This window comes from Sorex fumeus, unplaced genomic scaffold, assembly GCF_029834395.1.
Source record: "Sorex fumeus unplaced genomic scaffold, SorFum_2.1 ptg000043l, whole genome shotgun sequence".
NCBI lineage: Eukaryota > Metazoa > Chordata > Mammalia > Eulipotyphla > Soricidae > Sorex > Sorex fumeus.
Genome location: NW_026606100.1, coordinates 27405528 through 27692873, shown reverse-complemented (window position 1 = coordinate 27692873; position 287346 = coordinate 27405528). Strand labels below are relative to the sequence as shown.

Sequence of the window (287346 nt, the reverse complement as noted above, 5' to 3'; positions counted from 1 at the left end):
ACGTTACTGGTGCCTACTCGAGGAAATCGATAAAAAACAGGATGACAGTGATACAGTGATACCCTTAACTAACGGGGTCATCCTTTCCTACACTTGCTTTTAGCTCGGTGCTACACACATAAACAAATCGAATTAATCAGATTCTCTCTCCACTCAGGTTAAAATGACACAGTCAACTTCTCGGCTTGCCCGAGGAAGCCAGGATGGTGCTGAGCTGGCAGTCTATAGTGGTAACCCAGTCATGAATGCACCCTGGTTTCCTCTCCTGTTACTTCCTGGGATTCCTGCCTGGGATATTTCCAGAACCAGTCTGACACCTTGAAGCCCCATTGCATAAGAGTTTTTGCTTTAAACTCCCTTTCTTACTAGATATGATCTACTGAAGGCAAAGGGAGAAGACCATGCCCACTCCAACTCTTTATCCTCAGGGATTTTGTATTGTGCCTGGAACAAAAGTGCTTAGTAAATACTGGTTGAATGAATAAATTGAAAGTAGGGTTGAAGGATGTTATGAATAAGAGTGTCAGGCCTAAGTTGAGCAGTGCCCATTCTCCCTTTTAGCCCAGGAACAAAAATTGTTATGCCAGGGTTTAGGAGGAAAGCAAATACCTGTAGTATCTGAACTTTGAGGTACTTTTCAGATGTGGTTTAAACTTGTTGCAAGTGTAGATGTGATCCAAACAAGTGTTTGCTTACATCCCAGGAGGGTGCTCCTGAGAGCCCAACTTTTTCTTCCCCAGCCCTGGCCTCAGAGTATTCAAATGTCTTTCACTTTGGGTAGGACAGCAGCTTTGGTCACACATAACAACAACAACAAAAAAATGCTGGTGATAGAAGGAGTTGAGGTCTCCGAATCACCAGCACTCAATAAGTTTGTTTGCAAGAGACAACAAGATCAGGTTCATCCCTGGTTTATAGAAAGTGTGGGAAGGGGTGTATAACAGAGGGGGAAAGGGTGTATAACAGAGGTGTCACACAGATAAAGAGGTCAATTTGTTCCCCCTCTACTTCTAATTTTTACCCTTTCCAGTCTTTACAGAGGAGTTAAACTAGAATTTGTAGGATAACCAACATAAGAAAGTATCAAGTTCTAGCAAAGGATTAGCAAATTACAGGGAATTTACAGGTCGGTCACATCAGACAAAGTCAACTATTGGCATTTGGAAAAGGAGGAAAACATAGACGCAGAGAATGAATAAACAACTATTGTTTAAATAGTTCAGAACATTTGGCCTGACCTTTTACCCACTAATCCTATATGAACATGAAATGAATCCTATATGAACCTGAAATGAATAAACTAGTTGCTAATATTAATTGAAATACTATATGCTGCATGATAGTCTAAGGACTTCATGTGCTTAGTGAATTTGATTCTCCATGTAGGTATCTGAGGGAGATATTGCCCTACTACTTTACATAGTAGAACATTGAGAGGTATATACAAAAGAAGATAAACAAGAAGAAGAAGGAGAAGGAGAAGGAGATGGAGGAGAAGGAGAAGGAGAAGGAGAAGGAGAAGGAGAAGAAGAAGAAGAAGAAGAAGAAGAAGAAGAAGAAGAAGAAGAAGAAGAAGAAGAAGAAAAACCTAGAGGTTGAGTAACTTGCATATAATAAAATACTTTAGATGTGGAGACACTTGATCACTTGATCACTTGACTTCCCATTAATCGTCGATTTGCTCGAGTGGGTGCCAGTAACGTCTCCATTTTTCCCTGTCGCGTGCTAGTGTAGCCCAATCGCGTCTGTTCGCTCTAGGAACATGAAGAGCCTCAAACCAATCTTTCATGATCTTGATGAAGAAGTCTGATCATCTGGTAGGTGGGCGGCCACGCGGTCTTTTGACATCCCGTGGAATCCAGTTAGTAACAGCTCTAGTCCAGCGCTCGTCTTTAAATCTCATTACATGACCAGCCCATCTGATTTTTGACACCTTGGCAAACGAGACAGTGTCCCTGATTCTTGATCATCTACAGATGTCGGAACTCCAGATTCTTTCTCTCATTTGAGTGAAACGTGATATTCCAAGCATAGCTCTTTCAATTCCTCTTTGGGAGACCCGAATAGCGTTCTCATCCTGTTTACGTAGGGCCCAAGTCTCTGAGGCATATGTTAATGCAGGAAGAACAGTGGAATCAAAGAGATGTGCCCGGAGCCAGAGGTTCTTCGTCCTCTTAGCTATTTCTTCGACACTCTTGAAAGTGTTCCAAGCAGCTCTCTTCCTCCTGCGCAGCTTGGGTGCCAGGTCATTTGTCATGTTGACTTCTCGACCTAGGTACACATAGCTGTTGCATTCGGAGATGGTCATTCCGTTGAGAGCGAATGGGGCGTCAGGAACCAGGCTGTTTCTCATAAACATTGTCTTTGTAAGATTCAACTATAGTCTGACCTTTCCACACTCACGGTCGAAGTCGGCCAGCATTTGTGCCGCTTGGCTGATGTTTGGTGTTATTAAAACAATGTCATCAGGCAAAGCGGAGGTGGTGTAGTTGCCGACCATCTATCTTCACTCCCATTCCTTCCCATTCCAGTCGTTGCATGATGTTCTCGAGGGTGGCACTGAAGAGTTTTGGTGAAATGGTATCACCCTGCCGAACCCCTCTCTTGACATCAATGATTACTTCTTTGTAGAATGGTGAGATCCTGGTAGTGAATCCGTAATACAACTCATGGAGGATCTTGATGTATTGAGCTTGAATGCCCTGATTGGCTAAGGCTTCAATGACCGCTTCCATCTCAACAGAATCAAAGGCCTTCTTTAAATCAATGAACGTTAGACAGAGCAGCATCTTGAACTCCCGAGAAACCTCAATGAGCTTGGTTATCGTGTGGATATGGTCGATGGTGCTGAATCCTTTGTGGAACCCGGCTTGCTCGCATGGTTGTCCTTCATCTAGTGTTCTGCCAATCCTATTTAGGATGACTCGAGTGAACAACTTGTAGATGACAGACAATAGGCAGATAGTTGCCAATGTCATGGATGTCTCCCTTCTTGAACAGTAGTACAGTCCTGCTGGTTTTCCACTGGGATGGAACCTTGCATTCAGACAGGTAGCGTGTGAAGAGCCGAGCCAGTGTATTGATGAGTACTGACGGCAGGTTCTTCAGGTGATCAGGTCTGACCTTGTCTGGGCCGGGTGCTGTTCATTTCTTTACTGACGAAATGGCGTGTGAGATTTCGAAAGGGAGAACATTGGGAACAACATATCCGTCCTGTGGAATTTGGTATGTCAGCAAGTGGACATGGCTATCGAAGAGATTTGAGTAGAAGTCATGGATAATCTTCTCCATTGCCATTATGGAGGATATGATAGATCCATCAGGACGTCGGAGGGCAGTCATCTTGGTCTTGTAGTTGGTGAAGGACAGGTGGGCGTTACGAATACTTTTCCCAGCTTCTGCCACATCTACCAGCACTTCTGCTCTTCTCTCTTTGAGGTCTTCCTTGATCGCATCTCTGCACTGCTTTGCGAGCTCGGACGTTTGCTTGTGGTTGCCTGAGGCATGCGCCAAACCACGTTGGCGAATAAGTTCAAGAGTTTTCGAAGACAGGTGTTTTTTTGTGGCTATCTTTCTCTTGGCATTCCTCACACAATCATGGAGGTGCTGAACCAGTCGATCGTATTCCTCGTCAATGTTGTCAATAATGGCATCTTCCCATGTTGCCGCAATAGTGCCAAAGAGCTCCCAGTTGGTGGTCATTCTGGGAGTTCTCTTTTTAAACTTTGCAGCCCTTTCTCCCCACTCTGCGAAGTAGAATTTTGCACGAAGGAGACGGTGGTCTGATCCCGTTCAGAATTTTGGGACAACAGCGACATGGGTCAGGCAAAACCGTCGATTGAATATGATGGGGTCTATTTCATTGTGGAATCGTCTACCGGGAGACTCCCATGTCCAACGTTTAGATTCGGCCTTCTGGAACTGTGAGTTACCATGGATGGTCTTGGTCGACATGATGAACTCAGACAGTCTCTCACCCTGTTCATTCCATTCTAGGTCATGAGTCCCGATGTGAAGTTCTTCAGCTGATCTTCTCGGTCCTATCTTGGCATTAAAATCACCCACAATGATCTTGTAGAAGGTGTGGTCTTCTTTATAGAACTTCTTCAGCTCCATGTAGAACTTCTCAATTTCTCCTTCATCATAATTAGATGTTGGTGTGTAGACAACGAAGATAGAAACTGCCAGCAGTGAGCCACATCTATTCAAATGTAAATGTCCGATTCGGGTTGTTAGGCATTCGAATGAATCAATGCTCATGACCAAGTTTGTGTTGACAAGGACACCGACGCCTCCGACACCTCTTTTATCGCATGTTCCGAGGATCAATTCTTCTCCAGTGTCGAAAACGGCATGATGAGGTTGGTGCCGTCTTCTCTCGGTCAGACCAATGATGTCGTACTTGATCTTTTGCGCTTGTACCATCAGGTCCTCGATGTATGCATCTGATGCTAGTGTACGTGCATTGAAAGTACAGACAATCATTTTTGTCTTCCTTCGTTGTGGCAGCCTAGTTCGGCCTTGAGATTTTATCAGCCTCTCCTTTCTCATCCTTCTCAATGCTGCCATGTTGGTGAAGCCTTCAGGGTCAGGTGAATGAGACCCATTGTAATTACTGGTTTTGGCATATTGAATACACAACGGATAGTTTGCCAGGCTCTGCCGTGCGGGCAGAATACTCTTGGTAGCTTGCCAGACTTTCCGAGAGGGATAGAGGCTTTTGGGGCGACCTCTAATTGCCCTCATAGGTGTTACCATATGTGAACCCTATCAAATATGGTACAGCAATTCCGGAAGATGGGTATTTAGTGTCTTATAATGTGTCTGGAAAGTGTCCTGGAGTGTGGCGGCGGCTGGGTAGTGGAGGTAGTGTCATCTACCTGGAGGAGTAACTTGCATATAATCAAATACTTTAGACGTGGAGACAGGGTTCAAAATTAGGCAGTCTAATCTAGCACTACTAGATTCAGTTTCTCAAATATTCCTAGGACATTAAACAAGCTAAGAGTGATCCAAAGATTCTTATCTGTCATACTGGACAGTTTCTCAAGCTAACACACTAATTTCTTGGAAGGACACCTGAATAATCAGTCATTTAATTGTAATGCAAAGAATATTCAAGGGAAATTGTAATGATATGTCGTTTTCAGTTCTGTATGACTACTTAAGAATGTCATCTCTGAAAACAAAGAAAGAACACAGAAGGTAAGGTGTTTGCCTGGTACATAGTTGACCCCGGTTTGGATCCTTCGTACCACAGAGCCCCCAGAGCACTGCTAGGATCACTCCTGAGTACTGAACCAGGAATAGGCCCTGAGAATGGCTGGATGGGGCTCTAAAACCAAATAAGGTACAATAAAATAGATGTAATCTCCATGCTACATGAGAATCTTTTGTTCATGTAAAGTGTCTAGATAGATTCCTAGGCTCTAGAGGAAAATCTCCCAGGCAGCTGAAGGAATTTGTAGGTCTCAGAGCTATAGTCAAATTCCTTAAGAAATTATGAGAAGTAGAAAAAGCTACAGTACTGCTAATCAGAAACTATTTGGGCTCATTTTCCAAAAGATTGGAATTGTTTCTAGAAACCACAATCAAGTAGCCTGGGAATTACTATTAACTGCTGCTAGAGTTTTAAGAGTGATGATAAAAACATGAACTCTTGTTTTTGTTCCACAAATATTTATTTGGTACTGGTTTATTTCTCAGCTCTGGGAATATAAAAGAAACAGAACAGATACAATCCATACCTTTCTGGAGCTTATATTCTTATGGGAGACTGTCAATTAAGAATTAAACATAGGTCTCGGTAGATACCTCAAGTGGAAGAGCACCTATCTAGCATGTATAAAACCCTGAGTTTGATCCTTGCCACATGGCCCTCTGAACACCACCAGGCATGGCCCAGGTATGGCACTGCCAAGCGCAACTGAGCAGCACTAATCCCCAAGTACTCCCCCTGGAGTGACCCCTACGCAAAAGAGAAAGAAATAGAAAGATGAGTTCTGTCAGTAATGATCGAGCAAATAAAGCAGGGAAGGAGAATAACAAGTAACAAATGGAGGTAGATTTTAGGGCTTGCTTCATAACTGACCATCGAGCAGAACTGAAGCAAAGGAATAAGCCAGAAGGTGTAAGGAAGGTGAGTTCCCCAAATGGAAAACCCAGAGTAAAAATTCGAGGACAGGAACTTGGTAGGATCAAGGGGCAGCAAAAGATGAGCAGAGTGGAAAAGTCTAAGATTCATGGACAATCAGAGAGGACTCCCAGGATCCCATGACCACATGAGGACACAGGGCTTAATTCTAGGGGAAACTCAGAGCTGTGCTAAGGCAGCCAGGCAGGTTTGAGCAGGAGAGTAATTATGGCAGGACGTGGTTTGTAAAGAGACAGCTCTGACTGCTGGGTAGACCCAGAGGGGCCCTCTCTGCTCCTTTTTACTGGAAGCAAGCTATGCCTTCTCCCTAATATTTCCACACTATCCAGCCAATGTTTTCATTGTAACAACTGTTTCACTTTTTTTTTCTTTTTCAATGTCCCTTCAGGAGAATGTAATTTCCTTAGAGACAAAAATCTGAACTCACTTGTCCTTGTGCCTCTGCCTTGATTACCCTATGGAGGCCGAGGCCTGCGGGCACACAACATGCCCAGACCCACACACACAGTGCCTCGAACAGGGGCTGAGTAAAGCATACACTTCATAGCTCTGAAAAATGACTAACATTTTATTCAGTTTCAGCTGAGGAGGAGGAACTTTCAAACAGATGGGTACAAAAATTGGATGGACTATTTTTCAAAAACACTTAAGTTAGTTGTGGACTACAGACTTACTTTTTGAAATGAACTTTAAACAGTGAAAATGGAGCTGTGAAAAGAACAAAACACTCAAGGTTTCAGTATTCTTAGACACAGAAGCCCTCCGATCTTTGGCTAACAAGGTTGAGTCCTGGTAATTTTGCCATCAGAATGTCCCCTGTGCCTTTTAAGGACCTCTGGAACTCTGGGTCTGATCATTCTAGGGAAAAGTGTGAAATCCTAAAAAGCAATATGGCTTGGTCAGTACACGACTTTGTGTGATCTACAGAACACACTTTCCCCGATATAGTCCCTGCCCAGCACACACTGATACACCTTCTTACTCTTTCATCTGTCAGGACTCACCTAAATGTGCCTTTGTGTTGACTTGTATTTGGAATTGGGAAGGTTGAAGATGAGCCACTGTGCATATTCTGGGCACCACTTCGGATGTGTGGATAAATTAGAGTCTGACCACCTAAAGCTAATCAGAAGATGGGGTCTGAAAACCAAACACTGAAATGGCTGGAGGCACCTAGAGGACTTCCTAAAAAAACAAACAGAAAAGTTTCATAAGACAAGTTGGAAGGGTAGGGAAAAGGAAGCTACAAGGGCCTCTTTGAGTTAGGAAAACATTGTCATATTCCCAAGGAACCTACTATGTCTTATGCTGTTGAGAATCCAGGGAGAGGAGCAATGAGAACTCTAAAGGGAAGCAGAGTTCTGTCCTGTCTGAGGATGTGCTTCTAAACATCTGTCCGAGCCCTTTTCTATGGAATTGGAGAGGGCTGGGGATAGAACCCAGCAGTAGAGCATTTGCTCTGTATGTATGAGGACCTGTGTTTTATGACCAGGAAGAAAGAAGAAAGAAAGAAAAAAAGGAAGGAAGGAAGGAAGGAAGGAAGGAAGGAAGGAAGGAAGGAAGGAGAAAAGAAAAGAAATTGAAGGTATAACAATTTGAGCAAATAAATTAGGTTACCAGACCCTCTAGAGCAGCCCTCCAGAGAGTCACAGAGGGGGAATCCTCCCTGAACATTGCTGGAGAAGATTAGATCAGAAAAAGCCAAAAATGCTTTGACCTTAAGCTCCAGCCTTGGGCATTTGGCTGCCATTGCCTAAACCCCAGTGAGAACATTTGAAGGCTGCATCTCTGCCCGGCATGCATGCAGGTGGCTGTGGATGGGCAATGTGGGTAGGGGAGCAGGGACTGGCAGCAGGGATGCCAGCCCCCAGCTGAAAGAGGTCCTTAGGTCCTTCAGCGGGTTGCTTCTCCTTTGCTGTGTGCCGGCGCAGGGGCCTTTGGTGGCCCAGGTACCAGGTACCACTGCAAGGATGAATTCAATAAAGTGTCCTCCAGTCTCCCAAAGGAGTACACGCTGTTATTTTCTGCAAGATCAGCACGGGGCCTTCATCCGTGGGCTCTGTGGCTTTCAGATCTGCTCAGAGACCTGGGGCAACGGGCATTGATTCTGTTTGTTTCCTTAGAAGGAGCAGTATTGATCGGCTGCACCGTGAAACCCGCTCCTGGGTCGCCTGGTTCCAACAAGCAATTCCCTTGTCTTCAGCAGCCATTTCAAAGTCCCCCAGACGCTCGGCTTCTATTTGGCTCAGCCTCCAGCGAGCAGTCTACTGAGGCTGGGTGCCACTGAGCGGCCCCGCCACTTAATCAGTGTCATTTTCCCCTTTCGCCCCTCAAACAAAGCCTCACGGAACTCCTACCCTCTCCGTGCTCTCAGAGACTCCAAACCTCAGGCTGGTACTGAGAACAGAAGAATGAATATGGGAATGGGTTTGATCCAAGTGAGCCTGAAAAAGAGAAGTGAAACCGGGACTGGCAGTGGCTGGGGAGGGGGGCCCTGGCGGATTGGAATCCCAGCAGCTGCTGAGAGAGGCCTTTGATGCAGGCTCAGCGAAGCAGGGCAGTGGGTTCGGAACAGCGAGTCAAGATCTCTCTTAAAGTAATTAGTGCCGGGTTCTAGTTCCCAAGTCACCTCTAATGACCTGACAAGGGTTCCGAAGATTGGGCAACAAAGTGTGAAATCAGGGCCAGCTCTGGACAAATTGCGAGGAAAATAAAGTTTGGCATTTCCTTTCTTATCGGATCCTTGCCTTCTTTCATTGCCCTTCCTTTGGTGCAGGAAACTGTCCCTGTCTCTCTCTTTCACCCCAGCTGATCCCAGAAGAGGCCACCCAGAGTTCATGCTGTTCCCATGAGCGGACAGTGGGATTTGGACCTACTTGTGTGAATTTTGCCATGCTCCAGAACATTCTGTTTTCCCTAGGTGTTTCTGGCGGCATCATTTATGGCAACCCTGGGCAGAAGTGATTAAGCTCTCCTCGGTGGGTTGAATGGGTCACCAAAATATATGTGTATGATAGAATATGGTAAACCTTTATAAGGAAGGAAAAAGGCTGGAGAAATAGGACAGCAGGAAAGGAGCTCACTTTGCATGCAGGTTTGATCCCTGGCATCCTGTATGGTCTCCTGAGTCCATCAGGAGTGATTCCTGAGTACAGAGCCAAGAATAATCCCTGAGCATCACCAGCTGTGGCCCCCAAACAAAAAGTTAGTAAATAACTAAAAGGAAGGATATTCTGGATTTTGCTCCAATATACATGAGCCCAGCGGATGTGATACCAGTGAAATACACCAATCATGAAAGGGACAAATACCATGAAAGTCCACTTTGAGCAGGGAGTCAGGCTTGTCAAAGTCATCAGGAGAGAAAGTAGGATGGGGGTTTCTGGGGCTGGGGGCAGGGGGGAGAGAGAGAACTTGGTTGATGGGTATAAAGTTTTCAATCTTTGAAAGGAGACATGAGCTACCCCCCTGGTCCACCTTCCTGGTTGGATATAAACAATCCTGGAGATGGGTAATACCCTAGATTCTTTTTTTTTTTTTTGCGTCACACCCGGCGATGCACAGGGGTTACTCTTGGCTCTGCACTCAGGAATTACCCCTGGCGGTGCTCAGGGTACCATATGGGATGCTGGGAATTGAACCCGGGTCGGCCGTGCGCAAGGCAAACGCCCTACCTGCTGTGCTCCAGCCCCAAGCTTCTTAGACCACGGCCTGTGACCCCATGTTGGATTTCATAACTGAATGTGGGGGTCAAGAATATGTTGCTCTAAGATAAACTGCAGATTCAAATTTTCTTTTACTGAAGTTTTTTTTTTGATTATTCCATTCGCCGTTTAGTGGTAACAAGCAATATAAAATAAATTATTGTAGGCCTGAGATGGAGGCAAGCTTGAAGGGGTGGTTGGGATCTTGAAGACAGCAATAGAGTTCGAAAGTGACAGTGGTGGTTGGATTGGTGTTGAAATACTGAATGCCTGCAACAAATCATCTTGAACAACTTTTAAATTGTGGTGTTTAAATAAAGTGGGGGGGGGAGGGAGAAATAAACTGCTGATTTATTAGCAGTAAATGTTCTGTACACCTATGTTATAGACCTGGGGCCATGTAAAAAATTCTCTAGCAAGGAGGGGTCACAAGTGGGAAATGCTAAAGAAGCCCTGAGGCACACAATCATGTGGATGGACTAAAGGTTGCAAACTGAATGCCTAAAAGCAGTGAAGATGATCAGTTTCTTGTTTCGTATATCTTATCACACGCATGGGCAGGGGCGGAATATTTGATGTCAACCACAAGAAAAGCATAAATCATGACCTCAAGGGTGCCCAGCCTTCCCCTTGTGCTCTTCTCCAGGGACAGGCAAGGGCTTGGCAGGACGCTGACCTCAGGCTCCGTCTCTGCAGGCTCCACTGTCCAGATCTCTGCAAGTGAGGCCAGTGAGCCAGGAGACTCGGTATATGCCTCTGTGGTGGTAACAGAATAGAGGGATGCTCCTCCCACCTGTAACGGGAATCTTCTGAACTTTTTCCAGCAGGCACGACCATATTTAGGACAGTGCACTTTAGGAATCATGGGAGTCAAGGGGAGATTCCTGTGCTCTCAGTGGACTCGACTTTCCTGTATTTGTTCTCAGCGTGGTCTTGGCACTCAGGAGCCACTCAACCTGGCTGTGTCTTCCCCCAGTAACACTGAATGAATAAATTAATGAGTGAAGTCGGCCCTTTCAATACCACAATGGCAGCACTTTTCAGTAGGAGGCATCTAATGGGAGATGTTGTGGTACTTTCGACATGCGCATGGGAGAAATTGATGTTGTTTCCAACACACCCTTTTCCTGATGCGGGGGAGGGCGGTGGGGGAAGAGAGAGGAGGGGGAGGGAGTGTTCCAAGCAGTGCTCAGAAGATCTGGGGCTACTCCCAGTGATTTTTGATCTACTGGCCATAGGGTTCCATGCTAGCGCCTGAGGATGTGGTGCTGTGTGGGCCCTGCACTGTCTGGGACCACCAAAGGCACACCGGGTAGTGATGGGGCCTTCAGGGATAGCCTTAGCAAGGAGTATGGGAGGGATTGAATGGGGTTGGCCTGTGCAAGGTCTGTGCCTTAACCCTTGTATTGTTTCTCTTACCCCTGACACCTCTTTTGGAGGTGGTACCTTTCCCTAATTCCTGTACCGGGCTGTCAGTCTGTAGCCTTCCCCAATGGTCAGCAGAGGTGGACATGTAGACCAGAACTGGGCCAACCACAGTTCCACATCCTCTGGGACCATCTGGGGAGCCCAGATGTGGGCACAGGCCCATAAAGAATCAATGGGAATATTTCCACGAGGTTTGCCTATGGACATGAAGGTTATCAAGGCCTCTCTCCCTGTTGATGCTTCAAGCCAGTAGGCATTCCACTCACCAACCACCTGCAGAGTCCCTGCCCAGGAATGAGGCTCATAGAGAAGGAGCCCAGAGCTGGGGATATGAGACAGCATTCCAGCTTTGATCTTGAACCCCCTGGGTGCAACTATGCTGAAAGCTTGATCTTCTCCAGAACCTCCCAATTATGGGAGTCAATGCATTCCTTTTTGCTCCCCCTGAGTTTTGTTTGAATCAGGTCTGTGGACCTTGCAACAAAGAATTCTAATAAATACAGTCTGTTCATTTCAGTGTGAATGTTTTCCCTATGCGTTTCACCTTATGACATTGACTATTTTTAAGAGTCCACAAAATGTATTCTGCATATCTTTGTATGCAGGGCACTAAGACACAGCATACACATCCGAAGAGAAAGAATTAGAAATGCTAGTGTTTGTCCTAAGGGACGTTCTCCTGGAGGTGAAGCATAGGGGGAAGGGAAGATCTTCATTTAACTGGTAGTTTCAAATTATCTACTAGTTTTGCGATGTTCTCAGTCATTGCAGTTAATCATCACTAACTCTGGAAATAAGGTTGTAGTTACTCCTACTTTACAAAGAGCTTAAACAACTTGAAATTTCCTGCTCTAGAAGAGATAGAACAAGCTTTAAGCACGAGCCCAATTCCAGTCTGACTGAGTCACACTGCACCATCCTACCTGTCAGGCAGGAGACAGGACACATGGAAGAAAATGGAAAATAGATGAATGCATTTATTGATCTATTCTGCAAATGCTTATCCAGGGTCTAAATTCACTAATGTGTTTGTATTATGTGGAATAATATTTTATATATCTGTAAAATAGTATCAACATGTTTAGGGCACCATACTAGGCACTGCAGAATGGGGAACACAAATGAATAAAATTGCCTTTTTTCCTCAAGGGTATGTGATAGAGTAGACCCAGAAATATTACACAGAGAAGTATGATTAATGACATGAGAGACATTCAAAGTGCTATGAGAGTTCTGAGCAGGAAATATTTGCATCTGATGGAGGGAGCCGGGAAGACTTCATTGAAAAAAAGTATATTAGGTAAGTGCAAATGAATGTATGGCTTATGATGTGCTTACTGGGTGCCTTGGGGATTTTGAAAGTAATGGGAAAGGAGAAAAAAGAGAGCAGTGAAGAAGAAAGGGAAGAAAAGGGAAATAGAGGGAAGATGGGACACAGAAAAGGGAGAGAAGAGAAGAAATGGGATAGAGAGGAGAGAGAGAGGAGAGAGGAGGAGGAGGAGAGAATATGAGGGAGAGAGAGAGAGAGAGAGAGAGAGAGAGAGAGAGAGAGAGAGAGAGGAGAGTGATACCACAGGAGGATGAAGGAAGGAAGCAGCCAGGCCTCTGGCTGGAGGCTGGAGGGTAGCTGGCAGGCTGGGTCGAGCGTTGAGGCCTGAGAGAAGAAGACATGCTGAAGATGCAAAGTGTCTTCTGGAATATTCACTCAGAGTTTCTACTGATGACTGAAGAAAACCCAAACCCCTCAAATTATAAAGTATAAAAAAAACCTCATAATTCCAAAATTCTGAAGACTGTTAATTTGAGATGAAATAAGAATCACCTGAAGAGTTTCTTTAAACACAGGCTCTCCCTTATACTCCATCCCCAAAGATAGCACTGCCATGAGTGCATGAAAGTTCCATTTTTTTCAAAGTCTTATTAGTTAGTTATTTGTTTCTAATTAATTAAAGCACCATGATTTACAGAGTTATTCATAGTTGGGTTTTATTTTATTTTTCATGGTTGGGTTTTAGACATAGAATGTTCTAGCATCCATCCTGCCACCAGTGTCAACTTCCCTCCAACAGTTTTTCAAGGTTCCCTCTTCTACGCACCCCACACCCCAACCCCAACCTGACATCTTGACAGGCACTTTTCTAAGTTCATTGTTAAGATTTGGATCTCATGATTTCAGTGCTATTGACTCTGTGGTTTGGGTATTGAGCTCTTTCATCCCTTAACAATACTGATGCACCTGAATCTCCTTGACCCCCGACCCTGCTGCTTCTCATCAGTTTCTTCTCCCTCTTCCCTCCACTCTATTTCTTTCCTTTCTCCTACTTTGGGGCTAATGGTGATCTCGGCATCCCCCTTTAAACCATTGCATTCCCTCATTCAGTTATTCTAACTGCTACAAATAAGTGATATCAACCTGTGTTTAAGTCAGAAATTTCCCCTTTTTATTTATTTATTTTTGCTTTTTTGGGTCACACCTAGTGATGCACAGGGTTTACTCCTGGCTCTGCACTCAGAAATTACCCCTGGCAGTGCTCAGGGGACCATATGGGATGCTGGGGATCAAACCTGGGTTGGCCACGTGCAAGGCAAACGACCTACCCACTGTGCTATTGCTCCGGCCCCAGAAATTCCCACTTTTTAAAACCATTGGGTGAAGAGGAGGGGGAGAGTGTGAAGCAACTGGTAAAGGTAAAGAAGCTCTAGAATCTAAGAGGGGCAAAAAGACTTGCTTGGGCTCATGTGCTTCTTAGTGAAAGACCCAGTCAGGCTCAGATCTCAAGTCTGTAGCCCAACACTCTTTTCCCACTCATTTCCGTAGCTCCCCACTAACCTCAGTAGCTATATAGCTCAGAGTTGGCTCTAAATTTTGATGTTCTAGGAAGGCGAATTAGCTCTTGGCTTCCAGAAGTATCCATATGGATCAAGTTCCAAGAGCAACAGCTCTGAGTCACTCCGGGATATAAGATTTCAAAGCCAGTTCCTCTCAGATGCCAGTGTTAACTTGCACAAGTTTAGCACTAAATAAATATTTATTGACTTGATAAATTGTGAACTGGTATTTCAAAAGTAAAAGGAAGTTAGGAGAAAAAAATTCCATCCTAGGCACTTTCTTTCTCATCTCCATAATGCAAATTTAGTGTTTATTGGGCACCTGATTCTTTCTAGGCCCCAGGAGCTGTGCTTCCTGGGCATTAAAAGAAAAACCAGCTTTTTTATTCAGATCAACGTTACAAGAGTGACACCTGGTAGGGGTTTAAGAAAGGAAAAGCTTATCAACTTGGGAAAACCAGAGTATACTGTAATGAGATAGCCTTTTGAGATGGGCCTTCAAGACTAGGCAGGGCTCCTTCAATATATGAGGTAGAAAAGCAAGATGGTCCAGGTTAGATTCATATTAGTAGGAGTATGATATGAATAAAATAGTAAATAGCCTCATTTGTTGGTATCTTGGTCATTATGTGCAAGAAATAGAAGGATAAGATCAGAAACATAATCTCGGTCACGGTCATGGTCCACCCGTTGTTCATCAATTTGCTCGAGTGGGCCCAGTAACGTCTCCATCATGAGACTTGTTGTTACTGTGTTTGGCATATCGAGTATGTCAAGGGTAGCTTGCCAGGCTCTGCCATACGGGCGAGATACTCTCGGTAGCTTGCCAGGCTCTCGATAGCACAGCAGTAGGGCGTTTGCCTTGCATGCAGCCAACATGGCCAACCTGAGTTCGATTCCTCTGCCCCTCTCAGAGAGCCCGGCAAGCTACCGAGAGTATCTCGCCCTCACGGCAGAGCCTGGCAAGCTACCCGTGATGTATTCGATATGCCAAACACAGTAACAACAAAGTCTCCTGATGGAGACGTTATGGGCCCGCTCGAGCAAATCGATGAACAACGGGAGGACAGTGACAGTGACAGAAACATAATGGAGGAGAAAAATAATGTAGTGGGTGACTTATATTTAGACTGGAAAGTTCAAATTGTATCTGAAACATATTGAAAGAGCATTGCAAATGTTTGGTTGCTTTGATGTTTTAGGAAGATGTTTTCAATAAAGATGGGATGTTCCAAAGCTTGGATAGACAAGAGGCAAAAAGAGCAACTGGAAATTTCATTTGAGAGAATGTAGTGAGTGAAAAAAGGGCCAGGTCAAGGCAGTTGATTTGGTGTAGAGTGTATAGAAGTATGTTGATATCTCTAACCTTTCAAACTTGGCTAACTGAATAATCAGGTATAAGAAAGGAGGGGAGTAATATTTCTTTGACTGGAGTTGGGGGTGGCAGAGAGAATGTTGGTCTTAAATGCCAATCTTTAAGTTTCATAGAACACATATAACTATTCAGCTAGCAGTGCTGAAGTTGGAAGGGAGGAGATAAGCACGTAGTGGACTCATTCACTTAGATGTCATCATAGAGGTTTCTGGAAGAGTAAACCCAATTAAGTATAAAGAAAGAGCAAGAAAGAGGGCTATAATGGTTGTATGTTTCAGCTGAAAATAATAGAAAGCTCCTCAGTTCCTGACTGAATATATTGACTCAGATAATCGAAAAATCCAGTGGGATGGACTTTAGGTATGGCTTGATCAGAGGTCAGGATCCATTCTTAAAATTGTTGTATTCTGAGTCTTGGTTTTGTTTTCATACTGACCTCCTTTATGGATATCAGGGGATAGAAAAACACAGAATGCCTTTGGACAAAGAAAGAACGGCTTCCCTTAGCTCTCAGGAAACATCTTGAGCTCTGCTCAAACTGAGTCACCATAGGTAGACTCCATCAAGATGTCATATGTTGATTGCTCTGGTTCGCTCTTTTTCAGAACTATCTTTGTGGAAGGAGGAGGTGGGTACTTGGTGAAACTCAGATCAGTTTTTTTTTTTGTAGGAGTACTACTATTTATTCAGCCACTGATTAGCTGATTGAATTGGGCATAAACTCCACCTTATTTTTTTTTATTTTTATATTTATTTATTGAATCACTGTGGGAAAAGTTACTAAGCTTTCAGGTTTAAGTTTTGGTCATACAATGATCAAACACCTTTCCCTTCACCAGTACTCATTTTTCACCACCAAGAACCCCAGTATACCCCCCCACACCCCTCCAAATGCCTGTGAGGCAGATAATTTCTACTTAACTCTTCTCTACATTGATTACATTCATTTTTTGACAAAAGATGCACCATTATTGTTTAGAATTTCCCCCCAAACAATCAGAATTGCTGAAAAGGCATTGTGAAATATTTTGTTTTCTATAGCTGGTTATGAGAATCATATAATGTCACGTGGCCACGATTTTGGATTTCTGCAAAGAGCCAGATAATTACGAGATTGGTTTCTGTGTGTCTGGTGTTTTGGCCGTGCCAGAGAGCCGCTCGTGGGGGGGGTAACTCGTGACCTTGGTAGGTAGTGAAGGATGTGCCGGTACCGTCCCCCTTCCCATGAGACTGCACTTGCTCCATCACCGTCTGGTCGTACCTGTCTTTCCTATAAGCTCTGAGGCAGTGGCCACCTTGCTGCCAGGGGGGAAAAAGGAGGAAGGGAGCAACACCTTTTCCCTCCTGGGGAGGCATGGCCCCATAGTTTAATGCATGGTCCATTCACTTTTCTTCTGAAAGCTGCTGGGCTCTGGACTAAGCCCTTTTGTCTCTGGAGCCATGGCCATGCCAGAGAGCCACTTGTGGGGGCAACTCGTGACCTCAGTAGGGTGTGAAGGACGAGCCAGTACTGCTCTCCTTCCCATGAGACTACAGTTGCCTCTTCACCACCGGCTCATTCCTGGCTTTCCAATAAGCTCTGAGGTGGCGGCCACCTTGCTGCCAGGGGGGAAAAGGGCAGAAGGGAGCAACACCCTTACCCTCCCGGGGAGGCATGGCGCCGTAGTTTAACACATGGTCCATTCACTTTTCTGCCGCAAGCTTCCGGGCTCTGGATTAAGTCCTTTTGCCTCTGGAGCCATGGCCGTGCCAGAGAGCCGCTTGTGGGGGGCAACTTGTGACCTCAGTAGGGCGTTGAAGGACGAGCTGGTACTGCCCCCCTTCCCATGAGACTGCAGTTGCCCCATCACCGCCGGCTCATATCTGGCTTTCCAATAAGCTCTGAGCCAGCGGCCACCTTGTATGCAGTCCAGATGCATTTCTGCCAAAAGCCGCTGGGTTTCAAGATTTGTTTCTGAGTCTCCAGTATCATGGCTATTAATCAGCTTGATCAGGAGCCAGAGAGCCATTTGTAGGCAGTGACTTGGGGTCTTGTTGGGATGGGGAGAAAGAGTCGGCTTCACCCGCATGTGGTGAGGCCCTGTGTGTTTTGTCACTGCAGGCCCAAACCTGACTGTCCAGTGGCCTCTGGAGGATGGCGGTCACTAGGCCACCAGGGGGAACAGGCCAAGGCATGAAACCTATTCCCACCTGGAGTGGCCCAGCGTCAGTAACCTACTGCAGAAACAGGACACATTTCTGCCGAAAGCTTTGGGTTCCGAGACTTGTTTCTGAGACTTTGGGATCATGGTCATTAAGCAGTTCGATCAGGAACCAGAGAGGCCATGCCTCCAATTATATAGCTGAGCTGGAGGTGGTTTGTGGGTGTGTTTCCCACATACCTAACTTTTGGCTGTTTACTTTCTTGGTAAACTTTGCCCCAAGTTTTTGGGGTCTGGCCAAAGGCACAGCAGCAATTTTGGGGTATCTGAAAGTCTGACGTTGCAATCAGGCTGCTGATGCACTCACCTCACAGGTACAGATTGACCTGCTGGTGGCACCATACCCCCAGATCAGTTTTAAATTAACACTCGATCTTGGGATAGGATCATTTCCACCCAAATCTGGCTGCTATGTAATAGGAAGTAGAGAGGATTTAAAGTTCGCTAAAAGGCCCCCAAATAGATGGTTCTAGAGATAAAGCATTGGCAGGATAGAAAGTGCTCTAGGGAAATTGCACTTCAATGGGATCACTACAGTCAACAAGGGGCAGAATGGTGACAGATAAAGGGATAAAAGGTCATTTGTTTGGACGATTAAGGAAATGATTGGTGGCCTTGAGATGGCTGTTTTAGCTGAGTGTGGGTCACCAAAGAAAGAGAGCCGAAGGCTTAGAAGGACTTGGAAGATGAGAAGGTGACGGTGCAAACTTACTTCAGAAAGATGGATGGTGGCTGAAGAAGAGACCATTCAGGGGGAGAAGGGGAAATTGCTTATTGCTTTTAGGAAAAGGGAGACTTGAGAATATCTGTCGACTGAGGGGGCTGAGGAGAGAAGAGGAGAGATGGATGATGTGAAGAGTGTGGAATAATGAATGTGGCCTGGTTTGGAAGAGACAGGAGGGGAGGAGGTCAACTGGTAGGCAGGGAGGTTTGTCTGGAGTGGAAATTGGACATCTCTTCCTCACAGATCAGTTTAAGAAGAGAGCTAGAGTGAAAATAGAAACATTGACATGGAAGGAAGTTGAGGAAACTCAGGGACACAAGCCTGTCATTTTCTCTGTGAAATCGCCACTAGAGAGTGAAAGGGGCTGAATGTCTACTGATACCCCCTCCCTCTGCGCATCTCCCCACTTTCCAACTCCACAGGCCAGTTCGTTAGGCTACAAAATGACTAAAGAGATTGGTGCATTGCAAATGAGCGCAGTCTTGCTGGAGTGCAGGCAGGCACCTGTGTGTTTCTAGCCTTTAACCCAATAATCCCTCCACTGGGAATCCATACCATGAAAACAGCTGAAAAGGAAATATAAGCTATTTGCAAAAAGATGTTTATGGAGGCCCTTTTCATAATAGAAAAATCCTGGAAACCACCCAAATGCTACAATTAGGGAATAGTTAAGCAAGCTAGGAAACATTAATATGATGGAATATTAGAGAGCCATTTCAAGTGATAAATGTGAGTACTCTGTCAATGCACAAGAAAGCGTCTATAGAAAAATGTTGGGAAAATAAGGTAGAATATGACACAGGATGGAGAAGTAGATTTCTGCTCTGGGAAATGATGTTTATACAATGACCTGGCTCATAAAAGGTCACTGAATTATGTAAACAGTTGTGTGAGAAGGCAAACTCTTCTTTACCCTTTTAGAAAATTGTTTGCACATTTTTTAAAGAATTGCCAAGCAGTTGAAGCTAGACAGCATACATTTGTGGAGATGCTAATCTGCAGGGCTCTGTCACCATCTCCCTTTGCAGAGAGGAAAAGAGCAGAGAACATACAGCCTGAAAAAACTGGTTGGGCAGTGGGTCAGGAAGCAAGGACTCCAAGAAATGATGGCTGCCACAGTCTCTGCTGAGATGGTTCATCCTGGTGTGATCTTTGCCGGGAGGTAAGCAAAGAATAACTAAAGGGATCCTGGACTTGGGACGAAGGGAGAAATGAAAAACCCCAGAGACGTGATGAATTTGGCCCATGCAAGAAAATGCATAAGAGTTTTGGAGTCATTGGGGTGTGATCGAACTAGATCCAATGGAATGAAAAGATTAGAATTTGCTGAGTAGTAGTTTGGGAGACAGTAGGAAAAAAAATACCTCTGGAATAAACCAAAGTTGAAGGACAGGGCCTTTAGTAAGCAGATCTGCAATGAATAGGAACCTGCGGTAATCACAATGGCCTCCATTCATGGATTCACCCCACAAATACTGACACCTACTCTATATCAGGCACTGTTTCAGGCTGAAGGAACCCACAGTGAACAAAACAATGAAAGTTTCCATGCACTGGGCAAACCAGGGTGAACCTGAACTGTTCTAAGCCTTAACCTGTGATTACTGTTCAGGTGAATTTTATTTGGTTAAACAAATAGAGAAGAGATGAATTATTGATCTTTTTGCAGACATCACAGCCAGCAGTGCTCAGGAGCCTGGGCTCAGTGCTGGAGATCGAACCCAGACCTCCCACTTTCAAAACATGCACTTCAGCCCATTGAGCTCTCTCCTGTCTGAACTGTTGGTCTTTGAAAACAGGGTGCGTTCACTATACTAGTCGCCCAGAAGTACATAGAGTGGAGGACATCAGGGTCTCTTGGCTGCCTTGAGCAACTAGAGAGAGGCTGGGTAGGGAGGTGGGAATGGCAGAGAGGGAGGGGAGGCCAGGTATGGAGAGGAGAGATCTGTGCTTTTGGGAGCTAGAAGATCAGGAGGGGCTAGGGTGTATTAAGATGGGACGTGAGAAAGCATTCATGGAATGTTCTTTCTTTGGGAGGGGTTGCAGATTTGGGGGGCACACCGGTGGTGCTCAGGCATCATTCCTAGAAGTACTCAGGAATGATTTGTGGATTAAATAATTGGGGTCAGGTGCATTCAAGACAAGTGCCTACCCACTATATTCTCATATTCTCTCTCTCTCTCTCTCTCTCTCTCTCTCTCTCTCTCTCTCTCTCTCTCTCTCTCTCTCTCCCTTGTGTGTGTGTGTCTTGTGAAATATTCTTCATGTTCTCCATGAAGTCAGTTATTCATCATTTACTGGGCTTCTGTACCTAGATGGCCAGCTCAGCCTAGTGATGCTGGGACCAGTGAAATAGCACTACTGGCATTGAAAATTGGGACTAAGGAAGAGAAGCACCCCTCATGAAGGGAGAAGCTGTGATAACTGCCCAGGGCTCTGCCTTCCTCCAGGGTCTGAAACAAGAAGGCCACCCTCGTTTTGGGAGGGGATATAGAGCTTAAGAACTGCAGGGGTTGGAGTGATGGTACAGCCAGTAGGGCACTTTTGCCTTTCATGTAGCCAACCCGGATTTAACCCCTAGCACCCCATATGGTCCCCTGAGCTCCTTCAGGAGTGATCCCTGAGCACAGAGCCAGGAGTAAGCCCTGAGTACTACCACAGTGGCCCCCAAGCAAAAAAACAAATAAAAAGAACTTCAGGGATGCAAAGGAAAATTGCAGCCTGGTTCTCGTCTGCTGGAAATACCTGTATCGAGGAGACAGGCAGAAATAAGGGATTGCAGCCAAGTAGAATGTAGTGTGGTCACTGTGAAAACAGTAGCACGCTTGCTCTGTAAGCCTGGTGGAGTAAGCAATTAGTTCTGCCTGGAGAGAGGAAGGAGGGTTTCCCAGAGGAGGAGACATTTGAACTAGACCGTCAAGCAGATCACCAGGCAGAGAAGGAGAAAGATGGTACAAGAAAATCAACCACCTGGAGCAAAGCAGGAAGGAGGGGTGAGGGAAACTGGGTTTGGGGACTAGTGACGGGTGCTCTCGGCTGCAGACTGGCAGGAGGAGGGGAGTAGAAAGCTGGAGAGTCCACAGGGGCCAGTTATGAAGGACCCTTGCAGGCCTGGGCCAAGACGTGTGGAAGGATTCCTGCTATACTGGACAGTCTCCAAGTATTTGCAGCAACGGGGTGCCATTGCTTAGGAAAGTGCTGCTGTGGGCTGGAAAGTGAGAAGGAGTGGGAAAACAAGTCAGGAGACTGAGCCTGATGATTCCATATTTGGGAGTCCAGATCCCTCTGCATGTCCCCAATAGCCAGGGGCTGCCATCACCCACCTTCTGGCCGCAGGGTGGAAGGTTTGCTTGGGAAACACAGCCAGTGGAGGGTTCTCCAGCACTCTCTGCCATGGTGGGTGGGGGCTTCCGGGGAGACCCAGACAGCCTGGAAGCTGCAGGGAGGCCGCCTTGGCCTCCTTCCCAGGAGGAGTGAAAGGACGGTCCCCACCTGTTAAGTTGATTTTCCTTTTTTAAAAAGGAGAGCTTTGCTGATGAAGAGCGATAAGTGTCTTTCACTGGCGAGGAAAGGATTTTAATAACGTCGGCTGATGACTCTTGCCCTGCTCTGCCGAGATACAGAGGCCCATTCTTCTTCTCTTTAATAACCCAGAGAGACTGCAGTGTGCTGGCCGGTCCCACCTCGCCCCCGTGGCGGCAGCTGCACCCGCACCCACTTTCCTCAGTCTCCCTCCCCTCTCTGCTGCCATACCCCACAAGCTCCTGTGCTTCCTCTGCTCCTCTCTAGAAGTCTCCAAGAGGTCCACAGCACGGGGAGAAAGCTGGTCCACAGGAAACTGTCCCAGGTGTTGCAAGAGCCAGGAGCAAGGGAGGGAAAGGCCCCCACACTGAGTGGCAGAGGTCTGGCCAAGGCGATGAACAGTGGCTCTCAGAATAAGTTAGCTCTAACTCACACCCTGGGAGAGTAGAGATAAGGATCAGGAGGATTGGTCCACGGCTTGAAAGTAGGCCCCACATGCTGGGGAGAGGGCAGCTCAGATAGAGAAGGGACCACCAAGTAAAGGATGCTCAGAGAGCCCGCTCGGGATGGAAGATGTGCGCTGAAAGTAGACTATAGACCAAGCATGATGGCCACTTAATACCTGTACTGCAAATCACAACACCCAAAAGGAAAGAGAGAGTAAAAGGGAATGCGCTTGCCACAGAGGTGGGGGGGGATGGGGAGGAGGTGGAGAGAGGGATACTGGGAAATTGGTGGTGGAGAATGAGCACTGGTAGAGGGATGAGTACTCGATCATTGTATGACTGAAATGTAAACACAGAAGTTTGTAAATCTTTAGTTGTACCTCATGGTGATTCACTAAATAAAAAAAAGAAAGAAAAGAAAAAAAGAATAAGTTAGCTCTAGAATCATCTTGGGGCTTCTTTAAGACATAGTTTTCATGGGACCCAGGAGTGAGTCCCGCAGTCAGGGTATGCACCAAGCCAGATTCGATTCCCCAAGACTACCCTGAACACCCCTGATGTGGCCCAGGTCATTCCTGGCACTTGAGTCCTGAGCAGGACCACACCATCCAGCCCTTGCATCGAGCTGCTTCTGAGACATCCTAGAATCACTCTGGACCACCTAAGCACTGCTTGGGAGATGACGCCCCCCCCCCCCCAAAAAAATAGAAGGGGTCAGAAAGTAGTACAGGGGTGAAGGCACTTGCCTTACATAGTGGTGAATGCTTGTTCGAACCCCAGCACCCCATATGGCACTGCCAGGGGTCACTATTAAGCCACTGGGTGTGACTCCAAAACAAAAATGTTTCCAGGGACTGGAGCTGTGGCTGAAGTGGTAAAGTACCTGGCTAACATGTGCAAGTCATAGGGTTCCACCCCCTGTCCACTTGCACCCCCAGCATGTTGAGTGTGGCCCGGGTCTTCTGCCTCTCCTGTCTCCACCCCTACCTCTCCAGCACCCCTAGGGTAAATGATAGCAAAACAAGAATAACAAACACCACAAATACAGTTCCAAGCCCCACTCCCTGCTAACTAGTTCTGTGAAGGGCCAGGAAGTTACAGATGAGCTGGTGGGAAGAGTCAGCCACTCAAGGCGGAAAGGGAACCGACTTGCTGGTCCCACCCAGTAGCTTTCCCCGAAACTCCACCTGTTGTTTCCCACAATCCTGTCACTAGAGACTTGGAGGATGAAGCCGCATGGCAGGCTAAATTTCTAGGGGCCAGGGAGAGAGCTCAACTGTGGGCTGAGTGCCTGCTTTGCATGCAGGAGGCATGGGTTCCATCCCTGGACCACATGTTTCCTGGAACACCACCAGGAGCAATCTCTGAACACTGAGCTGGAAGTAAGCCCCCTGCCTCCCCCCCGCCCCCCAGCACTATACAGTGTGACACAAAAACGAGAAGAAGAAGGGGGAAAAGTTGGCTTTATAATCACAGAAGTTAACTGAACATGTGCAAAGACCCCAGCTAAGCACTGGGCCTGACTCCCCTTAAACCCCCCTATCCGGTGGGAAGGAGGCCTTTCTCTCCCTCCCCCACCCGGATGTGTGCAGGGGAGGCAGGTCAGGGACCAAGTCTGAGCTGACAGCCAGGCCCTGCTCCCCATTCCTGCAACCCACAGAGCAAGCACCATGGAGATCACCTAAGGGTCCGAGAAAGCGTTGGGGAAGACTGGTGGAGACTTCTCCCCTTCCCTCTAGCCCCAGAGAAATTCAAAGGAAGATGTTCCTCCAGAGAAAACCATGGCCCATCCTCTCTCCTTGTGTTTGGCCTGCTATCCCCCCTCCTGAGGAATCCCGCCCCATTCCTTTGGGCGCTTGTCAGGCTCTCCAGATCCTCTGTGATGTGCAGATCCCACCAGGTGCCCCTTTTCCCTTATCCTTCACTCCTTACGTGAACCTTTGATTATTTTAGAATCTTTACTCCAGCCCTTCAGCCCCACTCCTTCACTGCCTGTGAATCCAGCCCTCCATAATCTCAGCTGCTTGACTGGACCAGCTTTTGAAACTCCTCCCTCCCTCCCTGCCTCCCTTCCTCCCTCCCTCCCCTCCCCCCTTTCTTCCTTCCTTCATCCCTCCCTCCCTCCCTTCCCTCCTTTCTTCATTCCCTTCCCTCTCTCCCTCCCTCCCTCCCTCCCTCCCTCCCTCCCTCCTCCTTCCTTCCTTCCTTCCTTCCTTCCTTCCTTCCTTCCTTCCTCCCTTCCTTCATTCCTCCCTTCCCTCCCTTCCTCCCTTCCCTCCCTTCCTCTTTCCCTCCCCTCTCTTCCTCCCTCCCTCTTTCCCTCCTTCCTTCCTTCCTTCCTTCCTTCTTTCCTTCCTTCCTTCCTTCTTTCCTTCCTTCCTTCCTTCCTTCCCTTCCTTCCCTCTCCCTTCCTCTCTTCCTCCTTCCCTTCTTTTCTTCCCTTCTTCCCTCCTTTTCTTCCTTCCCTTCTCTTCTCTCTTCCCCTCCCTCCCTCCCTCCCTCCCTCCCTCCCTCCCTCCCTTCCTTCCTCCTTCCCTTCCTTCCTCCTTCCCTTCCTTCCTTCCTTCCTTCCTTCCTTCCTTCCTTCCTTCCTTTTTTCTTGCCTACTTTCTTCTTTCTTTCTCTTTCTTTTTCTTTTATACTCTTTTTTCCCTCTCTCCTCCTCCCTTTCTCCTTCCTCCCTCTCTCCATCTCTCTCTTTCTTTCTTCTTTCATTTTTCTGAGGGGGGGGAGGATATCCTGGCAGTGATCAGTGTTTGCTCCTGGCTCTGTGCAAAGAGATCGCTTGGTGGTGCTCTGGAAACCATATGTAGTGCCAGGGTCAGTCATGTGCAACCCAGTTCAGTCATGTGCAAGGCAAGCATCTTCCCCACTGTCCAGGCTCTAGTCCCCTTACCATGTTTTTTCCCCACAAGCATCCACACTGGCACAGCACTGCCTTCCTTGCTGAGTCTGAACCCCCCCCCCCCCCCGCCATCCCACCCCACACATTCCCCACTTCAGCTCAGCGGGCTCCGCTCCCAGATGCCCCACCTGTTCTGCTGGGCTCTTTCCAGCCCCGAGGCCTTGGCTTAGCTAGGGGGATCTGCAGCAGACGTGTCCCTCCCTCTCATTTTCTGATTCCAACCAATCGTCCCTTGCTCAGGCAGCCCGGCCTGTGTCACCTGCACGGAGTCTGGCTGGCGAGCCTGACTTTCTTTCCCTCTATTCCCCCGTGCTCCGTGGGCACGACCGGCATCACACGATCTCACCCTCACTTTCCAGTTGTCTTAGACTTATTTGAAGGTTGTTTCAGGTCTGTGTGTTTTTCTCTCCCCAGCCAGATGCTGTTGGTGTTAGAGAACAATCACCTCTTCCTTGTCAGACCTTCCTGCCCACCCACACTCCCTCCCCCAGAACACAGCAAGTGGCTTTAGTAACTGCATCAAATTGCAACAATTCCTAAATGGCGGTCCCTTTAATTACAATGAATGAGTCTGAAGTTCAGAGCCAGTGGAGTGTGCTTTGTGGATGGAAATGATCAGATGATATAATGGGGACAAAGAGTGCGGGACTGGAAGGGCGGACACCTGTTTTATCATCCCGGCTCTTCTCCAGGATAGAGGTGCGAGCCCGGGCAGGTCACACTTCATTGTCTATCCTGAAAGCTCAGGCCGCTGGACCCTGAGACACCTTGCAGCTCTCACAGCCTCTGATCCATGCCCGCCAATCCACCTTCCCTCCTGGCTCAGGATCAAGGGCACACGTGTCCCTCTGGTCCTCATTTTATTTCCCAGGTGGAAGGAAAGCTTCACTAATTCATAGAGTTGTTGAAAGGATTAAATGCAACAATTCAGAACGCTCTTAGCCTAGATCATGGCCCATAGACAGTGATCAATAAATGGCAGTTAGGATTAAGCCACCACTTGGCCAGGGTTGGGAGCGAGGGGTGTGACCGAGAGGGAGAGGATGACCGTCTCCTGGGGTTCTCATCCGACCAGATGTCTAAGAGTTTGTGAAGCCATCGAGCGCTGAGGAGGTCAGGCTGGGCCCCCATTCCAGGGCTCAGAGGCCTGTCAGTGACCGGAACACCAACTGTCCCATTAATGACAGCACTGCTGGCAGTTGGGGTGACCCTGTTGTATCATGCCATCGATTTTCCCATTACCCTTTAATGCTGTGTATTAAAGGCTTTGCAGATCCACTCTGTTACCTTCTTTCTTTATTATCTCCAGGGCCTGCCCCACTGCTTGGGAGTACTAAATTGTCTGGATGCAGTAAACCTTGCCCCAGGTTGAGACATCCTCTTCTTGAGCTGAGCTCCGACCGCCTCTGGGCTCTCTGCTCGGACTATGCACACAGGAATGAGGACCTGCAGAGAACCCAGACTGAGCCCCTCGGGTGCTTGTCCCCTGCCCCACACTGCATGCCAGAGAGGAATCAGCAGAGCCAAGTCTTCACATACTTCCCGGGTGTCCTTGGGGCTAGCTGGTCTTCCCACCCGTACTCCTCTGCTTCCATCTCTGTATCCATTTGTCCCTGCCTCCTGGTGGTATCTCTATGTAAGGATTCTGTTTCATACTAGATCCCAATGCATGTATGAAACAGCTTCCACCAGAATGTCACCCTGCCTTAGTCTTCTGATATGTGCAATGGGAAGATGAGCCCTCTCAGCGGGGCAGTAGGGGAAATGTTCCTTGGGAATCCAAAGAGGACAGGAAACAAGAACTGCTATCAGTTTTGAGGTATGACAGAGATAATGAGATTGCACTGTCAACAATTCATCTATGCCAATTAATGCTATTCTGGTCACCTTGCAAAAATGTTATATCAATTCCATGATGTTGGAGTACACGGAGCTTAGGTTTATCAGATTGTACCCATTACAGTGCTCCCGAGTCACTCCCATTACTTTGTCAGTCTGTAACCACTTCTATGCTCTCTTCCCCAACCAATTTGTAAGGTCTAATCCTTCTTAGACACTGAAGCTGTACTGTAAGTTAATATTGCCTTTCTCCTCTCCTTATGTCTTTGAGCAGTTTACTTTAATGCAATGTCCTTTTGTATGGATACAGGAAGACAATTAATTAATATGCTCGGTAACTTAGGAATTGATTGGCTTTGAATATTATTCACTCCTGGGCATCTGCCTTCTCAACTTAAGCCTCAGTTGCCCTCACTTCCTAGCACCCCAAGGGCAGGGTCCCGGCGTGGGACTGGATGGAACCAGGGCAAGCCGGTAAGTTATGTGCTACCCTGGCATCGCGATGGGCCAGGCCAAGGTGCCACGATTCTTAACTATAAGTTAAGAGTTTGATCATAGGCAAATGATGTCATGATCCAAAAGTAACGACGAGACTAGGGCCCTGCTGCTAGGAATAGGAAAGATATCTGGCCTGAGCACTGCAGTCTGAGATCGAGATGGCCCTAGGAGAGCAATTCTATAAGCTTAAAGTATTTCTTACTGTGTCCATACGAAATCCGTGTACTCCAACACATATGAGGGCCAGAGAGATATTACAGTGCTTAAGGCACTTGCCTTGCAAGCAACCAACTCAAGTTCCAACCCCAGCACCCAATATAGTACCCTAAGCCCCACCATAAGTGATCTCTGAGTGCAGTGTCAGGAGTAAGCTTTGAACACTGACCGATGTGACTCCCAAAAGAATGATACAAAACAAAAATGTGATTGCAACTCAACCTCAACTAATGTCCTGGTGGACTGGTCAGAAAGTCCCCGTCCTCAAAGGATCAGAAGTAAAATGTGGGGTGTGGGCTATCAACATCAAATCCCATGAACAAAGGAAGTGACCCAGTGCAAGTCTCTCTACTGGCAATGTTGTGAAGGAGATGATGTTCGTGTCATGTTAGCAGTGGAGGGTCATCTCCATGAGGAGTTCTGAGCAGTACTTTGGAATGGGTGTTACTCCCCAAGAGGACCACTCTGAGGGCAAATAGACTCACCTGATGAACCATTGATCTTGTCCGTGAAAACAGGACTATTGGCTGTAGGTGAATGAAATTCTTATAGTGATAAAATAATGTTTTATCTCAGGGCTCCAGAAAAATCATAATTATGCATGATTGAGTTCATGGCTGAAATAACTTACTGAGAACATGGCCTTCTTCTTGGACTTCCTTTTCACATCCCAAGCAGACCTTCAAAATTCAGTGACTTCAGCTTCAGTTCTTAAACTTAATGGGAAAGAGGACGTCACCTGGCCCCCAGGGATGGGCTCTCCCTGCCTTGGCTCATGTGCTACCCCATCCTAAGTGAGCACCATGGTTGAGGGGTTGGGTCCCCTAAAGAACCAGCATGGAGTCTCAGGCACATCCTTGTTCCTTCTGCAGATGCTGCCCCACCACAGGCTCACACATAGGCTTGGTTGTGGGGCTCCATGCCTAGCTGTGACGCTCTCAACCTCAAAAACAGCATTTCTTCAGCTGCAGTGTTTGAACACATTCTGGTACTCCGAGGACACTGCAGTGTCACCCAGCTGGGCCGGGGGATGCTCACTGGCTGTGGTGCTCACATGTCTCCAGTTATGGTGCTGAGGTACAGCTGGCGAATGCAGGGCCAGAATCCATGAGTGGTGTGGGGAGCTCAGAACACAGAGCTGCCAGGATAGTGCCCAGTGCATGTGGGAACCTGGGATTAAACTCATGGCTTCAGGTTTGCCAGGCAGGTGATTGAGCCACTAAGCCATAACCCAGCCTCACGTGTACCTTCTGGATGTGAGACTGGCCCCATATGAAGTAATATGAGGAACACAGTGGGTTCAGAGAAGGATAGAGCAGGTACTGACACAAGAGGAAGCATCAGTGCTTAGTTGGCACAAGAAAACACAGACTCCCACTGTGGCCTTTTTTTTTTTTTTAAAAAATGGGTTTTGTAGTTGTTATATTAAAGGAACAAAAATCATGAGAGACTATGTCTTAACATTTTATTTTATTGTTGTAGTTCATAAAAAAAACACATACACACAAATGTAGTATCTCCATAAAACAATTTATACTTGAAATTTAATAAGAAAAAAACCCACAAAGAAACAACTTCCTTCACTCCAGGTTGCATCTTAGGGTGTCCTTGCGGTGATGTAGAGGGCATTTGTCTGGAGAGGTTTTCGGAAAGGTCTAACCAATTAGTATGGATATGTTCTCATTTGTTCTCCCCGTGAACAACATCTGGCTGACATGTTGGGCAACTGCTCTGCGGTAATAGAATACAAAGAGTGATTTTCTCGTACTTCATACAAGCTGAACCCCTTCTGCAAATGCCACACTCCCAACCTACCAAAGAGATATCCGCAAGAGCTGCACCATTGACCTGGAGGAGGAAACCCACATCCTACCTGCTCTGCCTCCACCTCCTCTTTCCTTCTTTCCCTCTCCCCAGCCCCTGATTCATGGCCGCAGAATCCCAAGGCTCCAGAAACTCCGTTTGAAACCCCTGGACTAAAGCAAAGCCACGACTCTCATACCTGGATGGGGGCCTTGGCTTCAGTGCCCAGGTTAGGGGTGAGCACAAAAGGGCCATTGGTGGGCAGTGGCTGTCAGGCTGCAATGGCCTGCTGAGCTCATTCTGTCCCTCTGATAGCCCCATGGAATTGCAGTGTGGTTGCCCTTCCTGGATTGGAAAGCGCGAGGCTTCTAATGTCACAGAGGCAGCCCACTGTGGAGCTGGTTGGGAACGCAGGGCTTCCTGCTTCACGGGGACCCTGCCTCCCTGAGTACGTGTGGGAAACCCACATCATGCCACATGCTCTCCAGGGGCGTTGACGGAAACGGTTTCAGGTGATCCTTCCCAAATCCTTTCCCCAGCGGAATGAATTCAGACCATGCAGAGCAGGTGCGGCAGGAGTTGACATGTTTCAAAAAATACATCTGCCCATTGGTCTCCCTCAGGAAGCATGCCCCTGGGTGGACATAGATGGGAAAGGGACAAGAACCCTAAAAGGATATGCACAATCCCCTATTAGTAACATTATTGTAAGCTACAGAGTCTAGATGAAAAGGAAAAATGGTGCGAGCCGAAAGCTGGGGACACTGGTGGAGGGAAGTGAGTGACCACTAGTGAAGGGACTGGTGTTGGAACATTGTAACACTCGTCAATGATATTGTCATTCATGGTGACTCAATCAAAAACGGAAAATATTTTGAAAATCCATCTGCCTAATCTGTAAGGATTGAGTGGAGGTAGGAAAGCTAGCCCAGTGAGGATAGATAGGCTAACCAGCCAAGTGTGGAGGCGGAGGGCCCAGGGAGACAGTTACTCTCAGAAGGGTGCCGGCAGGGTGGGGGTGGGGCAGGCACGAGGCGCCTGAGGGAGCCCCACAAGAGCTGCCACTGGCCTGTATCTTGATTGGGAGATGGTTCCTCGGTGCTACACATATCTGTAAAAATTCATCAGGCTATGCACTGAGATCTGTGTCATTTATTATGTGTGAACTACATCTCAGTGCTTTTTTAAAAATTAAAATACTACTATTTTAAGACATGATCTCCTTAATGCTCCTTCCCTCTTGCCAATATCCTCTGCTCGAGCTAAAGCTTACACAGCCTCCAGAGGCAGTTGGGGGGCATTCGGGGGTTGGGGGGTGGAGGTGGGGAGCACTCAGTTTTTCTGCTCTCTCTCATATGCATAGGAGGAATCCACATCACCCATCCATTTCCCCTTAATTTTTCTCCTTAAAATCATGATCATTGTAAATATGCAGAAACCAGGGCTCAGGAGGATAACTAACTGAGTGGCCTAGGATCTCACTGGCAGGATTGGAGCCTTCCAAAAACTCTGTTAGATGGTCTTCCTGGCATAGGCACACGTCGAGAGTGTCTTCAAAAACATCGGGGTGGACGATGCTATGAGCTGAGAGCACAGGAGGCACAGGGAGGGCATGCCAGGCAGAGGGCACATGCAGTAGCAGTCAGAGACTGTCATTGTGACAGAGCTGCATGTTATTCTAACGGCGGTTAGACACCTAGGACGTGCCTTTACCTTCACCCCAGCACTGCTCCCCCCATACCCTCCTCCTCTTCCCCACCGTTCAGCTTTGTCTTAATTGCTCCTCAGTCCCGATTCTGACTCTGCCTTGCTTGATGGTTATAAAGGCTGTCTCTGGGGATGCGGATGGGGCACTGGGCAAGGCCTGGGCTCAGAGCCAGTGAGACCTGGGGAGTGAGGCTGTGAGTGAGGTAAGCCAAACCATCTCAGATGTCTCCAGAGACCCCTAGATTCCTGCCAGAAGGGCTGGGCTCTGCCCCCCACCCTTAGCGCTCAGTGCCCCCTACTCCCCAGAGAGCCCTTGAGGTTTCATTCTGCCTATTCAAAGTCAGCCTGGGTCCCTTGCCTCTTCACATACACTGAAAACGCAACTTCTATTTTTAGATTGCTTTGTAAAGGAGACCCTGGGAGTTAGTCCAGGGATGCTGGGAGAGGGGAAAGCCGTGGTCCCGGGGGCTGATTAGTCTCAGAACTGAGTGGAGAAAGCGGCAGCAGCCCTGGCCTCCACGGATGATGAATCAACTGGGGTCCCCAGCTAAAGGTCCACTCTGTGGTTAGGAGATCCAGGGCCAAGGTTCTGCTCAGAGGGCCTGAGTCTTGCTTAGAGGGCTGGGGTCCCATTCAGAGGACAGACCAGCCTATCTCTGTCTTCCATGAGGTTTTTGGAACTGTCAGCTCCACATCCAAATCCTATGTGAACAGGAGCTCTAGCTGGGAGTCTCGGGGAAGGGGAATGTTGAGAAGGGAAACAAGTGCTAAAGAGCTGGGATTTGAGCCGCATTTGGAAAGATGTGTGGATGCTGAGTGGATGCACAGAGCCCACTGAGAGATCTTGGGATCTGACAATGGTTCAAGCAAGTCAGGCCAGAGATGCTGTCTGGACTTCCTGCCTGGTTCGGGCAATGGGTGAAGCTTGTTGAACAAAAAAAGCAATATGGTTGTGGTGCTTAAAGGGAAAAAAACAGCCAACAGTGGATGATTCGGATAGAAAATAGTACAGAGGCAAAGATCACTTATTGATTCAACAAGCTTTTATTGAGCACCTACTGTCTGCTGGGTCCCAAGGAAGCAGGCAAACTCTGGAGGTATGAATCGTGAACTGTTTAATTTGTTTTTTGTATTCAGGGCTCACTCCTGCCTCTGTTCTCAAAGATTGTCAGTCCCAAAGGGGTTGGAGAAGCCTATGCAGTGTAGGGGATCAAACCCAGGCGCAAGGCAGGCACCTTTATCCTAGTACTGCCTCCAGCCCTTCGGCCTCCTGAAATTCATCATCAAAAGAAAGGAAAAACACTGACCGGGAAAGGAGGGCATGATCGTATCTAGCCTGGGGTCGTTGAGGTATTTCTGTTGAGGCCCAAAAGGGAACAAAGGAGCAGGGCCGAGGGGAGCACTCCTTGCAGAGGGGTGCATGAAGGGGTCTCTGGTGCTGAAAAAGGAACTGGACATTCTTGGACACTTTCCAAGCGTACACTCTGGTTTGAGTCGGGGAGGAGAGCACATGTGGAGGGGGAGGGCCAGAGGCCAGGGGGAGGGAGGGAACCGTGGAAGCTCACTCTGGCCACAGGGGGATGTAAGCCCTTGTGGGTCCCGGGCTTGGGGTCGGGGACCATGAAAGGCAGCTTGTGCTTGGGTTTCTCCTGAACACCGTATTTGTGCTCCAGACTTGGCCTTCTAACTCCATCATAAGGTCCTGCAGGGCATATGCCTGGCATCGTTTTTCCGGGGCCAATCCCTGTCCCCAGGACCTTCCCTCGCAGTGAAATGATGTGAGGCGATGAATGATTCCCATGGAGGAAGTGTTTGAATTGATCCCAACTGTGTCCAGCCATGACCAGACGCAGCTTTCCCTCCCTCTCCCTCTCCTCCTCTCCCCACGAGTGACAGGTAGATCCTGGGGGGGGCAAAAGGGGCAGAAGTGGCTTGTGGGCAGGGTGCCACCTGGAATCCTTAAAACATGAATTGCGAGTCAAGTGGCCCCTCTCACAGTTAATCGATGGCAGCATATCCTGATCGCTTTCATTATTATTATTTTCTTATGCATGTGTGATCGGGAGATTTATTGTTGAGGCTACAGAGGCAGAATCAATTATTCATGTTATAAATTAGAAAATGATTTATGTCTACAGGAGACGGGGCCTCAGCGAGCCGAGCCCATTACAGATAAGCTTTGCTGAAAGGACCAAGATTTATCTGTAAACTTCACAAATTGCAGCTCACCGATCCGGCCCTGTTCTCTGCCCCTCCCCCGGGGCGCCATTCCTCTTTCCAGCCCTTCTCTGGCTCTCTGAACTCCTGTCTCCCGGCCGGCCCCTGTTTCCCACCACTGCCCTTCCCTTCCCTATGTTTTACCCTTGACCAATGCCCCAGGGCTCATTTGTATGTATTTTGAGGTGGGGGTGGGAGGACGACCCTCTTGAAGCTTCGAAATCAACTTTCTCTACTCTGGGAGTGGGCCCTGTGGAATGGAAAGACCAGAGAAGCACCTGGTGTGCAGCCCATCTGCAAACCTGTTGGGAGCATGAGGGTGGAAGTCGGCTTTCCTGTGGGAGCAAGTGACTCCCGCCAGGGGGGGCGGGGACCCAACAAGGTCCATGCCAGCTTTATGCCTCTGTGCAGAGAACTTGAAAATAAAACGCAAAGTGAGGATGTGGCAGCCACTGGGCTTTGGAGTCTGGTGGGGACTGGATCCTAGTGGTGCTGCCAACAGGGTACTGTTGGGCTAGCCACAATTCCTCTCTGGGCCTCAGTTTCCTCATTTGCGAAAGAGGTTTCCAATATCAGGCCTACCTCCGGAGATGACTGAGGGAGTGATGAAGATGCAGAGGGGTCCAGAACGCAGAGAGAGCGTCACCTCTGGGGTGGTCGTGCAGACGGCCTTGCTCCTCTCTTGCTCGTCTCATCGCCGCGACAGACATTACAGAGTGGGTGGACTGGCAGCCAGAGAAGGGGAAGTGGGCCCCAAATACTTTGCTCCCCCAGTTCTGCAGGTGTCTGGAGGACATTAGGAAAGGCTTTGGCCCCCATCAGCAAAAAAGTGTCTCTCTCTTTGAAACCCCTCTTACCTCCTCTGACCCCCCTCACATCCCTCTGACTCCCTCGCCTTTCTGTGATCCCCTTCACCTCCCTCTGTGGAGGGGATCTCGGGTTCTTGCCCTGCCTCCCTCAGACACCTTTTTGAAAGGAAGTGTCTGGCGTTTCTAGGAAAATGGAAAAAGTATCTGCGTTTTTATGGGGAGGAGAGGTGCTTGAGGAAAACAGTGGAAGAGGTTTTGGTCGGTGAGAGGATAACCATGGCACAGTGTCAGGTCAGGAATCACCACCTCCACCTGAAGCCCTCAGGAGTTCCAGGGCAGAAAGCAGAGGCAGGCCTGTGAGACAGGAGGCAGAGGATAGGGCGTTGGCTGAGGCAAGGCCCAGCATTGCCTCCAGCTCTGCCTGCTGATAGGCTAACCCAGGTTTTCTCATGTGGCGATCATATGCCCCACCAAGGACTCCTGGGATATTCCAAGGGGTCTGATGATGAAAATTGCATAAGTGGGGAGTCAAGGCACAAAATTAGTAAATTAAGTCCATGGAGTGATAGCACGGAGAGAAGGGCGTTTGTCTTGCACACAGCCGACCTGAGTTCGATTCCTCTGCCCCTCTCGAAGAACCCAGCAAGCTACCAAGAGTATCCTGCCCACACAATAAAGCCTGGCAAGCTCCCTGTGGTGTATTCGATATGCCAAAAACAGTAACAAGAAGTCTCACAATGGAGACATTACTGGTGCCCGCTCAAGCAAATCGATGAACAACAGGAGGACAGTGCTACAGTGCTACAGTACTAAGTCCCTGGATGACTCCCTGTGGAGCTGAGACCTGAACATAATATTACTCACCTCTGCATGGCTGTTTTGGGGCATCCTGGCCCTTTCAGTGGCCCCTTGTGTTCCCTGTCTCCCCCCACAATGAGAACTCCCACCTCTTCCCTGACCCAGGTACTCATGTGACATCCCCAGATCTCAGGCAGAATACTCCCTGGGTCCCAGAGTCCTCTGAAACACCCCTGACAATGACCCAGAGGCCTCACCAGGAAACCGCCAATCTGCTTGGCGTCTTGCCTCTGAGGCACCAAGGACTATCAGATACTCCCTTGAGACTGTGCTTACCTCAAAGCCCAGGGGGGACGAGCCCTTGGCCCACCTCCTCCTCCTCTCATTGCCCCCACTAGCCAGGCCTTCCAGGAAGTTCAAAGTCACAAATCAGAAAAGGAACATCCTTGACATGTGGCACCATGCCCCAGTCCCACCCCCAACATAGGCCCGACCATGCAGGTCTTTTTGTCATGCCCTGCACCCCCTTCTTGCCTTTCGCAGGCCTTTCCTAGGCCCCCAAGCCCTGATACATTGTGTCCCCCTAGAACTGCCCCCTGCAGAAATGGGGAACAGCGGGGTTCAGGAGAGAGCGTCCCCACCATAGATCCTGGCTTCTCCACTTGACTACTCAATCTCCCTGGCAGCTGCAGTTTCTAGACGTTTGGGTAAGAACTAGGGCTAGTGGTTTAAATCTGGCTAAGAAGGCTGTGGAAGACTCAGTCCAGGTGAAGAGAAGGGGAGCGGGCCTTCAGTATCCAGTTCAGAGGCCTGAGAGATAGTACAGGGGTTAAGTCACTTGGTTACAGGCAGCTGATGTCAGTTTGATCCTTGCCATTTGCACGTGCTTCCCTGAGCACCACCAGGAGTGACTCGAGCACAGAGCTAGGAGAAGCTCCTGAGCACACCAAATCAAAAGTTGCAAAGACCCCAAATCAATCAATTAATTCATAAATAACTCAGAAGATAGCTGCAAAGCATCCTGGAATTAGGGCTTCCCTGCCAGCACAGGGGTGAGACAGGTCCTGTGAAGATGTAATGTGTTAGAGAGCGTGTAGCACCTCTCACTCATCACCTCTGGGTTGCTCGAAAGGGAATAAGGGGAGAGAAGGGGAACAGCCATAGACTCATGACAGGGGCTAGCAGCTGCCCCTGGGATATCAACCAGCTTGGATTGGGTTGGGAGCATCAGCCCCTGCAGGAGAGAAAAATGCAGGAGGTTGATGAACTAGCTTTGGCAACGCTTGGTTACCTTGTCCTGCCAATAAAGTCACTGGGATTGAAAAATGGAACTGACTCCCTCCCTTGCCCTTGTCCTCGGTTGTTCTATATGTCTGAGTTCTGTCCTTTTTGCTGCCAAATTACCTTTGCACCCCTCACTCTGAAAATCCAGTAGAGAAAAGACCTCCTTATCCAGGTCATGTGTCTCTGTGGGACACATGGAGGGAGCTAGTGATGCTGGCAGAGCTTCACAGTGGAAGGAAGGTGGGTCTTCCCGTGAGAAGGAAAGAGGCTCTTCTGATCTCTCATCCTGAGAGAGAACCTTTGTTTAAGGCCAGATGCTTCGAGCAAGGTATGTCGTAGCACAAGCTCAGAATCGGATCTGACTGGAACAGAATGGAAGTTCTGCTGCTAACTAGCTATGCGACCTGGGCCACATTAACTTCAGCTCTCTGGGCCTCAGCGTGCCCATCTGAAAGATGGGAGTAATACCTATGCTACCCACTTGTCGTCAAGATGAAACACAGTTGTTTGCCCAACTGAATGCCTGATTTCTCATCACTGTTCAGTAAGTGGCTGTCCTTATCATTAATAGTTCTCCAACTGAACCCTGTAGTTTCTTCACAAGCACCGTGTGAGCTGACCAGAAATGAAAGCAAAACAATCTGGAGAAAAGAAGGGAATATTGACATGGGGAAGAGATGATGGCCAAGGAAGGAAAAAAGACACTTTGCCCAAGAACTTGGGCACTCTATCTCAATTTTTCTGTCATGCTCTCAATGCGAAGAGTGGGCTTAAGAGTTGAGCCACCTGTTAAGTTTATTTTATTTATTTTTATTTTTTATTTTTATTTTTTTACCTTTATTATGCTGTTTTTTAAATTTTTATTTATTTATTATTTTATTTATTTTTATTTTTTTACCTTTTTTATGCTTTTTTTAAATTTTTATTTATTTATTGTTAAATTTATTTATTGAATCACTGTGAGAAAAGTTACAAAGCTTTCAGGTTTAAGTCTCGGTCATACAATAATCAAACACCCTTCCCTTCACCAGTAATTATTTTTCACCACCAAGAACCCCAATATACCCCCCACCCGTCTTGATGCCTGTGAGGTAGATGATTTCTACTTAACTCTCTCTCTACTTTGGTTACATTCATTATTTCGACAAAAGATGCACCATTATTGTTTCGAATTTCCCGCCAAAAATCAGAACTGCTGAAAAGGCATTTTGAAATAATTTGTTTTCTATAGTTGGTTATGAAAACCATATGATGTCGCACAGCCATGATAGCAGCAGCGTGATTTTGGATTTCTGATATTTTACTAATTAATATTGGAGGGATTTCTGCCAAGAGCCGGATAATTGGTTTCTGTGCATCTGGTGCTATGACCCTGCTGGAGAGCTGCTCATGGGGGGCAACTAATGGCCTTGGTAGGGAGTGAAGGACGAGCCAGTTCCGCCCCCCATCCCATGAGGCTGCAGTTGCCCCCTCACTGCCAGCTCATTTCCAATAAGCTCTGAGGTGGATGCTACCATGCTGCGGGGGGGGGGGGGGGGGGGGGAGGGGAAGAGGCAAAAGAGACAGATACCCTTTCCCTCCCGGGGGGGGGGCATGGTGCTGTAGTTTAATGCATAGTCCATTCACATTTCTGCTGCAAGCTGCTGGGCTCTGGATTAGGTCCGTGTGCCTCTGGTGCCATGGCCATGCCAGAGAGCCACTCATAGGGGAAAACTCATGGCCTTGATAGGGCATGAAGGATGAGGATACTTGTTAAGTTTCATCCTGCCTGGCCTCTCTACTGGCAGGGCCTAGGCGCAGGCTCCTGGCACAGGAACTGAGCCCAAGTTGCTCCTCTTTAAAAGGATATTTAAGTCTCCGTGCAGAAAACAAAAACGAAAAACAGCAAAAAACCTAGTCCAGTGTAATAACTGCTGAATACACTTTTTGTGGAAAGGAATGGAAAGTGCCAGGGAGGAACAGAGGGAAGGAGAGGGGGTTGAGGAGGGAAAGGAAGACACACTGGGCAAGGGAGTGAGTGGGAGCAGTGCAGGGGGGTTGTTCCACCGTGCCCCATCACACAACACAAACTGCACAGACCTGCAGTTGGGGTTGCTGTGCCAATTCTGGCCACCCCAAAGTGCCCTCACCCCCAGCTCCAGGCTCGGAAAGTCAGGATGGGGAGGAGCTAAGAATGCAAATAGATTAGTGCCTCCCCCTCCACTGACCACCCCCTAGGATCTTTGCAGTGGCCGGCCAGCTCTTGTCCTTGCTTGGCTGCCCAAGTGACTCATTGGTACATTGTCCCTCAGCCTCCGAAGCCTTTCATGACTGAGGCTGAGCATTGGTCTGTTTCACTCTTCTGAAAGAATGATCTGGAATCTCCCTCCCCCTGCCTGCCGGGGGACCAGCCTCTTCCCTCACCTCCCAAACCCTTCCCAATCTAGCTTCTCCTACCCTTGGCATGAGGGTTGCACTTCCATTCGGGACAAGATCAGACTATGTCTCTCTGAGCTCTGTGGGTGCTCAGATATCCAAACCTACCTCAGAAGACCACTGCTGCCCATCCCAAAACACCAGCAAATTTAGTCTTGGCTGTGGTCTCGAACATTCCACACTCTCTGCACCACCCTCCACTTCTCCCACCACAGCCTGTAGCAGATGCTTCCAGAAGTCCTCTTTTTAGAATAGTGCTTTCCGTATAGATAGCACATGAAGCCCACGTGCCACTGCCTCCAGGGGCCTCAGAATGATTTCCCGGTCACAGAAGAAGTCACAGGCTCTGTGTATTAAGCTCAGTCACGTGTCTTCTTAATTTTATCAGGGTTCTCATTTAATCTTTTAAAGGGAGTCTCTCATCTCCCTCTGCATCCTCAACTCTTGTGTTGGACCACAGAAGGAACCCCAGTCTCTTCGGTTAGCCAAACAATGGTGAGTCCTGAAGGTTTGGCTGGGTTACTGGGCCCTCAACTGGTTCAGAAGATGGAAAAATTATGTTATTAAGAAGGGCATCACTTCAGGTTCCCAGTCCCCTGGGGCTGAAGCAGTGACTTGGCCGTTTTCCTCTCCAGCCCCGTGGCCCGTGCATGCGCAGTGTCCACCCATCAACACCACCTATTGCGACCAGTTCCCCAGCAGCCCTGCCTCCTACTCAGACCTCTACATCATTTCTATCCACACGCTTAAAGAGCCAGAGTCCCTCCCTCACTTCCATTCACACCTTTTCATTTGCAGCATTAATTTTACTCCCTTTGGAGAAAAAAGGAGAGCTTGATCCATTTGTATAATTACCGAGAGATAATCTGATGAGGGATAACATTCATCTTCATCCCTTTCTTTATGACTTCTTTGGGGGGGAGGGGTGGAAGTTTGGGGCATACCCAGCAGTACTAAAGGAACCAGGCAGTGCCTGGGATTATATCAGAGTTGGCCACATGCAAAGCAAGTCTTATCCCCTCTACAATTCATATGTTACCTTATCCTCTCTCTGTCCAATTCATTTCTTTCTTGATTCATTTTCTCTTTGTGGATCACATGAAGAGATCCACGGATTAAAAGACCCATTTAGGGGGGTCTCTCTACTTCTTCCCCATCACCAGGGAGTCAGTTTATTTGGGGGAATGTTTCCAGATATGTCCTTTCCTTCTTCATTTCAAAGTTGCTGCAGCCATGATCTTCTTATCAACACCTCATCCTCCCAGGATAGCATGTAGGAATGCAGAGAAAAGGGAAGGACATGGATGTTACAGCCCACCCTTCTTGTCTTAGAGAAGAGGGCTTGGAAGCACAGGTGGTAGCAAAATGCGCTGTGTCACACAGAGGGAGGGGAGAACCCACGAAGCAGGCTTAAGCTTTTCATCTTCAGGTGTGTGGCATGGTGCTCAGGACACTCACTAGGGCCTAAAGACAGACCAGGCTCAGAACGGTGTCTCTTTGCTACAAGCCCAGGGCTCTGTGTGTGCTGCCAGTGTAGTGGTCGCCTGGCTCATTTCCCAGCCGCCAGCTAGCTCATGCCTTGCAATCTAAACAAAGCTTCAGCCAAGACTTCCTTTTGAGGCTCTTCTGTTTTGGAACTTACCAAGGGTCTTTTTTCATTGCCTTGTAATGAAGCATACTTTCCCTCCTTTTTCAAAGCAAAGGGGCATTAATTTCTTCCTGGAGGGAGAAAAAAAAGATTGAATTATATATATTGTCCAGGGCGATTGAAAGAAGAGAAAGGGCTTTAATATCCTAAATTTGTGAAATTCCAGAACCGGGTCTCTGGCAGTAAGTAGGATCCCTGGCCAGGCAATGATGAATTAGTTGAGCTGGTCTGATACGGATGAGGAGAGGAGAGACTGAGGGGACTCAGGGACAGGTGGGGGAAGGTGGAGAAGCTAGAATGGAAGAAACCATAGCTTCCTCCGGAGTGGCACAGCATGGATTGGTCTGTGCCCTGTGCAGACCAGGGCTTATGACCAAGGGTGTTTCCAGCAGGGAGGTGGGTGTAAGTGCCTCATTTCCCTGGGGACTCAGGGCATGGTTTCACAGAGATTGGGGACTCCACTCTGAGCTTCGATTGGGGACTCCACTCTGAGCTTCCCTGCTTCACAGTCTGGGGCTTTCATGCAAAAGGGACAACTAGCATCTGCTGCTTCTAGCCAAAATCCCACCCTGGGCCTCTCCCTCTGTTCAGGCTTCCATAATAAAGTGCCACAGACAAGCAACGGACACATCAGAAATGTCTTCACAGTCCCAGAGCCAAAGTCTCAGATCCAGATGTCAGAGGGGGCTGCTGGTCTCAGAAGCCTCACTCTGTGACTTGAAGATGATTGTGTTTTCCCCAAGTCTTAAAGAGCTTTCCCTGTGTTTTATCTGGGTCCTGATCTCTTTGCCTACAGGCACCCATTCATTGGACTCAAGCCCTCATTTTACCTTTGTTCACTCTTTTTTAAATTTTATTTTTATTTATTTTTTTTTCTTTTTGGGTCACACCCGGCAGTGCACAGGGGTTACTCCTGGCTCTGCACTCAGGAATTACTCCTGGCAGTGTTCAGGGGACCATATGGGATGCTGGGAATTGAACCTGGGTCGGTCGTGTGCAAGGCAAATGCCCTACCCACTGTACTATCACTCCAGCCCCTCGTTTGCTCTTTAAAGGATCTATCTCAAAGTATGGTAAGGTACCAAGGATAAGGTACCAAGGGTTAGAACTTCAACCCAGGAGGATGTGAATTTGGGATGGACAGAATTCAGCCTATGACACCCTCTCAAAGCAGAGCCCCAGGTGTGGATGTAGGATAAAACTGTTCCTTAGACATTCCTGGCTTCTCCCCAATACATGTCCTGGGCTGGAGAAGATTTGGAAGTGATTACCAGCTGATGGATGCCCATGAATTGGGGGGTTTCCAGCGGAAGAGCTTCCAGAGAGTGCTGTGTCTGAGACTGACTGGAAGCCCAGTGCTAGCTATCATAGAGAAGACCAGCTCAGCTTGGGCAAGAATATCTAAAAGTCTACTTGGGCAAAACCAGGGTAGGAGATTTGGTTTGTTTTCCCGCTGGCCCATGAACCATCGGCTCCAGGGAACAGAGAGCTCTCAAGGATGAGAGCTGGGAGACAGATAGGCAGCATACTTATGAGGACCAAGAGGATAGAAATGGAGCAGGCCGCAGAGTCAAAGACCCTGAAATTGAGGCCAGGTGGCAAACTGATTGTGCTCATCGTGCCAGTAAATGGCCTTGCTGGGTTACACACTCCACCTGTATAATTTTGTAGTACTGCCCACTCTGTCTCTGGCTCCTGCCATGTAATTTGCTTTGACCAATTAAAATGTTTGCACATATGTTTGCAAGGAGAAACTTCAAAAGTTCCATTTCTCATGCAGTTTGTCTTCTTGGTCGTGCACCTCTGCCTTGCCATGAGTGTAGTCTGATGAGCACTTGGCAAATAACTAAGTCAGTCCATTCATCCCAGTCATCGAAGCCAGCTAGTGACAACCACCCAAGATGAGGCAAACACAAGCCAACCAACCACACTAGGAAAAAACTCCCACCCGACTCTAGCCTCAATCAATGCCCACTGCTAGTTAGATAAATTCACAGTCCTCCAAATCCCTGAATATTTTGGTGGTCTGTAAGCTTTATTGTGGCAATGGAAAAACTGATTTAAGAGACAAAGAAAGACAGGCTGAATCCAGATATCAGATGATAGTCAGGATCTAGAGACCCTCAGATCCAAAGGAGGCTGAATCTTTGAGACCTCCCCGAAGGGGCAAAAGACTGTAAGCCATAACAACAGTGAGACTAGAATCTGACGTCAAGGCAGCTTCCTCCTTTCTTTGTGCCTCTGATTCTCCCCAGATCTTGCCCTTCATCCTGCCCAGGTTATTTATGCATCTGCTTTCTTTCTGTACTTGATTTCATGTCTTTGTTCATCTATCTCTGTCTCTCCCCTTTGTTTATCTATCTCTGTCTCTCTTCAGTGTGCCAGAAAAACACACTGAACAGGAACCCAAAACCTGGCTCATATACTACTGAGTGACCTTGGGCAGCTCATTCCCCATCACTGATGCTCAGGTGCATCGTCTGCAGGCTCATTGTCAGGGCTGAGGCCAGCTGACATCTAGGGTCCTTCTTACCTTGATGTTCCAGGGTTCCCTGATATGGCTAATCCCTCAGGCTTAGCCCCTGCAGGTCCTTTCTTCCATCTCCCACCCTCCAGTTGTTGCCCCTGCTACCTAGTCTATCTGTATATGAGACTAGTTCTAGATACCCGAGGACTAAGACATTAAAAGCTAATATATTTCTGATGTCGTCCATTATCAACTTCTCTTCCTCATCTGTTTGGAAGAAACATTACCCCTCCCTTATTTTCTTTTTGTACCTAGTGTATTTTAAAGATTTTTTCCTATTTCCTTTTATGTGTTTTTGCAGGTTGCCTCTCATTTCTTATTTTTTTATTTTTCTCTCCTCACACCTATAAATTCTGGCTATTTCTTTGTTCTCTTCTTGGGCAATTGGGCCAAGCTTCCTGTTTTTGCCTTTCCAACTGGCAGCTGTTTCCTCTGCAGCGTTTTGTCTGGCCAATGAGATTTCTCCTCATCACTTACCAATCTTGCTCGTGTTGGAGTTTTTTCACGGGCCTTTAATTAATCCTGGATGCTGGAGAGCTGGTTGATAGTCACAGTTCTGCAACGGAACTAACTCAGTGACCTTGGACATCACTGGGCAAGTGCCCTCTGAGCCTCAGTTTCCTCACCTGTAAAATTTGGAAGGACCACCAACTCCTACTACCTGCAGAGTTGTTTCTGAGATTCTGGGAAAGTGGGGAGACTGCTTCAGAGAACATGCAGAAAAAAGACAAGGAAGAGAGGCTTGCTCTGCCTTACAAAGAAGAGCTCTGTGGGCTAAATCAGGAATGAGAACTGCTTTTTGTTTTAATGAATCAGGCCTGTTTACCTCTCCTGGGCCTTCATCTTCTTCCAGAAGATGAGACTATCTAGGGAGCCCCTGGCCTAACTCAGTCTACGCCTATTTTTACTAGTCTCAAAACTAATGGCCTGCCTTTTTATCTATCTGTCTCTCCGTTTTAATTAGACTTTTTGAATTGGAGAAACTATTAATCCACTGAAAAAAAATCTGCTCCTAGTACTTTCTGCTCCCCCTTACCATCAGATGTGCTGTCTTGGGGGCCAGGTGGCAAGGAGATACAGGAGGAAAGAAGCGGAGGAGGTAAACCTTACCCTTATATTTCAAGTCAGCTGTGTGAAAACAAAAATATTTCTTCATCCTTGATGGGATTATGAGGATCTCACAAGAATTTAGAAGTGCTTTAGACTCTGGAGGGAAACACAGATCGTCTCTATTCTATTAGGACTTGGTAGCCATGTGGTTTGGGACCCTCTATGGACTTCGATGGGATAACTTAGGAAGAGTGTATGTTCAGAGCCAGACTTATAATGTAGGGACTCTACAGATACTCTGTATTATGGAACATGTCCCAATCTTTCTGAATCCAACATACTATGCTGAATTGCCTTTCTTTTGTGTTTCTTTCCCTGTTTTTCTTAGAAACCCATGTTGTAATACTTTCTGGTCATTTCCTTTAAGATTATCTTTTAATTAAATTAAATTTGCTCGAGCGGGCCCAGTAACGTCTCCATTGGAGACTTTGTTGTTACTGTGTCTGGCATATCGAATACTCTCGGTAGCTTGCCGGGCTCTCCGAGAGGGGCGGAGGAATCGAACTCGGGTCGACCACGTTGGCCGCTTCTAAGGCAAACGCCCTACTGCTGTGCTATCGCTCCAGCCCAAGATTATCTTAACTGAAAAAAAAAGAAATAAAGAAAGAAAGAAAGAAAGAAAGAAAGAAAGAAGAAAAGAAAAACTCAAAAACTTCTTCTTCTCTACTTTATCTGGATGCAGCCTTCACACAATAAGCCCTTAGTGAATGTTTGTGGGATGAATGAGTCAGTGAACACTGAATTGGAAAGTGCATTCACCTCATTATAGCTCTACCTTCAGCACCATGGAGCTGTCTGTAGCATCCTGGAACCAAGAGTAGTCAGAATTTAGAACTTAAATATGGGTTGTCTAGCAGACATTTTCTTCTTCTTCTTTTCCTTCTTTTTAAAACTATTTCAAGTATGCTATTTGATGTATTCAACCTGGAAATCGTTTCCTTGGCTAGAGGAAACTTTTCATTTTTTTCTTCCTTATTCATTGACTCATCTAACACAGTTTCCTGCCAGTCCCTATGCCAGGAAGAGACACGTCCTCAAAGAGTCTATAGATGCCCCAAAGCAAGCTTAAACAAAACATTTCCTCTACCTTGTTAGTGGCACATGGTGTCTGTTCCATAGAGGTCAACAAAGAATCACCTAAGGGCTGGAGAGCGATTAGGGGTCAAGGCACAAGCCATCACTCTGTACTCTGAACGTCACCAGGTGCAGCCCTGGAGATTCCCCAGCACTGGCGAGGTGACCCTCGGAGGCCCCTTAAACACGACCAGAATGGCTTGTGTAATCTCGGGCTTTTTTTTTCCTCTGCAGCACCATATCCTCAGGCCCTTACACCCAGTCGGCCAAAAGTTACTGGAGGTGGGGCTGGAGAGATAGCACAGCAGGTAGGGCGTTTGCCTTGCACGCAGTCGACCAGGGTTCGATTCCCAGCATCCCACATGGTCCCCTGAGCACTGCCAGGAGTAACTCCTGAGAGCAGAGCCAGAAGTAATCCCTGTGCATCGTGAGGTGTGACCCAAAAAGCAAAAAAAAAAAAAAAAAAAAAAGTTACTGGAGGAGTCCCAGGACTCCTGAACACCACTTAGGAGAAAACCTAAAAATCACATGACATTAGGGGTGGAAAAACCTTAGACGTCATTAGATACCAACTCACCCCACCTTCTCTAGGCATTTTTCTATTTAAGAAAATCATAGTGTTTTTTTTTTAATAATCAGTATTTATTCTGAGACAAATGGCCTGCAACTTTCCCAAGACCACTTTTCTGCTCTGTTACTTGCTTTTCAACATATTCCACACTCCTAGATTTAAGCACTAAAAGACTCTCCTGGGATTCTAGAAAGCTGCCCCAGGCCTTTTACAAGGTCCCTTCCCTCTTGAGAGACTTCTAGCACTTTTTATTTCCCTGGCCACACACCTTCTCGAACAGACTATCTGAGCTTTGTGTTCAAGACTGTGCCATTACTTTTTGGTTTTTTAATTGTAGTTTAGTAACATGGTTACAATAGTGTGAATGTTTATGGTATTGATGTTCAAGGTGAACTGCACCCACCCCCACAAAGACCCTTCATCACTGTTCCTATGTCATGTCACTGTTCTTTCTCCTTTTTGTGTATTTCTTGCTCTCTTAGGTTCTCAAATTAATCTGGTTGCAGAGCTGGCCTGGAATTTTAATCATCAAGCCACATCATGGTCACCAGCACCCGGATCCCCTCTGGGGAAGATGGTTTGCAGATTGTCTCTGGGAAGTTAGGGATTCCCTACCAACACATTCTGTCCTCCTCCCCGACACCTCTGAATTTATAGTGGACTCACCCTTTACAGCTTCCTCCTGTAAAACAGAAAAACTTCCCAGTCCCCTTAGTTCATGCCCCTCAGGGAATGTATTCAAACCTGGGTCATTTATCTGATCCTCAAAAAAATAAAATAAATTAGAAAAAAAAGGAAAGACAGAATAAAATGGGACTGAAACTAAGAGTTTCACAACCATTTTAGACTTTCCCTCACACAGAGTTCATTAGTCTCCCACTCTACCACCCCAGGCTGGTCTTCCTAGAGCCCTTTTCATAAGAACCTGTTATCCCCTTTGAAAAGAACCTATCATCCCTTTTTATAAGAACTTCTTAACTTCCACCAGGTGCTGCCTTTCATTCTGGCTTCCTGCCCTGCAGGAGCAGAGAAGAGAGGGAAGAGGAGCCTCTGCACCTGTCTCCTGGGCCAGACTTCAAGCTCCATGAGGGCAGAAACCAAGTTTGTTTTCTTCCCATTGTTTACCCAACAACTGTCACAGAATACATATGCAATAAATACTTGTTGAAAGGAGAAATAAATGAAAACAGAACGAAAGAGAACCTAGAGAAGCAAGCAGAGATGAGGCGCTTCCCGGCGTACATGTTTCTGTCTTGGCGCTAATGGAATAGGATGGATGAGCGCACAGCCTGTCCTCGGAGTCTTGTCCAAAGGGCCCTCGCACTCCCTCTCCTCACCCAAGGGCCAGAGCAACTTCCCGTGATTTCTGATCCAGAGCTGACATTAGTCCTCCAGGGTAGACACAATGGGCGGCTGACTCTTCCCCTTATCATTGTCCAATCATCTGTAACTGAGACAGATGGCAGCTGGGGAGGGAGGCATGTGGAAAGGAGCAGATGCATGAAGAGACCAAGGCAGAGAGAAAGACTTTGTGGGGCTTTCAGAGGCAAGCCAGCTTGGAATAGATGAGATGGGAAAGCATTGCTCTGTTTTTTGGACACAGATTGAGTTCTGTCTTGGATCCCCACATAGGGTCCTGGGGACATGGGGTTCTGGTCATTCTGTAACAATCTCCAGGAAAGGCATTGCAGACAAGTTTTTGTGGGAGGGTCCAGAAGTGCTTGCTCTGAGTGTCTTGTTGATAGGCTTATCCTTTATTGTTTGACCTTCAGACTACTTTACCAGTCTTTAGGCTCCCTTTATTGTCTCTAAGCTACATAATATTCTTAAATTTTCAGGGAATTTGATGAGCAACTTCTAGAATTCCAGTAGGAGTCTATGTATGATAATAACTATAAATTTTCTAGGAAAGAATCACGAGAGGGTCTCATCCTACAAGATCAGATGTCGAGACATATTTGCAAGATAAATGAATTTAAACAATAATAACCATAATTCCTCTGGAAAAGAACCACGAGAGGGCCTCATCCTACCAGATCAGATGTCAAGACATATTTCCAAGATAAATGAATTTAAATGATGTGATACTGGTTCAGGTAAGAGAAGAAAAACAATGATATGGAACAGAATCCAGAAAAAGTCCCAAGTATTTGAAGGCATTCTGTATAGTGAGATTGTTATTTTTAATTAGGAGGGAAAGGGTAGACACTTTATTAAAAAGTGTTGGGACAATTAGTCACCAATTAGAGAAAAACTAAGTCAAATCCCTACCTCACACCACATAAAATATATTGCAGATCAGTGATAACTTTCAAATACCCTATATTCTGCTGACTATATTTCTTTAAGTTTGGATTTCTTTAAACGTGCATTTTCCACATCTCTCTACTATTGCTTATATTGTTCTCTCTTTCCAGAATACTATCAGTTCTGCCTCTGATTTTTATGTCTTCCAAATAATTCTCCTGAAGGTCCAGGCTACATACTCCTCCACAATAAAGCTTTTCTTGGTCTCTCCATTGAGGTAGAAGATATAAATCTTCTGATATACCATCTACATCATGTCTCTATGTATTTGCCCTCAGAACAAGAAAAGTTCCTTCAAGAATAAGAAGTTCTATAAATATATGCTAATGACAGTGATGGTGATGGTGATGATGGTGGTGGTGGTGGTGGTGATAAGCAGCTTAGCTGAGTGCCCAGAGAAATAGAATGACTCATAGTTTGCAACCAAAAGAATCTTCATCAAACTTCCTAATTAGACGGAGTGTCAGGACTCCTAGTTCAGCACCTTCTCTAAAAATTATCTGCTGCTTCCTGATTTAAAGCATAAAACTTAAGAGAATACTTGTCAACCCAAGGTCACCCAAGATTGTCAATTTGTATTATGAGATTGTGCTCATAAGAATACAATCTCAAGCATGCTGAAAGTAGACTATAGACCAAACATGATTGTCACCCATTGCCTCTTTTGCAAACCACAAAACCCAATAAGAGAGAGAGAACAAAAGGAAATGTTCTGCCACAGAGGCAGGGGGGGATGGGGGGGATGGGGGTGGGAGGGATACTGGGATCCGTGGTGGTGGGAAATGGGCACTGGTGGAGGGATGGGTATTTGATCACTGTATAATTTAAACCCAAGCACAAAAATTTGTAAGTCTACAACTGTACCTCATGATGTCTCACTAATAAAAATTTTTTTAAAAAGTTAAAAAAAAGAATACAATCTCAGCAAAACATTGTAAAATCACCTTACCTAGCCAATCACTTAAAATTCATTTATTGGGCTTTTTCTACATGCTGTGTTCCACAGAAGATGTCAAGAGTTCAACTCAAAGTAGCCAGTTACAGAGGGTATACAGCTGAATGTACCAAATCCAGTTCTGTAAATAAAGATGAGTGTAGGTTTGAAATCAGAAATATGTATCTAACTCCTGACTGCCACTTACTATCTGTGCTAGCATGAGTGAATCGTTTTTATCACTCTAACCTATGTTTCCTCATTTATAAGATGGAGATAATTTAAGTATCTATTTTTTAAGACTGTCCTGAGAATCAAATGGAAAAGCACGTAGCACTTAGCATAGTGACAGACATGTAGGAAACACTCAGTATAGACTATCAATACTTTTTGTTCTATAGCAGCAGCTTCAATTTGTAGGCAATAGAGCCTAGTGGAGTCTTAAGAATTATCATAAGGGAACTCAAGCCTGTATGACAACTAAGAAAACCATGAAATGAATAAATAATATCATGCATAAGTCTTACAATGTCTCAAATGAATATAAATGCTGCTAGAAAGGGGAGAAATTGATCTAACATAAGAAAGGACTATCATTGTTCAACTTTGCACTGGATATTTTTCCATCTTCTAAGCCAATGAGAAAATTGATCTGAAAGAGAAGGAATTTTTTTTTTAATTTTCATTGGGAAACATGCAGAAGCAGAAGGCAAAGGAGTCAAGACCATTCTCAGAATAATAGTTTGAAGAGAAAGCTCCAGAGTTCAAGCTGAGATGGAGGCTGTGAACATCTCCCCTTACCTTTTCTTCCATCTTTAACTGCTGAAGGATTAGAACCCAATGATCAGAATCCTTATTGGTGTCAGTACTCCACACAGGGGCTCCTTCAGGATCCCCACACCCATCAATACCAAAAGAAGAAAAACCCCAAGAAAGGGGTTCCACCAGGGGGGTGCTGAGACTCAGAGACCTAAGGAAAGGTCAGGGGCCACTTCTAACAGAGCATGAGGGATTTGGGACTATGAAAGGCAGCATTAAGATTGATTTCCCCGCAAAGTGCCTTTTTCGTAAAAGCTATCTTTGTGTGTTTAAGTGGATAATCTTTATTTTCAGGAACTTTTCTGAGTGAATTGAACTTGAATCTTTTTAAATGCTGAAGTTTCATGTATTAAAATCCCCTTTGGTCTCGGTGACCCAATATTTTGGTCTTCTTTATATTACCCATCAACTTCACACCCCTCTTCCCACACCTTCACTGGAATACAATCACCCGGCAGAAGTGACGGCAGAGAATGCACGCAAAGGGCAAAAGGCAGCCCCAAAGCTCATGGGCTCTTCACAGGGCAAGGTCAGACACAGAGGTTAAGCGCTAAGTTGTGCAGCTCTGGGGGAGCGAAAGACAGAGACAGAGACACAGAGACACACAGAGAGACAGAGACTCTGTGTGTGTATGTGTGTGAGTGTGTGTGTGTGTGTGTGTTTCACTTCAGTAGTTTTCAGAATTTCAGAAGCCCCTGATTCTCAGCGAGGGAAGACTTTCCCAAAGCCAAGGACTGAAGGGCTGGGAGAGTTGGAATTAAAATCCAAGTCTCCTGACTCATCAGTGACATCCTCTCAATCTGTTTTGTTGTCCTGTTTCCACAGTGGCATGATGAAGCCAGAGTGCAAGAGCAGAAGTGGGGGTTGGGGGAGAGACTTCATTGCCTTGCTTTTGGCCAGAGGGGCAGAGTAAGAATTTTGGGGAAGCCATAGAATAGAGAAAGAAGGAGACACGCTCAAATTTCCTAAGGGATGTTGTTAGGAATTCTAAAGAGGAGGAGCATTGATTGCTGGCTCCTCTTCCATCTTTCCTGCAACACAGGAGACTTGGGCTTGTTCAATGTTCAATTAACCTCAGCCATGAAAACGTCTTCTCTTGCCTCCGCTAAGGAACATTGCATCCAGAGATAGAGACCTGAGAACAGAATTAAGGAGTCTGCCAGAAGAGTAAACGGACCAGGGGTGTTTGGGTATCCAGTGTCCTGAGCTTGTTTGAAATGCAACATAGACTCTTGTGGTCATTGATTAGAATGACTGGATTTACTTGCAAGAGGTGACACTTGAGCAGGCACTGCTCTCTGGAGCTGTGTGTAATTATGGCATAATCCAGGATATGCTGAGATGCTTATAAAGCCTCATAAATTGCCCCCTCCATTAAAGGTAATTTACCCTTACAAAAGAAACAGTTGGAAGTTGGAAACAGCCTCTACCACCAAGTTCACCAAATTTAAATTTTCCAGAAGAATGTTAGAAATTGAGAACATTGCCTCTTTCACTAGGGCTGGAGAGATAGCACAGCAGGTAGGGCGTTTGCCTTGAACACAGTCAACCTTGGTTTGATTCCTCCGCCCCTCTTGCAGAGCCCAGTAAGCTACCAAGAGTATCTCGCCCGCATGACAAAGCCTGGCAAGCTACCCATGATGCATTCAATGTGCCCAAAACAGTAACAACAAGTCTCACAATTGGTTGTGAGACGTTACTGGTGCCCGCTCGAGCAAATTGATGAACAACGGGAGTACAGTGCTACAGTGCCTCTTTTACCACTTCTGAGCCTAGCTTGCCAAGAATATACTCAGATTTCTCATACCTTCACCATCCAATTGTCCCCTTTGAGTACATGTGACATTCTCATTCAAATGCTAAACTGCAGCTTGTTTTTGTCTTCTTGGCTGTCTCCAAAAATCCACCCAGTTAACTCTTACTCAGCAGTTTGGACCTTGAGATCCATGTGATTGCTTTCCCTGGCTCTCCACTCCCACATTTTCTAAAGCTTCATTCTCCCATCACCTTCCCCAACCCCCAAGCCCATTGCACAATGATCCAGAAAGAAGATGCATCTCTTCCACCGTTTACCTGCTTACATAAGTTCTCCTAGCACCTTTTTCTCTGTGGGTTCTACACTACTGAAGTTCTGTTTTGCTGGGTACTGAGAATACTAGATTCTGAACAGTTGAAAACACCTTACTTTCCAAGAAGCCGACACTCTGGTGGAAGAGAAAGAACAATATCATTAGGTTCTAGATGACAAGTTTCAGCAAAATGTTTTAAAAGGCAAAATGGGGAATGGAGAGATTCCATTTATTTCCTCAATTTGTCATATAACACAGTATAATCCAGGATCTCTATTGATGTTAACCAGTCTCTCTCCTCTTTCCACTCCATTTTCCATATTAACCTGTTCTCATATAGACTTTCTCAACAGTAAACCATCAAACCCCAACCCAAATGCTTCAACCTTACACCCTACAGATTTAGTGACCACCAAGAATGTGACACTGTCTTAATAGCTCCTAAATTTGGTCTAATACAGGTCAACATTAGGTCTTCAAGTTAAGACTTGGGTCAAGTCACATGCATCCTCTTGAACCAATAGCAATAGCCAGGAGAATATAGTGTTCCTCTTGCTTGAGCACTTATCACATGACCAGAAGAATTCTATAGACAAAGATTAGAGGTCAGAGAGCTGTCCTACAGGCAAATTTATATCCGGTATCTGGAATAAAAGATTGCAACCAAACAAGACAACAACTTCCTGCTCACAACCAAACCATAAATTGCCATTCCCCCCTACCCCTCTGCTACCCCCACCCCTCCACCAGCATTTCCAGGCTACTTTAACACCTGATGATGCTGAAGATGAGCACTTTTTTGCATCAATATGTCAATGTTCCTCTAGCTTCTTATTCCATATTTGTACCATTGTTCTTTATGAAAGGCCTGATACTACATCCCTTACCAAAGATCTATGATGAAAAATCAAGAGTCCAGAGCAGAATAAGGGTGTGTGGGGAGGGGGGAAGGAGGCAGGATTTACCTCTAAAGAGCCATAATCCTGTAGGCTCTTTTCCTCTGATTATCACAGAGCTGACCCTGGCTCAAGCCACACTTCGCTTCTAAGTAACACTTTAAATGGCATCATTAAAGGCAAACACAGCTGTTTGCATAATAAAGACAAAATTTCCATCACTGTATATGTATTTGTGTGCATGCCTGAGTCTTATTTCAAGCCTAACAGCCCAGCTTGAACTGTTAAAAGACTTCATAATCTGCAAGTGTACCTCTCTGTCTTCCACCCACCTCCACCAACCCTGGAGATGTTTGAAAACCAACTACCCCCACTCTTGCTAGTCTGACTATAACAGGGTTAAACCCTGCACCACGTTGAAAAACAACCTATAGGTTAGCTAACTAAGCCATTTGGCCTACATCAATTGTCCTCACTGCACAACATTGGCAATGCACTGCCAAGGAATGACTCAACATTGTCAAGAAATCAGGAATAGCTTTAAAAAAAGAGAGAAAGAGATGAGGAGTCTACTTACTAGCCAAGAATGATTCACTCAACCTAGAAAATAATGTTCTGATGATAAAAGCTGACGAGCTAAAGGCACGACACTTGTGAGACTGTGCTCGACCTCAGTCCGGAACTGGGGTGCTTTGGTGCTTTTAATATCCAGGGTTTGGGTAAATCCAGAGATACCTTTGAACAGGCAACTGCATCCTTAGAGCTTCCTCTGGGAATTACACCAAAGACCCTCCTCCCTCAGGCAGTGCCAATAGTTTCCAAGAGACTAGAAAACTCTCAGGTTTGGAAAAATCATGGATTTAGTCTTGGCTCTACCACTCCTTTGCTCACTGACTGTGGTCGGCTTTTTCTCCATATTTGAAAAGTGGGATGATAAGAATGTTCCCATTGGCCACTATGGTGTCATGCTCATTCACCAAGCTTCTACTCAGCACAGCACTTCAGGACAGGGCATGATGATAGTGTAGTCCCTATCTCAAACATCTCAAACATCACAGAGCTCTCATCATCAACCATGAAAGTTTGTCTAAAACAATTACTGGCAGGAAATGGTGATCATTAGTGATGATGGTGAACATGAATTCTAAAGGAGGGAGGGGTGAAGGGAGAGATAGTATGGGGGAAAGTCATAAAGAACCTGGGTAGTGGGTGGAGTTGCTATTCAACAGAAAACAAATCATTTGACAATCAGCTATTAATGTGTGCTGTCTTTTAAGTAGGAAAAGTCCTCAAGGCTTAGTTGGGGATAATTAGAACCTTTTGAACCTTGAAGTCATTCCACTAGGGGTATCTTGCTGTCCTTATTTCACCCGAGAGGGAGCTTCAACAGAGAGAAGCTCAGTGCCTTTTTCAAGGTCACACAGTGGCAAGTGAAGGAGCTGAGACCAGGATCTGAGCCCAGAGCCAAGCCCAGGCTGTCTCTCCTGGCACTCCAGCACCTACTCTCCAGCTCCTGGACAAGGAGGATACCTTTCAAGCTCCAAAGGAAACTAGCCTTTCCCCAAAATGAACAACGCTGAACCCAAAGATGACTAAATGATAGTCACTCTCATAGTCACTCAACAAATACTTCAGAAGGGCCAGGTACTGGTTTGACTTTGAGATATAACGTTGAAGAAGCTAGACAAAAATCCCTGCCTTCGTGGAACTTATATCCTAGCCGGGATGAGAGACTATAAATACATTAAATGAGAAAAATATGATAGGTGAGATAAGGAAAGAGACAGGCTGATGAATGAACCAGAAAAGAGTGAGGGGCATGAGGTTGGGAGCCGCCACTCTGGTGGACTGTCCAGGGTAGACTTTGCAGAGAAGAAGAGGGTGGGGAAAAGTCAAGTGGCAATCCAGGGGAAGATGAGTGAACATGTGTGTCTGCTGAAGAGTACAACCCATTTGTGAGCAGGCCTCAGGCATGCCCAGCAAACTTGGGTCATGGCAGCCATGAAAAGGTGCCTGGTAGCTCCCCGAGGCCAGGTTGATCACCAGCCTTGGGAAGAGGGAGGAGAATGTGGAAGGGGAGGGAAGAGAAGAGGGGAGAAGTGTGGAGGGGATGGGGCATGGAAGGGGAGGAAATGGAATGGGAAGGGAAGGGAAGAAAAGAGAGGAGAGGGGCAGCAGAGGGGAGAGGAGAAGAGAGGAGGGGAGGGGAGGGGAGGGGAGGGGAAGGGAGGAGAGGGGAGGGGAGAATTGGTGAGTAGAGGAGAAGGGAAGGGGAAGAAGGGGAAGGAAGGGGGAGAGGAGAGGAGGGGAGAGGAGGGGAGGGGAGGGGAGTGGAGGAGAAGGAAGGGAAGGGAGGTACTTGCGTCTCCTGCTAACTGAGTTCACTGAACTTATCTTTGGTTATCTTGGTTGAAGAATATCTGCCCTGCAGTCTCCTCTGTTTCAAGCTTTTATACTTCCTTTTCCTGATTTATTTTTGTTATTTGCTTGTGGTCTTCCTTTGAAGTAAATGACAATAGCAACAAAAACTCCATTGTTGTCTCAGTTACCCTAAAGGCAAAGGTGCTCATCAACATCACAGGTGTGTGGACACAATACACACTTGCATATGTGCACACATACACTCACAGCCCCCCCCCCCCCCCACACACACACACACACAAAGCCTGGATGACAGTGCTGAGCAGGACAATCAGAAACCAAATGTGGCTGCAGTCACCAACGTTACAGGAAGCCGAAGAATCCTTAGGTAAGAATAAACAGTTGGGGCAACTAAGCAGGGGTGACCAGGAGTACCCTAGTCATCATGGGGTTAGGGTTGGATGGTGTGGTAGGGTGTGTGTATGTGTGTGGGGGGGGGGCTGATATGTGGATATTTCCTAGGAGTTCCCCACGAAGGATGTGGGGGAAAGGAGAAAACCCTTTGCAGGGTTCAGCAAGTTCTCTCCTAGGCTCACTGACTTTGCTTTCCCCATTGGTTTTGGAAGCAACTAAGTCATTTCCGGCTGTTGTGCAAACCTCAGCTTCAATCAATAGCATTGGAGCTGTTTCTTTGCCCCATTTGTTTTCAACAGCCTGCCGCGGGCAGCCCCCCTCGCGGACTCTCTCTTCGGCAGCTGTGCTCTCCCTGCTTTAGGCTCCCTGTTGGGGGATGGCAGAGGCCCCCAGCCGAGCGGCAATCACAGGTTCATGCCTTTAATCTCCTGCTCAGAGGGGAAGACCCCGTTTCACCTCCCTGAGCAGATTACAGGCACTTTAGGCAATGTGACAGCAGCCCTTCCTGGCCCAGGTCCCCTCAGTGCTTGCTCTGCTCCTTGTCCTCTGCAGGGGCAGCGATCCTGGTCCTCAATGCTCCAGAGCAGTGATTCTGGGCGGCAGGATGGACCCTCACCCAGACTCTGCTAAGAACTTTGCAAACCTCACAACTGTGGGGGAGGCAAATTCCCTGTGTCCAGGAGGAAGAGACTTCGAGTCAGCAAAGGGCTCAAGCTTCGTCCCCTGCGCTAGGTTATAGGTCTCACAGGCATGAAGCCTTCTTCCCTGCACAGAGCGATCAGAACCACTGCTTCTGCCCTCACCCGGCCCCTCGGAGAAGCTCTTACTCTCCACTCACTCATCTCCTCAGCCTGTGTCAGCAATCCATCCTGAGAAATCATGCTCCTTTTCTCTCCGCCACTAGCCAGAAAACCCTCTTTGGATTTCAAATTTTCCCATCTGTAAAACAAGGTGCACATGGGGCCAGAGAATTAGTGCAGGGCTTATAAGGCAGGTTCCTATTCAGCCCCAGGGACCACACCATTCTCCAAGCGTATTTGGGGACAGCCCTGGAAGCCCCCCCCCCCCCCGCCCCCGCCATGACCGTCCAGATGTGGCCTTCATCATCCCGACACTGCAGTGTCTAAGCAGCACCACACCGCACATTGAGCTGTGGGATGGAGAATCACAGGAAGAGGTCCTCAGACTTCCTGAACACCTCATGGAAGGCCCCTTAAGTGAAGAGGGGCTCATGAGACAACCACTCATCCAGCTCCATTTCCAGGCCTGTCCTTCTGTCATGACAGACCCTTCACTGGTGTTCTTCTATGCGGGACCCTGCACCCAGCATACTATGAACCCTATCACCTCCCGAGGCTGAGCCCCAACTCGTGGCACTGCTGCCTCTGGTGGGGTGCTGTCCTCTGCACCCTTCCTGTCTCTCTCTCCCCTTCCAGACCCCACTAGCAGGACGGGTGCAGAGAGATAGGAAGCCTCAGGCTGGGAGCCCCTCGCAGGTGGGGGCCTCTTCCTGTAGACCTGGGGGTTGGGGGTGCAGCGCACTTCCTGCAAATAGCAGGAACAGGGGAGGGTGGGCCAAGTTTGGTACATTGACTTAGGACCCCAACCTTTTTAACCTGAACCTGGTGCCAGGGACCTCTGAAGAAGGGGTTCAACCCCTGTCAGCAGGGGTTCGAGGGCACAGTGGAGTGCAGAGTGGGGTCAATCCACAGTAAGTGGCTGCTGGTAAGGCTGGCTGTGATTGATGGCCAGCCGGGGGGAGCTGCCCAGGGCCCCAGGGTGAATGCATTGGCAAAATAGCCCAGCATCTTGGCACAACTCTCCTCCTGGGATTTGGGTTGAGTTCTGAACTGGAGGACAAAATGCTTCCTTTGAATCCCTCCAAGGAATGAGCTGGAAAGGGCAGGGAGTCTGAGCCCTGGAGAAGAAGGTGATGGGAACTCTGGTTTCCAGCTCCGGTGGAACAAAGATCTTTCCAGTACCCGGGCAGCTGGGACACTAAGAGCTGTCCAGTCAGCTCTTATCACCATGATGCCTTTTATTGGGCAATGTTTTCAAAGCCTTTGCAACAGTGCTCATTGAACATGCGCAGTAATTCTGTAAAGAAGTTGGATGTGACTAGTCCCCACTTACAAATGGGGAAAATGAGGCTAGGTAAAACAGTCCAAGTCAGAGAGATAGCACAGGGGTTAAGGAACTTGCCTTGCATAACTGACCCTGGTTCGATCCCTAGCACCAGATTTGGGCCCCATAGATCCTGAGCACCACTGAGAGTGTCCTAACACCAACACCTCCCCCCACCTCCAGAAAACAAAAACACAAGACACATCAGACATTCCAACCAGGAATTCACAAGTTGTGCTCCAAGCAAGGAGCAGACACATACAGAGGGCCTGAAAGAGACAGTTCCGGGGAAAGGGTGCTTAGACAATGTGGTACAGTGGTGGAGTGAATGAACGAGAGGTCAATTACTGGGCTTGCAGTTCAGAAGCTGTTTCTTTGGGTGTTTCTTTGAATTTGGGTGTTGAAGGGAATACTGCCTTTGTTACAAAAACAAACAAATATGTTTAAAAAAAAACCAAGACCCTCTAAACAGTCCAGCCTACAGCAATAGGAGTTCAAAGCCCCTCAATAGTTAGTGATTAACTGACTGACTGACCTTGAGCAAGTTAAAGCTGCCTCTCTTCTTGCCTCAATATTTTTCTCCCCAAGAACAGGATTCAATGAGTATCTGTTTGCTAGGTTGTTTGGAAAACTAAACCTCACAGTACTTAAGGATTTGATGCCATGATTATTGAGGAATTTGAACTCCTATTGCTGTAGGCTGGACTGTTTAGAAGGTCTTGGGTTTTTTTTTTAATATGTTTGTTTGTTTTTGTAACAAAGGAGCTATTCCCTTCAACACCCAAACTCTGAGAACATAAAGCCCCTGTGATCAACCTAAATGAAGCCCAAAGGATGCAGGAGCAAGAAAGGGCACTTGTCCCCAAACCGAGTGTCTATGCCTCCTCCCGAGGTTCCCTGGGACTATGGTTAGCGCATAGGTGATGCTAGGGAGAGAGAAATACATAAGCTTGCAGAAGTTGCTGGGATTGGACACTCCAGATTGGACACTCCAGATACGTTTGGCAAGGGTTCACCCCCACCTGTCCTCTGCCATCACCTGGCCTCTCGGTGGACCAAATAGCACACGTGCATTCAGCCACCTGCTCTGGAACTTTGACTAACTCCCTCTGTCCTGAGTGCCCACAGTGCTCAGATGGTTCTCCTCATCAGCTCTGCCGGCCACTGGCCCAAGCACCCCCAGGCCGTCTCCACCAATTACAAAATGGGGCTTATGATTCTAAATGAACTCACAGACTGGGTTGAATTTTTCTGAACATGGCAAGAAAGGTCTTTGCACCTGGGCAGGGCCAGCTTAGACCCCTCCCCTTCAACCTGTGATCCAGACTGGCCCACGGGAATTCCTGGCTATCTGCCAAAACCTTTCCCCAAATTATGTGGTGGATAAATATCAGCATACGTCATACTAACTAAAGATTGAAATTTTTTAACATTGGATTTTGGTGTGGGCGGAGGGGGTGGAGTCACACCCCATGGTACTTAGGACTTACTTTTGGCTCTGTGCTCAGGGATCACTTCTTTAAAAAAAAATTTTTTTTAACTGAATCATTGTGAATTGCAGAGTTACGAAGTTACTCATGATTGAATTAATGCCCCAACAGCAGTCCCTTCACCAGTGTCCTTGTCCCTTCACCAGTGTGGCCGGTTTCCTTTCCAACCCCTGAGCTGCCTCTATGCAGACACTTTTTTTCCCTCCCCCACCCTGCCCCGATTAGATACCGTGATTTACAATACTGCACTGATAGGGTATCATGCATGTCATTTTACCTCATTTCAGCACCTAGTCCTTCCAGAGTGACCACTTTTTTCTATCAATGTCATAGTTGTCCCTTCTGTGACCCATCCTACCTCTTCCCCACCCCCTATGGCAGGCTTCCTTATAAGGACTGTTTCTCCTGCTCCTTGCTTCCATTGCCTTCAATCAATAATTACTCCCCTACTATGTTTTTTTTTCCTAAGGAATCACTTCTGGCCATGTTTGGGGGGCCATATGGGGTGCTGAGGATCGAACCTAGGTTGGCTATTGCAAGACAAGTGCCCTACCCACTGAACTATCACTCTGTTCATAACATTAGATATAATAAATACATATACAGGTTTTTATTTCTCTGTTAGCTGTCAGCCAGTCTGTGCACTATTTCTCCTATATTCCCAGTCTGCAGGTATAAGAACTTTGAAGAACACTGGTCGAGACTAGTGAATTCGGCTTTGTGGACCAGCAGTCTAGAAACGAGAGGGTCTGGCAGCTTGGGCCTTTGGACTCCAAGAAGTGGAGAAAGATCCAGAAGAAATGTGGACCTGCTCCAGCTAGTCTGCTGGAAGAATCAGTTCCCTCTCTGCATTCTAAGCAACTCCATGTGCCCAGGATTTAACTGTTATTTGAGAAAACCCTAGTTTTCCTGTAGATTTTCCATCCCTAGGGCAGTGTTCTTGACCTTGGGAGAACTATGGCCCTGTTTGAAAGTAGAGTTAAAGCGATGGACTCTCTCCCCATGAGGATATACTGCATGTAGATGTCCACTCCCCATCTACAAATAATTCTGAAGGTATCACAATCTCCTTTGAAAAATCCCCACCACTCTTTAAAGTTCCCTGACAGTTCCTGGACCCCTGTCTGATTCAAGGCACAGTATGGGTTTTCTGGGTCTAGAGAAGAGGAAGGTCTTCCTAAGCTTCTAAGAAACCTGGGAGTATTAGAGCGTTTACATTCATTGACTGCCTCGCACTTCACAACATGTTTCCAAGTCATGCCCTCATGTTAGTTCCCGAGAAGAGGAGACTCAGAGGAATTGTGTGACTTCTGCCCAAGGTCACACAGTTAATAAAGATAGCTAAAGTTTACTGCCAGGCACTTTAAATATCCGGTCAATCTACCTTGCCAACAGTGCCATCCAAGGGAGGCATCATTATGAGTCCTGGTTTCTAGATGGAGAATCTGAGATTTAGAAAAGTTAAGGAGGACCTGGAGTGATAGTACAGTGGGTAGGGCATTTGCCTTGCATGCAGTCGACTGGGGTTCGATTCCCAGCATCCCATATGGTCCCCTGAGCACCGCCGGGGGTAATTCCTGAGTGCAGAGCCAGGAGTAACCCCTGTGCATTGCCATGTGTGACCACCCCCAAAAACAAAGAAAAAGAAAGAAAAGCTAAGGAACTGACGCAAGCACACAAGAACACAAGGGTCCAGGTGGTAGAGCTGGAAGTTGAGCCCATTGCTGCCTGCATCCGAAGCTGATCCTAACCCAGAAGGCACACCTGTCATCAGAAGCATGCAGGAGATTTGGTGAACCAAGAAAAGGATTTTGTTTAAAAGGTAGTGGAGATCTATTGGCATCATCTCAATCTGGAACAGGAGGGAAAAACTGTATTTTTCAATATGCTTAACTATCAGAAGAGCCTTCCAGATCCAGGTCTTCCAACTAGGCCAAACTAGCCCTGACTCTACACAACTGACCTGAAAGACAGAAGGTTCTGGGCACCTTGGTTTTTTCCAGTAGGTTCTTAGAATTTGTGGCCTCTCTGCTGAGCCTTGAGCCTGCTCTTCAGACTTGACAGCCAACTGCTCTTTCCTTCGCCTGGGGTCCTGGCCTCTCTCGGCTGCTCAGAGCTCATCTTTTGCTCCTACTCTTGACTTCTCTAGGACCCCCTGTCAGAAACAAGGCTCATCTGCTCAACATCCTCCAGCCAAGCCTGAGTCTCTTTCCTCCTGATAGGGTTGGACTGTTGTTCTCAGAGTAATGCGTCATATCCTGTACCAACAAACCAGCCTCTTGTAAGGTTGGTTTGGATGACACGAATCAGACACAAACTGAGCTCACTCAGAACACCTACAAATTTGTCGCAAATAAGTCTCCTATTCCCTGTGCCCTTATTGTGGCCATCTGAATGCCAGGGAGATGGGAATCTCACAGGCCTGTGTGCATCCACTCACACATCACTGAGCATGAACTGAGTACAGAGACCTGAGCTCTAGGCTGCAGGCACATGTAGGAGCTGATATGTGTGAGATCTCACAAGGAATCAACCCCTGGGGCCCTCCTGAATTCTTATACAAGACTTAAGACGCAGTTCTTGACTTAGGGTATTTTTGAAAATATTTATCAGTGAGAGATATAAAACTGGCTAAAGCAAAAGGAAAAAGAAGCTCAAAGACTCACAGGTAAGATAAAAATACACACAACATTGTGGAGATGGGGCTTGGTGGAGAAGCTCTGCCCTTGTTTGCAAGGGTTCCTGGATTCAGTCCGTGGCACCGCACACACAGAATGCATGCAGTAATTACATCACATGCTAAATTTACAGGAAAACAATATGAACATCTGCAAGAGCCAGACAATACTTGCTAGCAGGGCAGACTTGTAGACTAACCCTTCGGTTTTAAATGGACTTTCCTTCTTTCCACAGTGAAATCCTGTCTTCTCATTTACACACTTATTTTCCTTTTCCGCCTACCCCCAGGACATGTAAATATCTTTCCCATCGAGTGTCAGCAGCAATTTCACTTGTTCAGGCAGCAGATCAAGGCAATGATATGGACCCAATACATCTTGATATCAGCGTGGCATTTTGACAAATGCTTTACCTGGTGCCCTTGAGGCTGTGATGGGGAAATGAGAACTGGGTCAGAGGACAGGAAGTGGAGTCATAGCTGGATGAGCAACCACAGTCCAAGAATGTTGATTAGTTTTTCTGTGTCAACCCAAGGGAGGTCTCGAATGGTGTGCCCTAGAGCTCTGTCCTTGGCACTGACCACACTGGCACTGCTACCTGTGACTCAGAAGAGGACAAAGTGCCCTAATCAAGTTGGTGGCAGACACGAAGCCAGGAATCACAGTTACCAACTGAAGCTGACAGAATGGAAGTCAGAAAATGACCTCAACTAGTTGCCACTACAGACATCAGAATGGAAATAAGAAATGACCTCAACAGGAAGGAACACAAGGCAGAAACCAACATGAGAGAACGAGAAGAAAGAACTCCAAACTCCTGCATTTAGGTTAAAAATTAATTGCATGAGTACCGGATGGGGTAGACCTGGCTTGGCAGCAGGCCAGGTGAAAATGACCTATTTGTTTGCTCTTCTGTAAGTGGGCCACTAGCTCAGCATGGCCAACTGTGTTTTGTGGTTGATACATGATACAGAAAGTGAACACACTCTCGGCTACATTAAGGGAAATAGAGTGTCTCTGGTCTGATCATAACATAGCCTCGATGCGGTCAAGACAGTCAATCTGCTGGAGCACAGTGCTCGACCCTGAGCAGCAGCGGACAAGAAGGATGGGGATGACTTGGAACCCATCGTCAGGTGGTGCAGGAGCTGAAAGTCAGGTCCATAAAGGAGCTTGAAAGGAACTGGAAACTCCAGCCCAGGAGGAGAGGACCAAAGGGGACTGTGAATGCTCCTTCAAATATGCAACAAATGTGCATGGAAGTTGGGGTAGGTTTCCTCAGTGGAAGCTTCTAGACCAGAGTTCTCAACCTTTATAGGCCTCCGGACTTGCACCTGTCCTATACACTGGTCCTCGGACAGGCAGTTATAACCCACATGCTAGACCAGTGGTTTGCAGCCTTTCGACACTTGCACACCACACCAATGCATGGGCTGGCAATTGAAGACCATGGCTCTAGACCACTCATTCATGCCCACCTATATCCCTCTACAGGGACTTCGGGAGAGGTACCCTATACATGCCCATCCTTTTCTGTGGCGGATCCTTGTTTTCAGATAAATGCTCCCTACCCCTACCACACACATATACTTCTCAGGAAAGCCAAGAACCTATGCTACTATACATTCTCAAAGTGGCCTTGCTGATGGAGATTTGTGTCCCCAGCAGGAGTCTGGTGGTGGAAGAAGGGTCCAGCCTCTCTCGCTGCCTTCATGCTCCCGGGGTGTACTGTGTTACAGACACTCAGTTCAGAGGCTTCTATAGGAGGCAGTCTGAGAGAGATGGGAATTGTCCATCCATGGTCTACCCTGCACAGGAAAGTGCTTGGTGTCTCATGCTGTCGCCTCTTAACTCTGGCAACTTTGGGCTTTCTTCATATTGAAATGTTGAAAGCCAAGAATTGGGTGGTATTTTGGCATGATGTCAGCAGAGCGGGCAATTCTTCTGGCTTGGGTCTAGGCTGTCTTCACTGAATCCTTCAGATGTTCTTGTAGCTCCCTGGTACCGTACCGGACACTGGGACCAGGGTCCCAGAGAAGTAGCCTATTCTTTTGCCTGGCTTGGTTCCCTGCATTCTACCATTCTGGGGACTTCTCGGGAAGAGGCTACAGAATTCTCTTTTGGTAAAACAAACAAGCAAACAAAAACCCTATTAATCTCTCCTGCAATTCAGTTGTCACAGACAATTAAAATGTCCCCAATTTGTCAGCCCTACATACCACACTTGGCCCTGATTCTGGGTGTTTTGTGTGTTTGTTCATTGTTTTGCCGGCTGGATGACCTTGATCAGATGATCTTAACTTTCTCATTTCTTCATTTATGAATTGAAACTAGCAGTGGTCCCCACCTCCTCCAAGGATTTGTGTGAAGGTTGAAGGAGATAATCCAGCTCTTTGCACACGCTGGACACGGAGTCAGTGCTCGATGTTGTGTCCTTGTTGTCCTTGACAGTGACACTGCAGCGGAGACCAGAGAGGGTGTAGGTGTACCTGAGTGGGGGCAGCTACCCCACACCTGTCCCAGGATGTGCATGAGGAAAAGCGACTTTTTGGTAGAAGCAATCTTGAATCTGCACAATTGAAGAAGTAAATAAATAATTTGCAAATTTAGCCACTTTTAGGAAAAATTACTGGTAGCATATGTCACAACTGACCACACAGTAGGACACTCTCCCACTGAGCTGAGAGTCCCTGCCTGCGAGTATCGTTCTTAAAGCACCACGTGAATATGTGTGAGTGTGTATGTGTGTGAAAGTGTCTGAATGTGTGTGGGTGTGTGAATGTTGTGTATGTGAATGTGTGAGTGGATATTGTGTGAGCAGTCTTTGAATGTGTGTGAATGACTGAGTATGTGTGACTTTTGTGTGAGTATGTCTGAATGTATGTGTGAGTGTGTGAATGTTGTGTGTGCAAATGAGTGTGTGAATGTTGTGTGTGTGAGTGTGTGAATATTGTGTGGGTAATGCTTGAATGTCTGTGAATGTATTTGAGTGTGTGAGTGTGTATGTGAGAGTGTGTGAGTGTGAATGTGTATGAGTGAATGTAAGTGTGTGGGGGGTGAGTGTGAGTGTGAGCCTGTGTGTGAGAGAAAGCCAAAGAGTGAGCACAAGAGAGAGAGTGAAAGAGGTAGAGACAGAGAGGAGGAAAAAATGTAGTTGACAAAACAGGCAAAGAGGAAATGAAAGGGACAAGAAAAAGTGGAGAGAAGGTTGCAAATTCCTGGATCTTACCTTGGAAAATGATTTATTTTTCATTTGTTGGTGTGGGGGTAGGGGTCATACTGGCAATTCTCAGGACTTTCTCCTGGTTTTGTGGTCAGGCATCATCTGGGTCTCCAGGGGACTGTATCTGGTGCTGGGGATAAGACCTGGGTCAGCTGTGTGCAAGATCCTGTAAGGTCTGTGTGCAAGGACTGTAAGCACCCTTCCCACTGGGCTGTCTCTCAATTCATGCCCTGGAAGATTTTGATTCCAGAGACCCCTAAGGAATATGGCAGTGAGCTCTCTGCTATATTTTCTGGAACTCTGAGAAACTTAGTCCAGGAAATGAAGCTGAGGAATTGTGACGGTCAAGAAGCATTTTCTAAAGAGAAGAAATGTCCAGGGGGCAGAGCAATAGTACCGTGGGTGGGGTTCTTACCTTGCATGCAGCTGACTCGGGTTCAAACCCCAGCACAAAATATTCTCCCCAAAGACTTCCAGGAGTGATCCCTGAGCACAGAGCCAGTCATAAACCCTGAACACAGCCAGGTATGACCCAAAGACCAAAGATAAAATACAAAGAAGAAATGTCCACCACTGGGGCAGACAAGGGCCTTGTACTCCCTTCTTTGAAGATACTTACCCAGAATTAGAGAGGAGCTGGCAGAGGAGCTAACTGTCGGGGGCCTGAGCCCCATTTTCTTTGCTGACCCCCCACTGGGGTAAGCCTTTGTAGGGAATAGCTCTTTCCTTTCATTGATCCTTACCTTGATTGGGTAGTAGGGGGCCAATGCCATTGGCTAAGATGACAATAACAGAAAAGAAAACGGATCACATAAATGGAAAAGTTGGGGCTGGATAGATTGTACAGTGGGTAGGGCTCTTGCCTTGCACACTGCCTATCCAGGTTGGATCCCAGGAATCCCATGTGATCCCCCTTGATAGGGTGGAATCTCCGGGTCAAAGGCTGGGGCTCTGCTAGTCTTTTCCTTGATGGCCCTGGAGAAGGGTTAGGGCTTCCCATCTCTGAGAGGGACCCCTTAATAAAGGGGCTGCTGACACAGCTTGAATGTGGGAAATCTTGGTGACCTGTCCTTTCATGTCATGAACCGGCACTTTGGTGTTTACTTGTTTGTTTTTTTCTGAACCATACACAATGGTACTCTGGAGCTATTTCTGGCAAAGTGTGGGAACTTCTGCACATTGCTTATGGGGCTCCATGTGGTCCCAGGGATCAAACCCTGCCTTCCACATGCTAAGCATGCATTCAGCCCATAGAGTCATCTCTCCAGTCCAGCTTCTGTGTTAAAAATCCTCAGTGCTACCAATGATTGGCTGAATGGTTAGGAGCAGTTATACAGGTCACAAAACCCAGGACAAAGTAATTGTGAGCTGCAACAATAGTTCCTAATTTCTAGTAGCCCATTAACAATAGGAAAAAGAAACAGGTCTTGTTAATTTTAATAACATGTTTTATTTAATTCAATACATTCCCAAAGACTACCATTTTGGGTAATCAATATAAAGCAATTATTAATAAGCTAGTCTCTTTTTCGAACCAAGTCCTTGAAACAGGTTATAATTTACAATTTAAGTACATCTCATTTGAAATGGATCACATATTAAGAGCTCAATAACCATATCTGGTAAGTGGTTACATTATTGGACACGTCCAATAAAAATTCGACTTCTAAAACTATCCTAAAAGTTTCCAAGTGACTTATGAACACATGATTTGGGGCAAATGATTTAACTTTTCTTTGTTTGGTTTTCTCTGTGGTCAATAACGGTGATGATGCCGTGACCCTGCCAGGAGGTGCTGGGAACAATCAGTGGGGTTCCGGAGCACTGTCGCTGGTCCTTACAATGGAACGAGCACTCTGAAACCCAGTTCCTGGGGGATGGCGGCTCTGCTCATCTTCCCTCCTCTGCATCTCCTTTTTTACAATCTTTTCTATAAGCATGAACTTATTGAACAGCTGCAAAGTGCCCAGCTCAGATCTAGAGACCATAATCTCATCAAATTCCCCAATTTACCAAAAAAAGAGGTGGGTTTTTTCCCCCCATCTTAGTTTTTCAGCTACGTGAGCATCCTTGGAGGTGCTCGCCACTTCTTCCTGACTTGCATTCAGGGATCAACCCTGAAGGTGCTCAAGGAAACTTATGTGATTCCGGAGATTGAACATTGAAAATGTTGCATTTAAAAAAATGCTGCATTAAAAATAAAACATCTTAACCCCTTTTATCTCTGGCTCCAGGAGAGATTGTCCCATGTGCTAGTGATGAGGCTCAGAGAGGTCGTCCAACAGGTGAAGGCCACACAGCAAGCATAGGGCAAAGCAGAGATTCGAATCCAAGATTCCTGACTCCACAACCCAGGTGAAAGACGAGACTCTGGGTCTCAGAGCAGGAGACCAGGGTAGGTCTGGAGCCAAACACCTGCTCCAGCACTCTCCCCTCCCAGCAGTCTCTGCACAAACCAAAGTGACAACATGACATGATGGTGTGAACGGAGATCCTTCCAGGAGTCTTTAAATTACAAGGGATTCCAGGTAGCTTCTCAAGTTTGAAAAAAAAAAAAGTTCTTGGCATCTGAGTGGATGATGCATAGGGATAGCGGGGAAAGAAGAATCTTCAAATTACCAAAAATAATTTGAAAATTCACCTCAATTCTCACCCAAGTTCTTGTCCATTTTCTAAGTCTTTTTTTTCTTAAAAAGAAAGATAGGGGCCCGAGTGGTAGTATAATGAAGAGGGTGTTTGCCTTGCACAGTTTGATCCCCAGCATCCCATATGACCCCCCGAGCACTGCCAAGAGTAATTCCTGAGTTCAGAGCCAGGAGTAACCCTTGAGCATCGCCAGGTGTGACCCAAAAAACACAAAAGAAAGAAAGAAAGAAAGAAAGAAAGAAAGAAAGGAAGGGAGGGAGGGAGAAAGAGAGAAAGAAAGAAAGAAAGAAAGAAAGAAAGAAAGAAAGAAAGAAAGAAAGAAAGAAAGAAAGAAAGTTGCTCTGGCCAGAATATACAGCAAGAGTATACAGCAATATACCAGAGTATATACGTGGGTGTGTCCAGATGCCTCACCTGGCTCCCCTTTACCCCAGCCTGCAAAAGAGGCGCCAGCAGACAGGAAGGATCCAAAGGAAAAAAACAGGAAAAAAGGACCAGGGATTTGGCTCAACTGTAAGCACGTGTCCGTGCGCCTGAAACCTGCATTCAATCCCCGGCACTGCAAAAAAAAGTCTTTAAAAATGAAAAATTAAAGAAAAGCAGGAGACCCAGGACTCAGGCTCCAGTTCCAGAAAGAAAGGGGCGGGGGAAGAGAGACAGTGTGAGCGACTGAGCATGGCAATGCGGTACAAAGTGCTTTTAGTGATTAATGAATAATTAACATTTCTAATGATGTCCCGGCGACAGGAAGAGGCCAGCGCAGGGCTCTGGGGCAGGACTCCAGGGGACGGCGACCTCCGAGAGGACCGGACCGCCTAAGCCTTATTAACCTTCCTGCGTTTCCTAACAGCCCTACATGTGCCCACTGCAGAGCTGGCCCTTGCCATGGTGGTGGAAGGAGGGGTGGGGGTGGGGGGTAAGCTCTGGGCACGAGAGGGCTCTAGGGACCCCTTAGTCTGCTGGCAGATGCCCTAAGAAAAGCAGGGCAACAGCCGAGGGAAGCAAGTGCAAAGACAGAGTTTTCCAAGAAGGAACAAGAAGAGCCAAAGTGTGTGTGTGGGGGGGGGGGGGGGGGTGGAGGGGGGCGGAACAGGAGGGAAAGGCCGGTGAAGGGCTGCGGAGGTGAGGGCGTGGCTCCGAGAGGAAGGCGCCTAGAGCAGGGCTTCCTTAGGGGTGGTCCTGATGGGGAGGCAGGTTGCCTGGTGGGCGGTCTCCCCTAGAGCGCATGCGTCACTGTGTCCAAGGCAGGTGCTTCCAGAGTCTTAAAGTTAAGTGGGGGTCATCAGCGTGGACCCCCAACTAGATGGCTCGCTGCCTGGCCAGGAGGAAAGGGGAATACTGAACCGCGTGCCATCCCACCACCTGCGCGCATGTGTGTACACAGCAGGGAGAGGGCCGCCTTCTGCCCGCCAGGCCAGTGCTCACAGGAGCCACGCAGCTTCTCAGCCCCCAGAGCTGTGAGAGACACATTTCTTTTCCATTTTCTTTCTTTCTTTCTTTCTTTCTTTCTTTCTTTCTTTCTTTCTTTCTTTCTTTCTTTCTTTCTTTCTTTCTTTCTTTCTTTCTCTCTCCCTCCCTCCCTCCCTCCCTCCCTCCCTTCCTTCCTTCCTTCCTTCCTTCCTAGTTGAATTACAGTGAGATACATAGTTGCAAAGTTGTTCATGATTGGGTTTCAGTCATATAGTGTTCCAACAGGTCACACAGTGTTCCAACACGGGGCTCTTCACCAGTGCACATTGCCCACCACTAGTGTCTCCAGTTTACCTCCTGCCACGTCTCATCTCTCCCCCCCTCCTTCCTCCTATCTTCCTCTCCCACTCTTTTCTCCCCTTCTCCTCTCCCTCTCCCTCCCTCTCCCCCCCATTTTCTGGGCATAATGGTTTGCAATACAGATACTGAAAGGTCGTCTCCTTTCAGCACTCAGTTCTTGTCCAGAGCGATCATTTCTAACTATCATTGTCGCAGTGGGCCCTTCTCTGCCCTCCCCCACCAACCCCATTTATGGTCACCTTCCACCAGGGGCCAAGAACCACATTTCTGTTGTTGATTCACCCAGACTACGGTGTTTTCTTAGGAAGGGCCGAGCCAGTTAATAATGAGAAGGGTGGAAGTGACAAAGGCCATGCCAGGAGCAGTCTATAGACGCAGGAGTGTCCCATGGCCCTGGGCTTCCCAGAACCATGGGGCCTCCCAGATGTGGCCTCTCAGAGCTGGGCAGAGGCTGGCCCAGGCGGCATAGTAGACACAGAAGCCAAACCTGCAGCAGCGGCCCAGTAAGCAGGGAGGGGGCGGGGATAGAGGGCTGACCCCTCAGTGAGAGGAAGAACAGGGGGTGGTTCATGTCCTTATACTCTCCAGTGTTCGGTGTAGTTTCCACAAACGCACCTGGAGCTTGGCTCATTGTTATCCTGAAGGCCACTGTGGTCTCTGCCAGCTGGAGGGACCCTCCTCACCTGCCAACAGATGTTCAAGGCTGTGCCCTGGGGGACCCACATTCCTCCCAGCAGTTGGGCCCAGAGTTCTCTCCAGAAACTCGTCGAAGGAACAGCATGCAGGGAACTCCCAGGTAGCTCTGTCTGCTGCGGCAGCGGCTTGCTTCGCCTGTAATGCTGCCCTTTGCTTTTCTGTTTGTCTCATAGAAAGGTTTCAAGGGGCTGGAGAGATAGGACAGTGGGTAGGGGGCTTTTGCCTTGCATGTGGCTGACCTGGGATCCCATCCTGAGCCCAGCATGAGTGAATCCTGACTGCAGAGCCAAAGGTAACCCCTGAGTGCTGCCGAGTGTGGCCCAAAAAGATAAAGAAAGGGGAAAAAAGGGTTTCAAGAACTATATTTATGGCCGGAGGATAGTACAGGGGTGGGGGGCACATTTGCCTTGCACGTGGCCAACCTGGGTTCAGTCCTGAGAACGGCCAGGAGTAATTTCTGAGTGCAGATCCAGAAGCAACTCCTGAATCAGTGGATTAAATGAATGAATGAATGAATGAATGAATTAAAAGAACTGTATTGAAAAAGAGGACTGGAGCAATAGCACAGCGAGTAGGGCATTTGCCTTGCATGTGGCCGACCCGGGTTCGACTCCTCCATCCCTCTTGGAGAACCCGGCAAGCTACTGAGAGTATCCCACCCACACGGCAGAGCCTGGAAAGCTACTTGTGTCATATTCAATATGCCAAAAACAGTAACAAGTCCCACCATGGAGATGTCACTGGTGACCGCTGGAGCAAATCGACAAACAACAGGAAGACAGTGGTACAGTATTGAAAAAGAACAAACTCTCATATTCCAATACCTAGATTCACCAATGGGTCTCCAACTTCCAGTTTATTTAATAATTTCCTCTTCGTTTTTTAATCTAGAATATGAAAGAATGAAGCTTTCTGAGCAGGTAGGATAAAGACAGACTGTGGGACACTTGGTGTACGATCCCATAAAGGCATGGACTGAGGGATGCTCCTACATCTGGCTGTTCAGCGGCTTGCACAGATGGAGCTGAGGGTCATAACTGCAGGTGGGACAGCCAGGCTTACCGGGGATGGCGCTGGGGGTACTGACTAGGATGAGGGGGTGAAGAAGCGTTCTGGGGAAATAGAAATACTCTATATCCTGACTATAAGGGTGCTTTACACCAATTACAGCACGTCAAAGCTCGTCCATCTGAATGTACCCTGATAGTTGGCACATACAATTGTTAAACAATTTACACTTGAATGAAGTGGATTTTTGTTTTGCCATATTATGGGCCCACATCTGACAGTGCTCCAAGACTAACCCCCAACTTGGTGATGGGGGCAGCATGTGGTACTGGGGACGAACCCCTGGCCTCCTGCATACAAAGCCTGTGCTCCGGCTCTTTAAGCCATTTCACCAGCCCTGATGTAGATTCTGTAACATAACCTTTTTGTGAAGTCTAGTGGCCTCTGTTCTGAAAGGCCCAGTAGGGAGATACTAATACCCGAGGACGGCTGGATCCTATGCTTTTAATGATCCTGCATTTATATGACCCTTCGTAGATGTCAGGCTCTGCTCTCAGCAATTTGCAGAAAAGGGAATCATTTAACCTCCCCCAAACAAGCCTGCGGTGGAAAAACTCTCCTTGTCCCATTTGCAGCCCAGGAGGAGAAGCAGCTTGCAGCCCAAAATGATACAGCCGAAAAGTCACGAGACGTGAGCCAGGCCAGGATCCCGGGGCCTCGGTCCTAGCTCGCTCTGAGCTGCTTCCTTATGTGGCAGCCAGAAGCCAGGTCCCATGTGAGCAGTCCTAGTGCCCCCATCCTGGGTCCAGCAGGGGGATGGGTAGGCTGACAGTCCGTGGGGCTCACTGATGAGCACCCCACCCTTCCAGTCAGGCTTTCCTCCCGTGGGGCCCTCACCCACTGTGGGGGGCCTCTTTAGAGCATTTTTTTTAATTGAATCACTATGAGATGCACAGTTACAAAGCTGTTCACAGGTCCGATTTCAGTCATAGAGTGTTCCAACACCCATCCCTCCACCAGTACACATTTCCCACCACCAATTACTAATGTCCCCAGTTTCCCTCCCACCCATGCCCAGTCTGTCTCTATGGCAGGTGCTTTCCTTCTCTCTGTCTGTGTCTGTGTCTGTGTCTGTGTCTGTGTCTGTGTCTGTGTCTGTGTCTGTGTCTGTGTCTGTGTCTCTCTCTCTCTCTCTGTCTCTCTCTCTCTCTCTGTCTCTCTCTCTCTCTCTGTCTCTCTCTCTCTCCACTAGAGCATTTTTTGGGTCACACCCAGTGATGCTTAGGGCTTACTTCTGGCTCTGCACTCAGGAATCACTCCTGGTGGTGCTTAGGGGACCATATGGGATGCTGGGGTATTGAACCCGGGTCAGTTGTGTGCAAGGCAAACTTACGCTCCCCACTGGACTATCACTCCAGCCCCCCTAGAGCACTTTTATGAAGGTGCTTGGGACTCCTTTTAGCCTTGAGCTCAAGATAGAGCTGGTCCCCTGAACCACCCTGCCTGTTCCCAAGAGACATGGTCAGAATCGGAGGGTCAACATGTGAATTCCTGGAGTCACAGGCTCAGGGCAGGGCTGCCTTCCTCACGGCCTAGGGCATCATGTAAGTTAGGGAATTGTGCCCAGAGTGCGGGGCTGTCTTAAGGGACCAGGCTCGTGTGTGGTCCTGAATTGCTGTGGGCTGCAGGGCTGGCGACTTGCCTCCTTGGAGTCAGCACTTTCTCACCCAAACAGAAGGTTAGACAAGATCAGGGGCTCTTAGCCTATGTGTTACTAGAGACCTCAAGAGGTTTTCAAATGTTCCAAGAATTCCCCCCAAAAATGTATGCAGAATGTTCTGTGCTTACAGGGGCCCTGCGAGCCATCAAACATCCTAGAGAATCCACACCCTGTAAGATGACAGCCTCACTTGCTTGCCAGGATCCCCTCTGCTCCTTCCTAATATTGGAAATTCCAGGTCCCCAGCCCCAAGGCCTGATGGGAGAAAACAGACCAGGAAGCCCAGGACAGCAGTGAGAGATGGAGAACCAGCTCCTGGCCTCCGGCTGCAATGCAGTCTTTTCCATCTGCTCCTTTATTTATCACAGGCGTGTCCTAATTCAGCACAATTATACTATTATGTATAATTCAGACGACACTTTTGGTGGTGGGGGCACACCCCAAAGCACACAGGGTCAACTCCCAGGTACCTGCTCATGGGTCACTCTCAGAGGTACTTGAGGGATCAAGCCACACTGAGGGTTGAATCTGGCCCCCCCTCTACCCAAAGCTAGCACTGTATGTTCACCGTGCATTGAGTGTTCTCTCTGGTCCTCAAGTGACAACTCAATCTGTAGTGAGATCTTCATGGTACCCATGTGGTGGTGTGCCCATGGCCTTGACTGTGCCTGTGGCTAGCATAGTTCTTAGCATATAGTAGAGATGCTATGAAAATATTGGTGGGGGCTGGAGCAATAGTATAGCAGACAGGGCATTTGCGTTGCATGCAGTCGACCCGGGTTCGATTCCCAGCATCCCATATGGTCCCCTGAGCACCACCAGGAGTAATTCCTGAGTGCAGAGCCAGGAGGAACCCCTGAGCATTGCCGGGTGTGACCCAAAAATAGCAAAAAAAAAAAAGTTTGGTGAAGAAAAAAGTGAATGGGGAGGTGGGGAGGGGAGGGAGGGATCAGGAGCTGGAAATGGGGGAGAGAAAAGGCTGAGACCCGAGTCAAAAGGCTGAAACCTGAGTCCAAGGCCTGAGTTTGGTGACATACAAAGCAGCATCTGAGCTCTGAGGCTCCTTCCTGAATTTGAGATCCTAGGGTGCAAATCTTCCTCCTGGCCATCAATGGGGTACTGGGGAAACAGTGTCCAAGTGCCCACCCCACCCCCCACCCATCCCATACAGGGTCCTGTCTATTGCATTGGTTATCTCTTGCTGCATTCACCATCTGTTGTTGTACAACTGGCTAGCCTAATAGTTAGCCACTTTTAACAGCCAAGATTATTTTCTCCTGGCCAGAGAGATATAGTACAGGACATAAGACACTTGCCTTGCCTGCAGCCCACCCCAGTTTAATCCCAAGTACCACATGGTTCTCCCCGCCACCCCCCTCCTGCAGGCACAAGCACTTCCAGGGGTCACTCCTAAGCTCAGAGTCAAGAACAGTCCCTGAGCACTTCTGGGTATGCCCGCCTGCCCCCAGAGTATTATCTCAGATAGCTGCCAAGGGTCAGGAGTCCAGGGTGGATCTTAGCCGGTGGCTCCGGCCCAGGCTTTCCCAGCAGGCTGCAGCAGAACCCGCACCAGCGTTAGGCACTTGTAGGATCATCAGGGCTGGAGCATCTGCTTTCAGGCTGGTTCACGTGGCTCTGAGCTGAAGGCCTCAGTGCCTTGCCACATGGGCTTTTCCACAGTGATGCTCTCGGCATCTGGCTTTCCCCCTGAAGACGTGAGCCCAGACAGCAGGAGAGCCACCAAGAGGAAGTGTCACATTTCTTTTTTTTTTTAAATTTTTATTAGTGAGACACCATGAGGTACAGTTGTAGACTTACAAATTTTTGTGCTTGGGTTTCAATTATATAATGATCGAATACCCATCCCTCCACCAGTGCGCACCTCCCACCACCACGGATCCCAGTATCCCTCCCACCCCCCATCCCCCACATCCCACCCTGCCTCTGTGGCAGGGCATTCCCTTTTGTTCTCTCTCTCTTATTAGGTGTTGTGGTTTGCAAAAGAGGCAACGGGTGACAATCATGTTTGGTCTACAGTCTACTTTCAGCATGAATCTCCCATCCTGGGAGGATCCTCCCAACACCCTTTATTTGGTGCTCCCTTCTCTATCTGAGCTCCCTTTTCCCCTAGCATGTCACACTTCTTGTTATACTCTAGTCTCAGGAGGGGCGTGCAGTTGTGCACCCTGTATATTAGGGCGGGTGCATCTTATATCTGGTGTTGTTTAGGAGTGAACTATTCAGGAAATCTCAGCAGGTGAGAATCCAGCAGGCCTCTGGGAGGCTGCCTACCACACCCAGGCCAGAGGCAAATCCCTCAGGCCTCTATTTAACTAGGCTACCACTCACCATCTTTCTGGAGGTTCCTAATAAGAAGGGTTTGGCCATGAGCCGGCCACAAATATCATCAATGGGATCTTTTACCTTTTCAAAGCATGCCCAGGAGATCTTCACGCTGGCCATAAAAATTCTGATGCCCGGGACAGCCCAGCAAGGGGGGCAGGCACAGAACAGGGAAGGGGCTTCAGCAAGGACCAGCCGAATAACCAGCAAAACCATGGCAGTGTGAGCCAGTTCCATCCTGTGTTCAACCACCTCACCCTGGTAACGAGCCCCAGTGCTATGGTTGACGAAGGAGACAAATGACAGCAAACGTGACACGAGGAAAGCCTCAGAGGGCCCCCCTCAAGTGCTTCTACCCAGCAACTAGCCTGCTCTCCTCCCAAACATATGGGAGAGACCACAAGATGCAGAAATATCAGTGAATGACCCATTACCTTTACTTTGCTTGCTAAGGCAGAAAAATGCAATAAAACATTTTAGGACTCTTTTTTTAAGTCAACATTTCTAACAATGCAGCCTTTCCGCTAAACTTCCATCTAATTAGGAAATTAAATTAACCAGACCATTTCACTTCCTCAGTCAAGGGGATTGGATTTCTTGTGGCGACTCACAAGGCTTCTTTGTTGCCCTGACATCTCTGGCACCTCCCAGCCCTTCCCCCCCAGCCCCCCTTCCTTCCTGCCTCAGCCTGGAAAGGAGGTGAGCTCAGAGATGGCCTAAAGCTGTGGGACCCCACCTCGACTCTGTCTCTTACGTCTAGGGCATTTGGTCCCTCAGGCTTCCCTCTCCTCGTTTATATCTCCCTATGGGCTGAGAGATAGCTCAAAGGGTCAGGGTGTGTGCTTTGCAGGTGGGAGGCCTGGATTCTATCCCCAGCATCACAGACACTGCTGGGACCAGCCCCTTCCCGCCCCAGCACTGAGCCAGCAGTTGCCACTCAGCACCATGGGGTGTGGCCTCTAAAATAAACAAAACATACATTAATTAAGGCAGGAGACTAAGGCACACTGTTCAGCTAGTCTCTTTCACCTCAGACATTCCAGGGTTCTGACATTGCCCATTCTCCCCCTCCTCACATTCTGGAATCGGCTTTCTTGACATGCAAGTCAAATGCCGTGCCACGTAAACCGTTCCTGATCTCTGTGGACAGTACGTCTCTCTTCTCCATAATCTGCCAGGAATACACGTTATCTTGAATGAATCCGGGATGATACGCGTGCGCGTTTTTTGTCTCTCTCCCGAATGCTAAGATCTCTGTGGGTTGGGACCCAGCTCTCCTGGTCTTTTTTTTATTATTATTATTTTAATTTGTATTAGTGAAACACCATAAGGTACAGTTGTGGATTTACAAGTTTTTGTGCTTGGGTTTCAGTTATACAATGATCGAGCACCCATCTCTCCACCAGAGCCCATTCTCCACCACCACTGATCCCAGTATCTCTCCTACCACCCCCCCATCCCACCCCACCTCTGTGGCAGGGCCTTTTGTTCTCTTTCTCCTTTTGGGTGCTGTGGTTTGCAAAAGAGGCACTGAGTGGCATTCGTGTTAGGTCTATAGTCTACTTTCAGCATGCTTCTCCCATCCTGGGAGGACCCTCCCAACACCCTTTACTTGGTGCTCCCTTCTCTATCTGAGCTGCCTTTTCCCCTAGCATGCGGCACTGGCCTCCAAGCCATGGAGTGAACCTCCTGGTACTTGTCTCGGTTGTCTCTGAGCTCACCCAGCCGCTGGTGGCTGATTCAGCAGTGCCCGTGTACTGGCTCCCCTCAGCCAGCAGGGGGAGCACATTTGCTCCAGCTGAGTCCAATTGAGAATGGTTTTACCTGGGAGTGCGGAAGGAGGTGAAGGCAGGGGTGAGGCAAAGCCTGTTACTTTGGACAAATAAATAAATAAAGCCACTTGGTCAACAAAGTAGCATCCCCAGACCACAGAGCAGCCTGCACTTCCCACCCGGAGGAGGCCGGGAAGCATGGAGCTACAGCGGGGATCCGCTCGTGATTAAACGCAGTGTAACTTGGAGCATTAAGTCTCTGATAAATTGGGAGATAGGGACCCGCAACCTCATTTCTTTCAAGGATATTTAATTACAAAATTCCGTAACAAAATTATAGCCTTATTAAAATGGTTCCTCACTGAAGAGAGGGCCTTGAGAGGTGAGCCAGCCGGCTCTGAGCCCCGCGGGTTCCCCCAAGCGCTCCCTGCAGCGCTGCTCTGCTCAGGGATGGGGGGAAGGGGAGAGAGAGAGAGACAGACAGACAGACAGAGACAGAGACATACAGACAGAGAGATAGAGTGAGAGAGAGGTGAGTAGAGGGGCAGAGAGGGGAAGGAGAGGGAGAGAGAAAGATTCAGAAAGCAGACCACTGGGAGAGTAAGCTCTCTGTCCGCCCAGGGGAGGGCAGGCATGAAGTCCTATGAGGGAGCTGGGGGGGGGGGGGGGTGTCCATATCTTTTTAAAGTGACAGGCCTACCAGTAAGGACTGACCCATGAGTAATACCTGAGTGTGAATCCCACTGACCCTCTTCTCCCAGCTTCCTGCCATCACCACCAAAAATGGGCAGATTACTAGGCGTGATCGTAATCAATGTGGTTGTGTAACAGAAGTCATACATTTGGGAGAACCTCTGGGCTAGGGGGCCAGAGTGATGAGCTTTGGAGGGCTTTGGGCAGTCAGAGAGTAGTGGTGGTGGGGAGTGGGGGAAATGGGGCAGAGAAGGCAGGAGAGAGAGAGAGAGAGAGAGAGAGAGAGAGAGAGAGAGAGAGAGGATGGGGAGAGGGAGGGAGAGAGAGCTGTGCCAAGAACTATACGGAGAGCACCTGATACTGGAGTCTGCAAGAGACTGTTCCACCAATAGCCACAGCACAGAGCATGTGCCCTGAGCTCAGAAAATACAGCTGCTGGGGCTGGAGAAACAGATCAGCAGGGACAGCACTCACTCTGCACGCGGCTGACCCAGGTTCAATCCCTCACTTCCCATATGATCCTCTGAGCACCACCAGGAGTAATTCCTGAGTGTAGAACAAGTGGCAAAAGATGAAAGAAAGAAAGAAAGAAAGAAAGAAAGAAAGAAAGAAAGAAAGAAAGAGAAAAAAGGATGGATGGAAGGAAGGAAGGAAGAAAGAAAGAAAGAAAGAAAGAAAGAAAGAAAGAAAGAAAGAAAGAAAGAGAAAACAGAAAAAAAAAGCTGTTAAAACTCTCCTGGAGAGTTAATGCTCAGGACCAGGTAAAACCGGGCAAGTTAACATTTAGAACCAGGACAACAACAGTCCTGGGTTTGGGCTTTGGAGTATCTGTTTCCTCACTCAGGGACAGAGCTTGCCTCTCCAGAACATGGGTTGTCACCATACTCCACCCGTGCCTGGCCCTGCTGTGTGGTAGTGTCCTTGCTGCTGTGACTCGCTCTTGCTGCAGTTGTGATGATTGGTGCTGATGTTGCGGCTGGGGTTGATGCTACTGCTGTTGCTATTGTTGCTGCTGCGTAATCATAATCTTTGGCTGCCATCCTTACCGTGGACAGACCCCGCCCCTGGGAGGCCCTCTGTGAGCACTGGCTGGTACAATTGCAGAATCTTTCTGTGCCCTGTATCTGGGTAGGCCTGTGGCACCGGGTCAGCTCCTCATTACTTACAGCCCCGTTAGCTTTTCACCTCTGAGCTTCCTAATTAGAAGCCAGAGAATGGTGTTGAAAAAAGCCAAGAAATCTGACAGCCCAGCTCTGCCTCCCTCTCTGTCCCTGGGTGGGCCCGCGGAGCTCCTCGGGAAGAAAGGGGCTACTTGCAGGGACCAGAAGCTCCAGAGCCTGGTACTCCCATGTCATGCACAGTCACCGCGCTCCATCCATGGCGAGCCTTAGGCGAGCCACTTAGCCTCCCTTTGTCCAACTCAGCAGACAGTGACCATGCCTGGGAGCTGGTGGGAGGACCCAACCCCTCACAGGCAGGGACCACAGCTGCTGACGAACTGAGCAAGAACCGGGCAGCATCCACATTCGCAGCCCTCCCTGCTTGAGGCGGCAGCTGCCCAGGGCAGGCTGAGAACAGCAGCGCTGCAGGGCCCAGGAGAGAACAGCTCGCTCTGCTTTCTTGTTTTCAGACTGTGGAAGTGCAGGCAGCCAGACAGAGGCTGCCCAGCTGAGGGGCAGGATGCCCACTGGCCTCTCAAGCCCTCTCAATCTGGGCCGTGCCCCCCATAGAGGGCATCTACTTAGGGTGCTTTGTCCTTCCATCCATACCCCGTGTTCCTCCCAAGTGTGACCGCCCAGCTTCTATCTGTTGGGATGCTGGTATTTCTCCTCTTTGGGAACGACCTCTCCTAATCATTCGCCGTAGCTAATCTTCCTTTCCAGCAGTTCCTGTCTTGGACTCCAAGCTCCATGCTGCAAGCCTTGTTTCCCTGCTCTGATCTCCAGCACCGAGCCTGGCTCTGGGCCTCTGACAAGTTCAGGACTCTTAAATTCTCACCCCCATGCCAGCGTCTCTTTCCTGGAGTACATCCAAATGTGGGTGAATGAGAACAGGCAGTTCAGAAGCCCGAGATGCTAATCTGCCTTCCCAGCTTCTGAATGTGGTGGAGGCAGTCATAAAGTTGGAGAACAGAATAGGTTCCAGGCCAGAATGACCAATTAAATCTCTTTTTAAATGACCAACCGCCATATCTATAAGATACAAGCTAATTACAAGAATTCACAATGACCACTAACAGCAACAACAACAAGAAGCCCCAGACACTTCAACTCTATCAAACGCCAAGGACTAGAAATGGAAGCTGTCTTCTTTTTCTGCATCTGATATTTTACAGCTCCTCTGCCAGCTTAAAGCCAAGTCCTAGCTCTGGTCTCAGATCCCCTCTGGTCCTGGATTTATGGAGGGGGGGCAGGCTCCATCTCTTCCAACAAAAAAGAAGCAAGGAAACAGGAAACCACCAGAGAGATAAGAGGACCTTAGAGTTCAGTCCATGCCTTCCTGGTCAGGGAACCCTCCCCCCCCACCTGCGGTCCCACAGATAGAAGATTCATAGGGAGCAATGCTAGGCGAGCCCCATGTTGGCTCTGGGCGTGCAGTTGTGCCTGATGCCACTCTGGCAGAGAGAGAGAGAGAGAGAGAGAGAGAGAGAGAGAGTGTGTGTGTGTGTGTGTGTGTGTGCAGAGACCAAATACAAGATTGCAGACCAAGATCTAAGAGCATCTCCCAGAGTGCTGAGTCCGTCCATGCACATGGACACTCAAGAGAGAGAGTGAGAACCTGACCTCACCCACAAAGAGTGATGGCTGGGACGTCTGCTCTCTGGGCCAATGGAGGACCATTCCAGGCAATGTGCCCAGCAAGTGCAAAAGCCCTGTGTGAGGAAAAAATTGAGGGGAAGTCGAGCTAGCCACAGCCTGGGGGTTGGGAAGAGAGCCGCAGGCGAAGATGGGAGGGCAGAAGGTCTGCTGAGACAGGCAGGGTGTGATGAAATAGAAGCCCAGCCTGGGGCCAGCCACACCTGGGTTTGAATTCCAGCACGGAGACGTAACATAGCCTGACCTTGAGCAGGTTACTTCACCTTTGAACCTCAGCGTCCTCATCTGTTAAATTGGGATAATGATGGCTATTAGAACCAACTCACTGCAGGTGGTGAGCATGAGAAATGAGAGGAGCGGCAGAGCACGCTGCACTCCCGTCAGGTCCGTAGATAGGAAGGGCCAGTTAATTCCTGGTCATGGACGCCACGGCGCCAGTGCCCGGTCTGGTCTGCCACCAGGTGGCGCACTTTCAAGCGTGTCTATTTTCACTTCTGTTGGATGGCCTCATTTTCACTCACAAGAAAGGAAATTCAAAGACCCAATCCTCCAAAGACTGTTTGAGTTCAGGGTTACTGAAATACACAGGACAGATTTTTCAGATTTCTACCACAAACCATAATGCAAAGAGCATTGCCCGGAGTTGGTCCTCAGATTCTCTGTGTCCAGGTTCTTGTAGATCCCCTGAAGCCTTGCAATGTACTTGGTCCACTGAGATCTCAGTTTCCCCATCATCTAAACCTGGTGTCATGGGGAGACTCATCTGCGGCATCTTGCATTACGTCATCAGTCGATCCGCTTACCTGTAGGTCCAACCTCTCTCTCTATATATTTTTTAAAATGAGAAGTGAGTAGAACAATAGCATGGCTGCTCCTGGCATGGGGAAACGGAGTCTCATCTACCATTAGCATTTGCTGAGCATGGTTTAGACAAACCCGCGTCTGGACACAAGCTGCGGGGCTGAGGTCATGGAGATTGTGGGGGACCAGGGAGGAGGAATGGGGGACAGTGTGCACAGCCAGGTAAGAAGGCAGGCAGAGGAGCTGGAGTTATAGTACAGCGGGTAGTGCATTTGCCTTATACACAGCTGACCCAGGTTTGATTCCCAGCATCCCATATGGTCCCCTGAACATAGCCAGGGCTCGTTCCTGAGTGCAAAGCCAGGAGTAACCCCTGTGCATCGCCGGGTGTGATCCGAAAAGCCAAGAAAAGGGGGGGGCAGCAGAGGGGTGGCTTCCATGTGGCAGTGGACAGGCAGATACAAGGGATGCCAGGCCAGCGACCATCTCCCATCCCAGCTTCCAGGCTCAGGAAGCCGGGCAGGGGGGTTGCTGGTAGCCTCCTCTCCGCAGCCCCATCCCTGCCCCTTGGCCCCAGCTGTTTCAGAAGCCAGGCATGGATTCCCCTGAAGACTTGATAAAGGAAAAGAAGGTCATATTCATCTTTGCCGCCCCCTGGTCTGACGCAGAGCCCACCACTAACAAGGCCTGTGTCGTGCTTGCCTGTTGGAACCTATCCACCCTGAGCCACGCGGTGGCTCTGCCCAGAGAGCACTGATCGGCCTGCAGGGTGGTGGGGACTCTGGGGACGCTGCTCATCTCCACGGCCCCCTGCCTGGAAAGCTCTTCAGGGGGACGCTGGGATGCATGTGGTGGCGTTGCTGGCTGGCAGGAAGCAGGTGTGGAGATGAATCACGGGGTCCTGCGGAAGCAGGAGAGTGGCTGGAACCAGGCCACCACTTCTTGGCTGAAACCCCAAGGACCACTTGAGCGCTTTACTGTGGGGGAGGGACCCTCCCCTCTTTGCGGGCCTGTTTCCCCAGCTCTGCTACTGGGAAGGAAGAAAGACCCACTTCCCTACTTAAAGGGTGGCAGGAGGGCACAGAGCCAGCGCTCACATGCTCAGTGAATTCCTGTAGAAGGCAGTGCCCGAAGGGCCGGGAGATGACCCTCGGGCTGGAGCACGTGCTTTGCAGGAGGGAGCCCTGGGATCGATTCCCAGCATCACATGGTTTCCAGGCACCTCCAGCTGCTCCCCTGCCCCCCTAAAAAAGATAAAGCAGGGGCCAGGGAAGAACACAAATGGTAGAGTATATAGCTGGTGGGTGAGAAGCCCCGAGTTTTGTCTGTGGCTCGGCGCTGTGGGGGTCACCCTGCTGAGCCTGGTAAACACAGGGTGTGGCATGTCAGATGCCACATACGGCCCTGCTGACACCCTCCCCCGCAGCCCCTAAACACAACTAGGTGTATCCTAAAGGCAGAAGCTGACACCACCCCTCCGGGGTGCAGGGTCTTCCCGAGGAACCCTGGAGGGTCTTTGTCAAGGCTCCTGCTTTGTCTAAAATATGCCACGGCTCAGCATTCCCGCCTCCTTCTCTCCAGGTTTATAAAGATGAGAAGCACATTTTTTTTCTTTTTTTGCTTTTTGGGTCATACCCGGCGATGCTCAGGGGTTCCTCCTGGCTCTGCACTCAGGAACTACTCATGGCGGTGCTCGAGGGACATTATGGGATGCTGGGAATCGAACCCTGCTCAGCTGTGTGCAAGGCCAACACCTTCCTGCCCTTCCTGCTGGACTATCACTCCAACTCGGAGAAGCACATTTTTTTTTAATTTAGATTTTTATTAGTAAAACACCATGAGGTACAGTTGTAGCTTTACAAATTTTTGTGCTTGCATTTCAGTTATACAATGATCGAATACTCATCCCTCCACCAGTGCCCATTTTTGATGTCTTACAATTCAACTACTTGCCACTCATTCTGTCACCCCTTGGCCTGTGCACATCTCCCTGTAAATACAGGGGCATGGGGCACACGTGGTGGGACTTTTATCTGGGGCCTTTGTGGTCCTGACACATGTCCCACACAGCCCTGCTGCAGGAGACCTGAAAGAGCACTGCTGGGGGTCGCTTGCTTGTATTCAGTGTTTTGACAGCCCCCTCTACACCCTGCTTTGCTTCGACAAAACACTTGGCCTTTGTCCACGGAGGTTCAAACAGCCCCTGAGGGCTCCGAACGAATTTTCCTCCGCCCAGCCAGAAACCACAGTGGCACAGGTCAGACAACAAGCAGAGGCCAAGCCCGAGGCCCACTGTTCCCGCTGCTCGGGGCCACCCCCTGGCCCCTGTCTCCCTGGGGTCTACTACTCCCCCTGCCCTGTCCAGCCTGGAGCTGCTCTAACCCCCTGCCATGCTCCAGGCCCCCTCTCTTCCTTCTCCCATCTGCCTCGTCCTGGGAAGCGAATTGTGCTCTCGCTTGCAAACATCTCCAGGGGAGTCAGTTCTAGAACCTCTGCGGGAAACTCCTTGCACCGTCTCGCTACTCCGCAGAGAAGAAAGCCTTGTTTTCATGCAATCTCAGCCTCTTTCTGTGGCAGCGCACACCGCACACCGAGTAGCTTTCATTCTCGGCGACTCTGCACTCCTTTTTTTTCTTTTCGGGTCACACCCGGCGATGCACAAGGGTTACTCCTGGCTCATACACTCAGGAGCTGGAGCGATAGCCCAGCGGGTAGGGCATTTGCCTTGCACATGGCCGACCCGGCCGGCCCGGGTTCATTTCCTCCGCCCCTCTCAGAGAGCCTGGCAAGGTACCGAGAGTATCTCACCCCACAGCAAAAGCCTGGCAAGCTACCCGTGACGCATTCGATATGCCAAACACAGTAATAACAAGTCTCATGATGGAGACGTTACTAGGCCCGCTTGAGCAAATCGATGAACAACGGGAGGACAGTGCTACAGTGCATGAACTCAGGAATTACTCCTGGCAGTGCTCAGGGGACCATATGGGGTGTTGGGAATTGAACCCGGGTCGGCCATGTTCAAGGTAAACGCCCTACCGACTGTGCTATCTCTCCAGCCCCAACTCTGCACTCCACTGAAATAGCCTCATTCCTCCGGACTGGCCACAGCCTCACCTGGGTGTGTGGACAGTGGCTCTGGACCTGCCTCCCCTCCTGGGAAGGAGTGGGCGCTTCTGCCTCTGAGCCAGAGGGGACCCTGTGCTTCCTGGGGTGCATGAAAGAAGAGAACCACTTGGCATTGAGGGTACCTGTGGTCCCCAGCCTAAAGATGTCCTGGGCACTATAACTTCGCCACGAGAGAAGCAGAGACGTCCTTGCTCCGGTTCAGTGACAATACCCTGATGTTGACCCAACAGACTCACAGTTGCATCCCAGCTCTGCCTTTCCTAGCTCTGCCACACGGGCAAGTCACTTTACTTTTTAGTTCCTTCTGCAGGAACCTTGGAGTTAAATGCTGCTTATCATTTTTTAAATTTGGTTTGGGTTAGCCCTGGGGCCACACTGGGCTGGACAAGGGAATTACTCTTGGTGCTATGCTCAGGAGTCACTACTGATAGTGCTAAAGGGACTGTGGATCGTGGCAAAAATGGGAAAGGGGATTAGTTAAGGCAGGTGCAAGGCAAGTGTCTTCACCCCTGTACTATCTCTCTGACCAGAATAGTTTTTAATCAGGGGAGGGTTTTTTTTTTGGACACAAGTGGTGTTCAGGGAGTACTCCCAGCTTGTTGCTCAGTGCTTTGGGAACTGAACCTGAGCCCCTGTCTGCAAAGCATGAGTCCTAGCCTATTGAGTTCTATGTCTTTGGTCCCATAAGGCATATCCCCAAAGGGTTGCTATCCATTAGAAAGGGGAGTGTATGGAACTAAGGGGAACCTACTGATTGGGTGTTGTCGGAACACAAATATGAGGTGCTGAAAGCTTTGGAGCAGGGATTTTTCTGCTCCAAGGAGAAAAGAGAGGGAATGTCTTTTCCACAGCAGCCTGGGAAGACAGAAGTAAGGGGCTGGGCACAGAGAAGGGAGGAAAGAGACAGGAGTGGTGCCCACTGGAGCACTCACCATGGAGCTGGCCCTTTGTGCATCAAAACCTCATGCTTGTCCTTTAGAAAGACCAAGTAAGGGGTCTACACCTCCCATTTTGCCTTTCTACCTGACAGGCCATACCAATACCTCCAAACCCTGCAGATGAACCTGAGAGAAAAGGCATCCCAATTTCAATGGAACTCGATGCTGAGATGAGAGTATTGTGTCAGGAAAATCTGGGAAGATCCATGAGGTACAGAGACAGTTGGGAAGGGAGCAGGATGGTCAACAGACCCAGTTAACGAAACTAAGATGGAGTGATGAAATGATGGCCCTGATACATTTCAGATAGAAAATCCTTCCCAAGTACCTCAAATTCCTGTTCTCATTACGCCTTCTGCCTCTACCGGACCTATTGTCTGCATAGCTGGTCTCTCCCCCTTTTCTCTTTCCAGTGTTTCTCAATCAACCAAATCAACTAATCGCTTTTGATTTCTCTCTCTTTTTCTCTCTCACAAACACACACACACTCTCTCTCTCTTATACACACACACACACACACACACACACACACACACAACTTTCCATCTTCTTTGGTCTCTGTGATGACAAGATCTTCGCACACAGTTTGGACATTCCAAGCAGACCAGAAATGTTCTCCTCGCACCCTGCTCCTCACCCCAAGCCTCCTCTCTCCCCTTTTGCTCTCCTGATTCTTTCCTTTCTTTTTACTCCCTCCACTTGCCCCCTTCTCCTTTTCCCTTTCCACCCACTCCCATCTATTCCCTTAAGCGTCAACTATCCAGGGTACCCCCAGCCCAGGAGCCAACTGGAGTTTGTGTCTGGCAGTGTCTGCTACTTCTACTCAACTTCTAGCAGCTTTTCATCTGGTTCAAAGCATGGCCATGAGCTCATGTCTATCAGTCTATTGGGTCGGCAGCTGGCAATGCCAAACCACGAGGGGCTACAATCTGGATCAAGATCCAGCCACAAGGCAGGGCCCAGATCAGGAGAGGTCCTGGTATTTGGCAGTGGAGGAAGCAAAATCAGGTTGGGGGCATGTCAAAGGAAGCTGGCAGAGACTTGATGTCAAGAATATAAGCTGGCAGGTGGTGGCAACTTGGTCATGGAGAAGAATGTCAAGTGTCTGAAGACTCTGAAGACTGGGGGTGTGGGGATCAGGAAAGGAGAATGGGTTTGAGACCCAAGGTTTGATTAGAGGATTTGGGGACACCAGACAGAGCTCTCTCGGGAGGCAGGGAAGAGCAGGCATTAGGACATAGGGATGAAGGAAAAGCAGGACCAAGGTCAGCAATGAAGACGATCTTCAAAAGCAAGGTGGAGTTTCCCTGTTGTTGACCTGGGGCTCAGGACAGCCCTTACTCAATGGCCATTGCTGGCTTAGCATGTCCAGCAGTCACAGAGAGTTGGGCAGTCAGGGGTCCACCAGGATGCTCACTATACTATCCCCTTCCTCACATTGTACTCACTGTCTCTCAGATGGCAAAACCACCCCCAGATAGTTTCTCTCTGTGGGGTGGGGGAGGACCTCAAAATACCTAGGTAATCTGGGTACATATTTCCATGACAATCAAACAGCTACCTGGGTCACCACCCCGGCCCTCCTACTCAGTTCTGCAGGGTCCCATCTTATGCTCTTGCTTCTCTCTCCCTTTCTATTGCTCTGCCTGAAGCATGCCTCTGCCTGCAACCCCACCTCCAGCCGTTCTAAACCCCCTCTCTAGTCAATAGGAGGAGTCCTGTCTGGCCACAGGCCAGCAGTCAGACTGGGTTATTCCTGTGCTTTAGAGAAGTTCCCAGAAGAAGTGTCTCTTCACCCCCTACTTTTCCACTGAAAAGCCCCGGGCACATAGCAGCACCTACAAGCTTATAAGAGCTCCTTAACACAAGCAGAAGCTCACAGCCTGATGCACCCCTTCTCCCCAGAAAAAAAAAACTGCAAACTCCACACCACCTTGATGGAGATGGGGGCCTTCCTCCCTCTCCTTCAACTCTTTACTTCTTTGATGATTTCTTGCTTCCTCTTCCTGCCACTGCTCCTCCTCCACACCCTCACCTTCATCCCGAGAACACGGGAAGCATCTGACATGTTCCCACAAGCTGGAGTTCCAAACTCCTGAATCTCTGATAATCAAGAGCTAGGGTTTGCTTCTTGCATTTAGAACCAAAACTCACCTTGTGAGAGATCTGGAAGGAAAGTGGTATATTCGTGTCCTCACACATTCATCCTAATCCTAACTCTAACTCTAACTCTAACTTTTAATATTAACCCTGAGCATAGCCTAGGCCAAATCCCACCAATTACTCTATATTTAGGTTCATCCTAATCCTAACTTTTATTTTCAGCTACAATATAGCCAAACTGAGACTGAAACAGTAACTCAACACATAACCTAACAATAAACCTAACCCCAATACAACCTGATTGTCATCTAGACGTCTTGATCACTTGATCACTTGATACCCTGTTATTCACTGATTTACTTGAGCGGGTGCCAGTAACATCTCCATTCATCTTTGTTGTGTGCTAGCGTAGCCCAATGGCATCTGCTCATTCCAGGAACATGCAGAGCCTCAAACCGATTATTCAGGGTCTTGACAAAGAAGTCTGACCATTTTGTAGGTGGGCGTCCATGCGATCTTTTGACGTCCCGTGGAATCCAGTCAGTAATGGCTCTAGTCCAGCGGTCATCTGTAAACCTCATTACGTGTCCAGCCCATCTGATTTTTGATGCCTTGGCAAATGAGACAGCGTCCCTGATTCTTGAGCGTTGATGGAGATCGGAACTCCGGATTCTCTCATTTGAGTAAAGCGTGATACTCCAAGCATAGCTCTTTCGATTCCTCTTTGAGAGACCTGAATAGCGTTCTCATCCTGTTTCTGTAGGGCCCAGGTCTCTGAGGTATATGTTAATGCAGGAAGAACAGTGGAATCGAAGAGATGTGCTCGGAGCTGGAGTTTCTTTGTCCTCTTAGTTATTTCTTCAACGTTCTTGAAGGCATTCCAAGTAGCTCTCTTCCTCCTTCGTAACTTAGGTGCCAGGTCATTCTTCATGTTGATTTCCCGACCTAGGTATATGTAACTGTTGCATTCGGAGATGGAGGTTCCATTGAGAGTGAATGGAGCATCAGGAACAAGACTGTTTCTCATGAACATTGTCTTTTTGAGATTCAGTTGTAATCCGACCTTTCCACACTCGAAGTCGGTCAGCATTTGTGCCACTTGGCTGATGTTTGGTGTTGTTAGAACCATGTCATCAGCAAAGCGGAGGTGGTGTAGTTGCCGACCATCTATCTTCACTCCCATTCCTTCCCATTCCAGTCGTCGCATGATGTTCTCGAGGGTGGCACTGAAGAGTTTCGGTGAAATGGTATCACCCTGCCGCACCCCTCTCTTGACATCAACGATCACTTCTTTGTAGAATGGTGAGATCCTGGTAGTGAATCCGCAATACAGCTCACGGAGGGATCCTGTGATGTATTGGGCTTGAATGCCCTGATTGGCTAGGGCTTCAATGACCGCTTCCGTCTCAACAGAATCAAAGGCCTTCTTTAAATCGATGAACATTAGACAGAGTGGCATCTTGAACTCCTGAGAAACCTCAATGAGCTTAGTTATCGTGTGGGTATGGTCAATGGTACTGAATCCTTTTCGGAACCTGGCTTGTTCATATGGTTGTCCTTCATCTAGTGTTCTGCCAATCCTATTCAGGATGACTCAAGTGAATAGTTTATAGATGACAGACAATAGGCAGATTGGGTGATAGTTGCCAATGTCATGGATGTCTCCCTTCTTGTATAGTAGTACAGTCTTGCTGGTTTTCCACTGGGATGGAACCTTGCATTCAGACAGGTAGCATGTGAAGAGCCGAGCCAGTGTATTAATGAGTACTGACGGCAGGTTCTTCAGGTGTTCAGGTCTGACCTTGTCTGGACCAGGTGCTCTTTGTTTCTTTACTGATGAGACGGCGTGTTGAATTTTGGAAGGGAGAACACTGGGAACAACATATCCATCGTGCGGAATTTGGTATGTGGGCAAGTGAACGTGGCTATTAAAGAGATCTGAGTAGAAGTCATGAATAATCTTCTCCATTGCCCTAGACATAAATCTTCCAAATATGCTAGATATAATGTTCACCCTAATACTAACTTTCATTTTCAACTTTAACTAGTCAAACCTATCTCTTACCCATAAACAAAACAATAAACCAAACCTCAATCCTGACCTTAATTCTAACCTTAACCCTAATGCAAACCTTCACCCCATCTTATCCCTAACCCTTCCAATTACCTTAAATTTAGCAGTCACCCTATTTCTTTTTTTTTTTTTTTTTTTTTTTGCTTTTTGGGTCATACCCAGCGATGCTCTGGGGTTATTCCTGGCTCTGCATTCAGGAATTACTCCTGGCGGTTCTTGGGGGACCATATGGAATGCCGGGGATTGAACCCAGGTCGGCTGCATGTAAGGCGAATGCCCTACCCACTGTGCTATCGCTCCGGCCCCCAATCCTCTCATTTCAACTTTGAATGTAGCTCAATCTAAACCTTGACTCTAAACCTAAACTGAAATTTACCCCTAACTTTAGCCCTACCTCTAACCCTAATTCTAACACAAACTCTTATCCTAATTTAGTCTTATCCCTACCATATACCCTTTATTTATCATTCACCCTAATTCTAAATTTTATTTCTAATTTCAAACATAGCCACACCTGAGTCCTAATCATAAACTGAACCCTAACTATCCTAACCCTAAGCATAATACAAACCCTTACCTTTGCCTAGGCCTAATCCTATAAATCACTCTTAAGTTAACATTTGCCCTAATTCTAACTCTAACCTTAATCCTTGTCCTAATGTTAACCCAAATCTTAACCCTAACACTAAATCAGACCTTAACCTCACCTAACCTTACCAATTACTCTAAATCTAACTTTTGCTCTAACACAAACTTTAATTTTCAACTTTGACTATAGGCAAACCTTTATTTTAACCTAAATTGGACTCTAATCCTAATCCTAATCCATACCCTAACCCTAACACCCTAGCCTAAGCCTAACCCTTTCCTAAACTTAATCCTAACCTTAACCCTAATGCAAACCTTTACCCCAGCTTATCCCTAAGCCTTCCAATTACCCTATATTTAACATTCACCCTAATCCTAAATTTATTTTTAGCTTCAACCATATCCCAATCAAAACTAACCATAAACCAAACCCTAACCTTAATCTTATCCCTAACAATAACCCTTCCTCTAGCATAGAACTAGTTTAATCCTAATAATAACTCATTTCCAACTTTGACCATAGTTAAACCTGAATTCCAATCCTAACCCTAATACTAATTCTATCCTTAATCTTAACCCTTACTCTAGCCTTGCCCTAATGCTACCAATTACCAAACATTTAATTTTCATCCTCATATTAACTTTTATTGTCAACTTCTACCATAGCCAAATTTAAACTAGCCCTAACCCTAACCCTAAATCTACCCTAACCCTTATTCTACCTATTCCAAATCCTTACTCTACCTGACTTTTTCTTAACCTTACCTACAATTTACTTTCACCATAAATTTCATTCTCTACTTTTTTCACGGCCAGATGTAAACCCTATTCCTACTCTTAACCCTAGTCCTAACAATCCTCACTCTAACTTTAACAAAATCCTTACCCTTATCTCACACTTTTTTTCTAATCTTACCAGTTACCCTAAATTAACATTCACCCTCACCCTTTCATTCTCAACTTCTTACATCCTAACCCTAACCCTTTTCCTCATTCTAGCTCTTGTCCTAATCTTTTACATAGCCTTGTTCTATTTCTTCGTATTATGCTAAATTTAACTCACTCTAACTTTTCATTCTCAGCTTCTACCTTGGACAAACCTAATATCTAACCCTAATCAGAAGATAGTTGTAGAGAACATGAGTGTCCCAAGGAATGCAAATACAGCAAATCTCTGGGATTGAGGTATGAAGGCTGACTTGGTCCCCTGAGCAGCTTGCCTGATTCTTAGGAATGTGCTTGGTAGCTGAGAACTGCTTCAGTGAGTTTCCAAGAGGACTGAAATGGCATGCACGAAATATCATGCATTTTTAGAAAATGAAGCTCTCCATAAATTTTCTACGATTTTCTTGAGAAGTAATGGTCTTTGGAATCAGTTTTTTTATTTTTTCCAGTTATAATAATTAATTGGGATGAATTCACCGACACGCATTGTGCTCTTGCACTATGCCTCATTTCGTGCTGTGTTCTGCCTGGCAGCCAGGCAGAAGGTACCAACCCTGGGCCTGAAGCAGCTTCCACTCTGATGGGAAGGTTAAGTATTGTGCTTAAGAAGCAATGAGGGGGCTGGCATGATAGCATAGTGGGTAGAGTGTTTGCCTCGCATGTGGCCGATCTGGGTTTCGATTCCCAGCATCCCGTATGGTTTCTCCCCCCCCCCCCCCCCAGCACCACAAGGATTAATTCCTGAGTGTGTGAGCCAGGAGCCAGCCCTGTGCAATGTTGGGTGTGACCCCCCCCCCAAAAAAAAAGAAAACAACGAGGGAGAAAACAGGAGTCTCAATAAACAGAGTGCTAAGGTGATGCAGAATAGCAAAGGTCATGCTCTCAGGTGAGAGCAATTTGGGAAGGTGGACAGGGAGAGGAAGTTTGGTTGTGGGGGGCTCAAAGATGAGTGAACATTTTCATTAGATGTCTTTGATGAGAATGGACAAGGTGTGTGGGGAAACAAGTCATTACTCAGAGGAGAAGGGCGGCTCTGGGCAGTGAGATCTCATGCTGGACAGCGTCAGGTGTGTGTGCAGTTGGATGTGGAAAGGCCTATACAATTGGATGGGGGAAGGCATGTACAGTTGGATGGGGGGAAGGATTGTGTGCCATGAATGGGGGAAGGTTTGTATGCAACAAATGTGGGATGGTGTGTGTGCCATGAATGGGGAAGGGGTTTGTGCAAAGTGTATCCCTGGGCTCAGCAGAGATTGTGGAATCTCACAGCCTACATAATGGGAGTTTACATAATGGGAGCTTATGTTCTCACAGTTGGAGTTTGGATCAAGTTGCTGGAAGGTCCTGTCCCTCCGGAGGTCTCTCTCTCTGACTTGCAGAAAACCAGCTCTCTGTGTGCGCCTTCGCGTGGCCTCTGCGCTGGCATGGTGAGAGGGACATTATCCACACCTCTTTCTTTGTCTTGCAAGGCCACCAGTTTTAGGAATTTGGGTTCCATCCACCAGACCACATCCAACTTTCATTACCTCTGAAAGGCTTATATCCAGATGCATCATATTGGAAGTTAGAGCTTCCGATGTGGGTTGAGGGAGGACACAGGCTCACATGCTGTGTCCATGTACCCCGAGAAAGCCGAGCAATTTGGCAGGGCAAGATGGTACCATGAGGAGGGCAGGGTAGAGTTAGAATCTGAGTGACCCTTGTCTTGAGCAGAGTGAAAGGACATAGAGAAGAGGAGCCATTAGACACTGTTTCCGGGGATGCCAGGCCCGCTGACTCAACCTTCCTTGTTTATGCACATATCCAGAAAACCCCCCTGGAGCTTCCTGGAGAGAAAGTCTCGGTCATTTCCCATGCCCTACTGTCCTCCTCCAGCGCTTGTGCAACCCTGACCTGACCAGTGCAGGCAAAAGTGAGATCATTATAGACCTGTTGGGGGCCGAGAAACCTTCCACATCTGGATGGCTGTGGCTGTGCTGATAATTACGGCAGTGGTTACTAAGCCTGTCAGGCTTGGGTGAGGCTAGACTCCACAGCTGGGGAGGCTGCTCACAGCTTCGCTGGCAGAAAGGGAGAGGTGAGAACAGAAACCAAGAAAGGTGTGCTCAGATGCCTGGGACTGAGTGAAACTGGTTAATTACCAGTCACTTGCTGTCTCTCCGAGTTGAGGAGTCTGGCAACAGGAAGCTTGTGGATCAAACAGAACATGACAATCTGCAACTTCTTTCCAGGCTGAGCATGGCAGGGACCCAGATGCAGAGATGCGCACAGAGGTGGTCTCGCAGGAGCCCCTGTCACACGACCTAGATGCCCCATAACACTGAGAGAGCCTAAATGCTGTGGGGGCACAGAGCCAACTGGAATCCAGGCATGCTAATTGACCGGCCAGTCTCATTGGTGCCCAATGAAGGGGCATCATCTGGGATCCAAGATTAAGTTTCAGGGTCCAGGAACCCCCTGAAGTGTGTGATAGAGCATTTTTCTGAGAAACAGATCCAGACCATCGATTCAATTCTTGAAAGATTTAAAAGGGCTTTGTGGTGCCCCAAGGAGGGGGTTGGAACCACCTCTTTAGACTGGAAGGGAAATGAGCTCACGTGGATAGAGGTCTCAGGGCAGGCTGGAGGCCCTACAGTTTTGAAGTTACACTCCAGGCAAGTATAAATATGTGTGTACTTGTATATTTTTCAAGACAAGGATTCATCATGTTTGCCAAATTCCCAAAAAGGGTCCACAACCCCAAAGGGTTAAGAACCTGAGCTCAAGCCAGGGTCACCCAAGCCAGAGGCCCTCCTTCGGTCAGGTATTTCTCTGCAGAGGATGGCTTCCCTGAACCTGAAACTAGAACCCAAAGTAGATCCTGAAAGTTTTGCTCAAAATCTGGGTATAAGAGATCTGAGCCTGGGACTGAACATATTAGGGTCCTTGTAAGAGTTAGGGGTGGACTGAACATATTAAGGTCCTTGGAAGGGTTAGGGGTGCGGGGGCCGGTGTCAGAAACAAGGGCTTCAAACAGACGGAAACGGTCCCTGTCCACTCCCCTCCGGTGACTTCCCGGGGCCTGTCTCTTCCTAAACCGGCCACCCCACCTTTCACACCCTGAGATATCTTCACGGACGCTCAGAAGAATTCATTCGGTAAATACTCCCTACGGACTAGGTGCCCCGACCTAATGTAGGCGCAAAACTCGGGACTTCAGAGTGTCACCCATAAAGGACCCCATGCGCACTGCTGACCAAGCGCTCTCTTCCCAAGCGTGGCCCCTGGTTTCCCGGACCCGAGGGGCCGAGCGCATCCGCCCCCCGCGGGCGAGGGGAGGTCGAGGCGGGAGGAGCCGGACCTGCGTTACCGAGTGGTGCGAGAGCGGCAGGATCTGAGCACCCGGGCGAGCGGGTGGGCGGCTCTCAGCCCCGGCCCCGCAGGGTGGGGCGGGCGGGATGGGGTGCGGCGAGGTGCGGCGGGCACTGCGGGGGGCGGGGGCCGGTGCGGCACTGTCGGGGGGCCGCGGGCAGACGCCTGAGCTCCGAGAGCCGCGCTCGCCCGCTCCCCGCCCTGCGGGGCCGTCGCGGAGGTCCGCTCTCCATACTGAGCAGCCCCGCGCCGCGCTGGACACGTCCCCGGGCCGGATAAGCATCGGCGGGGCGCTCGCTCCGCAGCGCGCAATCTCGCCATCAGCGCGGCGCGCTCGGCCCGGCGACGCCAGATGCTATCTGGGGGGCAACAAACGCGAAGGCGGCGCGGCGGCCCCCGCCCGCCGCCCCCCGCCCCCAGCCGCCGCTCGGCGCGCCTCGGGGTGTCCGCGCGGCCCGGGCCCTCGCCGCTCCACCCCCTCCCCGGGCGCCCGCCTTCCTTCCCGGCGCTTCCTCCCGGGGGACCCCTGGCTTCCCGCAGCCCGGGGCCCCCCGAGCGCCCCGGGAGGCGCCCTCGCCGCCCCCGAGCCCCCTCCCCACCACCATCACCACCACCAACCTCCCCCGGCCAGGCCCCGCTGCCCGCTGAAGGTTACGCGCCGCAGCGACCCGGCGCGGGGGGCGCCCGCCCCTCCGCCGCCTGCACCGCCGCCCACCCCGCGCCCGCCGCGCCGGCCGGGCCGCCGGCTGCTGCCACCGCAATCCCCGCTCCTAAATCAGCGCGGGCGCCGCCCCCTCCCCCACCGGCTCCCCGGGCCCCCCGCGCCGCGATTGGCCGCGCGCGCGCCCCCCGCCCGCGGGCCGCCGGCCCCAGCCGCCGCGCTATTGGCTGCGGGGCTCCGCCAGCCTTTACATAAGGCCGGGCGCGCTCGAGTGGAGTTGTATAAAGCGAGCGGGCGAGCGGCGTCGGGGCGGGAGGCTCGAGGCCAGCCCGGGACCCGGGCTGCGAGCTGGAAGGCGGCGGCGGCGGCGGCGGCGGCGGCGGCGGAGGCGGCGGAGACAGCGGCTGCTCCAGCGCCCGCGCGCCCGCGCCCCCAGGCGGCGGGGCTGAGCCTGCCCGGCCACGGCTCCGAGCGCGGACCCCGGCGTGAGTACCCGCTCCCGTGCCCCCACACCCCGCCCCCCGGCCGAGAAAGTTTCGCCCGCCCGCGGCGCCCCCTCCGGATGCCCCTGCAGGGGGTGGCGGGGGGACCGCTGGTGGGGGGCAACCGCGCCGGCTTGGCACCCAACTTGCCAAAAGATGCTGGACCCGACTAGCGCGCCGAGCCGCCCCAGCGGGCTGGGGGCGAGGCGCGAGCCGGGCTGGATGGAGGGAGAAGAGGAGGTGGTCGGGGTGGGCGGGGGGTGCGCGAGGTGTCAGCGCCCCGAGTCTGGCCCAGCTGGCTGGGAAGGTGCAGGGGGCGCGCTGGAGGTCAGGTGTTTGGGGAGGGGGGAACCGGAGCTTGGGAGGGGGGCGGAGCAGATGAGGGATGTGCCGGGAGATGTCGCGGGGAGGCACCCGCCAGGCGGGCTCAGCCCCGGACCCGAAAGCTAGTGGCCTCGACCGGTTGTCTACGCTTCCTGCATGGAGAAGAGCCCCAGGGGGGTGAGCGCGTCTCCCCCGGGGACGCCGAGCCCCCCGGCACGGTCCTGGGCGGCCAGCTCGAGCTCCGGGAGCCCTCCCTGAGCGCGGGTTAGCCGCCAGCAGCCTTGACTGGACCGAGGTGTGGTCTCCTCGCTCGCAGCCTGTGCCAGGCAATCCAGCTCCAGGCATTCCGAGGGAACCCAGGAGGGAACCAGGGCTTCTCCACGGTCCCCAGGGGGGGGGCACGGGGGGGCACGGGGGTGGGGGCTCGTGGGGCAGCAGGCCGGCCTTGGGGGCATGCCCAGCAATGCAGCGTGTCTCTTCGCAGTACAGTAGTTGGGAGCCCTGGGTAGTCCCGTGCCTGCAGAAACCAACTCAAGAATCCAAAGTCATCCCAGCCTGGATGGGAGCCTCCCAGAGTAGCCAGGAAACGTCCAGGGGCTGGAGGGGTGGGGGGGACGCTCTCCTTGCCTCAGGAATGACTAATGAATATTGTTGCTGTTGCTGGCATTGGGTGGTGTACCTTCTGTGACTTCTGTGCGCCCCCGAAACAGTGGTTCATCTGTCCGAGGACATATTCTTGAGTCACACTTGAGGTGTCTTCTGGGATGGGTGCAGGACTTCCCAAGTGGAGCCAGGTGAAAATGAATGAAGAAGGTTCCAGAAATAGAAGATAGCCCTGTGGTGCGAGAGAGACAGATTAGGTATTGGAGACCACCCCCCGCCCCCGAGGACTGAATTAGAGCAAATTCAGAGAATTGCACTGTCCCCATTCTCAGCCATGGAAAAAGGGGAGGTGGAGAAAGCAAATGGGGAACATGGCGGTTCTTCCAATATGATCCTTGAGTATTTCCTCTCCCTGACTTTGTTAAGAATATTCCCTTGGCAACAAAATCTAAAGTCCGTTTAAGAAACAATGAAGGTATCTCTGGGTCTTGATGCTGGCACGGTGAACCAGAAGGAGAATGTTCTGGTTTCCAGTTGGTACCAATGGGCTTGAGGGGGTTGAAAGGGATGTAAGGGTTGCCTTACTCTGCAGCTGCCCGATGGGGCTCTGCCTCTCATCTGTACCTCACCCGTGATCATGATGAGTGTTTTGAACTCCTGGGCAGCTGCTTTATAGCCTCTCAGCCCAGACCTCAAACTTCAGCTCCATCATCTACAGGCAGTCAACATTTTCTGCTGAATTTCCCAAGACCTTTTTCCACTGGGGATTTGTAGAGAGAAAGACCTGCTTGTTGCTTTTTCTTCCCTTCTCTCCATCTGGGCTGCACCTGGTGTTCTGAACCTTGATGTTTATTACTTGGCACCTCGGTGTTTGCTTAAGATGTCGCATCTTTGCACCCCAGTGAATATGGTGCTAGGAGGGGGAATGTGGGCTTTTAATGAGGATCACTGACCAAAAACACAATCCTCTTAGAAGCTGTGAGAGTCCCCCATTCTCTCCTACTTCTCTTCTGCTTCCAAATCCTCCCTGCCACCTGCTGACACAGAGCAGAGTCCTTGGTGTCCAGAAGGGGGCGCCAAGACACCCACAGCTCAGGACCACTGACTCACTTCTTGCCCTTCACTGACCATAGTAACTTAACACTTTATATGCAAGCTCCAGCTTTTGCTTTCAGCCATTGCTTTCATGATTGGCATCACATGCCTCCCGGACTTCAGGTGGTCCTGTGATCTCGGGTGCAACGGGGCACATGCAAGTCTAACAGTCCAAGGGCACAGTTGGCACTTGGCTCCACCGGCTCTCTGAAAATTACGCCTTTGTGCTTGATGCTGGTGTGTGATCTGAGCCCATTCGGGGCTACTAGAGTTCAAGAACATTAGCGCTCCAGGGAGGGTTCCTGAACAGCCTCTGTTCCCGCTCCCACCCCAGCACTCACACAGTCCTGAATTTAGCTGAGCAAACAGCGGCCTGATAAAGACCTGCCTCTTGCCCACAGGACCGGGTGTGGTCTCACTCCCAGTTCTCTACCCAGAGCTTGTTCTGCTCCGCGCCGGCTTCCTCTGTGTCGAGCAATGGTCAGGAGCCCTCTGCACAGTAGGTCCTCGTAACGACTGACTCATACTGACTCGTCAGAGATGGGGAAATTGGAGGAAATTTCCTTTCAGTCCATGGTTCAGACTGAGGAAATGAGGGACACAATCAACTTCTAATACTGTTCACATACCTAATGATTAGATGATAGAAATGCCTAATTATTCTCTGCCCTCCCTCCACGCCCTTGTCACGTTATGCCACAGTGATCTTTAGGCCAGCTTTCCCCAAACACTGTCTGGAGCTGCTGGAAGGATCCAAAGGGGTAGCAATAGTGCAGTGGGTGGTTGGGGGCGGGGGACTGATTCTTCCTTCTGAAAAGGGGGCACTAAGCCAAATAAGTTGGTGGGGGGCTTTATTTTAGATCAAAGCAACACGGTTCTGAGTTTCTGCCCGCACAGGTAGCTATCAGCAGTGACATCCCCTCATGAGATTGGGGCATCCCAGCTTAGGGATGCAGGCGTGAGGTTCTCTCCAGGCCACAGACCCACCACTGCCAGTGGGGCCTCCTTCCGGGCGAAGAAGAGGGCGTTTCCAACCAGTCTTGGCCCCTCTCCCCATCCTTTGTTGTTCCCAGCTCAAGGTCAGCGAACGACGGTGATCTATTTTTGCCCAATCCTCATGCTCGGCCTTCCGGGGTGACCTGGAAGATATCACCCTCGCCACTGCCCTCGCTCTGTCCTGAGAGTCTGGCTGTTGATATCTGAGCTGGGCCCTGGAAGGTTTGCTGAGTGGCCTTGTGGGCTGCCTCCCGCTTCCTCTCCCCTCCCTGGCCTCTCTGCACACGGTGTGGAGTTCCTCTGGGTCCCCTCAGAGCACAGCCATGTTGGCGGCGACCCTCAGGAGGAGTCAGGGCTGCCACACAGGTGCACTGAGAGGTGACGCTTCTCTGTCCCTCAGGCTCACCCAAGGGATGCTTGTTGCTAGGGAAGATGCCGAGATGCCTCCTTTCCTTCATGCCCTCTCCTTCCTACATGTGAGGTTCCCACCAGCTCCCAGCACTTGCTGAAGGGATGGATCTGCATTCTTTCTGTTGCTGTTTTGGTTTGGTTTGGCTTTGGGTGCCACACCCAGCGGTGCTCAGGGTTTACTCCTGGCTCTGCATTCAGGAATCACTCCTGGTGGTGCTCTGGGGCCATAGGGGGAGCCGGGGCTTAATCCAGGTCAGCCGCGTGCAAGGCAGACGCCCTCCCCGCTGTACTACCCCTCTAGCCCCTGTATCTGCATTCTTAAGGCGTGGTCCACATGCAGTAGGGCCGGGGCGGGGGGCGGGGGGGGGGGGGCAGCATGAATAAACGAGTTGCTGTCCAGCCTTTCAGGACTTCTGTCTGAAGGAGGGAAGAGGCGGAGTGGTGGTATAGGATGCTGAGGGAGAGGTTGTCCGTTGTGTGCAGCCCAATGACAGCTTTCCCTGGGAAGGCCGCCCAGCCTGGCACAGGCATGAGGCCTTAGTACCCAGCTCCCTCCCTTTCTGGCTGGACCTAGGAACAACCCTTCGTGTGAGCAGGCCTCAGTTTCCCCCTCTGTCAAGGGAAACCGGCCAGCCGCTGATGAGGTTGGCTGATGGAGGCAGAGTAGACAGTGTTTTCATCAGAGGCCTGTGGGGGTTCTGGGGGGGAGGACAGGCCTCTCCCACGCACGGTCCATTTCCCACCAGCCAGGTACAGAGGCCCGGTGGCCATCTGCCTCTGCCCTCAGCCTCGTCAGCGCTGGTGGACAAGGCCTCCTTGGCACAGCTCCCTCCCGGCCTTCTTTCCTCCCCCACCTCGGGCTTTTCATTTTGGGGTTCTGCCATGCTTGGGGAAAAGAAATTTTTACAGGTCCCAGGATAATTCTGAGTGTGATGGAAGGCCCTGAGCTATTGATTCCTCGGGAAGAATCCTTGTGCTGGGAGAAGGCTTCCTCAGAGCCATGATTTAAGACCGCTGACAAATCCGTGCTCCCCGAGCCTCCTGCAGCCTGCAGATAGAGGCTGCCGGGCCAGCTGGGGCGCTGCGCGGGATTTCGGGGGAGCCTGCTGGTTGCTGAGGGGACTGGCTCCTGTGAACTCTCCGTAGGAGGAAGTATGGGATCCATTGCTTCTTGCTCACCCCAGACACGCCTGGCCCACTTAAGGGGTTTTGGAAACAGAGCGGCAGAGTGGACTGAAGGTTTTGTTGGAAAGGTGGGTGGGAAGGTCAGGAGGGACGGGGGGGGGGGGGGCGAGCGGGGCAGGAAGACCTCCTCCACAGACAGCTCTTGACCTTATTCGAGTCCTCGGTGAGCCCCGAGGAGCTCCCGGCCCTGCCTCTGCTCCCAGACATCTCTGACTGTGACCGTGGAGTGAGCAGGAGGGAGGCAGGCGCTACTGGCGTCCCAAGAGCAGAAGCCACAGACAAGGCTGGACGTTCTGCGGTGTGCTAGCCAGGCGGAAAACAGCCGTCGTGCCAGGACTCAGCATCTTTTGAACCTCACCAGTGGTGCTCAGGGAAACTCTTGGTGTAGGGCTCAGGGGTCATTCCTGGTGGTGGTTGGGGAGACCATGCAGGGCCAGGGCCTGAATTGAAGATTCTGGACAAAGAAGAAAGCGTTTCCCACCAGTCTTGTCCCCTCTCCCCATCATGAGCTCCAGCCTGTGTAACTCTCTCCCAAGTTCACGGCTCAGGATTCAGAAACTCTGGGCATCAGAGCAAAGAGGCAGGGATTGGAGAAGAACACTCCTGTAGCAGTCCCAGTCCCAAGTTCAGGATCAGAGAGATGAAGAAACAGGCCAGAGACACAGCACACAGCTATGAAGGCGCAAAGCTGGTCTGGAATTTAGATCTACTTTTTCTTTCCCGAGACCAACTGACCCAAACTCCCCCAAAGATACTGTGACAATTACATGTGAGTGTGAAAACACTTAGAAAAATAAGGAGTCTATTATTAATATTGCTATTATTAAGGATTAGGGAGTTTGGGAGTTCTATTTCTGGTTCTTCCCACTGACTCATTCTGTAATTTGGGTACGTGGCTCCTCCACCATCAGGCCCCTATGAGTGAGGGGATTGGAATTGGGGGGGGAGGAGGATGATCTTAGCATATGGAAACACATCATAATCAAGCATTAGATAAAAGTCCGAAGACGAGTTGCCCTTCAGAAACCCCAGGCACTTTGGAAAAATAAAAAAAAGAAGATAGAAATTTTCCTTGAAAGAAATCCTGTTGGCTTCGTAAGAAGACAGCGCTTTCTTCTTGGAAAGGATCCAGGCCTCTGTCCTGTGAGTTGGTTCCAGCTCAGGGAATCTGATCAACATCCGGAGCAGAAACTGATAGCTCCACAAATGACAGGCAGAGGGGCCTGTCCCCACTCCCTCCAGGAAGGGACATGGCGTCTCCTCCACCCTTTGCTGCTCCACCGTGCGGGCGGCTCAGAGAGCCACGGAGGCAGCGAGGGCCGGGAGGGACGTCACTAATTAGTAAAACCTGTTTACTTAACAGATTGATTAACCACAGAACGGTCTGGGGTGGGACAGGACTAAGACACCCCCCCAACCCCAGCCCCCTTGTTGCTTACCTTTATTGTAGCTGACAAGCTCCGTGACAAGGTCACTGGATTCTCCCTGAGCACAGCGGAGGAAGGACTGCAGGGCTTCTCTGAAAAGCTGCCCACAGTTACCTGGCGAGTGCCCCCCCACCAGGGGAGATTTCTCTCTGAGCTGGCCCGCCCTCCTTTGAGGGGCCCTCCCCATGCACCCCCTGGCCCCCACCACCGCACACGCTAAGGAGCTCTTGTGGGATGGGCGGGCAGCAGTGTGGCATTTTTGTTGTTGTTGAGGCTACACCTGGCAGGGCCCAGGGGCTACTGTTGGCTCAGTGTTTGGGGGGATTCTCCCGCAAGTGCTGGGGAGTCAGGAGGTGCCAGGATGGAACCCTGCGTGCCCGTTCCGCCCTTGGAGCTATCTCACTGCCCCTGGGATGGCGATTTTCCCGTGAGAGCCAAGCTTGGCTTTGCCCACCTTGTGCTTGGGGTTGGAGGTAGAAAGTTTCTGGGGACTGGTAGAGGACTAAGGTTACTCCCACCCTTCCCGCAGTGGGGTGGTATGATTTCCCCCCAGGAGCGCTCATTCCTGAGCCTACTATGAAAACAGTGTTGCGCCAGAGCCGGCCCACGCTCCTGGAGGAGTTGAGCAGGCGGGGTGGGGGGGGACCCTTTTCGTCTCCCACGGTCCTCTTGTCTTGCTCCTCTCGTCTGAGAAGTTGGTTGCCTGCAGAGTGGCTTTGGCAGGTGGAGAAATACTGCCTTGCAAGGCGAGAGGGGAGAGAGGCTGTGTCTTTTGTTTGGGGCTGGGGTGAGTGCATGCCTAGCACTGAGCTCAGGGATGCTGGGCAGGGGAAAGAACTGAGGAAGTGGACATTAGTGGTCATCCTGGAATGAAAGCAGCCGTCCCTGCTGGCCTGGCTCAGTGACACCAACCTAGATTCCAGATTGGCCTGGGTGCTCTGTAGACTTCCAAAGGGTCCTGATGACACGGTGTGACAGACAGACAGACCCCACCCAAGAATAGGCCCGGCTCGGAGGCTGGAGCAAGGTCCAGATTCTGCCCCGCTCTCCCCTCCCGGCAGGCTGCCCCGAGGGAAGTTCAGCTCAGAATTACTTTGCTCAAAGCTGGTAGAATAGATGGCCATTTGAATTCGCACTGAAGACAGACTAGGAGGGGAACTGCTCGTCACAGAATGGTTCCCAGTGGATGCTTTAAAATAGCAAGGTCCACTAATGCCTTTTAAATGATTCAGAAAACAAAAACAAAAATCCCAGACCCATCGACTCTTAGGGAAAACCACTTTGGAGGTCACTCAGTGTCCTGTTCCCCTCCAGTCCCTGACCCACTCCCTGGGACATCCGTGCCCACAGCGAGGCTCTGTACTTTCAGAAACACAGTTCAGACGTCCTGCATGCAGCTGCCCCAAATCTCCAAGTTTGATCATGTCTCTGGACAACTTCAACTCCCCCCCCCCATGGTGTGACCTCGGGCACCTTCCCATGTGGGGACCCTGTGGCCCCACAGCTGCCTGCACTCTCCATGCTCCACACTTTCCTGCTCCCCTCTCTTCACGGACCCAAATGCCAAATGCCGCAGGACAGGGCCCCGTGAGGCCACCTGTAACCTTTGATCTGTGTGTGTATGTGTGTGTGTGCGTGGAGTGGGGTGGTGGCAACTTCCTGAAATGCAGCCCCTGTGAGAACCCAGTTTTCTCTTCTCCAGAGAAGGTTTCCCACCTGCCAACCCAGCTGATCCCCGCCCCTGGACACTTCCCTGGTCTGTATCTCCCTCCTAGAAGATCAGAAGCCTCCTGAGGTCAGAACTCAGGCCTGAGGCATCATTTCCAACCTGGCCTCTAAGACCTCACCTAGATGTTTGAAGAATAAACATGTAAACTTGAGCAAGTGGAAGGATTCTGGGGTTGGGTGGTGGTAAATAAGAAGTCAAAGCACTCGGTTTGGTCCCTAGGTACATTAGTAACGGAGGGAAGCCTATTCCTCAAAGTCTTATGGTCCCTCCCATTCCATTCAACATTTGACAAGTGCTTCTGGAAGGGGAGCACCTGCGGGGCTGGACTCCATCTCTGCGATGCAGAGGGTCATCCTAGAGGCATTTATCAGCAGCCAGGGCGGCATGATTGTCATGCTCACAACCATGCCCTGTGCGGGCGCTGCCCACCAGGTGCCGTGCTCTGTCCTCGGCTCGCCTCAGCCGCCCTCATTCCCCGGCCTCCGGAACAGGAAACCTGAGCAGTTAATAATACTCACGAAGGCCTGGCTCTGCCCCATTGCAGGGGGCTCCGAGGCCCCATTTGTCCTCTCACTTCAGAGACAGCATTTCATTAGCCCGCTGGTCTCGATGGCACCGCCAGCCCGGTCCCCGGAGTCTCTGTCTGCCTCTCTCCTGAAGCGGGCCTGTGTTCTCTCTGGGCCCTGCAGGTAGAGGGAAGATGCCCAAGGCTCCTGGGAGAGGGGGGAGGCGCGGAAGGCCCTGGCGCGTTGGCTTCCACCCGAGGCAGGGAACAGGGCGGAGAACCACGGATGGCTGCAAATTAGGATGCACTCCCCTGGGGATGGGCTTAATTGTGGTCACAGCTGTTTGCCAGTGTAGGGGGCACAGACATCGGGAAGGGGCACCAAAATATCCAACCAGCGACTGGAGGACGGTCTCCAGCTTTCTCTGCACTCGGGCCTCCGCATTTACCTCCAAACAGGCCTCCGCTGCTCCCTGCCTTCCTGCTGCTCCCAGGACACCCCGCCAGCCCTCACGCTGTCCCGCTTTGGGTTCTGGTTGCTTAGCAAGCTCCGTCACAAGCTTTCCCCGCTACATGGCTCCTCACTGGGTCACACGGACCAGCATGTCCACCAGGCCCTGGCTGCCCTTCCGTCTCCCACCGCCTTTCTTTCTCTCTCTCTTTTTTTTTTGTTGTTGTTTATTTGTTTTTTGCTTTTTGGGTCACACCTGCACAGGGATTACTCCTGGCTCTGCACTCAGGAATTACCCCAGGCGGTGCTCAGGGGACCATATGGGATGCTGGGAATTGAACCCGGGTTGGCCGCGTCCAAGGCAAATGCCCTACTCGCTGTGCTATCGCTCCAGCCCCGCCACCGCCTTTCTCTTAGGCCTTCTCCAGGCAGAGGTCTTACTCCTACTTGGTCCGTGTCCTTTGGCTAAAGACAGTCTTGGGGTCCGGAGCAAAACAGGTGTCATGTCCCACAACAACGTTGGACACCATGGGGTCAGGCACAAGTCCTGACTCTGCTGTGTACTGGCTTGTGACCTTGGGCAAGATGCATAACCTCTCTATGCCTCAGTTTCCTCACCCAAGAAACAGGGACAGTAGCGGTGCCCGCTTCCCAAGGCTCCTATGAGGCGTCCCTGTGAGCCCCTTTATGGAGGGTTCGTGCAGTGCAGCGCCCGGCAGGCAGTAGGTTCAGGACACATTTCCACACCCTCCTCATACACTTGTTCCCCGAAATTCTGTCTCCGGGTTTGCTCAGGACTGGTTACATGAAATCGCAGGCAAAATCTCTGCCTCATGTACAGGGGCCCTTAATTAGACATGATCAGCTCTGGGATTTAGGAACAGAGCGCCGAGAGGCACGTGTGAGGGAGGGGCGGAGGGAGGTGCAGGCAGCAAGTCAGACTGTTGTTCAGCTGAAGGATAAAGGGACATGAAGACCGGGCAGCCTGGGAGATTCCCACAGCAGCGTGGCCAAGGAGAGCAAGGAAGGGCAGAGTCCCCTAGACCCCCCAGATCCTCCCTGAGTCCCAGTGATGGGTTTGCAGGGACCAGTGTTTGGCATCCACCTTCCTACCTGGATCCCGTCTATCAGGGCGAGGCCAAGTGGAGATTCACAAGCCATCATGACTGCAGACACCGGCTTGTGGGGGGAACAGCACCTCCCAGGGATGTGCTGAGGTGCCTGCCCCTCCCACACGCCCCTCCCTGTGGGGAACGAGCCCACTGGATGAGTTCAGCGCATGGCCAGGATGACCCCAGTGGCTGGAGCGCAGTGCTAGCTCGGCTAGCAGGAGAGCTGGGCTCCCACCCTGGGCCCCCTGAGCCCCGCCAGGAGTGACCCAACCCCAGGGCAAAGAGTAGCCCTGACCACGGCCAGATGGGACCCCCCGCCCCCCAACACACACACATACCAGGGGGAAGCAAAAAGAAAAAACAAAAACAACAGAAAGATTTCTGCACTCCAGTTCTTCCAAAATGAGCACTCTGGGGAGAGTATCTCCTCCAGCTCAGATGGCCAGGTGAGAGTGGGGAGTAATCCAGGAACCCCCCCCAGACTCCCTGCCCTTGCACTCTGACACTTGTAGTTGGACACTTTCTTCTTGGGGGGATCACCCGGTGTGTGGAGGAAGGTTGGTCTCACCCAGCCCCACCCACAGTGGTGCCCCTCTTCTCTGCTCGGAGGGAGATGCTAGGCCGAGAGCCAGGGGCACAGTGTCCCCTTCCCTCTGCCCCCGCCAGCACTGCTCTGGCCTCCAATGGCAGGTTCTCTACTGGGAAACTGGGGTCTGGGGGAGGGCTTCCTCCAGCCCTGACCCCCTTCCCTCCAAGTAGGGCAGCTTAGGGTGACTGAGGGTCTTCCAGACCTTGGAAAATTCCCTTCCCTGCTCTTCCCCCTGCTGCCTCCCTCCTCTGTCCCGGCACCCTTTGCCCTGTGGCCAGTGCTCCTGCCCTCCAAAGGTACCCCACCCCCTCCCTGTTCATGAGGAGGGCTTGCTCCTGTCACCGTGAGGGAACGAGCCCGGTCTATGCCCGGTGGCACTGGAGGAGGCTTCTTTGCAGCGCTTAGGCCAGTGGTGCTTGAGGGGATCTCCAGGAATGCTCCAGCCAGAGCTGGGGGTGGGGCAGGAACTCAGTGTGTGGTGCCCCCTGAGCTGTGGGCCCCCCAGACCCCCGCTTCCGCCCAGCACCACTGCGAGGCTGTAGCCCCCGGTGCCCCTCTCTGCACGGAGCCCAGCGGCCCCCTCTCTCACCACCCTGCTCGGCCTGCGGAGTGGGTCTGTGCCCCCCATTCCTTCAGAGCCTCTGAAGCATGCAGGGCGCTCACTCTGGTGTGAGCCCAGGGTAATGTCCGTGGCGCTTGGGATAGCCGCTAAGGAACCGCGTGCCCCGGAGCTCGCCCTGGACGCATCTCCCACAGCAGCCTGACCCTGCATCTCAGACCAAGGTTGCTTGGTTACCAGTTCTCAGACCCAATTCAGCAAAGTCCCAAGGCCACAGAAAACTGAGTTTTGCGGCATGTGACCCACAGCTGATGCTAAAGACTCTCTTACCAGAGCACTTTCTGTGCCCAGGTAGCGGGGCCCGGCCGCCACCCCACCCGGGCCCACTGAACCTGGAGGTCTGGGCTGGTCAGGTTTCTGCTACACCGAGTACACCAGAGACTAGCAAGGCCCAGGAACATGCCCGAGGGCCCCAGATGGTTTCTGGGGCAGCTGACACCCTCATCCGGGCCCCTGATTTCAGGCTGTACTTTATTCGTTTAGTTTTTTTCTTTTCTTTATTTTGTTTCTTCATTTCATTTCTTCATGGAGTCTATTCCAACAGGTTGCTTATAGAGCATTGTTAGGAAATTTTTTTATCGTAAAGCACGCTTCTTTCTACCTGAAACGTAATCCTGGCCCATCTCTCCTTGGTAAGAGTCTTCCCTGCCCTGCTCTGCCTCTCCCCTGCATGAGCAGCCTCTCCTATCTTCCCCCTGCAGGAGCAGCTCCTCTCCACCCTTCTCCCATGCAGGTGCAGCCCCTCTTCTCCCCTCTCCCCTGTAGGTACAGCCTCTCTCCCCCCCTCTCCCCTGCAGGAGCATCTCCTCTCCAACCTCTCCCCTGCTTGAGCAGCTCATCTCCCCTTTCCCCTGCAGGAGCAGCTCCTCCTGTCCCCTCTCCCCTGTACGAACAGCCTCTCTCCTCCCCTCCCCTGCAAGAATAGCCCCTCTCCTCCCCTCTACCCTGCAGAAACAACCCCTCTTCTCCTCCTCAAGTCTCCTGCAGGAATAGCCCCTCTCTTCCCCTCCCCTGCAAGAACAGCTCATCTCCTCCCTCTCCCCTGCAAGAACAGCTTGTCTCCTTCCTTCTCCCCTGCAGGTACAGCCCCTTTCCTCCCCTCTCCTCTCCCCTGTAGGAGCACCCCCCTCCTCCCTCTACCCTGCAGGAGGAGAGCCTCTTCTCCCCTCGAGTCTCCTGCAGGAATAGCCCCTCTCCTCCCCTTCCCTGCTAGAACAGCTTGTCACCTCCCTCTCCCCTGCAGGAGCAGCTGAGCTCCTCCCCTATCCTCTGCAGCAGCATTTCCTCTCCCCTCCTCTCCCCTCCCCTCCCCTCCCCTCCCCTCCCCTGTGAGAATAGTCCCTCTCCTCCCTTCTCCCCTACAGGAGTAGCCCCTCCCCCTGCCCCCCACAGGACAGCCCCTCTCTTTCCCTCTCCCGGGCAGGAGCAACTTCTCTCTCCCCCTTCCCTGCAGGAGCAGCCTCTGCCAGAGCGCTCTCCCTTCTCTCCCACATTACTTACTAAGGCCTGGGGCTGACTCAGACCCTGGACCCTCTCTCTGCCAAGCTCTGCTCTGGCATCTCACCTGCCCCTCAGGGCTGTGTGGCTCCTGGGTGTCCAGTGACTTCCACTGCCTGCTCCTTAGTGTCACCCCTGCCTCTGAGGGCTGCTCCCACTGCTCAAATGCCTGGTATGTGCCAAGCTACACGCATTCCCAAACACAGAGAAAATCAGTTCAGCCTTCTTTTAATTCTGTTTTTAACCTTTCTCCACATTCTCCCCCAAAGATTCATGTGTTCTCAGGGTAGGACGGCGAGTTTCCTGAACCCGCCATGTGAAATGTGAGGCCCCTTGGGCACCCTCTGCCCCTTTGCTGGAGCCAGTCCCAGCTCTCTCTGCATTCAGCCGTCTCTTCTTGGACTCTCACTAAGTAGATTTTCTACATATAATTCAACAAGGTGATGATAAATTTGGGTAATAGAAACATTTTTCGCTTCAAATCAGATAGCAGCTTACTTTCCCAATTGGGGACCCCAAGGCTGGGACTAAGGTTCTCCTTCCAGACTGGCCAAGCATGTCATCTAGGAAGCGACAGAAGATACCCCTCCCCCAAGCCCGACCCCAGCCAATTAGAGCAGAAATTGGGCAAAGAGTAGGGCAGAAACTGAACTCTAAACACTCTTGTGATTTTGCTGGGCAACAAGGGTTGAGAGCTTCGAAGCAGCTGAGGCAGCATGTAGATGCAGAATTATACCGCAGGTGATTTGGTAAAATGGAGATGTGTTACCATTGGAAAAGCATTGCTTTGGAGAGAGGAAAAAGTGTTTTCAAAACAATGGTGTGACAGGTTGCCGGTAATATCTACTAATTCCCATTCTCATTCACCCATTTGAGCGATACTAGTTGAGCACCTACTAGTGGCACGTGTTTTCATGATGTTGGAACACACATTGGCATCCATCTCTCGCAGGGCCTGAACTTCCTGCCCAGTCCCCATTTTTTCTGGATTCTGGCCTTCCATGTTTGCATCCCTTCTTCTCCTTGACCTTAATTGCTCTGGTTCCTTCCCTTCTTCTCCTCACTTTTTGCAGAACTCAGAGTAGTCAGCATCCCTTTGTCACCCTGTATCAGTTGTGATCATTTGATGTTGATCTGAAAACAGGCCCATTTTGAGTACACCATGATACACAGAGGCTGCAACCTTGTGGGAAGTTGATTAGTTCCAGTTGATTTCAACCCTTTAACTCTAGAAGCAAAGGAGAACGTTCTGGAACTAATCTCATACCTTTGTTCTGCACTCTAGCCTGATTTCTTCGTTCTGGGAGTGATTGCATAGAAATGTGTTATTCACTATGGTGTTTATGGACCAGCAACATCAATGGAACCTGGGAACTTGTTAGAAATATAGACTCTTGGGCTTTTCTGTCCAGTTGAATCAGTATCTACATTTTAACAAATCACCGGGAGATAGCTGTGCACATTCGACTTTGAGAGGCACTGATGGAGAACACTGTTTCTCAAATTCCACAACACATTAGAGTCACATGGGAAGGTTTTGAATCGGATGCTTCTTCTGCACTCAAATTAAGTGGAGTTATCTTGGGATGAGACCCCTTCATCAAAATATTTGGGATTCTTTTTGGTGGAAAATATTTGTAACATAAATTTAACATTTGAACCAAATAACATTTCAAACATTTATAAACTGATATATACATTACATATTTCAAAGTACTAGGAAATATATTCACATTCTGCTACCATCTCTAACATTCATCCTCAGAACTATTTCCTCTTCCCAAACTGAAATTCCACATTCCTTCCACACTAATTCCCTGTATTCCTTTTTCACCTTCCTTAGCAACCATCAGTTCTGCCATATGCATATACTGCATTTTGTTTATCTGTTCTGCTGTCCACCCATTCTCCTGGGAAGGTAAGGTAAAGGTAAAGGCCCTCCCGTTGATCGTCGATTTGCTCGAGCGGGCCCAGTAACGTCTCCATTGGAGACTGTTGTTACTGTGTCTGGCATATCCAATACTCTCGGTAGCTTGCCGGGCTCTCCGAGAGGGGCGGAGGAATCGAACTCGGGTCGGCCATGTTGGCCGCTTATAAGGCGATGGACAACTAGGTTCTTTTTTTTCTTCCTGTTTTGCAGAACCAGTGGTCCAACTCAGGCACTGAGGCATGTAATTCATGCATTCTACTACTGAGCCACATTCCTGGCCCCATAGTCGTTCTTTGGAATGCAGCCCCAGACTGGAATTGTTAGGTTGCATGCCATTGAACTTCAGATTTTTTTTTTGCTTTTTTTTTTTTTTTTTGGATCACACCTGGCATTGCACAGGGGGTTACTCCTGGCTCTGCACTCAGGAATCACTCCTGGTGGTGCTCAGGGGACCATATGGGATGCTGGGAATCGAACCTGGGTTGGCCGCATGCAAGGCCAATGCCCTACCTGCTGTGCTATCGCTCCAGCTCCAAACTTCAGATATTTTAAGGAATTGCTACATAGTCATTCTGCACAGTAGCTTCACCATTTTCTATTTCCTTTGACAATTTCCAAGGGACAATTTTCTTTACCTCTTTACCAACAATTGCAACTTTCTAGGTTTTGTTGTTCATTAGAGACATTCTTTATCTCACTGTGGTATGGATTTGGATGTCCTCATTGGTTAGTGATGTTGAACATATTTTTATAGACTTATTGGCCACTTACATACCTTCTTAGGAGAAATGTATATTCAAGTTCTTTGTCCATTTGGAATTGAGTTGTTTCTGTCACTGACTGGCTGGTATTCTTTGTGTATTCTAGAGAGCAATCCTTTATCAGATCGATGACTTGCAAATATTGTTTCCCACTGCATGGCTTTTCTTTTCACTCTGTTGTTGGCATCCTTTGATGCACAAAAGTTTTACCTTTGGAGCTAGCCCATTTTGTCGATATATTTTTTTCTTTTGTCACCTGTAGTCTGGTATCATCACCAAAAAATATATTACTGGATCAATCAGATCAGACTAGTGTGAATTTTTTATAGCTCCCCAAGTAATTCCAACACACAGCAAAACTGGAGCGGTTTCTCAAACTTGACCTGGATTTGACTCACCTGAAATGTTAAAACGCTGATCAGGTGTGAGTGAGGGAACCCAAGATCCTGCATTTGTAATATGGTCCCCCATGCTACTGCTGCTGGAAGTTTGGGGACCCCTCTGAGTAGTCAGCATGAAGAGGCAGGATGAAGAGGGCCATTTTAACGATGCCTCTAGCTGAGCCCTGAGACAGGAAATCTCCCCCCTGAGATCCTCCCCTCTAGCTGTTTTCTGATCCACCAGCAATACAGCTTCCCTTTGGGGGTGGGTACTGAGCAGTCCCAGTAGTACACTGGGTGTGTTGGGCAGGGGACAGATGAAATGTAAAGTGTACTCATCCTTGATCCCTCCCCCCTCCCCATCACCCCCCACTGTGCTGCCCATACCCCATGGATTCATGCTCTAGGTTCTTCTCTGGCCTGGACCCCTGTGAAGCTGCTGAAAAGCCATTTTACTCAAAATATGTGCAATAAGCCCAGAAAAGAAAACCCACAGGTTAGTCTAGAATTTATCAAAGAAGCTGGGAAGAAAAAAGAAACATTGGAAATCTGCTTTTTAGAAAATGACCTGGACTGGGAGATGGAGGAGAGGCAAGAAGACACGCAATGCATGCTGGAGCCTGGGTTTATCCCCAGCACCGCACCGTCCCCTCAACACGGAGCTGGAAGTAACCCCTGAGCACTGCCTGGTGCTGAGAAAAATCCTTTCATCCACCATAGAATACTAGAGCCAGAAAGGATCCTTAGAGATGCATCCCCCAGCCCACAGTTGGGAGCAGAAAGCAGGGACTGATGGGGCTGTGACACATTCAAGGTCACCCAGCAAAGGAGAGATGAGGCCCACAGGTGTGTTGTCTCCTTTCCATCATGCTTCAGGTCACTTCTCTGGAGACGGATAGCGCAGAGCCATTCGCTCTTGCATTCGGCTCCAGTCAAGCTTTGCTTTTCATAAGAAAGGGACAATTCAAGAGACAAGATCATGGGGGCTGGAGCGATGGCACAGCGGGTAGGGAATTTGCCTTGCACGCGGCCGGCCCGGGTTCCATTCCCAGCATCTCATATGGTCCCCTGAGCACTGCCAAGGGTAATTCCTGAGTGCAGAGCCAGGAGTAACCCCTGTGCATTGCCGGGTGTGACCTAAAAAGCGAAGGAAAAACAAGACACATAAAACAAGAGGCAAGATCATGATTCTTACCCCTCATCCCTTGCTGAAAAAAGTGCCGCAAGAGCCTTTATTATTGCAGTAGAACCTGCCTCCCAAAAGGCAGCCGTAGCTCTCAGGAGGACCAGACTGGCTTGGAGAAGAAACACCCGCCACCACTTTTTCACCCTTGTCCTTTGCCAACTTTGTAAGCTGATCACAATATTCTTCCAAGCCACAGCAATCAATTGGATTTGCTCTCAAGTTGAAATCCATTTACCATCTTGCCAGTGGAGGTCAGACCTTAGAGAGTCCTGGGAACTCTAGACCCGTGCTACATTCCAACATGTCTACCCCGGTTGTGAAATACTCGTTAGCTTCACTCCTGACCCCACCAGATGCTCATTAATCTAGTTATGAGTTTTCTTTATCCAACTAAGCAACCTTCCCAGTTGAACTCTTGCAGTGATGTATGTGTCTTTGGTGATGAGAGAGCCCAGTGGAATGGGCTGTCTTGTTCAGACAGCTGTAATTTGGACTGACCCTTCCCCTGCCACTCTCAATGTCAGCTCCTTGAACTTGCTACAAGAACCCCCTGCCCAGGAAGGCTCCCCAAGACTGTCCTGCAATTACCACCCTCCCCTCTGTGTCTCCTGCCAGTCTCTTCCACAAGGCACTCGAGGTGCTCCTGGATCAGCTGGGGTGCAAAGGCCCTGCCTCCACCCTTTTGGGTCCTGAACCAGACCAAGCTCATTCTCTGGCAGTGGCAAACATCCCTATCTGGGGAGTCAGTTTTCAGATCTGCTCATTAAGACATCAACCTCACTCTGCCTTGCTCCCGGCTGTCAGCAGAGAAAGTTCCATCAGTAAGGGGTTGCCACCTTCTGAAGGCAGGGAGGCTCTGCTTTGCTTGTGGGACCATACCCGTACAGTCTGGGAGGGACTTGTTCCAGCAGAGCCTTCCAGAACACTCTGTGAGTTCTGAGTCTCAGCCTGCGGGCAGAGACTCCGGGTGGTACCATCTGTAGCGTTCTCAGTGGCTCCCCTGCTCGCACAAGGAGGGGAGGAGTCTTTCCACTTCCTTGGCCTGGGTGCTTGCCACCAGCTCCCATGGCCCCAGGCTGCTTGGCAACACCCTGAGTTATGTTAGAGATATAATAATGAATTATACAATGGATTATACATAATTAATTTATAATAAAACACGCATGCAATGGTTTAATTTCTCCAAATGAATGATGAGCTGCCTGCCAGATCCCACTGGAATACATTCCCTAACTCGCTGCTTCCTGGTTTGGCCAGCAACGTTCCTTCCCCCACCACTAGAGAAATCTGGGCTGGGGGACCCTGATTTCCTGCAGGTGACCTTCAGGATATGTTCCACAGCAAGATCATCTTTCATTGTCTCTACCGTTGTTCTAGCCCTGGATTTTCAGGGTGTGTGTGTGTTTGGGGGGGTCTCATGCTTCCCCTAGTCTGTTTGACATCTGTTATTTTCTTCATTCCCCCTGCCTTGCTCCCAGAGTAGGGGAGAGGCCTGCATCTTCCTGCACGATCATTCTTTGGCTCACCACTCAGGATGCACGTATTGTGTGCCTTTGTGTGCTGGGCCCTGTTGGAGAACAAAATAAAAATCCCTGTCCTGGTGGAGTTTATGTTCTAGCAGCGGGAGACAGACAATAAATAATAAACACAACGAACAAGTGCATCCTGTGGCATGTTCAAGAGTGATAGAAAAAAAAGAAAAAACAGAGTTAGGTGGATAAGGATGATAAGGCACGGTGGGAAGGGACTTGGGGAGGGGGAGGAGAAAAGGTGCTTAGGAATTTCAAAGCGCCTCCTCCCCCAGCTGACCCCGCACCTCCTCATGAACAGGAGAGAAAAGCATTTCTCCCTTGCCCCCATTAGATTTGCCTGGGATCTTTCGGCGATGAGATGTTTGCATCACCCTTGTACCTTTTGGTTCCAGATCTTCAGGATGTTTCTGTTCCTGCTGCTGCTGTGGTTGCTGCCCACCATGGAAGGGTCCCAGCGGGCAGAGCCCATGTTCACGGCAGTCACCAACTCGGTGCTGCCCCCCGACTATGAGAGCAACCCCACCCAGCTCAACTATGGTGTGGCTGTCACTGATGTGGACCATGATGGGGACTTTGAAATCGTGGTGGCAGGGTAAGTGGCTCCACTGTGCGTCTGGTAGATACATTAATAAGCTTTTGCTGGGATGAGGCTTGAGGCTGAGTAACAAGTAACCCCCAGATTCGGGGACTTGCAATGACACAAGTTCCCACTGGGCGAACTCTTGGCTGGGCTGGGCTGGGGATGCGAGATACTGAGTCCCTGCCCTTGCTGTAGCAGTGAACTGGGACAAAGGGTATGTGGGCATAAAAGTCTCTGATGTGGGGGTGGGGAGAAGCTGAATACTGCGCTCCAAGGCTCTCTTTTCTTTAAGCCTCTTTACACGGGTGTTACTCTCTCGTCAGCATAGGGGTGCTAGGGCCTCCTAGGAAGAGGGGCTTAGGACTGAGAATTATGATAGAAATGCCTATTCAACGCTACCTTTTTACGGCACTGTGCTTCAGACTAAGAAAATAGCGCTTGTCTGGAGGGAGGAAGACAGGAATGAAGAAGGATAGCTATATTTCCTGGAATCCATGCCTTGGTGCACTTGTTCCTTTCTCCCGTGAGAAGCAACATTTTGGAGCCAAAGGGGGAGGGGGAAGGAAGGAGGTGGAAGATTCCCAGTTTCCAGTGCTAAGTCCCTCCCCTAGATCGACAGCTTTCCAGCGGTTTGACCTTGAGTCCATCCCTGCTCACTGAGAGTCAAACGTGCCATCTATCAGATGGGCAGGTAGTGACGCCTGCTTGTCCTGCCGCCTCTGCCAGCCAGGGCCCTTGCTAGGGCTTTACCAATTCTAACAGTCACCATTGACAATGATCATTCGTGGGGGCAGGCTACTCTAGGCCAGGCAGCACACTGAGCCATTCTCATACTTGTCTTATTTAATCCTTCTGCCAACACTGAGGTGTGCGTACAGGAAAAGGAACTCGGGACTCTTGAGACAGTAACCACTTAGCCTCTGTCAGGGCAATGGAAGTGAGCCTGCCAGGATTTGAACCCCAAGGCTCCCTCACTTTGGAGCTTCCGTGTTGCATTGAACAGAGGTTAGTCATCGCACTGTCTTTCGGTTAATGGGAGAGACCCACAGCTCTGGGTCTGGGAATCCGGAGCATTTCAGGATGCTCATCACAAGCTAACTGACCTATCACATTCTCGGCAGCCATGACACGTGATCATGGAAAGTCGGGGGGTGGGAAGGGCTGGGCATGGAAGAGTCTGTTTCTTATTCCCACCTCACCACCGTGTTTGTGACCCTTGCATGAGTGAGTTACCAGTGCATCCCTACTTTCCTCAACTGTAACAGTGGGCTCAGGGCAATCTACCCCTGCTGACCACTTGGGGCAGTGCGTAGGAACCCATGGGAATGGTGGGTGGGAAAGACATGGGGGTGGGGGGCATGCAGGTCTCTTTTTTCCTTTTCCACTACTCTGCGGACAGGAGAGGGTGCCAGGTCTTAGACTTCCTGGCTAAGACCTGTGCTGATCAGCAACCCATGTGTACGCTATTCCCTGGGGTGTCTCTTCACTGGCCACAGGTGGCTGCTGAGCACTTGAAATGTGGTCGCTGTGACTGAAGAGCTGAATTTTTCATTTCACTTCACTTTTATTATATGGCCACATTCCAATTAGACAGTCCAGGACTGGGCTTTCCTGAGGGAAAGCTAAAGAGTGGGGTATGATGGGAAAGGGTGTGGGGGGAGATAGAAAGGGTTGCAACGACCCTAAGGCCAGAGTGAGCTTCCTTTTAAATATAGGCCAGACCCAGCAGTGAGGCTCAGGGCCAAGGCTGCTCCCCAGCAGTGCCCAGGGCAGTGGTCCATGCTTGGGCATCACCATGGACCAACCCCATGGTGCTAGGAGGGCAGGGCCATATAGTGCCAGGATAGAACTCATTTAAGCTGTCTTCCGGCTCTGAGTAACTTGGCCATGTCCAATGCTGAGACCACCAGTTGCTCTGAATGAGAGAGGGGCCTTCCTGGCCAGCCCTGCTCCCAGAGTCAGCCCCCATCTTCCACTCTCCAGTGGGAAGACCTGGCTCCATTTCCACAATGTTCTGAGCGGTACCACCTCTGGCTTGGATGTACCAGCCTCCTGAGAAGACAAAGAACAAGGCAACTCTCCTCACTTCTTCTTGGGGGCTTCTCAAGTTTCCCCTTATTTTTTTAGTTCTTCATATTTGGGGCCACATCCAATGGTGCTCAAGGCTCACATCCAGCAATGCTCGGGGATCACTCATGATGGTGAGCAGGGGACCATATGGGGTGTTGGTCTCGAATCTGGGACAGCCACATGCAAAGCAAGTGCCTTCCTCTCTGTACAATCTCTCCAGCGCTCAAGTTTCCCCTTGGCCATGTTCTCCTTTGGTCTTGGTGCCTGAGCTCAAGGACAGGCCTCCATCCTACTCAATGTCTTTCTTTCTAGCCTTCATTTCAGCTTCTTTTTCCGTGAAGTCTTTTTCTCTTGCTTCTCCAAGAGACTCCAGGCATTGTATCTTGTGTCCTCTATGGGAGAGAGGTTAGCTCTCATCTGTGGTTTGTTTAGAGTGGACACCTAAGCTTGGCTGAGCTTCCTGCGGGTTCCGCAGCACTCTGGAGCCATCTAGACACAACAGTAGGCCATGCTGGGTGTCAACCAGCCTGACTGGGGTGTCTCTGTTCCCAGGGAAGGGAGGAGCCAGGCAGCCTCTTTTTGAGAAGGGGATAAGTTGGCCTTTTTTTTTTGAAAGAAGATATTGCTCCCCCAGCAAATCACAAGAGTTACGTGGAGGACAGGATGGCAAAACTGGGCAGCTTCCCAGCTCCAGGTCAGGCCTTCTTTGTGGCTGTGGTGAAGCATTGTGAATTCTCAGAGCATCCGAAAGACACGCTCTAATTTAAGTACCAAAATACATTCCAAAGGCAAATATAACTTTTTATTATCTTCAGCTAAGGATGATTTGTCACTGTCTTCTTCTCTGGACCGGATAACCAGGGGTTGACTCTACAGACATATTTAAATCAGGACCTTGGGAGGTCATTCAGCCCCCCACACCCCTCCCCCCCTCCTTGCCTTCCAATAAGGCCACACTATTCGCCTCCAGAGGCTCCATTTATTTCGAGCTTTCCAAGGGAATGTTCGCGATCTTTTTTGTAATCCAGCTCAATTACTTATGTCAAGCATCTATCTGACTAATCTTGAATCCCTCACATTACAGCTTAAGCCACTTCTATTCACTTTAGTCTTGTTATTGCCTTTGAAGATAGAAACCAAGTGGGTCGCCATCCTTACAAATAATGACCACTGGGCTCTGGGCCCGGCCTTTCATTCCCTGTGGACTCCTTGGCAACCTTGCTAATGCTGATTCTTACTCTGTTCTTACTCTACTCGTCTACCCCCACGCCCCTATTTAAGTCTGTTTCTTCTCCCTTTGATGGCAGGCTCTGTTTAAGAGAGCAACACTAGCACTGAAATTTTTTTTAAAAGAAGGGAATGTAAATGCTTTTACCTGGGACACCTGCGGTCCAGCTCCTGACAGCAGCCCCTCTCTAGTATCTTATGGATCTTTTCATCAGCCTGGTCTCTGAAGGCATCTGGGTTTGGGGTCCCTGGGGATCGGGATCCTGGCGGCTCTTCAGTTGATGAGACCCACCCTGCACTTGAACTCGTCTCTGCGGTTGACCTTGCAGTGTCTGACCGGAGGAGTCCTGTTGCTTCTGAGTGTTTACTCTTTGAATAGGTTTGTTTTGCTTTTTTGGTATCCTCGTTCTGGGTATTGATGACATTGATTTTGAGTGTGTGGCCGGCGAGTTTGTGTTGAGTTAATTGTGATGGAAGGCGTGTGCGTGCATCTGACTCAGGAGGGGAGAAAGGACCGACTGCCCTTTGTTCTTCGGGTACAGGCGAGGGAGGGGGCAGGTTCGGCTCCTCCACCACAGCGGGGTGAGTGCCTGGGCATGTGGAGGGCTTATCTGGGAACTGGCAGGTGTATGATTGCGGTCAGCAGACAGTCTCCTCCCTGCGGGGTGAGGGGCGGATTTGATCACCCCCGGAGACGGCAGCACACGCTCGGCCCACGCAAGGGCTTCAGGACTGGCTCCCTGGACCAATAGAAAACCCGTGGCTTCCCCCCTTTCTCCATGGCACTAAACACCCAATCTACAACCTCGTGGCTTCTAGAAAGGAATTCCTGTTTGAGTCAATCTCGCACAATTCCTTTAGAGCTGCTTTTATTTCCTGGGCTATCCCCAGAGGTCTGAGATAATCCCCCCTACTCGGTCAGTTTTCAGCAGGAGTTTGCTCAAATGGAAAGATGGTTGTGGTTTGTAAAGTTCAAATCACGATTTAGATCCGATTTTCGACACAAAGAGCATTCATTTGGTAAAACCCGAACGCAGTCTTCACACTTGGAAAGGTTTCATTTAAAGGGAAGCTACATATCCGAAAGCAGTGTTTCTGGGTTTTTTTTCCCCCTTTCTTAATTTTCTAACTATCTCAGAAAACTTTTTTAATTTACTAAAGTTAAATTATTTAAAAGGCAAACTGGATTCGATTACCAGATTAATCATTATCATATAGGAGTTATTTCTGCTATCATAAATAGAAGAGTGAAACATTTATCAATGATTTAATCAAACCAGCACTTATTTTAAAAGTATGTATTTGATATGCCAAACACAGTAACAGTCTCACAGTGTTACTGGGCCCACTCGAGCAAATCGATGAACAACGGGGGACAGTGACAGTGACAGTATTGATACATGCAGTGCATAGATATATTTATGGGTATAGTATCAAAATAAATATATTTGAATATATAATATTTAAACACCTACTATAATACATAAAATGTACTTTATGTTTTGTTTAAGGACCACACCAATGGTACTAAGGCTTACTCCTAACTCTGTGCTCAGGGATCACTCCTGACAGGGCTTGGGGGGCCATATGTGGCACAGGGGATTGAATTCAGGTTAACTTCATGTAAAAAAAACACTTTACCCTCTGTACTCTCTCTCTGACTGCAAAACACACTTTTAAGAAATTAAAATATTGTTAAACTTTCAATTCAAACCATTGCTTTGTAAAATATAGCATTTAAATTGATTTGGTCATCAATTTTGACATTATTTTTAAATGTTCAATTGCTTCATTCAGTGTCTTTAGAGGAGAGGACAGCATGAAAATTTTGGGCCACAATGCTCAGGGCTTACTCCTGGGTCTGTATTCAGGGGTCACTCCTGTCAGTGCTCAGGGACCATAAGTGGTGCTGGGCATTGAACCAGGATTGTCTGCTTGCAAACCAAATGCCGAGTGATAGCACAGTGGTAGGGCGTTTGCCTTGCACGCAGCCAACATGGCCGACCTGAGTTCGATTCCTCCACCCCTCTCGGAGAGCCCAGCAAGCTACCGAGAGTATCTCGCCCGCACAGCAGAGCCTGGCAAGCTCCCCATGATGTATTCGATATGCCAAACACGGTAACAACAAAGTCTCCAATGGAGACGTTACTGGGCCCGCTCGAGCAAATCAATGAACAACGGGAGGACAGCGACTGATTTTGCAATTTAATAATACAAACACGTTTTATCATACAAATTCACAAACTATAGACAAAGTTAAAAAATCATCTTTACCATCCCCCACTTAGAATCCATCTAGAACAACTCCCCAGAACAATTGTTTTCAGTTTGATATCTGTAGTTATAAGCATTTGTATGAAATATGCATATATATGTATTTACAAAATACATAGTTGGCAGGGGGGTGTTAAGCTATGTATTTTGTTCCTAAATTAGCTTTTTTCACCACATGATACGTTCACTGTTTGAACATCTAGATGTAGCTTGGTTTTTGCATTTGCTTAGTGTGAATGAACTATATTCATCTTGCTGCCCCTCAAGCATCATTCCCACTGTTTCTAACCTGTGGCCATTGCAAGTAACACGGTATAGTGTGTGTCCTTCCCATGGTGTGCAAATATCCTTGCACGCATGTGCAAATAGTTCCCGAGGACAGATGTGAGTAAATGAAAATGCTGGAAAGGTTCATATATCTTACGAAGTATTGCCAAATTGCTTTCAATCTCAATCTTTTTCTATTTGCCCTCAGGCTAGAAAGGAAAGGCAAGCTTTGGGATTATTAAATCCAACAGTTATTCCAGCACCTACTATGTGTGCAGCCACGTGAGCTTCAGAGTCTGAGTTTTATCAGTTTAGATCTGATGATTCCGGGAAGGGGTGAATCGTCTATATCCACATCTACAAATGAGAAGGCTGCTGTTAAACTGGATTGAGGAACTTCAATACCTTTGGATTCAAGCTCTAAAAGAACTTCCTCTAAAGCCTCCTTTGCAAAATATATTTCTTAAATGGTTCACCCTTAACCCCGAGATTCATTGTCGTTGGTATCTAGGATGAATGATTCTGGTGTGCCAGTGCTTCAGTTGTGGTTAAGCATGGACTGCCCCTGATTTTGAATACTAATAAGATATGAGCTGTAGCCAAAGCCAGAGCTTTTAAAACTCATTCTTCAAACTTTCCTATAAAAGGTGACTCACCAGTGTATGGCTGATTTTCCAAAGATGTCTCACTGCTGCGTTTGAATCTCTTCCTCCCTGCCTCTGGGAAGCTATAAGCCACAGCAAAAATTCTGCTGCCTACCTCATTTCACTCACAGATTCTTTTGACAGCTCAAAGGTCTGAGGGCCCCAAGTCATGACAGACACATGCACAGACAGGTGTTAGCGGTGTTGGAGGCAGAATAATGACCTCCCAAAGATGTCGTGTTCTAATCCCCAGACCAGTGACTACGATTTCTCATATGGTGAAAGGAGCTTTGCAGACAAGATGGAATTAAGGACCTAGATATGGGGAGATTATCCTGGATCATCTAAGTGGGCCCAATGTAATCGCAGATCTTTAATAGTGGGAAGAGCGTGTGTGATGTGAGAAGGACCCCACTCCATCATTAGAGGCTTTGGAAATCTCTCAAGAAGGAAAGAGACATGAGCCAAGGAATGTGGTTGGCCCCCGAGGGTGGGAAATGGGAAGGGAAAAATGAATCCCTAGAGCCAGTCACCCTCTGGGTATCAGCACAGTGAGGCTAGCACAAGACATCTAACACTCCTGACACATCATCCACCTGCCTGTTCTATGCCACCTGTGTGGTTGTTAGTTGTAGGAGCAATCTACCACTGGCATCGGAGTAAAAAGGGAGGTGACTGGTTATTTTTTCAGAAAGATGACACTTATTACCTTAGAGATTTTTGTTCCTTAGTTTGGGGGCCACAGCCATCAGTGCTCCGGGCTTACTCCTGGCTCTGCACTCAAGGATCACTCCTGATAGGGTCTGGGGTCCGGAAGAGGTGCCGGGGATCGAACCTGAGCCGCTTGAAGTTAAGCTGTCTATCTGCTGTACTATCGTGTGCAAATCAAGCTGTCTACCTGCTGTACTATCGCTCCAGCCCACCGTAGAGATTTTTAATAGCATTATTGAAATGATTCCACTGCAACAACAGAAATATGCCTCAAATAAGATCTTGCACATATAGTAAAATATGTTAAAAATAAGTATACACCAACAAGACTATTATATTTAATCAAAAGCAGATTCCTGTCCCAGGAGCATGTGCCGTTTTGGAAAGAATCCCTAAAAGCACACTTTGTCTTAGTGTGCTAAAAAGAATTGTTCCTCAGTGAGCGTCCACATGAATTTGCCCTGCAGCTCACTGTTTGACACCCAGTGAGAGGGAATTCAGCTTTTAAAGATCTCACTGTCCTTGGAGGGACAAACACTCCCCCGCCAGTGGATACTGGGTGAGTAACCAGCACCCCCAGAGAGATGCAAGTGTTCTGGGAAGTGTGAGCCTATACAGAGCCATAGTCTTGCTGGGACTCTGGAAAGGCCTGGGAGGAGACGCTGGGATGGGCCCCTGGAAAGGGCAGGAGCATCTGTGTGTACAGCAAGGGCGCAAAGTCTTCCCTCATCAAAGAGCTTTAGACTTATTTGGATTTTGTTGTTTGTTGGTTTTGTTTTGAAGTTTATTGTTTAAAGCACTTAAAAAAAGGAACCCTGACTTTCACAAAGCAGTTAAGAATATTTATAAAAAGCCATTCCAAAATAGTAATATAATTAAGTCCCTAAAATTGCCTGTGCTGAAAACAGCAAAGCTCCTTTTAGTCTGAATTTTTCATCCATTCAGAAAATAGATGTAGCCCCTCTCCCGGGTCACTTTCTTTTAAGCCTTTCTTCTCCCCGATTTTTCAAGGGTTGGAAAGGCTGGCAGGCCTGCCTTGTGCCCTGGCTTAATTCAAGCTCTGCTTATTACAAAGGGCAGGGGCAGACCCACCAGACCCCCTTCCCTCCCTTCCTGCCGCTCCCCTGCCGCACCCCTTCCTCCTTGACAGTCCCATGCACACCTCACACCTCACACTCAGGCAGAACCAAACACTTCTGCTCTGGGGAAGGAGAGGTGGCAGGGGAGGGGTGTAAGTTGGGGGGGGGTGACCCCTCCCTTCCTGTATTATTCTATTCCTTACAGGGCCTGATCCTCAGTCCTACTCACCTGGAGAACTGGTCGATTTGATGGTGCGGGGAGAGGAGAGGGGGTGATGGATTCTTTTCTTTGTTTGGTATCTGGACCACACTTGATACTTGGGACTTAGTCCTGGCTCTGTGCTCAGGGATCACTCCTGTTGGGGGTCAGGGGTAGGGGTAAAATTGGATGCCAGAGATTGAATACCAGTTTGCTGTATGCAACATAAGCACCTTGCCCCGTATACTATCTCTCAGGTGGTACACGTTGTTGGCTACTTTTTTATTATTTTCTTGCAAAGATGCTGAGGTTTCCGTACTCCTCCCTACCAACAAAGCAGCTACTTTTGAGGTGTGGGTACCAAGCAAAACACACAAGGCTGTGAAGAAACTGAAAACAAACACTGTTCAGGTTTTTGCTGCTGGTTTATGCTGGTTATGGCAATTTTAGGGACTTAGCCGACTGCAGTTATGAAGGGGCGGAGGGCAGACCCCGCCTGTCTTTTCCTACACCGTCTCATCGAAGATGGGCTATTAAGCCATCGCAGCTGTCCAGCTGAGATGGAGGATGTAACAGAGTCTAAATCACAAGTTTCCCCCCATTTTCACATCACTGAAATTGGGATGTGACCTACAATTGGCAGGCTGCGTTAAATTGGCAGTTTTTCTCCTCTTCCTAGAAATAGAATAATAGTGGGTCTTGTCACTGTAGACTCCTTAGATCTGAAGAAAACACTGTTTATTGTATTATCCCCATCTTGCAGGTGAGAAAACTGAGGCCCAGATCTCTGCGGAGGGTCACAGAGATGATGGAAGAAGAAACTATCAGTATATAAATAAATGCCCATTACATTAAGTGAGCTAATTGTCTGATTCGAATCATAATCTTGATCAAAGAACAACAGAGAGACTTGTTTAAAACTTCCTGCTGTGATAGCCCATTTCTTTCTGTTATCGTCAGTGGTTTTTATATGTATTGAGGCTACTTTAATCAGTGCACTGTTAGAATTCTGTTTTGTTTTGGTCCGGGAGGGAGGGGAATGTGGCCCACACCTGACTTGGTCTCAGGGGTTGCTCCTAGCTGGCTGGTGATGCTCAAAGGAACATGCCATGCCAGGGATGGCACCTGGGGCTTCCATATGCAAATCGTGTGCTCTAGCCTTGAATTATCTCTAGCCTGCCCTAGAATCATATTTTCCTTGTGAATGCAACCAGTATCATTATGGAAGGACCCCCACCAATCCCTAATTGCTTTTAGTCTATTGTTAGAGACATCCCTCTTTATTTTTGTTAGTGTTTGTCAAAATATCTAACTCCATACTTTTGCTTTGATTTTTTCAAGTCCTGTGTTTTATGTGATTTTTTTCCTTTTTTTCCTTTTTGGTCTGTCGCATAGACATAGCTTAAGTTCTTTTTCAACTGTTTGGCCATGTCTGTCGTCTGATGAGTTTAGTTGACTTTCATTTTATGAGAACATTACTATGTGAGTTTGTTTCTATTGCTGTATTTTTTCCATTTCTGTGATTATATTTTCCTTTCTCACTTTAAAAATTTATAACGGGGGGAGGATTCTTTTTCTTGAGGAGTGGGAAATGTTATTTCTAGATTTCATTCTTTGATTTGAGATTTATATCCTCTACTTCTGCTCTTTTTGTGGTTTCTTTTGAACTTTTATGATACTATTTTAACCAACAAAAATTTTCTTTTTTTTTTAATTTTTTTAAATTTTTTTTATTTATTTATTGAATCACTGTGGGAAAGGTTACAAAGCTTTCAGGTTTATGTCTCAGTCATGCAAATATCAAACACATTTCCCTTTACCAATACTTATTTTTTACCATGAAGAACCCCAATAAAACCCCACCCCCCACCCCTCCCCGTCCCTGTGAGGCAGATGAATTCTAGTTAACACTCTATGTGCTTTGATTAGATTCATTGTTTCAATAAAAGATTCACCACTATTATTTAGAGTTTACCCCCCCCCCCAAATCGGACATGCTGAAAAAGCATTGAGAAGTGATTTGCTTTCTACGGCTGGGTTCAAGAATTAAATGTTGGTTTTGGATTTCTGCTCTTTTACCTATTGACCCTGGAAGTATTTCTACTGAAAGTCAGATAGTTAAGAAATTGGTTTCTGTGTTCTGGAGTCCTGGCCGTGCTGGAGAGCCGCTCGCAGGGGGCAACCGGTGGCCTCGGTAGGGCGTGAAGGGCAGAGCGACACGCCCCCCTTCCCATGAGGTTTTAGTCGCCCCCACACTCCCGGCTCATACCTGCTGTCCACAAGGCTCCCATGTGGCCGCCATCTTTCTTTCCAGAGAGGAGAGGGCGAATGGGGCAACACCCTTTCCCCTCCGGCAGACTTGATGGCCTGGATCAATGCATAGTCCGTTCACTTTTCTGCTTCAAGCTGCTGGGTTCTGCATTAAGTCCTTGTGCTTCTGGGGCCGTGGCCGTGCTGAAGAGCCGCTCGCGGGGGGCAACTGGTGACCTCGGTAGGGCGTGAAGGACGGACCAGAACGCCCCCCTTCCCATGAGGTTTTAGTCGCCCCCACACCCCCGGCTCATACCTGCTGTCCACAAGGCTCCCATGTGGCCGCCATCTTTCTTTCCAGAGGGAGGAGGGCGGAAGGGAGCAACACCCTTTCCCCTCTGGGCAGAAATGATTGCCTGGATTAACGCATAGTCCTTTCACTTTTCTGCTCCAAGCTGCTGGGTTCTGCTTTAGGTCATTGTGCTTCTGGGGCTGTGGCCGTGCTAGAGAGCCGCTCGTGGGGGCAACTGGTGGCCTCGGTAGGGCGTGAAGGGCGGACCGAAATGCCCCCCTTCCCATGAGGTTTTAGTCGCCCCCACACTCCCGACTCATACCTGCTGTCCACAAGGCTCCCATGTGGCCGCCATCTTTCTTTCCAGAGAGGAGAGGGCGAATGGGGCAACACCCTTTCCCCTCCGGCAGACTTGATGGCCTGGATCAATGCATAGTCCGTTCACTTTTCTGCTCCAAGCTGCTGGGTTCTGCATTAAGCCCTTGTGCTTCTGGGGCTGTGGCCGTGCTGGAGAGCCGCTCGTGGGGGGCAACTGGTGACCTCGGTAGGGCGTGAAGGACGGACCAGAACGCCCCCCTTCCCATGAGGTTTTAGTTGCCCCCACACTCCCGGCTCATACCTGCTGTCCACAAGGCTCCCATGTGGCCGCCATCTTTCTTTCCAGAGAGGAGAGGGCGATTGGGGCAACACCCTTTCCCCTCCGGCAGACTTGATGGCCTGGATCAATGCATAGTCCGTTCACTTTTCTGCTCCAAGCTGCTGGGTTCTGCATTAAGTCCTTGTGCTTCTGGGGCCGTGGCTGTGCTGGAAAGCCGCTCGTGGGGGGCAACTGGTGACCTCGGTAGGGCGTGAAGGACGGACCAGAACGCCCCCCTTCCCATGAGGTTTTAGTCGCCCCCACACCCCCGGCTCATACCTGCCCAACAAAAATTTTCTTAAACATCTTTTATAACATTACACACTTTAACTTCAAACACCCTTTCCTGGCATATGTATAATATTTTGACTTAGAGAGTACAGGGAGTAGTAGAGGGTTTGGCTGTGCTCAGGCTTACTCCTGTAAGTGACCCCTTACTCAGGGGTCACTCCTGGTGGCCCTTGGGGGTCCATATGTGGTACTAGTGATCAAACATGGGGCAGCCACAGGCAAGGCAAACACCGTACACACTATACTATCCTTCTAATTCTCACTCACAATATTTTAGTCTTATCCTTCTTGAGCCCTACCCATTATAATAACTATTGGTATTAGTATAATTGTCTAAATACAGACCAGGTTCTTATTCATACCCTTTTCACCATTTTATTCATCTTTCCTTCTTGGATTTCAGAAAGGTCTGCAAACATTTTTTTTTAATTGAGATACATAGTTACAGTGGTCATAGTGGTCTCTTCTCTATCCTGGCCTCCCTCCTCCCCTAGTTACAGAGTTGTTCCTGACTGGGTTTCACTCATACAATGTTCCAACATCCATCCCTTCACCAGTGCACATTTTCCACTACGAATGTCCCCAGTTTCCCTCTCACTCCACCCCTAGACTGCCTCCATGGCAGTTACTTTTCCGCTCTCTCTCCTCTCTCTTTCTCTCTGTCTCTTCTTTCTCTCTGTCTCAGTCTCTCTCTGTCTCTGTTTCTCTGTCTCTGTCTCTCATTCTCTCTGTCTCTGTCTGTCTCTGTCTCTCTGTCTGTCTCTGTCTCTGTCTCTCTCTCTCCTTTAAGGCACTGTGGCTTGCAGTACTATCACTGAAACAAACAAAACACAGTCCTCCCGTTGTTCATCGATTTGCTCGAGCGAGCCCAGTAACATCTCCATTTTTGAGATTTGTTGTTACTGTGTTTGGCATATCGAATACGTCACGGGGAGCTTGGTAGGCTTTGCCGTATGGGCAAGATACTCTCGGTAGCTTGCTGGGCTCTCCGAGAGGGGCGGAGGAATCAAAGCCGGCTCTGCAGGGCTGGCTGCACGCAAGGCAAACGCCCGACTGCTGTGCTATCGCTCCTGCCCACTGTTACTGAAAAGTTATGTATATCACTTCACCTTCTTTCAGCACTCAGTTCTTGTCCAGAGTGATCATTTCCAATTATCACTGTCATAGTGGTCTCTTCTCTATCCTGGCCTCCCTCCTCCCCTAGTGGCAAGCTTCCTACCATGGGCCTATTCTCCTGGTCCTCGTTTCTCCTGTCTTCGGGTATTTTTCTCATACTATGCTTTTTGTTTTTAATAAGTGCAATCATTCTTTGTCTGTCCCTCTCACTCTGATTTGTTTCACTCATCATGATACTCTTCATACCCATCCATGTATAAGAAAATTTCATGACTTCAGTTTTCCTGACGGCTGAGTAGTATTCCATTGTGTAGTTGTGCCATAGTTTCTTTATCCAGTCTCTGTTCTCAAGCACTTGAGTTGTTACCAGATTCTGGCTATTGTGAATAGTGCTGCAATTAACATAGGAGTGCAGATGGCTTTTCTGCATTGTGTTTTTGAGCGCTTAGGGTATATTCCCAGGAGCAGTATTGCTAGATTTTTGATGAATGCCCATATTGTTTTTCAAAAAGAGTAGACTAGTTGGCATTCCCACCAACAATAAATAAGGGTCTTTCTCCCCACATCTGCACCAGCACTGGTTGTTCTTGTTCTTTTTGATGTATGCCAGTTTCTGTGGTGTAAGATGATATCTCATTGTTGGTTTGGTTTGCATCTCCCTGATGATTAGTGATGCAGAGCATTTTTTATGTGCCTATTGGCCATTTGCATTTCTTCTTTGAGGAAATATATATATATATCTTCGGGGCTGGAGCGATAGCACAGCGGTAGGGAGTTTGCCTTGCGTGCAGCCAATATGGCCAACCCGAGTTCGATTCCTCCGCCCCTCTTGGAAAGCCCGGCAAGCTACCAAGAGTATCTCGCCCGCACGGCAGAGCCTGGCAAGCTACCCGTGACGTATTCAATATGCCAAACACAGTAACAACAAATCTCACGATGGAGACATTACTGGGCCCGCTCGAGCAAATTGATGAACAACGGGAGAACTGTGACCGTGATATATATCTTAGATATTAACCCCTTATCGGATGGGTGTTGAGTAAATAATTGTTCCCATTCCATAGGCAATCTTTTTATCCTGGTCATCATTTCCTTTGAGGTGCAGGAGCATCTTAGTTTAATTTAGTTTTTTGAGATAATTTTGATCCTTATATCTTTTAGCTGTTTCTTTACTGAATACTAGATAATGACAAACTTTCTCTCAAATTCTGTTTAATCTAAAAATATATTTGCTGTAATGTCATTCATGAAAGATAGTTTTTCTGTGTTCAAAATTTTAGGTTGACAGTCATTATTTTTCCCCTGTCTTCTGGCTGCCGCTGGTGGCTGAGATGACTCACATTACATCCCCTTGTAGGTGATCTGTCTTTTGTCTTTATCACTTTTTCATCTTTTGGATTTATATATGTACGTATGTATGTATGTATGTATATATGTGTGTGTCTGTTAAAAAATGTTTGCACTTCCTGAATCTTTTATTGAAGCAACATTGATTTATAATGTTGCTAGGGTATCAGGTATAACAATTTTATAGTTTGGCACCTGTGTGTGTTACATTATCACCACAAAATATTTCAGTTGACTCCTTTTACCTCATTACCACCTCCTCCCACTTTTCCTTTCTTATATCCACCATTTGATCTTATCCTCCGAGTTTGTTTTTGCTGTTTTGTTCATTTGTTTTATTTCTTGATCTTCCACAAATCTTGAGTTCTGAAATCATTCAAATTTCACCCATATTGCAAATGGTCAAGTTTTACCTTTTCTAAAATTTGCTGGACAGTTTTCCACATATATACCATATGCCATATATATATACACATGTATATATACCACAGCTTCTTTATTAATTTATTTATCAGTGGGTATTTGGGTTATTTCTCAATCCCAGCTACTGTAAATGACATTTCAGTGAACGCAGGGGTGAGGCTATCTCTCAGAATTAGTGGTTTTATATTTTGTGGCTAAATGAAGTAAAGTATCTGGATCATATAGTATTTAGTTCCTTTATTTTTAAGGAATATTTGTGCTGTTTTCCTCAGAGACAATGGGTGGATTATTTAACTCCATCCGTTCTTTTCTCAGTGTTAGGTTTTCTTGTTCTAAAATTTCAATCATTAAATATGTCCTATCATTTTTAATCTTTAATCTCTCTTGATGCCACCTTAAGAGTGATTCTTTTTTGTTGGTGGTAGTGGTGGTGTTTTGAACAACTCCTAGCAATACTAAGAGGCTACTCCTGGCTCTGTGCTCAGGACTTGCTACTGTGCTGGAAGAACGAAGCAATTCCAGGGACTGAACAAAGGTTGGCCTCATGCAAGTCCAGCAAAGGCCTTACCCCCATATTTCCACTTTCTTATGAGTAATTTTCCAGGTATATTGTCTAGGCTAATTATTTCTTTAGCTACACTAAACTGTTAAGTTTTAATTTCAAAAAATTGTTTTTAGGGGTTAGAGACATAGTACAGTGGGTCGGATGCTTGCCTTGCACACAGTCGACCCAGGTTTGATTCCTCACATCTCCTAGGGTCCCCTGAGCCCTTCCAAGAGTAATCCCTGAGTGCAAAGCCAGGAGTAAGCCCTGAGAACTATCAGCTGTGACCCAAAAACAAATTTTAAAAAATTGTTTTTATTTCTCAGTTTCTCAGCATTCGCGGTCGCGCGGTTCCGGGAGCTGGTTTTTATAGTCTCTGAGTATTGGCCGTTGATGGGATTACACGGCGCCAGGGGGCCAGTTGGTGGGTGTGACCCCCGCCTACTGGGATTCGGAGGATCTAGGTGGAGGATGCTCAGCCCCGATCCAAGTAGGCTTGGAGATCTCAGCCCTGGGCGGGACCGACTTGCCTTTGTTCCTCTGCCAGTACCTTCAGGTGTGCGGAGAGTGGTCTCAGCATGGTGGTGGCTGGTCCTGGAGGTCTTCGGCTGCTGGAGCCCTGGTCGGGGCGGGGAGGAAAGCTCAACCCGCTCCCCTCCAAGGGGCCCTGGCGAGGACAGCCAGGCGCGGGGGCAGGAGACTGCACATCTTATTATGACATCTTATTATCTCATTCCTACTTTGGACAAACTGGCAGGCTACCGAATGTAACCTGCCTACACAGCAGAGTCTGGCAAACTCCCCGTGGCGTACCCAATATGCCAAATACCAGTAACAATGATGGGTCTCATTCTCCTAAAGAGCCTTGAATATAGCACTTTCTTAAAAATCTCAGGGCTAGGATGAAGGAGACATTACTGGGGCCTGCTCGAGGCAATCGACGAATAACAGGATGGTCGTGATTTCTCAGTTTCATGTGGTCCTTTTGTGCTCTGGAGTCACTTCTGGTGGTACTCTGGGGACCATAGAGTTTCACGACTTACAATGGACATCTTCAAGAGTGTTAACCCCTGTGCTATAACTCCAGACTCACAAGTGATCATTTTTCAAATCTCCTTGTCATTTCTTTCTTTTTATTGTTTAGTTTTGTTTGTGTTCTGCACCACACGTGGCTGTGCTCACATCTTATTCCTGGCTCTGTGCTCAGGGATCGCTCCTGGCAGTGTTTAGGGAACTATATATGCAAGGATTGAACCTGGGTCAGCTATGCACAAGATAAGCACCTTATTTCATCCTTTGTTCCATGAATCATAGTCTCAGTCCATTTTTAGCAATTCTAATATTTGGATTCCTTGGCGGTTAAGTGAATTCTTAGGGATTTTTTAATTTGTTTTTGTTTCTTTGTTTTTCCTGTTCTGTTTTGCCTCCCTATTATAGTTGATTGATCTTATGTAATAGGAACTTCCAGGGACCTAAATTGTAGATGCTTCTTACCAGAGAGAAAGTATATAAATTCCTGCTGAGGGCCATGGGGTCCTATTGATAAGGGAGCACTAGCTCTCTCCAAGGATCCTGGCTTAATATGGGACTCTAATGTTCAGCACTCCTTTCATGCTGCCAGTTCAAGGGCTACTAATAATACTCCACCATTCCCACAAGCCCTATTTTTTTTATCACTCACTGTTACCGGATCTCAATTTGACTCACTTTTCTGTGGGATATGGAGGTCCTTGGAGATTTCTGTCAAGTTTATGAACCCAGTAATAAATTAAAAACCTTTTTACTGAGCCAGAGAGATAGTTCAATGGGCTAAGCACATGTTTTGTATGCCAGAGACCCAGATTCCGTTCCCCCTTTTTTTAAAAGGAATGTTCGATTCCTTATGCCACATAGTTCTCCCAGCACCCCAGGAGTGACCCCTGATTGCAGAAGTTGGAGTGGATCTGAGTATGGCCACAAAACTGAAACCGAAAAAAAAAACCCTGTTTTATCAAGAAACTACTTGTTTTATTGTGGTAGGGTCATTTCCTAATCTATTATATGGATGGAAAAGGAAGTCTGGGGTTGTCAATAGGCTTGGGATTCACAAAGTTTACTTTACTATTACAAAGTATACTTGGAGGACATGTGCAACTAAAGAAAGGAGTATGTAAGAGGTCCTTGGCTGTTCAGAGATGCTTGAGCTCACTTTTTGCAAGACAGAAATGAATTCAACAGCACAAGATACTTAGGTATGAGAGAAAAGGGTGTGTGAGTATGGAGACAACAGCCCATATAGTAAGTCACGTGCACTCAAGCAACCAAACCAGGCTCTTGGACTATGACCCTCTGGAGGAGTTTAGGGACACTAAGATCACAGTCTGTTTTCAGCATAGCTGGTATAATACAAGGTCCCTGGAACTTGGCTATGCCAATCAAGGAAATAAATGATGGTGTACATCCAAAAGGACTTGTCCCCCTTTCAGCGGCCACTTTTCCAGGTTGCTTGTAATTATCATGCTACATGAGGTCCTGGACAATTTTTTCATCAGCTCTGATATTCCCTAAGTTTGTAGTCATTGCAGAGGCAGGCATGAGCAGGCAGTGGAGAGATACAGATGAGGCTGTTGAGGATTCTTGCAGGTGGGAGTGACCCTGGAGAACAGCACTGCACTGTAGGCTCATCATACAGAACCGGACACGGGATATTCTCTTTGAACCACCACAGTACCCTCCTGCCTTATCCTCTGAAGAAAACAGTCCCTCCTCTGAATAATTGTTCTAATCATAGAATCCTGGCACAGGGTTACCAAAGTTCATCTTGGGCCATTGATTAATCAGGAGTTTCCTGTTGCCTAAAACTGTCTAGTCAATTTCTTAATCTGAGACATTTCATCCTGCATCTAAAATGGAAATATCTCCCTTTGGTTTTGGATCATGAGTTACAAGCATGTATTACAAATTTACTAGGCATATCTGCATTCCCCCCGTCCTCTGGAGAACACTGAAAGCAGGAAGGTAACACCCACAGAGAAGGTTCTGGCTCACATCCTTGAAGGTCCTAGACCTAGGAGTCACCTGCACCTTCTTTTGTTCTGGCAGCATTTTGCATATCTCTCCTCTCTCTTTTTATTTCTAGAGCCATTTTTCTTATCTAATGCCCCAAACAATGACTTGCAGGTTAGACAAAGGCAGCCCTTTTTGCAGGCTGGAACAAGTACCATATCTGTTGTGTGTTGCAGACCAGACTATAAGCATCCCTGGCCCCACAGGAGAAACTGTGACTCTCTATCTAGTCAGAGAAAAGATTCCTAAGAATAGATAAGAGCTGTTGACAATTTGTGATCAATGCTAACTTACATTTCTGAAGGGGTTTTGCTAGCTGAATCAGCTTGAAAAAGTTTAACCCCAAGAAATACCACTGCATTATTTAATTAAACCATAAACATTCTAAAAACACATCATAGCTAATAATTCTTTAACAAATTTCCCCTGAAATTAGATCACAAGCTCCTGAAGGCAGAAACTCTCTCTCCCTTTCTCTCTATGTCTCTCTCTCTCATAGATGTGCCTACACTGTCCTAGCATTTAGTCCGCGTTCAATGACTAAATGAGATGCACTAGACAAAAGTCTTATGGTTGGAGGGAGGACTTTGGGTCAGGAGGTTAATGAAAATGATAAACATAATAAACTCAGAAGTGAGTGACTCAAGGACCTTAGCCTGGAGAGCAACATCAATTGATTCAATAAACAAATCCTACATGTCCACCTTCCATGTTCAGAGCTGTGTGCTTGGGTCTTTGACAGATATAAAAATACAGTGCCTTGGGGTTGAAGAGATAGTACACAGGGTAAGGTGCCTGCTTTGCAGACTGTCAATCCAGGTTAAATCCTTGTCATACCACATGGTCCCCAGAGCATGGCCAGAAGTGATCCCTGAGCCCAAAGACAGGACTGAGTCCTGAGAACAGCCAGGTGTGCCCTTCCCCTAATTAAAAAAAACAGCCATCCTTTAAACTATCTAGGTTGTAAGAGAGTTAAGGCATGTATGGAAATAATGTAGGAGAATTTACAAGAGCTATAGATGATACACTCATCCCATGGTCAGCACACCTCCAGCCTCATCTCCCAGTATTACAGATTCTCCAGCCTCCTATAAAATATTGCATTTCACTTGTGGTCACGATAATAATGCTCTCCCCCTCTTCCCTCTCGAATTGTTCTATGATGTCACAGGTTTGATCATCTCTTTCTCATTATAGTCAAGGTCCCTGTGTTCATTTCCCTTTCATTAAACCATAATAATTGTTTGTTGATTGAGTAATCCCAAGGAACTGACAGCATCATCGAGCCTCTGGCCCTGGTTCCTGTCTATAACCTCAGAGGACAAGTAAAATTTTCCAAAATGCATCACTAACCAGTTTTTTAAATGCCAGCCTTGAGTTTTTGAACATATATTTTTTCCATCAGTAGTAAGTTATACTTCCCTCTAAGTAAACCGGAGTATGGAAAAAGGAGAAGATGAAAGAAAGCCAGGGTTCACACACACACACACACACACACACACACACACACACACAGATAAACAGGCAAGCCTGCCTACAAATAAGATACTGCATCTCTACTGAAATTGTAACTCTAATTCTTCTAATATCTTTTAAATTGTTCTGTGAACAAATAGGAGTTGTTGGCTGGGAATAGAGCTCAGTGGTAGAGAACTTGCCTTGCAAGTGTGAGGCCTTAGGGGCTCCATCCCTGGCACCACACAAAAATAAAATTTTAAGTTGCTTCTCTGTAGCAGAATCTACTGTGGCAATAGCTATGGTCCAGCTGCTGCAATAGGCTGTGGTCCAGGCTATGCTCCTCCTCTCAGTCATGTACTCCCCAGAGCCCTCCTCGGAAGGCCTTCATCCATTTCAGCACCTGATTCCTGGACAGCACCAGAACTACAGACCTCATGCAGAGGCTGAGTCCTAGGCTGCCGCATTTCCACCTGCAAACACTTTCACTTTCACAGACTTTTAAAAAAGTATGGCAAGTCTCATTACAAAGGTTTCATTTCTAGACCTTTCATTAATAGTAAAAAGTAAAGAGCTAGTAAAATAACAGATACCTAAAATATCCAAGGAGGTATCTTGAATCTGTCCATCTTTCTAACGTATCTAATGTATCATGAGGGAAAAATTTTTTTTAAATTTAAAAACAAGGTGATGGGGGTAAAAAGGCAGCTCATTCTTGGTCCAAGCATCTATAAATCTAAAGAAATGTTCAAGGAACCCTGGTAACTTTCTGATGCCTAGTAGCTATATTTCTTCCTAAGTTGTGGTGAAGACAAATGAGATAAGGCATGTAGATGGCTCATCACAGCACCTGACATACACTCACTCTTAATTAATGAATGTGTTGAGGGCGATTATTTTTATTTGATGCCTAATAAACAGTAACAGTTTGGGGCCGGAGCAATAGCACAGCAGGTGGGCGTTTGCCTTGCACACGGCCAACCTGGGTTCAATCCCTGGCATCCCATATGGTCCCCCAAGCACCACCAGGAGAATTCCTGAGTGCAAAGTCAGGAGTAACCCCTGAGCATTGCTGTGTGTGACCCCCAAAAGAAAATAAAACATTTTTCTTGGACCAGTCCTCACCTGAGACAATCCAGTTTCTCTCTCTATCCCTTTTTTCCATCAATGGAACAATATGGCACCCTGGAACCTTTTTTGTTTCTTAATTAGAACTATATATCCTCTGCCATTAATTTTTAACACAGTCATTTAAACATTTTTATTCCATGTTGTCTGCAGACACGCAATCCTAAAATAAGTTGTCTTGTATTCTATTTACTTTCCTATAAATCAATGTCCCACCTAGGAAAGTTTATTTACTCCTGTTGTCATAGGCAGCTCTTCATTCATTCTACAGTTTCTTTGTTGTTGGGCTCCATGTGCCAGGAACCTTGCTGAGCCCTGGAGGTTAGTAGTAAATGAGAGCAACTTCTGCCTTCACAGAGCTCAGAGAGAATCAATAAGCTTGATGAATTAAAGAAACTCTTACTTTGGGGAAGAATTTCAACTTCCTCCAACCAAATCTTTTATCAGAATTCATAATTTGTAACCAGAATCATTTCTCATTCCCACTGTCCATTCTTGCTGAAGGATGTTAATAAGAAATGGAATGATAAAACAAATGGGGATAGAAAAGCGAAGGGCATGACTTGGGCAATCCATGAATTAATCAGTCCCTGAATAATCAAGGGGTGATCTATAAAACGTAAGTATCATGGTTCATGCCCTCTAAATAATTAAACATATTAAAGGAGGGACCAAAGACCACATTTCAGAAGGAATTAGTAGCCTTAAGGCAGAGGGTGAGCAAAAAAGAGCTCAATGGTAGCATTTATAAGCCTTTTCTATATTGTAATAAACCAAGCAGGTAGCAGTAAGAGGGATGGTTATATGGATTCTCCCATATATTTTAAAGTAGTACATGCCAACCTAGAGGTCACAGAGTTATTACAAGGCATCTAAGAATCCATGTGTGCAGGTATTTTATCAATAGGCATGAAAGTAAAGGGAGATTTTTTAACACTTAAAAGATATTTTAATACCCGAAAATAGCTAAAAACCAAAGTCTTAAAATGTGTCCTCGCATCCTGTTAAAAAAATGGGTTAAAGCACCCAGAAAAGGGTCATTGAAGGGAGAAGAGAGAGTGAGAGATTTCAGATGCGAGGTGGGAAAAGGATCAATGAACAGAATGGGAGAAGAGATGAGAGGCGAATGTCCATGAGATAAAGAGGGAAGTGAGGGAATCACACAATCACATATTGACAAACCTCTGGCTCTTCTCCTATAGCTGTGCACCTTGGAACAAGTTACCTAATGTCTCTGAGTTTTGGACCCCTCATCTATAAAGTAGAGATAGCAAGTAGAATATTCTATTTTGAAGCATGGCAGTACCCCTGACACAAAATCCTGGTATATAATCTAATAATGTCTGATAATGGGAAAAATCTCACATGTTAGTTCTCATCACCATCATCAGTAACACCACCAGCACCAGAACCAGCACCATCACAAATACCACCACCACCACCATCATCACCACCATCACCACCACCATCATCACCACCACCACCACCATCACCATCACCAATACCAGCACCACCAACACCACCATCACTATCACTACCACCATCACCACCACCATTGCCATCATCACCATCATCACCACCATCACTACCACCATCACCAATACCAACACCACCATCACCATCACTATCATCACCACCATCACCATCACCATCACCACCATCATCACAATATCACCATCATCACCACCATCATCACCACACCACCACCATCACCACCATCATCACACCACCACCATCACCACCATTATCACCACCATCATCACCACACCACCATAACCATTACCACCACATGACCACCATCACCACCATCACCCACCATCATCACTACACCACCATCACCATCATTACCACCCTCACCACCATTACAACCACCATCATCACCACACCACCATCACCATCATCACCACCACCACTACCTCACCATCACCACCACGACCACCTTATCACCATCACCACTATCACCACCACATTACCATCATTACCATCATCACCACCACCATCACTACCACCACCACCATTGCCACCATACCACCATCATAACCATCATCACCACACCACCACTGTCACCACCACTACCACCACTATAACCATTACCAACATTATCACCACCATCACCACCACCATCATCACCATGTTCATTATCACCATTTCTGACCACATTGCCTTTCATCAATCCCTGATACATGTCAGATTCTTTCCTCTTAACACCTGAGTACTTCTTCCAGGTACTTTCAGGTGGTAGGGCATTTGCCTTGCATGCGGCTGGCCCGGACGACCCGGGTTCGATTCCCCCGCCCCTCTTGGAGAGCCTGGCAAACTACCGAGAGTATCTCGCCTGCACGGCAAAGCCTGGCAAGCTACCTGTGACATATTCAATATGCCAAACACAGTAACAACAGTTCTCACCATGGAGACGTTACTGGGCCCGCTCGAGCAAATAGATGAACAACAGGAAGAAAGTGCAGCACAGTGCTACTTTTTTCAGGTCAAATCTCATTGGTTGTCAGAATTCTTTTGATTGCAACAGACACTGGCCCCTATTAATGGGTCCTTCCTCCCACCCTTTAAAAAGAGGAACTAGGGAGGCATTTTGGCTAACTCACATCACTTGAAGAAAATCTGAACCTCAAGAAACAGACACGGGAGCATCTGGGGGATATCAGACTCAATAATAACTAGAGTCCAATCACCCCCATCCCCCAAGCCCCCTGCCTTTCTGCCTCTCAATCCTGCACCCAGACTTTGGCCTTTCAGCCTTATTATTTCAGGGCAGTGTCCCCCACCAGGGGAAGCAGAGGCTGAGAAGACACAATCATGAGGCATGGGGTCACCTAACCAGCCACATGCCTTGAATACGACTATTCTCAGCCTGTGTTCAGCACAAAAGAATACAGTAGGGTGGCCAGGACACTTGTGGTTCCTGCTGTTCTATAGCAGAACCTTCTTGTGGGGGAGATGGCAATAAACAAAGAACCAGCCCTTGGGATTTCTCTGCCAAAAAACAAGGTGCACACATGAGCAGGTGTGCCCACGGGGATGTCTCTTGGGAGAATTTTGCACACCTCTGTCCTCACCCGACGCCTCAGGCACACCCCCTCCCTGCTTACAGATTGCCCTAGCATCCCTTAGTTAAAGCATCCACTTCAATGCCCATTTATCTTCCCGTCTAACCTTCCATTTGAGTCCTTTTGAAACTATTGGGATCCAGTGAGGCACAAAAAGACACCAGCCAGATTTCCAAGAAAATTTGCATGCTCAGAATTCTGAATAAAGGTAGGGCAGTGTGAGGAAGCATTTCAGATGAACTCCAGGCAGGAGAAAAACAGCAGAAGAAAAGCAAGATGAGTGAAATCTGAGGGTCACGCTGGAGAAGAATAGCTTCAAAAGGAGTTAACCAGAGACTCTTCTGGGGCTAGGGGTGGCAGGGCTTGCAAATAATCTTCTCACTCTCTCATGAGAGTGACAGATTCATGGATTTGTTGAGGATGTGTTGGATGAGTGGATGCATTCCAAATATTTGCCTAATGTGAATATTTTTAAAATTATGTGAATGGTTTTGGCAAGCTCATGTTAGCATTCCTTTAGTATTTGAAATATACTAAGAGGAGAGATAGTACAGCAGGTAGGGCATTTGACTTGCATGCGCCCAACCCGAGTTCGTTCCCCAGAACTACATATGGTCCCCTGAGTACCACCAAAAGTAAGACCTGAGCGCAGAGTCAGGAGAAAAACCTAAACACAAGTGGGTGTGGTCCCAAAACAAAGCAAAAGAAATATACTAAGAGTCTTAACCTCTGCAAGTCTGCACATGCTCTCTCAAATTGGAGGAGGCTGTGGCTCCTTGAAGGAGCACCTACTGTATACCAGATCCCGCACACAGATTCTCATTTTAAGGAGGTGCTATTGTCTTCATTTTAGAAAGGACGATGGTGAGCCCCAGAGGGCTGCTCTCTTGCTAAAAAGGTCATGAAGTTATTAAGAATCAGAGCTGGGAGGAGACAGTGACCTGTCTGGCTCCAAGGCACAAACTCCTAACTCCCTGAGCCTGGTTCCCAGAGACCTGCTCCTAGGCTGGGCCAGCTTGGGATGAATTTATTGTGACTGTAGAAAAATTACCAAATAAGGATGATGTCATTTTCTTCATAAAGCTAAAAATATTCTTTCTAATGGACTGGTGTGTTTCATTCTAAGACTTTGTCCTTCGTCTTTCTTTATGGCATTAAATATATGTTATGGTTCAATCAGAGAAGGTAGTTGGGGCTTTTCTTTCTTTCTCTTTAATAGTCAAATTGGCAAAACAAGACACTGGCAATCCTGTGTGAACATTACAGAGTTGGTGTTTTGAAAATGAGTTGGACCGTGAGATCTCACAGTCTGGAAAGCTCAGCTCTGCACAGAGTCGCCTGTGCAGATGCCCTTCATGCATGCCAGCCATGTGCGGCCCCTGGGCTGGATGGTTTTCAGACGTCACCTCTGATCAAACCACCAAAGGAAGTGTTGTTTCATTTGGGCCTGCACCTGGCTGTGCTCAGGGCTTACTCCTGACTCTGCACTCAGAGATCACTCCTGAAGGTGCTTATGGGGTGCTGAGGATTGTACCTGGGTCAACCGCATGCAAGGCAAGCTCCCCACCTGCTATCCTAATGCTCTGTCCCCCATGAAGGTTTCACCATGGTCTGACAGGTTAGGAAAGGGAGCATTGCATCAGGGTCATCCTTGCTGAGATTCTGGGGCTCTAGCTGTGCCTCTCTTGTCAGGAGGCAGGCTACCTGTGGACCGAACCTCTCCCCTCTGCTCATTAGCCTCACCCCATCCTCCCTGGCCTGTGGCAGAATAGCCAAGGTTCCAGCCTCAATTTTCCTCAGATATGGCAGTCCTGATGACTTTCAGGGCCCATATTAGCTCTATTTCAGGGATTTGAGGCCAGTGTGCGCAGAGGACTTTGGAAGATGCCTGCATGCTCATATGGCCTCAGTGGGGACAGACCTCCCCTATGTGCAGTGTGTGGTAAAAGGGTCTTGTGCCGGGGGGGGGGACTTTTGCTCAGGAACATGCCCATTAGGTCTGCACAGTAGACCTGGGCACCTTGTAGGGCAGATGCACCTTAGGGTTGGCCTAGGGCTCTTCTTACTCCTGCCCCAACTATTGCAGCCTCCAGTGTGTCCTCACGTGACCACCCAACATGGCGGTCATTCCTACAGACAGGAAGGAGGTGGCCTACTCTCTCCATGAGGACAAGGTGGGGGTCTTAACTGGTTCCCTGAGGAATAGGGACAGAGCCTGCCCTCCCTGGAGATGGTGGAACAGATTGTGGAGCTGGGTGTGCTTTAGGGGCAAAAGGGGAAAGCTTCCACCATTGATGGAGATACAGCTGATGAGGATAATGTACTTTACACAGTGAAAAGATGCTAACAAGTAGAGCAATTTGTAATACTTCATGATAGTATGCAGAAGTGGCTATGATAATAACAGCACATTATAGCTGGCATCTATAGATCTCACGTTTGGGTGCCTAGCATCAACCTTTGCTTCCTTGTGGGTTATTCGTTCTCCATCTCTGAAGGCAGTTTGGAGGATTCTGCTGAGGAGTCTGGTATTGTCTTACCCCACATCAATCAGAGGGTCCCAGAGACTCCCCATTAGGAGTCCAGGGATAGAGCCATGAGGTGAGCACATGCTCCTAAGCATGTCCATTTGGAATCCCCTCTGACAATTTTACTCAGTAACATGCCCCATTACTTTGGGGACAAGCAATGGAAGACTGGAAAACACCCTGGAATTCAGTAATTTTCTCTGCAGCACCTGAGCTGGACTCCCAGAAGGTTTTGGCTCCTTCTGGAACCTTCTATTTTGAACCTTTTTGACTTTGCCAGTGAGCTTTTCTAGCTTTCTAGTCAACCTCCTTTGTCCATATGTTAGGCAGAGTCAGTTTCTATTATTTACAAGCAAAATTAACCTCTAAGCAACCCCCACCCCAATGATGCCTCCACTTCTCCTTGGCTCGTTGTGGGGGTCTCATACCCAGATGGTGGTGCTGCCACCCCCACAGATAGAGCTGGGCCTCCTCATTGAAATGGCACTCAGGGACAATTTCTGTGCCCCAGAAGAACACGTGACCTATCACCATGCTTCAATTTGGACCCAAAACAACATTACCAGCTCAATCAGCTGGTTATTCACTGGACTTGGCTACAAAAGCCAAAAAGCCTTTTGACTGTTTCCAGAAATAAAATCCAGCTCCCAGGGATGAGGATCTGTCACCATTGTGCTTATTCCAAATAATGTGGCATCGATTTGAGGAAAATTCTCAAGGGAGCTCCCAAAGTACCTGGAGCAATGGCAGCAGGCTTGGGGTAAATATCTGGCATCTGTGGTTGATGGCTCAGAGTGGAAGGGATACTCATTTGGAGATGTGCTGGTGTCTTTATTAAACAGCTCATTATCTGAAAGTAAATTCTATGATGAATAAGTGTTTTGGAGCCCCAAAATTTCACTGTGTCTTAAAGACCCTGTAGACAGTCCACTGTGCAACCTGATGATCTGTCCCCCTCAAATCCCCTTCACATGGGAAGCAGATGAGGTTTAACAGCCACTGACTACTGTTTGTTCTTCTTTTTTTTTTTAATTTGGGTGTAAGTTGTTTTCAGGTGATACTCAGGGGACAGAAGATATGGTACTGCTTGGACCCAGCAGTGCCAGGAATTACTCAGGTCACACCTATGGTGCTCGGGGATATCTAGGGCTGCAAGCAGCAATGCTCAGGGAACCATACCATGTGCTGCTTGACATTGAACTGGGATTGGCTACATAAAAGCCATCGGCCTTAATTTCTGCACTATTTCTCCAGCCTCCCCCCCCCCCGCATCTGCTATTTTGAAGAAGATGTATTTCCTTTTCCCAAGAATGGGCTGCAAATAAGAAATAAGAACACACATAACATCTATCAACAAATGCTATTTCCAAGTGTCTAGCAACTTTTTTTGTTGCTTCTTAAGTTTCTCGTGCTTATAAAGTTTTCTTTCTTTTCCTTTCTGTTTGTGGGGGCAGACCACATAGATGCTCAGGGATTACTCCTGGATTTGTGCTCAGAGTTCACTACTGGCAGTGCTTAGGGAATCACATACAGAGTTGGGAATCAAATAGGTGTTAGCTGCTTGCAAGACATTTATCTTAACCAATGCGCTCTCCCCACTTCGCTCTCTCTCATGCCCATGTTTTTTAAAATTAGCATGTTTGTGGGCTGGAGCGATAGCACAACAGGTAGGGCGCTTGCACGCAGCCAGCCCAGGCTGACCCCGGTTCAATTCCTTCGCCCCTCTCAGAGAGCCCGGCAAGCTACCGAGAGTATCTTGCCCACACGGCAAGGCCTAGCAAGCTAACCTTGACATATTAGATATGCCAAAAAACAGTAACAAATCTCACAATGGAGACATTACTGGTGCCCACTCGAGCAAATCGATGAACAATGGGAGGACAGTGCTTCAGTTCTACAACATGTTTGTGGCAGGTATGTGTATCCATTTGGATGATGCTAAGGGCACCAAATCAATGCATTACAGGCAAACTCCTCTACACACACACACACATACATACATACATACATACATGCAAACACACACACACACTCCAGTCTTAATATTGTCACACCTGGTCAAAAAATGGAATGAATATATGCCCATAATCCATCCTCATGCCAGGGTTGGGCGTCCCAGATCATCCTGACTCCTAAAGAACCTCACTTTCTGTCAAGGGGCGGGAGAATTGAAGTTGTGTTCTTGATGTTTCTCTATGTAGGGAAAGAAAGGAAGAGTGACGTTTTCAGAATGGACTTCTATTGGTTGCTGTCTTGCATTTTCCCTCTCTCTGTGATCAAAAGATCATAGCCCAACAAGGGGAGGGAGAGAAGAATCTGCTTTTGGCAGGCTCCAAGAAAGTCTTGGATTATTTATTTGTTCTGTAACTCATTTCTGTCAAACATTCTTTTTCTATCTCTTGTCATAAAAAATTGAAATGTTAGTTTCTTGGTGGATGTCTTGGCTTCAGCTATCTTTTTGACCTTGGGCAAATTATTTAACCTCTCGAAACTGGTTTGCTCAGTTTTCTCATGCACAATGCTGACACAGCTAGGTACTCAATAGGTGTTTGTGGGTGTGATTATATTTTTAATTATCTTACTTATTTACTGTTGATTTATTCATTATCTGTTCTGAGGCCACCCCAGTGGTGCTCAGAGGCTTGGAGAGCCATGCAGTGCCAGGCATCAAACCCAGGCCTCCTGCATGCACAGCATGTGCTCAGCCTGTTGAGCTGTTGAGCTGGCCCAGAGTGAGATGATTTCTAAGAAGCTTCCAGCTCTCACACTCTGTGGATTCCCTGGCGAGTTCAGTGGTAGACTCCTTCTCCCAGGTAAACACCCCCATGGCCCGTTCATCTATTTTAGATTTATTTGGCATTTATTTTCCTAAAAATCACTCTTGTGCCATTCTCCTGAGCATACTCAGTACCACACTGGATGTGTAACTTTCAACTCAAGTATCTAGACCTGAAGATATCCACATGGTTGGTGCTGGAGCAATAGCACAACAGGTAGGATGTTTGCCTTGCACGTGGCCGAATCAGGTTCGATTCTTCCATCCCTCTCAGAGAGCCCAGCAAGCTACCGAGAGTATCCCACTTGCACGGCAGAGCCTGGCAAGATCCCTGTGGAGTATTTGATATGCCAAAAACAGTAACAAGTCTCACAATGGAGGCGTTACTGGTGCCCGCTCGAGCAAATCGATGAACAACAGAAGGACTGTACTACAGTGCTACTCTCCATATTTGAAATACTTTGTATAGGCACAGCTCTGCCTTTTCTGCCGACTCTGATTTGTCTGTAGCATGTTACCCACAACAGAGAGTTGAGACCATAAACTTTGTGGTCAGATTGCCCCCTTGCATTCCTCATTCTCAGTTGGTCTGGTCCAAACGTGCACAATTGAGGTGACTCTGGGGTTAATAACGCTTTTCTGTGATGCTGATTTACAAATTGTGTCCCCTAGAGGCTCACCCCTAATCTGAATTGTCAACTGGGGACCGCTAGAGATTGATGATGGGGGATTATGATTGTCTACGTGTTGTGCTGTCATCCAATTTTCTGATGTGTTTTGGTAATGATGTTGACAGTTGTGTGAAGATCTGTTACTGAAATTAAAGCAGCAGCAGCAGCATTTTTGAGCTTGATGATTAGATTTGATTAGATCAGAGTGGGTTTTACTTCTCCCTCAGAGTCAGTAGAGATTTACTGTCCACTGACTGATTTAACTTCTTACTGGAAGAAGGCTAGTGACATAACTTACCATCAGAAAAAGAAATATCAAGGAGTGGTAGAACGAAAACCCAACCTTGTTTTCCTTTTGTGTTGACCTTGAAGGGGCTGTAAACACACACATTATCAAAGATTTCTGATGTAGAGCATCATAGAAAAAAATAAATGTTGACACTCTGGGTGGACATTTGTTTTGATGAGCATCTTCCAACAGTAGCTATCATTCGAATGAGTCAGAGCCTTTCATAAAATCAGATAAGGTAAAAAAGAATAGAATTATGGTTTCTGGATTTTTCTTGCCACTGGAAAGAGGTAGAAGTAATCGTTTATGAATGCAAGTCCATGTGTCTTAAAGCCACGGTGAGATGCTAGGAGAGGCTCTGTGTCATTTCACTCTGTATGTGAAATCTTCAAGTAATCATAAACAACAATTCACAAAAGTAAAAGTAGGGAGGCAAATGGCCACTAGACAGGAAAATAATCTACAACTTCACTAAGAATTTTCAAGGGGCCGCATAAAATCGTACTTTAGTTTTTGTGTACACACACACACACACACACACACACACACACACACACACACCTGGAAATAATTAGGCATATTATGCCACTTAGAAACTGGTAAAACTGCTGTGAGGTATATACTTTTGTGAAATACTCCTGGAAGTTCAAAAAAATCTCAAAAGAATTGTTTGTCTTAAAAATACACTTATTGCTTAACTCAGTAATTCTACTTCTCCCTCGCTAACCTTACGGAAATAATCAGAAATCAACAGCCAAAAGTTCATGTGTGCAAGGATATTTGTTTTATTTGGCAAAAATCTGATTTTTTTCTATGAATAGCAAAATATTTAAGTAAATGTTGGAACACACCAACAGGATAAAATACTATGTGATCATTAAAAATTCTCTTCAGATAGTATCTAAGGAAATGAAGGAAATATTCATGACATCATAACCAAGGGAAAGACCATGGAGTAAAACTTGATGTAGTAATATTCCAACTTTGTGAGATATTTAAAGGTATACAGAAAAGACCAGAAAGAAATATATCATTTAAGTATTAACAGTTAATCTAGATGGTTAATTCAGAGGTGATTTTCATTTTCTTTTTTAGGCTTTTACAATTTTTGTAGAATTTATAACAAGTATGCCTTTTTAATCAAAAAAACTTTTAATGATCACAATCACAGCATTAGTAGGGTCACCCAGGAATTTTTTTTTTCAACAATTCAGATCCTCAGGATGAGAGCAGAAGTATAATTAGGTATTTCTCTTCTCCTAATTTGGAAAATTTTAGCAGAAATTCCATAGACTCCAGATGCCTTATTTTTTCAGCTGCCTGATGATTTTCTGCACCTTGTCAAGAATCAGAGGGATTCTGTGATTCTTTTGTCTGATATTGCAGGGTAGAATTGAAAACGTGCCCCTCAATAATTGTCTTAACTGAAAAGGTCTCTGAGATGCTCTTTGCTGAACTCAATGGCATCTTCATTCTAATTTAGCATCTTTCCTTCCAGGAATAACATGGGACCAATGGCCTTTGTGTGTGTGTGTGTGTGTGTGTGTGTGTGTGTGTGTGTGTGTGTATCTGTGTTAGTGTGTCTCTGCGTGTGTTATAAAATGTTAGAGGAATGCTAGATGTCCTCATGCACCATTTTACCTGCCCCTCTGTCAAACTTCTTTGAGCTTCTGCTCTGATTTATGGATGTCTCAATTTCTCTCCCTCTGAGTTAGTATCTGTGCCCTGAAAAGTAAAAGCTTCTGTCTACATCCTTGCTGTGGCGAGAGGAGGCTGGATTACATATCCAAGATATCCTTCAACTCACATGATCTGTTTATATCATACTTGGAGCCAGCACTTCCTCTGCCTTATTAATATGTTGAAAAAAATATACAAGCGAATCCCAGAACTTCCTTAGAGACTTACTGATGGTGGATCAACACCCGATCTTGGCAAGAATAAAACGTACTTGTGAAGGTTCTAGGGACTTAGGAGTAAGTGATATACATAGTCCTTGATTTGTTTTGTTTTGAAAGGGCCACACCCGGCAGTGCTCAGGGGCTACTGCTGGATCTATGCTCAGGGGCCCAACTGGTGCCAGTGGTTGAAACCAGGCTCCCTGCTTGTAAATCCCATTGAGCTTTAGTGCCTGGGGCTCTTGCTTAGTCCACTGAGCTGTCTCTCAGCCCATGATCTTTCATAGAAAGGGGACTTGGGACTCAAATATTTGCCCACAACTAAATCAATTAAATGAAACAGTGCCTGTCTAGAAACAGTCTCCCAAAACCCACCTTTTATGAGGGTGCAGGGAGCAAATACCATTCCTTGAGCACTAACAGTGGCCAACACTGTGCCACACACAGGAATCTTATCATGCCCCCCTCAGCAATCCTGGGATAGAGGCTGTCTCTTCCTCCAAATTAATGACAAGGAAGCAAAGACTAAAGATATGGAGGTTGGTTTAAGTTGTAAAGCTAGAATTCAATTCCAGAGTCCACACGACTGTTCCCATGCTGTGTCCCAGCTTGAGAAGAATCAATTGGAGAAAAGAAAAGAGTATGAACACCATGTTGTAATTTTGTTGTTGTTAAGTCATACAGTAACATCACATTTAATAAGTGAATATCTGTGATCTATTTTTTTAAGCCACTGGCATGTGTGCTCAAGAAAGAACTCCAGGTTCCTGGAACTTCTCTTAACAGGGTGGTCTGAGAAAGGATCTGGAACCCAGGGGAGGTAGAAAGAGGTCCTGCTGATTTCTCATCATCAGGAAGCTCAGGGAACCCCTCGGAGACAATTCCACCATGGTTTCCAAGCCTGGCTGTGAGGGAGGTTCATCTAGGGAGATTTTTTTTTTCAAGAACTCCTGGCGCAGGACTCTCAGAAGAGGTGCCGGTTTCCTCCGGGTGGGCGGAACCCAGGCGGGAGGCTCTTACAGCACTCCAGGTGATTCTAAAGTGCAGCCAGGGCTGCGACCCACCGCTCTGCTGGATCCGCTGATTAAAATTAAGTCAGCCTGACTCACTCTAAGAAAACACTGGTGAGAGACGCTGTGCTCCGTGCCCACCTGCTGTCTCCACACTCCCAGCCCAGCAATGCGAGAAAGTTCTGTGGAGGCAGCCAGGAGAAAGACAAAGGCCCAGCAGAGGAAGACCATGGTGCTAGGGTCCATTCTCCTGGCTGAACGACCCAACCTGGCTTTCTTAAGGGACCCCTCAAGCCAGAACTTATTGCTAGGGCAGCTTCTCTTGTTACTGTCTCATGGCTGTGCCTAAGCTCCAGTGGGTATAATGGCCCCCTGGAGGATTTGTTCAAGTCCGTCACAGACTCCCCAGCCCCACTGCTTCTCGTGTCCTCTATTCAGGCCAGGCTACCGCAGCTTGTGAGTCTACAATCCCTCTGTTCTGGGCCACTGCCTCAGCTGTCCCTGAACTCGCAAGCACCCAAGCATCAGGATGGCAGCCCTGCTTCCTGCCTAGTGCTTGGAGGAAGAATTCCTCTGTGGGAACTTGGGGTGGGGTGTGGGGGTTTTGACGCCACTGAGGATTATTCACAAATGAATAGAGGTCCAGGTCACTTCCCCGTTCCCACTTGTGCTGCAGGGTATCATACATAATCCTAGTTCAGTATTCACTTGCTTTTCAATGTGGGGGTCTCACTGGCAGTCTTCACGAGCTACTTCTGTCTTGATGTTTGGGGGTTGCCACTCCTGGTGATCCTTAGGGAGACCATGAGGTTCTGGGGTTAATTTCAGTGCTACAGCATGCAAAGCCAATGCTTCAATCTGTTGAGTTGTCTCTGCAGCCCCAGATGCCATGTTGATTCATCTATTCAGTCAGCAAAATAGATGTGCCACCTTCTCAGTGCCACGCAATGTGGGCACGGCTGGAAGAGGAACGGCAGACAAAGCAAATCAAAGTCTCACCTTTGTGTAAGCCCTTGAAGGAACAAAACAAGATCTAGAAACTAAGGGGCTGATGGGGAATGTTAGCAAGACCCAAGCAAGCAAGATCATTTCTGAGAGTTGAGGGGTTGAGAGGAGAAAGCAGATATGAAGTGCTATCATGCACTTTTGAGGGGCAGGTACACCCAGGGGTTGTTCAGGGGTTATGCGTGGCTCCACACTCAGGAATTACTCCTGGTGATACTCAGCAGTCCATATGGGATGCTAGGGATCATTCAGATTGCCACAAGCAAGTCAAGTGCCCCTACCTGCTACACTATTGCTCTAGCCCAACCATCATATACTTTTTTCTTTTTTTTTATTAGTGAAACACCATGAGGTACAGTTATAGACTTACAAATTTTGGTGCTTGGGTTGCAGTTATACAATGATCACTTGATACAAAGTACCCATCCCTCCACCAGTGCCCATCCTCCACGACCACGAGTCCCAGCATCCCTCCCATCCCCCGTCCCCCCATCCCACCCTGCCTCTGTGACAGGGCATTCCCTTTTGTTCTCTCTCTCTCTCCTTTTGGGTCCTGTGGTTTGCAAGAGAGGCATTGAGTGGCAATCATGTTTGGTCTATAGTCTACTTTCAGCATGCTTCTCCCATCCTGGGAGGATCCTCCCAACACCCTTTATTTGGCGCTCCCTTCTCTATATGAGCTTCCTTTTCCCCTTGCAAGCACACCAACCATCATATACTTTTGATGAAGACCTTTCTGGAGAGGACCTTTGGGCTGAGACTCAAATGATAGACAGAGCTCACTATTCAGAGGCCAAAGAGAAGAGCCCTGAAACCCAGAATGTGACTGCTAAGTCTGGGAGAGCACAAGGGCACAGAAGAAACACCCAATGCCAAGCGGACCGGGATAAAAGGAACAGCTTGTGCAGACATTCCTGCAGCAGGAAGTACTTCGTGCCTGTAAGGAACAGAGAGCACAGGAAGCTGCTGTGTGTACAACCCTTGCTGACATTTCCCAAGCACTAAAAGGATTTTTTATATCCGATCTTTTCGGTGCCTTAGAACATCCCTGTGACGTAAAAGGAGAGTTTTTATTTATCGCCATGTTTGGATAAAAAGGCTGAGGTGGAGAGAGTGGAGACAGGCAAAGGCAGAGATACTCAAAGTGATGGGGTAAGAAAGGATGCTTGCCAAGGCCACAGAGTCTAACCTTGCTCACGGAGAGAGGGAACCTTGGTAAAAGGCAGTTTTCTGCCCCCTGGAGGTGGAGTGAGGCAAGGTTTCATAGTTCTCACCAGCTGCCTGGTTAAGTCAGTCCTGCTGGCCTATGGAACTCCCGTGGGACTGCCAAGGTCTTAGGTCATCATTGATGCCCACCGTGGGTTTCCTTTGATCAGAATCAGAAGTGTGGGATCATGGTTTTGTATTTCACTATTTGAACCCATGGAACTATTTCACTATTTCCTCCTTGGAACTGACTACCCCCCACACCCTCAAGGTCCCATATCAGAGGTCGAATCCTCACCCATCCCCAGGAAGGTGCCCCTGGAAGGTGCCCCAGGAAGGCCTGCTAGACCCAGGCTGCTCGCCTGCCATCCAGGGCCAAGATCTCCATGCCAATGGCTCCCTGCCACTGATGACTCTGACGATTTCAGAGGTGCACATCAGTTTTGACAGACAACATCTCCAGTTCGGGTAGGTTTTCAGTACGATAGTGAAAATCAGCCCCTCAAAGCCAACATTCCTCTGCTTGGATGCGTTTCCAAGGATGTCGTGGCTGCCTCTAGCTCTCTAGATGCCTCTCTCATCAGATCTCATGCCTTTCAGGGCTCAGAGCTGGGCGTAGATTGTAAATAGCTGAATATCATCGCCACTGTGATGCACAGACCATTTGCGGGACATTTCCCGGTGCCCGCCTCATGAGTAGAAAAAGATGTCTAAGGGCCCTACAGAGAATGTGCAAGCATCTGCCGGAATGCCTATGCCTGCGCCTGGCTCATGTGTTGCTCAAGTGCCAGACAGTGTTCTGGAACTCGGCTCTCTCCCCACCATGGCATTCCACATCTTGCCATTCAGCTCCCGCCATGATGCACAGCTTGCCAAGGGACTTAGAGAGCTTGTCACAGAAGATGCCCGAGCAGAACCCCTGTAGTCATTACCCCGGACCCTCACAGCTGTCAGGAGCCCACCTGGCCCAGCTATTCCCAGGCAAACCCAAAATTGATTTGGTGACAAACTCTGAGTGAATCTTAACCGTGTGGAAACCCGGCAGCCCCTCCCCCTTTTCCTGTGACATCCTGAAGGTCCAGCAAAGATTCCTTTTATTTTTTTTTTTAGGTCATACCCGGTGATGCACAGGGGTTACTCCTGGCTCTGTACTCAGGAATTACCCCTTGTGATGCTCAGGGGACCATATGTGATGCTGGGAATTGAACCCAGGTCGGCCGCGTGCAAGGCAAATGCCCTACCCACTGTGCTATTGCTCCAGCCTCCCAGCAAAGACTCTTGAGCTACTGGGGTGCTGGTGTGGGTGTGACCTGTTTTGCACCTTTCACCCAGACCAGCCAAGGGGCCTCCACGAGCAAAGATGGCTGAGCCACTCTGCATGTGCTCACGGCTCCAGCAGTGTGGAGAGATGCTGCTAACCGCTGGAGTAGAAAAAGATGTCTAAGGTGTGGCTCTTGACGTCAAGCAGATTGTAATCCGTTACAGTTGAGTCCACAGACACATCCACAAATATCTGGCCCACAAATAGAATGTGATAAATTTGGGGTTTGAGGCAGGAACAGAGTGTGCCTCCCAGCTGGCTGGGAGCAGAGATTGATTCCAAAGGGAAAAGTCAGGAGAGATTTTTATGGAAGAGGTGGCAATAGATTCGGCTGGCCCATGAGGCAGAGAATTTCAACCTGGGAACAAGCCTTCTCAATGAAATGAATAATACCTCCCATTTATTAAGCTCGGACATGGTTTGAAAAGCTTTGTGTGTGTTTGCTCATCTGATCATCTTCTTTGCCAATAGGGTAGCTGTTTCGAACAATACAGTGGGGCAGGTGAGGCCCAGACAGGTGCCGTAGCTGTCCCAGGGCAAATACTTGTCCAGGAGGATCCCTGACAGCCCGTGCCAGGGGCCTGGTGTCTAACTATTAAACTCTGTTCCCACTGAGAACAAGACATTTGGTTTTCCTTCTTATTATCCTCATTTTGAAACCACTAATCAAGTCTGTGAGCTTTGGTAGAAGCCGAGTAAGCACGACGGAGCTACTGAAGATGTTTGTTTACTCCCTCACGGCAGGCTTTTGAGGCCCCCAATCAGCAAGGCCCCTGGAGGAGAGAAGCTGTAGCTGCCGCCTTTTGAACCTCGGAAAGCCACCAACATGCTCTCTGGGGCAGCATCCCCCCACCTTAGAAATCTTTCTGGCCCTCTCTCTCTTCCTCTGGAGCGCCAGGCTACTGTGTCCACAATCCCTTCAGGGGTCAAAAAAATGCAGGATGGGGTGGAGGGGGCATTTTGTTCCCCGGGGTCGCATGGCAGTAGGGGGTGGTCATGGCCTCACATGGCAGCAAGGAGCTGGTTCCTCATCTAGTGGCTCCAGGAACCAGCTCCACCTGGGGTCTGCCACTTCCCCATCTCAGGCAGAGACACCCAGTGTGGAAGAGAGAGCAGCAATTAGATCTGTTTGGAGGCCCCTTCCCCCAGAAAACTCCCCGGCCTGGTCCCCTTTGTTCCATTTGCACCTAAGTTCCTGAAGACCCTGTGAAGAGAAGGGCCTCAGCTGGCAGGCTGAGTGCTGACAGGGCCCCCAAACACTCCAGAACAACACCCCAGAAGAGATGGCTCAGCCTGACAGAGTTAATCCTCTTTCTTCTCCTGGATGCCAAGTGCTGGTGAGTCCATCAGTTACTACTCCCCAAAGGATGGGAAAGGGGAAGGTTCACCAGCTCCCCACCTGCAGCCTGTCCCCCAACCCCAGGCTGGAAGCTTCCAGCCAGAAGGCAAGTCAAGAACGGGAGCTGCCAGCCTCTCAACCCTGCTGTCTGAGGCAGGGGCCGGGGCCAGCGAATCATCCTGCCAGGCTCAGTCCCTTTCCTCCCCGGGATTGGTCCGTGGGCATTTTGTGTTAAATGCCGACATATAAATTTGTAGACAATCCTTGTGAGCAAATTGGATTCCTTCACACGGCCCTTAAGTGCTGCCATTTAGCCAGATTTAACGGGAGGCTCTGGCCAACCCTGCTCCCCACGTCCCCTCCTTCCCCCGGTGAACCCCTTCAGCATCATCCAGGGAATCGATCCCAGGCACCAGGCCCAGAGCCAGCCCGGGGCTCTTGCACACTCCAACTCAGCCGCTGCCCGCATAGCCTCCTGGCTTCCTCCCTGCTGTCTGCTGCGTTCTCCCCCTGCTCCCACTCCCTTTCTCCAAACGCAGCCTGCCCGCCTTCCCCTCTTCCCCTCGTCTCTCCCTCCTCCTGTCTGCGCTGTGGCAGCTGCTTCCAATGCAGCGAGATGCACCAATTCATTCAGCCTCGCAGACTCTTTAAGGTCGTTACTAAATATATCAAGCAGAAGAAAGGGTCTTTTTTCCTATCTCTGAGCAGGGAGCATAAATGCCGGCCTTAGGATCCGAGCGGGGCCTCCTCAGTCCTGAGCCTGAGGGGGAGGCAGCCCAGAGCCAGCCAAGAGGCGTCTGGAGCCCAGCCGGCCTAGCAGGGCCAGGGGGTTGAGTCCCCCTGCCCAGAGGAGGGGCCTCAGAGGTGAGACAAAGATGGGATGTGGGCATGGGGGGGCCAGAGGAGGCCAGGAATGACAGTTGATATCTGTTTAGTAACTTCAAGAGTTAAACAGTTCTGGAGATCGGTCCATCAAAGCTTTCCCCCCCTCTGGTTTCATTTTTTTTTCTCTTGATCTTTAAGGAAATTGGAAAGTGTTGAAGGAGGCTGATTTGCCTGCCTTGGCGAGCTCTTGCCATGTTCTCTCTGCTCTTTGTCTAAGTTGTGTGCGGGTGACCTTGCTGCCGGAAGTGAGGTATAGCTGCTAAGGAATGAACAACAAAGGTGGCCTTTCCATGACCGTTGGGGTGGAGGCCAGAAGCTCCCTCCTCTGGGGTCATGGTTTCCTGATGATGCCTCCATCTGCCCAACCATCCCTGCTCACGAGGACACCCCATTCTGGGAGTCTCAGAGACTCCTTCCCCTCCTCCTAGCATGTGTAGTCAGAGTGGGGCCAAGTTGTGGTTTAAGAGGAAAACCCCCTCTACATGCAGAAATATCTCCATACACAGCAGGCAGTGCCCAGCAGTGAGAAGTTCTTTGAGGGGAGATTAAAATCAGCGGTGTTTTATCTTCAAATCAAAAGTTGGTGAGGTCATGAAACAATGCGTAGGGCAATCTTTTTCAAACTGGTTTTTTTTTTTTTTGGTGAAGTCTTGGGATCTTTTATGAGACAAAGAATGTGATGGCTGTCTTCCCAAGAAAAATGTGCATATCTGCCCGACCCCACGCCAGGCTGTTTCATTTGGGGTACCCCGGAGGGGGGTGGGTGAGACCCCCTCCCTGCCCCAAGGAACCTACACCAGCAGCCAAAATCCTGGACCGCATGGCCAGTGGCCATGTGATACCTCATATTTCACACCACGCATACTCAAAGAGTAGGGCACAACATTAGATAGGGTTTAATTTAATAACATATTAGTAATCACTTATAGAAGACCTTAATGGCCCCTGGGTGAAATACAATAATCTTCACACACTCTTCCCTAAGGAAAGCATTTTCAGTGGTTTATTCATAACAAACAATACAAAATAAATTATTTCGGTACTGCTCTGGGGCAGGGTTTGGAGGCTCGGGGTGGAAACATCCAAAATATGGTGATGGGAAGGTGTAATGGTGGTGGGATTGGTGTTCAAATATTAAGTGTAATAAAATGTTGTGAACTACTCTATATAAAATTTTTAAAAATTAAACATATATTTTAAAAAAGTGCATACTATGGCCATCATAGAATTCTTCACATTGGGCTGTACGTGAACCCCTGGGGGCTGTCATTTACCTATTGCATCCCCCAACAGGCAAGAGCTATGGGGCTGAGAAGGAAGGACGGGGATCCTGGCACTTCAGTGACTATCAAGAAGATGCAGCTAGCATGGTTGGGAAGAAGTAGGTAGTGAAGAACATTCTAGAAAGGTGAGGTCTTACTGAAACTTTAGGCCAAAAGAGCTCAGGGTGATTAATGGTACCTCTAAGACACCTCGGGGAGCTTAGAGAACAAGGACAGAGAAATGTTCAATAGAAGAACTCAGTTTGTTGGTAGTGAAGTGGGGACTTAGGAGTGGAAAAGGGGGATGACATCTGGTTTTCAAGGTGTAGCTGGCAGGCAACATGATGGGGACAGTGAGTGGAGATGCTCTCTTCAAAATCAAGACAACTGGAAACCACAACAGATGAGCAGATAAAGAAGTTGTGCTCTGCACTACTCCTCAGGTGAACTCTTACCTTTCGCAACTCGGACGTTCTGAAACTTACCTGGCCTACCACCCTCTTCTCTGGAAAAAATAAAAGTACTCTCAGCACCCCTGCAAATTGACCTGTTTTAAATGAACAAACAACCCCACCTAACTACCTTTGAGGTTTGCCAACCCCCTGGACCATTCCAGCACCCCAGGGGCCAATAGCCCCCAGTTTGGGACACCCTGAACTAGAAAGGTTCCATCTAAGTGAAATAAGTGAGAAAGACAAACCCCAGGTGATCTCTTTTATTATGTGGACCATAAGGAACTCCCAACTGTTTCTTTGAGTTTCCAAAGCACTTGTCTCTTGCTTTTTAATCGACCATGGATTACAAGAGTGTGGATTTTTAGGGGGACCAATAACCCTGCACCCTAGAAATGCTCCTAGTGAACACACCAGACCTACAAAAGCACACCCTCTATCTCAGCCCATTACTGAGGTCATAGAGGGAGTTTCTAGTGTTACTGAGGGCGTTTCTAGCATCAGGGTGGAGGGATATTGACTGAGGGGATGGTGCAGTCCCCTCGTCCCCTAAGCATTTACACTCTCATCATCCTCGTTACCTCGAGTAAAAGCAAGAGACAAGATCGTGGTTCTGAAATGTGAAACGTGGGAGAAACAGGTGGAGGGTGGGCTGACTGGTCACATCAGGTTTTCCTCAGAGGATCTGGTGGGGGTAGCGGTGCCGGGGAGAGCATGCCAAGCAAGAAGCATTTTTTTTTGTTTTACTTTTTGAGTCACACCTGGTGATGCACAGGGGTTACTCCTGGCTCTGCACTCAGGATTTACTCCTGGTGGTGCTCAGGGGACCATATAGGATGCTGGGAATTGAACCCCGGGTGGGTCGTATGCAAGGCAAACGCCCTACCCGCTGTGCTATCGTTCCAGCCCCCAAGAAGTGCTTTTTGCAGGGGGAGAGGTCTAGCTGGCGGCCCTGGCACAGGGTGTGAGGAGATGGGCGCCCAGGAGCGAGAAGGCTTGGGGTTGAGACGCCGCCACGTCGTCCTGTCAGCCTGCGAGCCATCACTGAAGTAGAGTTTTTTGGATTTGTTTTTTTTTTCTTTCTTCTTTCAACAGATTTCCTTCCGGATTCCAAAAGTCAATACACGCTCATGATAACATTTCTTTAAAATGAGGAAAAATGCAAAGAAACACATCTTAATTACTGTTAACATCTTGGCACCGTCCTTTTCATCTCTCCTCTGCAGACGGTGCTCTGCTGACGGGGAGGCAGCCCCCTTCGGGTCGACCCGTGGCCCCACGTGCCGCTGAGAAAGCGCAATTAGGATGCTTCTGGGCATCCCTCCCAGAAGGGTGGCAACGGGGCATCGTGGGTGTGTGGCAGCTCCTGGCGCTCCGGGAGAGAGGAAACGGGCTCTGAAAATGGGGGGTTCAGGCTTGCGCTCTCCTTGTGCTTCAACTTTGTCTCCAACTTCTTCCCTTAGAAGTGTACCATGAGAATTCTCAGAAGTAAAAGTATTTGTGGGGAAGAATTTTTTTTAAGTCAGCTGCATAGTACTACAAGGCGGTTCCAAACACAGCCACTTCCCAGAAAGCAGGCTGATTTTTTTTTAACTACTGTATATAGTATCTCAGTGAAAAATGGTGTGTGTAAGCTTTTTAATTTTTTTTGTCTTCTCTGTTTTGTTCAGAGATAAGTGTACTCCACAAACTACCCCTTGATAGGATCTAATAATACATTTTTGACAAACATATGTTATACTTGCTCTCCAGGGAATAGACATAAACGGTTGGTGAGCTCATCTGGGAGATACTGTCCCCTGGGATGCTGGAACGATCCAGGGGGTGGCAAACCTCACATGCAATTGAACTTCTGTGTTCAAGCTTATAAATTATCTTTTTCCTAATTGTGGTAAAATGGGCATAACATGAAGCTTACCATCTCCACCAGGTATAAGGATGCAAAGCTAAAGGCCTGTCCCTATGGAACTGTGGCCTGTTTCCCTGGCCCCAGCACCTGGTGACTATCATTCTGCTTTCCTTCTCCCTGAATTCACTCCCCACATAAGGGTAACTCTCTGTCCTTTGTGACAGGTTTATTTCAGTCGGCATACAATCTTTTAGGTTCGTCTGCGGTTATGTCAGAATTGCTTTCACTTTTTGTTTACAATGTTACATATCTGTATCATATTTTGTTATCCCTGCTTCTATCTATCCACATATATACCTCTTATCTGAATTTGAGCCTATCTCTTTAGCATAGATTCCTAGCCATAGATCAAAAGATTTAAGAAATAAATGCATGTTGAAAAAATATTGCTCGATACAAATGTTGCCTTCCCCCTACCAGTGTATGAGCATGCATTTTGGGGCATTAGATATTATTATTCGGTTTATTTTTGTTACTTTGATACTAGAAAAATAATGTCATTGGTTTAATATGCATTTCTTTGAGCATTCCTAATGAAGGTGAACTTTTTCTTTTATCTTCATTAGTAGGATGTGTTTCTTCACAAATTGTCTTTTTGTGTCCTCTGATCATTTTCCTATTAAAGGTGTAGTGCTGTGCTTATTACATTATAGATTAATGAAACAAGCATCAGCTTTCCTCCCAACTTGCATAAGGCCAGACTTGGTCTTAGAGAGACCCCTGTGATCCCTCAGGTACAACTCCCACCCTCCTGACATGGACAGCCCAGGAAGGGAGAGAGACAGCAACAATAATAAAAGACAACAACAAAGTAAACCATGTCAGGCATTAAGTGGTATGAGTGCTACAAGAAAGTTGAGGGAAGACGTATAGTATGGGGGTAGGGTAACAGGGAAGCTTCTGGGGGGAGTCAGAGAACATCTCTAAAGTGGGATGTTATCATCCTGCAAAGGGTTCAGGTGATGCAAAGGCCCTGAGGCAGGTGCACAGGGAAATCAGGCGGGTGAGAAAGGATTGAGGAATGAGAGAGCAGGTTTGAGTGTGGCCTGAGTGACCACCCGTGAGGGCTGCTGGCTTGCTTTAACTTCTTTCTCTCAGTGAGAGGAAGGCTGTTCGGGTTTTGAGCAGAAGAGTGACATGATGTGACTCAAAATTTATTATTTTGTATTCATTTGGAGGGAGTGTTAATCCATGCCTGGTGATGCTCAGGGCTTTCTCCTGTCTCTACACTCAAGAATCACCCCTGTTGGAGCGTGGAGGACCATATGGAGTGCCAGGAATCAAACCCAAATTCGCCATGTGTAAGGCAAGCACCTTCCCCACTCTACTACTGCTCCAGCCCCTGTGGCTTGGACATGAAAGAATGGCTTTATTTTAGTGGGGAAGAGAGACTGAAAGAAAGAAAGAAAGAAAGAAAGAAAGAAAGAAAGAAAGAAAGAAAGAAAGCATGTTCTCAGAGAAATCCAGATGAAAGGTAACAGGGCTTAGATCCGAGCAGAGAAATTTAAGGATGTCTGTTCCTCCTGAATCTATTTCAAGGCTGAAGCAACAGGATTTGCTAAGGAATTGGATAGAAGGTGGGAGAGGACTCAGTAAGACCTCCAGCTTTGGGCCTGAGCCCCAGGCATCCAGAGCGGGAAGAGGGGAGGCGGCAGACACAAAGCTGGAAAGCCCACCCCCAGCTCGGTTTTTGACAAGTCACACTGGAAACGTCTATTAAACATTCAGCAGCAATGTCGCGCAGACAGTTGGATATACGAGTCTGGAGTTCAGGGAAGAGGTCCGGGGTGGAGAAATAAATTTGGGAGTTGTCAGCATGCAGCTGGTATTTAAAGCCCTGATCCTGATACTGTGGGAGGTCACCAATGAGTGGGAAATGAATGTGCGAGGAGAGAGACGCCGAGGGTTTGAACCTGCCGCTCCCTGTGTTGGGAGAGACATCCCCCTGAGGCATGGTTTCCGCACACCCCCCCAGTGTTATAAGGCTGGGAGTGGGCAAGGGTGGGGGCCGAGACGTGCTCAGATCTGTATTTCAGATCAGCGTCTCTGTAGGGTCTCCTGTAGTTCATCCCATCTCTCCCGAGCAAGCCGACAGAATCTGCGCTTCCGGTCAGAGGTCCTCAGCAGGCAATGGTTAATGTCTGAAATTTCCATGGTTACTTTTAGCCAAAGATCAGCTAAGTCTTTAATCTCAAGAGCCATCATCAACGGAGGCTAAGCACTTTGTGGGCCTTTTGATATTGACAAGGGAAATATAGGCTAGGGAGAAAGAAAGGAAAAGCCAGAGGCCGAGAAAGGAGACTGAGCCCTCAAACAGCAGCTGATGGCCCCCTCTCTGTCTGCCTCTGCTTTCAGCCTTGATGCTTTTGGGTCTAGGGAGAGGGGCACACACACACACCCTCCCGAGCTTTACTTATCTTTCCTCTCCTGACCCACAAACTCTGAGCCCAGGAAGTTCTAGAACAGCCTCCCTCTTATCCTCCATAGAGAATCCTCACTCTACAGATTGGAGCTAGGCAGGAGGAGCAGTACTTGGTCCAAAAACACACTCTGCTGACACATGACCCTGTCCCTGTGTAGCTCAGAGACATCAGCTAAAGAATGACCCTGTCATTTGTCACCCAAATCACAATCCTTTTGATGTGATGGCAAGGAGTGACCCAGAATAACTATCCAGAATAACAAGGATGAACCAGGACTATCCTGGGAAAACCTGGGTAATAAAATTTGCCCAGGACAGTTGTCACTCTATGAGTGTCATTCCACATGTGACTGAGAAATATCAGGATTGATATCTACCAAGGGATATTATTTCCTTATTTTTATGAACTGAAATTTCTGCATTTTACAGATCTATTGGACTGGAGCGATAGCACAGCAGGTAGGTCGTTTGCCTTGCACGTGGCTGACCTGGATTCGAGTCCTCCATCCCTCTCAGAGAGCCTGGCAAGCTATCAGGAGTATCTCACTCACACAGCAGAGCCTGGCAAGCTCCCCGTGGCATATTCAATATACCAAAAACAGTAACAACAGCATCTCACAATGGAGACGCTACTGGTGCCCATTCGAGCAAATTAATGAACAACGGGATGACAGTGCTACAGATCGATTAATAATGGTTTCTCATACACATAATTCTAACACCGCCCCCATCACCAGTGTACCCACCTCCCTTACCTCAGGACCCCAGCACCCCTCTCTCTCAAAACCCCACTTCCACAACACAATTGTGTGGATCAGTTCTCCCTACTATTAAACCTTTGTTGCTACCTTGCTGTGTATCTTTAAGTCCCACGTATGGATGACAGCATTCAGTATTTCCCTTTCCTTCAGACTGACTTCCCTCAGCATGATATCCTCTGGTTCCATTCAATGGTATTCTTTTTTTTAAAGTCTAGCACTGAGCCCAGCTCCACCTGGACTGACTTCATATCTTTGGGCTTGGTACCCTACTCCCCTGGGAAGGAAGTCTCCTTGTCCTGTCAAGTCTTTTCCTTCCTTGAGAAAAAATCAATGCTCTGTAGGGACGAAGGTTAGCAGGAAGGATCAACATGTCTATGGGGAGGGATTTCTCTTGTCCACAAAGGGGCAGTCATTGGAAGTGTCTTTGGGAGACACTTAACTCTCTGAGGGGCTAAATCTCATTTCTTCTTCTTGATCTTCCCCCTACCTTCCCCATCCTCTGAACCCCAGGAGGCAGAAGGAAACATTAAACAGTCCTCCCTTTGACCCTGCACATCCCTCAGAAACAGACAGCAGGGCGCTCCACAGTGCCAGTCTCCGAGATCTGTCCTTCCCAGGAGCCAGCATCCTTTCGTACTCATCATCCATCCTGGCTCTGTCATCGTGGATTTAAAACATTTGTGAGTTTCATTTATATTTTAAGCCTGTTTTCCCTTCTCCAGATTACAAATGCCATCAATTTTCTACCTGTTGAATAGTGCTTCCTTTACTTGTTGAAAATGCCAGCATTTAGACTTCTGAAAGCTTGAAGACAATGAATCTTTCAGGGAAGTCATATATCCTCTTACCTTACACCGCCTGTCTCCGTTGTCATTGGGCAGGAAGGGACTCTGAGTCACATTGAACACATTTACCGATTCTCCCCACTAGGCCTCTTCTTTCCTTCCAGCTGTCCAGTTAGCTTAAACATAGTTCATGATGGGTCATTCCCCACCTCCAGAACCAACCCCTCTTGAATATGTTCTTTCTCAATGTTGATTTTCTTCAATTTTGTTGATATATAATTGGTACATGACATGTAGTACGTTTAAGCTATACAGAATGATGACCAGACACAACTATATATTGGAAAATGATTACTTAAGGATTAGTGGTAGCACTGTAGCACTGCCCTCCAGTTGTTCATCAATTTGCTCAAGCGGGCATTAGTAACCTCTCCCTTATGAGACTTGTTGTTACTGGGTTTTGGCGTATCTAATATGCTACAGAGAATTTGCCAGGCTCTGTTGTGTGGGCGGGATACTCTCGGTAGCTTGCCAGGCTCTCTGAGAGGGATGGAGGAATCGAACCCAGGTCAGCCTCATGCAAGGCAAACCCCTACCCACACATCTATCCCCTCACAGAATGTTTTGTTGTTGTTAGAGCTTCTCAGGGGAGGACGATGTATGTAATCACGGATTAGAGGTAGGACCCAATATGAAATCATGTTTAGCTTTACAAAGACACAACTGAAGGGCCAGAGAGATAGTACAGTAGGTAAGGCACTGACCTTGCATGCAACTGACAGAGGTTTGATCCCTGGCACCACATATGGTTCCCTCAACACTGCCAGGAGATATCCCTTAGTGCAGAGCAGACACAAAGTACCACTGGCCCCAACCTCCCATAATAGAAAATGATAAATTACTTTAAAAGAAAACAAAGTGATTCAGAGGGCCACAGATAGAAATGAGAATACATATGTGTATAGACACAGCTCAATGTCCACACATTTTCTTGTTCTGTCGTTTGAGAGGACCTAAAAGAAACTGGACACCCAGTAGTCACAAACACACTCCATGTGCAGATCTTGGTGTCCACTCCTATTGCTGTCCAACAAACCAAGGATTCCTAGAGAAATGCTGGTTCTAGGACTCGCACAAGAAATATGTAAGATGACTATGGAATCACTGGTAGTGCTAGAAAGAAAGAAAACAAAGTAGTTAATACATGCAGGTGCTCAGATATGCAGGACAGTGTGCCAAGGAGGCCTGCAGTCAATGAAAATTGGAGCCAGTTGAGCAACAACACGAAATAGCATAAAACAAGACTGAGCACATACATAAATGAGGGCGAGTAGACCAATCTCCTGTGCAAAATAATTCCAAATAGTTTATAGAGCTAATCCATCGCCAAGGAGATGGAGCATGGAGCCAGAAGAATAGTACAGTGGGTAAGGTGCTTGCCCTGTAAGCTGCTGACCCAGGTTCAATCCCCAGCACCTCATATGGTTCTCCAAGCCCTGCCAGGAGAGATCCCTGAGTACAGAGTCAGAAGCCCTGAGCACCACAAGGTGTGGGCCAAAAACCAAAAGAAGCAAAATTCTAATTCACCTATCCAAATCATAAAAATCAACATAAAGAAATAAAATTTTCCACAAAATTAAAATTTTTGAAAATAAAAAAAGATTACCGGTTTTGGCATATTGAATACACAACGGATAGCTTGTGAGACTCTGCTATGTGGGCAGAATACTCTCGGTAGCTTGCCAGGCTCTCCAAAAGGGATAGAGGCTTTTGGGGCAGCCTCTAATCGCCCTTGTAGGTGTTCTCATGGTTCAAACCGTATTTGAACCCTATCAAATATGGTGCGGCAATTCTGGAAGATGGGTATTAAGTGTCTTATAATGTGTCGCGTGGCCGCTTTGCGGCTGCACAGTCCGGAAAGCGTCCTGGAGCGTGGCAGTGACTGGGTAGTAGAAGTAGTGGAGGTTGGTTGACGCCTTTGGGCTACACTAGCACGCGACAGGGACAAATGGAGACGTTACTGGCGCCACGATGATTACAGGAAGTCAAAGTGATCAAGTGATCAAAAAAAGATTGACAAATATTCCGTGGAGGAATATATTTAGATTCACTGGGCAGCTTCAAAGTCACTGTTTAGTGAAATGAAGAAGCAAGTCCATCCAACAAAATTTAATATCTTCTGACTCAGTTTCCCTATTTGGAAAATGAGACTCTCAATAGAGTCAACCTCTTAGGGTGTTGAGGATTAAATGAATCAATGGTCAAAGCACTTAGAACAGTTTCTGGCACAGTACTGTGTGTTTGCTATTATTTTAAGTTAGTATTTAATAATTGTTTCAAGAATGGAGACGGTCCAAGCTTAAGACCTGCCAGCAGTTCCTAGAAGCCACTGCTGCCTCCCAGATTCTCTGGATCCTGGCTCTGACCCCAGCACCCTGGCTTCCTCTCCAGGCTTACATGATCTCCCGTTAGATCAGTAGAGCCGTTGCCTCCCCTTCCAATTCATCTCTGCAAACGTTGGATAGGAGGAGACAGGAGGCAGAGCTGGGGTGAGTGCCATGAGGTGATAAGTCTGGTCTCTCACCAGCCAGGCTGGGGCTTTGCCAAGTAGAATGAATTACCTCCCATCTCTGGGTGCAGATTGGTTTTATCACAAATCATGACAAGCGCCTTAGACACACTCTTGACTGACTTCCTCTGGGTTTAAAGACCAGTCATTTCAGAAACATCGTACTAAATGACGGACTCAGTAGCTACTGAGAAAGAAGAAGTGAGAGGTGCTGGCGTCTGAACTTAATTAGACTCCTGCGCTCTTTCTCAGGCCTGATAAGGTCAGGCAAATACATTCAGCGTTAATAACCCCATCAGCACCGGGTGGCCAGCAAGCCTTGCCAGAGTCGATAAGTCAAGTTTTTGTAGCTCAGAACATGTGTCTTCGATTCACACTCAAGCTTGTTTCTCACATGCCAACAGCTGGTGGCACATCTGGAGAGCCTGTCTCTACAGTGACTTCTTTTCTCCGATGAGTGTTTTATGGGACCCCCCTCAGCCCACCCCAATCCTTTTAAGAGAAAAAAGGCTCATTTATTCCTTCTCTGATGGCATGTCAGGCTGCTAGCCATCTTGAGTGTTTGCTCTGGGAGATCCAAGAAGATCAGCTCATACCCCAGAGCAGTGGGTCTCAAACTTCAGTGTGCAAAATTATAGGGAGGGGTGGGGGCAGAGGCCCATTCCAGACCAGAGGCCAAGCTCACTTTGTTAGAATAGGGGTGAGGAGTGCATGGTCTGGAACTCTGTATTTCTACTGCAGAGGATCCAATAAACACTCTTCCAGAAACACTCACTGAAAACTTTTATTTTTCACACATAATATTATGGGCTGGGGGTAGGGGGAGCACATCTGTTTATGCTCAGGGATCACTCCTCTGTGGTACTGGATATTGTACCTGGATCAGCTGCATGAAGGACAGAGTCCCTTATCTTCTGTCCTAAATCCCCAGCTCTGGAAGGCTTTTACACTCCCTGCTAGTCACCCACCATATAGCTCTGGACCGTTGGTTCAGTTAGCTAGTCACTTCTTCCATGGCGAAGAAGGATCTGGCAATCACAAGCCAAGTTTGGGAGAGAGTGTTGGCAGGAAGAGCCCACCACAGCCACTGAGGTCGGATTTGGGGAAACAAATAGAGTCAAGGCATGAGCCTCAGAGGCAGCTCTGGATGGAACCCTTGCCCTTCACTGAGTGCCCACGTGTCTTTGGGTGAATTATATAACCTTTGTGTATCTCCATTTTATCATCTGGAAAGGGCTCCAATCTGCAACTCCTCTCTGAGCTGAGAGACTTTTTTCAGTTCAGAAAGAACACATCTCAGAATTTTATACACATGTTGGGGGCGGGGAGAGATCGTACACTGGTTAGGGAATTTGCCATGCACAGAGCAGACTGGTTTGGTCCCAAGCACCCCATATAGTGCTCTGAGTCCCATCAGGAGTCTCCCTGAACATAGAACCAGGAGTAAGTCCTGAGCACTGCTAAGTGTGGTCCAAAAAAGTCAAAAAAGGGGGGGAATTTAATTTACAAATCAGACTGTGAGCCAAGTGCCCCTCAAATGACAAAAACTAATGAAAATAATACTTTAAAAAAATACCAAAAACTCACAATCAGAGAGGACTTATTCTACTTTGCTAAGGCGTGGCTAGTCTATTTAGTATATAGCCCAAGGTTTGTTCAGGTTTTGGACATCTTCCAAACAGTGGAGATGTTAGGTGGCCCCCAGGTGGCAGCAGCTGGATTTGAACTCCTGACCTTACACAAGCCACAGAGCCACCATCTTCCAGGCCCCACCACCATCATGTTTCAGTCATTTTATCAACTCAGAAGGACTGTTACCTGCTCTGTGCCAGGGGGAGCCAGGTACCTGGGCTGATCAGGTTTGTCTTTTCAGAGGCAACTCTAGAGAGAGGCCCAGTGATGACACCGGAGACCAAGGGCCACCTCAGAGGGCTGTGAGAGTCCAAGCTGGTGCTCCTTAACCTTGAACTTGCAGCAGAATCCCCTGGAGGCTTTTTCTGCAGCTCCTGGTTTCAAGCCCTCAGCTCCCAAGTTCAGGATTCAGGCAGTCTGGGATGGGGGTCTGAGAAATTTGCATGTAAATCAGCTCCCCCAGGAGATTGCAGCTCAAGGGACCTGGTTTTGAGAAGCGCAGGTGCAAGCTCAGGAAGAGCCTGTGCACAGGGAGAAGCTGTGCTGGCGAGGGGTGTTGGGGCCGGCCCTAAGCTTGGTTTAAGGAGGGGGAGCCTGGACAGTAAATGGTGGCAACAGCAACCCCCAGGGACACCAGGGCTGGGATGTCTCTAAATCTGGCCTCAGAATTTGCTGATCTCCGAGTTTCCTGCACACACACGGGGCTGGGATGGAGGGTGGGATGGGGGATATTCAGCTATAAAGGGTCTCTGGTCTTTGAGACTTCTGTTGCATGTCACCACGGCAGGGGATGCCCTGTGTGGTCTCTATCTCTGTAATCGTTCAGGGGAAAGGACCACAGTCACTAGCGCTCTCTCTCTTTCTCTCTGTCTCTCTCTCTTTTCTCTTCCTCCCTCCCTCTCTCTTTCTCACTCTCCCTCCCTTTTTCTCTCTCTCCTCTCCCTCCCTCCCTCCCTCTCTCTCCCTTTCTCTCCCTCTCTGTCTTTCTCTCTCCTCTCCCTCCCTCCCCCTCTCTCCCTTTTCTCTATCCTCTCCCTCCCTCCCTCTCTCTCACTCTCTCTCTTTCTCTTTCTCCCCCTCTCTCTTTCTCTCTATCCTCTCCTTGCCTCCCTCTCTCCCACTCTCTCTCTATTTCTCTCCTCTCCTCTCTCTCTCCTTTTCTATTCCTCCCGGGATGTTGATGCCACTGCGATGTGCGGGTACCGTTCCGCAAGAGTGCCCGAGGTGTGTATTGAATTTCGGTCCCGGATCATTTAATGCGTGGTGACAGAGGGAGCGGATGCTGTTTGGATTCATGTGGAACTTGCCTCCTTTTCTGTTTTCTGTATGGGAGGAGCGCAGAGCCTTGCTCAGCAGCCGACTCCTGAATCCGCTGCCTGTAAGATGCTCGTGGCCCTGGAATCCCCGGGGTCCCCACGGCATTGTTGAAGCTCCTTGTGGACCCCAGTGGAAAAATTGACACGTGTGTGCAGGTCTTCAGAGCATCCCTTTCATTTCAAGCTCCCCCGCAACTCGAGTTGTTGCTGAATTAAACATTGAAACAAACAACAATCGATAGTCTAATAATATTACCTTCTGAAATGTGTTCTTTAATAATGAGTGTGAATCTCTCCAAGGGTGGATGGGTCTGCGTGTGCACTAAGCGGTGATCTGCGTTAATTCCTTTACAGCTGCTAGTTTTGAAAAATGGCCCTGAGTATGTCTCACGGATGCAGCCTGTCCTGTGGGCCGTGATCGGAAATGGCTCGTGGGGCTGCCTGTGACCATGTCCTGCATGCCCTTGTGATGAAAGGCAGCTTCTGGTCTTCCCAGCACCTGCTTTTCTCTCACTTGGGGTATTGATAAACTGGAACAGAGCCCCCCCCCCCTCAAATCCCAGCACCCAGGACCTGAACCCAACCTCAGACAGACCCTAGGGGTGATGAGGGGGAGGAGGGCCGGCAGTGAAGGGAAAAAGCTTGCATGGAACCCAAGGGAGCAAGGATAAGTATTTGTGCGAGCCCCCAGCACAGCGATGCTCCAGAGCTTTGTGAAGCAAGTAAAAGACAGAGAAAGTGTCTTCTGGGATCTCATGTTCTAAAAAGACACCACCAGAGAGGGGAGACATCAAGAAACACAGCACTCAGAACATGTGGAGACGAGCCCGTTATCGTTAAAATTAGATGTCAGCCCAAAGTAGGTGCTGACTGTTGGCAAGGCATGAGCTTGGTGTGTGTGTGTGTGTGTGTGTGTGTGTGTGTGTGTGTGTAGCGAGAGCCAGGGTTGTCTTAAGTTCATGAGCGGTGAGGACTGTTGTGTTTCTTCTGTGGCATGCAGGATTCGAAGGTTCTCGAGGAGAAGATAACCATTTCTCCAAGATCCTTCTGCTTATTTTCCACCCCCCTCCTTCCTGCTGACTGGTCTCCAGGCTGATCAATGATGTCTTCTAATAGTTTTCAAATTGTTTGCATTGGTTTCTGAGAAAAATACATAGTGAATGTTAAACATGTTCTAAAAGTAGACGGACGAGTATACACACACTATCCCTGCAAGTTTAGATGGTTTTTTTATGACTGTTTTTCCTAAACATTGATCTCCCTGTTACTGCTTCTTATCTGAAGGAACATCGGATGAAATAAAGGATAGGACATTCAAACAGAGGGTTGGGTGGGGTAGAATTATGTTGCAAGGGTGAAAAAGAAGGTAGAACTGCTTCTACTAGTGTCTGCCTTCTGGGCGAGGGGCCTTCACAAGTTGAGCAGAACACACCGACAAAGGGTTGCAGCCAAAGCAGGTGATAAGCTCATCTGACTATCTACAGTTTGATGACAAAACAGGGCACATGTCCTAGTGTAGGGAACCATCGTCCCCACCACAATGCCCTTATGGGCACACAGTGGCCCTGGAGAAATGGTGCTGTGGAAAAACACTTTAAAAAAAATAAGAAGAGCAAGTAAATTATTCAAGGTGGGGTGGAGGTGTCCATCCAAGGGCCATAATTCAAACAAATGGTTTTTCAATTTTTAGAACACAGTGTGTCATCCCCGAAGCCCACTCTGGTTGCCTGACGATCATTCACACACAGCTCACCTAAGCTCCTTGAAGGGGCGTTTGGTTGGGGGAGTGACAGTGTAGATAGTTTATTTTTACTTCATTGAAGCAGCTGACAGTCTGCCTCCCCACCTAGTAGCATAGGAATATGTTGACCCTGGAGTCAGGTGCTCATGCCCTCCCTCAAGGTCTTTACCTCAACTAGTTTGAGGCTCTGTCCAGGGTCCTGGTTTGATCAACACAGTTTTGTTTTATCAATGATTCGGCTCAAGACTCCAAAGGCGGGATGGGTATTTGATCATTGTATAATTGAAAGCCAAGCACAAAAATTTGTAGTTCTACAACTGTACCTCGTGGTGTTTCACTAATAAAATTTTTTTTAAAAAAGACTCCAAAGGCAATCAAATAGAATTGTAAAAGGAAAGCTAAGGCCAGAGATGAACGAGCAATGATTTCGGAGAGGGAAGGTCTAGCGTGTAAGCAGTAACCTTGTTGTCGATTCGCACTCATGTATACTGGTGTTCATGTGTGCATTTCGGGTTTGCAAGTGAGCACATGGAGGGATGTAGAGGACTCTAATGGTGATGTTTAGAGGACATCCGTGGGAGCAGTCTCCTTCCTGTTAGGAAAGGTGCCATCAAACATTAAACGAACATCAGGCTGCTGACAATGAGAGCTGCGGTGTACTGTGCATCTCTCTGCACTAACCTCCCAGCAGCCCAGGCAGAAAGGAGTCAATAAATCCAATCTAAGATAGATCCTTAGAAAGCCTGCCTTGTAAGGTGGCCCTTGCCAAGCATGTGGGACCATGGATTGGGGGTTAGTGTCACCTATTTTTCCAGGGGGAAGTGAGTGATCATGTGCTGAAACTGTACCAGTGTTATTCCTGCTGAACCCCTGCCTTCCTTTTGGGGATCTGGAATTTTAATATGCAAGTGGTGCCTACAGAGTCCCCCCAAAAGCAAAACTCTGATACTGAGTCTCTGATGAGCTTTTCTGGTAGACAACATTGTCATAACCTGTTTCTGGAGGACATAAATGTGTTCTGCGTGACTCTACTGAGCGATTCTTTTTTTTTTTTTTTGCTTTCTGGGTCAAACCCGGCGATGCACAGGGGTTCCTCCTGGCTCTGCACTCAGGAATTACTCCTGGCAGTGCTCAGGGGACCATATGGGATGCTGGGAATCAAACCCGGGTCGGCCACGTGCAAGGCAAACGCCCTACCCACTGCGCTATCTCTCCAGCCCTTACTGAGCAATTCTTATTCCTCTAGACTTGGCCTGTTGCAACTCCCTTTACTTATTTTGCCTTGTGTCCCTTCACCATAATGAATCTTAGGTGTAACTGCTTTGTTCTGAGTTCTGAGAGTCCTCCTAGAAAATCATTGAAATTGGAATGGTCTTGCGGACTAATCCTCCACTCCATCCATGGATTTGATACTCAGTGTGTCATATATTTCTTATAAGTCTCCCCCTTGTTGATGGTCACTTATATATGGACGATGGGACCCCAGACTAGATCCACAGAGTCGTGACAGATACAGACTCAGGCTTGCTGAGGAGTCCTAAAGTCCTCCGGTTCCTGGATGGTTTTCTGGTTTCATCTCAGGGTCTTGGTGGTTGAGAGTAAAGTAAAAAGTAAAGGCCCTCCCGTTGATCATCGATTTGCTCGAGCGGGCCCAGTAACGTCTCCATTGGAGACTTTGTTGTTACTGTGTCTGGCATATCGAATACTCTCGGTAGCTTGCTGGGCTCTCCGAGAGGGGCGGAGGAATCGAACTTGGGTTGGCCATGTTGGCTGCGTGCAAGGCAGACGCCCTACCCGCTGTGCTATCGCTCCAGCCCACTTAATAGCCTGCTCTGAAGCAGCGGGAGCCAGAGGTGTCCTGATTCTCTTTGCTCCGTGTAAGTTGTTCCTACTCGTTTTCTCCTGTGTCTTCTCTCTGCTTCTTATTGTCTCTCACCTGGGAGAATAGGGAGAATAGGGGCTGTGTTTTCTGGGAGCAAACAAACGTAGAAGGTGTGGGTGTGAGGACTCAGCAGGGGTGAGAGGATAATGCTGGCTGTAGCCTCAACCCACTAGCTCCTGCAACCACTCAACTCTGCCTTCTCTTCTCAGATGAAAATAAGACGTGCTCCAGTAGGCCCCATAGGATCTACCCTAAGGGTGGACCCTCATTAAACTGTAGATTTGGGGGCTTTAATAATGTGGCAGAGGAGGTTCACCAAGAGTCATCAATGTCCCACCATGGCGGAAAAATCAATAGTAGGGGAGATTGTATGGTAGGGGCAGAGGACTCTGTACTTTCTACATTGATTTTGTTGTAAATATAAACCTACTCACAAAAAAGGTTATTAATTAAAAGATTAAAAGGGTCTCCTATTTTGTTGCTTTATGTTCTCCAGATGAATGCAATCTTTCTATGTCTATCCCTCTCTTTCTGACTCATTTCGCTTAACATGATACTTTCCATGTAGTACCACTTGTATGTAAATTTCATGAACATAAAGTAACAAAATAGGAGACTAACACCCAAGAGTGGCTGAGATTAGTACCAGGAGTTTTGCTCCATGGCTTAGAGGCCAGCCACACATGCTAGGGGAAAAGGGAGCTCAGATAGAGAAGGGAGCACCAAATAAAGGGTGTTGGGAGGATCCTCCCAGGATAGGGGATGCATGCTGAAAGTAGACTATAGACCAAACATGATTGTCACCCATTGCCTCTTTTGCAAACCACAGCACTCAAAAGGAGAGAGAGAACAAAAGGGAATGCCCTGCCACAGAGGCAGGTTGGGGTGGGGGGGATGGGGGGTGGGAGGGATACTGGGACCCGTGGTGGTGGAAAATGGGCACTGGTGGAGGGATGGGTATTCGATCATTGTATAACTGAAACCCAAGCACAAAAATTTGTAAGTCTACAACTGTACCTCCCCATGGTGTTTCACTAATAAAAATTAAATTTAAAAAATTCCAAAAAAAGATTAAAATGGCATGTTTTAGCTCCTCAAGTCAGGGGTAAGGGAATGGATGAGGGTAGCATAGCCACCTCCTAAAATGTCTTCAGAAAAAAAAACAACAACAACAACAGTGTGCCTTCTCTTCCCATCTCGTATATAGATAATGTGCACTGTCCCATCCAGCAGGGAAAACCTGGAATATTCCACTTTTCCATCTTGACTGCATTATTCAGCTTGGGCGCTATTGGGCTGGAGGTGCCAGTGGCTTGTCTGGAATAACTACTCTTATGAAAAACCTGTTTCCAGTAACCCTGCTTTTCTGCCAGGGTAGCAACAGGAGCCCTGCAGGGATCAGAGGAGACAGAGAGAGGGGAAACCTCCCATATGCAGATGGAGAGAAGGATGGGGGAAGGAGGGACACCTGGGACCAGCCCCAACTCAAACCTCTATCTCCTGATTGACAGGAACTGGTGAGAGGATGCGGGTGTGTGCTGATGGATATCCTGGTCAGAGCCTATTTCTAAGCCACACTCCATGGCCCCTGTACCCAGCATATCTTTGGCTTCTCACACATTATTTTTTTAATGTTTAGTTATTTATTTTGGGATTACTAGGGAGTGGGAAGTAAGGGTGGTATTCTGGTGGATGTTGCTTTGTGTTGGCAGGAACAGAATCCAGGGCCTCACGCATACCAGGCATACAGTGTCCATGAGCCCCATCCCCAGCTGCTTCTTGCACACTTGAAACCCAAGGCCCTGGGTGTGGACAGTTCATGGCATGTTGGTGCCATGAAAAGTGACTGCAAGGAACTAGTTCCTGTGGCATCCAAACCAGGTCCACCTGCAGAAGATCGAGTGCAGGAGAGTGGCCAAGAAAAAGGCTGCTTGCAAGTCTAAGGTTTGTAAGAACCCAAATTCCCATAGGCCAGATTTCAGGTTTCCAGTGGTGTGCCTAAGGCGGGTTGCTTTACCTTGCCTCACTTTTGTTACCTTATTGGTGAAACGGGAGTAGTAATTCCTTCCTTACAGAGGTCTTGTGAAGATGATAAAGTGAGCTCACTGGGCTCGTTTGCATGCTGTGGCTCCGAGGACATTGTAGGTGCTGCATCTGTGGACAGAGATTGTTGACATGGGGAGGCACCAGTGTGGTTTCCGGGGTCACAGCCCTAATGACCCCCCTGTCCTCATCCCTCATGGCCTTTCTGCCCACCCACTCTGAACCCCTCTCTCTCCATTCTAAGAGGTCTACCGTCATCTCTCTGGAGAGTTCCCCAATGCCTGCACCTTCATCTTTCTGGGGAACGTCATTCTGCCCAAAGTGGCACTTCTTTTCTTAAAAATGAGTGCAGTCTCATTTGTGGAATATAAAATAACATAACATGAGACTGACACCCAAGGACAGTAGACACAAGGACCAGGAATATTGCCCCATAATTGGAAGCCCGTCTCATGAGCTGGGGGAGAAGGCAGCTGGAATAGAAAAGGGATCACTAAGTCATTGATGGTTAGAAGAATTGTTCAGGATGGGTGATGTGTGCTGAAAGTAGACAAAGGACCAAACGTGATAACCTCTCAGTATCTGTATTGCAAACCATAATTCCCCGAATTAGAGAGAGAGTGTGGGGGAAATTGTCTACCATAGAGGCAGGGGTATGGTTGGAAAGGGGGCTATATACAGGGGACATTTGTGGTGGAGAATGTGCACTGCTGGAGGGATGGGTGTTTGGTCATTGTATGACTGAAACTCAAACATGAAAGCTTTGTAACTGTATTTCATGGTGATTCAATTTTTAAAAAATGAGTGCAGTGTCTGTATTGTAAACCATAATGTCCCAAAGTAGAGAGAGAGTAAGAAAGTGTCATAGAGGCAGGCGGGGGTTGGGAGTGGCAGGAGGGAAACTAAGGACATCAGTGGTAGGAAGTGTACACTGGTGGACGAATGGGTGTTGGAACGTTGCATGACTGAGACCCAACCATGAAAGTCTTGTCATTGTATCTCACGTTGATTTAATCAAAAAATTAAGAAAGCGTGCACGATGCGGAAAGTTCTCCCTGCCTCTGCCTCCTCCGTCAGAGAGCAAAGCCTGCGGGCTGGCATGCCACGGTGCCAGAAGAGCAGCGCACTGTCTCTGCTGCCCCTTTGGGGCGACCGTACTTGTAGATTTGTGTGATTTAGAGGAAAATCTGGCCCAGAGCAAGCTCTCATTTGTTCATTTGTTTTGTCGATGATACTGGTTTGTTTTGCGCTGCTTAATTACCACTGTGACTGACTATAGCATTTATTTTTAGTGATCAGGACGGGATCCCAATCAGAATGGTGGCGCATGAGTTCAGGCGCTGTGAGTCCCTTCATGAGAACCCTGGGAGGCCCCGGGCACAACTCTCCCTCCTCCCTGCCCCCCCCCCAGCCTAATGCAGACCCCTTGTAGTGCAGCGCCCCGCCTCTCACTGCTTAGTGACCTTCAGGGAGGCACTTGACCTCGGAGCCTCATCTATAAAAAGGATAATAGGCTCATCTGGGGGAACATGAGAACATGCAGATAAAGCCCTCAGCCCAGTGCCTGGCAGGCACTAACAGTCAATAAATGCTAAGCTCTCATTATGACACATTCTCAGATTCAATCCGAACCTGTGCTTAAGCAGCTGTTTGGGGATATATTGAAGAGGCTGGTGTCAGTCAACCTGCCTTCTGGAACTCCTGTGTTTCATTCATCTAGAAGCAAATGTACCGTATTTCACTGCATAATCGCCATGGGTTTTATGCCAAAATTTTTTTTTGCAAGGAAAGGGGGAAAGAAAAAGTGGTTGTGATCATTATGTGAAACTTTTTGAAATTGGTCCAGTTATTCCTGAAAACAGAGTGTGGTGGTTATCCAGGGAAGTACGGTGACCATGGGCCCTATACTGAGGCAGGTGAACATCCCTTTGCCTCTTAGGGAACACCTTCTGGTGAGTGGCACGTGGCTGAGAGGCCTACGTTGTCCACTACAAGGTCATCCAGAACCCACAGATACCAGAAAGGAAAATCTTCCAGTCCAGTCCTCAGAGATGTCACAAAGTTGTCCTCCCTCCCAGCAACCCCCCAACATTGGCCAGAGTCCAGCCTTTACTAGTTTCAGTGTCATGGTCTCGTGGGGCTAATGACTGTTCCTTGAATCTGCCATCCTGCACACCATCCTGACTTAGAATTTGCACGTAGAGTGGGAAGAGGACAGATAGTACCGTGTGACCTGGGAAGAGTGACCTCACCCATCACTGCCGTGGGTGACACCACCACCTTCTCATCTGTCAGCTCTGGGGAGGAGAAATCAGCTGCACCCACCTGCTCTGGATAAACATGTTCATTTCAAGAGGTCCTGGGTGGAGAATCAGGAGAACTCATCAGTATACAGAAATTCACACACCACTGAAGATACCCAGAAGGGTGGTTCCCCCGGGCTGTGTTCCTGTTACACATTCTAAGGGCAGTACTGCAAAGACTCTCACGGTGTCTGCCGCACAGGTAAGAAGCCTGATGCTTCTTGCCCCAGGAAAGGATCAGAGGGGAGGTATACACCCCCTTATGTCTGGCTCCAGTTGGGTGGGGGGGGGCTCACACACACACATGTGCGCGTATGCACACACGCACACACACACATACACACACAGAGCAGGTTAGGAGGCTAGAGCTAAAAATTCCAATTTGGTTTTTCTCAGACTAAGCCTTGGAAGCCAAAAGAGAATTTTCTTCTGCAGCCTCCTCTCATCAAAATCAGATCAGAGCAGAACTTCAGTGGGGGGGAGGCAGCAGGTTGGAGGTCCCCAAGGGCCCTGGGGCCCCACAGAATACAGCTCAGAACACTCTGGTGACGCTGCAGGTGTCTGAGTCAAAGCTGTTCCTTTGCATGAATAATACAAACACTGGCCCGAGCCCTCAGGAAGATGAGTTGAGCAGATAAATCTGGAGCACTGAGAACACTCCCAACTCCTAGTACTAAATGAGTGGGGGCTGCAGTGAGTTTAAGGGGGGCCCCCAAACCCTGGTCCTAGATTCTGTGAACATTACCTGATATGGCAAGGATGTGACTAAGTGGAAGATCTTGAGATGAGGTTATCAGAGACTTTTTGGATGGAACCTACAAGTCTTTTCCTTAAGAGAGGCAGAGGAGGCGGGGGAAAGGAGGAGGCCAGGTGCACAGGCTTTGCATGCAAGAAAACGGAGTTCAGTCCCTGACATCACATGTCCCCAAGCACCACCAGGAATGATCTGGGAATAGTTCCCAAGCACCACCAGGTGTGACCCAAATACCAAAAACAAACAAAAAATATTATTTTTATATTTTTTAGTTCTAGGAGGAGGATGGTCCTGCTTCTACCTCCTATACCTTGACTTTCGACTTTTGGCTTTCTGAACGGTGAAAAAAATGCATTACTCTTGTAAGATCCCCAACTTGGGGCTGTGTTGACAGCCGCAGATATCAATCCAGGGGTTCACTGCCCCAGTTTGTACCTCCCCCCGCCACCACCTCACATACATTTATGGACCCTTCTCCCACCAAGATGAAAACACGGGGACATGTAGGAATTTTCAGGATAACACGTCTAAGGTGTTCCCCTACTTCCCAGACAGAGTCAAGCAGGCTTTGTCGGGGCTCTTTCCAGACCCTTTGAAGGGCAGAAGCTCTAAACCCCTGTAGCATCCTGCTCAGACTGCCACTTTCCTGCCAAACCTCGTGATCACAACACCACGGCCGCTCTCTGTAATACCCAGGTTGTCATTTCTGGCGACAGGTCCGCATTTATCTGTTGAGTCCAATGATTGTGCAGACAGAAGTCTTATTTGCACTGTCACTGCACGCCTCGTCAGCGCCCGCCCGGGGCCTGGAGGGGCCTCTCCAGACAAGCGGCGAGGTTGGTGGCTGCCATTCTCCTGCAGCCCCTCCTCCCTGGCTTCTCTGCACCCTGGGCCTTGGACTTGGAAAGTGGAGCGGAACCAGGCGCAAGATGTGTGCAGCCCCACGGGGCTAGTGGGGTCCCAGCTGCAGCCTGGTCAGCTGTAAGACGCCTCTCCCAGGGCACTGCCTTGTAGCCGGGCCATGGAGACTTCTGCCCGGGAGCCATCTGGCCTGGGTTTCTCTCCTCCGCCTCTGCAAATCTATAAGAGCCACCAAGTAAAGAAGCAGTAACTTTTTTATATCGGTGGTGAGAGACAGGGAGAGGGCCACTACACCAGTATCATTTGGAGAGAGCTTTGCCAGAAGGAATCCCTCCTGGCATCACTAAAATAATATGTTAATTCATGAGTTACAAAAATAAATAGGGGCTGGAGCAATAGCATAGCGGGTAGGGCGTTTGCCTTGCACGCAGTTGACCTGGGTTCAATTCCCAGCATCCCACATGGTTCCCTGAGCACCACCATGTGTAATTTCTGAATGCAGAGCCAGGAGTAACCCCTGTGCATCACCGGTGTGACCCAAAAGAAAAAAGAAATATATATATATATATATGTAAGACACTATAATGGACAGACAGAAAAAGAAACTATAGTTTGGAATCAGAAGAAACAGCTGTGAGGTCCAGCCCTGTCAGGTCCCAGCTATATGCAGCCTTAGATCCTCGTTTTAAGGTAAATAATGACCCCCGACTGGGTAGCTGAGAGGATCTAGTCATATGTGCGTAAACCAGGAGACACCAGGCAGCAGCATTAGGATTCCAACTGGCTCTGTGCTTTGAAGTGTGACATCAGGGCTGGGGTTAGCCCAGCCTTGAGAATCGCCCACTAAAGGGCAACTGTGGGAGCCACCTGACCAGACAACTTGCCCCGTATCTTGGAGATCTGAGTCAACAGGACCTCCAGCTGGGCTCTGGTCACATGCTGCCCTGTCTCCACTCGTCATACATTGAATTTCTAAAGAGACTGGTGTGCTTGCATCTTGAACAAAGAGTGCTATGCTCGCCCCCTCTCTCTCCTCTCTCTCTCTCTCTCTCTCTCTCTCTCTCTCTCTCTCTCTCTCTCTCTCTCTCTCTCTCTCTCTCTCTCCTCCCCAGGGTTCATCGAACCCTTCCCTACCCAATGCATTGGGAGCAACTGGACAGAGCTACAAAGGCTCCAGTCTACTGATCTTGGTGAGGCCTGGGGACAAAGATGGGGAAAGATTTCTAGAAAAAAAGGCAAATGCAATGAATAACTGTTCTCCTCTCAAAGGAAAACAAATTACTGCTTTTCTCGGAGCAAGAGGCCAGAGTGATTGAACAACCCTGGGCTGGGCTCTGTCCAGTAGCCCCAAACATGACCAGGTCTCGGAGCGGGCATCTACTTCATTCAGCAGGTGAGCAGAGGTGGAGGAGCACAGAGTGACTTCCTTTGCAGCCGCAGGGACGATGTCTATCCGCAAGTGTGGAAGGACGGCACGAAGGCTCCTGGAATTAGTCAATAATATAATCCTCCCGACTGTTGATCCCAGAGCTTGTTCTCTGTCACATTCCACATGTCCCTCTATCAGGCTGCTGTTGTAAGCCCCTAAATGGCAGAGATGACTTCTGTGCAGACCTTTCATTTTATACTCAGGACTCAATTTGCAAGTTTGTCTGGAGTATGGATGCAGGATTCTGTGTCCAAACCTTCTGATTCAGCCACACTCTGGAAGCGGCTCAGGAATGTGCTGTTTTCACTTGCTTTCCTGGGATTCTCACAAAAGTGGTCCAGGGCCTACTCTTGAAAAGACAGTGCGTCAGGCCAGTGCTTCTCAAATTTGAATGTGCACCTGAACAGACTAGACATGTCCCACCCAGATTTTGCGTCTTTACCTTACTACTCAATGTAGTCCATATCCTGAGACCTACTCCTGACTTTAAGCAGCAAAGATCTACCTGCTTGTCTCCTTCGTCCGTCTGTAAGTGCCCACTGTCTGTCCCCAGCTTTCTGTTGTAGAAGCCTAGCTAAATGTCAATGTCCGTGATACCTAATGTCTCAGATTACAGCCGTGCACTTTCCATGTTTAATTAAAATAACTATTGTAACTGCCAGTTAGGTAGGTGATTTTTATACTGCCGGCAATTTAAAGCACAAATATCTGTGTACGAGTTGGTACTGTCTCATGAATACTTAACACGCAACATCTTCTATCCCTAAACTTTAATACACATTTGCTCCCCGAGCCAGCTTCTGATTAGTGTTAATGCATGGCTAAGGAAATTCAAGCCTGCTTGGCAACAAAGACCCCTCTGAAAGAATGCCTTTCAGAGTTGGCAGCTTTATATTTTTTTAAATCGAGATTCTCTTCTAGGACTCTTTCCTTCAAATCAGAATGAAGCGTTTAATTCGTCAGTTAACACTCCATAGCAACTAGCGGGCTTGTGCTGCCTCCTCCAACCATTATTCCTCAAGACAGTCAGGCGTGCCCCCATCAGCTGCAGCATGAGAGGCAAAACTAGAAGGAACGTGATTTTTCCCTTTGGGGAAAGGGTGAGCCAGGGTGCAGGGAGACCAGAGTCCAGCAGATAGAACAGCATAGTCACGAGGTCCGGAGGGAGCATTGTCAGAGTCAGGTGGGTCACAGGACACAGGGACCAATGCAGCATAAATCCCTACAGACATGGGTGCTGATCGCTATGTATATGTGCCTTAAATAGAACATCCAAGCAGACAGGCATCTTGGGAAGAGCTCAAGGTCTTAAAGAAGGGCTGGCACCTGCTAGAACCTGGATCAAGACAAGTGGGACAGAGCCCTGGCCCGAAGGACAGGTCTCCCCTCAGCTGAAGGTGAGGCTCGCTCACCCTCCTCTGTTCCCTCTTGCTCTGTGACCAACAGGACTCCACTGGTCCTTGTGTTACTGCGACTGCCCTGCCCTGAGTAGCCAAGACTGTGGATAAAGAATAGAAGTAGCTACTAATCCACCCTCATCCAGAAGGACAGACCCTCAGTGCTCAGAGGTCAGCCATGTCCATCCCCATGACCTTTGGCCAATAAGGCTCCAGCCAACCCTGTTATTCGTGCCCCTGCCCTGCCCTGGCCTACCAAGACCTGTCAGGTCTGTCCCTCACCAGACTGGAATCTGCATTTGCCTGCCTCTCCAACCCAGGTCTTGGAGCAGGCCAGCTTCAAGCTGCCTTCTGCATTACTCCTGTCCTGTCCTCTGCCCAGCCTTAACTTCCTCCCTAGTAGAGAAAACCCAGCTGCTTACTGACCATTCCCAGCCCCTGTCTCCCTTTCATAGGGCAGTTCTGCTGCTCAGCAGGCCCATCATTCAGCTCCTGTCAGAAAGAGTGGAAGAAGCTAGGGCTCCCCTGGGTACCCAGCAGCTGCAGACAACAGCCATCTACTACGTGTGTGTGTGTGTGCGTGTGTGTGTGCGTGCACAGGCACAGGTGTATGCATGTGTGCATGTATGCACATGCTCCTGCACACAGTTGTGGGGCACCCGTAAAAACAGTTTACATCTGTTACTGATTGAGGCTAGAGGTCAAGCATTCACCCCACTGGGTAGATGAGAAAATTGAAGCCCAGCCTCTATCAGCAGATCCCGTTCATTATCAAGCATGGTACTTGGGTCTAGAAATATTGCTCAGAACCCCCATGGAGTACTCAGTGTCCTGTGCTCAAGGCTGTGCAGGTACTTACTCTTTCATTTATAAAGCTTGCACTTGAACTCAGGCATCGAGCATCTGTTAGTGGAAAAGAATGTATTAACCCACATCAGCATTGCCCAACACCCAGCTCAAAGGATACTACTTTATTGATATTATCTTAATCCTTCGTACAAGTAGATGTCAGTGTCCTCAGCTGACACATGAAGAAACGGATGCTTGACTGGCCTGGAAATTCATGCATGGACACCCACACAGCTGGGGAGTGCTTAAGGAGAGGTCTGCCTGCAGGGAGGTCATCTGTACAGTGACCTTCAGGCAGCACTGCCCTTTACCCTTTCCCTTCTAACTTGGGGTTCTGTCTTGCATTGGCCTCACAGACCCTACCCACCCCCCAAGAGCCATGTTCTTACTATCTTTACATGGCTCCCCACTTCACCAGGGCCAAGGGTAGGCATTATCCTTCTGTAACACACTGGGTGCTTTTCACCCTGCTGGGCCCAGAGCTCAGCCCCCGAGGCAGCCTGGCCCACCCCACCTCTGCCCGGGCTTCCTGGCCAGTCTGGTTCCCTAAATTCCCCATTGCTCCAGTCTACAGACAGACTCTGTCTTCTCTGCCCCCATCAAAGACTGACCCCTGCCACATCCTTACCCTCCGCATGGCTCACCCTGTGAGTCCCTATCACCAGGAATATGGCCATAGATTAGCACTCCAGCTCTCATTACAATGACCTCCTTCCTCAACTGTGACTCCGGTGTCCTCCTATCAGCCTGGCTGCTCCTTTCCCTAAGCAGAGCAAGGTGTCTGGGCATTGCCATTCTAGCTGCTCCATCCTGACCTGTCTCCCAGACTCACTCCAGAACCCCCCTGTCCACTGGTGCTTTAGACCCTGTGCCTCCATCTTGTCACGTCTTGCCGAGAGGCCTACCTGACCCTCTGCCCTCTGAATCTTTTCTTCTTACCTGCAGACGTGCCCAGGCTCCAGACAACTGGACTTTCACCTAACCCTATATCTCTAGCCATTATCCTAGACTTCCCCATGCTCCACTTGCTCTCACCAGCATCAGTGCTCCTGCACTCCAGTGTGCCCTTAAGCTAGTGGCTCTCTCATGGGGTTGCAGTTCCCTTGAAACCATCAGTGACTTCCTAATTGCGACTCCATTTGTGGGTTCCAATCTGGGCTACTGCGGCCCCTTGCAAGCAGGCAGCCCTGCTGGCCAGGCCTCTTTTGACCCTGGATCTTCTGATTTCTGTGCATCCTTGACTGTGCACTGTCTTGGGAGTCATTTACTTGCAAGGAATAGAAATCTGCCCCAGTTTGTCCAGAGGAGGTTTTTTGGAAGAATTCAGGGACTCTCATAGAGGCCAATTTCCATTTCTCTGCCTCAGTACAGTTCTCTCCCCAGGGCCATCCTTCATGAACACGGGAACTGAGGGCGCTCTCCAGGGTGGACACTGAGAAAAGGGCCCACCCTGCTCAGAACCCTCCAGCAGAGCAGCTCCCATTTCCCATTAGATAAAAATCTCCGGACTTGGTTTGCATGCCATGGGTTCTACAGTCTAGGATGCCATGAGCTTTGCCACCTTGCCTCCCCCTCTTTCCCATGATTGTCCACCATGCATCTCCTTGTCACCCAGCTAGCCCACCCCCATATCTCTGCTTTTCTCACACCTCGTCTACTTCATGGCTCACTCTTTTCCTCAATGCCTAACTCCCATATCATCAACAAAACCCCATGTGTCCTTCAAATTCGAGACCAAGTTCATAGTACTTTTCAAGTTTATGGTTTTTGGGTCATACCTGATGGTGCCTGGGACCTACTCCCAGCTCAATTCTCAGGGGTTACTCCCATTAATGCTTGAGAAACAGTGCTGGGGGTCCATCCTGGACCTCCTGTATGCCAAACACTCAACCTGTTGAGGGCCCTCCAACAAAAGACAATTTTTCTCCCTTTTTTATTGCATTATTATGAGATACACTAGTTATAAAGCTGTTCACAATTGAGTTTCAGTCATACAATGTTCCAACACCTGTCCCTTCACCAGTGTACATTTCCCACCACCAATGTCCTCCGTTTCCCTCCCTCCCTACCCTCATCCTGCCTCCATGGCAGATACTTTTTCTCTCTCTCTCTCTCTCCACTGCCCCTATCTTTTTGTCTCTCACCTTTTAGGCATTGTGGTCTGCAGTACAGCTTCTGAAAGATTATCAAGTATATCGCTTTATCTCCTTCCAGCACTCAGTACTTGTCCAAAGTGATCATTTCCAACTATCACCATCATAGTGGTCCCTTCTCTGTCCTAATTTTACTCCCCCACCACCAACTTTGTGGCAAGTTTCCAATCATGGACCAGTCCTCCTAGCCCTCATTTCTACTGTATGGGGGTATTAGTCTCATATTATGTCTTTTTTTAAAACACAAATGAATGCGATCATTCTATGTCTTCTTCTTTCTCTATGACTCATTTCATTCAGCATGCTACTCTCCATGTCCATTCATATATAAGCAAATTTCATGACTTCATTTTTCCTAATGTCTGCATAGTATTCCAGTGTGTAGATATACCATAGTTTCTTTATCCACTTATCTGTCCTCGGAAACTTGGGTTGTTTCCAGATTCTGGCTATTGTGAATAGTGCTGCAATGAACATAGAAGTGCAGATGTCTTTTCTACAGTGTTTTTTGGTCCCTAGAGTATATTCCTAGGAACAATATTGCTGGGTCTTGTGGAAGCTCAGGGCTAGAGCGATAGCACAGTAGGTAGGGCGTTTGCCTTGCAAGTGTCCAACATGGCCAACCCAACTTCGATTCCTCCGCCCCTCACAGAGAGCCCGGCAAGCTACCAAGAGTATTCCACCTGCACGGCAAAGCCTGGCAAGCTACCTGTGATGTATTTGATATGACAAGCACAGTAACAATTGTCACAATGGAGACGTTACTGGGCCTGCTTGAGCAAATCAGTGAACAACGGGAGGACAGTGATGGTGACGGTGACATGGAAGCTCAATTCTTAGATTGTTTTAGGAATGTCCATGTTGTTTTCCAAATAAGCTGGACTAGTTGGCATCCCACCAGCAAGAACTAAGAGTCCCTTCCTTCCCACATCCACAGTAGCACTGGTTGTTCTTGATCTTATTGACATGTGCCAGTCTCGGTGGCATGAGATGATATCTCACTGTCGTTTTGATTAACATCTTCCTGATGATTAGAGATGTACAGCATTTTATCATGTGCCTTGTGTCTCAAAGGTACTTTAGTTATAAAAATCTTACCCATCACCAATGACCTCAGCCTCCTCTGAAAGTGTGCCATTGGAGTCACTCTTTACTTGACATTTAAGTAAAACATGCCCATTCTTTGCCATTCTTCGCTGGCAAAGAATGGGCATATGCTGCATGCCCTTCCAAATTCTCAACAGTGTGCCAAATATGGAAATAATGGCATGGACACGGTGGAGTAGGATTGATTTTCCCACCATTCTGCCCCGAAAGTGACTCACATCCTGAACCAGTAGTGGTAAAGTCAAGTCCTTATGGTCACTGGGTTTTTTTCTAGATATTTTGAAGCAGTGATGGAGCAAAGGGAAGAAAAACTGCAAGTTGGGCTCTCAGACCGTTGGTTTTAGAACTCATCGATTGTCCCCCATCTCCCACAGCCCACACTGGGGTCATCTCTGCTGTATCTCGGGCCCTGCTACCTCCCTACAGCCTGTCCTGCTGCCTGGGGCAGAGATTCAAGGAGCAGGCGGGAAGCCAAGATCCAGAGCCATCTCCGGCACCTGGTGCGTCACAGTCCTGCCATTTGGGTGTTTGCTTCCTTCTGAGGCTTCTGGGTGGGAGTAGGGGGACCTTGGGAAGTGTCTGGAGGACACAGGAAGTGGCCAGTGCCAGGGAAGTGGTGCTGTCCATCAGGAGCCCTGGCGTGTTTGTCTCTAGAATGCACAAAGCCAGATGAATAGCTGTCTATCCAGAGACACATCCCTCACACTTCCTGGCTCGACCTTGCCTCAGATGTCTGCTTCTGAGACACGCCTCTCGCCAGCTTGGCCACTAGGGATGTCTGCTCAGCATTGACACACAGCTTCTGGCTCTGAGGATCTCGTGAGCCAACCTGAACTGTCCCAGATGCCTCCCTTGGATTTTTTTACATTGGAACTGAAGGAGAAACATCTCCTCTCTGTGTTAAAAGTGAGGAATGAGTTTGGGTGCTGCCTCCAGTCATGCTTTGTGAAGATAGCATCGCCCATGGTGTGAGCAGTGGAGGCTGGTATTCCGGAGAAAGAGGAAGAGAAAAGGAGAAACAGAATCCAGATGATCTCCAGACCCTGGTTAACTCCAGTCATCCCCAAGGCTGAACTCTCCCCAGGCTGTCCTAATAGTTTTGCCATCTGAGAAATCAGTTCTTCAGCTTGTTCAGATGGAATGTTTGCCACTAACAGCTAAAGAATTCTGGTGAACACAGCCTGTGTAGGTCACCTGAATTCCACCTTTGATCCCTTATGAACTCCTCTCTCCTTGCATTCCCCTTTTCTTGAGATATAGACGTTGAGGAATGGAGTCATAGTCTTCTATTCCATCCTCCTCATCAACATCCACAAATGTGACAGCATCTGTACTTTCCCTGGCATTGTGCTAGGGATGGTGGGAGTTTGAGCAGCAAACAGTAGTCTCTGCCTTCTGGGTGCTTCAGTGCTCATCAAAACATAAGAAATTCCAAGGGCACAGAGCACATGCTGAGCACAGTTCTTTTTTAGAACAAGGCATAAATCAATCAGTCTGCGTGGAGTTTTTACAGAACACGGGCACTCATCACTGCAGATTATTCTGACCTTTTGGTGCCAAACATCCCTTTCTTGAAAAATCATCCACCCCCTAAGACAAAAGGTTTTTTATCCTTTATCTTAAAGTTGCCTTCTTCTGTTCAATCTCCATAGGAGATCTCCTCCACCCTAGTTAGGTACTATATCAGGAACAAATTCCCAAATTCCATTTTTGTTTGTTTGATTCTAAGACGTCCTTTCTAATGTTTTTCAATTTTATCCCTTATAAAATCTCCAGCCCCAGATATTTTTTATTACACTCAGAACCCCCTTACTACCAGTCTTCTCCATTCCTTTATACTAATACCTGGTCCTACTTAATTCCACTGACTTCCAAAGAATTAAATATGTAAAAAGATAAAGAACATTACACAAAAGAATTATCTATCTTTGAGGTTAGGCATACAAAGTAGAATCAGACATGGCTAGAGAGGAAAAGAAGAATGGGAAGACAAATTTTTTAAGTGGGGCGGGGGGCTTTATATCTTCGCATTTCTTATTATTCTTCCACCCTCAGGCTCTGAATAAATGCTCAGATTTTTTGAGATCCAAGTACCAATCCCAGAGATCCAGACATCTCTTGGGAGGATCTGCCTTTGCAATAGATTCAAATGAGTATCCCAGAGAATTTCCTGATTTATGAAGATTTTTTTGGTGGGGGAGGGGGATGATGAATTCCTCTTCTCCACAGGCCTGGAAGTATATGTTCTAACTATCTACTTTTTCTTTCCGAAATTTAGTGGCTTAAAAGAAATGACTATTCCTTACTATTCTGTAGGTCAGAAATTATGGCAGGGCTCAGCCAGGTGATTTTTCTGCACCATGAGACTACAGCTGGGCTGGGCTCGGCTGGAAGGCATTTCTTCACAAATACTTGGTGTTTTTCCACATGGGCTCTCCATGAGTTGAGTTTTGCTGCCTCCAAACATAGTGATGGTAAAGTATGGATGACTTAATAGCTCTCTCCAGAGCTGAGGTTGAAACTGCTAAGCCTCTGTAAAACTAGAAGGTCTAGAACTGGCCTGAAACCATGTGCACCACATTCTGCCCATCAAGGCCACCCCAGATTCAAGAGGAGGTGAAACAGATTTCATATCTCGATGGGTGGGTAACGTATACATACAGAGAGGAAAAATGGTGAGGAGGGCTATGCAGCACCGTCTTCTGTCTTCACTCTCCAGAGGGCATTGATTCTTTTTCTCTTCTTAAGCATCTCTTTCCAGTCTCTCCCCCCCACCCATAGCACTTCACAATATCTATCCTAAAACATAACACTCAGTCTATACTTGCCCTAAAATACTTGTTTCATAAAAGGTATATATGCCCATGTTCTGGCCCAAGTTAGTTTTTAAGCAAAGCCTGCTCCAATTTTTGTGTTCTGTTATGATAATGAACACTCTGAACTTGTAATAAATCTGTGCTATAAGTCTGATAACTCTTTAAACCAGGGTTGGAAAGCCTTTTTCTGTAAAAAGCCACTTACTTGGTGTTTTCAACTTTGAGCCATAGTCTCTGTCACAACTGCTCAACTGTGAAGTATAGCAAAAGCAGCATAGATAATATGTAAATGAATGAGCCACTTGGTGTTCGAATAAAACCATATTTACAAAAGCAGGCATCAGACCAGATTTGGCGCAGAGGGCCTCATTTTACTGATCCCTGCTCTAAACTAAAGGATGAGTTAGTCTTCTGGTTTATTTTATCTAATGATGAGCTGTTGATTGTCAGAAGTCACTTTTCTCTGAAATGCACTTACTTCATGTATAAAATAAGGATATCAAAATGACTAAGAATAAAATATCCCCTTCTATCCATCATTGTAAACATGCCACGAGCCTTTAAAGATATTTAGAAAAATGCCCCAGTGACCACAGAGACGGGTCATTTCTGTGTGATAGTATCTAGAAGTCTTCTTGGTATTCTCATGACTCCCTGAGCTTTCAGGGCTCTGCTTGTCTCTCCATGTCTGCCTTTGCTATGTATCTCTCTTTATCTATCAACTAATCTGTGTGTGTTTGTGTGTGTGTATGTGTGGTGTGTTTCTCTTTATACTCAGAGCATATTTCCATCTGTGTATATTCTTGGTTATCTCTGATGTTCTTTGTATGTTCAGAGGTCTCTAACCTCCCTGCCCTCACCCCCGTCCTCTCAATGTAATGCTGAATGGCTTCATTTTACCCTCCCCCTTTTAAAAGAAATTCTCTGATTCTCACGTTCCCAAATAGATGGCATGTTTTATATATCTTTCAAATTAAACACATGCTTTACTACTTATGTACAATAAGATATTTGTAAATTACTTAGCACAGTATCTAGTAGGTACTCGATTATTTAACCGTCTTCTCTATTTATGCAACTGCCAAGTGCTCTTGTTTCTCATGAGTCAACGTTTCTCTGCAGAAGAAAGGGGGCCCTCTGTGTCTCTAAACCTTGGTTAGCTCTTTACCCTGGACTCTTGATCCTTGGCCTTCTCTTTGCTCTCGTGTTGTTTGTCCTTGTCTTAGAGGAGTTAATCCAGGCAGAGGGTTGAGGAGCACGCAAAAAAGTGGTGGCTCCCCCTGCCCTGTGCTCGACCACCCTGTGAGGAGCTCCTGGCTTCCACTTTCACTCCTTCTGTCAGTGTATGTCAAGCGCTTGCTACAGAGTCAGTGGAAAACAGAATAGACTCCATCCCTGCCCTCCTGAAGCTCATAGTTGACTGGGAGGAATGGGCAGTAAAAAGGTCCACAAACAGAGGGGGGTCGACAATGCAGGACTATGAGGAGGGAGCAAAGGCTCCAGGCGAAGCTTGTTGAGCTGAGTTAGAAAGGATAAAGGATGAACAAGAAGGAGAGAGAGTGTTCGAGACTGAAGGAGCAGACCTGAAAAGGACTTGGGCAGGGGCCAGGACTGCTGGACAGTCAGGAGCTGAGGGGAGACCCCACAGCCAGAGGAGGTCAGTGAGGCAGCCCCCACAATGTAGGACTCCCGGGCTGAATCTCGTTCCCAAGTAGTAGAAGCCCCCGTGGGATTTGAGGCAGAAGAAAATGATCTGATTTATGCATTATAGAAGGTCATCCTGGGTACTGTCGGGGGTTGCGCTGGGCAGGGGCCAGAGAGAGGAGTCTCTGGTGATGGTTGAGGTGGGGGAGGAAAGAAGAGAAAGGATCTGAAATATTCTAAGAGGTGGACATGACAAGGCTCACCGATGATTGGTTGTGAAGAAAGGGGTGGGAGAACCCAGCAGATGCCAGTTTAATACTTTAATACAATGGTACCCACTGGAGTCTGGGGGCACCAGGAGGGGTGGGCCAGTGATTGTGGTGTGCCACAATCCATTATGGATGCCGGCCACCAGACATGGCCATGGGCCAGGCTGGGGGAGTTGTCAGGCAAGGGCTGGATATATGAGTCTGACTTGGACAGGGGGGTTCAGGGTGAGATGGAGTATGTGACAACACTGTTAAACTGCGAAGACTTGCCCACTTGTAAGTACTTGTAAGTTCTACAAGTTTGAGAGTTGTCAGTCATGGGAATAGATGTTATCCTCCAGTGAAAGGGTAGAGAGGAGAGGGACAGGACCAGACTTGGGAACTCTAACATGCAGTGGGCCAGAGAGAGGGGGAGGTAAAGCAGTGTCATAGGGAAGGAAAATGAGGTGGCATCCTAGAACCCACAGGGCGGGGGGGGGGGGGGCAGAAACAGAGAGAGAAAGGGTTTTGAGGTGGAAGTGGCATGGTGAGGGTCAAGATTGGGGCCACAGTGTCAAGTTCAGTGGAGAGCATGGCATCATGGGTGAAGTCACCTGAAACCCCCTCAGGAGGGTGCAAGTGCCCTTGCTGGAGTGAGCAGCGGGAGGTGGGGTGGCCACGTCCAAAGAGTTCATGGGCAGCTAGAGAGACCACTCTTGGAGACGTTTGGTCCTGGGCCCGCCAAGCTCTCCCTGCAGATGACGGGGGGAGGGGGGGCTGTTCTCCGAGCAGAAAGACCCACGTGTGTCTGGAAACACAGGGACCAGTGGAGAGTGAGAGGGGGATTCTCGGATTTTGTTTGTTTTTCATAATGGAGAGAACTTACAAGTGGGGAAGTCTTCACAGTTTACTAGTGTTGTCACACACGCCGTCTCACTTCTGCTCACAGCTATCCTGTGAGGTACAGAGCTGGGGCCGCGGGAGACGGAGAGCAGGAGCCGGGAGCAGTGAGCAGCTGGCTCAAGGGCAGAGCAGCAGGAAGCTGCCCTGGACTCACCCCAGGTGTCGCGGTGCCCTGCTGACCTGTCCCAGGGCAGTGGCTGGTGGCGAGTCATGAGTGCATCATGCCAGTGTCTCTCAAGCCATTTGCCCCCAAGCCAATGCCTTCTGCCCGCTGGCTGTGAACAAGTCCCAGCTGCTTATCGAGAGCGTGGGCCCCCAGCCCGCTTCCTAACCCTATCAAGCCGAGCTCCAAAGCCTCTTGAATTTCTCAGTGCACCCAGCACTCCGCAGCAGATGTCAGAGAGCAGAATGTGAGATTCCACACAGCCCACATCCTGGTCCTGGTCTGCCAGGAGAGATTCTGGGTGGGTGGACACGAGGAAATGAGACGGCAGGGTGCCTGGCTCCTGGTCACTGCTCTCGGGATGCCCCCCTGATCTTTCTCCCTCACTAGGGACCCAGATGCAGCAAGACCTCCTGGAGGCACTGGGTGGCTTGGGAATTCGAACTCATTAGAGGCTTCTGTGGCTTTGCTCAGCTGCTGCCCACTGCCCTCCCATGGGAATGCTCGCCTCACTCTCTTGTTCTCCCACCAGGCCTGCCCCCACTGCCTTCACTGAGACTAGTCTCTGCATGCCTTGAGCATATTGGAGCTTTTGTTTTGTTTTGTTTTGTTTTGTTTTGTTTTTACCCGGCTCACTCCTGTGAGGACTGAGGATTCTGCGGACCAGTGGCGTTCCTTTTGTGCACACCTGTGCTATTTGACCCGGAAGCACATTTGCCTTGGCTGAACCTAGAATGATTCTCATCTCTGTGGAGACAAGATCTGCAGGAGACAAAGGGAACCAAGGCTGGGAAAGTGCTTTAGGACCTGGGAAAGTGCTATAGGACACGGGGCTACTATCTCCACTGTTTGGCCAAAGGCTGGGCCTGCTCAGGGAAAGGCGAGTACTCCAACAGCAGCTTCTGCTCTGCTGCATGGAGATAAAGGGCAGGAGCAAGCTTGGGGGACCAGTGAGTGGCCCTGTAGAGCTCCTAGGGCAGCTTGGGCGGCAGCATGGAGCAACCACTTCTGATACATGTTTCACGCCTGTCAAGAGCCCCACCTTAGACCGTGCTTGAGCTGTGGGCCTTCTAGGTGAGGGACAGTGGCTCAGGTGTCGGGACTCAGCCCAGATTTCCATGCAGGTGGGGAATTCTACAGAGCCATGAGGGCCTACCTAGCACCCCACCCTACTGTTCCCTTAGGGGCTGCCACAGAACTGGAGTTTTTCCAACAGAGATGCACCATGGCCATGTGACCTCCTCCCCCAGCTACTGCCCCTTACTCCTAATGGGAGCCTGCCGAGGGGAGGAAGGAGCCACAGAGACCCATGGGGTGGGGGTGGGGAGGTGCAGAGGTATTTGGTGCTCCTATAGCCTGGACCAGAAGGTACCCACTTTACCACCTCCCAAGATTCAAGTTAAGTTAGTGCACCGAGAAACCCAGTCCGGGGTGGGCTCTCTCAGAACTTCTGCTTCCAGACCTTTCCTGCACTGGAATCCCTTATTTCAACAATTTGAGTTGGGGCATGGAGCAGTGCAGTGACCCATACCCAGCTGTGCTCAGGGATCACTTCTGGCAATGCTCAGGGAACCATACAGGATGCTGGGGATTAAACCCATGTCAGTCGTGTGTGAGACAAGTGTCTTCTCCACTGTTCTGTCTCTTTGGCCACTCTTATTTCAGCATTTTGTGAAATCTGAGGCATTCCATACAACGCCCACATGGAAACACTTTAGCAGAAAGATTGAAAAGATCCCCAAGGTCCACCTACAGCCACAGCTGTCCACACAGTTCATGACCCTCTGGTTCAATTTGATGCTTTCATTTTTGCAGAAGGAAAACAAAGTCGTAACCTAGAGAGGGGGCTGATGGGCCAAAGACCCTCACACTCATCTCTACAGAGGCAAGATCTGCAGGAAGCAAATGTAACCAGCCTGAGAAAGTGATTTAGGATCTGGAAAAGTGCTTTAGGCCTTGGGGTTACTTCTCCACTGTTTGCATGAAGTTCTGGGGTACCTGTCCTGGGCCCTCTTTTCTCCAGCAGGAGAAAGTGAAGTGTATCAGGTATGTGGGCATCATCGCTTGGGGAGGACCCAAGATCTAGGCCTTGGAGACAGAGGCCTGTGGTCCAGATATGCCACCATCAGCTCACTTGGCAACTCTGTCCCTCAGTTTCCTTTGCCAGGGAAAGGCCCCCAACCTACCTTCTGGGTTCGAGGAGGCTCAGATGAGAGAGTGCCTGTAAATGCTTTGAGCGGACAAGAGTGCCAAGATTCTGGGTGTCTGTGCAGCACAGGGGCCGTGGGAGAAACAGAAAACCTGGAGGCTGTGAGGCCTTATGGTCAGCACCCAGAGGCACCTGCTCTTCCCAGGGCTGAAATGAGCTGCTGGCGGGATTGGGACAGAAGTTTTGTCCCATAGGTCACACTGCACCCTAGGCACGGGGCCTTCAGGCCTTCTCTGCATGTCACAGTGTCCCAGGCCCGACCTTCTGTCTCGGGGTGCTGACTCAGCCCCCCCCCATACATTTCATCTCCTCTCGCACACACAGCAGGTGCCAGGAGGCACCCAGCCAGTTGCTCGGCCTCTCCCAAACTTCTCTGGCTGTGCATCTTGGTGACAGAGGAGAGGGCCAAGTTGGATGTGTTTCAGGAAAGCCGGAGCGATTTCTCTCAAAGGCCTTGCAGAGTCCTTTCAGTTCTCTCCTCCCCTCAGGTTCTCAGCCAGGGCCCGGCCCAGGCTGGCAGCAGAACTTCACTCAGGATGTCCACGCTCGGTTCAGACAAAGGCAGAGGCAGGGGACTAATAGCTGGGGTTTGGCTGGGTTCCTCTGAAGAGACTTGGCCAGTCCCGATTCCTAAGAGGCGAGGAGTGGGAGGGGGGCTGGGGGGAGGGGGACTTTCAGACATTGCTGGGCGTGCTGCCTGGGGTCACCTTAGGCACATACACTTTTTCCAGGTGCAAAGGCGACCTTGACACCGACACCTTAGGAATCAACAGGAATCTCAGAGGATAGTAGAGAGATGGACCAGGAGGATTCCTCCACAGCTTGGAAACTGACCTCACATGCTGGGGGGAAAGGCAGCACAGGTAGAGAAGGGACCACCAAGCAAAGGATGCTTGGAGGGCTCACTCAGGATGGGAGATGCATGCTCAAAGTAGACTACAGGCCGAACATGATGGTCACTTATTACCTGTATTGCAAACTACAACACCCAAAAGGAGAGAGAGAGAGAGAGAGAGAGAGAGAGAGAGAGAGAGAGAGAGAAAGAGAGAGAGTAAAAGGGACTGTGCCTGCCACAGAGGCAAGGGGGGATGGGGTGGGGGTGGCAGAAGGAATACTGGGAATATTGGTGGTGGAGAAAGGCACTGGTGGAGGCACGGGTGCGCAACCATTGTATGACTGAAAAATAATCACGAAAGTGTGTAGGTCTGTAATTGTATCTCATGGTGTTTCATTAAAAAAAAATTTTTAATAAACCACGGTGATTCAATAAATAAAATTATAAAAAATGAAAAAAATAAACCAAACAGGGAACTCAGAGGTGTCTTTTAGTAAATTAGTCAACAGGTATTTTTCAAAGTACCTACTGTGTGCCAAATGCTGGTGCTGGCCTGGGGAACCAAGCCAAGAATTCTGCCCTGGTGTGCTAAGGTTCTAGTGGAATCCGCGTGAGGAGGAAAGGAGGGGATTGTCCCATAGGGTGGAAGCCTTGGGAGTAAAGCAGCGGTGAGGGAAGGGTTCGTGGGGATGGTTGCAGGTTTTGAGGGTGTGGGAGATAGGCACCCATGGAGCAGGACAGTCAGACAGAGGCGGGGCGGGGGAGAGGGAGGCATTGAAGACGGCCATGGCCACGTGGATCTGTGCAGGAAAAGCATCCTTGGTGGAGGGACAGTGAGTGTGACAGCCCTGGGGAAGGAGGGAGCAGGCTCTGAGCAGACCACAGCTGCAGGAGAAACGCCAGGAGTTTTGTCCTCACTCAGCACCAGAGAAGCAGCAGTATGTGCACCAGGAGCTTCAGAAGGGCTCGTGGTGACCCAAGTGAGATGCCCACTTTCGATGCTCTTTCTATGCTGGGCCTTTCCAGGTCTGGAGTCACCCTTCCCCACTGTCTTCTGCTCTCCCGGGGCCCCCTCAGGCCATCCCGGGAGAGCACAGAGGCCCGGGATTCCAGTTCTGGCACTTGCTTGTTGCCTTGGGAAGGACACTCAACTGCTCTGAGACTCTGAGTCCCTGAGGAAAGTCCTCAGGGGTCTCCTCTGTTAAACAGGGGGTTCCTGCTGTGTCTTGGGCCTTTGTTGCTGGAGGTTGGATTTGAACAGAGGAACTCAGAGACAAGAAAGTGATTTTTTTGTTGTTGAAATGGTCCAGATTCAGGTCAGGAGGGGATGGATGGTCATCTGCATCTCAGGAGAAGTCCAGTTGATGGCCAGTCTGCCTTGGTCCCCGACTGCCTGGGAACACATGTCAGACTCTCAGACCCCTGAGGGGGCCGCCAGGGTTCCCAGGTATTCCTTGAGGCTGAGTGACGGGGTGGGAGGCTCTGAGCCCCCCCCCCAGTGACCCCTCCCTCCCGCAGGTACAATGGTCCCAACCTGGTTCTGAAGTATGATGGGACTCAGAAACGGCTGGTGAACATCGCAGTGGATGAGCGCAGCTCCCCCTACTACGCTCTGCGTGACCGGCAGGGCTACGCCATCGGGGTCACAGCCTGCGACATTGACGGGGACGGCCGGGAGGAGATCTACTTCCTCAACACCAACAACGCCTTCTCTGGTGAGTATGGGACGCCTCTCCCTGACCCCTGCCTTCCTCCCTGGCTCCTCTAGGCACCTCGGCACTGCCTGTCCTCAGCATTCCACCCTCCATCAGGCTGTCCTGCACATAGAAAGGAGACCACACACACACACACACACACACACACACACACACACACACACACACTCCACCCCATCCTTGCTGCAACTTTCAGCTGAGCACAAGTTCAGGTGGACGAGCACCCACTCTGTGCCAGACAGGAGATGCCAGAGGCCAAGCAATGAATAGATGTGATGGGGTGGGGTGGCGGGGGGGGGTTGGTATTTGCCCCATTGCATTTCATCTGGGCTTGACAGAGAAACCAAGGGAGTGACCAGCTAAAGAGATGAAGGGGGGAGGGATTGCTGGGGAGCATGCAAGTCTACTCACATGCTTGGGGGCTGGGGTGATGCTGCTGGCCCAGGTGGCTCTCTGGGTAATGGGGAGGGGACCCCACTCAGGGAGGGCTGGGGGTAGGCTAAGTAGGAAGAAACACAGGTTGTGGTGGCCCCGGGACACTGAGGGTGCCTGCTGGGGACAGGCCCTCGACCAAGGCTTCACGTTCATCATCTCAGTGAACCTGTCAAGGGTGCGGGCCGTTCAGTCCACACTGGTGCCCCCCCACCACCACCACACACACACACACTCTGTAGCCGAGGAGACTGAGGCACACAGCTCACGTGACTCACCTAGGCCCACATACCTTGTCAGTGCCAAGAGTCAGGGCTTTGCTACCCCTGCTTTTCACCAACCACTGGGAGGGAGCCTTGCTCAGTCCTAAATTCAGGGGCTCCCAGAGTGGGGAAAGAGCCTCACGGATGGGGGGTTGGGGGGATACTCAGTGCCTTATACATTGGTGGGGGAGATGGGGCAGCGTTTAGCGGTTTCCCAGCCCCTACTCACACATATTCTCTCAGTCCTGACCTCGACTGATAGATTGAGGACTGCCCTTGTGGGTCACATCCAACCCAGGCCATCATTGCATCTGGTGGTGTCCCTTGGCCAACAGTCCCCAGGTGGGGACAAGGCCCTGAGCTCCTATGGGCCATGCTGGACAGGCACAGGATTCTATCAGAGGGCAGCAGCCTCCCAGGTTGGTCTTCCGGTATTCCAGACCCGCCTGTCGACAGCTCTGGACCTTCCCCTTCATGCACTGTGACGCACAATTGAGATTATCAATGATAGTGCTCCTGTCCTGAAGGCAGGTCTGCCTGGCTCTGGAGACCACCTTTACTGCCCCGTACAGACACATACTGTGCGCACACGCAGATGCATGCAGGCTGTCACACTGCTGAGCCCCGCCAGGATCCGGCCCCTAGACTTCCCCTAATCTTGAGCCCTGCCAGATGCATGAATGGAGGGAAAGAGGTTGGGGTCCGTGCCAGGGGCAGGGGTGGGCGGGCCTGGCAGCCCTCCAGCTCTGTGCAGCCAAGAAACAATGAGCCCCAGCCCTGAGTGGTGTTTTATGGGTTTTCATCTCATCTTGCCACCGAGTGAGGCCTGAGAGATAGCAATTATCCCTACACAAATATCAGGGCATGATTACCCAGCTGGATTTACTGCCCTCGCTCCCACCAAGCCAAGATTGGATTAGGACACAGTTAATTGATGGGCTGATCAATTTTTTCGTGGGGGGAGGGATGGGGGCGCTCGGTCAGGGGTGAGGGAGTCGCAGCAATCAGAGACGGTCATGAAGGGGTGAGACCGCTAGACGGGGCAGCAGAGCAGGGCACAGAAGAGGGGAGCCGGGGAAGAGGGTACACTGGGGACCTCCTGCAGGATGCCTGAGGAGGGGGCAGGCTCTCAGCTCTCCTGGCCAGGTGTTTGACGCAGTTGCAGCCCCTCCTGCATGCCCCGAGCTCCGCCGGGAATCCTGGCACAGCAGCACTCAGCCCGGGCCCCACATTGGCATTTCTGGGGAGCCTGCATCCACCCCCATTCCCCAAAGTGCCCCGCAGCCCAGTCCAACTAGGATCTCTGCAGGTGGGACCCACTTACCGCCTCTCCATGTGATCCCCAGCTGCGTGCCCCTGGAGAGGGGTGCTCGCAGGCTGTGTCTCCCAAAACCCGTGCTTGCTCGGGCAGATTCGTTCAGTGGACGGATTTGCTCTGGGCTCCTGCTGTGTGCATGGGATTATATGTATTCTAGTCCCCGAGGACGCGCCCCCTGGGTGACACAGACAAGATCCTGCTCTCCCGGCGTCCACTCTCTGCACCAGCCCCAGCCTTCAGCTTCCCAGGAGGCCACTTTCAGCCTCTGGCTCTAGGCGCCTTCAGGACAGAGTCCCTCTGTTGGGCATTTGTGGCCAGCCGGCATGGCCCATCCTAGGAGGGCAATTAAAACTGTCAAATCCAGGACAAACAGAGAAGGTCTGAACCATCAGTTCCAAGAAGAGGTTTCCCAGGAAAGGGAAAACAAGAAGGGGGCAAGGCACCAGGGCTAGTCGGGAACTTTCTGGGTTTGAAGGTGCTAATCTGGGAAAGGCGAGAGCCAGAACTCCAAGGCTGGGTCAGGGTGGCCATGCCCACCACCCTCGGCCCTGGATGGGCATGCCTGGGGGCTTGCTGTGGCATCCAGGGAGGTCTGTAGGTTTTTTTTAAGTTACTTACATTTTTTATTCAGTTTGATCATTCATAAAACAGGAATAGATAAATGCTTTATTTCTTAGTAAGAATGCATCTTAACCATTTAATGTGGAACCTGGCATCCAGCTTTTGTAAGTACAGATGATCTTTAAATTCTTTTTATTTTTTTTAACTCTTATGATTTATTTGATTTTTTATTTGGTCTTTCAGTTGAGTGATTAAACAGTGAATCGAGCCAGGCTACGTGTGCCATGGCCGCCCTTGGGGTCCCGTTGGAGAGGAACTCAGTTATTTCCACCTAGTAAAACCCCAGAGCCTATAGCCTACCAGGTACCACTGGGGCTTTCACTGGCTCACACTGAAGTGTTGGGGGCCCTATGGGTGGGGGTACAGCCCCCTCCTCTTCTCCAGCCTAAGGGGTATCAGCACTGTAGTGGCTGCAAGGAGGGCCAAGATTCGAATGTTGGGCCAGGGTGTCACCGTGCAAAGCTGGAGCTGCCACACTTCCCGAGTGACCTCTGGAAAGACAGTGACCTCTGTCTCAGCCCCCGTCTGTAGGACAGGAAAAAGCACACGAGCTTCGTCAGTACAGCTCTCTCCAGGGCTCCCCCAGCACTGGCAAAGCCTGCGGCTCCTGGCACCCTCCTGGGTGGGCCAGCTCGCCTCTCCCACCTCACTTCCTCTTCTGCTCTTCCTCTCGCTCATCACATTTGTTCCTTTGCCCTTGTTCCCTCAGCCTGAAATGCATCCTGCCTGCCCACTTTTCTCAGACTCCTTCCTCCACTCCATCCAAGTCCCCCACTAGAGGGACACCTTCAATCAAGTATGCCCTGTCAACACCCTGCATTAACCTCATTTCTCCTCCAACACTTCCCACTCTGAGTGTGTTCTAGATCCATTCCTTGCTCATCTCCTGCTCTTCATGTGAACTCTACGAACATAGATACTTTGTCTTATTCTGCTGGATCTCCAGAAACACATAGTAAGCATTTAATTCATGCACTGTGACGTACAATTGAGATTATCAACAATAGTGCTGATGGCCTCCTAGCCATCCTTCCTTACTAAGAAATAGCTGTGGTCTGGGACATGAGGAAAATCAGAGCTTTAAGTGAGTCCTGGGTGGGAGCTGGGTAGGGGAGAGAGAGGGCCAGGTCTTCCTTGTGGTCCGTAAGACAGAGAAAGACTGAGAGACTTTGGGAGCTAAGAGAGGTCAGGAGCAGACAGAGCTTTGTAGCAAAATGTCTCAGGCCAACAAGACCCCACACTTATGAGGAAATACAAGGGCATGGGTCAAGGTTCCTGGCCCCAGTGGGGTGAAGAGAATTGGAAAATGGATAAAGGGAGGGAAAGGCAGAAACCTGACCACAGTCCCAAGAAACCCTGTGTCAGGAAGCAAGTTATGGTTTAAATGGCCTGGGAAAAGAGCTGCTGGTATGTTTCAGGCAACACCACTTGCTGAAAAACAGGAGGAGGCAGCAAGCAAAGGGGCCCTAGAGGCCAATGTGAGATCCTTGCTCAGCTCCTGACCAGAGCAGGGCCCCCTCTACTCTGCTGTGTGGCCTAAGTAGCCCTACCCAAGTGGCCTGTCAGGCTAACAGAGTGTGGATGGATGCTAGCTGGGTACCCAGGAACTGTGAATACAGCAACTTATCTTTTTTTCCCATTCATTTCATTCTATAAATGGTCTTAATCTACTGTCTTTTTTTTTTTTGCCTTTTGAGGTCACATCCTGCGATGCTCAGGGGTCACTCCTGGCCCGTGCACTCAGGAATTACCCATGCACTCAGGAAGTATTCCTGGCGGTGCTCAGGGGACCATATGGGATGCTGGGAATCAAACCCGTGTCAGCTCAGGGCTGGAGCGATAGCACAGCAGGTAGGGCGTTTGCCTTGCACGCAGCCAACCCAGCTGAGCCGGGTTCGATTCCTCCACCCCTCTCGGAGAGCCCAGCAAGCTACCGAGAGTATCTCGCCCGCACGGCAAAGCCTGGCAAGCTCCCCGTGACGTATTCGATATGCCAAACACAGTAACAACAAGTTTCAAAATGGAGACGTTACTGGGCCCGCTCGAGCAAATCGATGAACAATGGGAGAACAGAAATCTACTACCTTTCATCTACATCTCCCTCCCACCTTTCTACATGTCCTATTCACCATGTGAGAAAGTATCTTGCTCCAAGCCATTTTTTATTTTATTTGCTTGTGACACCGAGAGACATTTTCCATTCTCTGGGCAGCGTAGGACTGTATTGAGTAGCTTTGCTTTCTGTTGAGTGGTCCTCCGTTGATGAACATCTAGATGGCAAGAATTCTTTTGCCCTTACACATAGTGTCACCAAATACGTACGCTTGTTCAACAATCCATTTGCTGCGATTGCAGGGGTATCTATAAGGTAAGTTCATAGCAATGGAATTGCTTGCCTCAAGGAAGATAATGTGCAGTTTTGGTGGGCATTGCCAAATTGTCGTTCAAAGGGACAGTGCTAATTACATTCTCATCCGCCTTGATGCGAGTGAGAACTTGCCAACATTCTCACCAACACCATGTTGTCACTTTTTAAAATATTTGCCAATCTGATGGGGGGGAGGGGGGAATTAGAATCTAAGTAGTTTCATTTTTCTTAACATGAAGGAGGACTGAACACACTTTTATATATTTGAATCTCTTGTCTGCTCATAGCCTTTGCCCATCTTTTCTATTGATTATTGGCCTTTTTTCTTATTGATTTCAAACATCTCTTTATAAATTAGGGAAATTATTCCTCTGCCTGTAACACATTGCAAATAGTTTCCCCCTGTTTGCCATTTTTCTTTTGTCTTAGCTCCTGGTGGGTTTTGCAATGTGGAAATTTTTTATTTCTATGAAGTTGGATTTATCCCTCTTCTTTGATGGTTTCTGGGCTCGGCAATATACTAAGGCTTACAGCAGGGGTTTTTGTGACCTCTCGGAGAGGAAGCGTCAGTCACTGTGCCACGGAGAAGAAAGGAAACCGGGGGCGGCTTGCACTCGCAGCCTCTGCCTACACAGCAGATGAGCCATCTGCTCCCAAGAGGCTCCCTTGTCCAGCTGCTTCTTCCCCAGGCCCCATGCCAGTTGCACCCACACCTGGCTTCTCCAAGCATGGCACTGACCCAGCGGCATCACTCACACCTGGAAGTTTATCAAACTGCAGTGTCTCGGACCCAATTCCAGACCAAATGACCCAGAATCTTTACGTTAGCAGGATGATTAAGGCTTCCTGTGTCTTTAAAACCTCAAACAACCATGGAGCCAGAGCAATAGTACAGCAAGCGGGGTGTTTGCCTTATGGCTGCTCCAGGTTCAATCCTCGACATCCCAAGTGGTCCCCTGCGCACCGGTAGGAGTAATGACTGAGTGCAGAGCCAGGAGTAATGCCTGATTGCCGCGGGGTGTGGCCCCAAAGCAAAAACAAAACAAAACCTCAAACACCCGACTCTGGGGTTCCATCCCATTCGGGTAGGGCCCCGATCCCAGCTACATTCCCTGCATCACAAACTGGATGTGTTGCTCCGCTAGTGTGGCTCCCTTATGGGGAAAATAAGCTCCAGGATTGTTTAGGCGCCTGCCCCAGCTCCTCTGTGCCTCATTCGCAAGAGGCCCCTAAGGAGCAAGATGTGGTGAGGCTGTCAAGCATCTCTGTGACGGCAAGAGGTCCTGGAGGTCAGATTCATGATCCTGACACAGAACAAGGCTTCTCGGGACCGAGGGCCTGCCCTCCACCAGCCTGTGACCCAGAGCTTTCAAACTTTGCCCCTAGAGAGGTCACACTGGGAAGTTCAGCATCATCTCTTAACTGCAGTCCTGTAACAGCTGGCAAATGCCACCCCACTCTGAGCCCTGATTCCTCTATAAAATGGAGAGTTCTGTCTTCCGGGCACGACTGTGAGGAGGAGGAAGTGGGCTAATGTGGGTGAAGCACCCAGCAGAGCCAAGGTATAACCCTTTTCTCCCGGGCAAGAAAGAAAAGGGAAGTCTGGGCTTAGACACTCTCTCCAGAATCAGGGGGAAGTCTAGGTTCGTTGGGTATTTTTTACGGGTTTTTTGCCTGAACATTTGTTCTTCCCCGAGGCCTATCACCGGTTTGCTGTTATTCTGTTGGCTGCATCTGGGAAATCACTTTATATTCCATTGTCATGGTTGCCTCCTGGGAGGGGGCTCATGGAAGACCTGCAGGGAGCATGCCCAGATGATGATCAGTGCTGGGGGTGATGACAGAGAGGAGGAAGAGAAAAGGACAATGATGAGCACAGTGAGGCTGGTGTTGGTGCAGATGGTGGTTGGAAATGCTAGTGGTAATGGTGGAGATGATGAAAATAGGGATGATGTTTCGGGTGGTGGTAAAGATGGTGGGGATGGTGAGGGAGAGGACAATGAGGACGCTGGTGGTGATGAGGACGGTCGTGGTGTTAGTGGCAACAGTGATGGTGATGACTAAGAGAGCTGGCAGTAAAGAGGAGGGTAGCAACGTGCAGGAGGAAGTTGGTGGTGAAGGTGATGGTGGATGATGAGGATAATGATACTTATGGTAATGGAGGTGAAGATGGTGAGGCTGGGGATGATAGTGATGAGGAGGAGGAGAAAGAGGCAGAGGAGGAGGAGGAGAGACTGGTGAGGAAGATGATAGTAGGATCATCAGACTAATGGTGGTAGTGATGGGAGAATAGTTACAACAGTCACACTAATTGCTGGGGACAGCAATAATGGTCCTGGTGGCCCGGCTATGATTATTAACCTCCCATGCCCAGTATGGTTCTGAGTACTTCCTATATGTTAACTTATTTAATCCTCATAATGACTGCTTGGTGTTTTCATTATCTCATTTTGTAAGTGAGAAAAAGACAAGTTTGTCCAACTTGACCGATATCAACCAAGTCCCGGGTATTTGGCAGGAACGAGACTGGGAGCTGAGCCTGTTCTCCTGTCACACACTGGCTTTTCTCTTGGCCACATCAGAGATCAGGTCGTTTCCTGGAGATGGGACAGCACCTGGTTGGGGGAGATATTCGGGTCAATAATCCATAGGCTAAGCCCTTTGATGGCCCAAACTCATCTTCCCAGTAGCTTTGAGGTGCTCTCTGGGGGCAGAGTTGGGTGTATGCGAGGGAAGCAGGATGGAGACTAGAGGACCATTTGCTTGATTAACAGCCCTGCCCTCGACACAGAGCCTTTCCCCTTCCATCTATTGGCGACCCCCTACCTGTGTCCCTCTTCTACAGGGACCTCTGCCTGGGACTCAACATGTGGCCCTGGCCTTCTCCCCTGGGCTCTCACTCCAGCCTCACTGCCGTGCAAGATGGCCTCCCTCACGCCCTTCTCCACATGTCTTCTAGGCCAGGGTAGAGCCAAGCTCCTGTCTCCAGCTGGCCCAGTGCCCCTGCTGTGGTCCTTGTGCCACCCTGGGCTGGCTGGCCTCACCCCAGCCACTTCCTGTCCTGACCCAGCCTCCTGCATCCCATGTTGTCTACCATCTCCTTGTCACCCTAGATAAAGCCTGAACTCCAGCAGAGAAACCGCTCCCTTCTTTTTCTCCCTGGGTAGCCACCCCTCTCTGCACCACCAGCTCACTCTCCCCCTGCCAGGAGCCACCAAGGGCTCCTAGAAGTGGCACATCTCTCCTGCCCTCCCACACTTCTCCTCTAGCACCTGCCACTGATCCCACCCCCTAAAACCAACTCAGGCCCCTCTGTGCCTTTGTCTACAGCATCGCTGTGGGTTATGGCCCCACGTGGACAACTGAATGTGTGGAGGTTGCTGAAAATTTGGCCACCGGGAAGGGGTTTTGAATGCACCACAATCAACGATGAATTCAAAATCAAATGCACGGTGAGTGCAGGCTGCTTCTGGCAGTGCACGGCCAGTGTTGCATTTGTCAGGCTGAAGGGGATCATGAGTGGGAGAAGTTGAGGGAGCCCTAGTCTTGCTCTCCCAGCCTGGGCAGCACCTCCATCCTGCGGTTCACCATCAAGGCACAATGCCCAGAGTCACCAAGTCTGGATCTGCATCTGTCTCCACTCCTTCCTAGCTCTGTGACTTTGGGAGACTGGCTTGACCTCTCTATCCCTCAACTTATTCTGCAGAATGGGGTGACATCATGGCCTCTTAAACTTCTTCCACTCATGAACCCTTTTGGCCCAAGAAACACAACACGGGCAAGAGTTGTCAGAAACACCTCAGCTTCAGGGAGCGGAGAGATAGTACAGTGGGCAAGGTACTCGTCTTACATGCAACCAACCTGAGTTCAATCCCTGGCATCCCATATGGTCCCCTCTACCTGTCAAGAGTGATTTATGAGTCAGAAATAATTCCTGAGCACTGCCAGGTATGCTCCCCATCCCCCTCAAAAATAAAAACAACAACAACAAGTCCAGATTCATTCAACAGTTCATGGGGGCAAAGGGAGTGGGATTTGAGCCACAACCAGCAATGCTCAAGGCTTACTCCTCACTCTGTGCTCAGGGGTCACTCCTGGTGGCATTCACAGAACCATATGTGATGCCTGAAATTGAGCCAGTGTCAACCGCATGCAAAACTTTACCCCTTATTATCTCTCCAGCCCTAAGCAGTTGATTTTGAATTCATTTTCAGGCATTGTATGTTCAGAAACCTTTTACTTTTGCCCCCACATTCAGTTTAAGAACCAAGGGCTGTGCTTGCTCTCAGGAAGGCCACAGGGCATAGACTAGATGCCAGGGTCAACAAGATCTTTGTGCAAGCCCTGGCCATGGCACAGGAGTCATGCTATAGGCACTGACCCTTCCAGTCTTGCTACAGTGCCTCTCTACCAGGAGTCTCTCCTCATCCCCCTGGCATCCTGGTGCCATGCAGTTCCCCGGTGCAGGTCTTGTTCTGCCCGGTGGGGCTCTGCAAGTTGTAGGATCTTCGATCAATCCCTTGAAACACATCCTTCATCTGTCCACTGAACATGAGATACTGCCCACCTCGTGGGATGGTGGTGAAGGGAAAGATGGGCCCTCAGAGTCCTGGCACATGACAATGCCTGGCATCTCCTCTGTCTCCTGTCCAAGTGGCTGGAGGTGCCCTCCCTGGGGATAGACTTCCCACCACTGCCTGGGACCCAGCCGGGCAAGGTAAGCACCAAGCCCCACCCATGGGGCCTCCCAGCTGATCACGTGGGAACAACAGGAAGTTCCTCTGGGATGCTGACACCATCCATGAGTCTCCCCCTTACTGCTCAGACCCTCACAGGAGGGCAGGACCATCTCCCAGCATGTCTCTCCCTGGGGGTAGTGCCCTGGAGCTCCCTACCCTCGATGGCTTTGTTTCTCCTTAACCTCTGCCCTCTCAGTCTCCTCTTCCCCAGCTGCTGGCCCCCCACCCCCACCCCCATCCCAAGTGGAGGTACCCCAGGGAAGAGTGTCACTACAAGGAGCCAGAGGCAGACGCTCACAGACCCTGGCCGGGCCGGGCTGAGTGTTTATTACCTGTGCCATCGACCCCACGGCTCGCTGTTTATCTGTCTTCCTGACACACCTAATTACCCAGGTTGCAGCTGCCAGAGCATTCGCTCTTCCTAAATCACAGGCTCCCATCCCTCCTGTCGCCCAGGCCTGCGGGCCTCGGCCTGCAGAAGGGCTGCCATTGATTTTGCCGTTCCCATTTATGATCTACAAGGCGCTGCATCGCCGTTGCACATTTTACTTTAATTAGTTTATTCTTCTGGACATCCCTGGGCAGCCAGAATGCCAGGAGGCTGGGATGGAGGAGGAGGATAGCCATCATGGCACCTCCATTGCCTGGCCGCAGAGCCCAGAGCCTGACTAGACAAGCAATGGAGTAAGCGCAGGGCTGGTCCACAGAGATGAAGGAGGAGAGACCGGTGGGGTGCCGTGGCCGAGCATACCGGGGAGAGACTGGAAGAACTGAATCTTCAAGCTTTTTTTTTTTGGCTTTTTGAGTCACAACCGGCTATGCTCAGGGGTTCCTCCTGGCTCTGTGCTCAGGAATTACTCCTGGCGGTGCTCGGGGGACCATATGGGATGCTGGGAATCGAACTCGGGTCATCCACGTGCAAGGCAAACGCCCTACCCGCTGTACTATCGCTCCAGCCCCTCTTCAAGCATTTTATTGCCATTTGTTTTCAGACAATTCACTGCAGGGGGCTTTTCAAAATTCTCCCAGGCTGGTGTCCACTGAGACGCTCCCAGGAAGCCACTACTGTTGGGTCTTTCCCAAACTCAGATGATCAGACAGTCTTTTCTTTCCTTTTTAAAGTTATTCACAGTAATTTATTACATTGAATATTCCAACACCCATCCCACCACCATTACACCTTCCCACCACCGTTATTTCGAATTTTCCCACCATCACCCAAGAGCATACAGTCTTTTCTCCTGGAGCTCACAGGGATCAGAGTTCCCCCAGGACACCCTTTGAGAGCTGAGACCTCAGACAAGCAGGAGGAAGTGGAGATGGTGAGGCCAATAGAGGGGTGCACAGACCCCCCTACCCCGTCATGTTTTCTGGTCTTGGCCAGCTGCCACAGTGAGTTTAGCCAAGCCCAGAAGCACTGTGGGGACAATGGGGCCTGCGTTCCCCCCTGCAGCCCTGGGTTGCAGGAGGAGCTCTGAGCTGGAGGGACGTGCAGCCCTCAGGGGCCCTGGTTTCACGGGACGGGCCAAGGGCCACTTGCTGGGGAAAAGATGGGAGATCTGGGGAAATGCAGGTGCCTGCAGGGCGCTGCCTGGAGCGCTCCTTCAGGCATGAGGAACAGTGGCAAAGAGGCATTCCCAGGGGACCCCTGGGCCTATGGCAGCCTGGCACCACACTCCCTGTATCCTGAACTCCAAAGAAAACACTTGGAAAGCCTCAGTGCTTGCTATTCACATCGTGGCAAAACCTGTCCTGAGCTCATGTGAACTATTTATAGGCTTTATTTATCCCTCTTTGTGTGAATATTCATATATTTTTCTCTGCAGAAATATTAATGTGTTTAATTATGGGGTGCTGCCCTCTCCCTGCTGGGGGTCTCATGCAATAAATGGTGTGTGCACTGTTACCTTCCTATCACTAAGGAATGGGAAAATGTAAATTTCTAAACACATCCAGTTCTCAGGAGTTGGGGGGAGCAGCTGTGGACCAGTTGGAGGGGGGACGAGGGGGAGAGCTGGGGGTGAGGCCAGGGGTTCTGTGTATTTTCTCCTGGTCAGCCTCTAGTATCCCTGCAAGGGAGGTTTGGCTCTCCCCATCCCACCCCCAGATGAGGAAACAAGGCCAAGAAGCAGATAAGGTAGGCAGAGGCTCGACACTGACCCGAATCCAACCAGGAGACAAGCTCAGGCCTTAGGAGTCAGGGGCCTGCGCTTCTGCCCCGAAGTGGCCCCTTGTTTTCCAGGGGCGCTCCCTTCCACAAAGCCAGCTGTGAGTCTTCATTCCCAGTCTCCCCCAAACTAACCTGGGTCTGCTCTCCTCCTCATGGCTCCCCCGGTCAGGCTTCTGCCCTAAGGCAGAGCAGGATGCCTCAGCCCAAGGCCAGCTCCCAGCACCCGGCAGTCTCCCTGGGGTAAGCTCCAGACTCAGCTCGTGGCCCCAGCGGCGCCCCGTGATCTCCCAAGGCTCCCCAGCAGGGCCACTGGAAGATAAGCCTTCCATCCTCTCCTGGGCAGAGCTTCCCGAGGCCTCACGCGGCCTGGCTCACTCTCACACAGACGCCCCTGTTCTCACTGACATTCTCACACACCCTTGCACACCGGTTCCCCCTACACTCCTCACACCCACACCCTCACTCTCTATCCAGGCTCCTTCTCCCATTCTGGTCCTGTTCCTCTCACATGCATTCTCGGCCCATTCCCCTTCACACGCTCATCCTTCCACACACACCCTCACACATTCTCCTTCACACGCTCGCCTTCAAACACGCTCCCTCACACACACACCCTTCCTCACATACATTCTTCCATACACACCCACACACCCTTACATACACACACCCTCCCTCACAACTCACCCTCCCTCACACACCTTCCCTCACACACCCTCCCTCATACATACTCTCCCATACACACCCTTACACACAAACATCCTCCCTCACAACTCACCCTCTCTCACACACCCTCCCTCATACACACACTCTCCTTCACATACACACCCTTCCTCACACACATACCCTCCCATACACACACCCTCCCCCACACACCCTCCCTTACACACACACCCTCCCTCACAACTCACCCTCCCTACCACTTTCCCTCACATATACACACACCCTCCCATACACACACCCTCCAACACACACACCCTTCCTAACACACCTTCCCTAACACTCTCCTTCCCTCACATATACACACATCTCCTTCACACATCCTCTCTCTCTCACTCACACACACACACACACACACACACACACACACACACTCTCTCTCTCTCCCTCTCACAACTCACCCTCTTCACTTTCCTCACACACACCCTCCTGCAATCATCTTCATGCCCTTCCTCACTGTTGTGACGCTAAACCCCATCAACACCTTGACACAGTTCCTACCCCACAGAACCTGAGTGAGCACCTCATCTCTGGGAGGACTATGACCGTTTCCATCTGAAACCCACCCTTTGGGAGTGGGGTGCCTGTGAAAGTCTCCAGATACATCGTCTCGCCTGCCCTTCACCTGGCTGGGCTTGTTATTGCCGCCTCCATTTACAGCAGCAAGCCCAAGCGTTCAGCTCCTGGCCCATCAACAACGGAACCTAGAGGTTGAGTCGAGGTAGAACCGAAACTCGCACCTATTTGTTTCCTCTGAACCCCGAGTGCTCCACTGCAAAGCCGAGCCACTGCCTCCATCTGAACCTGTTGCCTCACCCGCTGTGTAGCCAGAGAGTCGGGTTCACGGCCCCCTCCCCGAGTCTTCCCGGATTCCTCCACTGCTTCTGTCCTGTGTTTGCTACATAGTCCTCAGGGGTGAAAGACGATCCCTCCTAAGTTCCGAATATCTGCGCCTCCTATTCACCTCACTGAGAAGTGAAGTGAGAAGGACACAGCTCTGCCCTCGAAGACCCCCGGTTCTCACCAGGCCCGAGCTGGAGGAGGCCACAGAGGCATTGCTAAAGGGACTTTCTCACCCAGTTCTCACAGGGCTCAGTGTCCCAGAGGGTTGAGCTCACAGCTCCTTGGTCCCCAGGAGAACCAGGTGCTGCAGGGAGGGGGCACCTTCCGGGACTGCAGAGCCTCTCACCCCACCTCAGGGCGGCCCCCCACTGGCTCCCCGGGAACAAGTGGAGGTGTGAGAGCTCAGCATCTCCCAGTCCTGCACTCAGACCCAGTCTCCACTGGACAGTCACCGGAGCAGGGTGCAGAAGGGGAGAGCCAGGTACGGCTCGTGTCCCACAAGGCAGCAGTGACTATTTCTTCCCTCGTTCTTGGGGTCAGGCAGTGGGCCAGGCCAGGCAATGCTCAGGAGCTATTCCTGGTTCTATGCTGGGTAGTAACCCCGAATGTAGTGCTGAGAATCAAAACAAGGTCAGCTGCATGCAAGGCAAGCACCTTAACCCTGTCTTATCACTCTGGGTCCTGGCCAGTCTTTCTCTGTCTCTCTCTGCCTCTGTCTGTCTCTGCCTCTGTCTGTCTCTGCCTCTGTCTCTCTGTCTCTCTCTCTGTCTTCTCTCTGTCTCTCTCCTCTCTCTCCCCCTGTCTCTCATTCTCTCCTCTCACACACACACTCTCTCACTCTCTCCTCTTTCTCTCTCCTACTCTCTCTCTTTTCTCTCTTCTCTCTCTCCTCTCTCTTTCTCTCTCCTCTCTCACTCTCTCTCTCCTCTCTCTGTCTCTCTCCTCTCTCACTCTCTCTCTCCTCTCTGTCTCTGTTTCTGTCTATCTCCTCTCTTCTCCTCTTTCCTCTGTCTCTCTCTCTGTCTCTCTCTTTCTCTCTCCTCTCTCTTCTCTATTTCTCCTCTCTCTTCTCTCCCTTTCTCCCACTCTCTCTCCTCTCTCTTTACCTCTCTCTCTGTCTCTCTGTCTATTTCTGTATCTCTCTCTTCTCCTCTCTCTCTTTGTCTCTCTCTTTGTCTCTCCTCTCTTTCTCCCGTCTATTTCTCCTCTCTCTCTCTCTCTCTCCCTCCCTCCCTCCCTCCCCCCTCTGCTGAGCAACCATGCAGTCCCGAGGAGCACAGCACACACCACACACCGGCCTCCTGGGAGCCGAACATGCTTTGCCCACACCAGCCGACTGAGCTTGCCTCCCTGAACTGTTTTTCTGAGCCCGAGTTTCCTCTCGAGTGGGAATCCCAGCCTGCACCCTCCCACCACACCCCAGTGGACCATCACCTGCCTGTATGACAGCTGAGCAGGTCGCAGACCACCCCTGGACCCCCCAGCCGCACCCCGCTATGTCACATGCCAGCCCCAGGCCTGTGCCCGGGCACTGTCTAGCAGCTGTCCCTTTGCTCCTCCTTTTCCCAGGGGTGGCCACATACACCGATAAGTTGTTCAAGTTCCGCAACAACCGCTGGGAGGATATCCTGAGCGACGAGGTCAACGTGGCCCGCGGGGTGGCCAGCCTCTTTGCCGGGCGCTCTGTGGCCTGCGTGGACAGGACGGTGAGTTCAGGGGTGCCCGGGGGGAGGGCGATGCAGTGGCATGAGAGGCAGGAGGGGAGCCGGCAGGCAGACACGCCCACACGGTGGGGTGCTGTAGGGCCGAGCCCCAGGGCGCACTGGCTGATGCCTCCCTGGGCGCCTGGTACCCAAGAGCTGCCAAAGGCTCCCCACCTGGGTGCTCTTAGGATGGGGCATGACCCGGTCCCACCTCCTTTCTCTCGTGTGGCCTCCTGCAGCCTCGTGTCCAGTGAGTCAGGAGAGCTGCAGCAGGTACAGTCAGGAGGGACACAGGGAATCACCCAGCCCCAACCTCTTAGGTCAGGAAGCCACTGGCCACTTTGGGATCCCTCACCCATTGGCTCAGCCAGGATGTCTGAAGAGCCTACTCGGTGCCAGGCGTGGGGCCAGAGCTCTCCACCCCACGGATAATCACAGGGAATGAAGACGTGACAGGGGGCTCGAGGCTGCCTGAGTGAGCACGTCCCTTAAGGAATCCAGAGCTCCGCCACGCTTCCGGGTCCGGCTAGCTGGCCCTGCACAGAGGTGACAAGCCACAGTGTGTCGGGTGGGGGGGGGGGGAGGAAGAGAAGAGGGGGCAGAGCAGCTGCAGCCATCTGCCCTTGGGGGGCCCCCGCCCGGGCTCGAGGCCCAGCCGAGCGGGAGGCATGCCGTGGAGGTGATTTATCCCTCCTGTCACCTGCTCCCTTGCCGCCCCCTCCTTGGCTTTATAAACAGTCATTACTAAATCAGGGGCCCAGCTGCTGCCCGCCGCCACCGAGCCCCGAGTCCCTGGCACTCACAGGGGGCAGGGGCACGGGGGTGCGTACATTTGGGGATTGAGGTGGCACCGTGGGGATTGGGGATTCAGTGTGAATATTCACAGCAGGGGCCGCCAGGCCTTGGGAGAAGGCAGGTGCCAGGTATAAATATTTATTTCTTAACAAGCTGGTGCCGGGAAGAGGAGCCAAGCTGGGCTGTGAAGCCACATTTAGCCCTGACCTGAATTCGTGCCACCTGGACTCCTGCCTGGTGGCGGGAGGGGGGACAGGGAGGCGACTCGGTGCGCGAGACCCCAGAGGAGTGGGGAGTGGGGGGTGAGGGGGAGGCACCAGACGTGGCCCCCGACGGCGGCTGTTCCCCATGCTGATGGGAGGGCCCTGAAGGCTGATCACAAAGAGATGCTCCTGAACAAGGTCACGTGCACACCCTTGCACCAAGCACAGGACAAAGACACCGTGTGACAGGCAACGGACAAAAGAAAGAAAAGCAAGCAAGGACTGTAATACCCAGAGCAGGCACCCTGGAAGTGCCCGGTGGCTTCCTTAGTCCCTGCACTCTCCCTGCCTGGGGCAGTGAAAGGACCCCCTGCACCCCCCGTCAGTGGGTCTGCACAAGGAGAGCGGCGACTTTCCTGGGTCTGGCCAGCACGCTTGCAGCGGACAGGTGTGGTAAGGAGACGTAGAGGCAGGCCTGGCAGAGGATCACCGAGGAGGCCGCAGTGGTTGCAGGAGCCATCCGTCACAATAGCAAATTCTTGTTTACCAAGCTCCCTGGCAGGCCCTGAGCCGAGGGGGTTGCACACGTCATCTCACTGAATCCTCAGAAAGAGCCAAGGAAGGAAGCGCCATCCCGGTCCCGTTCTACAGAGGAGGAAGCGAAGGCTTCAAGCAAGTCAGCAGATGGATCTTGGCCGAGCAGGAAGAGGCCGGCTGAGTCAGGAGTGGAGGCTTGCTTGCCTGCCGGAAATGATTTGGGGAGCGGGAAGGTTTGGGTGCCACACCCCGGCTCTGTGTGCTCAGGAGTCACTCTCGACAGTGCTCAGGAGATCATGGGGGATGGCAGGAATCGAACTGGGGTCAGCCACATGCAGGAAGTGCCTCTCCATGCTCTCTCCCCATGTGGCTGCCTGCCTGTGCCTCATTACCAACAAGAGTATCAGGTTCAAATTTCTCTCTTTTTTATTTTAAATCATGCACAATGCTTTTATTTGATTTATGTTATTTGGTGGGGGGAGGTCACATCTGGTTATGCTCAGGGTTACTCCTAACCCTGTGCTCAGGAATCACTCCTGGCAGGCTCAGAGAGCCTTACGGGATGCCAGGAATTGAACTCAGGTCAGCTGCATCCAAGGAAAATGCCTACCCACTGTATACTGTCATTCTGTCCTCTCAGACTCAAATTTCTAACCACCTGTTATATTATAACATCTACCCAACTCCTTCCTCGGTCCCACAGCCCCTACCTGGGGCCTTTTTAGCATACATGGTCAGTACTCTTCAGAGTGATGTCCCCACTGAGAGCATCGACATTGCCAGAAATGCAGGTTCTAGGCACCAGCCCCCGCCTCCAAACCCCCTGACCTACAAGCCCAGAAGAGCGGGGGAGCGGGGGGTTGAGACCAGCCACCTGGATTCAAGCAAGTGAATCTGCTATGGGCAGGATCCTGACAGGACATTGTCCAGGTCAGTGTTCCCAACACCCGTGCAGAGATCTCACCCTCAGCCTTTCTGGACCCCAGATCCTCATACCCCCCACCCCAACCCCACCTCTCAGGCCCCATGGCCTCATCACTCACCTCCTCTCTGGCGCTGCTCAGGCCAATATCTTACAAGAAGCAGCCCCTGATCGATAATGATTATGCCTCATGTTTATATAGCATTTTTATCTTTTCAAAGGCCTTTCACATGCGTTGTCTCATTTCATCTTCTCAGCCAAGAAGTGTGGGGCGGGATGGAGGGCAGGGAGGGGGTGTTTGATCTGTGTGGAGCAACCGAGGGGAAGCTTTAGAAGAGGCTGAGAAACCTGCCAGTTAGGGGCCGATCCTGGACTTGGACCTGGGATCGTGCCCTAGACTCTTCGTTCTCAGACCACAGTTCCTGCACCAACTGCATCCACATCTCTGGCAGCTTACGAGAAATGTAAGTTTCCAGGCCACTCCCTCTCTCCTTAGGAAGGCTGGGACACCCCTTCCACTGTAACAGGTCCTCCATAATCTGGAGGGAGAACCTTTAGAGGCTAAAGTGGGCTACCTCCTGTCTCGGACCCAACGCTGCAGAGCCATCTTCCTTCCCCTACAATCATCTAGCCCTTTTCAAATTATCTCGGTCAAGTTCACATGTGAATTTCTGAGACTTCTACAGCAGTAACACATCTGGCAAGTGCCCCTTCTGTCACCCCTACCTACTGACGTAAAGAACTAGGTATGACCAAATTTTATAAATATTCTCATTTCCAGCAAAGTACATTTCAGTTCATTTGGGCCTAATTGCCCATGTGTTGATGAGATGGCTAACAGCTGGTCGGGTCAGGGTGGTTACAGTGATGTAGGACTCTTGCCTTTGGCCCCATTCGTTCGCTGTCCAGCTGATCCGTCCACACATGCTCTCCAAGCACCTGACAGGGGCAGGGAAACTCTTGAAGTTTCCCCCTGGTCATGAAGCTGTGTCTGGAAAAACAGACTTCATTGCTCACATCTGTTTTCGCCAGGAGCATGTGTGTGTGTGTGTGTGTGTGTGTGTGTGTGTGTGTGTGTGTGTGTGTGTGTGAAGATGCAGGTTCTGGTCCAGTAGGCCCTCATTCTAACACACTCCCAGACAACATCCCCTGCTGCTGTGAGTGACGGGGCTGTAAAGTGCAACTCTCCAAGAAGACTCATGAAGACTCAGAGAACCAGGACAGAAAAGGCATGTGGAGAGCAGCAGTTCTACCACCTCCAGCATGTTCCCCTGACATGCCTGGCCTCTGACTCAGCACCCAGCGTCAGCCTCGGGGCCTCTCCAGTCCCCCCACCCCACCCGCCATCCATCTGGTCTTCTCTGTGCCTGGAAGGGTTTTTCCTCCCCACTTCTCCTAGCCGAGCCGACTCCCAGAAGAGCTTCTCTGAAAGCGCCATAACCAGTGCCTTCCTCTAGTGAGGAAGGAGCCCCCCTTCCACTTTTGTGCACACGCTCTGAGCCACACACCTACAGCTGCCTGATGGTTGGTGGGCCTGCAGCCCCCCTGGACGCTGGGCTCCTTCACCAGCCACACCTCACAGCGTGACAGACCCTGGAAGGGTGGAGATCCCAGGGAAGGTTCAAATCAGTGGCCAGTCAGGTGGGGAGGGAAGGTCACCTCCAGGGGCCACCAGCTGAGCAGCTCTCCAAGAGGGCCACAAAGAAGGGTGACAGCTGTCTGGGCTCGGCTGTTTCTCTGGCTTTGCCTGGTGTTTATGACTTGCCTTTCAGCGGGGCTTGATGGAGCCTGAGGATGATGACTTCGTCTTCGTCGCCTTTGTAGCCGGGCACCTTGCGCGTAGTTGGAGCTCAAAAACCATTTACTGTCTGATTAATTAGAGGGAAGGGATGAAAGGCTGAGCGGAAAGCTCGAAAACTGGCTTCGAAATTATGTCTGTCTCGGGGGAGAAAGGAGGCATCCATTGAAGAAATCACGCCATTATAATAACAGGCGGAAAGGAGCCTTCCATGGGCAGTGTCTGGGACTGGGGAAGAGAAAGACTCCGGCAAAGAGGAGCCAGTGCCCAGGGCTTCTCCTGGTGCCAAGCGGTGGGGGGCGAGGGAGAGGCGGGGGGTTGGAGACAGTGTTCTAAAGGCAGAAGCAGAATGAGACTTGTATCTGGGCATAAGGGGAAACCAGCCACTGGAGGAGGGGAGGAGAATGCTGCCTGGCTTGGTTCTACCCAAGGAGAGGAGTAGAGAAGTGGGGGAGTGAGGCAGGGAGGTGGCTCAGGAATCTGCTTGTCATCTTGGCCAGAGTGAGCATGAACAGGAGCAAGAGAGAGAGAGAGAGAGAGAGATGGAGAATAATGCGAATTGGTAGATCAATCAATCAGCAAATATTTATTGAGCAGCTACCCTGGCTGGCAGCTGGAGAGAGCTCAGCTGGAGGGAGGCACATTAGAAAATTGTCTATTAAAAAAAAAAAGGTGCTTGTGGGGGGAGAAGGACAGGCGAGTTTTCTGGCAAAGGATGGAAGGGGGAAGTGAGGTTGCTTTGTTGGAGACCCCACGATCACTGCCATTCCGGAACAGCAGGGCTTCCGGGAAAAGCCCCTCCGGAGCTGGACCCTTGTGCACAGCCCCACAAAGGTCAGGCACCCAGACCCAGAGAGAGGCCAGACCAGGTCCCACCCGAGGATGGGAGAGCCGCTTTCTGGGGGTGAAGCTTCCCTGGGACCCTGCCCACCCACCGCCTCCACCCCCCACCCACTCCCCCAGGGCTCCGGACGCTACTCCATCTACATCGCCAACTACGCCTACGGTGACGTGGGTCCTGACGCCCTCATTGAGATGGACCCCGAGGCCAGTGACCTCTCCCGGGGCATCCTGGCTCTCCGTGACGTGGCTGCTGAGGCTGGGGTCAGCAAGTACACAGGTATGAGGGGAACACGGCGCGCCTGTGGGGCTGGGCCTCCTCCCGGGGTAGGGATGTGACGGCCCCTCCCTTCCATCCCCACAGCACAGCAGGCTCCTTAAGTTGGTCTCCGCAAGGACTTGTGGGACAGAAAACCAGCAGATGTGGCTTTTGGTTGGGGGGGAGGGGGGTCACATGGCGGGAGGACATTGCACTTCGGGGCTTGTCAGAAAGTGGGGTGAAGGTACCCCCCACATCCCCCTTCTCCCTGGAGCCTCATTTCTTGCCCCTTCTCTAGCTGCCCACCCACAGGACGGGGAGCGGGTTCTGGAGGATTAGACTGACAGGCCACCGAGGCCGAGATTTAAAGCCTTCTTTATTGCCAAACAGCAGATGAAATTATTTACTTACATGTAAGCAGCCAGGAATCGGGTGCTAAATCCCTAAGCCGCGGCTGCCCCCTCACCCCCCCCCCCCCCCCGTCTCGGATAGCTGAGCTCAAAGAATTTGTGCTCTTGTTCCCAGACCATTCCTGCCCTTTTTCTGAAGTCACACTCTCTGGCCTCCCCCGTGGCCGCCACCCACGTCTTTCCTGGTCAGGGGTCATTTCATCCGAGATCTTTCTAGGGAAGGCTGTTTTCCTCCCTGCAGCCTGGCCGCTGATGGGGCTGTGACCAGCTGCCAACAGCCTGCTGATGGCCCAGCAGCCAAGTTCCTGGGTGAGGGGCCTGAAACCAGGGCTCCAGACCTGACACAACGTCTCACGTGAACTTGAACCTCCCCTTCCCTCTGAGCCTGACCTTTGGGTGTAAGAGTCCTATCACCAGAGGTAGAGAGAGCTCAAAGGGCTGGCGTGCAGGCTTAGTGTGCAAGAGAACCATTGGCACTGTGACCCCCTCAGCAGCACTGTGAGATGTGCCCCCCAAACCTAAAACACCAAAACCAGAACCAAAACAAAAGCCAAAACTGTTTCTCTCATACTAACCTGGCAGGGGAGATACCATGATGAGAACTGGAGCCATAGCACAGTAGGTCGGGTGATTGCCTTGCACATGGCTGACCTGGGTCTGATCCCCAGAACCCATGTGACTCCCCAAGTACCACCAGGAGTGATTCCCAAGTGCAGAGCCAGGAGTAACTTTTTTTTTCCTGATAGAAATTTTCTTTTTCATAAAGTAGTTCACAATAGTTCATTACAGATAATATTCAAACACCAATCCCACCATCAAGCACCTTCCCACCACAATAAGAGGGAAGTGTGTGAAGGTTGTAAAGGTTGTATTTCATTCCGGAACTATTTAAACCCGTATATAAGCGAATACAAGCAAGTATGTTAAAAGGAGTAACTCTTTTTTTTTTCCTTTTTTAGTCACACCTGGCAATGCTCAGGGGTTACTCCTGGATCTGCACTCAGGAATTCCTCCTGGCGGTGCTTAGGGGACCATATGGGATGCCAGATATTGAACCTGGGTTGGCCGCATACAAGGCAAACGCCCTACCCTCTGTGCTATAGCTCCAACCCCAAAAGGAGTAACTCTTGAGCATCACCACGTGTGGCCCAAGAAAATCAAACAAATTTTAAAAAGTTTCTCTCATTAGCCAACCTACCCGATCTCTTCAGCCCAACCATGGGGCCAGTGGGGCTCCCTGAAAAACATCCAGCTGCCTCACTCAGATGGTGGCACCAATCATCTCCAAATCCCTCCTCGAAGGGGTCATCAAGGGAATGCTCCCTTCCCCCCAAGTTTACGATGCCTCTCTCTGGCCACTTTTACACCTCAGGGGATGAACATTGTCCTGTCTGGCAACATCTGTCAGGACAAGTGATTAGTCAAACAGTCTGCACAGTGTGAACCCATCAGAGTTCCAGTGTGCCCCTCACAAGCTGTCTCTACCTGAGATCAACCTGCAAGGGCTTCAGACTAGACACCATCTGCCCATTTTCCTGAGTCTGTCTCCATTCTGCACCCAGGGCTGGCAAAGGCAGGTGGGCTGGGGGATGCAGCACAGGATCTGGGAATCGAAGGACACATGGGCTATGGCTGCGATAGGTGCCCAGGGGCAGGGGTGGGAGTGGTGGGTGGGCATTGAGTGGGCTGGCTGATCTGGCAGAGGGGCGGGCACCGAGGAAGGGAACAGAGACTGGGAGGAGGTGACTGAAGAGGCCTGACGGGGTCGGGTGCTCCAGCCAACTGTGCCCATGCGCGGGGAGCCGGGGCAGCTCAAGGAAGGGCCACAACGTCTGTCCGTGCAGGGCACAGGCGGGCTGGGGCAGCTGGCATGCCCACAGGACACGTTAGAGCAGACTTCCAAGAGCCATTTGGCTGGCACGAACCTATTTGGCCCACCAAGTGATCTGTCTGCCCGCCTTCCCCAGTCCCCCTCCCCTGCTCACCAAGCCCCCCAGCTCAGCCCTCCTGGCCCACTGTCGCTCCCTTAACAACATGCGGACATCTGGCGGGCATGCTGGCCCAGAGTGCCCCGGGAGTCCCGGGAATGGACCCCAAGTGTCGGAGCCGCCCCCCGGCCAGCCTGCTGGCGGAGGCGCGGGCGTAGGGCCAGCGTTCGGCTCCAGGTTGAACTCTTGGGGCCCAGGAAGGTGGGGTGGACAGCAGGCAGGGGTAGGCTAGGAGGGAAAACAAGGCACACAGCACCCCTCTGCCGCACAGATTTTAGAAAAGTGCAAACGGGGGAGGTGTGGGGAGAAGGCACTTTCCCAGGGCCTGAGGGGTTGGGGTGGGGTACGTGGAGACTCCCGCCGGCCAGCCTCGCCGGCCTGTCCAGGGCTCCCCACCGATTGGCTCTCAGGACCCCGCCGTGCCCCCGTGTGCTGTGGCTGAGGCAGCTGCCTGGCCTGGGGTGCACAGCAGCGGGAGGAGGCCCGGCCACTGCGTGCTGCCCACACCAGCGCGGCGGGGTGGGGGAGGGGAGGCCGCGGCACTGCGCCCGCGGCCGCCGCTTGGCTGGGTCACAGTGCCATCTAGCGGCCAATGTACCCACTCTCCGGGGACTCCAGGGCCCCTGGAGGGTGGCCTCGGCCGCGGAGCCTGAGTGCTGAGCACTGTGCCTGAGAGCTGGCCCCAGGAGGGGATACTGTGAGAGCCCCCCACCCTCTGGGGTTCTTCGAGGGGCGAGGGGCTGCCCTGCCTTGGAGTCCGGAGAATATGCTGCAGAGGGCAGTGCCCAGGACAGAGGGGGTGCAGGCGGTCCCCTGCCTGGGTGGCACCTTGAACTGGCCATCCTGCAGGTGCTGAGCACAGGCTCAAAGATGTGCTCTGTGCCCATCTCCTGTTTCTAGGACCTGCTCTGCAGGTAGGGTCGGGCGCTTGCTACACTCTCTGGGCCCCGGTTTTCTCACTATAAGAGGGGTTAGGGCACTTGCTATGCACGCAACCAGCCCAAGTTCTATCCCTGGCATCACCGAGAATCCCCCGAGCCCTGCCAGGGGTGATCCCTGAGCACAGACCCAAGAGTAAGCCCTAACCCCCTTCCCAACAGGAGAGGCTTGCTGGGAGCAGGAAGGAAGGACAGGTCTGCCGGCCGCAGGCAGCACCCCGGGGATGAGGAGCCACACCCAGAGGCTCTGACCATGATGCAGGCCTCTGTTGGGCATCACCTGGGCACAGGAGAGAGTGCCCGGCTAGCATCCCCGTCCCCACCCCAGAACCTCCCTCCCTGTGTCCCTGTCACCCTGGGTTTGGTCTTGGGACATCTTTGACCCCATCCTCATAGGGTCCCTGCCCCCCCGCCCCCCGCCTCACCTCTGGGCCCTGACCCTCCCCCTGCCCAGGAACTCTGCGCTTTGGCCTCACCCTTCGAGGGAGCATCTGTCCAGGCTACAAGATGGTGATTAAAGAAGCCTTAAAAGAAATTTGGAAAGAAAATGAAGGTGGATTTATGGTGTCGGGTGGGGAGTGTGGCTGCCGGCTGGGAGCGGTACAGAACAAAGCGAGGGCAGATCTGATTTATAGGAAGTCATTACTGCAGGAGACGGAGGGACTGGAGCCCAGCTGAGGCCTTTTGCTCAAGCCCTACCAGCCACCCAGGAGGGGACACGGGCCCCAGGGTGGGGCCCCAGATGCCCAGGTCGCCAGGCAAGCCCGGGATTTGAGTGAGGGGCAGTCAGGCTGACAGCCAGGGACAGGCAGGCCAGAGTGAGGGCTCCAGGCCCAGGACCTCCCTGGGAGTGGCCCCAAGGGCTTCTGGAGCCCAGGATGTCTGGTGCATTCAGGGACAGACAGAGGGGACAGCCTTTCTTTTTGCACAAACGTGGCTGTGTTAGAGAACACAAACACAAGCTGTGTGTGCTTCCTCCCACCCCCATCCCCCACGCAAAGACAGATTTTAAAGAAATGTCATGTTGGTGGCTGGCCACTCTGGGTCTCACCTCAGGGAATACAGGGGCTGGAGCCATAGCACAGCGGGTAGGGCATTTGCCTTGCACACAGCCAACCCAGGTTCGATTCCCAGCATCCCATATGGTCCCCCAAGCACTGCCATGGGTAATTCCTGAGTGCATGAATCAGGAGTAACCCCTGTGCATCGCTGGGTTTGACCTAAAAAAAAAATTCACCTCAGAGTATACGGATATTTCCTCCAACAAGAATGAACCTTTGAAGGAATATCTGCAGCCACAGGTGACAAAGCCCAGATTCCGGTGTCACCACCATGTGGGCGTGAGATGTATCCCGTGGCCTGCTGGCCACAGCCACACCTCCCTGAGCCTCAGTTTCCTCACCCAGCACACAAGAGTGAGTGGGTGGTGGCACCCAGGGGTGTATTCCTGCCCAGCTTTGGCTGCCTTCTGACCCCTCATTCCTATCAGGGAGATGGTGATGGGGTGACTTCCTCCCTGTACCTCAGGGGCCCAAGGCTGGCTGCGCTCCACACTGCAGATAAAGATAATGACTCCTGTGGCCTGCCGCGCCCCCCCCCCACACACACACACACCTGCTCACAACCTGCAGGGAGCACCACAGGGGCAGGGGCCCAAGGAGCAGAAGTGTCCCTGCCCAGGGGCTTCCTCACTGGTGCCTCAGACCCTGTTTGGCATCTGGGTGACAGTCCCACTGGCAACACGAGATTATCCTGTGTTGGAATTTTCAGGAAGCGGAGGAGGCAAGAACCTGTTCCCATCCTACTCTATCTCCCACACCTCCTCCCACACACTAACACACAAGCAATTGATACTCATGCACAGCCACACAACTCAGTCTCACTCACACACACTCAGTTTGCACTCACCCATGCATAGACACACACACACACACCACGCAACGCTGTCACACTCAGTTTGTTCTCACTCATGCACAAGCACACACTCACATACACACTGTCACACACAGTTCGCACTCAACCCTTGCATTCACACACTCACACACCAACACTGTCACACATACTCAGTTTTGCTCTCACTCATGCACATTCAAACTCACGTACTCACATACACTTAAACTCACACTCTGCACACTCACAATCACACACATTCACGTCCTCGGACTCACCCGCTCACACACTTGTTCAGCACTCACACTCACGCTCACATTTGCCAACCCACAGTCAGACTCTCACATACTCTCACACTCACACATTCGTACACACAGACACTCACACACTACACATACTACACACATTCACACTCACCCTCACACGCACTCACATTCCCATACTCAGACTCACGCACGGTCCCCTCACCCTTGCACCCCCCAGTGTTCCCTGCCCGCCTTTCTCTGCATCTTGGTACTGGCCTCCAGTAACTGGGTGTTCTTGGCGACCCCCTGCCTGGACTTTCCCTCAGGGACTCGGCAGGTGAATCTCAGACAACATGAGTCCAAGTTTCTTGGCCCACCAGCCTCGCTCAGGGCCTCCAATAGTGCAGACTAGCTGAGAGCCCAGGGCTCACCTCCTGAGTGTGCCCACCCCTTGGTACCTCCTGGAGGTGGGGGTCTTGTGGGAAACAGCGGAAGGAGTCTGAGGCTGGAGCATGCATGCCCTCATGCATGCATGCATGCCCACACACACCCATGCGTGTATACCCAGAGCACAGAACCAGAGCAGCCCAGCCCAAGTGGATGGAAAATCTCTCCCTTTGCACTGGAACCCTCCTCTTCTCCTCCCTCCTCAGGATCTCCCTCCCTCCCCACCCTTGCTCCCTCTCCTCTTCCTCACCCCACCATCCCAGCCCTCAGAGGTCATCAGAGAGATGTAACCTGTATACCTCAAATTGGACCTGAGTCTGCATCACCAAGTGTGTGGGTTCAGAGGTTTAGGGGAACAGTCTTAAGAGTATGAGGAGTGGGGCTGGAGCGATAGCACAGCGGGTAGGGTGTTTGCTTTGAACACGGCCGACCCAGGTTCGATTCCCAGCATCCCATATGGTCCCCCGAGCACCACCAGGAGTGATTCCTGAGTGCAGAGCCAGGAGTAACCCCTGTGCATCGCTGGGTGTGACCCAAAAAGTAAAAAAAAAAGAGTATGAGGAGTGCCTATGCGGATCTGGTGCCACGGACACACCACCCAAGGGCAGCCGGCCTGTAGAAAGAGGCACTGTACCCGCACGGGCACCTGTCCTGCCCAGCCGTGCGGGAAGGGAAGGGCCGGGAGCCTTAGCACCCAACAGCAGATCAAGGAGCCCTTTGAAGCTCCGAGGTGTTGGGGAAACAAAGGGATATTAATCCCCCAGCAGGTGGGAAATTAGCAGCTAATCATCGGGTGGCACCCACCAAAGGGCGGGGGGGCCCAGCTCCCTCCTGCCAGCCCCAAGCAGGAGCTCCTGTGCCCAGTGCTCTGGGACAGGGAGGAAACAGATGCCCCCTCCAGTTTCCATGGCAACCCCTGCGATGATCCCCAGCCTGACAGGAGGTGGTTGCTCCCTCCCCACACCAGCACTTACAGACTACTTGTCCCGAGAGCACGTGTGGCCCTGAGTATGAAGGCGGCCCTCTAGGCACCCTGGTGGGAAAGGAGGGAAGCCTGGTGGGTGCTCCGGAGGAGCTGATGGCAGGGACATAGGGTGGGTCCAGAGAGAAGGTCCCTGCAGAGGTGGGGCCCCTTGGCTGCAGGGGCGGGGTGTCTGCACTCCTGATGGGTATTTTCATTGACTGGAAGCGGCCAGATGGGATGGACCCAGAATAACACCCGCTACACACACACACACAGTCGCACCAGTCACAGGGAGGGCTGAAGGTGCTGGGCCACCACGTTTTGGCACACCCCCACCCCCACCACCACCACCACCACCACCAAGCCTGAGGTGCTGGAGTGGCTGCCTGGGAAGCCGCTCCTGACTTACCTGCTCCCCAACTGTGCAGTGAACTTGCCAAGCCGGAGGAGATCCAGGAGATCCGGGTAACATCTCTGTTACGGTCTGGTTGCCATGGCGATAAATTGTCACTAATTAGTAGTGTGGTTACCATGGCAATTTTCTAGTAATTACAGGTCACAAATGGTGCAAGGCTTCAACCCAACCCAATTAGTTAATTAGAAAGATTTAGAAATTTGTCCAAAAGGGAAATAACCTGCTTTGTAGAAAATGAAGGGAATGTGTCACGGCGCCGGGAGGAAGAGCGCGGGCAGATGCCGGCGTGGGGCACAGGGATGAAGAGTGGCGGCGGCAAGTCCCCCCAGCACCCTGCAGGAATGTGGGGAGCCAGGCAGGACAGCTGGGGCTGCCGAGTGTAGCCGCACCCCTCCCTGCTGGCTTCCACCAAACCCTCCTGCCCCCTACCAGGACGCCTCTTGAACGACCCCCCTTGTTCCCCCAAACAAATACAATCGTGGCTTCGTTTTCTTGACCTGGATTGTCGCTGAGCACCGAGCAGAGGCACTGGGAGACTCAAGACCCACGAAGTTGTGAGCAAGCCCACCCGTGCGGGCCGTGAGTGGATGGTGCTGGGGACGCCCACGCCAGCCCCTGGGGCTCAGGAGCCACACTTCCTCCCAGGGGCCTCTTACAGCAGACGAGTGTGGCGTCCACAGGAGCCTCCAGGCCCAGGTCACACACTTTGTGGGAATTCTGACCCCCGCAGAGCCCGTCCAGGAAGTGGGGGAGCGGCGTGGCTCAGCGTCCCCCAGATCAACCTGAACTCTGATTTGTTTAGAAGAGATACTGAAAAGGACATTCTCTGGGTGCTCAGAGAACGATGTTGACTGTCCCGGCCAGCTCTGCACAGCTGCGCTTTGCAAACTTGGCTACACCTAGAAACCGCCAGGCTGGTTAGCAAGCAGGGTGGGCAGAAGGCTGAGATTCTGCATATAACAAACTCCCAGGGGACAGCACCCACCTCCACGCCCTCTGCCCCCCACTTGCTGGGCCACAAGCTGAAGTCTGGTTTCACCAAGCAAAGTCTCCAGCCTCAACCCCTGAAACAGAGCAGGCCAGCCGGCCAGGGAGTTAGCTCAGCAACAGAGCGCTTGCCCTGCCTGGTTCCATTCCCCTACTAAAAAAGGCAGGTGATGGTATCCCCATTTAACAGATGAGAAAACTGAGTCCAAGTGCCTAGCAGAAATAGCCCCAGGTCTCGCTGCCATGTGAGAAAAGCCACGCTGGGCTAGAATCCATGTCCTAAGGGACTGTTTCCTGATAGGTTTAGTCATCGATGGGGACATATTGATTGGGAGTGTTGCAAAGGGAGGGCTTTGGGGCTTTATTGGAAACCCACTGGCTGGGGTGGTCTGTTCCTATTGGCACGAGTAGCTTAAATCTGAATTTGGATGCTTTGAACTCTGTGTAGAGTTAGCCTAATTTCCTTCTTTAAAAAAAATCATAAATGAAAATAAATAAACTTAAAAAATCATAAATGAGAGGCCAGGATGCAAGGGTGAAGATGTCTGCTTTGCACATGGCCAGTCTCCACTCCATCCCTGGCACCACATATGGTCCACCAGAATGACCTCTGAGCATGGGGCAGGAGGAAGCCCTGAGCATTGCCAGATATGTCCCCAAGTCTAACTTTACTGTATTTTTTTTGTCTTTCAAAACACTGACTTTATTCTTGAGGCACCAAGTTAAAACATACAAAGACATGGGGCCAGAGCAATAGTACAGTGGGTAAGGTACTTAGCTAACACACAGTCAATCCAGGTTTGATCCCTGGCACCCCATATGGTTCCCTAAGCCCTATCAGGAGTGACCCCAGAGCAAAGAGCTCTGAGCACCACCAGGTGGGGACCAAATAAACATATATCCAAAAAGTATAATATATATGTGTGTGTGTGTATATATATATATATATATATATATATATATATAAAGTAAAGTAAAAGTAAAGGCCCTCCCGTTGATCATCGATTTGCTCGAGCGGGCCCAGTAACGTCTCCATTGGAGACTTTGTTGTTACTGTGTCTGGCATATCGAATACTCTCGGTAGCTTGCCGGGCTCTCCAAGAGGGGCGGAGGAATCGAACTCGGGTCGGTCATGTTGGCTGCGTGCAAGGCAGACGCCCTACCGCTGTGCTATCGCTCCAGCCCTAATCGATGATCAACGGGAGGGCCTTTACTTTTTTTACTTATGTAGCACTGCACTGTCCTCCCATTGTTCATTGATTTGCTCGAGCAGGCCCAGTAACGTCTCCATTGTGAGACTTCTTGTTACTGTGTTTAGCATATCGAATACGTCACAGGTAGCTTGCCAGGCTTTGCTGTGCGGGCGAGATACTCTCAGTAGCTTACCGGGCTCTCCAAGAGGGGCGGAGGAATCGAACTTGGGTTGGGCATGTCAGTCGCGTGCAAGGCAAGTGCCCTACCGCTGTGCTATCACTCCAGCCCTTTGCCTTGCACACACACACACACACACACATATATATATATATATATATATGTATATATATATATGTATATATATATATATGGAGAGAGAGAGAGAGAGAGAGAAATTCCCCCAGAGGTCAGCCGGCCATCTGTCTTCACCAAATTCTACCCCCCAAGGGCCTGTCTAGTGTGGGAGATGCATAGCCTTTTCTACTCATCCCAAACTCAAGAATCAGTGTGTATAAACATCCAGAACTAGTCTTTTCCTATGTATTTCAATAAAGGTGAGTGTCCACAATGCCATCACCTGGCCAAGGGCCTTTCCCTTCCACAGTGTGTGTACACTCGCCTCCACCAGCCCGCTGGGACCTGCTGGGTACTGAGAGGCCAGGGGACAGTGTGTCCTGGGAAGGTCCCACCTGGGAAGTGCAGGTTCTTCCAGGGGGCTTCTACCCCAGGCACAGCCAGGCAGGGGTCCTCAGGCCTGTTACTGGAGATGCTCCTCCAGGCTCCTGGGAGCAGGAGCCCAGCTGTGAGCCTTGGAGAGGGGACTTGGACTTGGACACCAGGCTGTGGGAGATGAGCTGGGGTTCACAGTTGCTGCAGAGACAGGCCTGGAGGTCACCTAGCAACAGGGTTCAGCCTGGGGCAGAGTGACGCGTTCTGGGTACCACTCACCAGCCACTAGCGGGCTCACCCTCCTCACAGAGGGCAGATGGCAGAGGGAGGTCAGAGCACCCCCCTAGGATGACCAGAACCCCCAAAAGGAAAGTCAGAACTCCACCCCCCAAAGGAAGGTCAGAATTCCCTTAGGAAGGCCAGAACCTCCCCCCACCACACACTCCAGGAAGGCCAGAACCCACCCCAGGAAGGTCAGAACCCCCCAGGAAGGTTAGAACCTCCCAGGAAGATCAGAACCTCCTCAGGAAAGTCGGAACTCCCCCAAGGTCAGAATCTCCCTGATGGAAGGTCAGAATCCCCCAGGAAGGTCAGAATTCCCAGCCCCCAATGGCTCCCCCAAGGCCTCGTGTCTCAGGGCCAGCCCAGCCCTGGCCTCTGCTGCTCACCGTGTCCCTCACTTTCAGGTGGCCGGGGTGTCAGCGTGGGCCCCATCCTCAGCAGCAGCGCCTCAGACATCTTCTGCGACAATGAGAACGGACCCAACTTCCTCTTCCACAACCGCGGGGACGGCACCTTTGTGGATGCCGCGGCCAGCGCAGGTGAGTGTGGCCCTGGGCCCCTGGCCCAGCCCCAGGCCCTGGGGACTCCAGGTTCTGCAGGCTCCTGGCCACCCCCCACCCCCCATCTGTGCCTGGGAACAAGGCTGCACCCCCCTGGAAGCTGGGTTTACTGTGGAGTAGGGCCTGAGCTCTGGGCAGGTCCCCACGCCACACTGCCATTGGCTGAGTCCCACTGTCTGCCTCTGCCTCAGTCTCCCCTCGGTGCTTCTGATTCCCACCCCCACCCCACGTTTATTTAAACATTCCCTCCCTGCCCATAACCACTTCTAGAACCCCTGCTAACTGTCGGGATAGGGGTGCTAAGAGGGAGGGTGCTGACCTGAAAAAGTCTCAGAGTATTCCCCCCGCACACACACATACACACTCACTACCTGCAGAGCAACCAACTACCAGCCATAAGAAGAAGCAGAACCTGGGGGCAATGAGCTAGCTCGTGTGGTCTAGCACATGACTGGCATGTCTGAGTCCCTGAATTGAATCTCCAGAACAGGCACCCTGGAGGCACCATGTGTGGCACCACAAATTTGTTTAAGCAGCAGCAGGATGGAATCCACACTCAATAGTGCTGGGGGTTCCCGCTCTGCTTTCCTCCTCCTCCTTTTGTGCTCATCCTTCATCTGCCCCAGGGCCTTTGCACCTGCCAGCTCTGCTCCCTGAAGAGTGCCTTACCAAATCTCTCTCTGCAGATCTTGTGTTCATCCTTCAACGCTCAGCTCAAATGGTGGGAAGCCTTTCCTTCGTGCCCCCATACCCACCCCCCAATACTGTCTCACAGAGACTGACACTCCCTCCTCTGTGGTTCCCCAGCCCTGCACATCCCTCCCTTCCTGCCTCCACCTTCCTCTGCTCATCAGCCTATGCCTAGGAAGATGGGCCCTGAGCAGCTCAGTCTTCCTGTGTTCAGGCAGCACCGTGTCGCCCCAGTCCCTGCTGCCGGATGACAGAATGGACACATCATTCAAGTGTGTCGATCTGACTGATCTGTGTCTCAGCCCTTTCTCCCTCCCCGTGTCTTCCCCGACCTTCCCCTGAATGGAGGGTTTGGTGTCACCCACAGGGCTCTGCCCTATGGGAGAGGCAAGTGGGCATCTCAGGACCAGGATCAAAAGTCCTGTGGGCGGGGGCAGGAGCGATAGCACAGCCTTGCACATTTGCCTTGCAGGCAACTGACCTGGATTTGATTCCTAGCATCCCATGTGGTCCCCTAAGCACTTCCAGGTGTAATTCCTGAGTATGCAGAGCCAGGAGTAACCCCTGTCCAGCACCCGGTGTGACCCAAAAAGAAAAAAACAAAGTCCTGCAGGGCGGGCTGGACCTGACGGCTGGCTTGAAGCCAGGAGTGTTCAAGGCTTGCCTGAGACGTGGCTCAGTGCCTCCCGCCGTTTCCCCCCACACCCTCGCTTGCAGTCCGTGAGACCCCCAGTCTTGCCTTCTCCTCTCCTGCTTCCCAGACAAAGGCCAGGTGGGAGGCTGCACCAGGCTGCCCTTGCCTGCCCCGCCCGGTGCCACACACACACCCGCAGCACATCCACCCCCCCCCCCCGCCCCATTGCTAGAAAATCTTCGGAGGAAGGGGAGGTGGCAGAGGAAGCCCCTCAAGGATCTGATGAGGTGTTAAAGAGATGGGAGCAGAGGTGAGCGCACACGTTGGGGGCGGGAGAAGGTCTCCAGCAGGGGGAGAGAGGAAGGTGCGAGGCCCGTAATTGAAAGCCAGAATGATTGCAGGGGTTTAACAAGACATGTCAAGAGGGCATTCATCACCCAAACAGATGCTGCTGAGAAAGTCAGCCTGGCACCGATCATTCCCGCCAACGGGAACCAGTTCCTTGTCAAGGTGCCTCCGTACGCGGGGAGAGAGATGGGCCAGCGCGGAAGGCCGCTGACAGGAGTGGGGCGCACGCTGCCGAGGATGGATGGGGAGGTTCATCCTGCAGGCCCCACTTCACCGTGAGCCCTCTCTCTCGCAAGCCGGGGTCTCACTGCCACCTCTCCCGCCCACCCCGCCGAAGGATGCTCAGCACCCCCAGATCCAGGGGAGTCACCGTCCCCTTCCCCAGGATCCCCGTCTCGTGGTCTCTGTGTTGGCAGCCCCCTGAGCCCTGGGGCTCCCTCCCCACCCCCCCATCATCTGCTCTAAGGGGCAGCGTGGGGACTTCGGGCAGACCCACCACCTCTGGCTCGTGTGTGTCTGAGGGCTGATCTGCTGGACAGTCAGGAGGCCCAGCCCGCCCTGGCAAAGCCACACTCCAGCCTCCCTGGCCTCCTCCCAGGCCGGCTGTCATCGGAAGGTGACACAGACCCCCCCCACAGGCTTCCCTTGTGTGAGCTCCCCGTCTCTCTGCGTGGGGGGACAGAGTTCCCCCGCAGACCCTGCCATGCCACTTCCCCCACATTATTTATGTCTCTTCCTTCATTTGGCAAGTAGTGGCTGAAACTCTCGGCACTGAGATAGATCTGGGGGTCGCTCGGGTGCCCGAGAAGACTCTTCCTCACCCCATGCAGCGTAGCCTGAGTGGGATGCACGGCCAAGTCACCCCCAAAAGGAAACTTAGTGGCCCGTGTTGATGGGGACCATGGAAACGAATAACCAGATTTGGGGGGGGGGACTAGCAGTCCAGGAGGGCTTTGCTGAGGAGGTGAAGTTGTTGCTGAGATCATGAGAAAAGGCGTATGTTAGGAGGACACCAGCCCAGGCAAATGTGACCAAGCTGAGATAAACTTGGTTTGTTTGAGAGATGAAAGGGTCAGGGGGTGACCAGAAGCTTAGTGAGACAGGGCAGAGGCAACCAGATAGAGACCAGGTGAGGGTAGCAGGAACCATGGGCGCCCCATCGGGAGTTTGGACTTACCCCTAGAGTACTGAGGGTGACCCTCGTCAGTGCCTCCCGGGGACAGAGCTGAGGTCACCTAGAAAGTCTCCAGTTCCCCTCCTCCTCCCCACCCTCGCTGCCCCAAAACCATGGGGCTGGAGTGATAGTAAAGTGGGGAGGACGCTTGCCCTTACACAGCTGAACCGGGTTCAATCCCCGGAACCCCATATGGTCTCCTAAGCCATGCCAGGAGTGATTCCTGAGCACAGAGCCAGGAGTAAGCCCTGAGCATTGTCAGGTGTGGACCAAAAATCAAAATAACAAAACACTAACAACAAAAACAAAAAAGTGAGCAGGAACCGTGCGGGCTGGGTCCAGTTGAAAGAGAAGGCTTGGCCCCTTTTAGTGGCCTGTCACACAAAGAAACCCTGCCCGTGGGCAGCATGGGCCACCGGAGACAGGACCAGGGTGCCCCCTCACTGCAGAGCCTCAGCCACACAAGTGTCTACAGTGAGGGACCCACTCTGAGGGCACCCGCCTTTGCCCCCCAGGTGTGGATGACCCCCACCAGCACGGCCGGGGGGTGGCCTTGGCCGACTTCAACAGGGATGGCAAAGTGGACATCGTCTACGGCAACTGGAACGGCCCCCACCGACTCTACCTGCAGATGAGCGCCCACGGGAAAGTTCGGTTTCGGGTAAGAGGACTGTCCCCACCCTCTCGTGTCCCCACCCAGCACTGGGAATCACCTGGCATGTCCTGGAGGTGGGAGTTCTGCCCCCAACCTCCACCCCCATCCTCTCTGAGGAGTGGGGAGAGTATAACTGCAGGCACATGAAGGTTGAGTGGGCAGTTAAAGGCCGGGGCGCTGCCCACTGTCCTGGAACACACAGACCAGCACTGTCCAGGGCTGCGGTGGGGACACCCACTGTCCCTGCCCTCGGCCCTTTGACAGGGCCCAGAGGAGCCGCAGACTAACCACAGTTCTCCTGCGCCCTGCACACGCCTGGAACTGTGCTTGGCATCTCTCGGATGTTAATCCTGGCGCCCGGTGGGACAGCGGCCCAGAAGGGGCAAGTGTAGGTTTTCATGTTTATAAGATCAATAGAATAGTAATGAGTCAGATATCCCGAGGTCTCTGTTCTCCAGCTCAGCCCACTCTGGCCAGCTGGCCGGGCTCTTAATCAGCCTCATTACTGCGCCGACGGGGACGGCCTCCCCACCACCGCCCAGAACAGGCAGCTGGCCAGCGGTCCCAGGCCGGCTCATTCCTGCGGCCAACAGGGGAGGTGGGAGTGGGAGGGCCAGAAGGGCCTCCCACATCAGAGGCTGCCCAGCCCCCTGCGCGGGAGGCCTGAGGCTTAGCCGGCGCCCCCCACCTTCGAGGCAGAGCCCCATCCGCAGACTCCTTCCTCCTAACCCAACTCTGCTCTAGCCAAAGCAAGTCTCGTACCCAGGACTCTGCCAGCCTGCCCAGGTCTTGGCAGTACTTTGGAATCTCAGCTGTTCTGGGGTCTTTCCAGAACCCTGGACAGGGCTTATTGCAGCCCCCCCCCCCCCAAAGTAAATGTCTCAAGAAAAAAAAAAGAAAAGTCAGACTCCCAGGAAACAACATAAGGTGGAAAAGGCAACAACTTAGTCAGAACAACCCCTGTCCACTCCCGGGAGGTACAACAGGAGGCCAGGCCAGACTGCCCTGATCAGTGTCTGTACCATACTGACCACACTGCCCATACTCTGTCCACTGTGCTCCCTATGTCCATACATTATACCCACACTCTGTCCACATGTGTCCACACTATCTCCACACATGTCCACTCTATGTCCATACTGCATACTGTGTCCACACCGTGTCCATACCAGGTCCACACTATGTTCATACCATGTCCACACTGTGTCCACACCGTGTCCACACTATGTCCACACCATGTCCACGCTATGTCCATAGTATCCACACTGTGTTCACTCTATGTCCACGCTATGTCCATGTTATATCCACACTATGTCCATACTATATCCACTCTATGTCCACACTCTATCCCCACCGTGTCCACGTCGTGTTCATACTGTATATCCACACTAATTCCACACTCTGTCCACACTCTGTCCACTGTACTCACTATGTCCACTCTATATCCATGCTGTGCCCAAGTGCTGTGCCATCCTAGGCAAGGGGCATAGTGTGGACACAGTGTGGACACAGTATGCAGTATGGACATAGTATGGACACGTATCAACATATGTCCAGATGCGGTGCCAAGCATCTGACAAGCATCTTACAGCTATATTTTCCCCTGTGGCCAAGGTGGTGAGACCCTCCAGGACTCGGCCCCTTGCCTAGGATGGCACAGAAGGCACCACCACAGGGGGGTGCCGAGCTGCCCATGTCCACGGCGGAGAAGGACCATGAGCCCACAGCAGCTGCACTCAGGGCTGGGCCATGGCCTCGCTCTTAGGCGTGGCTCCAGGCATCACCCTGCCTCCCGCAGGACTGCCCACTCACGTGGGGAGTGTCGAGCTAGCATGTGCCCTGGAGGGCCGAGGGTGCTCTGGGAGCACGGAGAGCCCTTCCAGGCGCCACGAGCACTCTACCTCCTCTCCTGCTCCTGCCGCAGCCTGAGCTTTGTGTGGGCTCCCCCAAACCCCTCACTGGGCTGGAGAGAGGCGGCCAGGTCCAGTGGTCTTTGACCTGACCCTGCACCCCTCCCACCGCTGAGGGAGGCCACTCCCACCCCTTAGCCAATAGTCCTCTCTCCCCCAGGACATCGCCTCCCCTAAGTTCTCCATGCCCTCCCCCGTGCGCACGGTCATTGCCGCGGACTTCGACAATGACCAGGAGCTGGAGATCTTCTTCAACAACTTCGCCCACCGCAGCCCCTCGGCCAACCGCCTCTTCCGGTTCGTGAGTCAACCTGCCGCCCACTCCCCACGCACCCTGGTGGGGGCGGGGGCGGGCAGGGGGGGATGGGGAGGAGGGCAGAAGGTGTAAGACTCAGGAGGGGAATCCCAGGGGTGTCAAGGAAGGAAGGACACAACCGAGAAAGCGCAGGGACTGAGCCCAAGGCTCTGGTGGAACAGGAGGAAGGCTGGGACTTCCTGCAAGTCCCAGCAGGAAGCGACTTTCTGTTGTTGGAGAGGAAGCAGCAGGTGGTGAGGGCTGGGGTGCGCCCTGAAGCCAGGCTCCTGGGGGCAGAGGTGAGTGGGCCACGCCTCGGGGTGTCCTGGAGTCAAGGCTGTGTGCCCGCTGAAGCTCGTGGGCAGTCTGTTGGCTGCTGGCTGTCTCAGCCTTTACCCCGGCTGTAGGGGGTCTCTCATGTTCCAAAGGGTGATTCTCAATGGAGCTGACTCCAGACGCACCTGTCAGAGCTTCCCCCTGGGGGTTGGTTCTCTCTCTAGGCCCTTTGGGAAACACAGAGTGAGGACTGACAGGTAGCCTTTGAAAAGGGTGTTGCGGGGTGGAAGGAATCCCGGCCACTGGGGGTTGGCCTAGCTGGGAGGAAGGGTTGTGTTTGGGGCAGTGGCACCTCGTGGCTCAGAAAGCACAAACCGCAGCACAAACCCTGCCTCCTGAGCCACGACCTTCAAGGGGAGGGAGCAGGGAAGAGCTCGGGGTTTTACTTCCTCGTGTGTGTTGTTTTCTGTTTGTTGGTGGTGCCAGCATCAAACCTAAGGCCTTAGGCCTGCACGGGATCCACCAGGACTCTCTGTTCGAACCAGTGTCCTCAAGCATCAGACGGTTTAAGCTTAGCACCCCAGAGCCAGGGCGGACCTGCGTGGCCTGAGCAGACTCTGGCCCTGGTCTGAAAGGTGCTAACGGGGCCATGTAGCAGGTGGGGAGAAGCAGACAGGTCAGAGGGCTTAGAACCCCAAAATGAGCCAGCTCACTCGCTCTGTTCCCCAGGGACCCTCCACCCGCTCCCCCTCGGAGGACCCCAACTAGTAATAAAAAGGCAAGATCTGTGACTACGCATGTTTTAAAATATAATTATTAACAAAGCATCAATCCTGACTGGTTGTAATCACCCCCCGAAGGCACCAGATTTACTAATTAGGTGCCTTGCAAAAAGCTTATTCACAACTTCCAGATTAATTGCGGAAGATCAATTGCTCGTTAACAGAGACACCGCTTTCGTTCTCTGGCTAATAAAGTGTCACTACACTTGCCAGTGCCTGGAGCACCCATGGATCGAGTGCTCTGGTCTTGGTGACCCAAGAGTCCAGACACCTCCCATGCCCCGGCACTGTTGTCCTATCTTCCCTCCGGCTGCCTGAGAGCAGGCTGGCTCAGGACTGCCCACAGTCCACAGGGTCAGTGTATTTGCTGCTAAGCCACAGCAGTGCAAGCTTCCCTGGGTACTTGACTGTGCCCCCCCTCCCCCGCCCCAGTTCCCGTGGCCGATGGCCCTGTCCTGAGTACCCAGTAGAAGTGGGGTGTTGCACTTTCCTCTACCCACTGTCCTCCCGTTGTTCATTGATTTGCTCGAGCGGGCCCAGTAATGTCTCCATTGTGAGACTTGTTGTTACTGTGTTTGGCATATTGCATACGTCACGGGGAGCTTGCCAGGCTTTGCTGTGTGGGCGAGATACTCTTGGTAGCTTGCCGGGCTCTCCGAGAGGGGCGGAGGAATCGAACCTGGGTCAGTCGGGTCAGCCACGTGCAAGGCAAATGCCCTACCACTGTGCTATCGCTCCAGCCCTTTCCTCTAAGGAAACTTTTTTGAAGCATTCTCAGCGTCAAAGTGTTGTTTCATAACAAACAATACGAAATAAATTATTTCGGTTCTGCTTTGGGGCAGGAGTCGGGGATCGGGGTGGAAGCATCCGAAATATGGTGGTGGGACAGTATAACGGTGGTGGGATTGGCATTCGAATATTAAATGTAATCAAATACTGTGAACCACTTTCTAAAAAAAATAAAATTTTAAAAAAAGAAGTGGGGTGTGGGTCACATCTGGGTCACCACTCAACTGGATGTCTATCCCCTCCTGTCTGACCTTTCACCTAAGACTGGACAGAAGGACACGTGGGCTTCTGGAAGAGGTGCTGGGTACTCTGGCTCGGGGTTCTACCTCCACATCATGTAATGATGCGCGTGCTGAGAGCATGAAGGGATCTGTCACAAACCGGACCCTTCCTGAGTGATGGGCTCTGTCCACGGACTAAAGAGGGACCCTTACCCAGTTCTGTGGGATGTACAGGCACAGCTAAGCCTCCCACTGGCCCTTCCTCCACTCAGTACTCACACCCCTCAGGGGCTCTCACTAAAAGGTATCCTGCACCTGCCTCCAACCCCTTGGGGAGCAACCCTGCTATGCAGGCTGGCCACCCGCCCCCACGCCCCTCCTTTCTCATTCCATCAGACACCCCAGTTTCCTTCTGGCCTGGGCTAGGCTTCACTCCCCTCACACCCTTCACCACCCCATTGCTCATTCACTCCTCATTCTGGTCTTGGCTCAGCCGGTCCTTCCTACCAGGGTGCACCAGGAAGCCCTCCCTGGTGCACACACACTCCAGCGTGAGCCCCCATGCAGAGCACACACAGAAGCTGTTGCAGAAGGTTTTGTTCAGTGACGTGCAGAGACGGAGAAACCGCTGAGCCTCACCCTGTAACTTCACTGTCGCCCAGACAAGGGCTATCTGTGGCCAAGGTGCAGGACATAAAGAGCTAAAGAGACTGTGAATGCCAGCAAGACTCGGATGTCGACTCCCTCCCTGCCCCACATGCAGGTGCCTGCACGCCCAAGACATCCCCCCAGACACGCATGTCAGTACTAAACACAGAAACACCCTCCCTGGGCAGTGCCCTTTGCCACCTAGCACCAGTCTCCAGCGTTCCCTGGATGCCAGAAGCACCAGCCACAGATCTTAGCCCTTTGGTGACTGTGTTTGGATGGACACTCGACCCCTGCCAGTGATCTGACGACCCCCGACCCCCCAGCTCCCCGGGCTTCGTGCCACACAGCCTGGGTAGAGTGCCCAGCTGCAGGAGGCTGAGCAGGGAGGACCAGGAAGTGTGCAGCCTTCCCGAGTCGGACAAAGCCACCCCCCCACCCCCACCCCCACCATGTCGATGCACCCGGCCTCCCTCCCACTCTGGGAGTCTGCACAGATGCTGCATGCTCGTGTGCTTGCGTGACCGTGTGCTTGCGTGCTCAGCACTCTCGAGGAATCAGTGCAGTGTTGCGGGTAGGGGGAGGCGGAGAGGTGAATAACCCCTGGCCGAGTGGACTAAGAGCTCATGTTGAAGAGGGGCGATAAGGCGCATTCCTTCAGACGGCTAACACCAGGCACCAGGGGATAAAAGCGGCCCGAGATTGGGTGATGGGGAGCAGAAAGGCCCTGCTCCCAGGGGCCATGTCAAGGAAGGTGTGGAGGAGGAAGCATTTTAGGGCGAGACCTGGGTGGCCTCTGGAACTCGGGAACCGAAGGCCACTGGCAGGAATGTTGAAGGTCAGTTGAAGGTGGCCGGGCTCCTGCCCCTTCTCCATCCATCAACTGCCCTTCCCTGGGCTGTCTATAATTCATCCATTAGAGATGGTGAAATCAATATTTACTCACATAAATTAAAGCCCAGGAAGGGAGCAGGCAGGGTGCGGGCAAGGCTGTGAGCAGAGAGGGGCTCCCCGGGCACAGGTGGCAGCTGGGCATGGCGGGGCCGGCGTGCAGGACCCTGAGAATGGAGCAGGAAGGGGTGCCCGGGGCTCTGGCCACTGTGTTCCTCCCCCCAAAACGGGCCTGTCTCCTCTCCCCTGCAGCGTCATCCGCCGGGAGCACGGTGACCCTCTCATCGAGGAGCTGAATCCTGGCGATGCCTCGGAGCCTGAGGGTCGGGGAACAGGTGAGGTGGCCAGGCTTCTGGCCTGCAACACACACACACACACACACACACACACACACACACACACACACGTGTGGTCCAGACCTGAGGTAAGGATGGGAAGGATGGAGCAGCCAAGCCAGGGTAGGGGATATGGGGAGGGGCCTCCTATCTATGCAAGTCTGAGGGTGGAGTCCCTGGAGCAGAGGGAGAAACAGGAGATAAAGGAGTCCCCCTCCCAACCTGCCCCAGCATGCCAGACAGGAAGCAGGGAGGGGTCTATTCTCTCAGCATCAGGCCTGCCCAGAGGGACTAGGAAGGAGCAGCAGGGTCCTCCAAGCTGATCCCTCCTGGCTTCCCAGCGGCTGTCAGAGGAAGAGTTTGGCGCCAGGAGTCACAGGACACTGTCCTGTTGTAACCTCGTTTGTGGCCTTGACAGAGTTCTTCATCTTTGTTGTCTAACTCTCCTTGTGCATCAAATAAGGATAATGGCATCTTCCCCTCACCCCTCACCCCCACTGCTTCTCTGGGTTCTCAGGGCAGCTAAAAGGAGGCCAAGCACATGCAAACACTAGATTGACAGCGCCACGCTAAGGGGCCAGTATGCTAGAAAGACCCGGGGGGAGGGGAAGGGCTCCTAGAGAGGCGGCTGGCCCCATGTCCCTGTGGGGACTGGGGAAGGCCTTGCAGCTCGGGGTTCTCTGCCCACTCGCTCCCACTGTGGCCAGGTCACCGCCCGCAGCTGCCCGCCATCCCCCCACTATCCCCCACTGCCCCCACCCCTCCACCCAGGCCTGACCTCTGCATTGCTGCAGGGGGCGTGGTGACCGACTTCGATGGAGACGGCATGCTGGACCTCGTCCTGTCCCACGGAGAGTCCATGGCTCAGCCGCTGTCCGTCTTCCGGGGAAACCAGGTGTGCCAGGATGTCGGGGCCCCGGGGCCCACCCAGAGCCCTCGTGGTGCGGGTGGGGTGCTGCCTTGCTGACTGGGGGAGCCTGGTGGGATGTGGCATGGACGCGGGTCTGGAGGGCCTCCACTGCCCGCAGTTCCTGCAGCACTGTAGCCTCAGGGAGTCGAGGAGAAAAGGCGTTCCTCCACCCTGAGTTCTCCAGCTCCCCAGCCTACTGGCTCCCGCCTCTTTCCAGGGCCAATGGTCTCTTTTGTTGTTCTGTTTGGGGCTCACACTGAGTGGTGGTCCTCGGGGGCACGCCTGGTGCCAGGACCGAGCCTGGGGCTCCCACATGCCAAGCGTGTTCCCAGCCCTTCGAGCCTTCTCCACCCACCCAGGCCCAGCCTCCTCTTCTTTCCTGAATGCTCAACCCCCTGAGCCTCCCCCTCCCCCCCACCCCCACCCCAGGGCTTCAACAACAACTGGCTGCGCGTGGTGCCACGGACCCGGTTCGGGGCCTTCGCCAGGGGTGCCAAGGTGGTGCTGTACACCAAGAAGAGCGGAGCCCACCTGAGGATCATCGACGGGGGCTCGGGGTACCTGTGCGAAATGGAGCCTGTGGCACACTTTGGCCTGGGTGAGTCAGGGGGCGACAGTGGACCGCCCCTCCCCCCACCACACACACACAGCCTGCACCCAGCAGAAATGCTCTGGGGGAGGGAACGGGCCGGGCGGGGGGCTAACGAAGCTGCTTGGAGAGCAAAGACAATGACAGATAGAACACGAGGGAGCCCTGCACATCTTCCCTGCTCCCCAATGATCAAGGAAGCAGCAGCGTCAACCCTCCCCGAGTTCTGCGTCCCACACCCTCCCCCCCAGCATCAGCAGCTCGGGAAGTGAGACAACATTAGCATAGCAGCATGGACTCAGATTGGGACACGCATATGTCTGTGTTAATATTATACATGCACACGTGTGCCCGGGAGGAAAGGGAAAGGGACCGCGAGCGTGAGAACAGGCGCTGTACTCGGAGGGGCTGGGTGAAGTTAGTGATTGTTGTGAGGGGCCCGCCAAGCCGCTCCAGGGCCTTCAGTCGGTCCTCCCTCGGCCTGGCTGCCCTGGGGGATGGGCACTGTCATCCCCGTTTTCCTCACCATGATGAACTGGGAATCATCACCCCCTTTCACAGGCCAGACACCTGAAGCTGAGGGCAAACCCAGAGGACGGAAGTCTGGGTTGAGACCCTCAAGTCCCTGGACACACAGTCTGAGTTCCATGTCTGGAGTGTCATTCTCAAAGCCACTCTTGGCAGGGGCACCACCAAAATCACCCCCCCCACACACACACAGACTGCCCTGCCTCCTCCTTCCTTGATGGGCAGCCACATCCCATCCTGATCCTCAGGGACCAGGTAGATGATTATCCAACTTGCAGGCTGCCATCATCCCCCTTATACAGATAAGGAAACTGTGGATCACAGAGGCCAGGAGGGGACTGGATTCTTCTTCCCCGCATCTCAGGAGCTACCTCTGCTCACTGAAGACATATTTGTTGTGGCTCTGAGCTCTGGCTCAGCTGGTCCTTGGGGAGGGAGAGAGGAGGAAGGACTGGCTCTGGCCCGTCAGGCACAGGGGTGGGCGGAGGCGGATAGACAGGAAGTCTGGCACAGAGCAGCACCCTTGGGTGTGAGACCAGGGTGGAGAGGCGGGGAGGAAGACATCAGCTGTCACCAGGGAAACCCTCCCGGGGAACTGGCTCTGTGGCTACTCTCGGAGGCGGGAGATGTAGAAGGCTGCAGGCAGGTATGCAGGAAGGGGTCTGGGGAGCATCCTGGAAGACTGGGCTGGTGTGAACAGAGGCCAGAGGTGGGCATGTTCGGCTTGTCCTGTTACTCATATGGGAGAGCAAGACTGGAAAGCGAGTGAGTGGGCTGTGGGGCACCGGGAGTGGGGTGGAGAGAGGGGCAGTGCTGGTCAGTGCCTCCAGAAGTGGGGACCCTGCCATGCCAGCAGAGAGGTGCTGGCGATCGCGTTCCTGAGGCTTTTATTTCCTGGCTGTAGAATCATTCATATTCATGATAGGGAAAAATAGGAACTTGCGCATTATTTAAAGGGAAATAAAATGAATACCATAATCTCGCCACTCTGGAGTATTAGGTAGAAAGTGTTTCTAGGCTGGAGGGAGAACTCAGTGGGCTGGAGCCCATACTTGGCATGCGGGAGGCCCAGACTGGAGACCCATCATTGCACGGTCCCCTGAGCAAAGCAGGAGTGATCCCGGAGTGGTGAGAAAGATACCACTAGGTGTGACCAAAAAAAAAAAATTAAGTATGCATTTCTTCCCTCCCTCCTCCTCCCACATACAGTACCAGATACCTGCTCTGTGCCAGGTGCTAAAGACGTTACATTCCTGCCTTCTAGGGCCCAGAGAACAGACCTGGTGCCCAGGAACCTAACGAGCAGGCACGTCCGTCAGACGTTGGCAGGGATCAGTGCTATGAAAGAAAACTCCAAGCACGGGGACTAGGAACAGAGGCCAAATGGCCCACAGCAGTTTGGTTCGGGCTTGGTTTAGGCTGTTTTTTTGTAGTGCTGGGGAATTAAACAGCGCAGGGCCTCATGCATGCAAGGCAAGTGCTCATCTGCGGAGCCCCATCCCCCACCTGCAAGGAGCAGTGTTCAGGGCTGCAGAGGTCAGTGGTCAGTGGTCAGTGGCAGCCAAAGCCCTGTGCTTTCTAAGCAGCTTTGATGGCAGGCTCATCTGCTGGAGGGCACTGACAGATAAAGTCTCCCGCAGACTTTTTAAAACAAGTGATTATGCTCCTGGGCTCCGTGGGAGTGTGAGGCCCCGGGTTCTGCTCTTGCTGTTATTCCAAACATGCTGTTTGCTCCCTGCCCTCAGCAGACCCTAGTTGCTCCCCCCACCCCTGGGGGTATGCTCTGTGCTCCTGAGGTGCTGCCCGGGATGTTGTTGGGGGTGGTGTCTGTCCCTTGTAGCATGTCCCCTTTGAGGGTCAGTTCATGGTCAAACTGAAGCATCTGTTGTGTGGCTGTGTGGTGTTTGGGGTGAGGAGGTGGGAGTCTCGTGCCCATGAGGTGGAAACGGTGCCTGGGTTGTACGGGAGGAGGAGGCGCAAGAAGCGGGTCTCACACTCTCACCACCCCCTGTTCCCATCTCCTCCCTCCGTGCATTACAGGTAAGGTGCTGTGGCACCTTGCAAGTGGTGGGTTCAATCCCCGGTACCCCATATGGTCCTTGGAGCCCTGCCAGATATGATCCCTGAGTTTTGAGCCAGGAATAAGCCTTGAGACAGGGTCTGTTTCTGAGGGTGCACATGCCTACCTCTCAGGCCTCCTTGGGCCTGCCTTTACCCTCATGTCTCAGCTGATCATGTGGGCACCAGTCCGAGGAGCCTCCAGGCTACAGATCCCAGTGGTCAGGCTTCTCCGCCCTCCTCCCAGTGCCCGCTCTGCAGGGTCCTGCTGCTCTGACGCACAGTGTAAACCCACGGACTGTGCAGGTGTTTGTTTGAGGGGGCGGGTCCAGTGCTCTCTGCTTCTCACTCCTGTCCAACTGTCCCTGCTCAGCCTGCCCCCCAAGGGACACCCTCGCTTATGCAACCACGGCCCCCCATCCTGCCTGCTCTCTGCCCTTCCCTGCTCTCGAGCGCAGCCACTCCAATCTCATCAGTCAGCATTTCCGCTCACAGTGCTTGTCGGAGGCCCCCCAGACTCCATCCCCAGACCCCACACCTTGGCTGTCCGCTTCCTAGATGACAGGGGCTGAGGCAACTCAAGCCCACTCAGAAAATACAAACCAGAAGCCAAGAATCAGCTAGCTCAGCACCCGTTTCCCTCCCTTCAGCCAGCTCTGCCCAAACAGTGACTGCGCATGCACACACACATACACACACAGTCACACACATATAGGCACACACAATTTCACATTCACTTACACAATCTCATACATATAATCTCACACACACACTTCCACACAATTTTACACTCATATAATCTCACACATACACACATGCATATTCACACACAAGCTCACATACAACCTCACATACACACATTCACTTACACAATCTCCTACACAGACACTTCGACACAATCTTACACTCATATAATCTCACACAAGCACATTCACACACAATGTCACAAACACACTTACTCACAAGCACACACAAACATATGCTCACATACACCCACAGACTTACACATACACTTACATACTCAACACTCACATGCCCACGCACCCAAAAACACACTCACGGACACACAAGCTCACACAAACACACACCCCTTCTTTTTTTAGCTAATTGTTTGCAAGTGACTCAGAACTGCCTCCAAGCTCGCTGGTGCTCATTTAGGGAAGACAAATTCAGTGGGCCACGTAAAAATTGCTTTATTAAAGTGCAAAAATATTCCACCAACTGTATTCTCACCATCTGTCTTGCTCGTGATTCTGAAAAGCGCAGCTCTCGGTGCCTCCAGGGCCATTGTCCTTCAATCGCTGCCAGAGGCCACTCTCCAGTGCTCCTCACTTCATGTCCAGGGGCTTCCTGCAGCCCTCCCTGCTCCCCACCCAAACCGCTGCTCCCCTGGATGAAAGGGGCCACGGCCAGGGCAGCAACTGGCCAGTTTTCTGGGCATCTTCACCACCTGGCTTGGAACCTGGGTCTGTCTCTTTCCTGCCAAATCTCATAGCTCCCAACCCATCCCCCATATGATGCTAAGTCCAAGGACGGGAGGTGGGGAGGGGGGTCTCTGTAGAACAAAGAGCAGATATGAACCTTGAGGTAAGACCTGCCCTAGGGGGCCAGTGCCCCAGGGGAGCCAGTGCCATCTCACAGATAAGGTACTATGGTGGCTGACTTGGGTTCAATCCCCAGTACCCCATATGTCCTCTGAGCCCTGCCAGGTATGATCCCTGAGTTTTGAGCCAGGAGTAAGCCTTGAGCACCACTGGGTGTGGCCCCAAATAAACAAACAAAATTAACAAACAACAAAAAATATGGCATGCCCTAGCTGGGACACTAGTTGATTTGCTCCCCATCTCCAAGTCTCAGTGTCCTGGTCTCTTAAATGGACATTGTCAAACTAGAACCTTCCTCAGGGAGATACTGGAGGAACAAATGGGCAAATCCCCCGACTCGCTTAGTGGAGTTGGGGGTGATAAATCTTCTAGGACTGTCCTACAGTGAAAATCTTTTTTGGAGCTACAAGAGGCCACCAGACCGACCCAAGCGGTGACAGGGACAGATTGGGTGCATGTGCCTAGGGACCAGGGAGTGGCGTGCTGAGTCAGAGCCAGCCTCTGTGGCATGTGCCCTCCGCAGGCAGGAAGGAGGCCGGGCTCAGCTCTGCACTGCTGCGGCGTGCAGCAAACCCAGGATGTAAATTTCTGATTGTCTATGAATATTCGGCGACTCTTCCGAGTTATTTGTGGCACTTCAGTCAGGCTGGGTAATGTATTCATGGAGCTGTTCTGTTGGCTTAGGTGAGAAACATTTGCTTTTCTTTGTCTCCTTTTTTAAAATGGAAAATGTTTATTTTTCATGTTTGCCGCTGAACCTGGGAGCTATGCACCCTTAAAATGTTACATTTTCCCAAGACACACTACTTCAAAAACAGAAAAAGAGCAAAAAAAACCAAATATTATTATCCCATAGTTGTGCCCTCTCCCACCACACCCCCCCCCCCCCAACAAAAAAATAAAATGGTTGTGGCAGGAGAGAGTAGAGCTATAGAGTACGGTGAACACTGCAGCCCCAGAAGCAGTCAGAGGAGCCTGGGAGAGGGAGAAGAGGAACCTGGTGTGGGAGTCGCCCCCAGACCCCTAGCACGGTTGTGCCGCTCCCCTCTGACGCCGCCTCCAGTTGGTCACAGCTGGAGCGCCCGGGACATGCCAGTGAGAAGTCTCGGGGCCTGGGGCTGGAGGTGGGGCAGCGAACACCAAAGGATCCGGACTCAGACAGGACCAGGCAGCTACAAGATGTGTCTTCGAGATGCTGCAATGTAGATGACACTGCAGATATCACCGGAAATCAGAGACCGGGCCATGGGATAGCAGGGAAAGCAGCTTCTAACTCCACCTTGAGAGCGAACTTCACAGAGAACACTCAACGCAGAGATTCTCTGCCAAGTCTGGACGCGGCTTCCAGCCTTTTCTAAAGTACGGGCTCCCTCTCATCATGCAAATGTCTCCCAGGTCCTCCTCCACCCCTCAGGAGCCACCACTGTAGAATCTACTGGTGCGAGGCCTAACAGAGAGCACCTATGCATTTCACAGTGCTCTCCAGCCTCCCCTGTCATACTGGGGACTTCCCAAGGAGCTCAGGGGGCCCAGGGGCTCTGGGTGACACTCATGAGTGTCACCAAATACTTTAGATATCTCAAGGCCAGGGCCTGTGAATGTGGTGCTGGGGGACCATCAGACATCCCTGCATGTAAAGTAAGTGCCTGACCCCTGTGCTCCTTCCCTGTACCTCACTGGCTTTCTGGCAACACTTTTCATGAGGAGGCAAGGTGGCACACACATGTCAGTGACACGGCACTCCATTAGTCCCCAAGTGATGCTGGGATGCATGTGAGGGTGGCTGGCTCCAACTACCTGGTGGTTGATGGCAAGAGGCCTCTCCCCTCCCTCCTACCTGTACTGGGTCTGCCCCTTCCCCAGGTGACCCATGAGGAGTGGGCCTCTCTCTGCAGGGAAGATACAGCCCCCCCCCCCGTCCCCTCCCTTAGATCCATCACCATTAGCCTGACATGGCCACAGCGCAGGCCGATGTCCTTGCAGAGAGCTGCCACGGGCTTTGACAGTGATGCCCGGGCAGTGAGCCCTCTGTCCAGCCTGCCTCCGCCCGTCCCATGGCATGTCTTCTTGAGGATATGAGCAGGCAGCCCTGCCATCGGCTCTTGCAAACTGCCCAGCTCTGCTGAAGGCCCTTCACCTGCCAGTTCTTTATCACCCAGCCTTGATTTAGAGCTCAGCTCAGACGCCTTCTCCCCAGGAGCCTGGTCCTGGCCACCCTGACCAGACAGCATCCCCAGGGCCTCTTGGTGCCCCCGCCCTGCTGGACCTTCTTCCTGGAGCTTGTTCGTATGCAACAGCTGTTTGTTTGTGTCTGGCGGGGAAGGTCTCTGGGCACAGAAACATGCCCAGTGAGAAAGGCATCCTGGCTCTTGGGCGATGAACAGGGACAGAGAAACAAATACAGATGGAGAGGGATAGAGGGAGAGCGAGAGGGAGAGGCCAGGGTGGGGCTAGGGACAGAGCCCGAGCCGGGGTAGAGCCAGGGTAAGGAGGGGGCATCACATGCCCAGGAGCACACAGTAAGTCAGTGGCAGAGTTGGTATTTGTGCCCAGGTGTCTCAGGTGCCCACCCGCCACCATATTCTTTCTCACATACCGGGTCAGTGGTGCAGCCAAGATTTGAACCCAGGACTCCAAAGTCAACCGTTAACCACCATCTCCCTAAAAGTGACCTCACACTGAAGGCCCATCCCCTAGAATGCACAGTCTGGTGCTGTGTGGTCTGGTCTTTGGGGATATTAGCAATGCAGCCATTAAAGTGTGAGTTAGTTAAGGTCTGGAGAGATAGCACAGCAGGGAAGGCCCTGGCTTTGCACATAGCCAACCCAAGCTCAATCCCCAGTATCCCATATGCTCCCTCAAGCTCCCGAAGGTAAGTTCTGGAACTGTGTTGTCTGATCGGGGTGGAGGGTCCCTGAGCACAGAGCCAGGATAAAGGCTGAGCATCAGGTGTGACACCAAATTAATGAACAATTAAAGAAATTCAGTTTCTGGGACTGAAGTGATAGCTCAGCGGGTAGGGCGTTTGTCTTGCATGCGGCTGACTCGGGTTCAATTCCCAGCATCCCATATGGTCCCCTGAGCACTGCCAGGAATAATTCCCGAGTGCATGAGCCAGAGTACCCCTGTGTATTGCCGGGTGTGGCCCAAAAAGCAAAAAAAAAAAAAAAAAAAAGAAAAAGAAAAATTCAGTTTCATGCTCATCTGAGTCCCATTACCAGCGGCCAGTGGCCACCTGTAGCCATGGCTACTGTAGTGAGAAAAACAGAAGCTGGACATTTCCATCTGTAGAATGAGGCCCAGGACAGCACCAGCCCACGGACCTGATAAACCGTTTCACTGGCATCCCAAAGCATTGAGCATAGTGCCAGCCCTGTTGCGGGAATTTAATGGGTATGTGAAGGGTGAGGCTTCCACTGGGAAAGCTCCACTGGCCTCCCCTGACCCCTCTCCCCGCCTCGCAGGGAAGGACGAAGCAAGCAGTGTGGAAGTGACCTGGCCAGATGGCAAGATGGCCAGTCGGCGCGTGGCCAGTGGGGAAATGAACTCAGTGCTGGAGATCCCCTACCCCCGTGACGAGGACAAGGTTCAAGACCCAGCTCCTCTGGAGGTGAGTGAAGGGTCCAAGACCTCAATGTCAGAAGAGCAACTGCCATCCCCCACCCCAAGCCTGGAGGCTGAGGCTGGATCTCCAGAAACCTGCAGGCTTTGCCTCCAGAGCAACGGAAATCCAGCCAAGGGCAGCCTTCCCAGCAACACACACACACACACACACACACACACACACACACACACATCCAATGATGCACTCCTGCTTCTCACCCAGACCCTGGGCTTAATGCAGGGCAAGTCTTGGCGTACCCCTTTGACAGAGGAGGAAAAACCGAGGCCAGACAGAGAAGCCACCCTGACTGTCGAACCCAATATGAGCACTTTAAAGCCGGCCCCGGGTCCCTGCTTCCCCCTCGGCTCTTTCCACACCTCTGGCCAAGTGCTCAGGGCCCAGGTGGGCCGTGGGTGAGCTGCTCCTCTCAGGATCCCAGCCCTGACCGGCGCCCCTGGGTTGCAAAGCGCGGGACACTGATTAAGCTCCCACAGAAGAAGCAGCTTAGAGGAGGCTCAGCCCCAGAGCCCCAGGACGCATGTGACACCATATGGGAGCGGGGCACCGCTTCCCTAGAAGCCCCTCCCCACTCCTCGCTTGCTTTAGACAGTCCAGGTCTTGTCTTGGGTCCCCATCCCGCCCCAGGCTGCTGCTGCACCCCCCACGGGGCTGCTGTGACCTGTTCTTCCCTCCCTTTCTCCCTTCCTCCCTCCCTCGCTTCCCCTCCCTCCCTCCCTCTCGATCTCTGTCTCTCTGTCTCTGTCTCTGTCTCTCTGTCTCTCCCTCCCTCCCTCTCTGTCTCTGTCTCTCTGTCTCTGTCTCTGTCTCTCTCTCTCTCTCTCTCTCTCTCTCTCTCCAAACCCCAGCTGCAAAGCCTTTCGTTCACTCTCCCAGCAGGGAAGAGCACCCCTTAGGTCAGTGGAACTGCCCAGACAGTGGGGTCTGCAGGGTCTGGCAGAAGGGGAAAGGGGCTATGGGAGGAGAACAGGCCCCTCCAGGAGCACCTGCTAACTGCATCCTACTCTGAGCCCAGCAGTTGTGGTCTCAAGGGCACTGATGGAACCACAGGCTCTGCCAGCTGCCCCACAGGGGCCTGGAACCCACGTGAGGGGAGGGCAGGATGGAGCTGAGCCTGTTCTTGCTGTAAGTGCACCCCCCTCCCAGACGCCACACAAACACACCCTGCCCCACCACTGTCTCCTATTCTCTGAGTCAACTAGTCAGCAAGGGATCTGCAGGGGAGGAAACCACCTCCCCTCAGAGCTAAACTGACCAGTATTCCCTTGGGGAATTGCTGACTCTGGTGGAGTGGTGGCTGGGAGCCAGCTAGAGCTAGTGAACCTCTCCCCGCACCTAATCTCTCTCTCCCTCTCCCCCTTCCTCTGCAGTGTGGCCAAGGATTCTCCCAGCAGGAAAATGGCCATTGCATGGGTGAGTTGCCTGGGTCTCGGGACAAGGTGTGAACTCGCCCAGAGCACACCTGCTCCGGAGCTGGCTGGGCTGGGGATGCCGAGGTGGGACGGGGGGGAGTGTGCTGTTTGTCCCCAGGGAGGCACCAGATGCTTCTTCTGACTCACAGGGGCAGGGTGCAGGCAGCAGGCAGTCTCTCTGGTCTTCTGGGAATTGGTGGAGCTTCAGCAGGGGAGGGAAGGGGACCCGGAGACATACACAGGCGCCTCTGGAGGCAACAGTGGCTCATCTGGGCTCTTGTCTTCCTTGGAGAGCAGGTGACTTTAGTTTGGCCAACTGTAGGTAGCAAGCAGAGGGACTGGCGGCTACAGGCAGGCATGGCCAGGCACGGCCAAGGGGCATTGGAGTAAAATCCGCCCAGAGGGAGTCTGGCCCACGAATGAGGGTAGACCCCAGCATGCCCTGGATCCCAGCTCAAGGGGTCCAGTGACCTTCTGATGTCACCTGATGGCCTTGCAGTGGAGGCCATCAACCCTGGGTTCCAGCCAGTGCCTTCCACCATCACGGGAGCCAGCCACAGGGTTGGGCCAGGGGTTCTCCTGGCTGCAGCATGGGGGGCAGCATTTGCCCAAACTCCCTCTGCGAGTGCTCATCACCAGCTGTATACCCGGAGCTTTGAGGGTCCCATGGAGAGAGCCAGTGACCACAGTAAGGGAAGGGGCAGAGCAAGGGTGGTAGGGGTCGCGTGGGCTGTCGGAGACAAAGGGGAGCCCTGAAACTGCCCCTCGAGATGATACCCCAGAGAGAGCAAAGGACCAGGCTTAGAGCTGAGGAGTGACCGGGAACCCACCAGGCAGAGAGAGAAGGTGTTCAGAGGGAGGAGGCACTGTGGGGCTTACACAGGAGAGAAAAGGGAGGACTGAGACCCTGGGGGGAACCAGCCCCCACCCTACTGCTCCAAACATTGCAGAACATCTGTCCCCTGAGCGCGAGGACCCTGTCAGCTCACCAGATCTCACTGATACTGCCTTTTTTGACCCCGTCAGCCAGTGTGGGTCCCCCCTAGCCCCAGTTCCCCACCAGTGGAAGAGATGAGTTAAGCCCCTTGTACAAGGTACTCTCTGGGGACTGTTGTGGATGGACCTAGCGGTCAGGTAGAGGCCCTCACAGCCAAGACCTGGGTGAGAGGGTCTGGCCACAAAGATTCCCAGAGGACAGTGGGTGGGAGCAGGAAGAAGAGTGGGGACATCCAAGGCCATCCCACATGCCGGGGAGATCATAGGCCCCAGGCAGGGCTCAAAAGGGCCCGGACAGTTCAGTCCCAGGCTGCCATATGGGATAGTGACCTGGCGGGTTCTTGGGCTCTGTTTGGTTTGGGGCAGGGGAGAGCAAGGAGGTGACTTTACCCAGCCAGGCCAGGGTGGGGGTTACTCGGCCAAGTCCAGGGATAGTGCGGCGCCGGGGATGGAAGCCAGACTCCCATAAACAAAGCATGTGCTCAGCCCTTTGAGCTGTCTCCCAGACCCAGGCTCCTGTCTCTGGCTGTTGAACAGCAGGCTGGTGGGAGGGAAGACCAGGAGGCCAGCCAGGAGGAAGTAGCTGAAGAGGGTAGACTGACACTGGAGCGAGGGCCAAACTGGCAGGATCTGAGGTTAACTCATGTGCAGGGTCGGGAAGAAAGAGGACTCACTCGGGAGTGACTTTGGTGTTAGAGCAGCGGAGGCTTTGATTGATTCGAGGGGCAGAAAGGAGTAGATGGTCAGGAAACGTCTCAAGTTCCACCGAGGACAGATAGAATCTGAGAAGCGCTGTGAAGGATTCGTGAGTCTCGGGCACTAGAGGTTGTAGGTGCAGGTAGGGAGACTGGAATCCATCTGGAAAGCACCACCTAGACCAAGTGTGGTCAACAGAAACAAAGATCTAGGCCCAGGCCGGCACCCCAGTTGCAGGAGGAGGCCACTGCAGACATAGCAGCAAGGCCACACCATCACTGAGCCGGAACCCTGTCCCCGGGCCCCCCATGAGTGGCTCCCCTACCCCTTTCAGACACCAACGAATGCATCCAGTTCCCTTTCGTGTGTCCCCGAGACAAGCCCGTGTGCGTCAACACATATGGAAGCTACAGATGCCGGACCAACCGGCGGTGCAGCCGGGGCTTCGAGCCCAACGAGGATGGCTCGGCCTGTGTGGGTGAGTGGGGCCACCTCTGTCAGGAGCCAGGGATTGTGTCTCCATTGGAGGGACCCAGGGGGGCCCACATCAGTACGTCCGGCCCCTTCTCCTGGTGGATGGGCTTCCCTCACCCCCTCCAGCGGGTCTCCAGTGAACATCGGACACCAGACAGACGCGTGGAGAAGCCCCTCCACTACTGCCCCATTGGAAGGGCCCCTGGGTACTGTCCTATTCTCCTGGGACCCTTCTTTTATTGTCCCCTTCCCACATTTCTTAAGACAAGGGTTCCTACCTTAAGTTCAGCCCGTCTTTTCCAGGTATATAGACTAGCTCCGACTACTAGTGGTGTCCAGATTTCTGAACTGGTATTTCTCTTCTTCTTCCCACATTTTTCCCCCACCCCGCCCCTCTCTCTCTTTCCACCCTCTTTCTCTTTCCTCCATCTGTCTCTCTCCCTGCCCCTTCCTTTCTGCAGCTCAAGTGGCCTTTTTAGGTAGGTATCCTTCTGCCGCCTTTAGAATCTCTGAGCCTCTCTCTCGGGCCTTATATCTTTCTCTAGGCCTTGGACTTTGCCTTCAGTTATATGCACTTTAAATCCTGTCAATAAAGGAAAAAAAAAACTGACAACCTTTGTGGAAAACTAAATCTCTCCCACTACCTGTCTCTCTCCACGCCCAGTAGACTCGGTTCTGCTGTGTGTGTGCCTGTGAATGGGGGTGGCCATCTTTGAAAAGGGAAGTTTGAGAGATGATATTTGTGTGACCTTAGCTGTTTGTGAAGCCTTTCTTTGCATGTTTTCTGAGAAAACAGAAAAGGAAAGTCTGCCCTATACACCATCCTGCCTCACTCGCTCCTTCGGAAGAATCAAGAGAGTCCCAACTTTTCTGTGTTCTCTGGTGTCGCCCCGGTATTAGTTTGCCCTTAACAAAGATGGCGCCCTTGCCGTGCTGGCTCTGTTGAGTCAAAGCTCCAGGTGCCTGCTGGTTTGGCCTGTGCTGCTTCTGCTCTGTGCACCGTGACTTCCTGTGGTAGAGAAAAGTTTAATCTGGACTGGTGCTGATGGTGGGAGGGGAAAGGGGTGCTCCTTTGGGAGATTGGATAAAAACATTAAAGTCTGAACTTGCCAAGCCTTCCAGCCTCTTTCTGGAGAAATCGTGCCAATAAACTCTCTGCTGGATATTGGTTCCTGGCTGGAGAAGACAAATGTGTTGGGGTGAGTAGGGGCTGCATTAGCAACAGTTTTTCCATCATGGGGTAGAAACTGCTCTGAGATCAGGAGAGTCAGGCCCAGACATGAGCAGGGGTATTCACATTCAGGGGGGCTGGGCTGCAGCCAGACAGGGGAGAGAGGGGGGTTGATGGGGAGAAGCCTCAGGCCCTTTTCCCTGGAAGAAATCACTTCTCCACTCTGGGTCTTGCTTTCCTAATTCTAAATGATAAGAGAGTTGGGCAGGAGCATTCCTAAGAACCCTTTTCCTTCTGAGACGCCACAGTATATACCTGGAGGTGGGCAGGACGCATCTCTGGATGCCTTGTCTTCTGGGAAGACCAAAACTGAGCAGCTCCCATAACCAGAGCATCGTCTGGGGATGATGTAAGGCCAGAGAACAGTTGCATGCCAGCCTCGGGAGTGCTGTTTCCTTATCAATCCCAGATCTATTCTACAAGTAGGGGCAGAGTTGCCCCCAGATATAATAAAAGCACACTCAAGAATGCAGCAAACCTTTTAAAACCATATTTAACAAAAAAACACCTACTACTTCCTGATATCCCAATAACACTAACAATAAATCACAAATATTAATTCCTCATAGCTTGTGCCATTTTTATGCTCGGAACAGAAGTCTAAATGAAAAGTTCAAAAATAAAAACAGCGACAATTTCACAGAAAAAGCACAGACCCGCTTAAAAATCACTTCACTTCTGCAAAGCCCACCCCTGGGTGTTGATGTAGAATAAAAGATGTGAAAGGACCCAGAAGCACCACGAGGCTCAGACAGAGTGATCAGCCCAAGGGCACGGGACCAGCTATTGCCAAGCTAGCAAGGGTTCCTACAAGTCAGTGACAGCAGACAGTCCTATCCCTGTCACTCTGAAAGTCACAGCCTTCTGAGAGACCAGCAAGGGGATCCATGACATTGAGATAAGTTACCCACAGAGGCAGTAGTTCCCGGTGCAATGGTCAGCAACAGGATAACCCTTAACTAGCCCCCCCCCACACACACACACACAGAAGAAGAAGCAATAAAGGGCAGGACAGCTGGCAAGGTAGCCGCATGGTCAAAAGACCTAGAATGACAGACACGCCCAAGAAGGCCTCAAAAGTCATGACCGTGACTCCTTGCACTTCGGGTTTCATGAATGTGCACCTTGGGGCACATTCCTGTCATTCTGTGGATTGGGGGGGTGGCATCACAAGAGGCCCCAACTGCTAAGGACACAACCAGAGCTGCCCATGTCCAGAGCGAGATGACCTTACAGTCGTTCCTTCATGCAACAGATTTGGTTACGCATCTCGTATGGGTCAGCTGCTGAGGTCAGCACTAAAAAAAGAGTTTGGTAAAGAAAGGTGACATGGTCGCCACCATCCCTACACTGCCTTGAGCCAGTGTATGGGGTAGGAGGGGGACATCGAGGGGCTCTCTAAAGAGTCTAGCTAGGTTCTTGCATTGTAGATAAGAAAGGAAGCTCTAGGCCAGAGAAGTCATAGGAGGGTTAAGGCACAAGCCTTGCATGTGGTAACTCCAGTTTGATTCCCGACACCACACGATCCCCGAAGCATTGCTGGGCGCAGCCTGGAATCTCCTGAGTACCCTGCAGGGGCCAAGTGATTCCTGGCAGCACCACATCCTCAGGCCCTTGCATTGACCAAGGGCTCAGCTGGCTGACTATCAATAAGTCAGGCGTCAGGGCCAGGAAGATGGCTCAGGGGCTAGAGCACATGCCATACATCCTGGAAGTCCCTAATTTGATCCTCAACACTGCGTGCCACCACCACCTCCCTAGAAAAAAGAAGGAAAACTGTGACTGTCTGCAAGCACTCACTTGTTCGTGCGGTTGTTCAACAAACATTCGCTAATACCCATGGCTGTGACAAGCGTGGGTTTCTCTCTTGGGAAACATGACAAGGTCCCTCCAGGAAGGGGGTCAAGCCCCTGCCCCCAAAATGTTTGTGTTGGCATAAATATGAGGCTAGAAGACAAAGATGGCAGGCAGGTCCTCAATCAACTCATGAAGGGTCCTTCTTGCAGCCAGTGCGTCAGCAGTCTGTGTTGTGCAGTGGTTGGCACCTCCAATGGGTGTTACCTCCACAATGGCCACCCCCTCCACGAGCCAGCCTCGGAGGTCCCATTCCCCACAATCTTCCATGTCTCCCTCCTCTGAGCCCAGGTGGCCCAAACCCTTCCTTCCCCTTCAGCACTTAGCCCACCACCTTTTCTCCTCGCTATTCCCCACCCAGGTTGCACCCAGGGGTCCCGCTGAGCTAGAGTCAGAAGGGCAGGCGTCATCGGGGTCTGACAGGTCATGAGAGGGTCTGGGCAGCTTTGCCCAACAGAGCTTCCCGAGTTCCAGAGAAGCCCAAGAGGAGGGATGGTTTTCTCTATTTTATCCAAGAAGGCTTCTCTCCCGGGAAAGTTCCCACCAAATAATTAAGAGTGAGTCTGGACTGCACCCCAGGTCTTTACACTAATTGCCCCTGCCCCCACCACCACCCGCAGAGGAAGATCCTGTCACCAGCCCAGTTGTACAGAGATGCTGAGTGCTCTGAGTTGTACAGCCAAGCCAGACTTCATGGGCCTGAGCACCGCGCCCTCTCTCCTTGGGGGTACCAGCCACAAAGACACAGCTTCTCATGATACTCGGGGCCCAGGCTGTGGTGGGAAGGGGGAGACGGAGGCCTCATAGGCCTGAGATCTGAGGGTCTCCCGGCCATGTGCCCACTGTGAGCCGAGATGACCATGCTTGAGCCTGCTGGCCCAGCCCTCGCTGCCACAGGACCGACGGTGAGCCGTCCACAGAACCAGCGCTGGCGTCCCTCGGTCACCAGTCCTGCTCTGGGGAGGTGCCATTCCGAGGGCCAGGAGTCTGATCATGTGTCACTCTGGCTGCGATGGCCCCCTCTCAGGGTCCGGGCATCACCCCCAGACCGGCCACCCTGGACTTCACTCCCCGCCACATCTCCATCCCGCTTCCAAACGAGGCTGCCGGTCATCTCTGTTGAGTCAGGAGGCTTGAGGGGGAGGAGGCAGGCGAGGACTCATTTACTCTCGGTGCCAGCTGGACTTTTCCCAGCACATTCCAGGCTGACGGTGCCCCTGGACTGAGCAGAGTCCCTCCCGCCGCCGTGCCTCCCCGGGGGGTCAGCTGTCATCTCTCTTCTCCTGTGACTGCCCCAGCCTCGTCCTTCTGAGGCTCATGTGGCATCTCCTTAGCAACAGGCCCTCCTGGAAGGAGGGAGGAGGCAGGCGAGGGAGAGGAAAGGGCTGGATGGTGCCTCGGAGGCTGCCCAGCCCCCTCCCAGCCTGTCCTCACAGGGCCCCGCTGGGCCAAGGGGAGGCACCGAGAAGGAGCCGCAGGAAGAGATATGGCCTCCTGACCAGAATGCCTCGGCAGCCGAGAGCTCACACTGGTGTCGCTGCGAATCCTCACCCGCCTCCCTTTTCTGAGATAAGTGTGATTGGCCTGTTTTCTCACCCAACAGGCTGACGCTGCACAGAGACAATAAGATGCTCAGGGTCATAGGCCGAGTTAAGTAGCCACAGCTAGAATTCAGACAGAAGTGTCAGTCTCCGGGGCACTGACAGCTGGTGGTGTCCGCTGTGCTGGTGTGGCCCTTTGAGGGCTTGATACAGCTCTATGACCGGGGAGGGACCCCTGGGAGCACAGACCACCCCTCCAAAGGTGCACAGGAAGGAAAGCATATGTGTCACGGGGCACGTGCTTTGGGCAGACCCCCAACTTGGGCAAGTCAGGAGTGCTGGCAGGATGCCCACTGGACAGTGGTCAGTCAGGATGAGTCTGGTTGAGAAACTGGCATTTGAGCCAAGACATAAAGCAGGTAGCTGTTCTTGACCCTCTGTTTCCTTGTCTGTAGAATGAGGTTTACCTGCCTCCTGGCGTTGTCCTATTAAACAAGATGATAGAAAACATGGAGTGGTGGGGCTGGAGGGATAGAACAGTGGTGATGGTGTTTGCCTTGCACGTGGCCAACCAGGTTCGTTCCTCAGCATCCCGTATGGTTTCCCAGCACTGCCAGGAGTAACCCCTGAGCATCACTGGGTATGACCCAAAAAGAAAAAAAAACACTTGGCGTGGCACCTGGCACATGAGTATCCCCGGATCAATTAGAAATGAATTAACACTAGTCAATCGCCAAGTTTAGGCTGGCCCCCACGCCCGTCCATCAGCCTCAGCACCCTCTGCCTCAGCCCCCACAGCGGGGGTCTGCAGAGAGAGCACGAAGGGCATGGGGCAGCCATGCACAGGGAGCCCCAGGCAGCACAGGACCCCAAAGAGCAAACAGAACCAGAAAGCAAGCAGCAAAGCAAACCTTCCTGGGGCCTGGGCCCGGCTGCTGTCCTCTGCTTAGGTCCCACGCTGTGCCCTGTCCAGAGAGAATAAAATCATAAAACAAGGTCAGCAGAGGTAGAGCGTGGGGCTGACCGGGCTGCACAGGGCTGGCAGCGGTCATCAGGAACGAGCAGGCTAGCGTGGAACTCAGCACACAATCCCTCTGGAATACTGATCCTTCCATTCCGAGGGAAAGGGTCTCCTCCTTTGCCATCCTTCTCAGAGGTGGAAACTGAGGGCTGACAGGGAGTGGTCACCTTCCCGGGCACCAGAGCAGGGCCAAGGCCACGGACTCCTGCCTGCTCCTGATTGTTCCTTCCTCCTTGCGTGGCTCCTGCCTGGAACCAGGCCCCAGGTGCTCCCCGCCTGCTTCTCCTCCAGCTCGGGCATGCTGGAAGCTCTGTTGCCACGGCCCAGTCCCGACTGGGGGCGGCCGGTCCTCTCAGCATTCTTGAGACAGAAGCAGCATCGGGTGAGGGCCGCCAGGGTGCAAGGAACTGTCCTGGACCGTGGGCCACAGAGTCGATGAATTGCTGAGTGAAGGCCGCAGGTACAGCTATGGGTCCGAGGAGGGAAGTGTGGGCAGGGTCAGCAGCACTGGGCAAGGGGGGCAGGACAGAGAGAGGTCTGGTCCCCCACACCCTCAACCCCACCTGCATTCCTGTCAGTAAAGCAAAGTCTGGGTGCCAGAATCAGTCCCAACAGTATTGTCCCTTCTCCTTCAGTCCCAGTCCCAGAGCAAGCATTTGTCCCCAGGAATCATTCATGCACCTCTCTAAAAGGTCCTACCAGCATAAAAGATCCTGGGAAGGAAGAGAGGTACCCCACCCCAAGTTCCCCACATCTGGCAGAAACTGTAGCCAGGAGGAGCAAGTTTCGGCGAAAAGAAGGAAGATCAACCCCACATCCAGACTCTCCTCCACTTGCTTGGGGAATCATAGTCCCAATACACCCGCAAAATGGAAACTATTGCAAGAGGCAAATGCAGTGAACACACCTCCGCTCCGTTATCATTTAGCCTGGTCTCCCTGCCCAGAGCCACATAACCCGGACAAACGCTGCCACGGAGACTCCTCTGCAGGAAAGCGTTCCTGTAATTGGCGGGAGGCTATAGTGAAAGTGGAAGAGAGAAGACTGCCCCATTCCGAGTCCCAAGTGCAGTTTTTACTGAATGTGTATGTCTTTGGCACCATCATTAAGCTGAAAAAAGCCCTAAGTCGAATCATCCTAAGTCAGAGACCATCTGTCTATCCTCCGCACTTGCGAATCCCCAGGGTTCCAGATTTACAAGCCTGTGAGGCAGACACCGAGGAGGGAGAGAGAGGAAGCCCAGGAAGGCGCAATGCTTCATTCACCCCTACAAGGTGAGCTTTCGTTGTTGAGGTTCTTCTGTTGTTTTTAACTGATACAGGTTTAGAGGCAGTGTCTGTTTTAAGAGCACGGCTTCATATCTCTTCAAAATGTATGCTAACATGCTCGATTCGACAGCACATATACCAAAATATATGCTAACACAGGTTGGAGAGATAGTACAAGGATTAAGGTGCTTACCTTGCACGTGCCTGACCCCAGTTTGATCCCTGAGCACTGCCAGGAGTGAGCCCTGAGCATGACTGGGTGTGCTCCCCACAAAAAAAGTCCCGAACTAAATAGTAGTAGCTAATATAAAAACTAACATCACTAGTTTAGATGGATTAAAGAGTTGGATATTAGACCTCAAATCTGGTGCAGTCCCAAGTACCCACATGCTCCACGGGGTCCCCTTCACCCTTTCAAATCTCCCCCACCACCCCTGGTTGGTAGCCTCAGTTCCATTGCTTTGTTTCTTTATGTCCCACATGTGAATAAGATCATCGGTATCTGTCTTTCTCCTTTTCATTTGTTGTGCTTAACGTGACACATTTTAATTCCTCCCATGTTTTCATAAGAGGCAATATTTCATCCTTCCTAAGTCTCGTGTGCCTATGCTGGCCCTTCTTCGTTATCCACTCACCTGTGTCGGACCCTTAGGCGGTTTCCTGGTCTCAGTTGCTATAAATAGCACTGCGGTAGATGTATGTGTGCATAGATCTTTCCAAATTAGTGTTGGTGTGCTCTTCAGATAGATGCCTCCGAGTAGAATTGCTGGTCACATGTGGATCTACTTGTACTATTTTGAGAGTGCTCCATACTGCTGGACCAGTTTGCATTCCCACCAACAGCGTGGGGGTCTCCTTTATCACCCACATGCCCACCAGCACTTGTTACTAAGGTTTTTGTTTTGTCTTGTTTTGTTTTTTATATATATATATATAAAATAAATAAAGAGATATATATATGCTGCTCTTACTGGTGTGAGTTGATAGCTCTTTGTCACTTTGATATGCAGTTCCCTGGAAAGAAGCAGCAATGGGCATTTTTTTCACGTGCCTATTGGCCGCTGCATGTCTTCTTTGGTGAGGCTTCTGTCTGATTCTTCTCCCCATTTTTATGGGGTTGTTTGCTTTCTTGTTGTTGTGTTTTACAAGTTCTATATTTATTTAGATATTAGCCCTTTGTCAGATGTACGGGGTGGGAATATTTTCTCCCATTCGGTTGGGATGTCTTTTCATTTTGATGATCATCTCTCTGTGCAAAAGCCTTTTAATTGGATGTAATTTCATTTGTTTACTTTTGCTTTTGTTTCCCTTGCTGTTGGAGTCCAATTCCCGGAGACATCACTGAAGCCAATATCATGGAATGCTTTGCATATGTTTTCTCCAATGCATTTTGTGGTTTGAGGTCTAATATCCAACTCTTTAATCCATCTAAATTAGCGATGTTAGTTTTTATATTAGCTACTATTATTTAGTTAGAGCTTTTAGATCCAAAGCCTCACTCACGTGCTGTCATGCCACATTTGTTCCAGAGAGCAGGTGTAGGAGCCCTGAGGTACGACTCTGCTGCCCTCTCTCGTGGCTTGCTTCTTTCCATCTATCCTTAACATGTTCTCTTCAACCTGAGATTCTGAAATCAGACAGAACCCAGCCTTGAGTCCCAGACTACCACCTTCTCACCTCTCATCCTTCATCCACATCACCTCTCATCCTTCATCCACATCCTTCATCCACAAAAAAACAAGTACAGCAATCTCAGAACTGGCGTGAGCAGCATCCACGTAGAACACAGAAAGCATTCAGCTCTGAGCTTGATATAACACGGGCATTATCATACAATCTGTTCCGGGCCCCCTCACCTCCTCCATCCATGTCTGGCAAGGCCTGGTTTTACAACAATCCATAAGTCATTAGCCGATGTGATGTTAGACCTATAAGAATCCTCCCCAGCCAGACACATCCATCACTCAGAGTTACAAATGCCGAGTTCATCCAGGGAACAGGTTTCACAGCATCTTCCCTTCAAAAACAGCCCAGTTCCTGTATTAAGATCCTCACCTGGGAACACAGGACCCATCAGTACCCATCCATTCCCTGCCTCTCCCGGGCCCATGAGCATCTATCTCTAGCTGGACAGGTTCCACACTCAGCTCTGAGCCATCAGTCATCTCCTGAGACCCAGCTTCTCTCTATTCCTCCTCTTATCTATCCATCTGCCCATCCATCCACCCATTTTATATCACCCCCTAGGCTCCCGGACCAGGACTTCACATGCAGGGTCCTCAACCCACACTGACCTTCTCGCTCAAATAATGGCACAGGGAGCCCTTGACAAGGGGTCAGTAGGGTCAGGACACCTGTGTCCTCCTCTCCTTCACCCAGGACAGGGGGAGACTGAGCAGACCCACAGGATCACACTGGGGGGGGTGGTCCTTAATGCAACAGGTGGCCTAGGTCACGGCCTCAATCCTGTAACTGAGTTCATCAATGATCACTTGCAGCTGAGTTCGGTGGTGGCCACTCGATGATCCACATCTACCTGAGCCATTTCTCAGTGACGTGCAGTCCCCAGGGCCTCAGGGTTTCTTTTCTCTTTCTTCCTGTTTGCCCTTTGCGCTGACAGGCGCTTGGTGCTGAAAAGAAGACCTCTCCCCAGGGACAGAGGGAAGGCCATTCCCATGGACAGGGGGTGTCCATCCTCCATTTCTGGGACCTTGCTTAGCCCTGCTTTTAGACAAAAGCTGGGAACAATCGTTTTGCCATTACAGAAATCAGTCACTTGAATTGTTCCTAAATACCTAGCCTCTCCGTGCTCCTGTCGTGCTAAGTTTTCCGTGTTTGCATTTGCCTGTGTGCCTCTCTCTGGGGCTGGAGTCTGTCTTTATGAGGCTCAGGTAGGACAGATGCTTCCGGGGCACTATGACGCCTTGTGGCAAAATGAGCGCAGTGCCTGGAGTCGGGGATTCTGGCTCCAGTCTTTACTTTGACACTTCCTGCTGAGGACACTTGTCAGGCTAACTAACCACCTGGAACATCCGTTTCCTCCTGTATCACGAAAGATTTCAAATAGAACTACCCACCAGAGTATCCGAGAACTAAATGGAATAATAATGTCCATGAATGTTCCTGGCATATATTAAGGAAGCAGTGAACCCTTGGATAAATATCTGTTTGTTCTGCGCAAGAGTCTGAAACCTGACTATAAATCCATATCATGAGGCCACCGTATAATGAGGTCTTCGTGTATCTTCAGCAATAACAATCATACCTTACATTGGAGAAACAGATTATCATTTACCAAGATGCATCCTCCTAATGTTCTCATTTTACAAATGACAAAGGCGAGGCTCGGGGTAGCTCCGCGAATTGCAGGGGCCCCGCTGCTGCCCTCGGTGATCCTTCATAGCCCTACTCCTATCCCCTCCTCCCTGCTTCAAAACCACAGGTCCCGGGCCAGCTCCCCGGCGATGCTCGCCGCGTTCTGCCGTGGGGCAAATGCTGGAGTGACAGGTCCTTTGAACAGCCTCTTAGCTGAGACGCTGGGAGCTCATCACAGGCTGCCAGGAGAGGCAGGCCTCCGCTGAGATGTCACCCCAGAAGGGCCCTGGGGAGCCCCCAAAGGCCAGACTCGGAAGGAGAGTGAACCCCTGACATCACAGGCTCCTCCTCATGCCGAGCACATCCGCAACAGTTCTCACTGATGCCCCCACACGGGTGGTTCTCAGCCTTCAAGGGGAAGTCCTGTAGCTCTCTGACACCCCACTGGAAGCTGCAGACTCTGCCCCCTGGTAAAGTGGCCTTGTTGTTGCATACAAAGAGGTCAAGGTTAAGAGCTCCGGGTGAAAATCTGGGCTGTGTTAAGATTCTCTTAGACTAAGGGTCTTCTCTTTTAGATTTTCCATTCCTCACCATATTAAATATTGTTAGATATATTCACAACCCACATTACTCACGCAACACTCACACACACTTATACACACACTCATACACACACAAACACACACACACACACACACACACCTACACACACCTACACACATTTACCCACGAGTTGAATTGCAGTTGACTATTTGTCATGATGATATATTTTGTGGCCATGGAATAAAACTTTTCGTTTTCATTTCTTTGTTTTCTCTTCCTATGTTTGAGCCAATAAATTTTTGACAGTAAAATTTATTGAAATGCATCATACATACTGAAAAAATAGATCTTAAATGGTTAGCACCTAATTTTTTTTAAAAAAATGAGCATGCATGAGAGCCACACTTTGGGAGTCCCCAAAGGGCCCTGTGCCCCCTGCAGTCACTGGCCCCGTGTGGGGTTGTCCCAAGGCCTGATGCCAGTCACTGGTTGGAACTTGACCATCAGTGGAACCATAAGGCCCTTGTTTACTTCGTGCCTGGCTGTCTCTGTAGAATCTCAGAAGCATCCATCTGGGTCTCGGTCATTTTCAGAGGCTGCGAGAGCTTCAGAGCTGCAGGTAGCATCAAAGACAGAGGTTCTAGACCTTGCCTTCACCCTAGAATCACCATGGAAATTTTCAAATCCCTGAGTCTCAAGGTGCACCCCAGAACAATAAAACCAGAATATTTGGTCACAGGACCAAGCCTGAGAAGATTATCTTGAACCCCCAGCATATGGGGGGAAACTGCAGCTCCAGTTGCTCCAAGATCCGGAAAGCCAATCCTTCGTGAACGGGGACATTTTCTCCACCCTTGGTGAACAGAAAAGCCCAGAAAGTTCTTCCAGAGCTGTGGAGAAAGGTGAGGTGTCCCAGGCTGCTGAGGAATCCGCCCACCCCACCCCCGAGAAAGACAGCGTGCTCTAGGACTGGCCATAAGGAGAAAGGGGCACCAGCAGCTAGACTTCGTGGGGGCCCCAATACCTCCTGGATACAGGAAAGTCCTTGAAGTGGGGAAGGGCTGCCAGATTCCCGGTTGGGGGATTTTCAGCACTGACTCAGGTCTGAGTCCCGGGTGCAGCACACAGTTCTACCACTCGGCGGCGCCCCGAGCTTCTGTAAACCTTGTGGTATCACACAGCTCTGGGCCTCGGAAAGCCAGGCAGGAGTCAGGTGGCTGTGCAGGTGGGCGGGGATAGGGGAGCACAACCACCCAGAGCTTCTCAGGGGCTCAGCCTGGCCAAGGCGGCACAGTGTATCTCTGTTCCTGAGGTCTGATGGGGTCTGGCTGGTGTGTGTGTGTGTGTGTGTGTGTGTGTGTGTGTGTATGTGTGTATGTGTGTGTGTTTGTGTGTGAGTGTGTGTTTATGTGTGTTTGTGTGTATGTGAGTGTGTGTGAGTGTGTGTGTGTTTATGTGTGTGTGTTTATGTGTGTGAGTGTGTGTGTGTTTATGTGTGTGTGAGTGTGTGTGTTTGTGTGTGTGTTTGAGTGTGTGTGTGTGTGTGTGTGTGTGTGGTGATGGTGGAGGTGGGGAGGTGGGCGTGCAGGGACATGGCTGGGACCAGCTGGGTATTGAGAGAGGTCACCTCCCCCGCATCTGACCCTGACAGACAGCAAACCACGCCTAAGCCGACTTTCCCCCACAGACTAGGGTGCCCCTGTGGGCACCACAGGTCCTGGGGCGCACAGCCCACCCACATTCCCGTGATGCCCTGGGCTTGGGCGGCAGCAGACCTCCCTCAGAGCCAGCTCAGGCACAACTCCAAGCCCTCCCTGGAGAGTCTGCCAGGTCCTAACCCGAGGAGGCCGAGACCCTCGAGCTGGAGCTCCGTCTTCCCTGCAACTCAGAGGCAGAGCAGGCTCAGCTGGGAGAGTCCCAGCAAGCTCCTCCGTGTGTGTGTGTGTGTGTGTGTGTGTGTGCGCGCGCGCTGCCTCAGGCTCTGCATCTATAAAAAGGGATAACAGCCCTGTCCATGGCAGGTGATTGTGTGGACTGAACAGCAAATTATGGAGCGTCTTCACCCAGAACCTAGTGCTTGGCACATAGTAAGAACTGGAAAAAAGATGTTTGTTACTATTATTTATTCTTTCTCCTATTGACGTGCCTGGAAGGAGTGAATGGCCTGAAGGCGTCGCACAGCCTGTGCTGGGACAGGTTGGAGCAGAGGCGAGGCAAAGATCCCGCTGCTGACTGCAGTCCAGGCCGGCCTGAAGGGTAGCCCGGACCCTGTTCGGGGACCCACAGGGGATTCCCCTCCACCCCACCCAGCAGCTGGGCCACCGCCCCTCAGTCCAGAGGTACCGTTTGTTTTGTTGTTGTTGGGCCACACACAGCTGTTCTCGGGAGCTGCTCTGTCCCCCGGATCAACATGTTGGGGATCGGGCAGTGCTGGCCATTAACCCTGGGCCTCCCACGTGCAGACCCTGCTCTGTCCATTGAGCTATGACCACAATCCCATGCTTTTATTATTTCCTTTTGAGCAGAGCCTCATACATGCAAGGCAATGGGAGGCCGTGGTGTTATCTTCTCAGCCCGAGGACCCAAGTATGTGATCCTGGAGGGACAATCTAGGCCATGCCCATGTCCCAGAGAGCACCAGGCCAGGAGACCGTGGGTCTCTACCTGGCATTATGTGGTGGGGAGCAACTCACTCCCCCTCTGTGGGTCTCCATCCGCCCCTCTAAGATGAGGGGGCTCATTCAGGAGATTGTTAAATCCCTTCTCTGCTCTAGAGTATAGTTTTAGCAATGTGGCAGGTGCTGAGTCAGCGTTAGTTTTCTAAGACCCTTGACACACACTTAGTGTCACGTGACCCCGGTGACTCGGACCCTAACAGGTCAACCAGGTTAGAGTCAAGAAATGGGTACTGATCTAAGTAGTAATTGCTCACTTTCCACCTGAAAAGTGGAAATTACAGCAATTACAGCAAGTCCAATGCGCTTCTTCACCCACAGCCCATGACTCACACCAAGGTTCTAGATTATTGGGTCCAGTGTCTGCCTCTTCTCTAGACCACAAGCTCCCAGGCAGGGCCCCTCCAGCCACGTCCAGCCCCCTGCCTTGTCAGGATGTGTTCGGGCCATCTGCATGGGGGTCCTCCGTGATCCTGGGTCACAGGAATGGCCCCATTCCTATCGATGGGGAGAAAAGCACCAGAGCCTCAGCTATGTACATTCCTTTTATTGGAAAAATGAAGTCACAGACAAAAATGGGCACCTTGTCACCCAGGCCCAGCTGCCCTGTGGGCTGGGAGAGGTCCAACCACGCCCCATCCCAGCCACATGGAGGCTGAAAGTGAGAGGGGGAGGGGAGGAGGGATGGCCACGGAGTGAGTCCAGGTATGGGGAGGAAGTAGTGGAGCTCAGCAGGCTACAGCTGTCCTGAGGGGTCCTTGGGCTCAGGGGCTGGGCCCACACATACACACACACACTCTCTCTCTCTCTCTCTCTCTCTCTCTCACATCTCTGGGTGCACCTCTTCTTCTCACAGCTCCTCTTTGGTTCCAGAAAGTTCTGTGCAGTCACTAAACTTCCATATCCAGACAGCTCAGGCAGGCAGCCTCCTTCTGGCCATCTTCAGAACACCCAGGTGGGCCCTCAGCGGCCAGGCCTCATTGGCCCAGTGGCCCTTGTTCCTTTCCAGGAAGAAGGGAGCCTTTTTCCTATGGGCTTTCTTGGACTGTCCCTGGGTGCCCCGCCCATGCACCTCGCCTGAGAGTCCTCATCCCAGAGCCAAGCAGGCATCATCTGCAGTGTGAGAAGGCCTCAAGGGGGGGAACGCTGCCTGCATAGAACCCCCGCTTCAAGGTAGACAGTAGAGTCAGAAGGTGAGAGACCCAAGCTGGCAGCCCCCTGGAAGGGGGTCAAGGGAATGGGGACTTTGATTTATAGGGGTACAGGCTGGCCCACACAGGAATGCAGAGATGGACCCACAGGAACCGCAGCGCAGGGATTCTGCAAGCAAGCAAGCTCACACACCTCTTACGGTGCAGGCTCAGATCCCAGAAGCTGGCCTTGGTTCTTAGAGGTCCCAAGCCCCCAATATTACCTGTCTTCAGGAAGCATTTTCCTAGAACCGGGGGAAAGAGCCAGAGCCCCAAACAGTGTAAACCACCAGTTCCTGGTAGATGCAAGCTCTCCAGAGGGAGTCTGTGCTCCTTATGGGGGTTGGGGTTGGGGTTGTGGGTGGGGAGACAAAGGGAAGTGCAAGTCCAAAAGAGATTGGTGGGCACTGGCGGCCTGCCTCTCTCAGCGGGATTACCAAGAGGCCCAGGCCAGGTGGGGCGTTAGAGGCAGGGAGGACGCGGAGGGAGGCGCTTCCCCTGGGCCTGCCGGGCCCTGGGGGTAGGTGGAGTGGGTGGTGGAGTCGGGAGGCGGCGTCATGCAGGGCAGGAATTCTCTGAACCGGGCTGTTCGAATCGGGCTCTCCCCGTGCGGGGCTCCCTGAACCCCGGCCCCGCGGTGGGCAGGGAGCGGGGCCCCGGCCCGTATTCCGCCCCCTCCCGGGGCAGCCGAGGGGCAGCGGGAGGCCGGGGTACAGAGTGACTCAGAAGCGGGTGCTCTGGTAGCGCAGCCTCCGCAGGTCTGCCAGGCCGTCGGCGCGGCCGTACACCTCCCCGCAGGGGCTCTCGGCCAGTCACCGCGCCCCGGCCCCGCCGCCCCCGCCGCTGCTCAGGCCGCTGCCGCTGCTGCTGCCGCTGCTGGAGCTGCCGCTGCTGCACCGGTCCTCGTAGATGGAGATCTCGATCTGGGGTGGCGTTAAGGAGCGTGCTGGGCGGGCGGGCCCCCGGGGCAGGCGGCCAGCCGGGAGACCGTGGGCAGGCAGGAGCGGCCGCGCGGCGCACGCGCGCTCTCGGCTCCGCTCCGCCCCGCGTGCAAGGCAGAGCTGGGGGTTGGGGCTAGGGGCTGCGGGGTTGGGGGCTAGGGGCTGCGGGGTTGGGGGCTAGGGGCTGCGGGGCTGCCGGGCTGGGGACTGCGGGGCTGCCGGGCTGGGGCTGCGGGGATGCTGGGCTGTGGGGCTGGGGACACGGGTATGCAGGGCTGTGGGGATGCGAGGATGTGGGGCTGGGAGCTGCAGGGATACAGGGCTGCAGAGATACAGGGCTGTGGGGATGCAGGGATGCAGGGCTGCAGGAATGCGGGAATGCAGGGCTGCGGGGATGCCGGGATCCCCGTTTACGCTAGCGGGTCTAATTCCCAGTCCCATGGTGTTCCGGCGGTAAGGGTGGGGGCTAACGTGGGGAGCTGAGGGCAGGTCCTCACTTCCCTCCCCTCCCCCCACTCTCAAGCCAGGAAACCTTAGACCCGTCGCTTATGACTCTCCGTTATTGCTATGGAACAGGGGTAATGGGAGCCTGGAGATTGTTGTAAGGATGAAATGAAATCATGTGTGTAGAAACACTGAGCCCAAATGCTCTGCAAATAGTAAGGGCACAATAAACAGAAATATCTCTCAGTGGGCATTGAAAATGAGAGTCTGGTCATGATGTTTCTTTTATCCTCTCCTCTCTAGTAACATCTGTTTCTTCCTTGGAGATAGAGGGTTTTGTTTTGTTGGGGTTGGGGGGGCGCACACTGTGGTGCTGGGGAATTATATGGCTGAGGAATCAAACATGGCACCATGCCCATGCAAAGTGAGTCACCTGCCCACCCCAGATTTTTTTCTTTCTTTCTCTTACTTTCTTGCTTGCTTGCTTGCTTGCTTGCTTTCTCTCTCTCTTTCCGGTTTCTGGCCACACCTGGAGGTGCTCAGGGCTTGCTCTTGGGTCTGTGCTCAGGGATCACTCCTGCCAGGTTCTAGGAACTATACAGGGTGCTGGAGATCCAACCTAGGTCAGTCACGTGCAAGGCAAGCTCCCCACTGCACTATCACTCCCGCCCTGAGATTTATTTCTTAACCATCTGGTGACCTGGCTGTAGTCTGTGGGAAGAAAGTATGCATGCCCTGAGCTCATTTTCCAAGAGACATCGGGAGATCTTTGACCCAGACCCACTCCTATTGCCTCCCGCCTTATTCCACTGTTCTCATCCATGAATAGAACTATATGACACAGTGCACGTGGAAAGAGAAGAGATTTGCATATGCCTTGTGGGACAGTGCAGCCTGGTGGTTAAGAGTGGCTCTAGCATGCCATGCATGCAAGGAACCTGGTTTCTACCCCGGGCACTGCATGGTCTCCCAGCCACCAAGTACTCATGCTCCCTGAGCACCACCAGGTGTGGTCCAAATTTAAAAAAAAAATAATTAAAAAATAGAAAAAGTGGACTGGAGCAATAGCACAGTGGGTAAGGTATTTGCTTTGCACACGGCTGACCCAGGTTCAATTCCCAGCATCCCATATGGTTCCCCAAGCACTGCCAGGAGTAATTCCTGAGTGCACGAGCCAGGAGTAACCTCTGTGCATCGCCGGGTATGACCCAAAAAGCAAATAGAAAAAAGAAAAAAGAAAAAGTGGTCCTGGGCCCAAATCCTGCCTGACATTCACCAGCTGAGCGACCCTGAAACCCATCTTCAGTGTCCCCTTCTAGTGAGAGTATCCCGCCTTTCAGGGGTGTCATCAGAATCACAGGAAATCCTGGGTTCACAGTACTGATCTCAGGCTGGAAATGAGCACTGGTTAAATGCAGCTCATAAGGCAAACCCTAAAATGCCAACGTAACACCACGTTGTAGTACATTACTTGTAGTAATGGGGAGAAGCAGTGGTAGAGATTGGTGATCCTAGAAACACCCTCCTCAAAGGTCCAAGGAGGGCGGGCTCCCCAGGTCCTGGAAGCCTCACTAACCGGGAAGCCCCCTCTGCCTGCCGCACCTCGCCAGGAGACAGCTCAGACAGGAAGGATATAACTCTCATGCCACGCTCCACTGGGTCGGTGAGCAGGAGGCCACGCGGGGCGAAGATCTTCTCGTTCTGCTCCTGGATATAGCGGGAGATCTTCTTGAGCACCTGCAAGGAAAGGACAATTGGAGGACACAGGTGAGGCTGAGCACCATGGTGAGGTCCTGGGAGGGGGCTGCGGGTAGGACACTACCTTCTCGTAGTGGGTCTCCATGCAGAGGAAGATGAAGTAGGCGGTGGCACAGGCCAGGCAGCCCTCCAGGTAGGAGCTTCCCCCAATCTTCTCCGCCTCCGAGTAGAAGCTGTTGAGGGTCTTCACTGTCTCCTCAAAGAGCTGCCGCTCGATCTGGCAGGGAAAGGGGAGGTGAGGCTAAGTCAGCCTTCCCAGAGTGTGGGCAGACAAGAGGGAGGGGGGAAGGGGTTGCGGGAATGGGGACATATCCTGGGGAAGGAGGGAGTACACAGGCAGAACCCATCCATGCTACTGTGTAGCAGAGAGAGCACAGGAATGGGTCTCCAAAAACCTGGGGGCTGGGGAAAGGGGTCCAAAGCATGTGCCTGTCATCACGAAAGCTCATCCACCATCCCTGTTCCAAAGGCTCATAAATAAATCTTGAAAGAGCTCAACTAAAAAAAAAAAAAAAAGCAGAGAGAGAGAGATTTCTCGGACACCCATTCCCAGCAGAGACCTCTGGGCGATCTCCTATCGGGGCAGGGCAAACAAAGCCCTAGCAGATGCTGCCACACCCCCAAAGCCAGCACCATGCCTCTAGCCAGACAGTCCAGTTAAATATTGGGGACTTTCTGGAGCTTGCAACCACATTCGTGGCCAGGCGGCATCTCCAAAATGTACAGCACTGACATCCCAGTAGCAGCACACCAGATTGGATGGGAATGTAATGAGGAAATCAACCAATCTCAACTAACAAAAACCATTAACACAGAAGATTTAACTTGCATCAACAGCTTACTAAACAGTCAGATCAGGAGTTAATGTCCCTGTGGTAGCACTGTAGCACTGTCCTCCCGTTGTTCATCGATTTGCTCGAGTGGGCCCAGTAACGTCTCCATTGTAAGACTTGTTGTTACTGTGTTTGGCATATTGAATATGTCACGGGTAGCTTGCCAAGCTTTGCCATGTGGGTGAGATACTCTCGGTAGCTTGCCGGGCTCTCCCAAAGGGGCAGAGGAATCAAACTTCGGTTGGCCGGGTCAGCCGCGTACAAGGCAAACACTCTCCCCACTGTGCTACTGTGGTAATATACAATAATTTTCATAAGTTTTCTTCTATGGGAATATTTTTAAATCATTTCCTTAGCCATTGAATGGTAACAAGAAATATAAAATAAATTATTGTGGGCCTGCTATGGGGGTAGGCTTTAGAGATGGTTGGGAAAAATGGAGACAACAGTTGAAGGAAGAAGATAGAGCAATGGGATTTCTGTTGGCATACTGAATGCCTGTAGCACATCTTTTGTAAACCAAGGTGTTTAAATAAAGTGGGGAGAGAAAAGTGCATGTGCCTTGAATGTTAGAGGTCCAGGGTTCAATCCCCCCACACTGCTGACCTGGTGAACCCTGAGCACCACCAGCTGTGAACCCTCTTCCTCAAAATAAGCTTTATGGACCAGAGTTAATCATCAACTAGCTGCATGACCCTAGGACTAACAACTTAGCTCCTGCTTCTAGAAATCAGCAATGGCTACTCAGTCTCCCTTGAAAACAGCCAAGTCCCCAAAATTCTAGGCATGAAAATTTTCTGCAGAGGATCAGGCCCGAATTCAAGTGCCTTTGCCACCTCCCATCTGACAGCTGTCAGAGCACTCTGAGCCTAACTGTCAGCCCCTCCCCTTATCTGGATGGAGCTAACTGAGGGGCACTCAGGAGTTCTCCCCGGAGGGTCATGTCCCCTAGTGAACTGCCCCCCACACCCGCCAGCCCCATGCGCTCAAAGCTCTCCTGCTGCACCCCCCTAAACAGCATCTCAAACATGCACCTGGGCTCCCTCTGTCTAAACAACAGAAGCATGTCAGCACCCTCCCCTCCCATAAGTCTCTGACCTCAGTGCCTCTCCCCAGGACCAGCCCTGCCTAGTGAAGTCAGGTCACCACCTGGATCAAGAGCTTCCGGGCCTAGGAAGGAGAAGGAGCCAAAGACTTGCTGGGGCCTTGACCCAGCCCATGGCACACCCAGGAGCTGCATCTGCAAGCAGGGGCTGGGGCAGAGCCCTAGTTCCTGGTCTCAGTGCCACCACAGAGTGTCCGCTAGAGCCCAGGTGAGGAGGGGGAAGGAAATCAGTGTCCAGCCCTGCTTCCAGGCTGCTACAATCACCTGGACATGACTCTGGTCACAAAGGCCGCTGCCTTCATCTGTACCCACAGAGGCTGCAATTATGTCCTTAGCAGATGAGTACATGAAAAGACCCTCGAAGTTCAGATCCCTTTCATCCCAACTCCCTTTGGAAAGTCACTTCTCTGAGGCTCCAACTAAATGAGGGGGCTGGACTACAGGGCCGTTCAAATGCTGACACATCGATGCAGTACCCAGAGAAATTGGGTACATTTCCCAGAAAATGGGAAATTTTCCCATTTCCCAGAAAATGGGAAACTGCAGAGGTGAGTCCTCGAAAGAGGTGAGGGGGAGTGTCAGAACCTGTAGTTCTGGAGGCCGTCGGATATTGCTGCTCCTCAGACCACAGTTTCTGTTCAAATGCTGAATGGTTCTCAACTCAAGTGCACCCTAAAATCACCTGCGTAGCTGTCAGAGTGTAGACATGCCCAAACCACACCTCTAAGAGATTCTTATCCCAACAGTTTGGAAGTGGGCGGTGATGGGAGAGGAACAAAGACCATCCCAGCCTCCTCTGTCCGTCACAGATTTCTCCAGACTTCCCAGGTGGCTCCAGCTGGAGCAGAACAGACCAGCTGTCGTGGGGTTGCTGGCCACCAGGTCTACCTCACTGGACTGCAGATAGGAGCCTCCACCCCACAGCACGGCTGCTGAGGGAGTAGGCAGCAATGCTGACCTGGGCCCCACTCCCAGAGGCTCAGTATAATGGCACTGGGCTGCAGCCTGGATTTGTTTGATTTCCGTAAGCTCTCCCAGAATCTTATGTGCAGCAGGGGTAGTAAGCGGCTTCTGAGAAGCCGAGAGTCTGGAACTTCCTCCAATAACTGAGTCAGCATTTCTGAGGACACCTAAGATCAGGCTGTGGAAGAATTTACGTTTGTTGAACAAGCTCTTTGCTAGACCAGGAAATCTCGGGTTTCTTCAGATGTAGAGTGTGTGTGTGTGTGTGTGTGTGTGTGTGTGTGTGTGTGTGTGTGTGTGCGCGCGCGCGCACATGTGGTGTTTGGGGTCTATACTGGCAGTCCTCAGGAGCTATTCCTGGCTTGGTGTTCAGGGGTGATTCCAGGAGGTGCTCAGGGCTGAGGGTGAGATCCGGGCCTCCCACATACAAAGAACAGACTCCAGGTCTTTAAGCCATCTCCCCTGCCAACTCCCAGTTTCAAGAAAGCAACAACAAGACAACAATAAGGATATTTCCAAGGGGGGTGGGAGTGGGGAAGGGGAAAGCTCCCGAGATATTCATCAGATCTAGGACTGGCAGTGGCACTCAGCCAACTAGCCACACGGGTTAATGCTAAAGGCCAGAAATGTGGTGCTTCTTGGACCCAGTGGTTCTGGGGGCCCCTAGGACCATGCCCAGTAGTCAGGGAAGATGGTGGGGGGGGGGGGGTGCTATGCAATGCTAGGGATGCAAGTCAAGCACTTGCCATGCAAGGTGTGTGGCCCTGATCCCGGTCCCAAGGATGTTTCTCTTACCTGTGACAGCATCAACATCACATTTGTGTCAAACATCACTTTTGTTACCTGAAGCATGCGCCTGCCTCAGGCCCTCAGTTCCCTCCCAGCCTGTACTCCAGGTCTGGACAAAGACCTTCTTACCCGGCTGTCCAGCTCAGGGGGGAATTTGGTCTGGAACTGGCAGATGGTTCCATCGCTGTAGTCTCTCTGGATGAAGACCTTGGTGGCCAGGGAAGCACTGCGCCGCAGCTCCTGCAGATTGTGCACCTACAGAGATGACAGACACAGACTCAGATATGGAACCTTCCAGATCTGACCAAGGCCCAGGGGCGTGGGGAGGACGGAGGGGGTGATGGGTCCTGCAGGGTAAAACATCAGGGCAAGTCAGCCACCTCACACATGTTCCAGCAAGATTGTGGGGAACCAGGACCCCAGAGATACCTCAAGCAAGTGTCCCCCCTCCCCTAGAAAGATCTAGAAAAAAAACCCAAGAGAAGGTCAACAAAAGGTGTTCTGAAACCATCGAGAGAGCCGGAAACTGTTTTCACAGAAGACATCCTAGTGGCTGGTTTAAGATGCTCTGTCTTGGCCCTGTCCCTCCCTCTCTCTCCCTGACTGATGCACACCCATTCACTCAAGAGCATCAAATCAAATGTTGACAGCTTGGAGAAGCCAGCACTGAGCCAGACTCTGCGGTGTGGGGCCAACAGAATGGGTGCTGAGCAGCACGTGGGCAAGATGAGACTTGCCAGGAACCCAGAGACCAGTTTCTCGCCTGGCAGCCTGCACGAGAGAGCACAAGGATGGTTTTCTCACCCAGAAACACTCCCCATGTGGAAAATAGGAGCCCATGGCCCATAAGCTTCCGGCAACAAGGCAGACAAAGGGGGATGAAGCCTGGATGGACATTCCCCTCTGCCCTGGCAGGAAAGGATGGGAGACATCTGTCACTTGTCCAGCCTGCACTCCCAACACAGACTAGTGAGTGAGGAGGGGTGTAGGTTCAATCCCACCTGAGAATCAGACTTCTGTCTTCCAGCTTCAATGACCCGTGCTCAAGACAAGCATCGCACTGAGTAAAATATGTCAAACACTGGAGTCCTGTGGACCACGAGCCCCCAAGGCAGACCGAGCCGCCAGTAATTAAGGTGAAACCACTCAGCCACTCCTTTGTCACTTATTGAGTCCCCACTACTGCCCAGCTCCAGGGAAGCAGAGCAAATGACAGTCTGTGAGCTCCAGGGAGGAAGCGAGTAAATAAATAATGAATTGGACTGTGACAAATGCTACCAAGAAGTAACAGCTTACTCAGAAAAAGCTTCCTGAAGTCTGTGTGAAGATATAAAGAAAAGAAAGGCCCTCACAGGGGGAGAGGGCAGGCAAGAGTGGGAGACAAAGGAAGTTCAGCCCAGACACAGTGAAATCTGGGGCAAATAGGGTAAGGAAGGTCTCCTCCAATGACAAATTTCAGCAAGTTTCAGCAAGGCTGGAGTTGGTTTGAACAGATCAGATAAGGACAGTAGGGGGATAATAGAACAGAAGCCACAAAGGTTAGATCTCGAAGAATGGAGGAGGGGGTTTGAGGAGGGGCAAAGGGAGGGGGCGGGGGGGGGGGGCGGATTCTAACAAAGGGGCGGTTTTAAGATGCAAGATTCTTACACTAGCATAGAAGCTGGGAAGAGAATGAGAAAACTATCAATATGGCAATCAGAACAGAGCACTGATAGGTCACGATACTGAAAAGGTGTGAAGGAGATATTCCCAAGTCCAAGGAATCTTGCTCTTGGGAGAGATGTGATCCCAAAAAGTAATGATCGGTCTAAATAACATACAGGTGATCCTCTGTTCTCCAGATTTTGACAGAGCTGGGGATGTGGCTCAGTGGTAAAGCACCTGCCTTGCATGTGTGAGGCCCTGGTTCAATCCTTGAAATTGTATTCAGCGAACAAAAGGATATTTTGGTAATATAATAAGCTACTTTCCAGTGGTTCTGCTTCATCTAATTAAGGACATATACTTTGTGTGTTAAAAATAAAATATGTGCACTTCAAAAGTCCACTTATCATAGATCTTAAAGATGGAGCCCAAGCCCCAGAAACTTTGGGAGGAACCCTGGTGGGGGCCTGGCCAGGGTGGAGAGCCAAGGAGAGGGTGGCTGTCAGCCGTCCAGGGGAAAACCAAAGTGGGTCTAAACCAATAAAACAAGGATGCATGTGGTGAGCTGCTGGAACCATTGGCGTCTTCCTCCAAGCACACTGCTGGATAAATTCCCAGCCTCTGTTGTGGTTGGATGTAGCATGTGACTGAATGTCATGTGAGCAGAAGGATAGATGCTGTGCATAGACCAGTCATCCTGTGATCCTTCCCTTCCATGCAAACCAAAAGAGCCTTGTGTGGAATCTGGTGAAACACACAGGGTGGAAGGAGTCTGGAACCCTGAATTAATGCCTGGAGGAGATCTACCAATTGTTCTGGAACACCTTCTAGGGAATGACATAGCAGGAAATACACTTTCATGCCTCGCAGCCACCGAGGCTCCATGGCTCTACTTTGCACAACACAGATCTACTTCCTCTTGGCTTTAGTCCATGGATTCTCAAGTAGCCAGAGTGGGAGGAGTTGAGATTCTTTTTGTTTTCTTGGTTTTTTGTTTCATTGTTTTGGGTCTAGTGCTCAGGGCTTACTCTGGGCTCTTCACACAGGAATTACTCCTGGTGGGTTCAGGGGACCATATGGGACAGCAAGAATTGAACCTGGGTCAGCCATGTACAAGGTAAGCACTCTACCCATTGCACTATCATTCTGACCCTGAGGAGTCAAGAATCTCTCCAATAGTACGCTGAGCCTCAGAATGCTGTCCTGCCTCTGGCTGGCTAGGGGCATGTTTACTGGATCGGGTGGAATTGCTACTACATGCTATCAGATACAGTTTACATGCAGAACCTTAGTCTTCCAGATCTAGAACACATACATCACAGACTCAGCTGCAGTTGGTGAAGAGCAGGAGTTCGAGCAAGCAGGATCACCCAGTTGTCCCCATTGCCAGGGACTCTCTTGTGAAGTGCAAAAAAGCTCTACATAAGCTGACCACACTGTCAGCAGGGAGGCATTTCTCCTAGACATTAGTCCTGGTCACAGGGTCCTGGGGACCTCTTCACTTCTATGGATCCCCATTTTTTCTTCAACTGGGAACGGAGATGATGAAGTTCATCTCCAGAATAGCTTAGTCCTTCTGGCTCTGGTTTTCAGAAGCTTTTTCAGGGATTATGCACACAAATGTAGACAGGGGTGTGGCTAAGCAGAGAGCTCCCAGCCTGTCTCAGGAAAGCAGCTGTCATCACCCTCTGAGAAAAAGAGCCAACGGAATACCAGAGCACAATGTAATGTATTAAGAGAAGCCAAAATCCAGATTCTTTCGTGGAATATATCTTGATTCTGTTAATGCTTCCAATACATCGTTTCCATTTGTAAGCACTAGGCAGACCATGTGAGGCGTACCTGTGAAAGCATTCCTGGAGCTGCCCATTAGGATCTAAGTAAGAACAAAGCCCTTGGCAGGGGCCCTTGAACCAGAGCTAGAGCCGGGCTCTGACTACTTGCCAAGGACTTATCTTGGAAAAAGCTGGTGGAGGTTTCCATGAAGTTCTATGAAGCACTGAAGTCCGACGAGAGGGTCCTAGAATATGCATTCACCCCTCTCTGAGGTCACATGTGCTGCTCCTGAGCATCACTTCTGGGGTTTCTTCATTGACCAAGATTCCTGGCTCACTTCTACCTTCCTAGGCCTCTCCATTACCCTCCCGGTCCTTGGGCTGCTGATGGAGGACCAAGAGGGATTTCATGAAGCAGAAAGAGGAAACCCATGGGGAGATCTGCACCCATGATTTCCCAGCTACAAGGGTTTGGGGTGGGGGCTGTTGGAGAGGGGCCACCACAGGGCCCCCTTCAGACCTCTCTGCCCAATAGCATCAGCTTGGTGGAAGGAGCCAGGGGAGCACACCGGGGTATAGAGGTGCTGTCCCCAGACACATCTGCCCAAGACAAGCCAGAGCCTCATCTGGTTCACATCACCATCCTCATTAAAAACCGGCTAATTCCCAAGGATGCATTTGAGGCTTCACTCAGGGCTCAAGAGATGCAGCTCATGATCCGACGCCTTTCTCTCTGCCTGGGCTGTGGAAGATGAGTAGAGTTCGTGGGTCACATGCAACCAAGTCAGGCCTGAGGCCGGAGCCGGGGCACAGGGGCCTCCCTTCTCAGCCTCGAGGGCCCAAGCCCAACCCTCTGCTCTGGGTAGTCCCCAGGCCTCTGAGATCCAGATCCAATCTCCAGACAGCACTGGGGTACATTTCAAACCCTCTTGGGGGTCAGATCCCACCCTTTGGAGGAGCCCCTGCAGCAGGCATTTTCCGGGTTGGCTTGGTGACCCAGACTGTTTTCCAGCTGCGCCCTGTTCCCTGTGACACATATTCACAGAGGCTGGTCGCTCAGGAAGTGGGCTCATTTCAGCTTCCCAAATGAGGTCAGTGTCACACAGGAGGCTCCAGCCAGCCTCTGCAAGGCTCTCACACACACACACACATGCATGCACGCGCGCGCGCGCACACACACACACACACACCTTCCCTGATGCTCGGTCCTAGACAAAACTTAGGGAGTAGAAAGATTGAGGCCTCTGCCTTCAATCAGAAAACTGGGCTGTCCAACCTGCCTCCCTGCCTGTCTGTCTCTGGCTGTCTCTTGTCTCAGTCTCTGTCTCTTATCTCTGTCTCTGTCTCTCTGTGTCTCTGTCATCTCTGTCTCTGTCATCTCTGTGTCTCTGTCGTCTGTCTCTGACTCTCTGTCTGTCTCTGTATCTCTGTCTCTGTCTTTGTCTCTGTCTCTCTCTTTCTTTCTCTCCCTCCTTCACTCCCTCCCTCCCTTCACTCCCAAACACCTGCCATCTCTAAGGACTTTTTAAGCAGAATTTTACAGGAAGTGCCATGGGAGCTTCCTGGGAGGTTTTGCTTCTCCCAACAGGTTTTTCCTGGTCATCTGTACCCCCAGCCTTACAGGACAAACAGTCCGGGATGGGTGACTCACTTGGTAGCCCAGACAATGGCACATCCTGTGTCTTGGCAATGATAAGATTTCTTCCCTTAGTGTTTCCAACAGAGTCCAACCAAGACTATGTTAAGAAGTGGCCAGTTTCAGGAGAAAAAAAAAGTAGCCAGTGGAGGGCCAGAGAAATAATACAGTGGGTAGGGTGCTTGACTTGCATGCAGTTGATCCAGGTTCAATCCCCGGTATCCCGTATGGTCCTGAGTACCACAGGGAGTGCTCCATGGGTGTACAGCCAAGAGTAAACCCTGAGTACTGTGAGGAGGGGATTCCCCTGCCCACCCACAACCCCACCAAAAAAGTGGCCAGTGATAATCCTTAGTTCCTTGTCCCTCTGAACATTCCTGTGCTCTTCCACCTCAGGCTGGCCCTGCCAGGTCTATTAGGGGATCTGAATCGTCTGCCCTTCCTGTGCTCCTTGATGTCCCACCCCTTCCCATCAAAGCCACATGTCACCCCCCTGCCCACCAGCATTCCTGCCCAGAGGGGAATGCAGTTGTCTGTCAGATGCTCCTGAAAGCAGGCGAAGCACTGGCCCAGGAGGCAGACGCCAGGTCTGAATCCTGGTCTTGCTGTGTTCTAGTCTCCATTCCTCAAATAAGTCTCAGTAGTGGGGTGCGTCATCTGTAAAATGGGATAATGATGCCTCCCCAGCTCCCTCACAGGAGCCAGACAAGCTTCTGAGCCTCGGATGTCTCATCAGCTAATTGGGGATAATAATACCATCCTTCGGCCACTTCACAGGGTTGCTGCAGTCTCCAAGGAGATCCCGCCTAGGCCAGGGCTTTGTACACAAGAAAGTGCTCTAGTCACAGAGGCGTTACGAGAGTCTCCCAGGGGAGGGCCAGGCGCACCTGACAGCAGCCTCCTAGAAACAGCCTCATCCTAGAGCTGGGAGCCTCCGGCTTGGCCTCCAGAGGCTCTGGGTAGCTGCCTGGTCATAGCCCTGCCCTCGCTGCTGGGTCCCACTTCCTGCCCACTCACAGCCGTTGCTGCAGCCCGGCCACCCTGGCTGGAAAGTGACCAACTCCTCTGTCCTTTCTCCCTTTCTCCTTGTTCTATTCATCTCAGCTTGCTTGTACTGAGCGACCTTCTCTGTCCACTCCAGAAACTCAGCTCCATAGGTCTGCCCAGGGTTTGGCCCCCTCATGAGGCTGGACGGCGGCTGGAGGTGGGGATGGTCTCCTCCAAAAGCCTGGGTCAGTCAGAGCCGGTTCCCAGCAAGGAGCCAGCACTCAGGGAATCTCCGCAGTGGCACTTGGTATTGATGTCACGGGCTTGCAGGGAAGCCCCCGTGCACTGCAGAGAATGACTCCAAAGGCTCAGCTCTCCCCCTCTAGGGGAGAAATGGGGGAAATCCACAGAAGTGGTGCCAGGACTGGGGGACCCTGACATGCCAGGCATCATGCCAGACAGTCAAAGAAAGAAACCTCGAGCCCCACTGGCGCCTGCTGAGGGGGTGTCACTGGGCTGTGCCCTTTCCCCTGTCAGCTGCGCCTTGGATAAAGGGCCCCGAAGAGCTCCGGTTCCTTCTGAAATGAGGGGAATGGAGAGCTCATTCCTGCTCCCCAGAGCCTCGCATCAAGCTCCTGCCCTCTGTCAACAGGTGCCTGGAGGTCCAGCTATTAGGTGACTGAAGGCAGGTGCACCTTTCCCATCACACACAGGAAATGGGGACATCCTGATCCGGCCAGCTCCAGTGAGAGGGACAAACCGCCACTGCCAAATGAATAGTGCGGGCAGCTCATTGAACCCCACCCACCGGGGCTCCGGTCCTGGGGTCTCCCCCTCGGGTCCTGGGGTCTCCCCCTCGGGTCCTGGGCCTGTCTGTCTCTTTCCCTGCCGCGGTGACGGAGGGGGGTGGGGGTGAGACTGTGCACGCAGGTCTGTCCCTTCTGAGCGTGGGGGGGGTGGGGGGGTGAGGAGGGGGTGGCCCCCCGCATAGGGACAGCAGCCGGCACCTCCCGACGCAGAACACAGGCACGGCTCCAAGCCTCTGGGGAGCGATTCCAGGACGTTCGGTGCTGGAGAGAGTGGGGAACCTCGGCTGTATCCCCGCGGCCACCTCATCGCTACTGCCAACAAGTGGCGCTGGCAGCTGCAGGGTGCAGCTAGGGGAAGACTGACCGCGGGGCTTAAGAGGCGCTGTCGGGAGAGGCTCCATCGGTCTGCCACCGCGTCCCTCCGGACCCAGCCCGGGACACCCCATCCCCTCCTCCCGGGTCCCTCCAGGTTCAGCCCGGGACACCCCATCTCCTTCTCCCGCGTCCCTCCGGACCCAACCGGGACACCCCCGTCGCCTCCTCCCGGGTCCCTCCAACCCCAGCCCGGGACACCCCCGTCGCCTCCTCCCGGGTCCCTCCAACCCCAGCCCGGGACACCCCCGTCCCTTCCTCCCGGGTCCCTCCGACCGCAGCCCGGGACACCCCGGTCCCCTCCCCCCGGCCGGGGAGTGGTCCCCTACCTCGGTGGCCATGATCCGGGAGCGCGGCGCGGCGGGGCGCGGGGCCGTCCGCGGTGCTGTCCGCGGTGCTGCTGCGGGCCGGGGCGCGGGGGGCTGCGGGGCCGCGCGGTACTGTCCGCGGTGCTGAGCCGGGGAGGCCGCGCCCGAGGCTCTCCCCCGCCGGCTCGGGCTGCTCCTGCGGGCAAGCAGCGGCGGTTCGGTGTCGGGCGGCGCCGGCGGGCGTGGGGGCGGCGGGCGGAGGAGGGGCCTGCGGCTCGGCGGGCCGGGAGGGGGCGCGGCGGCCCCCAGACCCGCAGCAGCCCCGCCCGGGCCCGCGCCTCGGCGCCCGCTGGGCCCAGGCCCCGCCTCCCCGCGCCCTCCCCCCGCCCCGCGCGCCCGCCCCAGCCCGGAGGGACCGCCCGGCCCCGGGCTCGAGCCCGCCCCGGAGCTCCGGCTGGAGTTTCCACCACCCCTCCCCCTTCCCCCGACCCTGCCGCCTTCCCGGCTCCCCTCTCGGCGACCCCCACCCTGAGCTGGCGGCCACGACTCCGCTCGGCCTCCCTTCCTCCCAGGCGCCGGCGGCTGCGGACTGCGGAGAATCCTTCCCTCCCTTCCAGCGCTACCCTGGGGTCCCCTCCTTCCTCGAGCTCTGCAAATACAGCCGCTCCCTCCGGGGGGCCCCTGCCCGGCCCCACCCCGTTCTCTTCTCCTCCGCTCCCCAGTGTACACACAGCGGAAGCCACACGCAGACGTGCACGGAGGATGACGGCCTTGGAGCAGCCGAACCGATGACCTGGCTGGCGCTCTTAATAAGCACGGAAGCACCTATGCAGGTGCCTTCCCAGCACGCTGGCAACCCAACCAGTGGGAGCCCGCGGCACCCTGCGGGGTCCCTTCGTCCACTCTGCTGCGGGGGACCACCACAGCCAGGAGATGGGCTCTGTGACCTTGACCTCGGGCAAACTTCCCGTCTGGGACTTCACATTTCTTTTTTTTCAGCTTTTAATTCTGAAATTTTCAAACATCCAGGAAAGTCGAAATTAAATACACTAGATACAAATATATAACACACTGTTCACATAACTTCAGCCATGGTCAGCCTTTGGCCACATTTGCTTGATGAAGAGATTAAAGAAATGTAGAGATTTCCATTCCAATCACTGCCATGGTCACAGCGAGACTCCACAGTCTCTGGTAGAGCCTCACCCAGGAATGAATCTGTTGAAAAACTCAGGTATATGGGTGTTGTGACTGAAACCTCCAGGCTCTCATGAGTCGGGGCTGGGGGACCTCTTCCCATGTTCCCATGCTTCAGGAACCTGGCAGTGACGGCCATGGACTGTCTCTGGCGCCATATAAGCACATTAACCTGCCATGATTCAGAGACTCAAATAAATCTCAAAAGAGATCAACAAGCTGCAGAGATGCTTCCAGACCCCAAAGTCAACATCCAGTTAAAAATTTAACTCCGGGGGGTATGGTGCTGCCAACAGGTCAAATCTGTACCCATGAGGCGAGTGCATCAGCAGCCTCATGGTGCCTTCAGACTTCCAGATACCCCAAAATTGCTGCTGTGCCTTTGACCAGACCCCAAAAACTTGGGGCAAAGTTTACCAAGGAAGTAAATTGCCAAAAGTTAGGTATGTGGGAGACACACCCACAAACCATCTCAGGCTCAGCTATATAATTGGAGGCATGGCCTCTCTGGTTCCTGATCGAACTGCTTAACGGCCATGATCCCAGAGACTCAGAAACAAATCTCGAAATCCAATGGCTTTTGGCAAAAATGCATCCAGTCCCTGCAGTAAGTTACAGGCACTGGGCCACCCCAGGTGGGAATAGGTTTTGTGCCTTGGCCTGTTCCCCCTGGCGGCCCAGTGGCTGCCATCCTCCAGAGGCCACTGGAGAGTCAGGTTTGGGCCCACAGTGATGAGACACATGGGGCCTCACGGGATGCGGGCGGAGTCAGCCCTTTCCTCCCCATCCCAACAATACCACAAGTCGTCACCCACAAACGGCCTCTCTGGCTCCTGATCAAGCTGCCTAAAGGCCATAATCCCAGAGACTCAGAAACAAATCTTGAAACCCAGCGGCTTTTGGCAGAAATGTGTCCGGACCCAGCAGTAGGTTACTGTCGCCAGGCCACCCTAGGGGGGAAGGGTGCTGTCCCTCCACCTGCTCCCCCTTGACGGCTCGGTGGCCGCCATCCACCAGAGGCCATTGGACAGTCAGGTTTGGGCCTGCAGTGACAAGACACGTGGGGCCTCACAGGATAGGTGTGGAGCCGGCCCTTTCCTCCCTGTCCCAACGAGACCCCAAGTCACCGCCCATGAACGGCTTTTCTGGCTCCTGATCAAGCTGCTTAACGGCCATGATCCAAGACACTCAGTAACAAATCTCAGAACCCAGCAGGTTTTGGCAGAAATCCCTCCAGATTTAATTGTTAAAATTTTGTAATTTCAAAATCACGCAGCCACTGTTGCAGCCACGAGACATCATATGTTATTCATAACCAGCAATAGAAAACAAATTGTCTACTGTTGCCTGTTCAGCAGATCTGAGTGTTGGGGTAAAATTCCAAATAATAGTGGTGGGTCTGGTGTCAAAATATTGAAAGTAATCAAAGTAGAGAGAGTAATTTGGAAATCATCTGCCCCACAGGTAGGGAGAGGGTGTGGGAAGGGGGTATACTGGGGTTTTGGGGGATGGAGAATGGGCACTGATGAAGGTATGGGTGTTTCATTATATGGCCGAGACTTAAACCCGAAAGCTTTGTGACTGCTCTCACAGTGATTCAATAAATAAAATTGTTTAAAAAAATGGGGGAAAAAAGTAAGGTGGAATTCATGTTCAATTCAATCAGCTAATCAGTGGCTGAATAAATAGCAGTACTCCTACATAAAAAAAAAAATTCAACTCCAGCTCTATTACCCCATTCTGAATTTTAGAATTCCCCGAATATACAGGAATGCCATGCAACATCTCAAATTCTATACCACTGATATATCAGGAGTAACACACCACATTGGACAGGATGTAAAGTAGAAGGCAACCAATCTCGATTAAGAAAATATTAATGACAAAGCTTAACCTATAAAAATATATTAGTAATCTCTTATACAAGGGCTTGTATCCAGGGTGAGATACAATAATCCTCACAAATGTGAAAGAAATCTTCTAATGAAATCTTTTTTGATCACTTTTAGTGAATTATTCATAACAAGAAATATAAAATAAATTACTTAGGGCCTGCTATTGGGGCAGGCTTGGGTGGTGGTTAGGAAAATTGGAAATAATGGTGGTGGGAAGGTGCAATGTAGTGGAATTGGCGTCGGAATGTAATAAATCATTGTGAACAACTTCATAAAAATATCACTGTCCTCCCGTTGTTCATCGATTTGCTTGAGCGGGCCCAGTAACGTCTCCATCGCTAGACTTTGTTGCTACTGTGTTTGGCATATAGAATACATCACGGGGAGCTTGCCAGGCTTTGCCATGAGGGCGAAATACTCTCGGTAGCTTGCCGGGCTCTCCGAGAGGGGTGGAGGAATTGAACCTGGGTTGGCCGGGCTGGCTGCGTGCAAAGCAAACGCCCTACCCGCTGTGCTATCGCTCCAGCCCTCATAAAAATAAAATTTAAAAAAATCAAAAAGATGTGGAGATTTGGCTATATTATTAAAAAGTGAGAGGCAGGCATTGGAAGGCTTGATTCTTAAGCTATGCATCTCCTAAGTATAAGGAGTTTTCCTGCCGGTAATACCATAATGTGGTCATCAGAACTTCCAATTTCCCATGTCATCTGATATTCTCAGAACATTTGGTGTCCCCCAAACTCATTAATAGCAATAAACCCTAAGAACTACCATGTGGAGGACACATCCGTCAGTGTTTAGGACTTACTCCTGGCTCAGTGTTCTGGGGTCACTCCCAGTGGGACTCAGAGTGGTGATGGCCTCAAACCAGGGTCAACCAATAAGCAAGGCAAGCACTGCATCCCCCGTAAAATAGCTCTAGGCACAAGAACTTTCTGGTTTTTGTTTTGAGGGGTTGGGCAGGGAGGGGGTGGTGTTTGCTTCTTGGGTCACACCTAGTGATGCTCAGGGGTTATTCCTGGCTCCTGGCTCCTGGCTCTGCAATCAGGAATTACTCCTGGTGGTGCTTGGGGGACCATATGAGATGGTAGGGATCGAAACAGAGTTGGCCACGTGCAAGGCAAATGCCCCATCTGCTGTACTATCACTCTGGCCCAAGAACTTTCCATTTTTAATTAGTTATATTTACTGAGCACTTTCCACAGTTGGAGCATAAACTGCATTCTTTACAAGTCTTAGTTTATGTACTCCTCAAAATTACTCTTTTAGAGCTGCTATTCCTTTACTATTTTTAATTTACATATAAAGAAACTCTACCCGCTGTGCTATCGCTCCAGTTAGCACAGCGGTAGGGCGTTCACCTTACAAGTGGCCAACATGGCCGACCTGAGTTCGATTCCTCCGCCCCTCTCGGAGAGCCCGGCAAGCTACCGAGAGTATTCAATATGCCAAACACAGTAACAACAAAGTCTCCAATGGAGACGTTACTGGGCCCGCTCGAGCAAATCGACGATCAACGGGAGGGCCTTTACTTTACTTTACCTTTACTATAAAGAAACTAAGTGCATCACCTTTGGCCATGTGGTTGGTGAGGAATGAATGGAGGGAGGATTTGAAAGAGGGAGTCCAGTCCCAGAGCCTGTGTGATCTAGTATCCTCAGCAACTGCCTTCTTCCAACAGCTGGCAAACCCCAAACTGGCAGAGCAGTAACTGTATCCCCCACTGCCTTGCTCACAGATGAACACATTACGTCCCAGAGGAAAGGTGACATGCCAAAGGAGTTCAAGGCAGATGTTTTGTTCCACCCTTAGCATTTGGCAAATGATTTGTTATCAGGAGGCAAACTGAAAGCATCTGCTAATCCCATGGTGATCACCGGTAATAAATGAATGTATGATATAATGCTCTCCATGTATACCTCTCTCAGTTCCTCCCACTTGATTTTGATCAGATTAATTAAACACCCACCTGGAAATACTCTCTTCATCTGATGACTAGAGACCTGGATGACTACAATAATGAATCCATCCATTCAGTGTATGCTTAGCAATAGCTACAAGCATACCCTGTTCTTATGGGACTTATATATTAATGAGTATAGCAATAATATGAATGTGAATAAGTATAGAACCTGTTGTGGTCATTGCAAGGAAGAAGAGAAAAGCAGAGTAAAAAAAGAAATCTTTTTTAAAGGAAAATGGCTTGTGAAAGGGGGGTTGTGTTAGAAAGAATGATAGGGATGAGATTTGGAGCAGTGACGAAAGGAAGTGAGAGCACTACATGTGCAGATACCCAAGGGAAGACTGACTCAGCGTAGGGGAAAGAGTACATGAGTAGTGGGGGTATGTTAAAGAATAATGGGGGGAATGTCAGTGATAATGATAAGTAGTACGGTACACAATGGAATACTATGCAGTTGTAAGAAAACTTGAAACCATGCAGTTTCCTGCAATGTGACCAGAACTGGAGGGCATCATGCTAAGCAAAAGAATTCAGAGGGAGGAAAACAAATTCACTGATCTGTAGAGAGAGAGACAAAATATAGGAGTAGAGAGTATTGAAAAACCCTTGGTTTTGGATTACAAAAATCAGATTACCAAGCAGTGAGGGAGCAGTGGGAATGGAGACAGGATCAGAGGTAACAGAGGGACAGTCATGGAGGGTCTTGGGCTCTTTGGTGGCCAGGGCAAGTGCAATAACTTTGTCAACCAATACCATAAACTTCAACACCATTGTAACCCTGTGAGCTAGAATAAAAAAAATTTTAACTAAAAAACAAAGAATGGTGGCCATAGACGGAGGATATAAGTCAATATAGCTAGACTAGAATGAGTCAGGGAAAAAAATTTGGAGACTGGGACCAGAGAGGTGGCAAGAAACAGATCTCACAAGGCCTCTGAGACCTGATAAGGGTTTGCACTTCTCTTCAGAAAAATAGGATGGCGAGCCTGGGAAGGTTCAGAGTAGAAACATGACATTATCTAATTATAGTTCTTTGAAGAGTACTTTGGAAGTAAGGGTTGTGGGGGGTGGAGTGGAGGAGGAAGAAGCAACTAGACAAATTAGGAAGCTGTTAAGAGTTGTCCTGGCAAGATATGGTGGTGTTGTAGACTAGGATAATGACAGGAAAGATGTCAGGAAGTGACCAAACTATAGAAATAATTGGAGGTAATGATGACAGGATCTCTAGACAGACAGGGTATGTGGTTAGAAAGAATCAAAGATTATTTCAAATTTTAAACGGCAAACAGCCGGGGAAGAGAGTTATCATTTACTGCAGGGAGGCTTGTGACTAAATAAATCTTCAGGGATATAAGGGCAACTTCTGAGTTATTTGTGATTTAGACTTAATTTTGATGGGCCTCTGGTACATCCAAAGCAGTACACTGTGGGAGAAGGCCAAGGACTTGGAGGCTTCTGGACAGTGATCTGTATGGGAATGGAACTAGATGAGACTATCAAGTGGGAGAGTGGGTGTAGCTAGAAAAAGCCTGGATCTGGGCACTTTGTGACTTAGAGTTTGCAACGGACGAAGGAAACTGGGAAACTTGTCAAGTAGGAGACCAACATGAGTGATTCCCCAAATTCAGGCACAAAACCCGAGTCTCACCAGCTATGCCAAGAGCTACTCACAGACTAAGATGACTGAAACATGGTGCTGGGACCTGGAAGAGGTGGCCACCAGTGACCTTGATAATAGGGTCTTTTGTTTGTGTGAACAGTGGGGATGAGATCCTGATTAAAGTGGGTATGAAGGTTAGAATAGAAAAGAAGGAGCAGAATGCAGACAGTGGAAAAAGAGAGGCATTTCACTGTAAAAGGAAAAAAAGACTAGCCTGGTGGTTTGAGAAAGAAGTGGGGGCAAGGAACGTTCTCGTATAATGGGAGATATTAGAGTTTACTTACATGCTGATAGGAATAATCTAGTATAGCGGGAACAAGTAATGGCCCAGAAAGGAGATGGATAACTACAGGTGCAAGCCCTTAGTAGATCGGCAAAATATGGGATCCAGGGAAACGTGAAGGTGGCTTTGGAGAGGAGCACAGATAAATTGCCACTGCCAATATAGTGGAAGGTCCAGGGTAAGTGACCACAAATATGGGTAGGTTTGGGCCTGGTGCAAGCAAAACCCTGAGCATCATTTCTTACCTGACTTCAAGTAGCCAAAAGACCATTCATCGTCACAAAGTTTTCTCAGTAAGGACTTTCAATCATTATATACAGGAAGCTCACTCTGTGCCAAGCATGGTGCTGGTGCTTTCCTGTTAGTTCTCCTTCCTAGTGAAACCACAGGACTAGGACTCTACAGAGAACCCTAGGATCAGCCACACAAGGGTGAATCCTTTCGAGATCTAATTCCTCTGACATCCCAGTATAAAATATCTAGCCTTAATATGACAATGTGGTGAGGATGAATGCGGGGGTGAGGAGGGGACACACTGGGACAATGGTAGAGGGAAGTGGACACTCTGGCAGAGAGTGTGGTCCTGGAATGTTTTATGCAAGCAATAGCACAGCGGTAGGGCGTTTGCCTTGCACGCAGGCAACATGGCCGACCCGAGTTCGATTCCTCTGCCCCTCTCGGAGAGCCCGGCAAGCTGCCGAGAGTATCTCGCCCGCACGGCAGAGCCTGGCAAGCTTCCCGTGACGTATTCGATATGCCAGACACAGTAACAACAAAGTCTCCAATGGTCCAATGGAGACGTTACTGGGCCCGCTCGAGCAAATCGATGATCAACGGGAGGGTCTTTACCTTTACCTTTATTATTAACAGTCTTGTAAATTGCGGTACCTAAAATAAAATAAAACTTTAAATTGAAAATAAAACACCCAGCCTTTTATCACTGCATTTTCTCCAGGGTTGTCCTAACTATTCTGACAGACCTCAAGTCTTGGAAGCATCAAAGGAGAAGTCACGGCCTGAACCCCACATTGGCAGTGGGGAGCGTTTCCTACCGTGCTGATTCAAAGTGGTGCTGGGATGCTACAAGGCGGGAGGTTCCCACACTTCAGTCACTTGGACTTTAACTCTTGAGGCAATAGGAGACATGGAGATTTAATCTGACTAATCACTATTATCCAGCTGCCTTGGGACAAACCATTCCTAGGCAAGATCCTACCTCTTTGATGTTTTTGTCATAAATTAATGAGTGTGCCCACAAAACAACATCAAAGGACATCCACTAACTAATTCACTGTTATCATCCTCCAATCTGCGGTTGCTTTGGAAAATCTCCAGAAAAAAAAAAAAGACTATGACTGGAAAAAAAAAAATCAACAGAAAGATTTGGAAAAACACAGCACTGGAAAGACTTGAGAGAGAAATGAAAGCCTGCAGACTGTGGAGGAGCGAGGGGAAGAGCTAGAAAATCTTAGAATGAGGAAAAAAGCAGGGCAGACAGGGAGGGTATTGGCACTGGGGTCTGGAAGGAAGGCAATGGCATGAATGCAGAGGGGGAGGCTGTGGCAAGTCTTAGGTGGTGGTGTCGTCTCTGAACATATGTGGGTGCCGGGAAACAGCCTCCCTAGAGGCAGATGGCAGGTTTCGCTCTCTGTTCTATTTTCACTGCATGAGGATCAGCAAACATCTCTCTCTGAGGCGCAATCCTCTCATCTGTACCATGGCAGTGCTGAGTCTCTGCCTCAGCTAGGACCCCTTCAAACACAGAAGGCTTTCTCTAGTCCGTACCTGACTCTTCTCCCAGAGAAAGCAGGAAAAGAATGTATGAAGCATGTATGAAGTTGTTTGCCGAAGCTCTTTCCACCTTGCTTCCACCAAGAGAGCACAGAAAAGATCCCCCCAAAAGCTTCCTTGATTGCAGGGAGCAATGATTGGGCACCCACTGTATACCACCTGGAAGGCTACACATGGGGATTCCTGCACCCTGGGACCAAGATAGAAATCAAGGGCTTCAGCTCTGTGAGAGTTGAAGTCCTGAAACTTTTAGACTTCGAACCGTCAAACCTAGACTTTGAGGACCAAAGTTCCACCGCAGTTAGTGGGTGAAGGGGTGCATGTGCCAAGACCAAAAAGAAAAAAAAAGTGAAAAGCGCTGGGAAAGCTCTGGAACCCCATGTCTCAAAGAAGCAGCTGCCAGGCAGTACAAGGGCTGTTTGCAAAGGCCCCAGAAACATGAATGGAGGGGACCTGCCCTAAAAATAGAGCCAGAGCAGGCAGACTGTGACACGTGTCTAGAAGTGGAATCACTAGGAGGTGACTAAGCTAGTGGGGGTTGCCTGCTTTCCTGCACTTCATTCATACTCTCCTCTCTCCCTCTATCCCTCTCTCTCTCTCTCTTTCTCTCTCTCTGTCTGTCTCTGTCTCTGTTTCTCTTTCTCTCTCTCTCCCTCTATCATTCCCTTCTTCCTCCCTCATCATCCCCCTCCCTCTCTCTCCTCCATCCCTCTCCCCCATCTCCAAGAGGAAGTGAGGGGCAAGGTTCACAGCTGAGAAAGTTCAGATCCAGACAAGGCATCAGGGAACCATTCTGTTAGATTGACCTACTGTTAAAGTAGTCCCTGTCTCTGTGCTCCAGGACAACCGTATTATCCAAAGGTCTGTGGACCCAAACAAGCTGCAGAGGAGCCCTCATGGAGACATTTGGCTAAGGCCAGAGAGAGATGAACTAAGGCACATTCAGGCAGCCCACCCCAATTCAATTCCCTGTCTGCGGCACGTCCCGCCCAGCAGGGGGAATACTACATTCTTGAGCCCTTGCCTTGCATAGCTGGCCTGGTTGGCAGAGAATCACTGGTAAGCACCCCCAACTCCAGATCTCCTGAAGCATTCCCCGCCCACCACCAAAAATAAATTTTCTTTAATTTAAATACTTGACTGCAAGATCTCATTTAATAGAAGCAAACTGACAATAATCTCTCTGATCACATAAATCATAGCCAACTGGGGATGATTGCAAGGCTCCTGACTAAAGGATGGAGATTTTTTTTTGAGGAAGCAAACAGGCATGAACATAAAGAGTAATGAGTACTTACAACTTATCACTCATTTTAAGAGCCAAAAAGGTTTGTGGAGTTCAAATCGATTTTAGCTGCAGAGCCCTTTGTTCAAACACAATCTTGCAGGAAAGTCAGATCTAAAAAACAAAGAAAAGGGAGTGGATCTAGAGTAAGGAGGAAAGAGAGGACTTACCCTACTACCCCCTCACTCCCTGCAGAAGCCCCCAAGTACCCCTTCTCTTGTGGGCTCCTCAGAGCTCCGCAGAATCTCTCCATCACCAATGTCACACACATCTACGCATTTACAATCCCCAGTGCATGAAAGGTTTGTAATCAAGTCCCTCATCTTCTCTGCCCTCCACCTTCCTACCTTTACTTATTTTCCCCCTGGAAGAATTTTCACTTAACTGTTTCTGCTTTAAATTCTTATGATAATTATCCTTACATTGCTAAATGATATGCCCGTGCATCTATATCTTGATTTATTAACTTCAGGAAACTTGTCCTATTTTCTGCAGTG

At 50.3% G+C, this 287346-nt stretch overlaps 2 protein-coding genes across 2 annotated transcripts; one reads left to right on the top strand and one right to left on the bottom strand.

Annotated features, from left to right (window-relative positions):
• Positions 1-95472: 95472 nt before the first annotated feature.
• Positions 95473-248460, top strand: CRTAC1 (cartilage acidic protein 1). Its single transcript, XM_056120585.1, has 15 exons — positions 95473-95658; positions 114380-114579; positions 193523-193719; positions 208760-208896; positions 214112-214268; positions 225081-225215; positions 228598-228743; positions 230808-230944; positions 234802-234884; positions 235679-235779; positions 236224-236392; positions 244038-244183; positions 245566-245608; positions 247634-247777; positions 248235-248460. Exons 2-15 carry the CDS (start codon positions 114389-114391, stop codon positions 248351-248353), a joined length of 1905 nt encoding a protein of 634 aa, XP_055976560.1. The 5' UTR covers positions 95473-95658; positions 114380-114388; the 3' UTR covers positions 248354-248460.
• Positions 248461-263084: 14624 nt separating this feature from the next.
• On the bottom strand, positions 263085-277158 carry GOLGA7B (golgin A7 family member B). The gene is made up of 5 exons (XM_056120740.1): positions 276797-277158; positions 269374-269499; positions 265619-265771; positions 265435-265533; positions 263085-263334 (listed from the first exon to the last, which is right to left on the bottom strand). The coding sequence occupies exons 1-5, from the start codon at positions 276806-276808 to the stop codon at positions 263224-263226; spliced, it is 501 nt and encodes a 166-aa protein (XP_055976715.1). The 5' UTR covers positions 276809-277158; the 3' UTR covers positions 263085-263223.
• Between the last annotated feature and the right edge of the window lie 10188 nt (positions 277159-287346).

Coding starts and splice junctions, on each gene's coding strand:
- CRTAC1 (XM_056120585.1), top strand. CDS start 114,389: ATGTTTCTGTTCCTGCTGCTGCTGTGGTTGCTGCCCACCATGGAAGGG. Junction 193,720..208,759: donor CACCAACAACGCCTTCTCTG/GTGAGTATGGGA, acceptor TCCTTTTCCCAG/GGGTGGCCACATACACCGAT. Junction 228,744..230,807: donor ACGGGAAAGTTCGGTTTCGG/GTAAGAGGACTG, acceptor TCTCTCCCCCAG/GACATCGCCTCCCCTAAGTT.
- GOLGA7B (XM_056120740.1), bottom strand. Junction 265,772..269,373: donor CCCCTGAGCTGGACAGCCGG/GTAAGAAGGTCT, acceptor TTTCCCTGCCAG/ATCGAGCGGCAGCTCTTTGA. Junction 263,335..265,434: donor CAGTGGAGCGTGGCATGAGA/GTTATATCCTTC, acceptor ACGCCACCCCAG/ATCGAGATCTCCATCTACGA.